This window comes from Typopeltis vanoorti, chromosome 23, assembly GCF_054136105.1.
Source record: "Typopeltis vanoorti isolate ZY-2024b chromosome 23, IOZ_Tvanoo_1.0, whole genome shotgun sequence".
Classification (NCBI taxonomy): Eukaryota; Metazoa; Arthropoda; class Arachnida; order Uropygi; family Thelyphonidae; genus Typopeltis; species Typopeltis vanoorti.
In genome coordinates, this window is record NC_143571.1 from 66191545 (window position 1) to 66476222 (window position 284678).

The following is a 284678-nucleotide window of genomic DNA, read 5'->3' on the forward strand; positions in this document are numbered from 1 at the left end:
ACCAACTTAATACGTGAGTGGAGCGAAACTTTCATTACAGCGTACAATTAACACGAGTGATTACCGCAAAGTATGTTTACGATTCGTAACGTCAAAGAACATCTGCCCGATAGTGAATCTTCACAAACGGAGATTAAACTTCCGTTTGTGTGCCGTAAAATTAATTAGTGAAAATATCCAAAGGCAGAAACAGGTTCGCAGACGTTTGATGAATCAGTTTAGCGACGTTATCGTTCGCTTTGCAACAATCCCTATCGTAAAACCACCATAAAGTGTAGCCTTTTCGACACTTCAAGATGGTTGACTACAGCGCCATCTTTAGGGATTGCGAGTTTCATGAAGCCAAATAAAACGTTAACGGCTTTGGCTCTGCGCACAAACGAATCAACAAATCGAAGATTTAACACTAACTTCGTAATAATTTTCACAAACGATCCATAAATCTTAAGATTGTGTTTTAAATGTTTCCTTGTCTTGGAAGACAATGTGGACTTGCTAGTAAAAGTAGAAAGCATCTTACGCAATAGAATGGTCACGTGTTTATCATGATACCCGTTACTCAAATCCATTAAAGACTTTGTAATAATAACATAAAGTACAGTAGATTACTGCATGTAATTACAGCCTGCTTTATGTAAAGAAAAGATAATGAATCATTTATATTTGCCACTTAAGATAAAATCATACTAAGAGTGTGTTTTGACAAATTGGCCCATGATGGAAAAAGCGAAAGACAGAATCCATTGAGCTAAATGTGATTTTACAATTACGAAGGGGCCTTAAAAGTTGTTAGTTTTAAAAGGCAAAGACTTATCGAATAAGTTAGTAGCTGGGCTGTCAACAAAAGACAATGTTTTATGGCCATTTCGAAACTAGACTGCTGTATAGAGTTGGATTAGTTTAAATTACCGCAGAAGCAATTAATGCTATAAGACCACTTATTTTGTCTAACCTAGTAAATAAAAGAACAATTAGATCATCGTCACCATCTCTTGAATGTATTAAATCCCCAACGCCCGTCGCGAGCGAGTAACTGGAGTTCACACAAGATGGAGCACAAGTTAAAGCACTAAATGGTTTCACACGTACATATTTATAGGTTACACACTTTATAAAGCTGATGTTCAGGTTATCAGAAAATATTTTATGGTGTTCGATACGTCTTCAGCTTTTTTTAGCAACTAGATATACACCATTGTTTGTAATAACCATGTGACCATTTCAATTTCACACTGCCAGTGAACATTCATAACTGTCAATTCCAAGAGATTAACAGCATACATGTCGTTGACATGGACTTCTCTTTCATGAACTTCCATAAAAATTCGCATGAGTTGAAGTCGGGACTAAGAGATTAGAAGAAGTGGGATATGAGCGATATGAGATTACATGAGAGGAGAAGGTGGAATACAGGAGTTCCAGCACTAATGAATTTTCTATGTATGGTGTGGTATGATCTTACATATACCACAGGGAACATTTATCACCACTTATCACACTTATCAAGAGCTGCTTTTCGTATTAAAATCCTTAGACCAGACTGCGTTGTAACTTTAGTTCTTCAGCGTTTTGTTCAGAACAAAAATTAGGCATGCAATTTCGACTTTTCCATTTTCCTTTCGTTCAAAATGACTTGATTCTTGCAGATGGCCAACGAATTCCAAAGAAATTCCAAAATGTTCTCTGTTGCACAGAGAACATTTTGGACTTTCATTGTGGATAAAAGAGACAGACGCATGCCGAAATGAGCTGTGACTGCTGCCATTTAATGAAATCTCCAGGAACTACTACATACTATCACCACATATTAATAACACTCAACAAACTGTTTCGTTTTATTCGGCGATATGTATTATGCACCACCCGAAACCGAACTAATGCTTGTATAGAGGGTAAGTGGTCTTCATATTCTCGGATGTGTTTTCTTTTCTGACTGATTTGTCTGGTTACGTAATACTCTTTACGTAGGCCTGTGTGGAAATGATGCTTGCATCCATAGTGCTAAGCTGCATGAAGAAAGGCCGTTGTGAGTTCGATTCTAGTGGTCAAAGAGGAACTTTTTTTTTCTAAGCTTTTTTCGATTGGTTCCAGAGGAGTTAGTCGAACTTGGGAACTGACAAGTAAAGATTTTATCCCGTAAGCTCAAGAAAATCGACCGTAGAAATCACACTATTCAAACAATAATATACAGTGTTGGGGAACACGAGATAACGGCAGTTGTCTGCTGTGCTCTCTTCCCCGCGTTACCAATTAATATCACGAATAGTAAAAAAAGATTAAGTGTGAGGTACCCTCGCGCAGTTGCATCTCAAAAATCGTAGAAAAAGATCGTTATGTCTTTGGAGGTTGGGAGGAATTAGGCTTGGATCTTTTTAACAAAAAGGTTCATGATCTTACAGATGAGTCAAAGTCTCTACGGAAAGAGTAGATATTAACGGCGCCATCACTGGCAGTCCTGTTTCTATGACGTCACATCTGTCTTAACACTAGTGCGGAGGTTATGACTATTATTTTGAACAACTGTAATTCTATTGTAATAATGAGTCTGTTCAGTAACCGGAATACATACTTGCTGACATCATTGCTATACCATAGAATATATGGTTTGTTATATGCATATTTTCTTCTCAATGATGCAGTGATTATAGTCTCCAATTCTCGTCCATCCTTAGACGGAGTGAGGTTTGTGTATTCAGTGTAACGTTCACTGAGACTTTAGTAAGAATACAAAAATTCAAATCAACACCTCATTATTATTATTTAACTGACGACTGAAAAAGCAGCAACAGGAGTTGATAACAATACGCATGGTATTACAAGTTGCAAATCGAAAGAGAAATTGCAAATATGCCGTTCTGTTACAATAAATGTGTATTGCAAGTACCATGAGAAGATCGCATCGATAATGCCAAAGGTCTGCATCTAAAGTATAGCTATAAAGCGTTCAGCCAATAAATTAGCATAAAATTAATTAGAGATCCGAATTAATGAGTCAAGGAAAATTATGTTTCTACTCGGCTTATTAAAAATAAGGGCTTCAAACCTTTTCATGGCCTTAAAAATCGACATGTTCGTCGTAAGTGAATCCATTTTAACAATTGAGAAAGGCTTCGGTTCCTCGTAAGAGATCTACAAGATTCGTGGAAGGTTCAGTTATTCGTATTCCGACACAGTTGAAAATGAATCGTGAAAAAGAAAAGTGAACTTCCTACAAATTACTGTAAATTTCGTTTTACATTGCAAAGTCGACATTTTTTACCTAAGAAAGGTAAAAAAAAGAAATCCCCTCTGCTTGACTCTCTATTTGAGTGTTTTTAAAACTGTGTTCTCCGGAACTGTGTTCTCACGGTTTTCCGTGGAGAATCCAGACATTAATTACTTGTATTGCATGTAGTTTCTGGAAAAACGTTCAGTGAATGAGAAAAACACTAAGTGGCGAAATTGTGAGGGGGATGGGGAGTCCCTATCATGACTAGAGAAGGCGTAACCTTAGTGGAATAACTAAATGAAATATAACTTAGTCTGTTTGAATGCAGCTGCTGCAGCTAAATTTCCTCAGGAACATACCCCCTCCCTACCTACTCTTAAATTGATTTAAACATGAAAATTCATATTTCTTAATAAGAGATGTCCATTTTAACGACTGAATAATTTTATTAAACTGACATTTCCCTAGAACACTTATGTTCCTTTATCATTTATAAATCGCATATTTAATTGATTAAAATATCTTGCAGGTTTATTGTAATGATTCTTTTCCGATAACGTTTCATGAAATTTTCAGGAGAGTTTCATGAAAAAAGAAATATTTTCTGTAGGGTTCTGCAATCTTGAAACGTTTAAGCAACACATTTCTGTATTGTATAGTGTCAGAACTTCTAAACCATGTCACAAGGATCACATCATCATCATCATCATACATATCAAGAATTTAGGCCTAGCATGGCCTGTTCCGGCCTTAGAAGTCATCGTTGAATCGTTTAAGAGGACGTCCTGGTTTTCTTTTTCCTAATGGCTTGTTTTGGTAATCTGTCTGTTTTCATTCTTTCAACGTGTTCCATCCATTTATGTTTATATTCAAGGATCACATTCTGTTAAAAAATAAAGGTATGCAAATAGAATTGATTTGCATATAAATTCATTTCCAGATTTGTAATTGGAATGGCATGTTTTTCATCCCCCCCCCTCTCCTCCCAAAAAAGGTGCCACATCATTGAAAATCACTCCCAGAATTTCTTAAGTATATTTAGATGATCTTTACTAAGGGTCCGAGTTTAAGGTTCTGGCAACTAACTTACCCCCCCCACACACACACAAAATGGGAGATATGGTATGGTGGATATTTAAATGACCTTCTAAGTATGCATCGTTTTGCCACAAACTAACGATAGAAAATAACCATTATTTGGAACCACTCTTTACATTGCTGTATCTGTATGTTCCTTCTGCAAAAGCCTCCTTAAGTGACAATTTTTCTTTCTTTTCTCTAAATAAAATGCCTTACGGAGCTTCAATACTTCAATACTCATTATGACCCACTTTTCCAATAGTTTCATTTTTCTCCTGTCGACATTGTTACGGCGAAACATTTGACGGAGTAATTCGTCCGCAAATATGCATTCCTGTTAATTATTCCGACATTGTACATGCCCGAAAGCTGCATCCGACATGAGATAGTCTACAACGGGAGAACAGCTTCAGGATAAACGGGGGGAATGTGTCTCGACACCGAGACGGAGTTTCACTTCGCCGGCGATTGTGAATAATTCTGTGTAAGTACCGTGCACCCTGAAACACGCAAAGAGCCGTTTAGTGCTGTCTGGACAGACACTTAACGTGCCAAACTGCCACCATTAAAGAAAGTAATTTTCTGCCAAGGACTCTCGAACCTGTCGTGACTTCTTCCACTTTTCTATACGAGAATTCCGAACGCAGTACGTCACTCGAGCACTTAGTTTACCTGTTTTTTTTTTCTTTTTTTCCCTCTCTTCCCGATCCTTTGGAGTGTGATGGAAATACAAAACATCGAAAAGGATAGAATAAAGAAACAAGAATCAGATAAAACTTCCCATTGAACAATGGAAGCGAACATAACGCGGATCCCTGAAGGAGGAACTCATTTTTCATCGCTAACGACTACTGTCAGTCTTACAAGACAATTTTTATTCGACATTTTTATAACGACACATCCGTAGTTTAAGAAACTTGATGAACGGTTTCGTCTACTTATCATCATCATCAAATGTTTAAAATTGGAATTATTATAATTTCATTATCATATAAAAATCCATTATTATACAGATTATTTTAGGCAATTGATGTTCTTGTTTAACGCTGGTATTCTCACACCATTTTGGGCATTTGTTTCTTAAGGCGACGGGGTTAGAGATTCAGAAATGCGTCGAAAAAACACTTGCGCTTTAGCATTTACATATCAACTCTGTCATTTCGAATTTGCCGAGCTGATGGCGCGTTGAACCAATCGGCAGAATAACTGCGTGGGTGCTATCAAAACTCGAGAATAAGTCATTCACAGATCCTCAATTTCTAATGTACAAACAAGAGGGCTTATAAACTCTCTGCAACATGGTCATTGGGAGCCGATTAGGACTGTAAAGATGCATCCTGGTGGAGAACCACTAGGGATGAAGTGTCTGGCTAAGACTTTCTAAACATGATGCCACCAGGAATTTCGTATCACCACCTACGAAATTCCAGGGTGGAATTTTGTACGAAAACATTTGCCACTATTTGTACGGCCATTGACAACATACATTCCGAAACTCGAAGAATGGGTATATAAACAGTTTATTTAATCAACTCTCCTTATCTACGAAGGCGACTAACATTTCTTTAGTTCTCAGGGTCGTAATCATAAAGACTGTGGCTCTTACCAACTTTACCAACAGTACTTCACGCACACACACTTTGCTCCTTCAATACCTTCATTTGGCAACAAGACCGAGGGTAAAACTGCGCTTGCAATTTGGATCCGTTCACCAGGAATTTCGATATAACTGTCGATCTGTCATCCTTTTCCGGTTCGTAAGGATACTCGGCATTGGTCAGAATTCACAGTCATGAGAAGATTAAGGGGGAGGGAGGGAATAAAGTCCAGGAAACCACGTAATATACTGCATACGTGACCATTATAGTAATTATTATCAAGTACAGTATTACCATATGACAGAAAACCGCTAACAATTTCTACAGAAGATAGCCAATCTGTAATCTATAGTAACTCATAAGAAGAATGATCACTGAGACATATAATGTTATATCTTTCTATTTGCCTTAACTACTCGTTCTATTTACATTGCAATCGTATTTATATTATTTGATTTTAACTTTGAGAACTGTGATTAGTTTTCGAACGTATCGAAGACGGTATGGTGGCGGCATCTTCTGTGAAAAATGTTACTGATTTTCTGTCGTCTGCTAGCACTTTTTCTTCCATCTGACAAAACTAATTATTAAATGATTTATACTTCCATATTTATACGTACGTTGTAAAAATGTAGCATTTCGTTGCAGCAGTCGCTTTACTCGACCCCCTCCCCCCCCACAAAAAAAAATTCAAGATGGTTATTTTTCAAAAAGATAATTGCTGGTCATTTTTTCTCAGTTATTAAACTGTCATAATTATCGACTGACATTTCTATCGAGTGGCTAATTCCATACAAACGATATTTCGTTTGTAAGCACTGTGAACTGAATGTTTTTGGTATCGCTTCTTATAAAAATAAATAAATAATAAACAAAAGACCACTGTCGTTCAAATTCGATCTGTGACAGGATGTTACAATGGCCAAATAATGAAAAGAAAAGAAAATCTTAATGCTAAGGAGGCAGCCAGTTGAATTTTAATTTAATTCTAATGGAAATAGGACCATAATATAATGTGAAATTTGTTCCTATTACAAAACACAAAACAGAAAACTGTCCTGCCAATCTAGAAAATGAAATTAAAATAAATATGTGTCAAGAAATCAAGGCTGTATAAATAAACCATCAATATCAAAAAATGAAGATCGTTGTAGGTGACTTATGTTAAGTAAAGGCTTATGGGGTCAAGCAACAAAACCTATAAGCCACATGTCTTATATCTGTCAGTTGTTATCCTTTGTTTTTCAGGGAAGAAAAAAAACAAACACCAGTTTTCGTGTTTCTATTTTTACTTTAAAACAATCAAGAGAACAGGTGTAAGACTGCCAACCTTAGATGTTTATGCAGAGCTGGGGAAAATTTAATACTGTGATACTGTAGTTACAATTGGCTGAATGATTTTTATATTACAGCATGCCCATGATTGTGTAACCAACTGAAGATAGTTCTAAGCGTCTGCAAGGATGTTTTCGTTCTTAACCATTATTTTGAACTCTGACTTAAGGTTTCCATGCCCCACTCACTAATTCATCCAAAGTATTTACTGCTCTCCAATCTCTGAAAAGTACTCTGACCTCTTCATCTTCCTGTCGATGAAGCTCGACTTTTTGCAATCCAGTTATCCAAGTTGTTCACAATTCCAAATGGCTTTCTTTTTCCAAAACCACTGACAAGCTGGACGAGATGCGGAAGCTCTTGTTATAAGCAATGACCTCAAGTAAATCGCACATCTACCAACCTCAGGTCCCGATAACCCACTCCGCTCTCAAAACACCTTGATTTTTTTTAAAACCAGTTCTCCTTTCAGATATACAGTAGAGATCATCGCTTCTCGGTAACTCAGACCACAATCTTTTGCAAGTTTCCCACTACACACAATCCAACTGCTCCGAACTTCGTATCCTCCACCTACTACAAAGTAGGACAGGGTCGCCTACTTACTTTCCATGGTCAAACTACTGTTTCGACTCTTCTGACCCAAACACCCGCTTTTAACGAGTCACAGAAATCCTCGATGTCATGAAAACTTTCATTCTTCATTCAACCCAAAATTCTTGTCCACTTTCTTTGGTCAACAGAAGGTGTACCAATGCAGCTGAAGAAGAAAAAAAAAGAAAAAAAATCAGTTAACTACACGTGGCTTTCTGCAAGAACCCCATCTTCGTACTCAGCCTATGTTGAAAATGCAATAAATCCAAAACGAACACCAGCAAATTCAAATCTGATTTATTGAGGCTAATAATATAAAACCCTCCTGTTCAAATAAAAGCCGTGCCTTGCCTTGTAGTCTCTTGCAAAGTAGATCGGCGAAACTTCTATTACAACCCATAAAAACAAAGGTAACCTCTTGGCATTACTTTTCTCCTTGGCATTACTTTACTCATCCTCTAACTCATGCGTAGATAACCAAGGCAAATAGCCTCCTATAAATAGCCTCCAGAAATTGAATTATTGTTTTCTTCCAGTGGTTTTTTTCGCAACTAGACATTAGAAGAATAATAAACAACTCAGAAACTAAAAAGACTCCTGATCCTGATGACATCTCTCCAGTTCATCTTGAACGTTGTGTTCCATAGTTAATACCACTCCTCTATCGTTTTAAAATATTCGATACTCATCAGGTATCGAATATTTCCACGCACTGGGATACCCATACGTACATTTCCACGTATGTTTTGATTTCGCGCATTGGGATACCTATCCCCATCCGTGGAATCAAACATATTTCCAGCCTATTCCAAGAAACAAGGTAGATAAACGTATCAGCCGTCGAACCACCCGCCGATTGCCATCGCCTCATTACTCTTCAAATCTAGAAAGTCATCAACAGTCAACTTCTCCCCTACCTGGAGGCACAATAATTAATTAGCGACCACGAATTTGAATTCGGCCAATTAAGATCCACAGCTGATCTTAATTGACCGAATAAGCTTCTTAGCTTACTTCATCCATCCACTGGACAACTGCCATGGAAAAGTTAGGAGAAACATATACTCCCGCTCTTGACGTTTCCAGAGCTTTTATCGCATCTACTATCGAAGTTTCGCTTTAAATCAATTTCCATTCTTTGGTATACGTGTCACCCTCTATGATCAGGGAGCCAGCTTTCTTTCTGATTCCTCACTGCATGTCATGGTGCGTGGCTTCCTCTCGGAGAGCTTCACCACCAATGCAAAAGTCCCCCAAGGCTTTGTTCTATCGCTTACTATGAATCACCACTAATCCTGGCCACAAATATGCTGATAATAATATACTGCATTCATCGTGCTCATTCGACAAACCATGCAGCTCAGACATCCCAAGCTCCGAGTCATCTATAACGTTGCCTTAAACAATGTTATCCATGCCATTCTTCAGTGAGGTGAAGTGGTGCCATTTTCTCTAATAAAAGGGACTAAGACGCTACTTTTCACTCATCATCAAAATATTATTCATATGTTTGGGGAAGATAGTTGAAAATTAAAATGACACCTCATCTGTATGTCAACTTCTCTAAAAATTCTCAATGCTGTCCAGAGGATTAATATTCGGCTGATAAACAATCTCTCCTCCACACTGAATTCAACCTCCGTCTTACAGACGCACTATTTCTGATCTGTCTTTTCTTGAGATGCTTCCACAGACTACTACACTGAAATGGCAGTCATCATGCTTTCACTTTCTGTTGGGTTTCTTAATGCAAGAGCGGTATCTGCTCAACATCCCTTTTCAAAATAAATGCTAACACACGGAACTCGTTTCTCCTCTTCCTGTTTTATTCTTCTACCTCGGTCCTCTGGAACAGTCTTCCTCATCTCATGAAGTATTCCCAAACAACTACAACCTCCAACCCAACTTTTCAAGAAAAATGTAGCTGAACACTACATTCCATATAAATCTATTCCGTTGATTGTCTCGTCATCATATCCGTTATGCTTATTCTGTTGAATATCGTCATGCTAAACTTGGCAACTTCACTAAATATTTTGCCTAACTGTGAAAAATTGATGTTTTCAATGTCCCTGCCTATTTTCATTCTCTTCGTCACTTTATTGCTGATATTCATACCAAATTTATTACAACTATTATTCAAGTTTTTTACGGAATCCTACAGACCTTGCAATGGACTTATTTAGGTGTATGACATCATCCGCATAAACATAGCTGAGATTAGCATCTCTAATTTTGATATCCGTTTTAATACCCCCTTTCCTTCATAATATGATCCATACAGATGATGAATAACAGTGTGCACCCATGTCTAGCACTTGATTTTACATCAAACCATCTTCCTGTACTTCCTTCAATTCTAACTGCTGACTTACAACTCAAACGTAGACTATACATTGTTCGATATAATGTCCTTACAATGCATAGTGTTTTGAATAGCTTTTCTCTTGGAATCTTGTCATTATGATCGTTGTTTCTTGTTTTTTGTTATCTATAAAACTTAAATACAGATCCTTGTTATATTCCTATGATTTCTCAACTATTGTCTTAAAGTAAATATCTGATCTTGACAATCCTTATTTGACCTGAACCCAGCTTATTCGTCGACAACTTTCTCCTCCACATTTTTTTATTATTTTCTTAACTATTCTTTGCTTAAATTTTATCCGGAATACTCAGCGGGGGAAATTCCTTTGCCACATTAAGTTTTATTTCTCTTTTATACCGATAAGTGCTCTGAGAGCTAAACTCCAAGGTATGGCCTTTGAATTATACACTGCAGCCTGTAAATTAGGAGTTTCACTCAAAAATTTCGGGGAGCGAACTCTATATTTGAGTATTTCTGTACATTTGCATCATGAAATTTCGCGTGGATCCACAATTATTCTGATCGTACTCTTGCAAAATCTTGGATTGAAACTCGTAGTACACGGAAGAAAGTATTTCACTACGAATATTTCTCTCGATAAAGCTTTGGAGGACCATTAAGAGGTCATCCATCTCCTTTGTTTCTTTTATTTTACATTACGAATGACGAGGGAAATTCTTTCCTACGTTTATAACATTCGTATACTTTTAAAGTGTATAGTTTCTCAGACTTTTTTTTTAATAAGAGAAACCATACAAATATTTTAGCAGCAGATGAAGAAACTATGTTCGAAAAATATTTATTTTACAAGATATCTACCCAGTCGGAATAGATCTTAGTTTCAAATTCACTATGATTATGCACCAGTCCTGATTCATATAGTAAAATGCAATGATATGACCAATAGGCGAAAAACACGTGGTCATGAAAACAAATCGTCACCTTTTCTGCTATTTAGCGCAAACTCCATGTAGAAGAAAGTGACAGCAATCTTTAGTTATACCACAGCTTTACAAAGGCTAGTAATAAATTTGAACCCTCTTCGCCACAAGTCAAATAATCAAGATTGTTATACTGAGCAGAGATGATCTTTGGAAAATTAGGAATAAAGTGGTTCTCGAACACCAACAAAGCGGAATCTATGACGTACTTGATATTGTTTCTTTCTTCTTTTTTTTATATTAGATTTGAATATCCCAAACTTGAAAGCGAAGCAATTCAACTCAGATAGTGTTAGCTAAATTGAGTCTTACAATCTTTGTAAGATTTAGACTCTACACGAAGGTTCAAACTTTGAACCGAGATGTAATACGTTTAAATATGTTCCTTTTTCATAATAAGAATTAATTTTATTCACTTTTTAAAATTAAATTAAAGACAATTTAGTTAAATAAACTAAGAAAGTGAATATTACGTAAAAATTGAAAAATCGACATCTCCTCTACGAAATCCCATATAAAAATCGTAATCTTAATAATATTTCTTCTTTGTAATATTACATATATATATATATAAAAAGTTTACTCGAACTTTAAATGCTTACTTAAATAAATTTAATATGTAATTTACTTATGTAAAATCCGTATTAACTTCATTTAATTAATTATCGTGACTTACGTTCTATTTCGTCAAGTTATAACCTTAAATGATATATGGGGTGAAGCAGGGGCGAATGCTGGTCTTGAAATTCACGCTTGCTCTTGTTATCATTCAGGGAGTGAGACGTGTGATTGAAGTCTGATTAGCGGAATAATGAATTACTGACCATTTAAAACTATACACAGTGGTATCTCGCTAATCCGAACCTCTTTAGTCCGAACCCTCCAGTAATCCGAACTGCTTTTATATGTAATTTCCCAAAATTATGACTTTACCACATCAATAAAAAAATATAAGTTTGAAGAATGTAGCCTTCTCAGTTGCTACTGCTTGGGAAGCCGTCGAACCTGAAGCAATTCGAGCGTCAAGGAAAAAACTGTGGCCTTCTAGAATTTACCAAGATAACTACGGTGATCCACAAAAAGGGGAAATTCAAAACGTGCATAATTTGGTTAAAAATATTAATCCAGATGTTGAAATTAAACAAACAGATGTCACGGAATGGATTACAGGTAGAACCGGAAGTGAATTCGAAATCAAATCAGATGCTGAAACTATAAATATGACGCTACAGAATGAATTAAATGATGATGATGACGATGAAGAACTCGAAGAAAAAAAAGTAAAACATGGAGATGGTAGTTGACAGTTTCAATATGTGCATAGAATGGGCTAAGCAGAATGATACGCCATTCCACAAAATTTTGTTGCTAATGCAGCTCCGAGAAGAAGCATTCGAAAAAAGTTTAGCTTCCAAGAAGCAAAAGAAAATCAGTGACTTTTTTTTACAAAGAAATAAAAAACCTTCTTTTTTGTGTGTTGTGTACAAGAAAGTGATATTTTTTACGCAAGTTAAGTTATGTACTGAACAATGCAATTTTATTAAATCAGAATCCTCAACAACACAGGTACATACAAACTCAATATTTTACTAAAATAAACTTGTGTATTGTATTATTTTTTACGTTTTATATTACAGTACAATAGCTATTTTTTTCTATCAATTACTTCATTTATTTATAGAATTAAATTGATGTACCATTCGAATCTGATTCTTTTTGCCTAACTAGTTATTGTTGTCTCTTGGGGGAAAATTCGATAATCCGAACTTTTTGCTAATCCTAACGAGCACGGTTTTTATTAGTTCGGATTAACGAGATACCACTGCATTTAGAAATGTATGTACATTTAATCATACAAACACAACATTTATTTTACAAATGATATTCTATCTTTTACAATTTAGCTACTTGAATACAAATTCTACCCTACGGTTCTTCTTTATGAACTGGTCAATAACATCGTCATAAAAAGTTGGTTGAAACTTAATTTTCCCAAGCAACACGCACAAGGCTGGCTGAAGCTCACTGGCTAGAACTACTTTTACTGCGTATGGCCTGTGTTTAATTCGACGTGAAGGAAGCGGAAATAGCTATGCGCGCGCATGAAACTACTGTGCTGCATCGAGGAGGAAGCTCCTACAACCGAGCAAGCCAAGGCAGCTTTGATTAGACGAGCAAGCATCGGCCTTCATTACACAACGCAAAGCTCAATTATTGCCGCGCAAGCTTAAGACGTCTTCTGTCTACAAAAATAAAAGCCTAAATGGAATGCTTATAAATGCATGCATTTATTAACAAATAAATATTACTTCTTTCTCAATTAATGAGCTTGCGCAGCAAGCCTGGAGAATTCGCTCCTGGAGTGAAGTAGATTCATCTACTTCGTATTTTAACCGGAAAAACAATTAAAATAATTTTAACTTTCAACTTGATGAATAATTGACATGATGAAATGAAAATAATAATTCATATAAACATAAACATAACCAGTTTCCAAATATTTCATCATTTCAAATAATACAAAATTAGTTTAAGAACTAATTTTGTATTTCGAAATCAAATGATTATTCGAAATGATGAAATATTTGGAAACTGGTTATGTTTATGTTTATATGAATTATTATTTTCATTTCATCATGTCAATTATATATATATATCACTAGTTTTTACGTTGGTGAATATTGGTACATACGAGATTTGTTGGCAATTCCAATTCGATAACTCGGACAAGACATTTTCCAAGTGGGTAGTGATCATTTCTCTAATATTTTTACATTATGGGATACGTAGGCAATTGACATGAAGCCAACAGCCTCTGTATCCAAGTAGCCTAGTCGTGAAGTTCTTCATGCAAAAACTTTGTTTACGTTTGAGAAACAAGAATATCATATATTGTCAGGATATGCTCGTCTGGATAGTAGAGTGTTGTGCAAATTTTTTAGGAAGGGTTGTATCGTTAATGTGTTCATTATTCCTGTGAGAGGGCAAGCTTGTTTTATCCCTCGCGAAGAAGATAATGTTGTGTGGGTGAGATGTTTATTTATTTTCAAACAGAAGAGTGTTTTATGGAAGTTTTTTCACTTGGCTATGCTACTAATTATATATTGGGTTTTATCCTTTATCCAAGTGAAAGCAAACAGAATTTGCGCCTGAAGTACTTTTAGGACTGGGGCAACTCGTGGTAAAGATGGTATAAGTTTTCATCACTTTCCTTAGTATCTCCCATAATGCATTATTAATGTATCCCATAATGCATTACTTTCCTTGGAATCTCCATAAGTCATAGAGACTTCGATAAAGGTCGAAACCGGTCTGGTTAGTGGCCCTTCTCTTAATGCATAACATTATACATGTCCGCAAGGAGATGTACTTTGCATTATGGGAGATACTAAGGCAAGTGATGAGAACTTATACCACCTTTACCACGAGTTGCACCAGTCCTGAAAGTACTTCTGGCTCAAACTTTGTTTGCTAACACTTGGATAAAGGATAAAACCCAATATATAATTAGAAGAGTGTTTTCGGTAGAGTAAGTTGACTATACATGATGTAGAGGCCATATCCGTATGATCTGAAAGCTTCAAAAAGATATTCAACTCTGTCAAAAGCTAGTTAGTGATAGGTTTTCTTGAGAATCTATAGTAGTATTTGAGAACTCATTTATAGTGGTAATAGTTACCACTGTGGATGAGGTAACATCAAACAAGATTGGCTTCAGTCGGTTTTCTGTAACTTTTGAAATAAATTTGCAGTCAGTTTTGTCTAGAGAATCAGTCACTAGCTTTCAAAGGTCAGTCTGATCTCTCTTCTTGGGAATGAGTTGAGTAAACTGGAAGTACACTGGAGGAGATTTCTTCTAGTGTTTGAAAGAGGAAGGATCCAAGCTGTTCGTCCCCCCCCCCCAAAAAAAGCTGATGTGAATCCATTCGTGTCTGGAAATTTGCTATTTGGTAAAGAATTTTACATTGTTTTTCGCTCTTCTACTGGGTTTTCTAAGCTTTTCTGAGTGGTTGATATACTTTTGGTTCCTTTCAGGAGGTTCTTCAATAGCTTCTTTAAAGACTTGTATAGAGATGTATGTGATTTCATAAGACTAGCATTTTTGATGGGATTTTATTGGATCTTCTTCTGAAACTGTCTTTCATGTGGACAGTGGAGATGATAGTTGAATTATGACGTTTTTGCTTCAAGAGAGAAGTACTGTATTTAATGAGCTGCATTATGGACTGGTATGAAGGGCTTTCTTCTGAGAGATATGTTTCTGTTGACTTATCTGGTGACTGTGGAATTGTGTAAATGACTGTAACTGGAATTTCAGAGTAGGTCACCTCGTTTTCATGTGTTCTGTCGTGTCATTGAGTTATTGAGTGAGCCTTGAGATTAAAGTCTAGAAACCAGCTACATATTCTGGGTCTTGAATGGGTGTATTGTTGAAGATCCAATAGACACCTCTTGACTTGATGATCTAGAGAAGATGTAAAATTGCAATTTATTGATGGAGTGATCTGTGGTGAAGGAACAGGTGTGAGCGATGGCTCTCATCAAAGGCATCGCTCCACTATTTCATTAGGAATTTCGTGGCAGGGAAACATTCCATTACTTTTGTAGGTGCTAGTTTATCGCAGCTGCTTCTAGATAATAGGGGGGACTATATCAGTACTGCCCTTTTCCAGCGTTGTTTGTGTCCATGAAGTGTGGCTAAAATATACTTGTATGCTTCCAGCTATACGAAAAGCATCGGTGATGTTTCTTGGTGGTACGATATTGGAAATGGCTATCAAGTACTTCTCCAAATGGATGTTTTCTTTTATGGCAAAAATAACAATTTCGTTTTCCTGCCATGTGACACTGGTAGAGGTGTTAGTCCCTGAAATATTATTTGATTTGATGTTCTACAAAGTAACATTTATGCGTGAAAATAGTGTCGCTAATCTCATGCAGGCTGTGACCAAGGGTAAACATTCCAGGCATCTTCCAAGAGTTAAGATTAGTGGAAGCGCTATGATGTTAGAACCATTCAGAAAGCTGAAAATAACTATATATTCAATTCTATTCTCTGTTAAGGAAAACCCATTAAAAATAAAAAAATAAATGGAGGAAACCAGGAACATACAATAGCAGGTTTGACTATCTTTCCCACCTAGTGTATTTTTTTAAAAATCCTGTTATTATTAAACTTGGTCAAAATATGCATTTGATTAGCTCGAGGAACAAACTATTTATATTTTAGAAACTACATATTAAAAAGAAAAGAATAAATGATATAAAATAAACAGATTAAAAAAAAGTAAAAGGAAGAAAAAGATAAAGCTTATTTTTCATATAACGGAAAAGAGAGTACCATTTTTGTAACGAATGAGACGCTACGGTTCTTGTATCGCCTTCAACTTCATGGTATATATATATATATATATATATATATATATATATAGTCTACCCACACTGTGCTTTAGGATAGCTTCTCAGCTACATAAGGAAAGTCACGTTAACTTTTCCAGTCCATAGAAGGGTATCATTTGTTGTACCCTTCTATGGACTGATATATTTGGATTATAATCTGCATTAAATAGAGCCAGAGTTCATTGTTCTCTGTGGAGAAGATATTCGAGCAACAGTCTGTTGTTCAGTTTTCTACGTAGACTGCACAGGAGATATTGTTCAGATTCAGATTGAGAGATTCTGTTTTTTTTCCTTTTGTTTCTTAGATTAAAAAAAAAACAAAAAAAAAAAACGAACAACTGCATATGACATCTATGGCGGCAATGAAAATAAAGTTATATATTCTGTGTCTTCTGTGTTCTGCATGTAACAGGTACCAGTAGCCTTCTTTTTATGGTGTTCTTTTTAGGTTTGAAGACATTCGTATCGCAAACCATCATTCTGATGATGGTTTGCGATACGTACACTGAAATCTGTATTGCAACAGTTTAATTTTATTGAAAAGTTTCTCTTTGGTTATGTGTAGTTCTTTGTAAATACATTTTACACGATTGTCCCGCCACCAATGAATAAAGGAAGCGTCTTAAATTCGCAACCGCGGATGGGGGAGGGGGGGGGGGTACTACAAGTATTATCGGAACCGATGCAGGATTTTTTAGGAAGAGAACGGATGAAAGAATTGTTCTTCGGTAAGATCTTAAAACTCTTTTTCGTTAAAGATTTTGCGTTATTTCAAGTCCTAAGTACAAAAAATGAACCATGAAATTGTTACAATAAATTTGACGATCATTTCTATTTTATGAGTTCACTTAAAATTTTCGAATTCTCCGGATCCTTGAGATCAAGCAAGGAAAAAACTGAGCATAAAGTGCTGTGTCCATCTCACACAGTGAAAGAACATAGAGGAAAAACTCTCAATACTAAAATACAGATTCGATTTTGTCAAATATGAAGAGGTTCTCCCCGCCCCCCCTCAACATACGTATACACTGGTCGGATTATCTACATTGTGGGGTGAAAAATCCGAATTTAAAAATCCGGTAGGAAAATACCTTCCAACCCAGTATCAGATAAAGAAATAAAAAATATAAAAAACTTATCAACACGATAATCATCATTAATATCGTTTTCAATTACTGAGCAAAGGAAATCACATTTTAAGCTAAACGATATTAAAAAGAGATTTCACATTATGCATATTATATAAACGTTTACAATATTTCACAGTATGTTCTTGTGCAAAATCTTTTGGAGGTAACTTCTCGCTTCAGAAAAATCACTACATTTAATTTAGCTGTATCACTGGATTTTTCCTGACACTGAATTTTAAAGAAACAACTTCAGTTTAAGTCTACTTGGTTCAATCTAACCTTTATGATAAAAGAAATTCTTTTCTTCATCCATCTATTATGTGTATTCTTGTTGGTTTATCTGTATTGATGGATGAGAAACGGCATTTTCAGAAAGAAAATCCTGCTACCTCCTTATGACTGGCTAACTCCCTTCAACCAAAGAGTCCTTATAAAAGATTCTTTGCGACCTAGTTGGGATTCGAATGCAAGTCTTTCCATGCCAAAAGTCATCATCATTACGGACTGAGCAATGGAGACTCTATATCATGAATAATTACCATTAAGATTTATCAATATGAAGTTATTCAGATTTCATACTGTTCATCTCTCTCCTTCAAGCTGGTTGTTTAGTATACGGTGAAACGAATACATTATATCTATAAATTACGTATTCTCTGAAGGGCATGCATTTTTTTTTCGATGACAATCCAAGATTCTCAGTCATTTTCCTAAGGTCTCCGTAGCTCAGTCGATGATATGGACGAAGCTCTTTGGTAGGAAAGACCTGGGTTCGATTCTTGTCCATGAGTGAGGAATCTTTATCTGGTCTCTTTCTATTAAAGGTGAGTTAGCCGGTCTCATACTGAGTTAGAGGGTTTTTTTCACCCATAAACTCGGTTTTTTCGTCCCTCAGAACAGGCAAACGGGCCAGTGAACACATACGGATCTACAGTCATAAAATACATACTTAATCCCTGATTAGGAGATTCTGAGATTCCCCCCGTTCCTCATCCAATCCTAAGGGACGGATGAGGAACGGGGGGAATCTCATACGAATAAATAAATAAAGTCACTTTTCTATGAGACCAGCTTACTCACTTTTAAATGAAAAGTCCATAGAAATATTTTTATCACATCACAATGTGAATCGAACCTGGGTCTTTTCCAAACGAAAGGGAAACAACTATAGAGGTGCCGCCACGATAAAGTCTCACTGCGAAGCTTTTAACAAATTCCTCAGAACCAGCGATGATGTCAACACGCTGTTCACATGAACTGTGTGTTAACTTTGCATGAACAGTACCAAATCTTCCATCATGCACAAGCACTACTTATAACTTGAGCCAAACACAAAACACTAGATGCTCTTCCCGTACAACCTTCAGCCGCTGTGCAGACATTTTTTTATATTTTTATTTCTTTCCGCACAGTAACTTCAACTTCTTTTCCCTAATAATATTTCATCCATTAGACTACTCAGATTATTCTAAAAAAGTTAAATGAAATACTACAGCAGAATTTTCACTCACCTTTTCATGTGCATTTATTCTTCACTACTTTAGTTCTTATTCATACTATGGAGAAAAAAAAAAAAAAAGAGATAGATGTTCAACAGTAACAGAAATTTGAATTAAAAAACAAATAACGGTAATCTTTATTTGCTCAGGAGGTTAAATCTACAGTAATTTAGCCGACCATGATATTGCAATAATCTACTGAATATCTTGGTAAAATTGAAGGCACACACACACACACACACACACACACACGTGTGTGTATGTGTGTGTGTGTGTGTGTGTGTGGATAGATCAAGGCGACACTAGAATACGGCGAATAGCTTCCGCTTCTCATGTCTTTAATCTTAACTAGTATATATTTGGATGTACTAATTAGTTCAACAGTTCCTTTTTTTTGTGGGATTAAAAATGTGTGAGTTGTGGGATTAAAAATTTTCTTCACCTCCAACAAAAATCGACTAACGTAGGCACTGACCGGGAGAGGGAAATTGAAAAAAAAAAGTTCCAATATTGGTAATTAGAATCGAACTTGTACTCTTCTACACACGAGATTATTATTAATCTCGTTGTTGTTATTATTATTATTATTATACAGACACCTCCATGGAATCTACAAACTCATCGAGGGAAGCCATTAGCATTTCACCTAACGCTAATTTTGGTAATACCTATCATACTTATCCTTGAGCTCATTCATCGACTCCACTCTCCAACCATAAAATCTACTCCTTCACGCCCTTGCTAATCGCATCCTTACTCAATGTGTGATGGTCGATAGATGGCGTTGATGATAGTAGTGTCGTAGTTGGATAATTAACTAGTAGTGGAGAGGATTAGATGTATTTAGAAAAGTGGAGTAGTGTGCCCTCCCACGATGAGTCCTTGGACTCCCTAGAGGTGTCACGTAATAATAATAATAATAATAATAATAATAATAATAATAATAATAATAATAATAATAATAATAATAATAATTTCCAGGATGACTTCTAGTTCTCATACACCAACAAATTGAAACATTTTCTCTGTATCAATCCTATACAACTCTTTAAGTAACGTAAATGTCTGTATATAAAATTTTCATTTGTCACTATTATATCCCAACCTTTTCCTCCTGTCAACCAATTTTTAAAGCCCAAAAAAATGGATCTCCTCCACCTCCTTCACATATCCAAGAAACCCACCTGACCAGATCGATACACACTAGTCCAGATGTGGTCTATTAAAGAGATAATAACTAATAAAAAATAAACAGAAATAATAACTTCCTTGTCTCTACTTGTCAGAGTATTCTTCAATAATCAAGTAATGTTACGAACTATTTTCGGACTTCAATTTACAGTCCACCAGAACCTCCAAATTCCTAATCTCATTGATTGGTTTCATTTGTCTATAGTTATAGCCCAATTCAATCAATGCAGTACACAGACGATAATTTATTCATTCCAAAGTGCATAACCTTACACTTTGCCACATTAAACTGATAGCCATTCTCCCTTGCCCACAGCATCAGTTTATTTAAATCAACCTACAAGAATTCCACACAAGCTTTATTAATTATTGTTCTGCTCACTTCTGAATCATAAGAAACACTATGATATCTCATTGACATAATTTTGACATTTTGGTGTTTTGCTATTTCTATAATTAAAAACATGTTTATGAGTGTAACTGGGAAAACTGTTAAAATAAAATATAATACAATACGAAATGAACAGCAAAGTTTTTAATTAATTCGGGGCATAAACTTTTCATTTGTCTGTAGTTGCAAATCGTTCATACATAAAAATCTATACGGGAACTTCATTCATTAATTTTTTATCTATCTTTTGTTTCCTCCTTTTAAGAAGGAGGAAGACATATTCCTAATTAGTTCTCTTTCATTTCACAAAAAAGAAAAAAAAAAATCTTATGAATAATTGGCGCAAATTTAAATCTGCGGTTTCTCATTGCGTCGACCATTTCCCTTTTGAAAGTGTATCCATAATTTATTTCCTCCAAATGAATTACAAATTTCTAAATTACTATAGTATTTTCGCTAGCTTTCGGCCATTAATTGCAAATTTCACATTAAAACAGTATCGCGTTACTATCCATCATGGTAACCCTTAAAAAATGCAGCAATAATTTCTGCCGTAATAAATATAAGCAACATGAGCTTGGTTATAAAGAAATCCGACAGTGAGTGGAATAAAAAAAAAAAAAAAAAAAAAAGAATTATTTCCTTCAGTTAATGTACCATGTGTCTATCCATAAGTGTCGCTTTAACTTCCACGTTCCAAGCATACCAATAATTTATGACATTTTTTTTTGCCCTTTCTTCTGCCACTAGAGTGCGGTAAATGTCACACCTAACGGTGTAACTACGCGCATATCCGGTACAAGCGAACCTTTAATTAATCAGATATACTTCACATCTGAATGGTATAGCTGCTAATTTATTCCACAGTCTAATTTTGTCACCTGACAGCTATGTTTTTATATGATGTTTCACCAGTTCAGACTGGACAGTGATTAATTAACCAATTACCTGGCTCGCGAACTCAATTACTGATTACAGTAATTAAAGTACTTTGCCACCGATACGACAGAATAACAAACAAATAATTACTTTAATTAACATTCCTTTGATCTTTGGATCTTACCAACACCAAGACGATACCGATGAGAGATACAACTATTCTTAAAATTTGCCTTCCGTTGTAAAATAGTCCGCTAACAGTGTGGAATAATTATTCTTTACTGCAGACAACTGTCACTCCAGAGAATAGTGGCGCTTCCTGTATTATTGGCAAATGAAACATCGGCTGCAAAAAAAAAATCGACGCAAATAGTTGAAATAGTGTAACCATAATAATGAATCAACTGCCTTTTTTTTTAGTCACTTTAGTAAGTATTATCAGTTTCTTTCGTTCTGTTCTTTTAAACTTTGCTTCTTATTTTCTTTTGTCTTTCTCCTTATATTTTACGAGTAGAAGGAACAAAAATTGGATTTTCGTTAACTAAGTTAACGAAAATCCAATTTTTTGAGTAGTTGGCATGCACGTAAACGTGCATGCCAACTACTCAAAAAAGGCAACTATCAATATACTATATATACATTAAAAAACACTACGGCACACTTCATAAATGTCGCATATGGAGAAGAATTTATATATATTATATATATATGTATATATATATATATATATATATATATATATATATATATATGTATATATATATATATATATATATATATATATATATATATATATATATATATATATATATATATATATAATAAAGCAATTTTTTTCTGTTTTAAAATATTTCAAAAATTAAAATTATGTAATTATGTTATCTAATACTATTTTTTCAAACGTGCAGCATTAGACTAATATTGCTTGATTAATTTAAAATGGCATGAAAATATTTGTACGTAACCTTGCCTGATGATAATATGCGAATGGTAATGTTTAAAGATTGTGTATTAGTAGGGTGATTTTCTGAGTGTATAAAATAGTTCACAATCTTCTCGATTTCCTTGCAAAGCCATTTTGCAGAAACTATTCCCATACATATCGTTGGAGTAAGGCTTAAGCAACTGTATGTTATCGCTGACAAGTATGTACCAATCGACCATACTCAAATGCAAAATTTGATGAGCACAGTATTCTCACTCAACAAATGGATGACCTTCAAACAGCTTGGCATCCCATGGGCGGTTTTTATCCAGATGTCCTCCTACAGGTCTAATGACCGCTTGTAGACGTGCGTCACGTGTATGTTTATTATAATTTTTTGCTTATGTGCATCCCATTCAAGAAGAGTTGTAAATCTATCACACATTTGCATATAGTCACGACTGAGCTATTTTAACAAGAGAAGTTCAATTCATAGAGAGATGAATTAATGATTATTTAGCCATAAATGTTGGAGATATGGCAATGAACTAGTTATTTAACTGCTGCATCCAGGATATTATTACTGATATGGAGCACGACTTAGGAGATAAACCGAGTAGGGATTCAGTGGATGAGTAGCAATATAAAGCAGGAGCTGGGAAAAAAAAAAAAAAAAACGAATAAAAATAAAATAAAATAAATAAAAGCATTGTGGAAGGAATGTAGCAATGCAATCAGCATGCTCATGAGCAGTATAAAGCACGAGCAAGAAGGGTAACAAGTATGGTAAAGAAGGCTAAATCAAATTTTGAGAAGAAAAAAATAGCTAAGTGGGCCAAAGTAAATCCAAACGAGTTTTTTCACTTAGTAACTGAACTATTTCTTCTGCTTCTGTCACTTTCCTACCATTAGCACTGAGTAAGAGAAATAATGATTATGGAAACTTTACTCAGTGCTGATGGTAGGAAAGTGACAGAAGCAGAAGAAATACTTCAGTTACTAAGTGATCACTTTACAAGGATATATCATCCAGGTGGTGACTTTGCAGTTACTGAGGTGACAAAAACTGATGTGAGCATTGAGGTAGATGAACTGGAGGCACTCAGTATATTGAAAAATATCAATTTAAATACAGCAGTGGGAGTGAACGGTATGTCAGCTCGTGTGTTACGAGCCTGTGCAAGTGACCTGGCAGTGCCTCTGAGAAGTTGTTTAATCTAAGTCGCAGCTCTGACAATATTCCAAGGGAGTGGAAAGAGAGTAAGTTCCATTACATAAAGATGGCTCAAAGACAGAAGTGGCAAATTACAGACCAATTAATATATCTGGAGTGGTGGTTAAAGTATTGGAAAAGTTTATTAAAAGTAAAATTCAGGAATTGGTGGATAGCAACATGATACTCTATAGAAGGCAGCACTGCTTTATAAAAGGGTTGTCTGCCTCAGTAATTTATTCATATGTTGTAATAAGGTGACAGCAGAATTTGATAAAGGAAATGGCTACACTGTGATACTGCTGAACTTCGCAAAGGCATTTGACGGAGTACCACATGGAAAATTATTACATAATAGCAAATATGAATGTATAGGAGGTTGGTGGCATGAATAGGGATGGCTGATAAATAGACATCAGCGGGTGGTGTATAGTGGAGTAGAATCAAGACGAATGAAGGTGACTAGTAGAGGACTCTGTACTAGGACCACTACTCTTTAATTTGTGCATTAATGATAGAGGAAGATTTGAGGGGAATTCAGTTGTTTGCTGATAATGCAAAGCTGGGGGAGAGCAATAGTTGATAAAGGTGATATTGATATCTTGCAGGATGGCTTAAATAAATTGGCTGTGTGTGCAAAGGACAATGGTTGTCAATTCAATGTTGTAAAATGTAAGATAATGCACTTTGGAATGAAAGGGTTACACACTTCGCATCATACTGATGGTACTCGATTACAGGAAATTGATTAGGCTGTGGATCTGGAGGTGATGGTGGATAGAGATTTGAAATTCAGAGGACAAATGGCAAGAGTTGGCAAAATAGCTCAGAGGATTACTTGAATGTTGAAGAACACATGACAAACTAAAGATAGTGAGGTTATTATCCCTCTTTATACGGCTATGATTCGGCCACATGTTGACTGCTGTGCACAAATTCGGTCACCTGCGTTTCTAGGGGACCGGGAGGTGGTGGAGATGATTCAGAGATAAGTGACCAAGCTTGTTATAGGTCTGTGTGTGTGTGTGTGTGTGTGTGTGTGTGTGTGTGTGTGTGTGTGTGTGTGTGTGTGTGTGTGTGTGTGTGTGTGTGTGTGTGTGTGTGTGTGTGAGGATATATATGAGGATAGACCGAAGCGGTATGGGTTGTAGAGTTTAGCTGATGCGCAGAGGAGAGGGGATATGATAGAAACCATGGAGTGCCCGTATAAATAATAATAATAATAACAATAAAAGTTGGATTTGTTAAGAAGAGGTTGTTTATTACAATTCGAAACGTACGTTACGATTCGAAACCGGAAATCTCACGGAATAGATCGGTCAATCCTTATTCCCGGAGTGTCCTGTCTATAGATGCGTGTGTTCATGTGACCGATTTTCCTATTCTGGGGGAAAAAATCCCCTACCTTCGTATGAGACCGGCTAACTCATCTTTCGTAGAAAGAGACCAGATAAAGGTTCCTCACGTCGCGGAAGGAATCGAATCCAGGTCTTTTCGACCAAAGGGCTTCGTTTATACCGACTGAGCTGCTGCGGTTCACTTGCTTCTTTTTTTTTTTTTTTTTTGACAGAAGTAGATTGTGCAATTTCATGATAATTTCTCTGTACCGCCTCCATGTAAAAGTCTGAAATATAAAATCGAATTAATTAAAGTAAAAGAAAACGTCAAAAAACAACAACAACAACAACAACAACAAAAAAAAAAAAAAAAAAAAAAACGTTAAGACTGTGCATTCGTCGACTAAGGAATGAGTGCATGGCGGAGAGGCAACGATAGCGTTGCCTCTTCCCCCAGAACAAGTTTCAGAACAAGTGTCTAAAATATTGAAAAGGTTCCAGTTCTTTACTTCCTCCAAACATTTCAATAAACAATCTACGAAGAGTAAACAGGCTCCCATATTTCTTCAAGGTCTGTATCAAATGTCACCACGCGAATGCAACGTTTCTTATTTTGATCAGACAAGCTATTCAGTAGAGAAGAGGATTAATGAACACCAAAGCTGCATTTGATGTATCAAACTCACAAGTCCGTACTGATGTAGCATAGTATTAAAACTAGTCATCATATCCCTTGGAATTACACCAAGCTAATTCATATAAGCAATTTTAGACAATCTGTTCCATAACACAACTGCAATCGGAACGATGGATTGAGCGCTTATTCTGAAAGATTTAGAGATTGCAATTTTGACTGGCATTCATTATCTTTCTTATTTCGTTCTTAATTTTCTTTAATATCTCTCCAGAGAAAATGAATCCAGTATTGTGGAGATGTGATATATCTTAGAACTGCTAGACGATCGTCATGCAACTTGCACTAAACAGTTTAGACTTAGTTGTTATTACGAACACGGATGCAATAAATTAAACATTCCTATATTGGTTTTCTTAAATTTCTTATTAATTAATTGAAATTATAAAATTAAATAATACATAATACTTAATTGGCATTTCTTTTTTTATAAACTGAGTAAGAAGATTAATAATTTGCTATTGCAGCTCTTCAGCACTGGCTCTGTAAATCCAAGGTTGAAAACCCTTGATATCTCCCCCCCCCCCCAAAGAAAGCTAATCATTGCAAGGAGAAAGGAGATTTAAGGTAAGTATTTACATGTTTCATGGACAAGTCAATCAAGTTTAATTAAGTAAACATATTAAAAATGAAGAATGATTGCAAATTATTGTAAATCACAGAACGTTAAGATATTAAAATAATATTAATTTTTCTTATGAAACTTATTTGAAATAAGATAACTTATTCGTTATATTATTTTAATGACGCTATCATAAAGTTTAACAAAGGGTGGGAAGTATCGAAAAAAAAATGCGTTATTCAATTCATGAATGATTCTTAATATGCAATGTATAAACATGGATTGGAATCTAAAAACGTCAAATCTTTGATTCAAAATATCCAATGGATGTTATTGAATCCTATTCTCAAACAGAGCTCAATATAGAGAATAATCCTGTAGAAATGAAATTTGAGTTCATCTGAGGGAAACAGAAATATACCTCGTATACCTAACATAAGGCAATTAGCGGCTTCTTGCAATTCTCGTTTATACATTAATTCATTGGCCTGACTGGCCGATTAATTAACCTCCTGATTTCCAGAGTTCTCTTAATGATAATGTGATATTCAACATTAGTTTCATTGTTTTTAGGAGTGTTTCGTTTTCGTAAAATGCATAAGTAACTATAAGAGTTGCTTCTTCGTCTATCCCGATGCCACTTATCCCGGAATTCTGTTTGAACGAATTTTACAAAAATTCTGTATTTGGAACATTCCAAAAATTTATTTAATCCTTCTCATTTCCCTATTAAGCTGCACAAAGAGACCAATGTTAGAGCTCTTTTGACTTAATGACAAAGAGCACAAGGCAGCAATTGCCGATGTTAAGACAGACGTCTGTTTAAGACTACCACTTGATACAAGATTTTTTGTTTGTTTGTTTGTTAGAGAAAGTAATTTGAAATTATACTATTTTTTCTTTCATCGGCATAATTAGACCTTTTATGGTTCGCAAAACAATTCTAAATGAAAAAGTTCAGTGAGCCATATTTGTAATAAATTTTATTGTTAAACTATTATGGCAAACTAGTCGATGAAAACTGATTTATTTTTATATTAATTATAATTCCATTTTTAATAGGAAAACAATTCGAAATAGTAACAACAATTCCTCCTTGAGTTCATGAGAGAATCTCCATAGCTCACTTGGTATCGACGACGTTTGCTTGATAGAAAAAAAAAAAAAAAAAAAAAACGTGGCTTCGATTTCCGTTTGGAAAAGCGAAGAATCTTTATAACTTTTCATCTGGCGGGGATAAACGTCATACACGAAGTTAGGTTTTCCTCTCGGAAATTCAAGTTATCTCACAAACAGACAAACGTGCCAGAAGAATACATACAATAACAAACATAATACATGGCCCTGGTAACCTTTAGTTTCTGTAATTCAAAATACCAACAACTTGATGAAATTTAACGAAATTTGGTATTTAAAATTGCTATTAACATCTACTGAGTTGATTCAGTTGGATCATTAATGGTAAATTAGGATAAAGAAATTTATATCTACAGTGCATAGGCCAAAAACATCCCTCGAATCCAACTACTTCGATAATGAATCATCCTTCCAATTTTCATTCATTCTAAATGGGTTGAATCCCTTTTAGGGAATCTAATGCAACCGGCTAACCATTTCTCTGCTGCATGCCTCTAAAGATAAGTATTTTATATCTGAAGATATGTGTTCATAGGGCCAGTTTGGCTGAGCCGTACCTATAAGTCTTTCTTCTGTGGAGAGCCTTCTGGATATTTTTTCATACAGTTGAGTCCATACACGGTACTAACGTACTATAGGTCGATACCAACCTCTCGTGTATGGACTCAACATAAAAAAACAACAAAACAGACGCATTAAATTATATGTAATTATTATTTTCTTTGTGATAATCCAAACCACGAAAGGCTGGCAACCTGTTGCACTTTTAGGTGCGGATTACTTAATCCATGAACTCTGCTCTAGAAATATTAACTTTTTTTTTCCCAAGTTACTTCAGATCTCCAATCAGGAGGATGGTATAGTTACATCAGGCGATGATGTTTAAAAGCATTCAGAAATACTCATGTCACAGTGGAATTCGAATGCACGGTTTAGAAAGGGAAGGTATTAACAATGCAAATAAACTGGTTATCATCATTAGATCATTATTACGATCATTACCAAGACCTTCATGTAGTCATAGGCTCATCGAAGGAGGCCACATATCACCGCACCTGCTCTCATTCCTTTTCTTGAATTCATTCACACTGCTTGCATTCACTACCTCCTAAGGCAAGCCATTCTGATCATTACCACGTACTGCTCTGTGAGAGAAAAATCTAGCTCTCACTCCTTTCTTCATTGCATTTATTCTTATCTTTCATGGATACCCTCTCGTCCTCTCCCCACCCTCCATAAAATGAAAAATTCCATCTATTGGTATCCTGTATAACTCTTTCAGAAGTTTGTAGATCTGTCATATTATCCTTCTTTCTCCTGTTTGCTAGCATCTGCAGTCCACCAATCTTCAATCTCTCCTCGTAATCTACACACAGTCCGGATATCATTATTAACACTATATAGATATATAATATTATGCACTAAATGTTTTAACGCTATTTTTAAATCAGTTTTTTTTTTAATTTCAATTAGACATAGTGATACAAAGTATCTTATTTTGCACATATGCATTTTTTAAGGTAAATATAAGATAAACTATAAGATGGCTTTAAGAATGTCTGACTCCGTTGGACTGATTTTTCTAGGATCTGCAGTTGAGGAAAAGAAGTAAACAATAGGAAATGTAGTCGTTAGTCGAAATAATAATGTTTTAAATCACATGCCAGCAAAAGTTGGTCGATTAGTAGAGCCTCTGCTATTAATGGCTCCCGCGAAAAGCTATGCAAGTTTGAGCGCGGTTAGTAGTTGGAAGGGGTTCAATCGTTCGATGCTGTTGGCGCACTCTCCCTCGATGAGTCTTTGGACTCCCTGGGGGCATCACATAATAATATACAGATATGCGTGCCTTTTTTCCCCCTTTTTTTTTTTATTTATCCTCCATTAACGAGAGAAATGTTAAAGGATGCATAGCGCGCTCTGAACGCCATCACAATCAACAGCCAAATTAAGAATTTTTTTTTTTTCCTTGCTGAAGGACAGGAATGTTCGAAACAAAACAAATGACTTCTTTACTTTACCACACACACACAGACGTGCGCACGCGCGCGCGCACACACGCACACATGCACGCACGCACGCACGCACGCAAAAATCGACATAAGATTCGATAACCTTTATGGTCTGGAAATTGCTTTCAATTCAATTGTAAGAGAAGTGCTAGAAATTAGGTCAAGCAACGGGAAATAGCTTTGAGAAATATCGCTCGAGACTGAAATCAGAGTAATGTATTGATCGGGTATGATAGAATTTACTAGCAAGTATTTTTTCTTCGATTATTCAGAGTTAGTTATCTCGTTACTTACGTATCTACGATACAAAGTTTTTAAAATGATCTCAAAGAATATAGAACTTTCAGACTATGTTAATTTTTGTTACTTTATGTGAGGTATTTAGATTTTGAACGTAGATTTTATAACCAGTAAAACAATTATAAGGATTGCAAACACGTTATGTGAATTTTTTTTTTTTTTTTTTTACTTCATGCGACATCTAAATTCAATAAATATGTAGTTTTTCCCCTTTAACAGCACCCCTCTCCGCCAAGATAACTTTGAACAGACGACAAAGTTAGAAAATTTGAACGATATACTGTCTTTTAAGGATAGCATTGTAGCTTGTAAGATATGTCAGCTTCACAGTTGACAAATAACATGCGTTCCCTAACGATTTAGAAAGCTAGGATAAACTTTTAAAAACCTCTTTTCCAAATCGCTTGGAAAGCCGCAGAGCCAAAGCCTAGTTGACAGTGAAATGCTGATAGGAGCAATCATTTTTCCCCATGTAAGGAGAAAAGAATTAAATATCTGCTCCCTCTGGTGTGCAGCTTTTAAATCCTTCTGTGATTGATGTCGCGATCCGATAAGCAAACAATAAATAGCGCGAGCTGAACCATTACAACTTTTAATGATCCAAAATAAAATATTAAGCTTCATTTAGGCAGAACCAAGAAGAAAGTTTTAAGCATTTAATTACCATCACAATAAAGAACGCATGTTATTAGTTTCTTTCATTGGACGACCGTGGAGTTAATTTATGTCATAAATATTTCATCGACTTGTTACTTAAAGCTGTCCTGTCTTCTCTTTTATCTGGAATAAATTAATCAAGATTATTAGTTTACGTAAACTTCAAAATCAAGTGTACTTTATTGAACATTATTTGCAATGATAAGAAAACTGTATTTGCATGTCTTATATACTGGAAGAGAGAGAGAGAGAAAAAAAATCTTGTGCAACTTGGGAAGTCTAAAGGTGTTATAATAAATAAACTAGTAATAATCAAAACAACTGTTTTTAAGTAGTCTAACTGATAAAAAGCTGCTAATTAAATTCTATCATTCTCCCCCTTCTTTTTTTAAAATAAAATTATATTCGCCTTTTCAACCTGTCTACAAATAAAAAGCTTAATTTTCTTTCGAATTATTTTATGCATTAGATTCTTCTCTTTACAGTTTACTTTTCTATACAGTACTTGATTTGTTAACTTTTGTACCCATCCAATTTGTAGAATTCTTCTATAACGTCTTTCAAATCATGTCATTATTCATCATGTCATTATTCATGTCATTATTCATCTAACAGTCTTAAGCCATTACCCATCTCTCATTAACATAGAGAGCGCCTGTGAAGATGCATGTTTCCAGCAGTTTCAGTTTTCTGGCATGGCTCACTAATTTCTTTTCCATATCTTTTCCATTGCCTGTACGTTTACATTCGCTTTTGTTATCCGAGATCTTATCTCTTTTTTGTAGTCTAAATTGAGCGTCATGTTGCTCTCCAGGCCTGTGAAGCTCCCAGCCTGTTCCATGTCATGTCTGTTGACCTTTATTTGTTTTTTCATCCTATTTTAACAAACATCATTGTTTTGATTTTTTCGATCTTCCTTATCAACCGTATTTCTTTCCCTCTTCACTTCAGCATTGTTCTTTCTAGTTCTTCATCATCCGCTTCTTCAATAATTATTTTATCATCTGCAAATCGTAAATTAGTGATTTTTGTGTTTTGAACTGAAATTCCCCTTATATTCTGCTTGATGATATCTATTGTACTTTCCACAAGCATGGTAAAAATGCTCGGGAATACTGAGTCTTCTTGTCACATGCCTCTTGTTTTCCAGAACCATCTTCATGTTTCTCCACAATTTCTCACAGCATCTTTAGTATCATCATTGAAATTCCTCAAGAGATATATTACATTCTTGATCAATATTAGAGTACACCCCATGTCACTTTCTTATCTGTACTGTCCAATGCTCTTTGAAAATCAACAAAGCTGGCTCGAATATTTTTACGTAGAGTTTTCTCCGCAATTAATCTTAACATTAATATTTGATGCTCACTACTCCTCTGGAGCATTCTTGCTCATATTTTAAATTTTCTTCCAGCTGCCTTATATTTTCTGTTAATATGATCAGAAGTACTTTTCTGATCTCCTTTTTTTTTGTTGTTGTTGATACAGTATAGCATTATAGCATATCTTAATAGCTGTATTCTGTGTTTTGAAATAATATTTGCTTTATAGGGTCAATAATATTTCCTGTATAGACGAGGATCGCAGCGTGACCCAATAAAACGCATATCCATACAATTCAAGTTGCCTGTAAAGTCTTCTGGCAACATTTCTGGTGCCCTAATACTCGATATGCTTTAAATGGTTTTAAATGTTGATGTCGATGTTGAAGAGCTTCTAGATATGACCTTGGATCTGTAGAACTGCTTTGGCAATCTGTTGAACTTCGGTGGAATAGAGCTTTTCTCTAGGGTTATTGTCAATTTTCTGTAGAGCAGCAGCAATTTCTGGACAATAATAAATATGGACAGGTGTTAGTTCATCTCCTGGACAGTTTTTGATAGCTCCTACTACCGTCTGGCTGAATTTTCATGCCTTTAAAATGTTCCGTCCTTAGTCTGTGATGATTGTGGTTATTTCCATATTTTCATCGATTTCACTGATTTCATTCTTCTTCACTTCATGATAGTTTGTTTTACCAATCTTATTTCGGATGCAGAGTTAGCATCAGTTAGTGATAGTAGGTGTAATTTTTGAGGTAAGTATCTTGCTTCTTTGGCTAGTCTTCTGCTCTTTCATTGCCTTTAATATAAACATGGGCTGGTATCCATTGCAGTGTGCAGTTCTTATTTTTCAAATTTAAGGTTGTTAGTAGTTCATGAATTTCCTGTGTGAGTTTTGTTTTTCCAATTTTTAATGCCTTAAGTGCAGATTTTGAGTCGCTGGAGATGGTTATTCCTTCTGTAATGTTTATTACTGGATTTCAGAGATATAATTTGAAAGCTGTTTGTGGGCCACACCAACCCGGGCGGCAACATTGATAGGGCGACATTTTATGTAGCTAATATCTAATTTGGATTATACAATGCAGTATTAGCGGCGACCAATAAAAGTTTGCGCCGGGACTGCAAAATACCCTTGGCGTGCCCCTAGCTGTTTGTATGGATGTTAATTTACAAGTGAAGTTTGAAGCTATTTTGCCAGTTGCGGTTTTGATTTGCATTTCCTTGCTTCCAGGTAGAGTTAGAAAAACCCCTGAACTTGGTTGAGTGCTTCATTAGATGATCCATCAGTGTAGGCAATGACATGGTTTGAATTATTTAAGTGATGTATAGTGTCAAGTCCTTTTCTTTTATTTTCTTGCTGTGGATCCTTTTTTGAACAAGGTTCGAGGAGATTTAAGTTTATCATTGCGTTTTTTTTTTTTTTTTGGTAGAATAGTGGAAAAGAATGGCTCTTTGCTAATTTCAATGGATAGGTGCTCTGAGTCAATCTATTTTCTAATTTCTTGATCATATTGGAACGTAGATGATCTCTTTAGTCTAGATTTTATATTATAAGATCTCTTTAGTCTAGTGAATTTCACACAGTGAAATTCACTATGTGAAGTTCACACACTTTTTGAGCTTTTAAATTATTTGTGGATGAGACTGCACCAATAATAATTTTTGCTGCTTTTGACTGTACTCTGTCAAGTTTTTCTTTTAAGCTAGTAGAAGCTGGAGCCCAGATTGATTAGGCATATTCCATAGTGGGTCGTATGAGTGCCGTATATGTAGTTTTGAGTTTCTTCGGTTTTGCACCCCACTTTGTTCCACAAAGACTTTTGATGATATTAAGCCTTTTAAGAGCTTTATTAGATAGATTTGTAATATGAGTTGTAAATCTCAGTTCAGTGTTAGAGTTAGGCTTAAGTTTTTTGGAGACTGTTTTTTCTATTTTGGTATTATATATTTTGATTTGAAGGTTGTAATTGTGTCTATTTTTTCTATCAGTGGAGAAGATACTCAGTTTTGTTTTTTCTGGGTTTATCTGTAGTTTAAGTTCCTTTGCCTATCTTTCTAAGCCTTTTATTGAATTATTTAGGAGCTTTTCAGATTGTTGAGGATTACTGCTTGTGTGCCTCATCTGCATAGTATGCTATTTTTGTGTCATTTATTATGTGAGGATGGATATTGTTCATATAGATGAGAAATAGGAGTGGGCTTAAAACAGAACCTTTTGGGACTCCAGCCCAAGTTCCATGCATGTTGGAATAAGTTCCATTAACTTTTACTTTAATTTTTCTTCCTTTCATGAAAGCTGAAATCCAAATTAAAAATAGTTTGAAATCTAAATATTAAAGAGTAACCCAATGACTACGTTATAGAATATCTGTTGGTTGACTATATAATCGTTCTAGAGGCATATAATCGGAGTATACACTGCTTGGAAAGAAGTCAGTAGATACCTTATTGTGTGTGTGAGGAACCAACAGCCATGCGCCCACCTTAATAAGATATAAGTCCTCCTTTCGCTAAGGTTGTTGTTTCGACTGTTGTGGGAGAGGACAACCCTTGACTTCACCCTATGCCCCAGTTCATCCCACACAGGTTCAAATGTAGGAAGCATTGCATTGTCCATAATGTTCAAATACCTTTCGGAGTTCAATGTTCGTGGCACCAGATAGAGAGGTGTGAGGCCAAACCAAGAAAAACAGGACCGTACATCATCTCACTACTCCGAATTTCATAGTTGGAGTTATGCACTCTGGTAAAAATCGTTCATTAGGCATCTGACACACCCACGCCCGTCCATCTGCTTGGTAGAAGGTATAGCGTGATTCGTCGCTCCATAACACAGCCTTCCAAGCTTCCACGTTCCACTGTACACGATCTTTGCACTGCATGTCATATTGGTTCAGGTATTGCGGTCCTACCATGGAAACCTATGTTGTCAGCCTCAGTACTGAATGTTTTTGTACAGATTCGTGTTCCAGTCTATGCCTGGAATTCCACATTTAACGTGTCTGCCGACGAATGGCGAAAAAGACTAGTAATCCATATTATCTTTCGTAGTACCCTACGGTCACGTTCAGTGAGTGTGGTGGGTCGTCCACTACTGGTAGTACTTGCAGTTGACTCCCTGTACTTCCATCTCGGTATGGTATCACTGACTATCGACCTGAGATGGCCCAATTTGTCAACAATTTGCTGAACAGATAAGCCTACAACATGGCATCTTATCTCAACGCCTCTTTCAAACTCTGTTCACTTCTTGCAGCCATTGCACTTGGACACAGTTGCACTGACTTGGGAGCATCATATTCTTCCAATTTTTACCGGCTACAACACACGTGACCCGTTACATGGCATGATGCACTTTTCCCATGGGGATGTCGTTGACTTCTTTCCAAGTTATGTATGTCAATTCCATTCGCAAAAGGTTGGAGAGAAACCTATAGCATTAGTACATATGAGTTAAATAAGTTTCATAATTCAGGAAACATAAATCCTCTAGAGACCATGTAACGTCTTTAATCTACATCTAACGTTGATTGTTATGTCACAATGGTATCTGAACAAACAGTTCATAGGTTAGAGATGACTATCCATTTGGCATCAAGACTAGTAATCCATACACGTATATGTAAATTGTAACTTTTATGAAATAATTTATGTGAATTTCGTTAGGAAAATTGCCGAGTCTGTCCATTTCTTAGTATTTGAACATTTCTGATTTTCATTGTTATTAATAATCATGAGTACTGGACTTATGATTATTTAAACAAGTCCATTGCAATATACTATTTTATTAACATTGTTTTAATATCAGCTCACATAGAAAAGGTGCCAAGACATATGAGAACAGTGTTGTGTGTGGACAAGTGGTCAGAGAAAAGAAAGTAATTTGTTGATGTGCTTCTCGAAGGATTGAGGGCTGTACTCATTGGGAATACATATAATACATGGGGAAGACTACCAAGGAATAGAGGTATATGGATGTTGACACAGATGCTGCTCCAATGACCTAGATACTAATTGTCAACTCCAAGAATAGAGAACTGGTCTTGGTCGACGAGCAGAATACGGACAAAAGTGAGAGAGAGAGAGTGACACATGGCTTTTTTTATGGGAGATGAGACAGGATTTGTATTTGGTGGCATTAAAATTCACAAGGTTATTCTTCTCACCTTACTTGATAATGCAAAGATCATTAAAACATTGGTTCAAGATCTTTAAGGATGTCACCTAAATAATACAATATTTACTAAATAAAGAAGAGGAATGAAGAGAATTGTCATCTGTAAAGCAATGAATAGGACTGGATATCACACAGATCAATGACGTTGGGAGGAAAAGTGTAGTTAAACCAGTGATGGGGTACTCCCACATCGATCATAAAATCTGATGAAAGGAAACCATCATGACCTGTAGTGAACCACCAGAGATGAAACTGATGATCTACTCACAAATGGTTGAAGGAACATTATAAAGTGATAACTTGGAAAGGGGACCATGATGTCACTCGATCAAATCCTTTGGAAAAATCAAAAAGGATCACTGGAGCTTCTCCGAACTTTTCCGTGGCTTGTGACCAAAGGTAAGGTGAACCAGTGGACTAGGTGATCTGCTGTTGAGCAAGATTTGTGAAATCCATGGTAGTGATCACTAAATAAATGTCATCTCCATATAGTGAAGAAGTTGACTGTTGTGACCTTTCCAGTATTTTCGAAAGCAATGAATCAGAGAAACATGGTGATCGTGTGATTGACGTTTATCTCCCTTTTTGGAGACAGACTGGATAAAAGCATGCTTCTAAACTGTTGGATATCAGATGAATATAAGAGTTTGTAGAAGTGATAAAAAACAGATAGTTCTGGAATGCAAGATTTTAGTACATTGGAGGAATACTATCAAGGGCCAGGAGTTGGTACCAAGATTTATTTTTCTGATGTCCTGACAAAAATTCAAAGGAGGCATACTGTGGGTAGTTTCTGGAACAGCAGGAATAGAATTACCTAAACTGGAAGAAAACTGATTCCAAGAGGTCTACTTTATCTTTGGATGCTATCTGTACCATAAGGATGTAATAGAAGTGGAAATAGGGCAGTAGTTTTACCTACTACTATTGGCCAGAAGGCTTGATTAATTTTTTGCAGGAGGCAAGCTCAGGAAACAAAGTTTCTTTTCGATTTCTTGATGATTTTTTGTAGTTGTTAGGGGCTATAGTCTAAACTGAGTGAGAGGCTGCAGTTTTTGCCTTGATCCGTTGGACACGTGCTGAATTTTGGGCTTGAATTCAAAAACAACCGGATGCACATAACAACATGTGCATCCGGTTGTTTTTGACTCTTCGTGATCCTGTGAATAAAGGCTCTTCATCCCACTCGGCCTCTTTTCCTTTATTTCAGTAAGTTGGTAAGTTCTTTTATGTTATCCATACAACTCTTTTGTGGTCTTCTCCTTCTTCTCACCAATGATTCATCAGCTCGCATAATATGACCAATGTACATCAACTGTTTAGCGATCATCGCCTCTAAGGAGCATTATGTCTTTATATTCTCTAAAACCTTCTTATTAGTATTCTGGCAGTCCATGGGATTCTTAAGTCTCCTCCACACCCATAATTCAAATGAATCAATTCACTTTCTGTCTTTCTTCTTCATAATCCAGCTTTCACATCCATACATCACTACTGGAAATGCCATTGCTTCGACAATTCTAACTTTTGTGGCCTTACTCACACCTGTATCTTTCATAATTTTTGTCAGATTTAGCATCGCTTCTTCCCCCAATGACTATTCTTTTAATTTCATCTTCACATTTACTATCATTTCTGATTCTGGACATCAGTAAATTGTAACTTTCACCGATTTCTATTTTATTCTCCCTCTATTATAAATTTATTTAAATTGCCAGAAGCCATCACTTTGTTTTGGTGATGTTTAAATTAAACCTGGCTTTATTATTTCTATCTTAACCAATAGAATCAACAGCTCCAGATCTATAATATTTCTGCTATGAGGGTTGTATCATCTGCATATCTTAAATTATTTATTTTTCTGCCACCAATCTTAATTCCCGCTGAATCTTTGTCTGAATCAGCCATTCTCATAATATATTCATATAAATATTAAAATGGCAGGGCGGTAGTATACAACCCTGCTGTATGCCCTATCCACTCGAAACACTGTCTGTTTCTCCAAATACTATTTTTATTGAAGCTTCTTGGTTGTCATACAGCTCTCTTATCAAGAGAATTAGATGTTCATGTATTCCCTTGATCTCATCCACAGTCTGTTGTGATCCACGCAATTAAATGATTTCTTATAATCAATAAAAGGTGAATACTTCCTTCAGAAATTCTTTGTTCTCTCCATAATCAATCTCATGTTTGCTATTTGGGCTCTAGTTGCTCTACCTCTCCTAAAACCAGCCTGTTTTTGTGGCATTTCTCTATTCATAAATGGCTGCAACTGTTGTTGGACCACATTAAGCATAACTTTATTTGCATGTGAAATTAAAGCGATGCTTCTATAATTCTCACAATCATTTTTTTTTCACAATCATTTTGGGATATCATTTTTTTTTTCGGAATTGGGGTGAATATATTTCCTTGCACCTTTGTTTAGATGTTTTTCCTTATTTTAATAGCCTGCCTTTGGAAATCTGCACTCAGTCAGGACACAACTACTTCTCTCAACCATTTCACTTTTTTTTGTAAATAATCTAGTCTGCACACCCTTACACAACTTCTCCATCTCCAGTTCTCTATTTGACATATATTAAAAACTTTTTTGTGTCAATCTTATAGAATCCCTTAAGTAATTTATAAGTTTCTAACGTGTCCCACTTTTTTCCCCACTTGTCAACTAAACTTTGCACCCCCCCCGCATGCAATCTATTCTTATAGGAACTATTTCATACCAGCTTAGTTACTTGTCTCTGGATCCTGTCCAGTACCTCCTGATCCCAAAGAAACCAAATCAGGACACAGTACTCAATCATATCCTTATAAAGAGGGATAATACTCCCTCTCCTGATCTTTATTTCTTAGTGTTTTGTAATATCAAAGTAATCACATGAGCTATTTTATCAACTTTTGTAATATGTCTTCTAAACTCTGTTTTCTTCACCATTATCCTCAAATCTCTGACCTCATTAATTTCATGAAATCTAGTACTATCAATGTGATATACAGCATGTATCCCCAAGTGCATATAACTCATATTTTGCTACAACCATTATACTTTACTCTTATTTTGCTTAATCCTCCTCTTCTACCTTTTATGGTATTGAGGTTTTTACAGCTGTTCTTGGACTGGCAACCGCAACCAGAACTCGAGGATAAGGTGATCAGTCCTATGCCTCCAGGTGTGTCCTTTCTGTAGATGCATTTGCCTCCACCATATACAACTGTCTTTTCTGTCAGCTACCGCCTATCCATGCTGCCAGTTTCATATCCATTTCCTCCAACTTCTGTAGTTCTCCATGAAGCCTTCTGTCAAATGCAAATGCAAAGTCCAGTGGTAATCGTGATATAACCATTTTTTTTACCAAATTCTGCTGTTACTGTGTTATAAAATGGGAGTAAATTACCAAGGTAGGACCTACCTTTTACAAAGTTGTGCACGTTGAGTATCGTTTTCCTATCCATTCATTACTATATTCTTCTTCTTAGCCTTTCTTTGTCCACTGCAAGACATGGCCTCCCCCAACTTATTTCATTTTTCTCCTCTTTTATCTCGGACCACCATTTCACTCCTCTCCATGTCTGGACATAATCTCTCCATCTACCCCCTTGTCTCTTGGTTGCCATTCCGTTATCAATCTTGTCCACCTTTCATCTCTCATTGTCCCTACATGACCAGCCCATCTCCATTTTGAATTTTTTATCACTTCTATTAATATCTCTTACTCCTGTTTGCTTTCTTATTTGTTCATTCTATCCTTTTTAGTAATTTTCAGCATTCTTCTTTTCAGTTTTCTCTGTGCTATCATCAGATCTTCACATTTCTCTGTTATGCTCCATGTCTCGTTACCATATGTAAACACTGATATCACACAGCTATTGAATATTTTCCTTTTTTAAACATGATAGTTCTCCTGTTGTATGTTCTTTCAGTAAATTAAAGACTCTATTACCTTGAATGATGATTCTGTTGATTTCTTTAAAACTGTTTGTCTAAAACAGATATATTCATCTACTTGATCCATTTCTTTTCTGCCTATAGTTATTTTGTCCTCTTATTTTCTTTTATCATATACTTTGTTTTTCAATATTTATCTTAAGTCCCAATTTTAGGCTTTCTCACCACTGTTTATTTGTCATAGAATGTAGTTCTTTACTATTTGCAATGAGTACTATATTCATTACTATTGTTATTATTATTACATGACACCTCCAGGGAGTCTGAAGACTCATCGAGGGAGGGCTAACTCTACCTCTGTCTCTACCACTCACTCCACCAACGCCATCTACCGACCACCACCACTAGTATTTTCACAGACAATCACAAACATCCATGCCCACGGCAAGATTCGAACCTTTAGCCTTTTGGCTGGAGAGCAGATATGCTAACCACTTGGCCAACCAGGCTGGCAGATATCATCAGCAAATCTTAGATGGTTGAGGGTTTTTCCATTTATATTAATTCCTCTCTTCCAAATTAAGTTTTTTAAATATTTCTTCTAATGTTGCACTGAATAGTTTGAGTGAAAGTGGATCTCCCTGTCTGGATTTTATTATCAACCACTATTAATTCGTCTGCAATCTACTTCTGTCTTGGAGATACCTTTATGTAACAGAACTATCTTACCCTCTTTCCACTCCCTTGGAATCAGGGCCGGCGGAAGCAGGAATGCAGAGCATGCGGTGTATGCGGGCGCCGCTACGAAGGTGGTGCCAGGGCAAGGGTCATAAGTTCCTTTTTAAGAAACAAAATTTTTATCATAAAAACGAAAAATTCTTAGAATGATCAATATTAAAATAAATAAATCCGGATACACCAAATAAAAATTTTTAAAAAATTGTATATTGCTGGCTGTTTACAATTTTGCAGCAAGAGCAGGCTAAATGCTTGCCTCCAGAATCTAAAGTGAAACGGTGAACGGTTTTTATGCACAGAAACGAATTTTCATACAAAACATTTGTTGCTACGTAACCAGTCATATGGTACTGTGAAAACTCGATTGTAGCTTAAATATTCCAAAGCACATTATATTCGATTGTTTACTTAGGTTAAGTCCCATGTGAATATTGTAAAAATAAACTTTGTTTGTCTCTGTATAGTTTGTTTTAGATGTTATTGTAAATAACACTCTGGAAGTTAACTGTATATACTGCTTTAATAAGAATATGTTAGAGTGTTAAAAACAAAGGCAATGTTTATATTGCCGAAGCTGCATGTAATAGATCTACATGGCGGCATTAGAAAGATTGTTATTAAAATTTGTTTGTATGAGAAAGGCTTGCAGGCTCTAAGTGTAAACATCTGCTAAGTCAGTCAGAAAGGTTCAAACAACTTTCCGATGGTCAGCAACTTACAATTAAAAGAAAGCGGAGGAGAACAAAAGGCGTGCCGAACTTGAAACTTAACATGAAAGAATCATACTGATTCTTTGGGGGTTGCCAAACTTCATGCAAGGTCTCAGAGGAAGTATAATAAAAAGGGACTGGAGCAAACAGAAGGAGCTGCACGGATCCAGAGATTGCTGCAGAAGTAGAGGGGCCCGGTTCCAGAGATATCCACAGAGAGAGACAGGAGAGGCAGCTCGGTTCCAGACATTGCAAAAGCTGCCCAGTCCCAGACGTTGCCGAAGAGAGACAGAGCTGCTCGGTTCCAGACATCGTCAGAGAGCATCCCAGATCCAGACGTTGGTTGAGAGAGGATTTTCCGCTTCCAGAAAGGAGCTTCTCGGTTCGAGACGTCGCTAGAGAGAAACGACTTCTTGGCCACAGACAGGGCTTTCAAATTGCCAAAAGGAGAAGTCCCAAACGCCATAGAAGAGAAAAGTTTCCAGTGCAGAGGGATCCTGATTGACAGTTGACAACAGTTTCATTTTTCTTGGAGGCAGCATTTTTAGTTTCTTAGAGGCGGCAATTCAAGCTACTTGAGACGGCAGTCGTCCAGGCATTTTCGGCGAGCCCAAGTAGAGGAGAAAAGGCGAGGCAAATTTCCCGAAGTACCTTCGCTCGTAAGTTTTTCTTTTCGCCGTGCGAGAATAACATTTTTCCGGAACTGTACGAGTCCCGCTACATTCCCAATTGATATAGCCGAAGCCAAAATTCCAGACGAAGATCTGAGATGAAAGAATTGCCATAGAACTTTTAGTGAAAGACCTTTGACTAATTGTGAGATACAGAGCCTTTGTAAGTTCAAAACTTTTATATAATTCCTCTTATAGGTGTATTAGAAAGACTTTTAAGATATATGTTTAATGTTTAATAAGGTTAATAAGTGTCCTTAAGAGAATCAATTGGCATGTTAGAAGTTGATATCAAATTTGTAAAGATAACTTAACAGAGATTTAGGTAACCTCTTTGCGAGTAAGCTTGGAGTTTAATAAGTAAAATTTGTAAACTGAGAGTAGATAACGTTTTGTGTTAAAGAAAGTATTTTAAAGTTGAAGAAAAAAGGTTCTAAATTTTGCTAAAGAGTTTTTATAGAAGGATAGAGAAAGCAATCTCCCTAATGTTTAAATTCTTGTACATTTCATAGTAATGTAAATAAATGTTATTTGACTTTCTTGTAAACATAGCATGTAATAATATAAACAAGAGAGATTCTGAGAGAGAGAAAGCACGCACAGCTGCATTAGAATAACAGAGAATAAAGTATAAAGTAAAGAAAAAAGACATCACAAGTAATTAATAGAAATTACAAGTATACCAAGTTAAAAAATAATAATAAAATTTTACAATGTCGCAGTAATGACAGGATAGTAACAGTAGATTTATAACAGTACGCATCTCAATAGGCTATTGACAGTAGCGCAGTGCAGACTATTGTTTCGTCTCTGTGTCGTGTTGTGTAATAATTTCTTGTGGGTATAAAATAGAAATGGAATCAAAAATTAAAAAGTTATCTGGTGCACGAAATCGTAAGCGTCATGCTGCGAAAGAAGCAGATATTAAGAAACAAACTGGGGCTCTTAATAAATTTGTTAAAATATTAAAATATTCTGATGCAGATTGTAACCAACTCGATACATGAGAAATCAGAGTTGACAAACCGTGCACATCATCAACTGTTGAACAAGATAACAAGATGCATGATTTAAGTGGAAAATAGTTAGAAGATTTAGTTGTAGTTGACCACGAAACTAACACATTGTTAGTCTCTGTAAATTTAGAAGATCCAGGTGAATGGGGAAATATTGATGAAAAATTACGAGTTGTTTTAATTGAAATGGGGCCTGTCCAAAAGAAAAATATAATATATTCCAGAGATACATATGGTCGTAAATTTGGCAACACGTATTATAATAGAAAAATGGAAAACGGGGAGCTTGTGCCAAGAACATGGCTCATTTATTCCGAAACTTTAAAGTCTGTTTTTCGCTTTTGTTGCAAACTTTTCGCACCTACGGAATCAAGTAGTCACGTAGAAAGTTAAACGATTGGAGAAATCGTGACTAGTTTAACTCACATGAAAAATTTCTTAAAATGGAAGGAACTTGATAAAAATTTAAAAAACAAAACTACTATTGATTGCCAGACTCAAAGCATTTATGAAATGGAAAAGAAACATTGGACGAGTGTTTTAGAACGCGCGATTGAAATTATAAAATTCCTTGGTAGCCAAAATTTAGCTTTTCGCGGATCATCTGATAAATTATATGAAAGGAATAATGGCAATTTTTTAAAATTAGTTGAACTGTTTGCGAAGTTTGATCCCGTTATGGAAAATCATGTTGAAAGGGCCCTACAACGAAACAATAGAGTACACTATTTGAGGAAAGACAGTCAAAATGAAATATTGGACACTTTAAGTAATGCAATCAGGGATACAATTTTATTATAAATTCGAAAATCTAAATATTATTTCATAATTTTAGACTGCACACTTTCGAACAAAACGTTCTATTAACGAACAAAGTGTTCGTTAATAGAACGTTTTGAACTAAAAATATATTATGATAATTTCAATTTATTGTGTAGATTACTACAAATTAATAACGAAGATTTACGAAAAAATTGTAACGATTTAGAGATTCTCTTGGTGGACGGCAACAATGACGTAAATGCAATAATGCAATAGAACTATATGACGAGTTATGTGCTTTCCGGGATATTTTACAGAAGGATAATTTAAATATTCAAAACCCTTTCGATATTCTTAATTTTATTGTGTCCAATAATTTATCTTTCCCTAACTTTTCAATTGCTTTAAGAATACTATTAACCTTACCTGTTAGTGTAGCGAGCAGTGAATTCCTTTTCCAAGTTGCAATTGATTAAAACTACTGGAGAACAAGTATGTGACAAAAAAGGCTTGTTAGTTTGACGTTAATAGCTATTGAAAATGATATTGTGCGGAATTAGACTTAAGACCATTATTTCTAATTTTATGAATATGAAATCAAAAACCCTAAAATTTTAATAAAAAACATTTCAAGTATATTTATGTAATATAATTTATTCTAATATGTTCTAATTATTTCTGAATTCTTTTATTTTCTCATCTATCTTGAATTTCTTTTATTTTCCTAGAAGATAGTTCCACTTATAAAAATTATTAAAAACCTTTTAGAAGTTACTAAGAATTTAGTTGTTGTTGTTGTCTTGTCCTTTGAAGAGTCCTAGATGCCTCCGTATGCTCCCCACACTGCCCTGGCCATGTCTATGATTCTGCTTGTATAGAGCCGTTGTTCAGGATTAGCATCCATTTTTTTCAAGGCCGCTGCAATTGCTGGACAGGCAAAAATGTGAGTGGGTGTCAGTTCAGTATTAGGGCAGTTGACTCTTCATTGAAAAATTGGATGCCGTTGCCACGTTAGTCACTTTGAAATCGGATCATAAGAAATTTGGTCAAGAGCTTCAAGGGTTCGGGGGGGGGGCGCGAGGAGGTGTGGTCGGACTCCCCCCCCCAATAAGAATTTAGTAACTTGTAAAATGCAAGAATTTTTTAAACTTTAGTTCAAATAAATTTTAGCTTTAATTAAAATTCATTTTAATTTTGTTAGCGATTCAGGTCGGTTGGAAGGCTATAATCCCTGTATCATTATATTCAACGATTAAAGTGAAGTGGCTTTATCAAAATTTGCTTTAAATTTTGAGAATTTTTTAAATATTCGGATTTTTAACAATTATCCCGCCTAGTCAACACCCTTTGTTCATTACATTTAGCGAACCAACGTGTGGCTGTTCTGTCAAACTTTATTTAAGAAATTTCAAATAATTTAAATTTTTATTATCATAAAAGAACCACACACGCCCGGATTGTTAGAGGGGCGCTTAGATAGAAATTGCATGCGGGCGGCAAAGAACCTAGCGTCGGCTCTGCTTCTAGACGTTGCAATGTGTTCGTTAACAGAACGTTTTGAACAACTAAAAACATATTATGATAATTTCAATTTCTTGTATAGATTACTACAAATTAATAACGAAGATTTACGAAAGAATTGTGACGATTTAGAGATTCTTCTGATAGACAGCGACAATAGACGTAAATGTAATAGAACTACATAACGAGTTATGTGCTTTCCGGGATATTTTTCGGAAGGATAATTTAAATATTCAAAACCCTTTCGATATTCTTAATTTTATTGTGTCCAATAATTTATCTTTCCCTAACTTTTCAATTGCTTTAAGAATACTATTAACCTTACTTGTTAGTGTAGCGAGCGGTGAACGTTCCTTTTCCAAGTTGAATTTATTTATTTTTTGAATACTTATATTAATAAAATGTTCTAATTATTATTTCTGAATTCTTTTCTTATTTTCTCATCTATCTTGAGTTTCTTTTATTTTCCTAAAAGATAGTTCCACTTATAAAAATTATTAAACATTTTTTGCAACTTACTAAGAATTTAGTAAAATGCAAGAATTTTTTAAACTTTAGTTAAAATAAATTTTAACTTTAATTAAAATTCATTTTAATGTTGTTAGCGATTCGGGTCGGTGAGAAGGCTATAATCCCTGTATCATTATATTCAACGATTAAAGTGAAGTGGCTTTATCAAAATTTGCTTTAACTTTTGAGAATTTTTTGAATATTCGGGTGTTTTTAATGATTATCCTGCTTAGTCAACACCCCCGGTTCGTTACATTTAGCGAACCAACGTGTGACTGTTCTGTCAAAATTTATTTAAGAAATTTCAAATAATTTAAATTTTTATTATCGTAAAAGAACCACACATGCCTGGATCGTTACAGGAGCGCTTAGATAGACATTGCATGCGGGCGGCAAAGACCCTAGCGCCGGCTCAGCTTGGAACCTTGCCAAATCTTAAACTTAGATTAAACAACTTCATCAGATGCGCTGCCAATTCTATTGCACATTTGTATACAAGAGCAGACATGACATCCACCACTCCTGTATTCACATTGATATTTTTCAATATACTATGCACATCCACTTCAATTCTCCACCTGGATGATACACCTTTGCAAAGTGATTGCTTAGTGCTTCAACTATTCCTTCTGATTCTGTCACTTTCCTACCTGCAGAAGTGAGTAGAGTTATCCTCCCAAAATTATTCTCTCCCCCCCCAATAAATCTATAGTATATTGATACTGTGGGTGAGCTACAGATTGTAGTTTTATTTCATTTTTAGTCTAGAAACTCAGCTCTAGAGACCAAACGCGGAACTTTTGTTGAAGTGGCTTTAGGCTTCCAGTAAGTAGGGAGGTGATCTCACACCCAGTGATGTTCATCTTCCCCCTAAAGACTGAAGATAATCACAAAACATCGATGCCTATGGTGAGATTCAAACCTGCATCACATTGGTTGAAGAGCAGATATGCTTACCACTCGGCCAACAGACTTATTTGCTACAGAGTGAAAATACTTTTGGATTTACTTGTACCTGCTTAGCTAATGTTCTCTCATAATCTGACTTAGCCTTTCTCACCATACTAATCACCCTTCTTGCCAGCACTCTGTACTACTTCTGAGTATCCTAATCACATTTTTTTCTTCATATTTCCTCTGCAACATTTTTTTCTCCAGTTCCTGCTATAAATTGATTTGCTACCCATCCACTTCATTCTCATATAGTTTATTCTCCTGACACTGGGATGCACTACTGACATTCTTTCCTCCTAGCTTCTTTAGCCATGGCACTGCTCCAAACTGCCTCCTAAGTTTATCATAACTGGTAGTCTACTGGGATTATGAATACATCTTCTGATGCTATTACCAAATCCAGCACTCTCAACCCTGGTCCCCTTCATGATATGCTGTTTCAGGCAATTATCCCTTAGTAACCATACAAATTCCCTTTCTGTCTTGCCATGCATCCTTTCTTCTCATGCACCTCCCCCATAAATGCTTGCTTGGCTTGCACACATTGTATGCATGCATCACATTCATATCTTTCCATGGACCCCCCCCCCCAAAGTTTATAGCAACAGCCAACAATATACTGTATTTTGTACTATTTGCCTCTTACACCAGATAGCCTAAAATGAACCATCTTCCTCTTTAACTAATTTTTTTGTTGTTGTTCTTCAGCTATCATCCTGTCTTATCCTCTCTATCCTCTGTGAAAATACAATACTCCTCACATTCCATCCCTATATCATTTTCTTTCCTAATATCCAGGTCTCACTGATTCCAATAATTTTTGGCCAAGTCGAATTGACCAATATCAAAAACTCCTCTCCTTTATTCCCTTGGACCCATAGTTACCCTTGTGTAATGTCATGCAAATGGTGAAGAACAAGGACTTGAATAAAGTTCAAGGATTCTGAGCAGAGGAGAGAATAAAGGCACTCATCCTAACAAGAATAATTTCAAATTAGATCAGAGTAAGTGCTAGGATTAGAAGGGAAGATTCAATAATCAGTCAGACCACAAAAATAGTACCATACAGAAATCCTAAAGATCATCCCTTGTCGTGGCACAGGATATGAGGCTTCGAATGACTGGGAAAAGGATGATTAGCAGAAAAGGATTAGGTTATGGTCAGACCTGCCAAAAGGTGAGCTGATATCAGTGGTGATGTTAGCTCACCACTGATGTTTGGAGGGAGAGCTGGTTATGAAAAGATCCCAGGATGTTAGAATGACGAGATTCATTTGGAAACCTCGTTAACGTGTGTTAAATCTGCAAGAAATTGTTATTTTTGGTATTACAAATCTATCCGTATATTATTACCCAAGACCCCATGGAGTCAAACTCATCTGGTAGGTCCTTTTATCATGCACACAGCTCATCATACTGTGCTTTAAACACACTCAAATTCTCTGCAGACACCACACTCTCAGGCAATGCATTCCAATCATTCACAACTCTGCATGAAAAAAACCTGCTTCTTACTCCCCTACTTACAATTGTATTTAAAAATACCAATTAGAAAATAAGGGGACCCTCTGGAAACTGCATAGGAGCAGAGGTGTTAGTACTAGATTCCGGTATATATGAGTTCTTGGAGAGGTATGATAGGTGTCGTGCAAATAGTATGTGTGAATATTGGGTCTCCTGCAAAGAGTCTTCTGACTTCATGGAGATGGACATATAATAATTAGGAATAGATAAGAGTTCCCACAATGGTGAGCATGGGTTGGTGAAGTTTCTCACTTCGGCAACTGTCTTGGATTTTAAGATAGTGATGAATGATTTGGATAAGAAAAACTTGTATATATTTTTGGACTTACAAAAGCGTTTGATACTGTCACTTGACAAGCTGGTGTATTAGTTAGGGGAGTGCATATGAATAACATCGTCATCAAATTCCTGCATATACCCTCAAGGGGTGTACAGGATATGATAATACTACATGAAATATTTACATCATTACTAACTTCCTATCTACAATTTTCCTCCAAATCAGTCTGTTACCTGTCAAGTCTCCAACATTATCAGATCATATCTTCCTATCTTCTAAGGCACTTTTTACCATATCAATCCACCTATATGTTTGTCTTCCTCTGGGTCTTTTTCCTGCCAACCTGGCAGAGAACACTTGTTTTGCTAATCTTTCCTCACCCCTTCTGTTTAAGTCACCATACCACCTGAGATGAGCTCTGCTAACGCATTCCCGGATGCTGACAATTTCAAGTTCTTTCCTAATATATCCTTGTTTTTAATATGATATTGCCATTGATGACATCTGTTCATGCCCCTAATCTTTCTCAGGGCTCTCATATCTGCAGTCTCTGGTCTTTCGTCAAGTGTTTTACTTCTGACCCAGCTCTCAGATCCATAAGTTAAAATTGGTTTGAACACTGTCTTGTATACAGCTAATCTAGTGTTGACTAATTTCTCTCTTATTCCATATAAATTTATTCAGTTGACTTCGTTTCACTTGTTCTATAGGTTCTCCATGCTTCAGCCTATTTTCATTGTCTTTGTCTTGTTATTGCTGACCTTCATACTATATCTATTACAAGTTATTCAATTTAGTCAGGGAATCTTGTAGACTTGTAGCAGATTTATTTAGAAGTATAACATTGTTTGCATAAAGCAAAGAGCTAACATTAACAGCTCCAATTTTCATATCAGGTTTAATACCACTTTTCTTCATAAAGTGATCCATATAGATAATGAATAACAGAGGGGATAATGTACATCCTTGTCTGACACCAGATTTAACATTAAAACCATCTTCCTGTACTTCCTTTATTTCTAACTGCTGACTTACAACTCAAATAAAGACTTAAGTATTGCTTGATATAATGCCCCATTGACACCATCGTTTTGAATAGCTTCTCTCTCTTTCTTGGCAGTGTTAAGAACTGTATTAATTTATATTTTCTTCAGAACTTAACATGCATCTTACATTTTGGCACATACTGACACATCAGATGGATAAAATTGCTTGTAAATTACCAGCAACAATAATAATTTAAGAGTCTATTTAATTGTCCATAGTGTTGTAATGTATTTACTGTGAATAGTCCATTGTTTAAACTTTGCTAAAATTTTATAAATATTTGTATGTGGCTGGGAGAAGGCTAATCGGATTAAGTACCGATAGCCAGGAGCAAAACACGTGCGCCAAGTACACACGCACGGTGGAAGGAGAGCACGCGAGAATGCACAATGATGCATTGCGCATTATTTTTTTTTCTGTTATGTAATTTTCTGATTTTCATACTGTCAATGCCAACCATGTACCACTGCCAATACCAGTGATACATAGGTGGAAAGTTTACTAAGAAAGAGTTTATTTTCATGTAAGTTATCCACAGAATGGCTTCCATGTAGAGAATAATGAATGTGCTTTGTAGTTGTAAAGACCAGCTAATAAATAATTGATAACTGGTAATTAGTTTACGGAAATTAACAACGCAAATAAAGTATATTAATTAAAGATAACTTTAATGAATAACTTCTATATTTCGGCAATGTCACATTGCCATCTTCGGGAACATAAATATATGGTATGTGCACTCAGGAACTAACACAAAGCAAATGAGGAAGAAAGCAAGAACTAATATTGTTCCTAAAGTCCTAATGGTGCCCTCTTGCAGGCTAATTTGGTAGTCTTGGTAGTTGGGCTGAAGTTCTCATAATGAAAGTCTCCCAAATTTGGGGCAGTTTCATGCACACAAATTTGTTGAGGTTAGGAACGTTTTTTAGAGCTGCTGAAGATTCTTTGAATAATCTTTCGTATTTAAACTTGCTGCGATGGATTATTTTTGTTTTCTTCCAACGAAAATTCATTGGAAGAAAACAAAAATAATCCATCGCAGCAAGTTTAAATACGAAAGATTATTCAAAGAATCTTCAGCAGCTCTAAAAAACGTTCCTAACCTCAACAAATTTGGGTGCATGAAACTGCCCCAAATTTGGGAGACTTTCATTATGAGAACTTCAGCCCAACTACCAAGACTACCAAATTAGCCCGCAAGAGGGCACCATTAGGACTTTAGGAACAATATTAGTTCTTGCTTTCTTCCTCATTTGCTTTGTGTTAGTTCCTGAGTGCACATACCATATATTTATGTTCCCGAAGATGGCAATGTGACATTGCCGAAATATAGAAGTTATTCATTAAAGTTATCTTTAATTAATATACTTTATTTGCGTTGTTAATTTCCATAAACTAATTACCAGTTATGTCTAACCAACGTATAAGTCTTACTACTAGAATAATAAATAATTGTGAATGAATGTATGAATAATAAGAATAAACACTATGTGAATGAGAATTACTTTATAAAATTTTTCAGTTACTAATACTATAATACATAGTCCTTCATCCAATAAGAATCTCACATTCATGAATTACTTAGGGGGAAAAAAATCTTATTTTTTTCCCAAAAAATTCCACTGATATGCATAGTGCAACAGTTGTTTTTTGCCTTGTACAAGAACCACCACATCATCTTATAATAATCATGTATTTACAAAAGAATTTAAGTCTATAATCATGATACAATATTAGTATTCAATATGCATCAGGATTCAGTCTTTAACTGAATTCCTCTATTTTTACATCTGAAAATTTAACTTATTACATTTTTAACAGAAGAAAGGTTTCTCTTATGTTCAAAAAGATGTACTGGGTGACAGTAATTACATTTCTTAAGATAAACCTTCTATACACTGGTATCTGTACAAATAGATAAACTGTACAATAACTGCCAACTCTCAGTATCAGGCTACAGCAATGTAATAGCAATCAGTATATACAGCAACATGATAAGGTACACAATTTTCATTTTAAATTTATTAAAAAAAAAAGCCTCTACTATCTTCACAGAACATCTGAATTCTATAAATTAACAGTTTAGATTAAGCTGTTCTGTTAATCAATTGTAAATGACTTTATCCTTATTTGATGTCTTAAAAAAATGTTGTTTTTCAATAATACACTTGAAAACATTTTATACAGCTCTATTCATTCAATTTATTCAGCTGAAGAAGACAGAATTGGAATATTAAAAGCTCAGAGTTAACAGAATATCTACATTAAAAATAAAAATTCTTTACATTGAACAAAAGTACACATGAAATTTAGCATCTTGGAGACTTACATTTTTAAGTGTGTAATATAGATATTCTTTTGTTTCTAAGAAACTACATACCTGTCCCATTAAGTGAAAAAAAAAAAAAAAAAAATGCTTGTTGAGCAAACTGTTCCAAGTAGTTCCTTTCATGTTTCTTAAAGGCTAAGCGGAGCTTAATCTTTTAATATGCATACAATCAAAAGCAATGCAGGCAACACACAAATACAATATACTCAGAATTTAGCAAAAACAAATTAATTAGCACATAGTGATGAGCAATATTTGTTATCTTAGTTTAGTGTATAAAATTTAAATTTATACACTAAACCAGGGATGCATTGGACAGTGCGACTCACAATGGGCTCTTACACAACAATGCAGTTAATAATTATCCTTCTGAACATGAATAATTTATCAAGATTCAGAAGGATAAATATCAATAAATGTCTTGAGAGAGAATACATACTTGTGGGAATAAACAGAATCTTAAAAAGGAGCTGGTAGAGCAGCTTAACCAGTTTTTTTTTGTTAAACAATTTTCTTCTGTACAAGCAAATATTATCCAACTTCACTTACTAAACACTAACTTTTATATCCAAATATTATTCTATAGCTAATAGTTAAATTTTCCTTTCCTCAACAAAATACTCTTTTATGATGTTTTGATTCTAATATTTTGGTGTAAATTTTATTTTTTTCAAATTTAAAAATTTGAAAAAAATAAAATTCACACCAAAAATATTAGAATTTTTTAAAAACACAATATTAATTACAATAAATGCTCCATTATTCATGTCAACCTCCTTCTCAACACTAATTTCACATATATGGGGGGGGGAAAGCTTTGAAGTATTCCTGACATGTAATCACCAACTGATCACTTAATGAATGAACGTTGCAGTTTACTAGTGCTCAACCCGTAGTCTGCATACGATTGGTTCGTTAGTTTCAAACTATTGAAAAGTCCTAACCAAAGCTCTACTGGCATAATACATATTAAAGGAAATTTAACACACTGTTGACTGTATTCATTACTTGAATAAAGCATTCAACTAGAGCAGATATAGAGGCACTAATTTTCTAAATCTGATGAAATAATCTTCATTCAGTAGATGTGAAATTCAACAAGATACAAATCTGAATCGCCATTACAAAGAATCAGTATCACTATTCAGTGTTAAATGAATTATTCAACTGTTCAATAGTTATACAGATATTCCTTTTTTCTTTTCTTTTTTTATAAAGGAAGCTGATGAAATAATCAAATTCTATGAATTTTTTGTAAGAACATTAAAAAGCAAAAGAAAATAAGAAATTTACTTCAACCATAAGAATTTTTTTTTCTCAGAAAAATAACATATAATAAAATAAAATATATATAAAAATAAAAACAAAAATAAATAAATAAATCAAAACAACAGGTATTTTATGCCTGGCACACCTATGAAGATTGTGAAAAGGAAAAGGTTTTAAAGCACTAGCTAAAAGCAATGCAATGTTTGTATGAAGAATAAACTGGTAACATGTCATCCATACATACATTCCATTTTTGCCATATACATTAGGCTCAAAGGCCTGTCACAGCTAAGTAATTTGGCTTCTTTGAAACCTAATTCATGCTCCAACAGGGTATTAATCCTATCTACATAGTGTATAATGTATAACTGCCTGCATAGTGCCTATCTTCAGGCAAACTAGAAGGAATGTTTTAAAAAGATGAAGTTCCTGTTTTAAAAAGATGAAGAACCGAGTTTCTGGGGGATAAAACCCTGCACCTCTTTATGAGAACTAACTTATTTTCAGTTGGAAAGTCCTGATCTAGGGTCTTTGCATCCTAAATGAGACTTGAACTCAAGTCTTTCCAATCAAAGGACAGCATCAACTGGGCTGCAAAGGCTCCACTCAAAACATAGAGTACATGCCAGAGAATTACATGTCCATACAGCAACTTCTTATGAGCTTCCAGAACTCAGTTGTTAATGGTATTGGAAAGATCTAGTCTACAGCACGAATACCCTTTAGAAGGGCATGTTTTTAATGGAAGATGAGTTAGCCAGTTCATATGGTGGTGGTGATGGTAGGGTTTTCCTCTTCTAAAAATTCAGGTTTTTCATCTGGCAAGACAGACAAACTAGTCTAAGGAACAAGTGATTAAGAAATATTGATATTGTATTTCTTAATACAAGCGATAAAGTGATTAAGAAATACAATACATAGACTTTGTAGATAGGATCATCTCCCCTATTGTAGTATTAATTTCTATAAAGCAAAGTCACCTGGTTGTGACAGACCATTTGAGCCTAATACATTGAAAGTGATGAGAGCAACTTCTTAATTTAACTTTTAATTTGGTAAGTGATTAAAATTTTGACAAACCTTTTTTTTTACTCTCTTTTTCACTGTTAATAGGTGCAGAAATTAAAAGTCATCATTAAACAATACAATAAATGTAAACAAATTTTAGGTGAAATTCTAAAGCTCGACAATTCCATATTCAGATCACTCTAATAGGCTCCTGAATATGAATGAAGCATTTACTGTATTTTATCTCTTTTATTCATAAACCATCAGTTATCTCTCTCTCTCTGGACTATAAAATTAATCTGAATATTCAGACTTGAATAATACTTATCTTAATAAATTGAAAAAAATTGCAAAACTAATCAGATATCAACTGTGCAGTTCAAGATTCATATCTACATTTAATTACATACTTCCAGGAAAATGATTATATATATTTTTTAATATAAGCATTTTTTTAAAAAATCTGATGATACATTATTGGTTTTTCAATTTTTGTTTAAACTCTACATCACAAAAGAAAAAATTTGCTGAAGAACAGCAGCAAAATAGAGCATAAGCAATAATATGTGTGTATATATAAAGGCAAATCTATGAAAAAGTATAAATAAAAAAAATAAATAAATAAAATAAATAAATGCTCTTATAAGTGCAAGATAATTCGTAAAGTGAGAGAAAGTTCCAATTCATTTAGCAAAAATGTAAAGTACTGAAGTGATTTTTTTTAAGCTTAAACACTTGTAACTGTTCATCATAACAGATAAAAGAAGTCATCACAGATATGATGCTTTTAGCAAAAATACTTAGGACAGTATTTCTCAATGTTTTTAGCAAATGTGGACCAATGTCATATTATTATCTATTACTGTGGATTACCTCAAGCCAAGAAAATTTTATAAAGCAGAAGAGGGGCAGATAGTAGACACACACACAGCTGGATTTTTTCAAGGTGTGTAACACTCCTTCCTAGCAAGGTGAGTTTCATTATTATAAGCTTTGCCAGTGTAACCAGTAAACTGGTCATTGATATTCAGCATATATGTGTATTATGTTTTATCATGATACTGTTTGCTTATTTCAGATATCTATGTGCCACCAACTTCATGCATACAATTAATATTTTAATACTAATAACGTTCTGATAAGAACAGTTTATTTTATATTACAAAATCTGAATAAATTTAAGTGAAACATTTACATGCAGGATATGCAAGAACAATATAGCTGTGCATTTTAAATACATTTAATTCATGATGCATAATTTCTGACAAATAATGAGCCTCACAGAAGAACAACTAGAAAAGACAGTTATGTCACCTGAGGCATTTCAGGCACCACTACTTTCAGTTCCTCTGGTGGCATAATTTACTTTTGTGATATATGTTTTAAATGCCATGTTTTATTTTTGTTCTCAAAACCAGACAGAATATTGTATGTCTGATAATGCATTCCAAAATACCAAAGCAAACTCCAATGCAAAAGGATGTATTCACATAAGTCCTGTAGTCAATTTTGAAACTTGAAAAATATTTGGCTATAAAAGAATAATGGAATATTAATATTGAACAAGGGTATTTTATACTAATTAGTGAAGGATGTTCCCTCCCAATAACAATCACTAGTTCACTGTCTTTTCTTCTTTGTTAGATAAATATTTGTTTATCCAATTTTTATCCATATCACTATTTTGCCAAAAATCAGTCATATAGAGCCATGTGTAGGACAAAATCTCTCTAGGACAACCCCCCCCCATCCTCAATTAAAGTGCAATGCGGAGCAAAATCCTCTCTTCTCTGTTCTCAGAGAAGAGGGGATTTTGCAACAGGAAATATAATATTATATTTTCTGTAAATATGATTATATTATAATGAATTAAATTATATTTAATTTATTATATATTTAAGTAAATTTAATAATAAATTAATCTTGAAAAATAGTATAATCATTTCTCAATGTTGCACTCAGGTTACTATTTAGTGATCATGTGACCTAGACCTATAATTTTAGTAGTCAGTCAGTGATTAAATCAGAATTAACCTCAGGTCATTGCAGATGATTAAAGCTAATTTGAGGCATCAATTCTAACTTCAGCCACTGTGGTATTAGCATCTATGGGAATATACTCTTGTTTTGAGCTTTGTAGTATTTTTAATCATTTATATTCTCTGAGTGGTCAAAAAAAAAAAAAAAAAATGAACAATAAACAATGTTATAAACTGTGCAGAAGATTACTTATACCAAGAAGAGTTCCAACAGTACACAAATACATTGGGAATGTTTCCAGAGAAATGCACTTTCTTAATAAGGTTGTTGTCATACAGAGTTGGAGGTGAAGCAACAGCTTTCTGTGACTAAACACAGACATGACCAAGATCCTTACAAGGTCGAAGGAGCCAAAATAAAGAACACTGTGACCAACAGGAGGCCAGACCAGCACATACTGTTGCAGATGCAATATATCAACAATCATTTGAAGTCCATTGTGCCATTGGCTGACTGGACTCTTTGAAATGTAATGTTTGCCATTTACAGAAAGGAGCATTGCCAAAGGATCCAACATTCTCATAAGAATTGGAGCATATCAGTGATAAATGGAAAACCACAGAGGCTCTGGAGTGCCAGGATATCCTAATCTATGACAATGGACCTGAATCCACAGAGAGAATTAGTATTTGCAACAAACCAAGTGCTTCAGTATTTGGACTGCAAGAACACATGGTTTATGGATGGGATTTTTTCAGCAATTATACATAATCTGAGCTCCCTTGGGCTATCTGCTGTAACATGTACGTATGCATTTCTGTCTGAAAAGTGCCAGCCAACCTATGAAAAACTTGTTTGGGTAAATATGATCATCTATGATTCAATGCAGATCCCACCAATGTGATGGTCGATTTTGAACATTCTATGAGTCTACTTAATCCATGAAGGTTACCTAATAATAATAATAATTTTTACAATCCTTGGACAGCTTGGGTCATCTTGAGGTTGTTTTGCTTAAGTGCATGGAGAAAGGTGCAAAGTTTAGGGCTGACTGCTGCATACAGGAATCATGAGTAGGTAAAACATGTTTGTGTAATGTTGGATGGACTGGCTTTTCTACCAATATACAAAGTGGCCAATGGGATGGATTATCTGATGAGGAATGTACCTGATGTTGAAGGAATGGAAGCCCTTGTGGACTATTTCAGTAGCATCTATATGTTTGGCACTTGTTGCATCAAGCCACCAGGCTCTTCCTCATGGAATACTTTCTTCAGTATGCTTGAGAAAGATTCCACCCTTGTTTCCACCACAGTTATGGAATGTTCATTAGGTAACCATTGATGAGGGGAATCGCACCAACAATCTATGAGAGAGTTGGAATTTTTCTTACCATGGGCTTGTGGGCATGACTACCCAACCATCTGGAAAGCCACTGAAATTATTAGAAAAGATCAGGCTCTTGTATCAACTGCCTTAATTAAGGATTCTCATGGTGAGCCTTTAAGAAGACTTAAACATGTCTCAAAGGAGTATCAACAGTACTTTAAGAACCTATATCTGGACTATGTGAATGGGAGGAAGACCTTGGAGGAATTTCTGAATGGTGTAGGTCACAGTATCAGGTGGAAGTAAAATGAACTTTAATGTTTAATGAGATTTTCAATATTGTGCTATATTTATTTGATTTTTCACATATATATAGTATGATGTTCCTTTTATTATGTTAATTTTTATGATTGTGTAAATAATTAATTCTATAAAACAGTGAAGTATAAATATATAATACAAGTGGTAATGTATGCTACAGTATAATACTTATGCCATTATCATTGCAGTCTCGTGATATAATGAATTAATATTTCACAATTAATTTTATTTGTTATAAACAAATCAAAATCGAAATAAAAACTTAATAAACAAGTGAAAAATTAATTTTTAATACTTTTCTCAAAACAGTTATACTGAAACTGCTAAAATATATAAATATATTTTCCCTTGTCTTAGACTATATAAATAATGACCACAACACATCTGCACAAGAAATGCTTTGAACTGGTTATACAAGTGTGTTGGTATTATTTTTCCTGATAACAATGTAAAATTGGCTCTCACCGAAGCTCTGAAACAATTTTCTAGCTGCATTTCAAGAGGTAAAAGGCAGATTACTAAAATCAGAAACTATATTCAAAAAAATCTTTATACATAAATTCTATATGCACAGTGCTGTTGCTGTTCAAATGAGCTCAGATTGCATGATTAATACATAGGCAATAAACCATAAAAGTAGTAAAAGTTCATAAAAAAATAAAATAGCTAAAAATCAAAAGTAAAAATAAAAAATAAATATATTTACTGAGCAAAATGTTCAAACTTTAAAGTATTTGAGTGGTTAACAGTTTGCCTGTTAAGTAATTCATTATTACATAACACAGACAAGCTATCAACAAGGCTGAAAGCATTTATATGAAATATGCAATGATGACTCATGAGTCATCATTGCATGATGAAAAATTAACATAGAAAATTATACTTAAGGGAAATAATTATATTTTGTAAATTCTGAGTATGTTTATAAAATATACATTTTTAAATTTAACATGCAGGTGTACATAACACTAGGAACAGCTTGTATATACAGACAATTAAATTTTGAAAAAAATTGATGACAAGAACAAATACTAAGTGATGCAATCAGAAGCTTAGAATAGAATAAAATTTGGTAACAAAATGAAATCTACAAACATATATCTAAACTATCTTAATATGAAAAGTACTTAAAATCACATATAGCAAGCTTAATAAAAACTTCATTTGTCAGTTCACCATACATGTACCATAGATAATTCGATGGTGATAAAATAAATTGCTAATGTCATAACTGTCAAGCCGTTCTTCCAGATACCTATATCAACTTTGATATAGATATTTGGAAGAACATTTCAAAATATAATTAAAGTGATATGTAAATCAAATTACATTTGTATTAAGAAGCATAATTTATTAAGAAACTCAAGAAAATTTTTAAAATCTTTTGACTGCCCCAACAAACTTCTGAACGTTATGAAGTAAAATAATATGACTTATTTGTGAGAAAGAATTTTAACACATTAGTTCTGTTTAAAATATATCTACATAAACCTTCAAACTCTTCTGTTTTTTTTACAAAAAAAAAATCCTATTTCAGTATGTATATACTGATATTTATGAAGATTCTGTTATGAATATTTCATAGAAACTGCAGAATATTGTGATTAATATCTCCAACCTAGTACTTGATAAGAATACCAATTAAACAATAATTTACAGACGTAAGTTAATTTATTATTTTGATTTTGTTGAAGATCAATTACTTCTGAACTCATAAACAAAAAGACATGTGACATTATATTAGCAAAATGCTATAAGGTTAACCACCGAAAACCAATCTTTAACAAATATATATATATATATATATATATAATGACTGATGTGTCACATACGTCAAAAAAGCATTCTGTTCACCTCCCATCAGAATATAATACTGTAAAATATACACTAAACTGAGAAATGCCTTGGAGAAAAAGAATCTAAAGAAGGATCATTTTGTCATAATCACACATATGATTATAATTATGCAATGATTGTGATAAACATAATCAAATGATTATGAAAATAATCATTAATTCTTTAGACTACCAACTCCATCGTCCAAGATAACTCTGAAAACAATTTAAACTTTGTTTTAGTTCTATAAGTTTGATAACATCAGAAAAAATATTAGCAATAATAACTTTTTTTTAAAAAAAAGTAGGAAGTGTCTGGATCCTGATGGGTCTAAGAGTTAGATTGGCTGGAAACCTTGCTCTATAGACCAAGTATGGTACTTTTTTAATCTACTTTCAGGATCTATGGTGACAGTCTTGCATAAGAGATGAAAATCATCTTCCATCTAAAGACTTTCACAAACATCCATAATACTGCAGGATTTTAATCCATAGTCTACCAATTGGTAAGCACAGAGGCTATTCACCTGGAGAAGGAGACAGAGGATGCTATTTCCCTACTGTGCATAAAGGTACACATGCTTAAGGTGGTAAACTAAAAAATGTTGTTGAAACATTTTTTAGTTAAAGATGATAATCATTATATATTTCTTTAAACTGGAGTTTAAAGAAATATATAATGATTATCATCTGTTAAATGAAGTATCGAATGATTTTTTTTTACAAAGTAGGAGCAGTGAGAAGTCAACTCTGAAAAATATGTGATGTCGGATGATGATTTTGAAATCCTTACAGACTCAGAGTATATATCAGGATTTGGGTAATAACAGAAGTAAATGGTTGGAAGTGGCTTACTCTGTTTATATGTGGTGTGGCACTAGTGTCGTTAGTGAACATGGCAGTCGTGTTGAGTTGTGCTGGAAAACGTGTTTTTAAATTAAAATATAGTGTGCCTTTTTGTCTCAAATTGTGCTGCAGTTGTGCTTCGGTTGATACAAGTGTCCTTCAGTGGTGTTATTGTTTGGAATTCTGTTGTATATATTGTGTTTCTGCTGTGGTTTGTTTCACTACTTCAGCGACTAAAGATGGCGTCCAACAAGAAGCGTACGTAAGCGGCTCGCAGAACTTCTCTACGAAAGTCTGGCTCTGCATTGGATTTTTTGCCGTGGATGCATTGCTGGAACTGTTATATGTATGCGCCGAGGAATGCGAAGTATCTATGGACTGTTTGGCTAAATGAGAAGAAAGAAAACGTTGACGTATGTGAGAAGTGTCGGGACAGGCTGGAACTTAGGCATGGAAGCAGACGTCGGGACCGTAGCGGATGAACTTTGGCAGGAGTTCGGAAAAATAAAAAGTTACCTTCATCTTTTGCAAGAGGAATTGGAAGTACTCAGTAAGGGGATTCTGGAAATTAAAACTGAGTTAAATGGGTTGAATAGAAAGATTAGGTCTATGGAGATTATGCTAGCAGAAGTAACTAGAACTGGATTAAGTATGGGAGAGTCTTTGGTGATTGATGAAGAAATAAATAGTATGGGAGTGATTGGGAGTCAACAGAATGAAAGCACAAGAGTTCTAGAAGAAACGAGATGTTGCAGGAGTGAGGAAGTAAGTAAAAGAGTGTTGAGTAATGAAACTGGGAGAGTCATGTTGAATAGCGTAGAAAATGAGGCCGTGAGTGACTCTGGTTTGGACTTGAATGAAGTTATGAGTGGTAAAATATATGGTGATTCTATGATTAAGGGTATGGAGAGCGGTATGCCTGAGGAGTGCTTGGTTGGTGGAACAATAGAGAGAGTGGCTTTAGCAATAAAGAGAGGGCATGATACAGAAAAGATGATAGTTATGGTGGGTACAAATGACCTGAGTGGTAGTATAAATCGAGTAGCAAAAGAGTTAAGAACACTGTTAGATATCGTGAAGAAGAAAAGTGTCAATGAGAGGATAGTGTGTGTGCTGCCTCGTTTTGACAATCATGACTTAAGCAGATGAGCGATGATAATGAATGATGTAATTGCAAGAATGTGCAAAAAAAGAGGTCTGGAATTTGTTGATGTCTGGAGTGTGTTTGAAGACAAAAGACAGCTGTATACAAGACATGGGTTGCATCTGAACATGGAAGGTTATAAGCGATTGAAGAAGTTACTGTTCTCTGAACAAGTTAAAGTAAGTGGGCAGGGAAACTAAAATTGAAAAGGTTGAGTGTAAGAGGGAGAAACTTAAGCAGTGGTTGTATAATTGTTGATCCTTATTTGCAAAATAAATTGCAGAATAGAGAGGATAAAAATCAGCATGGGACTACTGAAATTAGTGACATCTTTATCAGTTCTAAAGTGGGTACAAGAACTAAAGGGAATCTGCAATTTTTGCATACAAATGCAAGAAGCATTCGAAATAAGAGGGAAGAATTTTTGGCATTAGTCAGTGCAATCTCACCAAAAGTTGTAGGCATTAGTGAAACTTGGCTGCCAGCAGAAGATGTGGTCACTGGAATTGAATGTGATGGGAACAGTATTTTCAAGGAGGATAGAGAAGATAGAATGGGGGGGAAGGAGTACTGTTGATGATAGCTGATGAGTTGCAGCCAAAGAAAGTAGTATATCAAGATTGAGGCGGTCTGGTGTGAAATAGTGACCAACGCAACCAAATTATAGTTGGCTGCTGCTATAGGCCAGGGGGTATAGAGGGTGATATTGAATTCATGCATCAGCAAATTAGTGCAATGAGTGCAGGGTTAGTGATTATTATGGGAGATTTTAATTATGGTGATATCAATTGGAAGGAGGAAATATCACGTGGCAAAAAGGAAATGGAATTCATATATATCTTCTACGAGATAATTACTTGAAACAGCATATAACTGAGGGGACACGTGGTGTGAGTGTTGGACCTTGTCGTTGGTTCAGAGGATGTATGCATACGTAAGGTGTCCTCATTACCTCCAATTGGTGAGAGCGATCATGTGGTATTGACTTGAGAAGTTGCAAATGTGGATTTCTCACTTAAGAAGGAGTATATATGGAACTACAGGTTAGGCAATTATAACAAGCTTCGGAGTGAGCTTGCAGCAGTCCCATTGGCAAAACATATTGCAGGAGAAAGATGTTGGCAGTGCATGGGATAAAATCAGCAGGTATCCGAGGAAGGCAATATTGGATTGTGTCCTCATGGTCAGGAAGACAAACAAGGTAGGCGTTAAATGGATGAGTAGTAGTATCAAGCTTGATCTGCAAAAAAAAAAAAAAAAAAAAAAAGATTTTATGGAGAATTTACAAGGAGAAAGGCAATCAGTACACCCATGAGCAGTACAAGGCTCAAGCTAGGAAGGTTATGAGAAGACATTAGCCAAGGAGATCAAGGGTAATCCCAAAGAGTTCCGCTATGTGGCAAGTAAAAGGAAGCATGACTTCGGAAGGATAACCTTAGTGGGTGGCGATGGCATTGAGGTGACCAATTCAGATGTAATAGTAGAGTTACTGAGTGAATCAAATGATAGTGGTACTGTCATTTGATTATTACCAATATCTCATGCCACATGACAGTCTGTTTGTGTGTGTGAGTTCATGTGTGTGCGTATGTGTGAGTGGGTTCATGTGTGTGTGTGTGTGTTTACAGCAATGAACTACTTTTTTTTTGAGACACAAAGATGACTTGAATAACTGATTACTTTAACGCAATTTTCTTTGATGCCTAGTTTGCGTGGAATATTTCCCGCAAATTTCTTAGACCATTGCAGAAATAAATTCTGCAATGGTCTAAAGGTGGCACGAAATTATTCCCGCAATTTGCTCTACTGCCATGTCACCAACACTAAGGCAAAAGAAGATATTATTACAGTACTCATTACTCACCATACCCTCTTTTTAAATGCTGTGAACCAAATTCCTTTAATCAGTCTTCTTATGCATCTTTAGCTATTTGAACCCTAGAGGTTCAAAAATATCAAAAAGATGCTATTCAATAACTAATGATTGGTCTTCGCAATGCAGACCATAGACGGTAGTCCATTATAATTTAATAATAACAAAATAATAATTACTGGCACATAGCATATACATCATATAAACTTATAAGGAAACAGATTGTCACTGATGGTCACAGGCACTTGACAGAATTGTGAAAGCAATAAAAGCTTATTATGGTAACACATTAGTCACCTCCACAGGTTTTAAACAGCAACTGGAAAGAAAAGAAAGGAGCTAGCCAAGCAATCTTTAATGCATGCTAAATCATAATCCCTGGAATCGAACCATTACAAATGTTTTTTTTTTTTTTTTTTTTTTTTTTTACTAATAAAAATAATGGTAAGAATATAACTTACCATTAAACAAAATAGTAGTTTTGTTTAAAGTTTTAGTAGTCTGGTGTGTACTCTCAGTGTGAGAGTACACACCAGATGCACATATCACATGGTTTCAATTGATATCTGTAAGCCTGCATAACTTTGAACAGGTACAATTGTATCCCTTAGAAATATAATCTGTGGACAATTCGAATGACTCTGGATCAAAGTATATCCAGGCTAAAAGAAATATCATACTGTCTTGTGGGCTCAGAGCCAAAAGATAAATATAAGAATACTAATGTCAATATATTTGTTTCTTAGGTTAACCAAGTGAATAGTGTCTGCTCTCCAACATATATGCTGTGGGTTCAAATCCTACTACGGCATAGCTGTTGTGAAAAACTTCAGGTGATAGATGATTTTCTTCGCCCAGTGAGACCTGGAAGCCTGAAGTAGTTCAACATCTATGATATGAAAAAAGGTATCATGTCTGGTCTCTAGAATGAAGGTTTCTGAATCATCTGTGCTCATCCATAGTACTATTATGCTATAAGTTTACCACCTTTCACTGGATTATAATAGTAATTCTTGTTTTTCTTTCTTTTTACACTTTTTACTTTTACATGAATCAAAGGTGAATATCTCTGAAAATAACAGGCTGAAGACAAAATAAATATAAGGAAATGAAAGCTGAGACAAAAAATAAAATAAACTTAGCATTAAAAGAAAAGATAATAAACTTATATTTATGTTGAAGAAAATGCTTAATGATATGTTCAAAACATTAAGCAATCTTCAACATCCAGGAATGACAATGATATATCATCAATGTAATTTTACAGCAATTTACATAATGAATTATCATTGTCACAATTAAAATAAATGCAGTCAATTCATTGTTTGTTGTAGTCTTTTTCATTTCTAATAGTAATCTTTTAAATATATTTATAAAGATGCTAAACTTAACAATTCTATTTGTATATCTACTTGTGTGACACATTAGTCACTGAATAAATCTGGTGGGAAAACCTAGTTTTCACTTTTTGAACATTTAGCATATACTACTGGTATTAGAGACTGGCTTGATTAAGGAAGGTTGAAACTAATTCATTAACTGTAAGGTGCATAACAGTGACTCTTCGGGAGACTTTGAATAAACTGAAAATATGAGGATGAGGGAAGATGCCAGTCCAATGTAAAGGACCATTATTGTTTTATAGTCAAGTAGCTAAACAATAACTGTCTTTGAAACTTTAAATATTTTGAACCTATTTGGGAACTTATAAGAATACAACTCTTGGTTTGTGAGAGCTGCCTTGGTACTGCACTACTTAAAAAATGAGGAACTTGACCCAGGTCATGATATATATTCACCTTTTATTATAGCTTTAACTGAGGGTTTCAGTGGCATGGGAGCTGCTTCAAATTGGAGATTCTCATCTGTAACCAGGCAGAAACTCCATGAAGAGAAAAATAATCATTTTTTCAATTTCATGGAGTCTCATGTATGAAAATTGTATTTTTCATCAGTGAACTCTCAGTTAGTGTGCATGTAAAAGTATACAAGAAAAGACTAAAAGGCCTCCTTGGTATCAAATATTAAAAAAAAAGAATAATAAATATCTATTTTGTTTTATAGTACCAAACAATGTTTACTTTGAAACCTTCAGAAAGTGTGATTTTGAGCTTACAAACTTCATCATGAGAGTTACCTTTATAGTGTGCTACTTAAAAGACAAACTTTGTTCAGGAGCCTGAGTGAGATTGTGGAATTTCTGAGAGACAAGCATCTTAAGCAGCACATGATTGAAGCAACTAGAGGCTTTAATGTTTTGGATTTGGTGATAACTTCACAAGATGTAATTGTTAATGAAGTGTTGACACTGCTGCCAGTTGGTGAGAGTGATCATGAGGTATTTGTTTGGGAGGTGATGAAACAAGAAAAGGTCACTGCCAAAAATGGATACATGTGGAAGTATATATATACATGTGGAAGATTATAGGAATCTCTGTAGTCAATTAGCATCAGTACATTGGGTAAAAGTGTATGGAAAAGATGCTGACAATGCATGGAAACTCACAAGGCAGTATCTGATAAAGGCAATGTATGACTGTATACTGAGGGTTATGCGAGTAAATAGGGTAAGAATGAAGTGAATGAACCAGTGAAATAAAGTAAGCTGTGCTAAAGAAGAAAATGTTATGGAGGAAGTACAAAACAGTTGGTGGTGATCAGATCCATGAAGAGTATAAAGTGCAGGCTAGAAAGGTGACAAGCATGGTAAAGATGCAGTATGAGAGGAGATTTGCTGGTCAGGCCAAGGTTAACTTATAGGAATTTTTCTGCTATATGGCAAGCAAGAGGAAGAATAATTATGGCAGACTAACATTAGTGGACAGTCATGGCAGTGGACTAACAGCTGCAAAGGATATAGTGGAATTTTGAAAGTTTATTTTGCACTTGGTTAGACTATAATAAATTTAGTTTAATCCTTTATCCAAATGTAAGCAAACAAAGTTTGCACCTGAAAATATCTTCAGGACTGAAGTAAGGTGGTGCAAAACCAGGCAACTCCGAGCAAAGGTGGACCAAGCTCTCTCCCATAATGCAAAGCACATCGCAAGGAGATATGCCTTGCATTATGGGAGATACTGAGACAAGGAGTGATGAGAGCTTGGTCCACCTTTACTCGGAGTTGCACCACCTTATTACCTCAGTCCTGAAGATATTTTCAGGCGCAAACTTTGTTTGCTTACACTTGGATAAAGGATTAAACTAAATTTATTATAGTCTAACCAAGTGCAAAATAAACTTCCAACATCTTTCTCTAAATCCAGAGTAATTCAATGAGGTGGTACACACCTGTTAGAAACTCGTATAGGTAAATATGACCTCTCCTATTGCTTCTGCCTTAGTATCTCCACGTTTGGGTCTGCCTCCCATGCTGGATATATATGAGAGGCTCTGCTCGGGGTAGGTTTCTGCCTGTCTCTGAGTAGAGCCACCACTGAGATTATGGATATCTGGTGGTGGGGTGAGCCTGTCACTGGGTAGAGTCAATGCTGAGAAGTTCTTCTTGGTGACAGGGTGAGCCTGTCACTGAGTGAAACAAAGCTGAGTTAGGTGATCTTTCGGGATCGTCTAATTTTTGGAGAGGTCTTTACTTAAATACAACTCAATAAAGGTTAAAACCGGTCTGGGTAGTGGCCCTTCCCTTAATGCATAGCAGTATACATGTCCGCAAGGAGATGTGCTTTGCATTATGGGAGATACTGAGACAAGGAGTGATGATGCACTACCTTACCTTAGTCCTGAAGATATTTTCAGGCACAAACTTTGTTTGCTTACACTTGGATAAAGGATTAAACTAAATTTATTATATAGTGGAATTAATGAACGAGCACTTTATTAGTGTATATCATACTGGTATAAATGATCTGGTACAATATATAGAAGAGAGGCAAGTATTAGGAGAATTGGAAGTGAAAGAAGCAGAGGTATATCAGATGTTGGTTGGGTTATATGTGAATAGGGCTATGGGAATAGATGACATATCACCGCGTATTCTTAAGGAATGTGCACCACATTTGATTATGCCCTTGACCTGGTTATTTAATGAAAATCTTGCAGTGGGTAGGGTTCCTAAGGAGTGGAAAGAAGGCAAAATAGTACCACTTCACAAGCATGGTTCCAAGACACAAGTCTCCTATAGGCCAGTCTGTATAATTGCAGTTGTAGTCAAGAGATTGGTAAGGAATAGAACACAGGATTGGGTTGATGAATATAGCATTCTTTATGATGGTCAGCATGGATTTGTAAAGAGTAGGTCATGTTTTAGTAATTTACTTGCATTCTATGATAAGGTGACAAGTGTGCTGGATAAGAGAGGTTCATATACAGTGATATTCTTGGACTTTGCAAAAGCATTTGATAGATTACCACATGATAAGTTGGTGTAAAAACTGCAGAGGATGGGAATAGATAGAATATTGGTTAAATGATTCAGAGATTAGCTCTCTGAACGATACCAACAGGTTGTGTATGATGGAGCAGTGTTTCAAAAAAGAAGGGTAACCAGTGGCATGCCTCAAGCTTCTGTTCTTGGGCCCCTGCTGTTTAACTTATTTGTAAATGATATATCCTGTGGACTGAATGGGGAGCTACAGTTATTTGCTGATGTCGAATCCCTTCAGGAAAATTTGGATAGGCTTTTTACTTGGACAAAAGAGTGGGGTTGTAGTTTTAATATCAATAAGTGCAAGGTGTTGCATTTTGGAATGCAGAATATAAGGCTATGCACCATATCAATGATGCTGTACTGCAGGAAGTGAATGAGATTAGAGATTTGGGAGTGATGGTTCACAGTAGACTGAAATGTAGAGGGCATATTGCAAAGGCTGCAGTAGTGTTACATTGTAGTGTTACTATGATAAGAAGTACTCTAACATGCAAGGATAAGGAAGTGGGTGTACCACTGTATAAGGCACTGGTCAGACCACACTTGGACTATTGTGCTCAGATCTGGTCACCTGGTTTTCAATGTGATGTGGAGACATTGGAGAGGGTCCAGAAGTGAGTGACTAAGACAATATCAGGACTTTGGAATGCTGGCTATGGAGAGAGGTTGAGGAAATGTGGATTGAAGTTTGGAGGATAGGAGGAGGAGAGGTTATATGATAGAGACATTTAAGTTAGTGAGAAGATTTTATCAGATTAATCCAGAGGAGATTATAAAAAGAGTAGAAGGTGAGAAGGGAAGAACCAGAGGTCATTCCTGGAAGTTATGTAAAAGTGTGGTGAAGAAGGGTGTGAGGAGTAGATTTTTTTCATGGAGAATTGTCAGTGAATGGAATGCATTACCAGAATGTGTTGTTAATCCAAGGAGTGTTAAGATTTAAAATTTAATTTTACGATTCTATATGATAAATCTGTTGTCAGTTGAATGAACCTCCCATGATGAGCCTGCTGACTCCATGGAGGGTGTAATAATAATGATAATTTTTAGCTTTGCATATTTAGAATTCAGAAAATGGTAACTGGGTATTCTACTAGCAGTACTATATTTCATAAAATAGTGGAGACAAGATATCTTGGAGTGACAGTGGGCAGAGAGATGAAGTTTAGACACACATTGTAAAGTACTGAGACTAAAGTCAGTTTAGTTTAATCCTTTAGCCAAGTATAGGCAAACAAAGTTTGCACCTGAAAATATCCTCAGGACTGAGGCAAGGTGGTACATCTGTTGGCAACTCGTAGCAAAGGTGGACCAAGCTCTCATTACTCCGTGTCTTAGTATCTCCCATAATGCAAAGCACATCTTCTTGCAGACATGTATAATTCTATGCATTAAGGGAAGGGCCACTACCCAGACTGGTTTTGACCTTTATTGAGGTCTCATCAGTGGGAGGCAGACCCAGAAGTGGTGACACTAAGGCAGAAGCAATAGAGAGGTCATATTTACCTATACGAGTTACCAAAGGGTGTACCACATTATTAAATTACTCTGGATTTAGAGAAAGATGTTGGAAGTGTATTTTGCACTTGGTTAGACTATAATGTTTAGTTTAATCCTTTATCCTGAAAATATCAGGATAAAGTCCTTTGACTGAAAATATCTTCAGTTAAAGGACAAAAGTAAGGGCTTAGTGTGATGAACATGGGAATGAGGAATTTGTGCTATGCATAGATTACAGCAAGTAAGTGAATACACTGGCAGGGGAAGTAGTGGGGAGGCAAATGTGTAAGCAATTCAACAGGCAGGGCCAGTCTTCAAATTGGTCTAATGACCTTGTGGAGATAATGCATTTTTATGATAATTACACACACACAATCAGCAGGATGATTGTAATCCTGAAAACTGTCACAAACATCCATGACATAGCAATATTTGAATCCAAAGCCTGTTGATTGAAGAACAGAAATAATATCCACTTAGTTGACTGAATGGCAAACCAATATAAGATGTTCTCATTAAAATTCACCCATAATTCTGTGTATGATTACCAAAGAAAAAGGATTAATGTTTCAAAGTATTTGATACACTATCACACATGCCTTAGAAAGGTTTGTATTTTCCATTTATGGAATATACTTTCCCTTCTTTTTGTTCAACTGATATTTATTGTAATGATATCTACCATTCACATAGCAAAATAACCCACAAATCTTCATACTGTTATGGTGTGTTCTTTATGGTAATTTTTAAAACATGTATATAGATATTTCATTTTGTGAGAAAAAGGATGTTTTCTAGACAAACAAAAACATTGTTGAAAATAATAATTCAGTTAATTTTAATAAAAAAAAAATCCATTTTTAGATAACTTAGAAAAAAAATCTAATATTTGACATAATAAATAAAAGAAAACTTAACATGAAATAAAGCACTAAATTACTAATAACAACATTGCAATATATATATACAAAAAAATAATTAATAACATTAAAATGAAATATTAATTTAAAAATGATAGCTGCATAAAAAAAACTAAACCTAAATTAAATAGATTTCAATTTTAAAGGGTAAAGCATATTACAGTATCTTCATAATTTAATTAAATCAGTGATCAAACAGAAGACATTTTTGAAGTGTCCCAAAATTCTTCTAGAAATATAGGTTCTGAAAATGTGCAATAATTGATAACTATGTTTTTAACAACTTAGTGCCATTCATATAGGCTACAGGCAAATAATATTTGTTTGTTCATCAGAAAGCCTGTTTATTTTAACTGTAATAAGTGAATTTTGAAATGTAGTCACTTCTTGTGAATAAGCTTTGGAGTACATTCTCTTCCAACCTGAAAAGAATATAATCCTTCTGCACACAAGTTTTTACATATTGCCATTATGTTAATTGATATACAAGAAATAATAAGGAATATCTGTATAACCTTTGAATGAAGCATGTTGGTGAGTGGAATGCACTGATGGAGACAGTACCAACTGCACAATGATATTGAGTAAAATAATTTTAGACAAAGTACAGACACAGAAAGTAAGAACGATCACCTACACTGAGCCTTATGTTCTTTGGAAGTCTTATGATAATGTTACTCTTTAAAAGGAGGATCAAAAAATCCTCATTCATTTAGTAAGGAAACATACTTTAAGAAACTTTTAAAGAAGTTCCAAATGTGACAGCATGGCATGAGGTGACTAGATATTGTCCCACTTCAATCTATTTCAAAGACAATCTTAGATGAGTTCATATACTGTTAATGCTTTTGATTAAGTATTCTCTTGACCTGATTATTATTTGAAAACAAAATGCATTTTCAGGCTTATTTGTTTATTCTATGAGGGAAAAATCCAAGTTATTGGATAAAAAAATAAAATAAAAATCCTTGCTATTGCTGTAATCCTGGGCTTTCATTGTGTCACTATCACAGAATATCTTTCGATTCTACACATAAATTATATCTCTCATAGCTCATCTCTATTTCTTTCAGTGTTAGCATGCCAACTACTCACTCTAACAGCATATTCCACTCACCTACTGTTCTTCATGAAAAGAATTTATTTCTCACTCCTTGCTTGCAGTATCCTTATGAGATTACCTCATGTTCTTCTATCACACTTCCATCATTGGTACCCTATGCAACTGCTCCCCTACATCTATTTGATAGATTCATCTCAAAAACATAAATTTCAGGATTGCTCCTCTCCTCCTATTTGCCATGTTCTGCAAACCACACCCCCTCAATCTATCCTTATACTCAACATTCAATTCTGATACAATGTTAGTTACCTGCATGTGGATCTTCCTCAGAATTTCTTTATCATCTAAATATGCAAGAGACCATATTTATCATTGTTATTAATACATCAAAATAATATATTTTGCAAAAGTAAAATATCAGTGGTATAATGAAATTTTTCAATATTAAAACCCATAAGGAATTTCATAAGAGCTACTCTTCTTGTACATACATTTTCTTTAAAACTTTGCACATCACTTTCTCTCATTTGCAATTTCTCTAATTATAGTACTCCAAAATTCAAAAGCAAGTTTAAAATTTTAATCTGTACCTGGAAAATGAGGACTATTTTGGATTAAATCTGGTTAAAAATTATGAAGTCACGTTTTAAATCACTGTTCTACATCTAGTTTTGTGTTACTTTTATTTATAACATTATATATCAGTGGCACCATGTGCCCATAATGGTTGGATGTGCTGTCGTGTGGTTTATGCAACCTCAAAATTCACGTCAATTTGACCGCATAGGGCATCAGCACTCATCTTAATTGGTCCAATGCAATTAATTGTAGGATAACTTTGAATACTTTAATTTATCAATTAATTGTAACCAAATCTGCATAGAGTGGGGGAACAATGTGTTGTTTTAAGATATATTAGAAAACAATAATGAGCTATATTTGGTTGGTATATTTGAATTACTCAAAGGTGTAAATATGTGAACCATCATTAATAAGTCATGTGAGAGTAGAAAATGTAAAAGAAAGAAATAAGTGTGAGTAGAAATACTTTCATTAATGGTAAATGAATTATTAATAATTGACATTTGTGATGTGTGTGTCCTATAAGTTGCTGGGTAAACCGAATAGCATGTGATCCTATTAAGTCTAGATATGAATAAGTGAATTTATGATGGCATAATTAAAAAACTTATGAGGAGAGGGAAAGAGATTTGTTTGCAAAGAATAAATAACTAACCAATAATAAACAACCACTATAGAGAGAGAGAAAGAACTAATAATGTTGATCAGGTGATTCATTTAGGCATGGCAGGAATACGAGGTTTGATGGAGTAGCAAATAATCCATAAAATTTGTTGTGCATGTTAAATGTATATTTCTCTGGCATATGTATATTTGGCTTCATTTTCTAAGAATTTTCTTTAGTTTACTGAGACTCAGTATACATTTTACACAATAATAGGACACATAATATCCGATCATTATCGGAATTATCCACACTTTCGGGAATTCTGCATTCGTTAGTTTTTTTTTTTTTTTTTTTTTTAGTGTCAGCAACTCTTCTTTCTTATCAATAATAGTCAGCTGTGTATCATACACAGAAGTATTCATTTTTATGCAAGAATAGATAAATGTTTCCTATATCTGTTGTTTCCAAAGACTAGAATAAAAATGTCCCTAAACTGTTAAAAAACTTTCCAACCTCAATAGATGCTATGCTGCACAAGCAAGAAAAATATAGTAAACAGATATTTAATACCTGTGTACTATATTTAGGGCAATTAGTGTAATTAGTGACCACTCGAACAACACACTTGAATGTGGGAGTGGAATGAAAAAACATTCCACTCCCACAGACTAGTCTGCATACATATATACATCATACACAATAATCAATCACAGCCACTAGGTGCTACTGTCTCAGCGCTCACCCTGCCTTACCTTCTGGATGGTTTAAACCACTAGAATGCTAAGAATTTGACCTTCTGCGTCATCTGTATGACTGTCCAAAGGGATCAAAGGTGTACGTATTTTGAATGCACGCACCCGGGCTATTAACATGAATGTGATGCAATATTTATGCGTTGAAAAGTGTCCTCTTCATGAAGCATTAGTATATTGTGTTTAATTTTAGGAATCACATGAAGCCAGGATACAATTAGGGAAGTCTTTAATGGGAATAAATGCAAAAATATATCAGAGATATTGCTATTGAGTGGATGTGCACTGCACACCTGGCACACTCAGAATATTCACCCTGATACAAATCAAAATCCATATATGGATAGTTTTTATACGTACAACATTTTGCAAAAAATGAAAATAATTAACAGTATGGTGTTTCTAATCGTTGAAGGTCCTATGTTTCAGTTTTTCAGTTCAATAAGAAGTGTTGAAATTGATGAAGATGCACAAACAATCAACACGAGGCCTTTCAGATGCCCGAGAAGCCCTTGTCATTATTGTTGAATAGAAAAAAAGTCATTCATTTAATATATATGTATTCAAAAACATGATAAATAGATCATTTTAATTATTTTCAATTCAATATTTATGTCTATAATAGTTTTATAAACACTCTGTTATCATAAAGTTAGCTGGATGCACTGAAGAAAAAAGAAACACATGTGGAAATAGCTCAAAATAATAATAAAAACGTGGGGTTTTCTTAAATAGCATCCCTGCATACAGATTATTCGTTATCACACCAACAGAACCTTGAACCCTTTTTATCTTGGATAACTGAAGTAATTTATCTATTGTCATCTGTAATATCTAAATTCATATTATTGTTTTCAATCATTTTGTAAAATTGCAAATAAAAATGCCCGATTTAAACCAAAATTCAAGGTGGCTGCACAAGGTTTGGTAAATATCTTTTAGGTGGGAGGCGAATATCATGGTGTCAGACCACTACCCCAGTTATTAGTGATCTGAAGTTTCTATTTAATGAAAATTTATTTTATAGGTCTACACTGTTCCGATTGTGGGATGACCCAGGTGCCCATCTTGTATGACTGCATTATCGACCTTAACTCTGTTTACTCGATCAGTGTCTGGATAAAATTAGGGACTAAAATAGGGCACATGCCAATCTGTACCCTGTGGCATACTTCATTTATTATTTAAAATGATCTGTTACCCCTATACTAAATAAAATCGCTATTACTTTAAGAAAACATTTCTTGAAATTAATTTACTTGGAAGTAATAATAATAATAATCAGGGATACTTTACCAGCCTTTAAGAAGGCCCATGATCTGTCCACAGTGGTTTTCATAGCTAGGAATTCAGGATAATATGGTGTGTGATGCCTAAAGATGTATTTTGTGTATGAAAATTGAATTTTTTTTTTTCTTGCTGGTTAGCTTGGCTTGCCTGGTTGCAGGATTTTTTTTTTCGGAAGTCAACCCTCCCCTAGTGATCTTTTGGGTACACTATCAGATCTAGCCACTGGACATGTTTTTGATATATTTTAGCGATGATATTTTCTTGCATTCTGGCAATGGACTGGACTTTCCTTCTAACCTCATAATTTGCAATGTGTTACAAGGGAGAAAAACTCTTCCACCGCTGTATAAAACAGAATAACTCATCTTCAGTTGCAGAGCCCTGATAAAGGTTCTTTGGATCTTTCCATCTAGAGGGCTTTGTTGAAACCGATGGTGCTTTGGAGGCTTTAGTTTTTTTGAAAGTCATCAATATATATCACTACTATTGCTGTGAAGCTTTCTAATAATTAATGTTTAATAGTTTAATTTAACTTTTAATAATATATATATTTCTGTATTATGGTAATGTTATTTTATAGTATTCATTTTTAATTTTGTACTACAGTATTATTATTTATTAAAACACATAATATCTTTAAAGCTCATAAATTAATAGTACAGTAGTATTGTTTGTAAGAATTGCTACGTTGTTCATTTTGTAATATTATTTGTGTTACTATATGGATGTTAGAATTGGACATTGCCAAAGGAAGATAAGAAAAAGGCTATTGGTTTTTGAGATGAATGCAACAGAAAACTTTTGAAGATATCACACACACAGCACAAATAACAAATGACGAGGTTAGAAGGGAAATCCACTCCCATTACTAAAATGGGTTGAAAACAGCTCCAGTGGCCGGACTACGTGGCTAGATCTGATAGTTTATCTAAAATAGCACTAGAGGGCTTGACTTCTGATTAAAAAAACACAGGGAGCCACATAAAAGCACCTGGATAGATAATATTAGAAAATGGACTAATTCTTTGTTCTCTATCTTGTTAAGGATGTCCTAGAACAGAAACGCCTGACGAGACTATGTCAGGACGGTCTACACAGACTGGGTGAAGCAGAAGATGAAGAAACAGCAGCAATAAATGACTTTTTTGTTATCCTTTATAGTGATCACGAATGAGGTGTCATGTATCCACTTGCATCGTTTAAATGTGTGTTAATCTCATCTGAGGATGACAAAATAATAAGGATGCACTGCCCAATTTTTGAAACACTGTTCAAAGTTGCATGCTTTTGGAGTCATAGTATGTAAGTAAATGTTTAAAACAGAATTAATGCATACAACAGCAGACAAAGCTAAATAATTGTGGAGGGATTTTTGTTAATTTAACAGACACCAGAACACTGGTCTTGTAGCTTTAGTTTGCTTCAGCAGTAACTGCAAACTAGCCTAACCATTTAGCAATAAGAAAAGTTTTTCTGTCTGTGTTTTGTTTTACTGTATCATTTTCAATCACGAGAAAGCCACCAAAAACAATCTCCATATGAAAGTTGAAACGTAGAACATATCGGAGGAGATAACCTTACATACGCTAAGAATCTTGCTCTTGAGACAGGCCATAATTTACTGTTACTTCAAACTTTCCATGGTGTTGTTATTCAGTTTCATATGAAAGGGTGACAGCACTCTTCTCAGAAACTGGGTTTTTTTTTTTGCCACAGCAAAACATATAAACCTGCAGCAGAACACATGCAGTTAACAAACTGAATTATAAATTATACTATCTCTATGGTCTTACTTGCTTCAGCACTAAGTCAAACCATTCGAACCAGTCCTGAAGTACCGTATATATATATATATATATATATATATATATATATATATATATTGGCTTATAGGACAACTGACATATAAGATGAGGCCTAAATTTTAGGCTATTTTTTTAGATTTTAAGCTTATGTCGGTTGTATAAGATGACCCCCCCCCCCCCCAATGTCTTCTTTCTTGTATTAATGCAATGTTAGGTATTGTTATATCCATTATTTTTACATCTATGCATATCCGTTATTTTTTTGCATAGCATAGATTTAGTATTTACGCGAATTACCCTAATTAAAAGTGATTAGCCCCAATTTTTAATTAATTATTAATTTTGCATTTTTTTTAAATTTTAGGATTATTAAAATTGTTATTTAAAATCATGGAACCAGCAACAAAACGAAAAAAGTATGACGCTCGATTTAAATTAAAGGTAATTGAAATGGCAAAGCAAACTAATAACTGTGCTGCTGCAAGAAAGTTTGACATAACTGACAAGATGGTAAGAGAATGGAGGAAAAAAGAAGATATTTTAAAAAAATTGCCAAAGAAAAAATGTGCGATGAGAATGGGGATCACCCGATGGCCGCAACTGGAAAATCACGTTGCAGAATGGGTATTCGAACAAAGGCAGAATGGTTATCTTGTTACAATATGATTAGAGTATGTTCACTAAAATGGTCAAGATGAAAAATGATCTGGATGAAAGTATAGAATTTCAAGCTACTTCAGGATGGTGTAATCGTTTTATGATGAGACAAAATCTGGTAATACAACAAAAACGAAAATTGCTCAAAAACTACCAGCAAATTTTGACCGCAAACTTACCAGTTTTCATAAATTTATTATTCAGTTGAGTCAAGAACATAAATTTCTATTGTCAAATATTGGAAATACGGATGAAACTCCTATGAGCTTTGATATGATAAGCAATAAAACAGTGGAGTCTAAAGGTAGTAAGAGTGTGCTAGTTCGAAGTACAGGTCATGAAAACACAAGGTTTACGGTTGTGTTGTCATGTTTGACTGATGGAACCAAGTTAAAACGAATGATCATCTTCAAACGTAAAACTAAACCTAAGATAAAATTTCCTTCAAGTGTTTTTGTACATTTTCACGAAAAAGGATGGATGGACGAAAATGGTGTGAAATTATGGATAAATAATGTATGGAACACGTGACCAGGCAGTATAATGAAGAAATGCACTTTATTAGTATGGGATATGTTTCGTAGTCATTTAACTTAGAATACTAAGAGTCCTCTAGAAAAAAATAACACAAAAATTGCTGTTATCAGGTGGTTTAACTTCTATGCAACCACTAGACGTCTGCTTGAACAAACCATTTAAAGATCACATGTGAGAAGAGTGGAATAATTGGATGTTGACTGGTGAGAAATCATTTACAAATGGTGGATCTATGTGTGTTGCATCACTTGATATGTTGTGCAATTTTGTGATCAAAGCATGGAATAAAGTAAAAGTAGAGACTCAGTCTGACTCAGACTCCAACATTATCAGATCTTATATTTCTATCGTCTAAGGCACTTTGTACCGTATCAATCCACCTATATCTTGGTCTTCCTCTGGGTCGTTTTGCTGCCAACCTGGTAGAGAACACTTGTTTTGCTAATCTTTCTTCGCCCATTCTGTTTAAGTGACCATACCACCTGAGATTAGCTCTGCTAACGCATTCTTGGATGCTGACAGTGTAAAGTTCTTTCCTAATATCCTTATTTTTAATATGATATTGCCATTGATGCTATCTGTTCATGCCTAGAGTCCTGAGAAAGATTATAGGCGTGAACAGATGGCATCAATGGCAATATCATATTAAAAACGAGGATATTAGGAAAGAACTTGACATTGTCAGCATCCAGGAATGCGTTAGCAGAGCTAATCTCAGGTGGTATGGTCACTTAAACAGAATGGGCGAAGAAAGATTAGCAAAACAAGTGTTCTCTGCCAGGTTGGCAGCAAGACAACCCAGAGGAAGACCAAGATATAGGTGGATTGATACAGTACAAAGTGCCTTAGACGATAGAAATATAAGATCTGATAATGTCGGAGTCTTGACAAGTAACCGACTGATTTGGAGGAAAATTGTAGATAGGAAGTTAGTAATGATGTAATTTTTTTCATGTAGTACTATCATATCCTGTACACCCCTTGAGGGTACATGGCAGGAATTTGATGATGATGATGAAAAAGTGTGGTTTCTCTAATCTTATGGATGGTACAGAAGATGATCTGTTTTGGGACACTGATGATGATGAAAATGAAATCAATTCACCGGATTTGAACTGGGATCCATATGACGATCATTTAAACAATGAATCTGAATACATTGAATACATTTCATGTTAATTTTCTTCAACAGATGATGAAGAAAATTAACATGAAAATTGAGGTTAATAATTATTATTTGTTTTTTAAGACTTACATCTATTGTAATATTTTAAATAAATTTATGTAACAAAAAATTAATCTGCTTTGTTTATAAACATTGCCTATTTTCTTATATAATGATGTATTGTAACTACCTAAATGTTCATCCAAGAAATTAAACTTCCCCTTTTATACTCGCCATATAAGACGACCCATGATTTCAAGGAGTTTTCTGTAGTATTTGAGAGTAGTCTTATAAGCCGACATATATGGTATATATATATATATATATATGTGTGTGTGTGTGTTAAAGATACCAAGCTATTTTAATTATAAACCTGGTTTTAATCCATTTCCCAAGTAAGCAAACAGACAAGTAAGTCAAGTTTGCGCCTGCAAGTAGTGCAAGTCTTAGGCAACTCATGGTAAAGGTGGAAGAAGCTCTGATCGCTATTCTTGGTATTTACCCTTAATGCAAAGCAATGTATGGTGCAATTAATGCAATGTATGGTGCAATTAATGCAATGTATGGTGCTATGTGTGTGTATATATATATATATATATATATATATATAGAGAGAGAGAGAGAGAGAGAGAGAGAGAGAGAGAGAGAGAGATTAGTGTATGTGAAATGAAAATTACTAATCATTCTGTCTTATGTGCATTTATGATATACATGATGATAATAAAATAGAGAACTTACTTATAGGATTAACTCAAAATTCCATCAAAATGAACAGAAATAATAAATTATCCTGAACTTAATTTATCTTAGTAACAACCTACATTTATTAACAAACAGACACTCTGAAAACATTAAAAATGTAGTATTCACTTTGGTATGCACTGTATGCCTAAATCATAAGAAGTATGCTTCCAAAGTGGGAAGGGAACTTGTGTGGTGTTGAGAGGACTCAATTGTTCTTTAATAAGATTTTTGTACTATGATTGAACAATATGTAACCATTTTTTAATACTAATATGTAATCAATATAACCAATATGCAACCATATTTTAATATTTGTTACCTCTCTCAAGACACCATACAAGAACAAAGTAAAGTACGTAATTTATTAAGTTACTGATAGTTTGCTGGATATATTCATTCAGACCACAATTGTAATGGTAAAAAAGGAATAAATTAAGTTCTAGGCACGTTATAGGACTTAATTTCTTTCTCTTTTACCACTGCAATTTGAACTGTTTCATGTTACTTGATTGCAAAAGTGCTTTAAAGATGCATGTTAAAATATGTTGTCAACTATCAGCAGTTTAATAAATTATTATTATTATCATCAACATTTGACCTCCATGGAGTCAGAGACTCATCGTGGGAGGTACTCACTATTGCATACAATGCTCATCCAACCGCACCTTAAACTGATTACAAGTTTTTTTTTTTTTTCTATGTATATGCCAAAATGACTGATTAAATGGTGCACTGTTGTTTTGTATGTATAGATTTTTCAGCATAGGAATATAATTCCCTCTTATAGAGAAAATGCAGAGAAACATGGGACATGTTTTCCCTCAATATAATTCTTTACATGCTAAACTCATTCTTTACATGTTATATACTAGATAAAGCATATCTTATGGTAGTTTCAAACTTATATTTATATGTAATCATATAACTAATAAATTCCTTTTATTTTTACATTAATAAATAATATAAAAATTTTGGTTATACTTTTAGGTATGCACATGTAAGAGCTATAAGACCAGCTGTTTTATTTTGATTTTCAATTCATAAAGAAAACTTAGCCAAGTAACTGACAAAATCATTTAAAACTGATTTTCTAAGCCAACTGTCATTGGTATTTCATAAATGCGCTCATTTATGATGCATGTTTTGTTAACATGACAAATATAAATATTTTAAAAACAAAAACACAGAAATATGTCTCTCTATTTATCTATAAAACAAATAAATAATAACATTAGTAATGATAATTTTATATTCAGAATATAAAACACGTTCACTCTCCAGCTCTATACTGAAAAATGAAGTTTTTTTTTCATTCAAAATTTTCTAGTTAGCACATCAACCATTAATGAGAAATTGTTTATATAAAAAGTAGTCTAAGGAACTAATACCAGATTTTTTTCATTTTATGTTGTGTATGGATATATTTTTCAATGATGCAAACTAGGGTCTAAAACTTAAGTGGCATAAAAGGCTTGAACAAATATGATAAATCCTTAATATACAAGAAAAATTCAGGTCTTTTATGACAGTAATGTTTGTTGACAGGAAGTTAGTAATGATGTAAAGTCTTCAAATAGTACTATCGTAATATCCCGTACACCCCTTGGGGGTACATGTCAGGAATTTGATGATGATGATGATGTTTATAAGAGAGCATTATATACCTAAAGCTATAAAAGTAGGGTGGGAGTGGTTAATAGAAATGGGGGATGATATTTTTACATGCCCTATTTTACACAATAACAACATACCATTTCTGTACAAAGAAAGAGATTCTAGGATGGGTTCACCATCAACTAACTGGTGAGGCAACTTACCATTGTAGCTTTTCATAGAAAGCAAATGATATACAAATGAACCAAGTTCAGTAACCATTGAGGAAGTATAAACAACACATTGCAGATGCAACTTGTCCCGATTAATGGACTGGGGTTTATAAATACACACTTTTCTACTTCAAAGGCGATGTATTCAACAGCAGCAGCAATCACTTGCTATTTTTGGCATCATCTGTACTATTACTGCTTAAGCTGAGATCTCCAACACTTCCAACAGAGGGCACTTTATCATCACCTACATCTGAACAATTTTGGCTAAGGCTTCCATTAGGAGAAGACTGTCCTGTCCCTGGAGATGAGCCATAATGATTGCATTGATGATTACCACTTACACCTGTAACACAAAGTTTTTAAAAATTAAGCATATGATTCACCAAACTTAAGTTTAAATGTTTTTTGTGTTTGCTATGAGTTGATTTATGTAAATGTTTTTAAAGATATTATAAAAATCACATGTAATAATTATACCATGCCCAACATGTCAACAATTAACTTCTTATAATTTCTCTTAATTCCTTCAGCCTATTGACATTATATTTTTAATTCTTTTTAAATTTAATTTTTTTAATTCATTATTTTGGTATGTACTGTATGCCTAAATTAGAGGCATGCTTCCTAAGTGAGAAGGGAGCTCGTATGTTGAGGGGGGGGGGGGTAATTGTTCTTTAAATAGTTTTTAAGTTAAGTTATAATAGGTTATGTTTTGTATGTTATTAAGTACTTAAGTAACAGAATAACACCGTGCAAATTATTGTATTAATTATCTTAATACTTACCAGCAGATTTTATCTACTTAGAAGCTGTGCATGCTCCTCTTACAAGTATCTTCTTTGCATATGGTATACCCAGCATTCCTAGCATTAGACATTTACTGCAGAACATGTTTAACATGCACCAGACAGTTATACTTCAGGGATGAATGAAGCAGTTGGGATATGAAATCAGAAAGTCTTGAAGTCATTTTTTTTTGATTAAACAGTCATGAAATCTTAATTGTGAAAGATTGTCGTAATAATATCTACCACTCTTTTTGAGGGAGAAAGTGATGATTAGTTTATTTATTTTGGATTTTTTTTTACAGTATTGCTGTGGATAAATAAATATATATATATATAAATATCCACAGCAATACTGTAATTCCATTTTCCCACTGCATATTAGGCTGAATGGCACTTACCACAAGCAATTAACTCAGCTTCTTAGAAACCTAATTAATGCTCTGATAGGAGTGGTTGATCCTATCACCATAATACACTATGCAGATAGGATCAACCACCCCTATCAGAGCATTAATTAGGTTTCTAAGAAGCTGAGCTAAATGCCTGTGATAAGTGCCATTCAGCCTAATATGCACTGGGAAAATGGAATTACAGTTTTGCTGTCTTAGGTGGGATTTGAATCTTGGTATTTTTAATCAAAGAGCCTCATCAAAACAAACTGAGCTAAGGATACTCTATAGCAATACTACAGTCTTCTGTCATGGTTGGTGATGAAGACAAGTTGTGAAGTGTGTAGTATGAAGGTGAAAGTCTTGCAAAAATGTTTCTCATACAGATAGTATCCAGACTACACTTATATATTCAACCTTATGACAACCCGATCCAATTTGCCAATGCACTTGACTTCTTCCTAACAAGCTCACCTTCTAGGTATACTATAGTTGTTGATTCTCCTCTTGGTAACTCGAACCACAATCTCATACAAGTCTCTTTTGCCACAGAACAACCTTCACCCACCAGCTCACAGTCTTGTGTCCTTTGGCACTAGAAGGGTGCCAACTGGAAGGACCTCCACGATTCTATTCCTCCTTCCCATGGTCCGACTACTGCTTCATAACATGATAACTAAATACTTAAGGAATTGACAGCATACACTAGAAATATAAATTGAATCAACTTTAATATATACTTTCCGATATTTTGGCAACGTCACGTTGCCATCTTCATGGGAACTTAAGATAAAGACGCGTGCATGCAAGTACTACATAACAGCAAATGAGAAATGAAGCGAGGAGGCTACTGTTTTCCTAAAGTCCTGATGGTGCCTCCCTGGCAGGCTATATTAGGTGTTCTTGGCCTGAAGTTCTTTTGATATATTACTAATTATATGAAGAGCCAAAGGCTTCAACTTTTGATATATGTTTTATACACTTTTGATATATGTTTCCCAAATTTGGGACAGTCTCATGCATCCAAATTTGTTGAGGTTTGGCATGTTCCTAAGGGCTGAGGCTGATTCCATGAATAGTCTTTCATATTTGAACTTGCTGCGGTGCATTACTGTGGCTTTCTTCCACCTTATTCTGTGGCGAGTATCCAGAGCATGGTCTGCAAGCCCAGAGTGGTTGTACTGCTGAAATCGGATGTAGTCCTTGTGTTCTGAGATTCTGATATTTGCTGTCCTGCCTGTCTGGCCAAAGTAGGACAATTTACAGCTTCAAGGGACCTGGTATACACCAGGTAGGTCTAGGGGAAGTGGTTGGTCTTTAGTGGAGTGGATAAGGGATGCCAATTTTCTATATGGTCTGTAACAAGAGGTCATGTTTTTTTTAGGATTTTGTTGATTTTTTCTGGGGTGCCTCAGATGTAGGGAATAGTGATGGATTTAGAGTAATCTTTTTTGTGAAGGGGGGGAGAGGTGGGTTGTGGATAACTGGTTTTAGTATTTTTTGGATTTTTTTTGCGGGGGGGTAACCGTTGGCTGAGAAAGTGTTAAGGATGTGATTAAACCACAGTAATACACCGCAGCAAGTTCAAATATGAAAGACCATTCATGGAATCAGCCTCAGCCCTTAGGAACATGCTAAACCTTAACAAATTTGGATGCACGAGACTGCCCAAATTTGGGAAACATATATCAGAAGAACTTCAGCCCAAAGGCCAAAATCACCTAATATAGCCCGCAAAGGGGCACCATTAGGACTTTAGGAAACTGGTAGCTTCCTCGCTTCGTTTCTCATTTGCTGTTATGTAGTACTTGCATGCACGTCTTTATCTTAAGTTCCCATGAAGATGACAATGTGACATTGCCGAAATATCAGAAAGTATATATTAAAGTTGATTTAATTTATATTTCTAGTGTATGCTATCAATTCCTTAAGTATTTATCATGTTTAACCAGCGTATAAGCCTTTCTACAAGAATTACTATCATCCACGGAGATTCCATCGCACGCAAGGCCCACAATTACGGCATGAAGTGGTTGGTCTTTAGGGGAAGTGGTTGGTCTGAAGCTGAAGCTATCTAGACAACTGAATCGTCTGACCTTCCTAAAACGCTGCCGGGATAATCAGGTAATCCCAAATTGTGTAAAATTTAAGCACTGTTTCATTTCACAGAAAGCTCTCTGTATCTACAACCGAATGAGCCAGGCTTTACTTTGGGAGCAAATTAACGCTACACGCGGTTCCCTAGCCGATGTAAACAGAGCTATTTTAGCGCTAGAGATTGAGCTTTCAAATACGCTAAATCGTGAACTTTGGTCAATTCTACATGACATCTCGTGCACTGCGGCAAACAAAGAATTCAAACGAATATGGAGTCGACATATCAACAAGTTTGATAAATTAAAGAACTCGACGTCCAAACCAAAACTACAAACCAACACTGTAGTTAACCTTTCTTCAATCATCTTGAAGCCTGAAGCACTCAATGCTCTGTCATGTGGTCACAACTTCGCCATTGTTCCTAGGAAATTACCAGCCGAGGAATTAATGATCTAGATTGAACGCGGGATTCGCCACATTCCAAACCACATCGTCAACGATATTAGATTGGACGTAGCCCATGTTCTCAGAAAAGCAAAACCACCAAAAACCAAAAATCACAAAAGCAAGACCACCAATTCACTAATGGATATTCACCATATCCATTAGTGAATACAAAGTCTCTACAGGAATAGAAGAAAAACAAAGAAAGTTAGTTATCACCAAAGCGGATAAGGGGAACTGTGTAGTCATTATGATTGAGTACCATTGTGGTACTCAATCATAATAACTACACAGGTAAGCTTAAGCTTTACTATTAGATCGAGCTACTTACCTCCCCAATGAATACAATCCCACCAACTCACAAATTAGAAAACTCTATAGGCTCCTTAAGAAGGTCACTTCTTGGCATGTGGAGATTACTAACAGACTAAAACCATATAACTCTAGACCCCCCCCCCCCCGTATATATGGGCTCCCAAAAATACATAAAGAAAATGTGCCATTATGTCCCATAGTGGATGGTATTGATTCCCCACATAAAAACTAGCTAAATATTTAGCCAAAGCGCTCTCACACTATACTGGCAACACACCATCACACATAAAAAACTCAGCCCACTTCAAAGCCAGTATAGAAAACTCTACACTCCAACATACTGGCATAATGGTCAGCTCTGACGTCTCCTCCTTATTCACAAATGTCCCCCCTCAAAGAAACCTTAGAGCTAATCCAAGCTAAATTTCCTCCCAATATATCAGCCCTATTTCAGTTCACAATGAACTCAGGCTATTTCGTTTGGCAGGAAAAATTCCACAAACAGATAGAGGGGACAGCCATGGGTTCACCACTTTCCTCACCCTTGGCCAACTTCTTTATGAAGACTTTTGAAGAGAAAGCCTTAAACTCTGCCCCACAAAAACCTACCATATGGCTTCGCTATGTTGATGATGTGTTCGCTATTTGGCCACATGGCCCGGATACACTCCTCTCCTTCTTAACACACTTAAACAACCAACACCCTAGAATCAAGTTCACCCTGGAAAAAGAGAAAAACAATAGCCTCCCCTTCCTAGAGACACACTAGTCACCTGCCAACCTGATGGAACCTTGGTTTTCTCAGTTTATAGAAAACCCACCCATACAGGCAGATACATTCACCAAAAATCCCCCCCCCCCACTCACAACAATATGGAGTTATCAAGACAGTATTCAACAGGAATCTGTTCAAATGACCAAGCACTAACTACTGAACTAAATCACATCCTTAACACTTTCTCAGCCAATGGCAACCCCCCCCCCTCCCTCACAAAAAGATTACTCTAAATCCATCATCCTTCCTTACATCTGAGGCACCCCGGAAAAAATCAACAAAATCCTAAAAACACATGATGACCTCTTGTTACAGACCATATAGAAAATTGGCATCCCTTATCTGCTCCACTAAAGACCATCCACCAGGTCCCTTGCAGCTGTAAATTATCCTACTTTGGCCAAACAGGCAGGACAGCAAATATCAGAATCTCAGAACACAAGGACTACATCCGATTTCACCAGTATAGCCACTATGGGCTTGCAGACCATGCTCTGGATACTCGCCACAGAATAAGGCGGAAGAAAGCCACAGTAATATACCGCAGCAAGTTCAAATATGAAAGACTATTCATGGAATCAGCCTCAGCCCTTAGGAACATGCCAAACCTTAACAAATTTGGATGCATGAGACTGCCCCAAATTTGGGAAACATATCAGAAGAACTTCAGCCCAAAGGCCAAAATCACCTAATATAGCCCGCCAGGGGGGGCACCATCAGGACTTTAGGAAAATGGTAGCTTCCTCACTTCGTTTCTCATTTGCTGTTATTATTATTATTATTATTATTAAGAGAGACCTCAAGGGAGTCAGAGACTCATCGAGGCCACATACTACACACACCAACTATCATACTTATTTTTGAATTCATTCACACTGCTTGCACTCACAACATTCAATGGCAATCCATTCCAATCATGCACTGCCCTCAGAGAGAAAAATCCTGCCTCACCCTCATCTTAGTGGCCTTCATTCTCAGCTTTCAGGATGCCCTCTTGTCCTTATCCCACCCTCCATAAACTGAAATCCTGTATGACCCTTTCAGAAGTTTGTTAGTCTCAATCATATCACCCCCCCCCTTTCTCCTGTTTACCAGTGTCTGCAGTCTACAAATTCTCACTCTGTCTTCATAATCAGTATTCCACAATCCTGATATCATTTTTATCACTCTCCTTTTTACTCTCTCAATATATCAAAATCACAATGGAAACCAGGAGCACACAATAGTCCAAGTGAGTTCTCATCAAGGCCTTGTAAAGAGGCAAACTAACACATATGAATGTTCCTTTCAGCATGCAATTATCTTTTGAGTTGTTTGCATGGAGCCCTACATGGCCCCTGAACTTCAACTTCCTATCTATTAACACTCCAAGATCCCTAGCCTCATCAGTTTCTTCTAGTCTAATCCCACCAATATAATACAACATTGGATATTTAATCATGCTGAAGTAATGACTTTACATTTACCGATATCAGCAGCATTCCTGATTACCCTACCTATCTTTGCATCATCAGCAAATAGCTGTATGTCGCTTGTCAAATTCCTCCCAATATCATTAATGTACAGATTAAATAACAGTGGACCAAGCACTGATCCTTGTGGTACACCACTTGTCACCTTAAATCTTACAGAGCAGACTCACATCCACCCCTCCCCCTCCCATACCACTTTTTGATATCTGTCAGTCAGCCATCCTCTTATCCATGCTAATATTCTATAACCCAAACCCATTTTCTCCAATTTATACAACAGTCTACCATGCTGTATTCTGTCAAAAGCCTTAGCAAAATCCAAAAGTATCATGGTGTATTCATTCCCCTTGTCTAGTTCAATGGTAACATTGTTATAGAATGTGAGCAAGTTGCTAAAACATGACCTTCCTGTAGTAAACCCATGTTGTTCATTACAAAGTAGAGATTCACTGTCAATCCATTTCTGAATGTGAGCCCTAATGTATTCAGATCAAAATATCAAATTAAAAAGTTGATATAAATTTTGGGTACCTATGCGCAAATAAGTAACTATTTCAGAATTATTAAATACTTCAGAGAAGTGTAAATGGACACAAATGGGATTTTACAAGATCTAAGTATCTTTAAAAATTAAAATTTGCTCAAGACACTGTTATTAATTATCTATTATTTATTAAAAATCTGTTATTAATGTTATATGAAGATGGTAAAAACAGTGTTAATGATGAAATTAATTATTATTATTAGGGTGACTCCAGGGAGGCCCTAAACATCATGTTCACACAACTATTCGACATTCTCACAGTATCTATCATACCTTGCCTTAAACTCATTCACTGTCATAGCACCCACAACAGACTGGCAGCTTATTCCACACATTTACCACTCTAAAAGTAAAGAACCCAGCTCTAACACCCCTGCTAACCACGCTCTTGCCCAGCTTCCATAGATGTCCCCTAGTTCTCCCACCACCAGTCCTGATCTCAAAAATATCCTCTGAATTAATCCTATAGAAACCCTTTAGCAATTTGAATGTCTCAATCATATTTTCCCTTTTCCACCTATCAACCAATTTCTGCAACCCACAAATCCTCAACCTGTTCTCATAAGGTTCATTCCATAGATCTGCTATCATCTTGGTCACTCGCCTCTGGATCCTCTCCACCTCCTTCCCATCAAGAAGAAACCTAGGTGACCAAATCTGGGCACAGTAGTCGAGATGAGGTCTTATCAAGGCTTGGTACAGAGACTTGCTTGTCTCTGCTCGTCAAAGTATTTTTCAACAACCAAGTAAGTTGATGAGCTGATTTAGCCACTTTTGCAATGTGTCCCCTAAACTTATGTAGCACTTGTCTTTATCTTAAGTTCCCATGAAGATGGCAACGTAATGGTGCCGAAATATCAGAAAGTATATATTAAAGTTGATTTAATTTATATTTCTAGTGTATGCTATCAATTCCTTAAGTATTTAGTTATCATGTTTAACCAGCGTATAAGCTTTTCTACAAGGACTACTGCTTCAGTTCTTCTGATCCAAACCTGCTCTGACTGAATAACAGAAATCATCCTCAGAGAATGAAGGTTTTTATCCCTCATTCCACTCCAAATGCTAAGCCACCATTCAAGCCTATGTTCAAAAAAGTGTGCTAATGCTCTAAAAGAAAAAACTCTTTATTTACCACGAATGCTTCAAGACCAAAACGCCAGACTCCGTCTGCCTACTATGTAGCTCGCAACCGTTATAAAAGAATCATCACCAAGTCAGACTTTGTAAGGACCAAATACTACAAGCTCACCTCCTGCCCAAATGGCAGTCGCTCCTTCTGGTCCCTTACCAAAGCCATTGGACACAACTTCTGCTCACCCAAGTTTCCACCACTCTCATATCTGGATAGTACTGTAGTTACCTCACCCAAAGACAAGGTTTAACTTACTGGCATCATTCTTCTCTTCCATTTCCTATTGAGGACCCTGGGCAAAGTACCCTCCACATTACCAAGAATGGCTCCCTTCAGTTGCCCATAGTCTTCCAACAAAAAGAAATCCGAAGAATCCCCAATAACTGAACACAAACAAGGCAGCTGGTCCTGATGTATCCCACCTGTTGTATTAAAAAATTGTGCCCCAGAACTAACCCCTATCCTGTATCACCTCTTCAATCTATTCTATTCAACTTTCATCTATCCTACAACATGGAAGCACATCCAGCCCATCCCAAAGAAAGGTGATAAAAGTCAACCAACAAATTACCATCCAATTGTCTCATTTCTGTTCTCTCAAAAAGTATGGAGAAGGTCATCGACAACCAACTCTTGAACCATTTAGAGACATATCAACTAATCAGTGATCAGCAGTATGGATCTGCCAATCATATCTACAGCTGATCTTCTTGCTTTCATTACCCACCTCTGGGCTCAAGCCATGGAGAAATTTGGAGAAACTCACGTGGTTGCCCTCGACATTTCAAAGGCATTTGATTGGGTTTGGCATAGGGGCCTACTTAACAAACTGTCATCCTATGGTCTGCTTTTCTCACTCTGCAACTCAATCTCCATCTTTCTCACTGGTCACTGCTATGTGTCATGATGGACGGTTTACTCTCCTCAAATTTCCCCACCAATGCAGGAGTACCCCAGGGTTGTTCTTTCACCACTCTCTTCCTCATGTATATAAATGACCTGCTCTCTCAGACTTCCAATCCTATCCATAGCTTTGCCAATGATGGTACACACCATTCCTCCTTTTCTGTTGACAAACCTTGCAGTGTTCAAGTATTAGAATCCTCAAGAACCAACATGACCAGTAACCTGAACTCAGATCTCTTAGATATATCCCAGTGGGGCAAGGACAACCTTGTAAACTTCAATGCGCCAAAACTCAGTCCTGTCTGATCTCTCGCAAGAAAGAACTTACATCCCTCCCCCTTACCTTCAGTAATACTGAGATATCCAAACATGATTAGATTTCTCTACTCGGACTGACCTGCACCTCCAGTCTTTCCTGACACAACCATATTTCAACTATAGCTTTTGCAGATGCCAAAAGACTTGGTGTACTTTTTCACCCAAGACACTACTTCATGCCTCACAGCTGCTAATTCTATACAAAGCCCAAATCTGCCCAGCCATGGAATATTGCTCCCATGTTTGGGGTGGAGCACCAAAATTCTTTCTAAGATTGCTCAATTCTATCCAGAAGAGGACAATCTGGCTAATTAATGATCCCTGTCTCACATGCTCACTTCAATCCTTCTCTCAGATGTTTAATTTCTGCCGTGTGTCTCTTCTACAGATACTTTCATGGACAGTGCTCTGTGGAATTGGCCACTATCATTCCTCCACTCTCCTCCAAATCATTAAAACAAGAGCCACTGCTAACCAACACCACTTTACAGTCCATCTTAAACACACCGAACCAACTTCACTGCCTCCCAAGACACTACTTCATACTTTCACAGCTGTTAACTCTATACAAAGTCCAAATCTGCTCAGCCATGGAATATTGCTCCCATGTTTGGGGTGGAGCACCAAAATCCTCTCTAAGATTACTCAATTCTATCCAGAGGGCAATCTGGCTAAATCTGCCTTCCCCAAAGATTACAACCCTCAGCTATTCAAGCAAAATGTGAACAGATTCCTCCTTTCTTCTATTCCTCACACAGCACTAATGTGCTATAGGTCTTGTGGCCTTCCGTGTATGGATCAGATCAAAAAATAAAATAAAAAAGACTGGGTCACTGTGTGGCATGTCAATATTCCTACTTATCACTATATTCATACTCGCTGCCAAACATAACTGGATAAAGTGTAGTAACAGGATTGTTTGTTAACTGAACAGGAAGCTTCTTGTTGAATTACCATCAGGTTCAGTTTTATGTTATACTTAGAAGACAGCCTGAAGAACCACTTTATTATTGTATCTTTAAACTGTATGTGTGTGTGGGGGGGGATTTATGGATCCTTATAGGTATTTGGCATGCCTTAAGGGTTGTCTCACTGTTGACAATGCACATAAGAATGGGGAGAGGGAAAGAAATCAGATGTGCTCTACAGACAAAACATGACAACAACCATTTCACTCTCCAACAGAAAGGTAGTAGCATTTCACAAGGTGATAGTCATCTACTACCTTGGTGTAGAGGTCTTGGTGGTAGACATCTAGCTGTTTTTTATATTGTCTATCTTCAGTTCTGTTTAAAGTTTATTTTTCCTTTAATGATGATAAAAGTGTTTCACTCTGCTCCTGAGTGATTACATTTTACCTTCCACATAGATCCTTAAAAAAATTATTTTAAACTTCTCACCAAATTTTCTGATAAGTAATTTGTGTTTAGTGTTAAAATATTATGCTGATTTCTAAAGTAAAATAATTAATATATTGGTGTATTATTTTTTATAAGACATATACAAGGATATCAATTTTTTAAAACAAGTGTTTTGCAAATTTCATAACACAGTTTGCTTCTATGAACATAATGAACCCACTCACAGCCTTTCTTGGATGTGAGTGGGTTCATCATTGTGAGGGATGAGACAAACTGTTTGGCTCATGAAAAAAAAAAAAGTGCAAATCAGTAATGGCTAGTTTGGTATCAATCAGAAGAGTGGGTCAGCATAACAGGATCCCAAAGAAAAATGAAGTCACGCAGCGCATTGTAAATAGTGTATCACAAGATTAAACTATTTTTAATAAAAAGTGATTTTTTTCAATTAAAAAAAATTAACTTTTTATGAATACCGATGAAGCTCTAAAAAAAACAGCTTGTAGATAATGTAAAATAAAATTTTGTGGATTAATTTTATGTAAAACAATTAGCTTGTAACAGATGAAAATAACTCTTACCTGAAGTTCCTGCCTGAGAATCCATTTGGCTGCCTCCTTGTAAATGATCTTGACTGGCACTGGGACTGAGATTAGGCTGATTCTGATGCTGGTTTGGAATCTGTGGTTGAATGGAGGCAATGTTTTCAGGCCAAAACCTTTGTACTGGACGTGTGGACTGTGTTTTTGTCTTTTTAGCTTTGTGATTTGTGTCAGGATTACTGGCATCTAACATTGGCTGTAGTATTCGTCGACGTGCATTAATAAACCTGTAATCAGAAATGGATAGAACAAAGCAAAGCTAAGCAAAACCTTGACTTAATCTCTAAATTTCTACAATTATCTGTAAAACAGTTGCAATATGAATTCTGATAATTCATCTTGAAATTCTGAGTTACAGAGAATTGATATTGTATATTATCATATAACGTTATTTCAATTCATCAAGATTCCTTGGCTTTATCAAGCATTTTCAGAAAAACAAAAATCCTGAAAGTAACTGAAATTAAGGCAGCACTTACAATAATAAAGAGTATTGCCAACAGAATATGCACAAAAGAGATCAAAAAAAAAAAAAAAGGTTAATGTAAGTATGTTTGAAAAATTGTAACACTGAAAGAAACAAATGTATCATGAATCTTACCAGTTATTAACCTGAAGGAGTGTTAAGCTGGTCTGAGCAGCAATCTGTCTTTTTTCGTCCTCTGTTGGGTATGGATGCTGAAATTATATTTTTCCCAATATAACTGAGAACAACTTTAATTATAATCAAATTTTATTTTAATATTATTACTTTTTTTACTTATTTATTATTAATTACTATTACTAACTAAAAAAAAACTTTTTTAAATTAAAGCATTCTGCAATTTGCATTTAGTAAAAGATTAGAACCTATACCAAAATATGGAGTTTCTATGAATTAAGTAAATTATTATTAATAACATATGTCCAAAGAATTAATAGACTAATAGCAGGACACTACTCAAAGGGCAACATAACTATTATAAATAACCTTAAACTCATTGATTCAAGAAGAGAAAAGATATTATTGCATTTTGTCATATTTGTGTAATTTTTGCATTATTGTTAAATGTTACACACTGTATTGTGAATTTTGATTTGCAATCTCTATCCCCCCCCCTCAATACTTTATACTGATTTATCTGTAAAAATATATTTACAATTTGAATTTCAGTATAAATTGACAGGCTGGTTTGAAAATGTCTACAGGCAAGATGCAGCTCTGTTTGTTCATCCAAGAGGATGAAGAGAATTAATGACTTAAGAATTATCAACATGTTAGCACAAGAATATTTTAATATTTGCAAAATATTTGAGTCTGAAATTAACAGACTATCATTAGTGGCTTGATAGAAACAGTTTTTATAAGGTGGAATAAAACAATTGATCATTCAAAAGTAGAATGAGCTGCGTGATGTTACATTGCTAAGCACTAAAGAGAGATAAATTTCATCAGACTGATGAATAAATTATAGGTATAAATTCACAATTTCATACAACAATCTTAATTTATAAATTCAATTAAACATAACAGACTTTGTAAATTAAGATTGTTGTATGAAATTGTGAACTGATACCTATAATTTCTTCATCAGTCTGATGAAATTTACCTCTCTTTAGTGCTTAGCAATGTAACATCACGCGGCTCGTTCTACTTTTAAATGATCAGTTGTTTGTATTCTACCTTGTAAAAATTGTTCCTATCAAGCCACTGATGATAGTCTGTTAATTTCAGACTGAAGTATTTGGCAAATATTAAAATATTCTTGTGCTAATGTATTGATAATTCTTACTTTCATGTCACAAGTGTCTCTCAAGAACAGAATTCTGTTCCTACACGGGGAAAGATTTACCAAAAAAAAAAAAAAAACGGTAAACTAGGCAAACTATCTGTAATACAAGGTAAGCTACAAGCGAAGATCATTTTCTAAAAAAATGCCGTGACGATCAGATTATTCCTAACTTCGCTAAGATAAAAGAAACCATTAAATCTCCTGGTGTTCCAGGAGATTTAATGGTTTCTCTACAGGAACACCAGCTTAACTTTAATCCATAATCAACTCAGAGCAGCTAAACATTGCTATTAACATTCATCAAGTTGCTGATCTCCAAACTTTGATCCGCAACTTTCCGACATAGTTCTTAATGTGGATAAATACTCTACACAACATTCATTTAAAAAACAGAATTGACATCTAAATGGCAAATTCGATGTCCTTGTTTCCAGACAAATCAAGCCTTTCCATGTTCCAGATAACTGGGTCGCCCTTTAACGAGTAGTGAAATACTCATCTCTCAAAAGGACATGATTTTGCTATAGTCCCTAAAAAGATTCCTTATTTATATTTTCTGATTAACACTGAACAGAACCTGTCATCTCTGCAGTAAGGCTAATTCTCTCTGCCTAGAAGTTGCTCCCCCACTACTTAAAGCCAAGCTTCTTCTTTCCAACGTATCCCCTTCTGAAAAGAAAGCACTACATTCTTTAAGAAGCAACAGTCACCCTGTTATCACTAAAGCAGACAAGGGAAAAGCGACAGTAATTATGGATTCTTCAAATTACAGAAGAAAAAATTTCTCTTTTACTTCGAGATCGCTCAACATACCAAGAACTTGATCACAACCCCACTAACAGGCAACAGAATAAATTAAATTCCCTTCTATATGAGGTAAAAGTTTAGATGCAGACACTATAGAAAGGTTAAAAACTCATTTTGCAAGACCTATTGGTTTTATGGTCTACCCAAAATTCACAAGACAGACATTCGTCTCTGTCCTATAGTTGACTGAACTGATTCACCTACTTACCACATAGCCAAATATTTAGCAAAATGATTGAAATCACATATGGGCAAATCACACTCCTTTTTGAAAAACTCTTCTGATTTCTTAAACAATTTAAAAAATATCTCTTTACAACCTACTGATCTTATGGTGAGTTTGATGTAGAATCTCTATTCATGAATGTACCTATCAAAGAGACTTTACATTTACTTGCTGACATCTTCCAACAATCGTAAAATTATTCGATTTCATGATGCACTCTGGATATTTCTTGTGTCAAAACAAATTCTACAACCAAGTAGAAGGAATGGCCATGGGAAGTCCACTTTCACCAGCTCTAGCCAACTTTTATTTGGAACATCTAGAAGACATCCTTTTTTTCATCTATATACCCTCAACCTTACTTTTGGGTTAGATATATAGACGACATTTTTTCAGTGTGGCCTCACAACAGAGATTCCTTATCTTCCTTTTTAGCCAAAATCAATTCGTTACACCCTCGTAAGACGTTTACCATGGAGATTGAAAAAGACAAGTTATCCTTTTTTAAACATCCTTCTCATCCACTCACCTTCAGTTATTCTGACAACAACAGTTTACAGAAAATCCACTTTTACTGGACGTTACATACTCAAACAATCTGCTCATCATCCTTATCATCAAACAATCTGCTCATCATCCTTATCAAAAAACAGGAATCATAAAATGTTTAATTCGATGAGATAAAACTAATTGCTCAACTCTCCACGAATTACAGAAGGAACTTTCCACTATCAAACATTACATGAAATTAAATGGCTTCTCTGAGAAGCACACAACATCTGTTCAATTCTTACAATCCAATCCAGAACAACAAAGAATCAATACGTCAAGTTCCAATTCCATATATTTCCGGAATTTCAGAACCACTTTCAAGAATTCTGACTGAAAAAATATGATTTAACAGCCACTTATATCCCTATTAATAAAATATCCAGCCACTTCCCCTCTTCTAAAGATAAATGCTTAACTATGTCGCTGCCTGGTGTATATCAAGTTCCTGCAAACTGTCGTACTTTGGACAAACCGGACGCTCTATAGAATACAAGAACATCAATTGTACATTCTTCACAACAAATCCGATAAGTCTGGATTGGTGCAATATGGGATAGAGATAAGCCAGAACATTCTCTGGTCCAGGACTCGCTTTCTACACAGATGTCACTATAAATTTGAACACCTATTCAAAGAGAGTGCTCAGGCCTTACTTCAACACCCTAACTTAAATCGAAATGATTGCCTATCCTTGTCAAAAATATTATTATTATTATTATTCAGCCTCCATGGAGTCAAAAGACTCATCGTGGGAGGTCCTTCCTAAGAACATAAAGTCTGTCAAGACTCATCGAGGAGAAGTCCCCCCTAAGAAACACAAAGTCTATCATACCACTCCTTAAACTAATTGACCGTTCTCGCTCTCACCACTCCATCAGGCAATGCATTCCACGGTTCAACCACCCTCCATGCAAAGAAACCACTCCTCACCCTCTTGCTCACAGTTTCCTGGGAAAGTTTAATCTGGATAACACATTAAGTTCTCAATTGAGACTTTCTAATTCTTACATTAGTCTAATGTTATTTTTAATTGAATTTATAAATTAATATTGTTGTATGAAATTGTGAATTGATACCTAAAATTTATTCATCACTGTGATGAAATTTACCTCTCTTTAGTGCTTAGCAATGTAACATCACGCGACTCGTTCTACTTTTGAATGTTCAATTGTTTGTATTCCACCTTGTAAAAACTTTTCCTATCAAGCCACTGATGATAGTCTGTAAATTACAGACTGAAATATTTGCCAAATATTAAAATATTCTTGTGCTAACATGTTGATAATTCTTAATTTCATGTCACAAGTGTCTCTCAAGAAGGGAATTAATGACATTATAATCATCAAAATTTCCTGACAAGTAAGTTGGCAAATGCCCTGTGAAAATAAGACAAAAAGTAAGACTGGCTATGCGGGCTAAAGGCAATCCAAAAGAATTTTATTGTTATGCCACAAGCAAAAGAAAGAATAAATGTGGAAGAGTAACTTTACTGAATGCAGATGTACTCTAGTTCAGAAGCTAATGAGATTGTTCAATTAATTATTTTTATCGTAATCTAAACATCTACTGCCCACCATCACCACTAGAATTTTTTGTCTGCAAACTGCATGTGTTCTGAAGGCCAATTTGTCTGTATGTGGGATGAAAAATCCAAGTTTCTGGGAGAAAAAACCTTGCTACCTCCGCATGAGCTCAGCTAACTTACCTTCAGTTGAAAAAAACACAAAGATTCCTCCCATCACGATGAGAATTGAACTTAGGCTTTGTCACTCAAATGGTGCAATGTACTTCCAATTGCACTATGGAGGCACTTATTAATAAGTGCTCACTTTGCTAAGATATATCAACCAGGTGCATGTAACATGGCGCACAGTGATACTGCTACATTGGATGAAAAGTTAGAGGGTGCATGAAAATGAGGTTGAAGAGCTGTTGCATAACATGATAAGAATTTGTCATTAGCAACAGATGCAAGATCAGCATGTTTGCTAAAGGAATGTTCAACTGAATTGGCTAGTCCTTTCACATGTTTGTATAACTTGAATCTCAGCTCAGGAATGATACCACAGGAATGGAAGGAATGTATGAAAGTTCCATTGTACAAGGGTGGAGCAAAAACTGATAGGTCTAACTACCGACCTATCAGTATCTCTGGTGTAGTAGTGAAGATTTTAGAGAAGTTGGTAAGAACCCACATACAGAAATGGGGAGACAAACAAGCTATACTCTGCAAGGGGCAGCATGGGTTTACTAAAGAAAGGTCATGTTTTAGAAATTTGCTCATATTTTATAACAGTGTTATGGCTGAGTTGGATAAAGGGAATGGATACACTTTGATAATGTTGCATTTTGCTAAGGTATTTGATAGGATACCACATGAAAGTTGTGGCATAAACTGGAGAATATGGGATTGGAAATTTTCATTATATGGAAAGTGGGGAGAGAACACAGAGGCATCTATGGAAATTAAGTTTGTTTGCAGTCAAGAAAGGGATAAGAGCTAGGTTTTTCTTCCACAGAGCAGTGAGTGGAAAGTTTGCCTTTAAGGGTAATGAGTGCGTAATCTAGTGTGAATAAGTTTAAGGGAAAGTATGACAGCTGGTTTGGATGTATAGCCTCCCTCAAGTCATTGACTCCATGGAGGTCTCAGATGATGATATAATAATAATAACAACAATAAATGATAACAGTTGGAAAATCCACACAAAATACATTCTGTTGCAATTTCAACTTACCACAATATGCTGAAAGAGCCATGATCTCATAATACTTGTGGCATGTTTAGGAAGAACACCTCTCTTCTGTTTTTTCTTACTTAATAGATCATCATCTTCATCCCCACTATTATTTAAAGGAGTCCTTGGAGCTGAAAGAGAAGCTTTTTTTTTTAAATGCTGCAGCATGTGGGTTCAAATTACCATCTGCAAAGAATTTTACTTGCATAAAAGTGAAATTTAATAAGCACATTCTTCCATCTTCTCTGTTAATTAAGATATAAAAACTGAACAAAGTCACTGATAAAAGTATAGTTATGAATTTTTTCTTAAAAAAAAATCCTTGGTATTATGCAAGCAATCTTTAGACAAAATACAAACAACATTTTATTGGCCTAGGAAGACAATTTCATTAAAAGTACAGACAGTCAATGAATGTGTGGAGATGGTTCACATAATGCTATCACTTTTTAGATTCCAATTATCAAACAAATCTAATTACTGGAAAATATTATAAAATTAAAATTAATAAAAAATGAAATTGAATTTAAAATCAAGGATTTGCTCATACCTGTACTTATACAAAACTTGAAAGATTTTTTTTTGCAGTATAACAGAATGAAATGGAAATACACAGCTATTGCAGCTTAAAAATGCTCCAAGTCCTTACTTGTATTATGATGTAAAATATGCAAACATGAGATGCTGTTGCAGTCTATAACAGATAGCATATAGTTTTAGTATTCACATATAAACTGGCAAAATACTTGGCCTAGATGTGACAGCATACTTAGGACAGAACATGCCATAATTTAAAAAACTTTAAAAAAAAAACTTAACTAAAGGTGACATACTATAAGTTTCAATAAGCCAAGCTTTATGAATATATTGGTTGATAATTACTTTGAGATTTATTAATCAGCACATTTATGAAAACTTTTCATCTCAAATGACATCCTTATATAAATGTTTCTTCCCTCACTTGGCTGGTTGTCATTACTACTGCAAGGTAAATTTTGGAGCTAATGATTTTGTTTTAACATATGTTATGACAACTTTGTACAAAGGATGGCTGGTTAGAATAATACCAGTTTTTGAATAAAACTTGAGACACTCCAGTGAATTAAATTCTATATACAGGTACATTAAAACAGGCGGCAGTAAAGAAGCATACACCATCAATGCAGAAGGTCTCAACTCGGAGATCGAGTTTTTCTGGACTTCTCACAGTGGATATGATAGGAACAATTATTTTATGTATGTATCCAAAAATGCTAAAGATTTATGGAGTGTTAGATTAATGATAAAAAGGAACACATTCCAAAAATGAGAATGGTGTTACCAGGAAGAATGGAAGTGCCTGAGATGGTAAAAATAGAAGTAACATGGAAGAGCTTAGGCAAGAGTTAATGAAAATGAAGAGTCAGGTTAAATGTATGGAGGAAGATATTGAATGTTTAAAGAAAAGAATAACTGATGTAAATGACAAGGAGACTAATAAGAAGAAGCAGGTATTTAAAGATAATAAGGTTGCTTTATATGGTGACTATTATTAAAGGTGTGGTAAAAAATAAGGTGCATAAGACAAGTTTTACATGTGGGATAATAAAACAAATATTATTATTATTCAGGCCTCCATGGAGTCAAAAGAATCATTGCGGGAGGTCCTTCCTAACAAACACAAAGTCTATCAAGACTCATCGTTGGAGGTCCCTCCTAGGAAACACAAAGTCTATCATACCACTCCTTAAACTCATTGACCGTTCTCACCACTCTAACAGGCAATGCATTCCATGGTTCAACCACCACGCCATTCCTTTTGTAACTTCCAGGGATGGCCCCTTGTCACCACTCCTTCAAGCTGTTCCACCAAGTGAAACAACTCCTCAGTGTCAACCCTGTAACCACCTCTCAACAGTTTAAGTCTCAATCATATCACCTCTCCTTCTTCTATCCCAACAAACTCTGCAGTCCACATTCCCTCAGCCAATCCTCATAACTAACATTGTACAGTCCTGAAACAATCTTTGTTACCTGCCTTTGTACTCTTTCCACAGTTAATTTATCCCCTTCAAATCCTGGGGACCAAATTTGAGAACAATAGTCTAAGTGTGGTCTGATCAGAGTCTTATACAACGGAATGATAACTCTTTTATCTCTGAAGGTTAGTGTCCTTCTCATTATTGCAGCAATCCTCTCTGTGTTACCTTCACCACCTTTGCAATATGTTCCCTGAATTTCAGTTTTCTGTCAATCATCAACCCGAGATCTCGTCACCCCCTACTTCCTCCAGTATAGCTCCTCCAATAGAGTATGCAGCATCCCATTGATGTTTCCCAAACCTCAAGAACTTACATTTTGCTGCATTAAACTGATATCCCCATTCATTTGCCCATCTATCTAGCTTATTCAAATCCTCTTGCAGGACTACCACATCTGCACTATTACTAATAACCCTTCCCAGCTTCGCATCATCTGCAAACAACTGAATATCCCCCTGCAATCCACTGACAGTGTCATTGATATAAAGGTTAAACAATACAGGTCCCAGTACTGAGCCCTGTGGGACCCCATTTGTAACCCTTTGCCTCCTTGAAACTGCCCCACCATACACAACTCTCTGATACCTATCGGACAGCCAATCCTGAATCCAGTTGACCAACCTGACATCCAGACCCATGTGCTGCAACTTAAATATCAGCTTATCATGTGCCACCCTGTCAAATGCCTTCGCTAAGTCCAAGAAAATGGCAGTATATGCCTTTCCCTCATCTACTGCTCTTGTAAATTTATTATAAAAGGCTAGCAATAAAGAGAGAATATTACTAAAACAAGAGTGCGCTTTCACAAATCCATGTTCACTCTCACAGATAACATTACCTTCATTTGCCCAATGCTGTATACGGTCCCTCACTAATTTCTCCAAGATCTTAACTACTGATGACACACAAACTGGCCTATAATTAGACAGTTCCAGTCTGCTACTGCCCTTATGCAATGGTACTATCTTACCTTCCTTCCATTCCCTGGCACCTTTCCCAGAGCCAGACTTTCATTGAAAAGTCAGGTCAAAGGAGCTGTCAGTTCTTTAGCACATTCTCTCAAAACGCATGGTGAAATACCATCCAGATGCTTTGGATAGAAGGAACGAATGAAGGAATAGGCATCAGAATTAGCATAGTGGTACACACAAACAACTTGGATGGTAAGACAAGGAATGTGGAAAAGGATTTGAAGAAGTTGTTGCAGGAGGTGAAGGATAATAGTGTCATTGGGAAAGTGGTTAGTTTTTGTTGTCCAGATATAACAGTAATGAACTGAGAAGAAGAGCAATGATACTGAATGACAAGATGGCTGAACTGCGTCAGACAGAAAGTGTTCAATTTGTGAATGTATGGAATGATTTCGAAGGAAAGTTAGAATGGTTCAAAGCTGAGGATGCATTTGAAAGGGTCATTCTGAGTTGGTTATAAGAGTACTCAGGGTTCATAAGAAATTAGTGCCATTAAGAGTTAGAGAGAGAGAGAGAAGGTGAGAAGCAAGTTGAGAAAAGGACAGGAAGAGGATGGATACAAAGGTGAAGAAATAATTACAGCAGGACAGGGTGATAGTGAAAAAGGTGGGGATGATAAGAATATGAATGAAAATCAGAGTCAGGATTAGGGATACAAGGATGGTCAGAATGAAGAGGGAAGTGCACTATAGCAGAGAGAGAGAGAAAAAGAGTAAAGCATGATTGTGTTGATGGGGTGGCCTCAAAGAGTGAAGAACTTATGTTTGTATACTAATGTATGGAGTATCAGAAATAAAAGGACTGAGTTTGTAGCATTGATCGAATCAGTGTGCCCAAAGATAACTGGCATAAGTGAAACTTGGTTGACAGAGGATGATATACTGCCAGGACTTGAAATGGTAGCATATAGAATTTGATAGGAATATGAAGAAATGAGGGGAAGTGGGAAGTATTGTTAATGGTAGCAGAGGAATTGTATCCTTCAAGAGTGGAACTGGGAAATAATAGTATATGTAGAGATTTTGAAGATGTCTGGTGTGAAGTTGAGATCAACAGAATAGTATATCTAATAGGATGCTGTGATAGGCAAGGGAATGTGAAGAATACTGATTGTGAAATAACAAAGTAGTTGGGCAAGTAAAAGGAAGATGAACCTATTGGGAAATTTTAATTATAGGAATGTGGATTGGAAAGAAGAGAGAAGAGATAGTGTATAGTAACAAGGAGAGTGAATTTGGTGAGTTTCTGCGGGTTAACTATCTAAAGCAGCATGTGATGGAAGCAACATGAGGTTTATCAGTGTTAGATTTGGCGATTTCCTCACAGGATGTGGTTGTGAATGACGTATCAACACTGCCACCTGTCGGTGAAAGTGATCATGAGGTAATCAAACAGGAAAAAATTGTTATCAAAAAGGTTTATATATAGAAGTATAAGCTGGGTGATTATGAGAAGTTGTTCCGTAGTCAACTAGCATCAATACCTTGGGTCGATGAATTGTGTATAAAAGATGTTGACAAAGCATGGAAAATGATAAGAGTGTATCTAGCACAAGCAATACATAACTGCATACCAAGAGTTAAGCAAATAAATGGAGTAGGAGCATGAACAGTGAAATCAAGCAAGCAGTATTACAAAAGAAGTTATTATGGAGGAATATAAGGCAGTTTGCAGTGAACAGATGCATGAAGAATACAAAGTGCAGGTCAGAAAAGTCACAAGCATAGTGTAAAAAAAAGTAGAATATGAGAAGAGATTGGCCAGTCAGGTCAAAGCTGTCCAAGGAATTTTTCTGCTATATGGCAAGCAGGAGGGAAAAATAATTATGGCAGATTGACACTGGTGTATAGTTATGATAGCAGAATAACCATAGAAAAAGATATAGCGAATTATTTAACAAATACTTCATCAGAAAATATCATAGTGGTGTGAATGATGCTATGCAACATGTAGAAGGATTATATCAAGTGCTGCTTGGGTTAGATGGTAATAAGGCTGTGGGATTAAATGACATATCACAATGTATTTTTAAAGAATGTGCAAGAGTTAGCAATGTCCTTGACATGGTTATTTAATGAAAGTCTTGCAGTGGGGAAGATTCCTAAGGAATGGAAAGAAAGCAAAATAATACCTCTCCTTAAGCATGGTTTGAGAACAGAAGTTTCCAATTATAGACTGGTCTGTATATCTGCAGTTGCAATCAAAATGTTGGAAAACTGGTTAGAAAGAGAATACAGGATTGGGTTGATGGACATAAGATTTTCTATGATGGTCAGGATGAGTTTGTGAAGGGCATGTCTTGTTTTAGTAATCTGCTTATGTTTTATGGTAAGGTGATGAATGTGTTGGATAAGGAAAAATCATATACAGTGATATTCTGGGACTTTGCAAAAAAGTGTTTGATAGATCATTACATGATAAGTTGGTGTACAAGCTGCAGAGCATAGGAATAGATAGTACATTGGTTAGATGGATTGGAGATTGGCTCTGAACAATATCAGCCTCAGAAAAGGAAGGAACCAGTGGCATCCCTCAAGAACAGAACATTTGTTTGCATCATCAGCAAACATTTGTTTGCTGATGATGCAAAGTTAGGTAGAATAGACTATTTGCTTGGACAAATGAGTGGGGCTGCAGTTTTAATATTAATCAATGCAAAGTGTTAAACTTTGGGACCTTATGTAATTCCACCAATTACAGTATTGGTGGAACTGTGCTTCAAGATGTGAATAAGATTTGAGGTCTTGAAGTGAAGGTAGACTGTGGACTGAAGTTGTGAAGGCACATCACAAGTGTTGCAAAGACCACATCATAAAGCTGCTACGATAAGAAGTCATTGACATGCACTTCTTATCATAGTATAAGGAGGTGGTGATGCCTCTATAAAAGGCATTGGGCAGACCTCATATGGACTACTGTGCTCAGATTTGGTCACCTGGTTTTCATTGTGATACAGAAACACTAGAGATGGTCCAAAGACAAATGAACTAAAGTGATATCAGAACTTTATGGATTACAGAGGTTGGTAGATAGGAGGAAAAGAAGAAATGTGATAGAAAACCTTCAAGTTAGTTAAGGGATTCTATCAGATTAATACAGAAGGAATTATAAAAACAGTGGATGTTAAGATGGAAAGAACGAGAGGCTATCCCTGGAAGTTGTATAAAGATGTGGCGAAGAAGGGTATGAGAAGTTGATTTTTTACATTTAGAGTGTTGGTGAGTGGAATGCACCTGCTGGAGTCATTGTGAATGCAGGTAATGTAAATAACTTCCAAGCTCATTATTTCAGACATATTGTTGGTTCAGTGGGCCTCCCATGATGGATCAACTCCATGGTGGTTACCAAAATAATAATAATATTAGAGTACTAGTTACCTATACTGGTTACATTTTTTCCAACACTGAATCCAGACACTGTAAACATTTTCGTGAAATGCATGGCCATGACTTTTGAACTATTCTTTTATACACAGCTTAATTTCATATCAGTATTAAGCAATGTCTCTTCATGTAGTAAATCTTTAGAGATTTACTGAATAAAAGTCACTTGGAATTAAGTCCAGTCTGCAGCTAGATAATAGTTCAGTTAAATATAGTATGGAAAGACAATCATCTAGCCTTAGCTGTCCAACCTTACCAATTATTCAGTCTTGGAAATTTGTAGTCTATCAAGTATGCAGTCCAAAATTATTGTAATACGTGGGAGATGTCTGTTGATAACAATCACATATCTAATTATATGAAGAGCCAAGGGCTTTAATTCAGCGACATGAACTTATTTAAGTTAAGGGATATTACATCCCATATTGTTTCATAGCCGAATAAGAAACTCAAAGAGTTTCATGGTGAAAATATAAAAACTATATAAAGTTCGTGATTCCAAGTGTAAGCAAATACCTGGATAGTACAACACCTGATCCATTTGGTAGTGCAACACTGAGGCAACTCATAGTAAGGATGGAGCAAGCTCCGATCACTATTCTTGGTATTTACCCATAATGTGAAACCTAGCTCCTGGGAGCTGTATTACTGTTCTACATTATGAGAGAAGGTCACTACCCAGACCGGTTTCAACCTTTATTGAGGTCTCATCAGTGAGTAGGTAGACCTAGATAATACCAAGTTTGTAGCAAACAGAACTTACATACCCTACTATGAGGATTGCCAAGAAGGTGTCTTAATAAATTACTAATTATATGAAGAGCCAAAGGCTTCACAATTTGGAGACATGAACTTATTTAAGTTAAGGGATATTACATCCCATATTGTTTCAAAGGCGAATAAGAAACTCAAAGAGTTTCATGCCGAATATAGAAACATATAAAGTTCGGCGATTCCAAGCGTAAGCAAACCTGGATAGTGCAACACCTGACCCATTTGGTAGTGCAACACTGAGGCAAATACCAAGAATAGTGATTGGAGCTTGCTCAATCCTTACTATGAGTTGCCTCAATGTTGCACTACCAAATGGGTCAGGTGTTGCACTATCCAGGTATTTGCTTACACTTGGAATCGCCGAACTTTATATAGTTTCTGTATTCGTCATGAAACTCTTTGAGTTTCTTATTCGGCTATGAAACAACATGAGATGTAATATCCCTTAACTTAAATAAATCACATATCTTTTTATATGCAGCTTTTTTTCTTTTTTTTTTCCAAAATCTATCACACAATATTTATTTTTGTTGATAGTGTCATCTGAATTTCAAAAAATCTGTCAAAATAATGCTTTCATTATTCTAAAAGATGGTTGATAAGAGTTTCAAACCTGACTTTGGAATTTTCGTGTGGAATACAATTTATGCTTCCATTCTCAGACTGTGCAGACAGCCTTATATTGGTAGTACAAATGAATTCCATTTTTAGAGATGGCACTTAGATACAAGGAGGATCTTCTAAAGTATGTGCTTTTTATTTTATTAATTCATCTTTCTGGAAATACTTTTATTGGGATTATATTGATCAAGTGCATATGACAACAACTAAGTTATACCAACTAGTTTCACCAACTAAGTCTGTTGGCATCTTCAGGGTACATAATACGGCACTAAAAAGTAAAAAACTGTTACAAACTATAATCAACCGATTCCAATTATATTAAACAAAGAACAGAGCGCGTACAATAAATTCATAGAGCGTGGATGATATCACTTGTTATTTAGGAACGTTCTATAGTTGGCACTGTAATTCAGTTCTGGCGAGTTCAAGGATCTGATAAGGGTCTTCCAGATCACGGGCAAGATTAGTCCTTGGTTCCTGTTAAGGTTTTGTATACAGCGGGCAACTGTTGTGGCCTCCTTAAAAATTCGGGAGCGGAAGTCCTCCTCCATGTAAGGAATTGTGCTTCTATCCCACGCTATGGTATGGTTCGTTCTTGAGAAATGAAAAGCTAATCCCGATTTTTCTTCTCTGTTATTATTGACATCACCTATGTATTCTTTCTGCCTAATTTCAAGGCTCCTTGAAGTTTGGCCGATGTAATTCAAGCCGCACGAGCATGGTATGTTATAAACTCCATCATATTTGGAGAAAGGATGGATATCTTTTGGAGATCTTAAGAATTGTCTAATCGTTTCTGTGGGTTTAAAGGCCACTCTTATTTTATGTGGTCTAAGGAGTCTAGCAATCTTATTGGAAACTGTCCCCAAGTATGAAATGACGATGGTAGAAATATAATGTACATCATCTTGTTGGCTTTGTCGGGGTTCAGAGAAAAGTATCATGTGGACGAGTGTTCGAGGAAATCCATTCATGGTAAGGTTGGTGGATATCAGGGATAGTTCATCCTGGAGGTCTTGTTGATCTGTTGTAAGGAGAGAGAGGCACGGTTCTTCAACATATGTACAATACTAAGTTTCTGAGAAATGTGGTGTGAGGAAGTGAAATGTAAATAACGTCCTGTATTGGTAGGTTTGCGGTAAACTGAGAGGTTGATACCACCATTCGGAAGCTTCTTAATTAAAGTGTCCGGAAATGATAATTTGTTATCTTCTTCAAGTTCTAGAGTGAATTTGATTGTGTGGTGTAGAGAGTTGATTTTGTTAAGAAAGTCGAACAAATCTTTTTTTGTGTGGTTCCAAACGATAAAGATATCGTCCACATATCTCCACCATACTGTGGGTTTAGGGTCTGTTTGAGTTAAGATTTTACTTTCAAAATCCTCCATAAAGAGATCAGCACAAGATGGAGAGAGGGGGCTACCCATTGCAAGGCCAGTCAATTGTTGATATATGGTTTTATTCCATAAGAAAAAGTTTGATGTTAAACAATGATGGAACAGAGAAGTGATGTCTTGTGGGAGCAAACTTCCTAAAACGTTGATGACTTCCTCCACAGGGATGTTAGTGAATAGAGATGTAACATCCAGGCTGGCGAGTAAATCCGTATTGGAGATAGAGATGTTGTTCAGTTTCTCAACGAAATGTTGCGAATTTTGTATATAAGTGTCCGAATTATGGATGTGAGGTTTGAGGAGGCCTGCCAGGTGTTTGGATAACAGATAAGTTGGAGAATTGATTCCATCCACAATCGGGCGTAGTGGTGTTCCATTTTTGTGTACCTTAGGAGCACCATATAGTCTTGGTGTTAGTGGATGCATGGATTTCAATCTTTGTTTTAAGTCTATAGACCAGTTCTCCATATGACGTATTAGATCGTTGGTATCATTGTGGTTCTTTAGTGTTGGGTCTGTGACTAGGACACGGTAGGTTGATGTATCCGACAATAATCTGTTAATCTTATCTTCGTAATCACTGGTGTTTAAAATCACTGTCGAATTTCCCTTATCTGCCTTCAATATGATAATGTCTTTCTTTTTCTTCAAACTATACAATGTTCTTTTTTCCAGAGTAGTGATGTTTTTGTTAGGAGTTCTGGAAGATGAGAGGATGATACCACTTTTTAATCTAATATCATTAGCTATGGGTTCCGGTAACGACGAGACTGCCTTTTCTATATTACAAATGATATCCACTTTAGGGACATGATCAGGTGTTATCGCAAAATTGAACCCTTTTTTAAGTATATTGATCTCTGGTTTTGTTAATACATGATCCAATAAATTAAAAATAACTGTGCTGTCTGGTAGAGAAGGTTTTGACTTAAAACGTTTTGTATAAAGATCGTTAAATTTTTTGATTTGGTTTCGTTTGCTTGTTGTAAAGGCTTTATCATAGCTAGTAGTAACCATTCTGTCCAAATGCGACCATATGTCTTGATCTAAAGTACTAGAAATATCGCCATAAATCTGATAACAGTCTAAATCTATTTGGTTTAAAAGAAATCTGGTATGCTCTATCCGTTCACGTAGAAGTGCCAAAGATGTTTTAAAATAAATATGTTTCGCTCGTCTTGAATGGAATTGTTCTTTTAAAAATAGAAACTTTGGAATAATCTTGTTATCTCTACATCTTTTCAAAAAAGTGAGGTGATTTAATAGTTTGGCTTTTTTACATTTAAGGAATTCAAAACGGCATACCTTTCTTTTGGTTTCCCCATGGATTCTATTCATGTTAAAAAAACGTTTAATTTTCTTGACCAAAAAGCTCTGGAAATACTTTTATTGGGATTATATTGATCAATTGCATATAACAACAACTAAGTTATACCAACTAGTTTCACCAACTAAGTCTGTTGGCATCTTCAGGGTACATAACAATTTATGACGATATATGCTGGAGTTTATAACATACCATGCTCGTGCGGCTTGAATTACATCGGCCAAACTTCATCAAGTTTGTTAAACAAGTCAGTCAAAATAAACTATGTCACTTTTGAAATTAATCAAGTTGGCTAGTAAAGAATCATCTCTGTTTTCTAAAAACTGTAGCACTGAGTCAAAGAGTTTATAAAATCGATTCAAACAGGCACCCTTTGATAACCAACAAGCTTCTGTATGGAGCAGCAAGTGATTGAATTCTTCACTGTTTTCAATAAAAAGTTGTCCAAGCAATCTGTCATTCAATGAATGACTTTTGATTTTATTGACTGCTGCAATTACATAATGTAATGATGACCTGTGTAGGCGATCACTCAGGTATTTTGCATCTAAATGTTGACGATGAATCACACAGCGTACAGTGAATACATTTGGCACCACCTCTTTGAAATATGTAATAAAACAAGATATTATTCAGAGGGATTTCTTTTTTCTTTAAAAAACTCTTCCAATGCATGAAATATTGATTCTCCTTTAGTGTCAGGTAGCAAATTTTTAGCAAATAATAATTCTTGGCAAATTTTTTCTTCTTTTATGTATCGCACATATGCTAAAAGTAAGGCTTCATTTCCTGGTAAAGTAGACTCATCAATTTATATAAAGAGCTAGGTTGTTTTTAAACACTCACATAATGAGTCTTCAACATCCTGGGTCATTTCATCAATTCTTCGTTGCACTGTATTATTGCTCAAAGGAATTTTCTTCATAATATCACAAGCCAGCTTGTGCAGTAGTGCATATGACCCCACTAACAGCTGGTAGGATTAGTTCTTCACCAACATTATGCGGTTTTTCTGATTTAGCAATCAGTAAGGAAATGTTGTAAGAGGCATGCAACCCATCATCATCTAGTTTGGATGCTGCTGAAAACATACCTGCCAATGTTGGTTGTTTCAAAAATTTTTCTTTAAGTGCTTGAAAATACGATAAATCCTTATCTTTTTTTATTAGCATGAACTTTTGTCAAATGTTCTTCTAGTCTTGAAGGCTTCATAGATTCATTTTAAAAAACGTTTTTGGAAAATCAGGCACATTGGTAATGTTTTGTTTGTAGGCAACTGAATAAAGCCGTATTTCAAATATTCAATATTATATTGTCTACATTTCTTCTCCATATTTCAAATATTCGATATTATATTGTCTACATTTCTTCTTGGGTTCAGCCATTATAAATAAAACAAAGTTAAATTTACAAAATTGCTAGAATGAAATTTCTCACATACCTAAACCAAATTATTTTTACAAGAAAAGGTATAAAAATACTCACATGAAACCTGCTGTTTTATTGGAACAACAATAATTTGCTTTGTGTGTAATTTGTGTAAGTAAGGTACCGACTAGGTACCTTATATACACAAATATATGCATATCAAATATGCACTAAACTTTTTAAGCACTACATCAAATTGCTAACTGCTTGTCATACAATTCAGAAACAAGCTAAAACTGATTTCATACGTCTCAAGTATTTATAGTATTATACAGTGAACAAGTCATAACATGCGCATGTTCCTGCTGATGCGTACTGAACTTGTAAAATCCTAATCATTAGAAAGTGCACGCTTGTCAACACTTTGCTTGTTAAGACCTGTTATAGGACTTCAACACCGATCAGCTGTAACTTAAATTAAAGTTTCCCCACCAAGTGTATACTTTGCATACCATCGTTGCTTACCAAATCTCGAAATGTTGCCTATAACTTGGCAACATTGAACTGACAGTTCCACTTACCTGCCCATTCATGCAATCTATTCAAGTCCTCTTGTAAGGCATTAACACCAGCCTGACTGTGCATTGCTCTCCCCAGTTTTGCATCATCCACAAATAGCTGGATATCACTAGTTAAACCCAACCTAATATCATTAACATACAAAATGAACAACAGTGGCCCCAAAACTGACCTCTGCAGCACACTGCTGGTAACCTTTCCCTTTCGGGATACTGCACCCCCATATACAACTCTCTGATACCTATCCGACAGCCAGTCGCTGATCCAACACAGAAGTCTGTTATCCAATCCCATCTGTTTTAATTTATTTAAGAGCTTGTCATGTGGCAGTCTATCAAAAGCTGATGCAAAATCCATAGTATAACCAAGTGAAAAAACTTTCAACATCTAATTGGATAATAGTACTGGACCAGATGATAAAAATAGCATCAACATATCTTCATCAAAGGTGGCTTGAAGTTGGAGGGCTATTATTTTTTTCACATAAGAAGTCCATTTTTTCTGTTCAAAAAAATCTTCAGATTTGACAAAAAAAACAACTAATATTGATACAGGGTTTAAAGAGGTCCACTGTGTCTGGTGAGAAGATGTCTTGAAGTAGTTGTATGTTTTCTATTCTTGAAACATTGGTGAAAAGATCTACTATGTCCAGGCATGCAATTATATCAATAGGAGCCACTGCAATGTCACTGATATTTTCTATGAAGTCTATGGGGTTCTTTACATAAGAGGATGTTTGACTGATCTAAGGTTTCAGTAAATTTATTAGATGTTTAGATAGTCAAGAAGTTGGAGAGTATCTTGAATCAACAATTGGGCTTAGTGGTAAGTCTTTTTTATGCAGTTTAGGGACTCCATCTATTCTAGGAACAAGAGGGTGTCTAGATTCAAGGCATTTTTTTAGTTTCTTCAGAATAGTCCAGCACATATTTTTATTAAGTTAGTGGTTTTATTATGGAAATATCCCATGGGATATCGATCCAACTTGCAAAGGCATTTGACAGGGTGCCACATGATAAGCTGATATTCAAGTTGCAGCACATAGGTTTAGATGTCAGGTTAGTCAACTGGATTCAGGATTGACTGTCTGATAGGTATCAGGAGTTGTGTATGGTGGAGCAATATCAAAGAGGCAGAAGGTTACAAGTGGAGTCCCACAGTGCTCAGTACTGGGATCTGTATTGTTTAACCTTTATATCAATGACATTGTCAATGGATTGCAAGGAGATATTCAGTTGTTTGCAGATGATGTGAAGCTGGGAAGGGTTATTAGTAATAGTGCAGATGTGGCAGCCCTGCAAGAGGATTTGAATAAACTAGGCAGATGGGAAAATGAATGGGGGTATTGGTTTAATGCAGCAAAATGTAAAGTCTTGAAGTTTGGGATACATCGATGGGAGGCTGCATACTCGATTGGGGAGCAGTACTAGAGGAAGTAAGGAGACAAGAGATCTGGGGGGGGGGGGGAATGATTGATAGAAAACTGAAATTCAGGAACATATTGAAAAGGTGGTGAAGGTAATCCAGAGCATTGCAGCAGTACTGAGAAGGATGCTGACCTGCAGAGATAAAAGAGTTATTGTTCCATTGTATAAGACCCTGATCAGACCACACTTAGACTATTGTTCTCAAATTTGGTCCTTAAGATTTGAAGGGGATAAATTAACTGTGGAAAGGGTACAGAGGTGGATAACAAAGATGGTTTCAGGACTGTACAATGTTAGTTATGAGGATCGGCTGAGGGAATGTGGACTGCAGAGTTTGGTAGATAGAAGGAGAGGTGATATGATGGATACTTTTAAACTGTTGAGAGGTAGTTTACAGGGTTGACACTGGGGAGTTGTTTCACTTGGTGGAACAGCGGGAAGGAGCGATGACAAGGGGCCATCCCTGGAAGTTACAAAAGGAGGCTGTGTGCAAGAGGGTGAAGAGTGGTTTCTTTGCATGGAGGGTGGTTGAATATTGGAATGCATTGCCTGAGAGAGTGGTTGGAGCGGGAACAGTCAATGGGTTCAAGGAGTGGTATGATAAACTTTGTGTGGTGAGAGCAATAATGGTCAATGAGTTGTATGATAGACTTTGTGTTTCCTAGGAAGGACCTCCCACAATGAGTCTTTTGACTCCATGGAGGCCTGAATAATAATAATAATAATAACTTTTCATATATGTTTGTGTCTTCTAGAAGTGATTTCATTTTATTTATATATTCTGTAGAGTTCAAAACTACTATAGTTGCCTTTGTCAACTTTCAGTATTAGGATGTTTTTGTCCTTTTTAATGTTTTTTTAAAGACTTTAATTCTATTTTTGTGATATTATTTGTAGAAGGTATTGCTTGTAAAAGTACAGAGACTGTTTGAATGTGAAGAAAGTCTGCAGCATCTCTTGGAATGCATTAGAGGCTTTTTTTCCACATTTGTCAATAACTATTAATTAAATTATCGAAATTATTAAATTATTAAAATTAAATTAAATTAAAATATCTATTAATAATTTCCCCCCAGCGGCAGACTAGGCGACAGGTCGGTTGGGAGTGGTACTAACAAGAAGTTGCATCTAAGTAACACGCGGACCCTGCATAGGAAGTGAGAATAATGCGTAGTGAAAGAAGAAGACTGGCAGAGATCACAAAACTGAAACCAAGGGAAAGGATGTTCATTTCAGGATCAGATAATGCTTGTAAAAGTACCGAGGCTGTTTGAATGCAAAGAAAGTCTGCAGTGTGGTTGAACCTTGGAATACATTGCCTGAGAGAGTGGTTGGAACAGGAACGGTCAATGGGGTCAAGGAGTGTTATGATAAAGTTTGTGTTTCCTAGAAACGACCTCCCATGATGAGTCTTTTGACTCCATGGAGGCCTGGATAATAATAATAATATTTTGATGTTGAAGGTCCTGGATTTGGATCACCTGCATTTTTTTTTTGAAAAAAGTATCCAGTGTTAACAGCCTAGATTTTCTTTTTATTTCTTTAAGGAGTTCAGTGTAAGTCGAAACTTTAAGTTCAGTGTAAGTCGAAAGATGTTCACATTCTGTTCCCAATCGTGGGTCATTTCACAGAGTTCACCAGTTAATGTTTCTATGCTTGCAAGGATACGCTATAAATCAGCCATTTTTATATCTCTCAGAGGACCTTCTTCATTTTCTTTCTCCTTCTTTGGATGTTGACTTAATTGTTCGGCTAATTCTTTTAAGTCTTCATTGGAAAGCAGATTATCATGGCTCTCTAAGACTTCTGTCACATCTTCAGCTGTAATATCGTCGAATCCCACCTCTTGCGCAAGCTTGGTAATGTCTTCAATAGCATTCTCCTCTTGCTCTAATTGCTCGAAGTCATGCATAAATGCTGGAAGAAGTTTTCACCATGCTCCTTTTAAACACTTTGCTGACACTTCATTCCAAGCTGCCTTGATGTTGTTAATGCCCTTCAAAATATTGAATGACTGCCAATAATCTTTAATAGTTTTTCCTGAAGTGTCCAAGATGCTTACCATTCCATAAATGTTATACGGAGGTAATAATAGGCTTTGAAGATTTTTATAATCCCCTGATCCATCAGTTGCAAAAGTGATGTGTTTGGAGGCATGTAAACAACCTTGACATCCAATGGTGTTCTTACTTCAGCATGGTTTTGAGGATGTCCAGGGGCATTATCTAAGAGAAGCAATGCAGTGGCTGGCAAATCATTTTCTTTACAGAAGCGAAGCACGGTAAGACAAAAATAATTTGTGTATCAATCTATAAAAACGTCTTGTGTAACCCAAGCTTTCTTGTTCCATTTCCAATAGAAGGGCAGCATGGCTTTTAGACCCTTGAAGGCGAGTGGTGTCTGTGAATGGTACACCGACATCGGTTTAAGCTTCAAAGTTCCAGAGACATTTGTACACAACAAAAGAGTAGGTCTATCTTTTGCAGCTTTAAAACCTGGATAGGAATGTTCTTCACAGGAAATGAAGGTGCGTGATGGCAATTTTTTCCAGTAGAGCCTAGTCTCATCAACATTAAAAATGAGATCAGGAGGATAACTTCCTTGTTCTACACAGTCTTGAAATTCTTTAGGAAAAGCACCCGATGCCGCAACATCTGCACTTGCCGCCTCACCACATAATTTGACATATGGCACTTACTTCGAGACTTAAATCTCATGAACCAACCTTTGTTTCCTAAAAATGTTTCTTCGCCTCCATCTGTCTTTTTAAGATCCTCAAAAACTGTTTTTGCTTTCTCAGTTATAACAGCCTGTGTCAGAGGAATGTTTTCTGATTCAAGTCATCTACTCATAATGATAATAATTTTTACATTTTTTTCATGAAGTTTACCCCTGCTATAACTTACATGTTTTGCATTTAGTAATGCTGTAGATTGTTGTGCAGACTGTTTTATTCTATCTGCATTTTTCATCATTGTAGTAACAGTCGATGGAGGTAAGTTCATACTTCTACAGACATTAGCACGTGTCTGCCCATCTTCCAATCTTCGAATCACCTCCATCTTCTTTTCAAGTGTGATTGATTTCTGCACCTTCTTAACACCAAGTTCTGCTAACTTTTCTGCACTTCTTTTATCAGACATGGTATGTAATTACGTACTTTATCAATTTAAATATGTATGTATGTATGTAAAAATATTAAACAGAACAATTAGGTAGATTCAACAGTAAAAGTAGGTTTGATACATATAGGTCGTAGTAGTTCGGCAAACACTCAAACACTAGAGAGTGCCTGCTAGTGTCGTTTCTCAGTCAGACCACACTACAGTAAGAAAGCACGCGCAGGCATCTAGCGTTATTGTGAATCGGCGTAAATTGACCCATCATAAACCGAGGGCTGCCTGTATATGCATGATTTTTTAATCATTATTATGATTCATGTTTTGAATGTAGCTAATGGTTTGTGTCCCTGCTAATGTCCATATAACACTGGATCAAGTACATAAAAGAGGTGGTGGCACCTCTATAAAAATGCATTGGTCTGACCACACATAGACTAGTGTGCTCAAATTTGGTTGCCTAGTTTTCATTGTGATGTGGAAATACTAGACAATGTCCAAAGATGAATGACCAACGTAATATCAGGACTCTGGAGTGTTGGTTATGAAGAGCGTTTGAGGAATGTGGTGGATAGGAGGAAAAGAGGAGATATGATAGAAGGATTCTATCCGATTAATACTGAAGGAATTATAAAAAAGAATGGATGCTAAGATGGGAAGAACAACAGGCCATCTCTGGAAGTTGTATAAAGATGTAGTGAAGAAGGGTGTGAGGAGTTGATTTTTTTATGTGGAGAGTTGTTGGTGGGTGGAATACAATGCCAGATTGCATTGTGAATACAGGGCGTGTAAATAACTTCAAAGCTTAATGTGATACACATGTTACTGGTTGAGTTTGCCTCCCATGATGAATCTACTGACTACATGGAGGAGACAAAAATTCCAAAATAATAATATTGGAATTTTTGAATAAAATTCTATACATTTTTTGTTACATGTGTAAATCGTGCAAGTTATTTAAATATGTCTAGTATAAGTTCCATTAAAACTATTTGATTACCAGACATAAAGAAATGTTTTGAGAAAAGGGACAAAACAGAAAAGCTAATAATAACAGTAAGTGGCTGCTAGATTTCTGTTCTGGACAAAGACTAGTTATTACTAACACCATGCTTCAATGTAAATATGTGCACAAATTTCCATGGAAAGAAGATGCAAGAAATAAGAAATGTTCGAATGACTATGCTATTCTTGATAACAATGTCATCATGAGAGTTCAGGACACAAGAGTATACAGAGGATTTGAAATTGGAAGTGATCATCATTTAGTTTTGAATATGATAAAACTAAATATCATATTGAAAAGAAGCGTATAAGTAAGTTTTAAAACTAATCAAAGTTGAGCAGCTTTCAGAAGTGAACTGTAGACTCAAATACACAAACAACATTATTTAGGAAAAAGTGAAAGAGTTTGAAAACAAGAACCAAATCTTGGAGATTCAGTGGCAAACCCAGAAGAAAACATTGACTGATTCAGCCAGAGAAGCATGTAGTGAGGGTTGTCTATAAGGATATTTTAAAAAAAATATATCAGAACTCCATGGTGAACTCATGAAGTTAAAAAGAGACAGTGAAGAAAAAGAAGAAACGCATCAAGAGTTCATGGCAAGTGAGTCAGTTTGTACTTTGAGAGAATACAGAGAAAAATGTATATATGGCAGTGAAGCACTGTAAATCTAGCTAAACAAAAGTCATGGGAAAATGTTGGTAAGAACATAAAAAATAAATGAGAAAGGTGGTAAAATACTCTGCAGGCTATTGATGTTTGGAGTGATTACTGGATTTATTTAGAAGTATAAAAGTGTAGGATTTCTCTGAAATGAGTAACTGCTGTAACAAATCTGGCAAGAAAATCAGCAACTAAAAGACAAAGATTATAAAAAATATAATAGCAATATAATAGAGTTTGGTGGATAGAAGAAGGAGAGGTGATATGATTGAGACTTTTAAGCTGTTGAGAGGCAGGAAGTGTTACAGGGTAGACAATGGGGAGTTCTTTCACTTGGTGAAAAGACGGGAAGGAGTGATGACAAGGGGGCCATTCCTGGAAGTTACAAAAGGAAGCTGTGAGCAAGAGTTTGAGGAGTGGTTTCTTGCGTGGAGGGTGGTTGAACCGTGGAATGCATTGCCTGAGAGAGTGGTTAGAGCAAGAACAGTCAATGAGTTCAAGGAGTGGTATGATAAACTTTGTTTCCTAAAAATGACCTCCCACAATGAGTCTTTTGACTCCATGGAGGCCTGGATAATAATAATAATATGTACAAACACTGAAAATATCAGTTGTATCAACCTATAGTATAAGTAAAATATTTCAATTATTTAGATAATTTTTAGTGAAGATCACAAATTCAATACTGAAACAGATAAGATTTTGTTAAACTAGTTTTAATTTATGGATGTGAGAGCTAAGGTTGAAATAAAAAACAGCTAATAAGACTAAAAACCATAGATATGAGAATTCTGTAAAAAAATTAGGAGAATGAATAAATGGCATCGGTGGCAGAATCATTAAAAATGAAGATGTTAGGAAGGAACTTCACATTGTTAGCATTCAGGAATGTGAGGAGGGCAAAACTTAGGTGAGACGGCCACTTAATCAGAATGGGAGATGAATGATTAGCAGAGCATGTGTTTGATGCCAGAATGACAAGAGAATACCAAGATCTATATGGAATAGTGCAGCAGTCAGAAGTACCATAGAACAGTGCTTCCCAAACTTATGGATGTAAAGGCCTCCTTAGAAAAATTAAAATATTTCACAGTCCCCATCGGAAAAAACAATCGTAATACAGATATATATTATTATAAATATTTATTGTATTTATATTCAATACAAAACATACACAGCGAATATTGCAAAAATTAAATGCAAATATTACATTCTTAGCATCTTACAAACACATTTGACATGGCACACACTTAGGCTTAAAACATTTTAAATTTGTTTTCATTATTTCACGGCCCCCTCTGAACAAAACTAACGACCCCCAAAGGAGCCACGGCCCACAGTTTGGGAAGCACTTCCATAGAAGACCAAAATATAAATTTTGACAATCTTGGAAACTTGATTGATAACAGACTAATTTTGAGGGATCATCATGGATAGGAAGTTAGTAATAATATAAACTTTTCATGTGGTAATGCCACTATATCCTGGAAGGTACACAGCAGGAATTTGATGATGACAAAACATGGAACATAAATAATATCTCTCATTTATCTCTCAATTATTCCACCATATTGGGAAATCAATCTGATGACTGGTTAAATGAATGTATGATTACACATTGATGTTCCGGGAGTTGACTAATATGCTAACCCGGTGGTTCTTAACCTTTTAGTAGTCGTGGCCCCCTAAGTATCCTAAAACTTTTTTTAAAAAAAATAGTGGTTTTACTTACTGATTATAATGACAAAAAAAATCAGAAAACAGAAATCAACTTTACTTAAATATTACTGTAAAAACTTTACTATATTTATATTTAGGAAATCAAATAATATTCTTTGCTCATTTTATAAGGGGGTAAATTTTAAGAAATAACAAATCAGTATTACAACACTGAAAGTTTCGAAAAGTAATTGCAAGTAATTGAACTCAAGTAGCACTTAACAAAGTTAAGTTTTATGCATTCGTAACTTCAGAGAATCACTTCTATCACATGTCCAGTAGGCAGATGTCACGACTTGCAGTGTTGCCAGCAGCGAAAAGATGACTTGCGGCACCACCACAAAATAAACTACTGCATGATTCAGATTACTATTACAAAACGATACAAGTTTGAAACAATGTAAAATAAAGACCAAAAAAATTATAATTTTAAGAGATTTCAAAATTTTAAAAACTAGAAACGTTCTGTAAATCCCCCCCCCAAGGGGCCATAGCCCACCAGTTAAGAATCACTGTGGAAACCCATTCAATGAGTATTTAAAAGGGATTTAATTATTTGAAAGTGAGGGATAATTGAGAGATCGCTGTAGTAATAACAGCATTCTTTACAATAATTCTGTTAATTATTATTCTTATTATTAACATCCAACCTCAATGGACTCAGAGACTCATCATAGGAGGTACACACTATTGCACACAATGCTCATCCAACTGTGCCTTAAAATGATTCAATGTCTACATTCACAACACACTCGGGCAATGCATTCCACTCACCAACTACTCTACATGCAAATAACCTACTGCTCACTCTTCTGTTCACACCCTCTTTATACAGTTTCCAACGATGGTCTAATGTTCAAACCCCTCTCTCATTCTATGAAAAAGCTCTTCCATGTCAACCTGATAACAACCCCTGACTAGCTTATATGCCTCAATCATATCCCCCCTCTTCCTCCTATTCATGAGGCTTTGCAATTTACATTCTCTTCATCTGTCCTCACTCCAAATTCCAAAGACCACTGACAACCTTTGTGAATCTTCTCTGGACACTTTTCAACATATCCTGATCACCATGTGACCAGATCTGCACACAATAATCCATATGAGGCCTGATCAAGGCCTTATACGATGGCATGATAACCTCCTTATTCCACGTGTCAGAGTCCTCTGCAACATTGCCATTATGTGATGTTTTTGCAACTTGTGCAATGTGGCCCCTGAATTTCAGGTCCTTGTCCACTGCCACTACTAGATCTCTCATTTCCTCTACCTCCTTCAAAGTTTCCCCACCAAGTGCATACCCTGCATTCCATCACTGCTTAGAAAATTTCAAAACATTACACTTTGATAATTTGAACTGACACTTCCACTTACCTGCCCATTCATGCAATCTATTCAACCTCCTGCAAGGCCATAACATCTGCTTGACTCTGCATTGCTCCTTCCCAATTTTGCATTGTTTGCAAACAGTTGCATATCACTAGTTAAACCCATCCCAATATCATTACTATACAAACTGAACAACAATGGTCCCAAAACTGATCCTTGCGGTACACCCAGGGCCGCGCCAACCCAAGAGTCCAAAGGATGCACTGCATTCGGGCAGCAAGAAACAAATATCAAATATTTATTTTATGTAGCTAATATCAAATTTGGATTATACAATGCAGTATAATCATTAATAGTAATGATATTCATTTCTTGGTATATCCTACATCGTAAAATTAAACTAATGAAATTAATAACCCTTACTTTTAGATGTCAGGCGGGACAGCCGATAAAAGTTCGCACCCGGGCGGTAAATACCCTTGGCGCGTTCCTGGGTACACCACTAGTAACCTTCCTGTTACGGGATACCACACCCCCATATACAACTTTCTGATATCTATTTGACAGCCAGTCACTGATCCAACTTAAAAAAAACACCCTTAAAAATTTATCACTGAATACCTCAACAATGTCAATATCTTCCACTGCACTTACCAATCTACCATTTTCATCCATTAACATCATCTTACCATGATTATTGTTCCTTCTACTAGCCACAAGTCTTCTACAAGTCTGTTATCCAATCCCATCTGTTTCAATTTATTTCTTAGTTTGTTGTGTAGTAGCTTATCAAAAGCTTTTGCAAAATCCAAGTACACAATTGTATATGCATTTTCCCTGTCCAAGATATTCATCACCTTGTGTACGACTTAGTAAAACATGATCTCCCACTTAACAAACCCATTCTGATAACCACTAAAGAATACTGCTGTTTTCAACCCAATTCTGTATCCTACTTCTCACCAATCTCTCTAGTACCTTTACCACAACTCCAGATATACAGACTGGCCTACAATTTGAAGCCACAACCTTATCGTCACCTTTATGCAGTGGGACAATTTTACCTTCTTTCCACTCCCTTGGAACCTGTGCTGTTGTAAGACTTTTATTAAACAAGCATGCCAATGCTTCTGCCAATTCCCTGGAACTTTCCCTTAAGACCTGTGGCAGTATGTTATCAAATCCTATTGCCTTATTGACATCATAGTCATTTATTTCCTCAAATGCCTCCTGCTCACTCACAATTAAGCCATCCTCTCTTATGTCTGTACACTTAAATTCCTCATGATTCCACCCTGATCAGGATGAAACACCCTTAAAAATTTATCACTGAATACCTCAACAATGTCAATATCTTCCACTGCACTTACCAATCTACCATTTTCATCCATTAACATCATCTTACCATGATTATTGTTCCTTCTACTAGCCACATATCTAAAAAATTCTCTATGCTTTTTCTTCACCTGTTTTGCTGATTTCTGCTCATACTGCACTTTTGTTTTTCTTACTGAGTCACTCTCCTGGCTTGTTCTTTATACTCTTCATGTAACTGATTATTACCATTATTTATCTTGTACTGCCTTCAAAGTACTTTCTTCCAGATTTCATTCTTAAGCTCCTCATTCATCCATTTTACACATACCTCATTCAGCCTTTTGGCCTTCAGAATACATTCACACACTGATGCTATTATGTATTTCTTTGTCAGTTCTCAAGTAGCATTTATTTCCTTACTACTCAACTCCTCATTCTATGCTATAGCTCCAGGCTGTCTCCTAAGCTTGCCATAATTGCCAGAATTATAATTCCACATATATCCTTTTCTCACAGAAGACTGCATACGGTTAGCCACAACCCAGGTGAACACTTCATGATCACTCTCACCAACTGGATGAAAGTGGGAAACCCCATTCACAATTACATTCTCTGATGATATGATCAGGTTTAAAACTCTCAATCCTCGCATATCCTTCTTTACATACTGCCTGAGATAGTTAACGCTCATGAAATTCATTTTCCTTATTCCCAAATGCTATTTCTTCATTCCAATCTATACTGCCATAATTAAAATCAGCCATAATAATTTCCCTTCCTTTGTTCACTAATCCAAGTTATTTATACATTTCTTCATCACCATCCTCCACATTGTCTGGCCTATAGCAACATCCAATTAAACATGTCTTCCTGTCAATTTCCACATTATACCACACTGCCTCATAACTAGTGCTACTATTTCCCTTTTTCATACTGCTACTACTATGTGGACTTAATTCCTCTGCTATCATCAGCACTTCCTTCTTGCACTTGCCTTGGCACAAGAAGGAAGGGGAAGTGCTGATTTTGGGGCGAACAAACTCATTCTGGGGCGAACATGGCATAGGGAGAGTGGATGTTGAAAGTAGCAGTGAAATGCCAAAAGTATCAGAAATAAGGTAGATGAAATGGTATTTCACTGCTACTTTCAACATCCACTCTCCCTATGCCATGTCTCCCTGTCTACTCCCCTCCCTCATTTCCCTGTTCCTCTTGCATTCCCATTCTCTCTCTCTTGTTCTATCACACTACCATTGTTTCCACTGCCAAGCCATCCCGTCTCTTCAATACCACTCTCCTGCACTTTCACTTCATATCTTACTTTTGATCTCTTCCATGCAGCATACACACTGTACTTCCATTTAGCAACACTTTCTCCAGTACACTCACTCCAAAGCCATTTAAATTCAACCCATCAAGCCTGTATAATTCCATTCTTCTCTCAAACATATGCCATAACATCCACAAACTGTACTCCCTTCTCTTCACACAGATGCACCAGCATACCAGTCATGAATTATATGAGATGAAGGCTAGCAAATTTTCATTGTTAAAATTATTTTAGTATTTGCACAGAAAAGCAAACAATAAGCTTTTGTTATAGGATGAGAGTACAAAAAAGGCAGTATAAAAGTTACATAGAAGCACTTTATTATGTTATTTTTACTGTATTAAAGAAGAGATATAGTCACAAATACTACAAACATGAAATCTCAAGCAAAAAATTTCAATAATAACATGCATAGCTTACTAACCAATAGGCTGGACTCTTGGTTCCTGAGCAACTGGGGTGGGACTGGCTCCAATCTGAGATAAAGGAGTGCTACCATGAATGACATGTGCTGTAGTTACTGATGGCTGGACATGGGTACTCTGAATCTAAAATATTTATTACTATATATTAAAACATGAGGTAAGGTCTATACACTCATCAAATGAGCATAATATGAGTGCAGTAGTAGGTGTGATGCAAATTATAGAAACATAATGTGGTTTATTTCTTCTTTAGAGATTCATGTTGAACTATCGACAAGATTGACAGAACTTCCTCAAGCAATTGCAAAAAATTACTCAAATAAGTGAAACTTCCTTTTCTCTAATATGGCTAATAAAAAGTCTGGACAATGAAATGGAAGAAATTCACAAAATGACTAGGGAAGGGAAAAAAGTATATATTGAATGACCTATCAATATATATATATATGTATGTAAATAAGTTTTTTTTTACCTTGGGAATAATGTATTAGGGTTACCAAGTAATTTTATAAATTTATAAAATTACTTGGTAACCCTAATACATTATTTCCAAGATAAAAAAACTTATTTACATCTATTTCACCTCCAGAGATTCTTATTCAAAATAAAAACACCTTGTAGCAACTTGTATAGGTAAAGTTGATAAGGCTCTGTATTACTAAAACCTTGGTATTTAGGGTCTAGCTAGATCTCAAAAAAGGTTGAAACCGGTCTGGGTAGTGACCCCACCCATAATGTATTGCAGTATACATCTCTTAGTGAGATGTGCTTTACATTATGGAAAATACTAAGAATAGTAATCAGAGCTTTATCCACCTTTACAATGAGTTGCCCTGGTGTTGCACCACCTTTAGACTTGAACTACGTGCAGGCGCAAACTTAACTGTTTGCTTACTTGGGATTACGAGTAAAATAACCAAGTTTATAAAATTACTTGGTAACCCTAATATATATATATATACTAGGGGAGCTTCACCCCACTAGCACCTACGGCGCCCCCCCCCCCCCCCCCCCCGAGTTCCAGGCTGGTAAGCCGGTAAGCTGGTAAGACAAAAAACGTGACATAAAAACATTTCAAATTTCAGCTTATCTTTTTATATATATAGAGTAGATGAGTAGATATATATATTGATGGGTCATTCAGTAATTTACGAAAAGTTTGTTAAACATATTTGAAATTGTATCAAAAGATCGTACTAGTTTATACATCCTTGCAGCTACTAGTTTCAGGCTAACAGACTGAAGAATAGTGGTGTATATATATATACTGTATATATGAACAGACAGACAGACAAATGTAAAGAAAGGCTGATGATATGCATTCCTCTTTCCCTTTCCTCAATTCAACCAGATAATGATGATGCATTTCCCAGTCTAGTTCATGTAAAAATAATTTTACATCACACTATGATGGAAAAATGGTGTTTTAATTTAACTGTATGATTTATCCTATACTGCTGACCTTCAGTTTGACTAGTAGCTGCAGAAACAAGAGATGAACACAGGTGCAACCTTTTGCAATTTAACACTGCATCAAAAAGTGCATAATTTTTGCATTCCTATATTTGATCACTATTTTGTTTTCATCATGAATAAATAATTTGAAAAAAAAAAAAACCAGAAGATATTATTGGAAAGAAAATATCAGCCTGGAGTCACCGCAAGAGGTTGAAAGAACGTGTAAGTAGTGAATGCTAGTGATGAAGGATAACTTTTTTTTTTTTGGAATTTTTAGCAACAGTTAAGTAATTTTTTTTATCATTATATTTATGAGTGTTTGTTTGATTAACTGTAAGGATAGTGTGATTTTCTGATGTTTAAAGATTTGTTATTTCTTTTCTTGTACACCATATTGTGCATAATGGTGCTCATGTGCAAAACAATGGCAGGAGATTTTAACATGCATAATTGCATTCACTGCAGCATGTGCTAAATATATGGCCTTCACAGAATGAGAAATTTTTAGAAGGAAAATGAAACTGGGGAATGTGTTTGTTGAAAGTATTTCATGACAAATGTCATAAGTGTGAAGAGAGTAAGAAGAGTGATAGCAGTTAATAGAAGAAACAGAGTGATAGACGAAATGTGTGATAATGCAATTGGCATAGTGTTGCAAGTGGTATGAATGACTGTACAAATGATAAAAAATGAAAAGAATGACAGATGGTAATGGAAAGGATAGTGCACTTACGTGGATTTCTTCACAGAACAAAACATGAGATTAATTGGAGAAACACCTGGTGGATGGTATGACACAGAAGAGAAAGAAAGAAGAGTGAAAGCAGATCATAAAAGAGCAAAAACGTGAAAATAAAGATCAGATTTTGTATGGTAATTCACTGATACGAGGAGTTCCTGAGAAGAGTGTGATGAAATCATGTTTTCCTGGAGCTAAGATAAAGGATGTCAGTGATGTTAAGGATACATAGAGTTAAGGTGAAAGAGATGTTTATTTTGGCTGGTACAAATGATTTAGCAGGTGGCAAGTGTGGTATGCAAGAAGACATGAAAGAGTTGCTAGTGCATATGAAAAAGAAGAGTGAGAAAGTAAAAGTTGTGAATCTGTTGCCACAGTATGATAGAGGTGAACTCAGATAGAGAGCTGATTGTGAATGAGTGTGCAAGAGGAATGGTTTGAGATTTATAGATTGTGGAGTGAGTTTGATGGTGGGAAGGATTTATATAAGGTTTGCATTTAAATAGATTTGGTGTCAGGAGTCTTGAGAAAGTATTTCCAAACTCTCACTTCTTCAGTGAGAGTTTGGAAATACAAAGTCAGGGAAACTAGAATGTTTTGGGGAGATGCAGGTGAGCATGGGTCCAGGCAACCTAGAAGTTAGTAAGTAGGAGAGTAGCAATCACATGATGCATCCCAGGTTAACTTTAGTTGGATAAGTAACACACGTGTAAGGGAGGTTGTGGGATGAAGTGGGGTGGGGGGGAATATTGCAGTTTATGAATGCCAGAAGTATTCAAAATAAGGTTGAAGAGTTTTTGGTATTGGTTAGCACAACTTGGCCAAAAATTATAGGCATTAGTGAGACGTGGTTGACTCAGGATGATATGGTCACAGGAATAGAATGCAAAGGGGTTCACGGACAATTCATCACGGGAAAATTGCTCGCAGGGAAAACTCATCGTGGGGAAAAATTCATTGAGAGGAAAATTTATCGCAGGAAAAATCATCACAGAAAAAATTCACTGAAAGTGTTATTCGCTAAAAAATTTAAGTCAGTTTGGTTTAACACATGTTATGTAGAGGTGTGTAATATTTGATAGTAAATTGTATCTGAGAGATACTGCGAACTCCAATGTCAGTACAGTATTGGTTTAGTTTTTTTTTTTTTTTTATTTACCATTGAAAATGGCTGGAAAAATATATCGACAGATAATCCATCAGATGTTCAAGAGATTCGGCGAATGTTACTTGAGTCCAATGATGAGAATAACAGAGTCGAATGTGAAAGTGATATCTGATAGTAAATTGTATCTGAGAGATACCACAAACTCTGATGTCAGTATAGTATTGGTTTAGTTATTTTTTTTTTATTTGTTTCCTTTTTTCAATAATTTATAGATTGTAACTGAAAATAAATAAACCATCATGTATTATATTTGTAGTGGTTTTTTTTTTTAAGTTTTATCACATTTTAACACATACTAGTAATGAATGTATCTCTCCGATACACGCGTCCTAAGCTGCAATTTTTTCAACCGCAACCTCCGCAGGGTTAACCTCCCAACCGGCCAGGACATATATATACGTCCAGCAAATCCTGGATACAAGTCAGACCCCTTGTTGAAAAAACATGGATATCAAGTGCATTTGACTATCATATCCATTAGAAGGTGCGATAATCCTTCATGCTGATGAGAACACTTAACCAGATTACCTCACGTACGTAGCTACGTTCAGTTACCTATTGCCAGAAACGCAGTTGCTTGCGGTTTTATCGGTAACTGGAATCTAAATTATATTACCTACAAGTAACATTTATTTTTGCTGCTTGTTTTATCGTATAATTATAGTTTTTAATGCCAGTGCAAATAAGAGATCCTTTCATATTTCTTCACTTAAGATTCACTCTGGAGAACAATGCCACTATCATTTTTTTTTTTTTTTGCTAATTATCTTAGTCGCCAATACATTTTATTCTCCCAGAACTTGATTCAAGATGATTATTTTTGTCAAACAATTATTTTATAAATTCATAAAAATCCGAATCTTAAAATAAATATAGCCTCCATTTGTTACAAATTGTTTTCTTTATTAACAATTAATATTCCATTTACAGAGCCCATAGAAGAAAGAATATGAATAACTTTATATGTAAATTTTAAAAAAAGATTTTTTTTTCCATATATATTCAAGGTGAATTTTCGTGCGATTAATTTTCCCCACCATTAAATTTCCACGATGAATTTTCCTCACAGTGAATAGTCTCTGTGATAAATAGTCCTCGCAATGAATTTTCTCCGTGATGAATTGTCGGCAATCAATTTTCCCACGATGAATTGTCGCCGAAGAACTGTCCAGACACAATGCTAGGGATATAGTGTCTTCAGAGAGGACAGAAGGAGGGGGAAGTTTGGCTAGTGATAGAAGAGCAATTAAAGCCAAAGAGTATAAATACATCACGGGTGAACAAGGATTCAGAGAGCAGCTCATTTGAGACTATCTGGTATGAGATAGAGGCCAACAGGACTAAATATGTAATTAGTTACTGCTATAATCCAGGGGTATAAGGAAGAATGTAGATGGCATGCATTGGCAAATTAGCACGATGAGTACAGGTCAAGTAATTAGTATGGGGAATTTCAACTATGTGGACATAGATTGGGAGGCAGAATGATCACAGGCAGGGAAAGAAATGGAATTTATACAGCTGCTGAAAGATAATTACTTGAGGCAACATGTAATACAGGGGACATGAGGTTCAAGAGTGCTGGATCTGATTACTGCATCTGCTTGGAGAAAGTGATTATATTGTCTTGACCTGGGATATCTTGACCTATAGTCTTGGCCAGACGTACAGAATTTTCTATTAAGAAGGGATATATGTGGAACTACAAAGCAGGTGATTATGACAAGCTGAGGACTCGGCTTTCAAAACTGCTATTGTATAAGAATTTGAAGAAAGAGAAATATTGGTGGTGCATGGGAGGTGGTAAAGGAGTATTTGAAGAAAGCAGTATCTAAATGTATACGTAGAGTGTTGGAAGGATAAATCAGGCAGGTGTCATATAGATGAATAGATTCATTAAGCAGGAGTTGCACAAAGAAAAGGTTGAGGAGGTATTACAAAGAAAAGGTGATCGGCATGTCTGTGAGCAGTATAAGTTGTACGCAAGAAGGGCGACTGGTATATTATTATTATTACCATCTCAAGGCTTCATAGAGTCAAAGACTCATCTGGGAGGTCCTTTTATCACACACACAGCTCATCATACCATGTTTTAAACACACTCAAACTCTTTGCAGACACCACACTCTCAGGCAAGGCATTCCAATCATTCACAACACTGCATGAAAAAAAACACACCCTCTTTATACAGTTTCCAGGGATGACCTCTGGTTCTCCCCTGATCTCCCACTATGCTCTGTAAAACTTCTCCAGCATTGATCCTATAACAACCCCTTACCAACTTGTAGGTCTCTATCATATCTCCCCTCTTCCTCCTGTCCACCGGACTCTGCAAATTACATCTTCTCAATCTTTCCTCATACTCGACATTCCAGAGGTCAGAAACTACCTTAGTCAGTCTCCTTTGGACCCTTTCCAACATCTCTTCATCCTTCTGAAAACCCGGTGGCCAAATCTGGGCACAATAGTCAATGTGTGGCCTAATCAAAGCCTTATACAATGGAACAAGAATCTCCCTACTTCTACACGTCAGTGTCCACCGCATCATTCCCAGAAGCCTTTGTGTTGTCTTCACAATTTTGGCTACGTGTCCCCTAAATTTTAGATCTTTATCCACTATCACCCCCAGATCTCTTATTTCCTCTACCTCCAACAATATATTCTCAAACAAGCAAAAATTCTGCATCCCATCTTTGTTTTCCAAATTTTAAAACCTTACATTTTGCAACATTGAACTCACATCCCCATTTCCGTGTCCAATCACTCAATCTATTCAAATCTTCCTATAAGGTCACAATATCTTCACTACACTTCATGGTTCGTCCCAACTGTGCATCATCTGCAAACAACTGAATATCTCCATCCAAATCTTCACCTATATCATTAATATACAAGTTAAACAGTAATGGACCTAAAACAGAACCCTGAGGCACTCCACTAGTGACTTTCCTTTTCCTGGATATCTCTCCCCCATACATAACTTGTTGATACCTATCAGTTAGCCAGTCTCCAATCCAATACACCAATCTAATATCCAACCCCATCTGCTCTAGTTTGACTGTCATCTTTCATTTTGTAATGTAAGGAAAGCCAAAGCTAATCAGAGAAAGCTAACTGATGAGGTCAAAAGAAACCCTAAGTAGTTGTTTTGCTATGTGGCAAGTAAGAGAGGAATGACTTTAAAAAAAATGCTGATGGTGAGGAGGAAAGTAACAGAACCAAACTAAATACAGGGTGGCCATAAAATAACTTTCCCTCTTTGGAGGCATCTGTAGCTAAAACCAATAAACGGAATGAGACTTTTGAAGGCATGGGGAGATGATTTCTGCAAAAAAAAGATTTAGTACCAAAAGTCGCCGGTAGGGAAAATTTTGGCGCTAGCAGAGATGAAAGCATTCAAATATTTGCAGTAAATGCAGGTAAAAAGGATTAAAGGATTATGCAAATTTTACTGTGCGTACGTGACAGCAGCACCACCTATTCCATTTAAAAAGGGATTGGGAACGTTCAGACAGTTATTCGAATGACTGATGAATTGTGCTCAATATGCATCCTACCTTGCCTCAGCGTGCTTTACTTGTTAAGTTGTTTCACCTTAAACAGTGCAATGCCATAGCGGCCCTTTGGGAATTTAGAAGGCTTCATAACCTGTGTACAGGTCCTGTGTCAGCTGTAGCACTGAGAGCTATGATTAAGAAGTTTGAAGAAACTGGATCACTAGGAGTTAGACCGGGCAGAGGACGGAAAGCAGCAGTGGCAGCACGTACATAAGCACTGCGACACTGCAACATCCCCAAGGGAAAAATGAAAAAAATAAATTTTGTTTGTGTTTATAAATAATAACAATGCTTACAACATTATATAAATGTAATACAACATGTTAAAAGTTACAGCTTATGTTTTGACATTGATTGAATAGTTAATAATTGGAATTGTTCGATTAACGCTTTAGATTATGAAACAAATGCACAATGATCTAATGCCAATATTTGTTTGAGCTTGTCACTTCACATTACGTCATTAGATAAACTGCCATCTGGGCAGTGTATCTTATTATTGTGCGTGTTATTTCTGTGAGATATGAAACGTTTATTATTGGTGCGTGTGCGTGGTGAACTATTTTTTGTAATTCTTATTTTATTTTGTGAAAATAACATATAATTATTTATTTATTATAGATACAAGGCTGAATTATGATGAGTGTCATTGTTGAAAATATGAAAAGAATTATATTTTTTCAATTATCGTTACACGAAACAAATGCACTGCGATCTAACGCCGATATTCGTTTGTGCTTGTCATTGCTATTGATATGAAACTTTTATTATTGTGTTTGTTCGTGGTGAGGATGAAATATTTTTAATAAAGTAATTTTTAATATGTAAATTTATTTATTAATAAATTCGTTACTGATTAGGAATTTTTTTTTTTTTTTTTTTATATACAGCACCCCCACTTAAAATTTTCGCCGACCGCCACTGGAAAGCAGTGCAAGAAGAGACAGTAAGACATGCTCAGCTGTAGAGCATGTTGCATACCGGATGCAATTTGTTGTACACAAGAAAGGTTAGCACATTGAAAATCATGTAGTGAAAATTTGTGCTACATAAACTGCAGCACAAATTATAGGGGACCCTGATTCTGATGAATAAAACATTATTTCCTATGAGTTCAATCACTACATTAATTTCTGTGTCTCTTGCAAGTTGTTGTTTTAGTTTAATTATTATTATTATCATTGCAACGCGCCCCATATCCAGCTGGAATGAGTGATGCAGCTGTCGCTTACACAGTTGAAATGTTATTATTCCATTTATCTGCCTTTAATGTAATTATCCGCTTGTTCTGGGCTTTGCCAGCACCAAAATTTCCCCTATCGGTGACTTTTGCTAGTAAATCTTTTTTTTTCACGGAAATCATCTCCCTGCCTTCAAAAGTCTCGATATAAAATTTGGTCTCATTCCGTTTATTGGTTTTAGCTACAGATGCCTCCAAAGAGGGAAAATTATTTTATGGCCACCCTGTAGTTGAATTACTGAGTGAACATTTTGCAGGGGTGTACCATCTTAGGTGACACTGCAGTGCCAGATGTGACTTTTGACTAATAGGAAAATAGAGGTTGAAAAAATGGAGGTGCTTAAAATATTGTAGAACCTCAATACAAACACATACCTCCAAAGAGGGAAAATTATTTTATGGCCACCCTGTAGTTGAATTACTGAGTGAACATTTTGCAGGGGTGTACCATCTTAGGTGGTGACACTGCAGTGCCAGATGTGACTTTTGACTAATAGGAAAATAGAGGTTGAAAAAATGGAGGTGCTTAAAATATTGTAGAACCGCAATACAAACACAGCCATTGGATTAGATGGCATATCAGTCCATGTATTATGAGAATGTGCAAGGAAATTATCATTTCCTTTGACCAAGCTGTTTAATTTAAGCCTTAGTAGTAGGAAGGTGCCAATGGAGTGGAAAGAGGGCAAAATAGTCCCATTGCATAAAGGAAGCTCTAAGACAGAAGTAGCAAATTAAAGGTCAATCAGCATGTCAGAAGGGATGGTTAAGGAATTGGAAAAATTGGTGAAAGACAGAATTCAGGACTGGATGGATAGGAATATAATACTCTATAATGGACAAGGGTAGGTCTTGTCTTAGAAATTTGCTTACATTTTATAATCAAGTGACAATGAAGTTGGATAAGGAAAATGGCTACTCAGTGATACTGCTAGACTTTGCAAAAGCATTTGACAAGATTCCACATAGAACTTTATTGCATAAATTAGAGCAAATAGGGATGAATATGAATCTGATGATGTGGGTCCTCTGTTTAAATTGTACATAAATGATATAGGAAATGATTTGACAGGAAATATTCAGTTGTTTGCTGATGATGCTAGACTGGGAAGAGCATCAGTAAATGAAGGTGATGCAGAGATCCTGTAGGAAGACTTAAACAGACTAACAATATGGACAAAGGTAAATGGCCGTCAGTTTAATGTGGCTAAGTGTAAGTGATCACTTTGGGAAGAGATCAGAAGCTGTTTAATATATTATGGATCTGAACTGCAGGAAACTAATGAGGCCAGGGACTTGGGTGTGATTGTGGATAGGGAGTTGAAGTTTAGAGGCCATATTGCGAAGGTAACCAAAACAGCACACATCAGATTATGTAGTTGTTGAAGAACACCTAACAAGCAATGATAGAAAGGTTATTGTTTCTCTATATAAAGCTTTAACAAAGCCACATCTGGATTACTGCACACAGATCTGGACTTCCAGATTCCATGGTTATGAAGAAGTGGTAGAGAGAGGGTCAAGAGGTGATGACAAAGATTGTGGCAGGTCTGTGGAATGCTCCCTATGAGAACAGATTAGTGGTCTGTAGGCTTCAAAAATTAGCTGAAAACGACATGATAGAAGCATTTAAGTTATTAAAGCGGTTTTATAGGATTGACACTGAAGACATTTTCAGTATATTTCAGTGGCAAGAAGGAGAGAACAAGGGGAGTCACCAGTTGAAGTTGTGTAAGAGTGTGGTTACAAAGGGTATCAGGACTAGGTTTTTTTTGCTTAGAGGGTAGTGAAAGGGTTGCCAGAGGTGGTTGTGGGTGCTTCATTAGTGAATAAGTTTAAGGAGAAGTATGATAGGTATTGTATGAATGATAACCTAGTGCATGAATAAATGAATCTCCTACAATGAGTCTTCTGATTCCATGGAGATACCTGTATAACAATAATAAGAAGACATGCTGCTAAGAAACATAAATAAACAATCATTAAGGGGGAAAAAAAGTTAAAAAACCCTGAAATTAACAAGAAAAAAATTTCTGACCTCACAAATTAGAGATAATTATAAATCAAGAAATTCTGGACTTGAAGTTGTTCATATATATTATAAACTTTGTTGAACAGCTAAGGTTATATTTTAATGAGCAGCTTTCTCTAAATCATTAATTTAATATGAGGTAATTTTAAGGTTTAATGCATCTATGAGACTCAACAAGCATTGATGGAAATAAAAAAAAAAGTAAAAACAAACTAATTGGACCATAAATTATTTCAGCCATAGACAATATCTGATGTTACTAAAGCACTATTTGTCTTATATGTGAATTAGCATGAACTTTTAATGTGATATTCCCAGTATACATTTGAACAGAAACATTCCTCGAGCAAGTATCAAAGCTAAGTGAATGCTAAAATGAATACACATAATCCAGAAAAAATGTTAGCTGAAGATTTAGCCTCTTGAATATTTAAAGGACTAGTTAAACAGTAAATATTAAACCTGAGTTTGATTTTTTACAGAAGAAATGCAATAAGAAAAAAAAAAAAATCATGTAGAATTTAAAAAAAAAAAAAAAGAATGGAAACCTTAAATTAATAAAAATGAGGATAAAAATGATACATTGCCCAAACATGAAATTTATTTGATATAAGTCCTTCTGCCTTTTGTGTTTAGGAGTAATACAAAAAAATTCAAATGACTTAAGCCAGCATGGTTGGCCAAGTGGTTAGCATATTTAATCTCCAACCGGCCGTGGGTTTGAATCCCACTGTGGGCATGGATGCAAGAGATGGATTTCATTACCTGGTGTGAGACCATCACCCTGCTTACTGGAGGTCTGAAATGGCTTGAAAAAGTTCCATGTTTGGTCTCTGGAACAGGATTTCCAGACCTGGTTAAAAATATATCTCATCTCATTATCATCAAATTCCTGACATGTACCCTCAAGGGATGTACAGGATATGATAGAACTACATGAAAAAAATTACATCATTACTAACTTCCTATCTACAATTTTCCTCCAAATCAGTCGGTTACTTGTCAAGACTCCATCATTATCAGATCTTATATTTCTATCATCTAAAGCACTTTGTACCGTATCAATCCACCTATATCTTGGTCTTCCTCTGGGTCATTTTCCTGCCCACCAGGCAGAGAACACTTGCTTTGCTAATCTTTCCTCGCCCATTCTGTTTAAGTAACCATACCACCTGAGATCAGCTCTGCTAACGTATTCCTGGATGCTGACAATGTCAAGTTCTTTCCTAATATAATCATTTTTAATATGATATTGCCATTGATGCCATCTGTTCACGCCTCTAATCTTTCTCAGGACTCTCATATCAATGATCTCTAGTCTTTGGTCAAGTGTTTTACTTCTGACTCAGCTCTCAGATCCATAAGTTAAAACTGGTTTGAACACTGTCTTGTATACAGCTAATTTAGTGTTCCAACTAATTTCTCTCTTATTCCATATGAATTTATTCAATTGACTTCCTACCATACTACCAGCTTTCTTGATTATGTGGTCTATTTCCATATTTAATTTACCATCTTCACTAAAATCGCAACTAAGTAGCTGAAATGTTTTACTTGTTCCACAGGTTCTCCATTCACAACACAGTTGACATTTTCAACGATTCTACCTATTTTCATTGTCTTTGTCTTTTTATTGCTGACCTTCATACCATATCTATTACAACAGTTATTCAATTTAGTCAGAATCTTGAATCTTGCAAACTTGTAGCAGATTTATTTAGAAGTATAACATCGTCTGCATAAAGCAAAGAGCATATATTAACATCTCCAATTCTGATATCATGTTTAGTACCACTTTCCTTCATAATGTGATCCATATAGATAATGAATAACAGAGGAATAATGTACATCCTTGTCTCACACCAGATTTAACATTAAACCATCTTCCTGTACTTCCTTCAATTCTAACTGCTGACTTGCAACTCAAATAAAGACTAAGTATTACTTGATATAATGCCCCATTGACACCATATAATTGTAGCATATTGAATAGCTCCTCTCTTGGCACCTTGTCATATCCTTTTTCCAGATCAACAAAACTTAAACACAGATCTTTGTTATATTCCCATGCTTTCTCAACTATATGTCATAAAGCGAAGATCTGATCCTGACAGTCTCTATTTGGCCTGCATCCAGCTTGTTCTTCACTAAGCTTTTCTTCCACAATTCTTCTCAATTGTTTCTTAAGTATACTTGCATAGATCTTGCCAGGAACACTCAGTAGGGAAATACCTCTGTAATTCTCACATTCAGTTTTATTTCCCTTTTAATATATGGGTACTATTAGAGTTCTACTCCAATCATCCCTCAGATTCGTCCAGGAATTCGCCCTTCTGTCCAGGCCTTCTGAACTATGCAGTGCAGCCACTGTAAGACTTTTATACCACCATACTTCAGCATTTCTGGTCGAGTATCATCTACTCTGGCTGCCTTTCCACATTTCAAGCCTTTGATGGCTTTTTCTACTTCAAGTATGGATATGTATACCTGACTGCATGCCTGGTCAGTGTTTTTTATCACTGTGCTGTCATCACTACTTGTTTCATTTAACAATTTTTCGAAGTAATTACTCCATACTTCAAGGATATCTTTTTCTCCCGTTTTCATGTCACCTTTATCATCTCCAATTCCTTTTACAGCACTCTTTCCTCCATTCCTAAGCTTCTTCAACAACCTGCAGAATATCTTACCACCTTCTTGATATTTATTTTCTATATTCTTGCCAAAGTCCTCCCATGACTTTTGTTTAGCTAGTTTTACACAGTGTTTAGCTTTCTTACATTTGTCTCTGTATGCTCTAAGAGCACAAGCTGACTTATTTGCCAGGAACTTTTGATATGCTTTCTTATTTTCCTTCACTGCCTCTTTAACTTCCTGTGTCCACCATGGAGTTCTGATTTTTCTATCCTTGCAGACAACCTCACCACATGCCTCTCTGGCTGAATCAATCAGGGATTTCCTTCAAGGCTTGCCACTGAATCTCCAAGGTTTGGTTCCTGTTCTCAAACTCTTTCATTTTTTCTTCAATAATCTTTGTGTATTTTAGTCTACCGTTCACATCTGAGAGTAACTTTTATTCGCTTTAAACCTTTCTTACACGTTATTCTTTTCAATATGAAATTCAATTTTATTCTGCTCAAGACTAAATAGTGATCACTTCCAATTTCAAATCCTCTGTACACTCTGGTGTCCTGCACCACGGAGAAAACATCACTATCAACAATAACATAGTCAATGAGACTTTTCTTATTCCTTGCCTCTTCTCTCCATATGAATTTGTGCACATTTTTATGTTGGAACATGGTGTTAGTAATAACCAGTCCATGTCCTGAGCAGAAATCAACAGGTATTTGCCATTATTATTAGCTTTGCTCTTTTCTCCAAATTTTCCCAAAATATTTTTTTTATGTCTGACAATCATTTCCTACTCTGCTATTTAGATTCCCAACAAGGACCAACTTTTCCTTTTTCATTGTGTCAGCTGCTTTCTCTAAAGCATCAAAAAATTCCTCTACTTCTACCCTTAGTAGAACCTTCTGTTGGACCATAGGTACAAATAAGTCTCATTGTCCAGTTCCCCATTCTGATATTTGCCCACATCACTCTACTTGAGACTGCCTGCCATTCAAGAAGATTAGCCTTGTATTTTGTGTTGAATACTATGGCTACTCCTTCTTTTCCTTGATTGTCATTGCCTGAATATAACATTTTGTATTTATTGCTCAGAAAGATCTCACCAGTTTTTGTCTTTTTTGTTTCAGTCACCCCTATTATGTCGATCTGGTACTTATCTAATTCCTCAGCTAGCTCCATTTCTTTGCCATTCAGGCTTCTTATGTTGATAGTACTGATCTTTAACTCTGGTGATATTGAGTTGGGTTGTGCTTTCAGATTTGTCCCAGTAGCTGACTTTTCGCTGTTCGCCCTGGTTCCCTGGCAAAAACAGCGGGGGCCTTGTTTAACCCGGCGACGCCCCAGCTGGCATGAAATTTTGTCATGTTGTACCATCATTTTGTATATTGGTTTAAGCCAATAAGAATACAACTTGGTCGGCTAAATCCCAAATTTAAAAATATATATAAATCAATAAAAGAAGAAAAAAAAAATCCTTAATCCACCCATGGTACAAATGTATGGTTCACAAATTGAAAACTTTCGTGAGTGGGAGCCACATTAAAAAAAATTGAAGTATTCCATTTCAGTTCTCTCACTTATCAGTCAGCAAACAAATAGTCTATTGTAACACTGTTTAATGTTATATATATATATTGTTCCCATACACAAGCGGTTGAAGGACCTATAAATATATCAGTGCCATGTGTGGGGTGATGTGCTCAACGGTGTTCATTCCATGATTACTGTGGATGAGTTATTAGTGAAGATACGACTTGTTAAAATATAAATTTAGCTTATCAAATGATTTTCAGTATAAACACACATGAAGACTAGTAACTGCTACACATCCTCTTCCCACCCACCCAAAGTACCATAAACCAAAGAATTATCTTAATGAATTAACCAAAGAATTGTCTAGTCCTCATTTATCAAAAATCCCAAACATGCTTACCTTGTAGATGATATACTGTACAGACATGACAACATGACAATACTACTTCAGTATGATTTTTTACCATGCATTTAGTTGCTGATCTGTTTAACCACTGATGCTCTTACTACTGACTGACTGACTTGTATGCTGTAAATGCATCTGTCATCGTAATCAATATTTTTGTATCTTTTCTGAAAAAGTACACCACAGAGCATTTGAAACTGGTCACGTTTTAAGCTAATAAAGCAATTTTTTACAGTTATGTATGATAGCTCCCTTAGTTTCTGTCATGTTGAGTGCAAGTATGTAATATCTTGATACTGCTTTGAATTTCTTAGCAAATTATTGTAGTCAGTATAGGGCATTTCTGTTCATTGTGAAAGTACTTCGTGATCTTTATTTGCTGTATGGAAGGCTACAGTAGCTTTTTAATTTTTTTTTTTTTTCAATATCTTTGATGTGTTCTGACACTGAGTATGATTTTACATTCAGTTAATTCTTGAATTATTTAACCAATTCCTTTATCATTGACCTGTATATAAAATGTAAATGCCTCTTCTGAAGAAGTATACTACTATATACATGCAATTAGTGAAATTTTAAGATAATAAACGTGTTTGTTATAGTTACTAGTTTCCATGTGGACTTTATACCAGAAATAATCTGATATGAATTCTAACTGCAGAAGCCTTACAGATACATATAAGTGTAGCTGTTCAATGGTGATTAATAATAACTACCAAGGCCTAGCAGAAGGAAGGGGAACATGCTAATGTCATGTACTGCACTCAATTATGCAAATAATTTTTGATGAATGTATTTTACTCAATGGGAAACTTTCAGTGTCCTGAAGAGGATTCTGAAATTTAGATATGAAATAATGGGCATTAACAGGTAAAGCAGATAATTTTGTATTCATCATTTTAATTCATTAAAATAATTCACTGTTCATTTCCTTGTTAAAACAAAGTTAATGAAAAGGAGAGTAATATTAATGTTTGGATAAAAATCCCAACTAAAACTTACTACTATGTATCTTTTTTTTTTCCCATTATATATATCAAAATGATCATTCCATTAGCATCTTTTTTAATGATCTATAAATGATCTGCATATCTTAGAATATTGTATTTTTACTTTACAGAGCCCTGAGTCAGCCATATATTACATAAGTGAAAGATAATAAATTACTTGTACAATAATCCATCTTTTATGTCTAAACTTTTATCATTAAAATAAGTCTAAGAAATGAGCCAAGAGAATCAAAATCAAGGTTATAATGGTAAATCATAATAATAAACAGCAAAAGGAATGGTATTACTATTATTATTATTAATTATATCACAAGTACAAGATATTAATTGCAGTCTATCCACACAGATGCCTGATGAATGGAAACTTCATTTATTCCTTCAAGTATTGGTTTATCAATTCTTATGTTATTATACTTTAGACCTGTATTTAAACTTTTGTAAATTGTATTCACATAATAAATAATCCAATCATGCAATACCATAAAATATAATTTCACATTATTCTGCATATTTGAGTAATAAACACTGCATGACTAAAACCAAACCTGAAAGAGTTTAACAATTTTTAATTAAAACACTAAATATCAAATTTTACTGAAATCTATTCAGCCAGAGAAAGCAACTCTTTCTGCTTAAGCATTAGTGCATATTCCATCTAAAAATCTAAATCTGTAGTCCATATACCACCAATACAGAGGTACTGTTAATTTTTTACTATATCCCCCTTAGTTAAAGTGCATAGTTACATTTATCAGGCTATGCTGGTTTTCCTTGTATGTATGTATATATATACATATATATATATATATTGAATATATACTGAATTTAGATACTAAAATACATCATCATCATCATCAGATTTCAAAGAAGTCAAAAATCTTATTGCAAAACCCACATATTAATGTATGCTTTAAACTGCTGTAAGTTTCTATAATCACTAGACTTTAAGCCAGGGGTCTCAAACTCAAACGCAGCAAAGGGCCAGTCAGTTAGATGTATATCAGATGTGGGCGTTGTATTCAATATTATTCTGTGAACCAAAACATAAACTAAAAAAAGAAAGGCTCTAACAAAGGCCCTTTTGTTGCTGCCTTTATGACTTACATAAAGAGTTACACCAACATTTAAATTTATAATCTTTTTTATTTTTAAATTTTAAAAATATAACAAGTTGAGAAAATATAAGTTCAATTACATTTTATTCATACTTTAAGAAAATTATTTTTGACTTACAAAAATAAAGATTTTTATCCACGAGTCCTTTTTTAATTTGATTTTGATCCTGAAACCTGACATCTTTTCTTCTGTACTAACATGTCAATATCTGCTTTTTCGTTTCGCAATATGAAGTATTGCATTTAATCTAGAATCTTTTATCCATGAGCGGAACTTTGACTTATTAAGTTTCATAATTGAAAATAATTGCTCACATACATGGGTGCTTCCAAAGATTGACAACATTTTTGCACAATAAATTTTATATTTGGGATATTTACTGCCGAGGTATTTATAAAAATTTGGTATGCCAACTTCATTATATTTATTTTTTAGTTCAGTATTGCACTGGAGTTCAATTACCTCCATTTGTAATTCTTCGTCAACATTTTCAATATTAATTAAAAAAGGTGAACTGAATAATAATAATTCATTTTCAAACTGGATGAAATCAGAAAATCTTTTTTCAAATTCAATTTTCAATTCCTCAATTTGAGGAATGTACTTTTCAGCATCATTATTATTTTGAGAAATCGATTTAAGTGTAGGAAAGTGGACTAAATTATTCTTTGCCAAAGAGTTTTGCCAGAAATTTTTCACACAATATATCTTGGAAGTTCTCTGCAATATATTCAACACACTCTACAACTGTAATAATTTTTAATAAATTTTTATAATTTATTAACAAATTCTCCATCAGTAAAAGATTTTGAAGCCCGAGCAATTTTTTCACTTATGACGCAACTACATTTAACAGCAGCATCACTTGTTGTGATAACATTCGAAAATATCCTGTGTTGAAACTTCAATTCATTTTTTAAATCTTTAAGTTTGTCATCACGCATCTTTTCTGTATATTTATCACAGTTCTTATGGTTTGTTTCATAATGGCGTTTTAGGTTATATTCTTTCACCACTGTGACACTTCGTCTACATATCAAACATGTTGGAATATTTTTTATTTCCACAAAGAAATATGCCTTCTCCCATTTTTCTTGATTTTAATTTAAGAAATTAATTTAAGAAAGAATTTAATAACTTCAAATTCTGACATTGTTATGGGCAAAAAAATATAAGTTATTGAGGTAACTTTTTATTAACATACTATCATATTACAATGGTAACCTGTAACTTAATGACATTGCATAACGTGGCTTAAAATGGCTGAGTGACAAGTAACTTCCATTCGGTGTTGCCAACATTTGATGATAGAAATATAGTACAAAGCATTGTAGTAATAAGTTTTACTTTTGTTTAAAGCTGTCATAAAACATTTAAAAGTTTGAATTTTTTCTGTTTTAATACCTGCAGGATTTTAGAAAAGAAATCATTAGGGTTGTGGGTCAGATACGAAGCTTTTGTGGCCCGTATCCGCCCAGCCAGTTTACGACCCCTGCTTTAAGCCATTACATTTTCCATTCTGCAAGCAAAAAACCTGCTCTGCACTTTTTTGCTCCCACCTTACCTATACATCTTTTAAAGATGGTCTCTTGTTCTATCCTGGTCTCCAAGCACTCCATAAAAAATCTCTCCTGTGTAAATTTTGCATTAATAACTTCTCCTATTTCAACCTAAATGTCTCTAATCATACTACTTTGCCATCTGAAGGTAGCATTTTTCTGAAAACCTCTTAGAAAACTAGATGATCAAGTTTATACATAATCTAGATGTTGCTAGATCAAGCTCTTGTACAAGGAAATTTTATTGTCATTATTTTTATATTATGTCAATGTCCTTTTCTTCGTGGCCATAATTTGTTATCATCATGATTCTTGAAATGCAACTCCTAAATTTGAGGACCTTGTCTAACATTACTTTCAGTTCCCTTAATTTTTCCATCTCCTTCAATATATTATCCCAACCAACTGAATATACTATATCCAATCCTAACCTTTCAAATTTTAAAATCTTACATTTTGCAACTGAACTTACCCCTAGTCATCTGCTTAAACAGAGCCACAAACTCAGTATTCTGCTCAGATTCCCTCGATTTTGTATCATTTGCTGTATACTTTTTTTTAAATGTGTTATTTAAAAAAAAAAAAAAAAAAAAAAAAAAAAAAAAAAAAAAAACGCTAACGCCTTTTTATTCCCTTATAGGGAGTAGGCAAGGCTGTTTTTAGCCCTATCTAACTTTTGGAGACTGAGTGGGCAGTTCAATCTCCACTGGTAGCCAATCAGAGATAGCTGGCCCAAGGCTATCACTAATTAATCAGCACGTAGTGAAGAAGGTAGCTAGTAAGTGCCACCATCTGGTGGTCCCTAACCCTAACACAATATTTTGAATGTCTGAAAATAGTGTGGGTTCGACGGCAGATTTTCTTGAGTTTACAGACGAAAAACCCGCTAGCCCATGCCAGAGATCGACTAACTCTGGAACCGGTCAAGAAAAGGCTTAGAAAAAGTTCCTCTAGTCGGCGACTAGATTCGAATGCCTTTCGTCGTGCAGTCAAGAGCTGTAGAGTGCAAATGCCATTTCTACTGAGCAACACAGGCTCTTGAACCACATAGTATGTGGTTTTAAAAATGTTTTCCAATATCAACATACAGAGTAAACAATAACAGCTTAAAACAGATCAATAGGGTAGTGACTATCTTAGGGATGCTGTTCCTGCAAAACTTGATACCTATCAGACAGCCACTCTCCTATCCAACCCATTAATCTATTATCCAAATCAATAAGCACCAATTCAAAAACCAACTTGTCATGTGACAATCTGTCAAAAGCCTTTGACAAATAATATATTGTAACAATTACATAATACTTATTTGCATAAAAAAGTAATAATCATAAACTGTTTCTTATATTTCTATTACAAATTTGTCTGGTTAAAGGCATGCCCAAGGATATGCTTTTTTTAGCATAATCAAGCTGGGTTGAATTTTGCATTTGCAAATAATTAATTTTTTTTTTTCGATTTTTTCTCAGAAATTTGAACAATAAAGAAATTTCCATAGATTTTTCAGTTTGCTGTAGATGTTTACCCCATACAAAGAGTACTGTGTGCAGGAAACATCTGTATATGCTACATGATGTGGTATAATGTGTACCAATTTATATTATCAGCGTATTACTATTATTTGTGTTCATGTAAATGCACATTGTAATAAGATTATTTTATGTGTTGTAAAGCAGATGTGTGTAGCCTACGATTAGTTGCACTTTCTTGAAACATAAGTTAAAATATATTTTAAAGATTTTTACTATTTGATGTTAAAAAATGAAAGGACTATTTGATAACAAGCTGCTATTGTCAAATAGTCAATAGTAGTTGGCTAGTAACTGTTGTAAAAAATAGGGGAAAAAAAACATGAAAAACAATCACAAGCACCACAAATGGGTTTACTTATGCAGTAGTTACCATCAAATATTTTTATTTTTTTTAAGAAATCAAAATATGAAAAATGTCTTTATTTACGCTATAAACGTATTAATATAATGTACATACATGTGGAAGATATTCATATTGCCAATAGATGCATCTCTGGTGCCATATCATTCCGTTGTATAAGTCTCTGATCAGACCACACTTAGACTATTGTTCTCAGATTTGGTCCCCAGGATTTGAAGGGGATAAATTAACTGTGGAAAGGATACAAAGACAGATGACAAAGATGGTTTCAGGACTGTACAAGGATAGTTATGAGGATTGGCTGAGGGAATGTGGACTGCAGAGTTTGGTGGATAGAAGAAAGAGAGGTGATATGATTGAGACTTTTAAACTGTTGAGAGGTGGTTACAGGGTTGACACTGGGGAGTTCTTTCGCTTGGTTGAACAGCGGGAAGGAGTGATGATAAGAGACCATTCCTGGAAGTTATGAAAGGAAACTGTGAGCAAGAGGGTGAGGAGTGGTTTCTTTGCACGGAGGGTGGTTAAACCATGGAATGCATTGCCTGATGGAGTGGTGAGAGCGAGAACTGTCAATGAATTTAAGGAGTGGTAAGATAGACTTTGTGTTTCTTAAGGGGGACCTCCCCTCGATGAATCTTGACAGACGTTATGTTCTTAGGAAGGACCTCCCACGATGAGTCTTTTGACTCCATGGAGGCCTGGATAATAATAATAATAATAGCTGCATATTTTACATTGAAAAAATTGCTACGTAATGAACCATTACAGTCAATATGCATCTTTTATGTTCTGTATATCTATCACAGTGAGTGTTATTTGGTAAAACATGACTTACCTTTAGCAAACCTGTTTTTAGTATGACATCGCTTTCGCCAGCATGAAATACCTTAATGAACTATTCAATAAAGATTTCTCCATATCTCTGTAGTAGTTACTTGTCTACCATTTCCATCAACTACTACCATCCTTCAATAATCATTGTTTCTTTCTTCTACTCAGTTACTCTTCTACTATATATGAAAAGAACTATGGGATATTTCTTGGACTGACTGGCTAAATGCTACTCATATTGTACCTTTTTCTTTCTTCAAGAAACATTTCACTTTGTTAGCCTGCTCTACTCATTATTCCTATAGCTGGTTATTACTCACTGACTTCTTTCAGATTATGTGCTGTTATCAAACAACTCATTCATTTGCATGTATCCTATTTAACCTCCTAATGAGTGTGGAATATATTTATACACTGCTACTGATATTAAATATTCAATGGTTAAAGCATTTTTAAAAATATTATTTATATGCAAGTCCTCCCCTTCTCGAACACAGCCTTGATGCAGCAGAGGGGGCTACGTGCTTCAATGAAGTTGAGAGCTATGCCGGTGGTGGTGTTGCTAGAAGGGCCTCCCAAGCCAGACAGGTCCCAAATGAGGCCAGACAAACTGTATTCCCCCAATGTCAGGCTCCAAGAAGCTGGTTGAGGTCTTCCTTAGCCACATCATCCTGCATCAAACCTAACAAGGCATTTATGATGCAGCTAGGACATACCCTGTAAGTGATGCACCCCAACCTCATCCGATAGAGGCAACAAGAGGATAAGGGCTACCTGCTCAAGGCTGACACAGGCCAAAGAAGCTAGGCCATATCTCTTGATTTGCAACAATTAATATTGGAACACTGACTGGATGAAGCCGTGAATTGGCTGATATACTTAGCACAGCCATGTTGACATCACTTGCATCTAAGAAACAAAATGGAAAGGGACAAAGGCCCGTGATATTGGTGAAGGATATACTATACTATGTACTATAGTATAGTACGTTGTTGTTCTATGTACTTTGGAATGGAGTAGCAATAGCAGTTTGTGTGTGCCTATGGGACTGCATTATTGAAGTTGACTGTATCTCTGACTGTCTGATGAGCATCCAGATTGCTACAGAGACCACACCTGTGCACACAATCTCCTGCCAAGCACCTCAGCTATTTGAGTTGCATAGCAGGTCGGCTATGGAGCATGACAAATTCTGGATGGACTTGGAAACATACATCCACACCATCAATGCCTAAATCTAATGAACCACTAATTATTGGTGGAGGCTTAAATTGCCATGTTGACCATTTCTTGAGATGGTTTTGACCATATACATACATAGTGGTTGTGGATATGGCACACGCAATGATGGAAGCAAACACATGGTGGAATGTGCTGAAGTATGTGATCTGGCACTGCCAAATACATTTTTAGGAAATGCCCATCCCACCTCATCACAGTGGTGGCCATGAAAACAAATTGATAACTGGATGATACGGAAAAGAGACCTGAAACTAGTAATAGACCCCAAGGTCATTCCATCTAACAATATCGCTCCCTCAACATTGACTACTGGTCCTTGATTTCCTTCTCCAACTTCGACCACCTAAGCACCTACTGAATGAATTAAGTGGAAACTTGTTAACCATTCGCAACAATTTATAGATGCTGTCAGTCCCCTCTAAACAGAAACTGGCCACACAGCCAGAGAAACATGGAATGAGACTATCGTGAAAATCCAGGCAAGCAGCAAGAAAATTCTAGGTGAAATTAAACCAGGCCACCAGTTCCTAGAAAAGGAAATCTGATGGTTAAAGGACAAGCAAGATGCATACAAGAACTGGCTACAATCTAGAACTGATGATAACCTCACTCACTACCACCAACTCAAAACAATTTCTAAACGAGAAGTAGTGGCAGCAAAAGTTGAGTGCTACTGCAACCTGTATACTTGCCTGGACAAACCTGAATGAGCTAATGACATATACAGACTAACAAAATCCAGACACCATGCCACAACAGGCATCAGCCATATCATACATGCCAAAGATGCAGGACAGCTACTGCAAAAACCAGCAGACATCCTCCAATGATGGCATGATTATTTCAATGCAATATGTAACAAAGAGTACCCACATCCACTAATTGCCATGGCCCAAAGAACAGGGCCATACTACTTATCACATCCATACAGGTAGCAAATACCAACCATACTATGAAAAACTGCAAAATGACCAAGCCTGATGATATCCCTATAGAAGCCTGGGAACATTCAGACAGTGAGGAGCAGAGTTTTTCACAGGAATGTTCAATAAATGCATCAAGGAAAATGAATTCCATCTGATTAGCAGACTAGCACTAGTATCCATTTGGAAGACAAAGGTGACATCACTGTTTGTACTAACTACTGCCCCATTCGCCTCCTCTGCCATGCCATGAAAATTTTTGAACATATAATCGATACCCATTTAAGAGACATTGTTATTATATCACCAAATCAATGTGGCTTTGTAAAAGGTTTGTGGGACTACAGATACAATCCATGCTGTCTACTAATGGAAAGACACAGGGAGAAAAGAAAAATGGTCCACACTGTCTTCTTGGACTTGGAGAAAGCATTCAATCAGGTCCCATGTGAATTGATTTGGTATACGCACCCATGGCATTCCTCTACACCAAGCCATTTAACATTCAGGTAGACATCCACCAAGGATCTGCCCTATCACCACTTCTGTTTATCCTGTGTTTGACACAGTGACTGCAAACTTGCAACTACCTCACCCATTGACCCTACTGTATGCCAATGATGTCCTGTTGGCCCACAAGACCAGAGCTGAACTTGAATTACTGATCAACCAGTGGAAAACACGACTTGACAACTTCAGTTTGCGACTCAACCTGACAAAAACTGAATGTTTAGAATGTGGCACCACAGATTTCACAATTCTAGTCAATGGTATTGAACTTATTAAGACCTCTAATTTTCAGTACCTTGAATACAATTCAAGTACTTGAATACTGGCATCTGATGGTAGTACCCTTCCAGATGCTAGAACATGAATTGATGTTGTATGGCTGAAATGGTGCCAGTTCACTGGAGTCCTGTGTAACAAGAACATATGCTAGCATCTCACATCCAAGATCTATAGCACAGTTATCTGACCAGCTGCACTTCAGAGCAGAGTGCTCTGATGGACACTAGGATACGCACGACTAGACCATATTACAAATGATGACATCTGGAAAATCCTTGGTGTTTCCCCAATTCCAGAGAAGATGAGGGAAGCATGCCTATGATGGTATGGGCATGTAGTCAGGGCTGACAAGGAATCTGTTGCAGGACAGACTCTTCACTTAGCCCAGATGGCTAAAGACCTAAAGGACACCTGAAAAAGCAATGGACAAACAGCTTAAAAGAAGACGCATGGGCCATTGGTGTCTACCCTACTGATGCTGCAAACCGAATGAAATGGAGGGCCAAATGCAAAACAGCAGACCCTGCACCAAGTGGGACATAATTATTATTATATTATTATTATTGCGTAACACCTCCAGGGAGTCCAAAGATTCATCGAGGGAGGGCACCTACTCTACAACTCTCCGTCTCCACCAACTGCAACTACCTTCATCATCTACCACCGATCAATGCTAGGAAGAAAGAAGGACACCTCCACATTTCTGACATGTGGAGGTCTTCTGAACTAGCTTGAACTCTCAAGTAGTCCCTTCATTCTATTATGGGAAACTGAATTACAACTCAATTAAGTTTATCTTTCACTAGAAAAATTGAGGTTTTGCTATTATGTGCAGTTATTAAAACAATGAACACATGAAGAATAACTGAGAAATCTATGTCATAGCTTTCTGCTTTCATTGCAGAATGGTGCTGCTATTATGCCACATTTTGGGAAAGAGACAGTTTTAAAAAATTTGTGAGAGGAATTTTATGTACATATGGATTAGAAAGTGTTATGTTAGCCAGTCTTAGATAGAGCAGGTTTCTCCGCTTACAAAACAAACAAGTTCATTCATAAACATGCAAAAGATCTGTAAGTTAGGTGGTAGCAAGTAATGTGTGTGTGTGTGTGGGTGGAGGATAACGAAAGTGGGAGGCATTTGGAATGCATTATGCTCAACCTACCATGTGACTTCAATTATTCATTGTCTTGAAGAAGTTCGATAGTCAGTAAATTACTGCATATGAAATATTTATAGCAACACATTTAAAATCAGGTGCGCATGAAGTCATGACAATTTTCTGGTTCCATAATGCTAGACTGAAGGAAGAAAGATTATTACAGGTTTGATTCCAGTTTCTAGGCTTTTTACTTTTCTGAGTTAGACCATGCAAATAGGATTTTTACTTCTAGAAACTCAGATTTTTATCTCCAAAAATCTGAAAAATCAACCACACAACTTACTGTATTTACTCGAATATAACTTGCATATTTTTCCTCAAAATGAAAGTTAAAAAATCATGATGTCAGATATATGAATGCTGTGAGATATATGCTTTCCTAAAGTTTTTCATGAAAAAACTAAATTGATGTTTATAATTAAATCCTCCATATTCATTATAATTTTAATTGCTCACACAGAGCCTCCGCAGCTCAGTCGGTATAGATGAAACTGTTTGGTCTGAAAGACCTGGGTTTGATTCCTCATCCAAGAAGTGAGGAACCTTTATCCGGTCTCACACAGAGGTAGGAACTTTTTTTCACCTGGAAACTCTGGTGTTTCGTCCCTCAGAACAGGCAAACCAGCCTGTGAACACACGAATTTACAGTCATAAAATACATATACTTAATCCCTCATTAAGTGGGCTTAACCCATCCTAACTGACAGGGGAGAAAGGGAGGAAAACCCCACATGAATGAATAAATGCTGTTCACATTATTTGTAAAATGAATGAATTTAAATTTTAATTATCAACGTTATTTATGCAACTGACTGCTCACCTTCATCACATGACATATTTGAATCTTTAGCAACAATGATTCTGTAATTAAATTAAAACAAATAGTTTCATTACTGCTTGTCCTTTTATCATTTTGGAATCAGAAGATCACCATGATTTAAAAAAAAATTGAAAATGGGTATGACTTAGTAAGAATCTCCTATTCGCTATCGCTACTCTGGTCTTGAGAGCAGTTTCCTCGTATGCATTGTCAATCTATCCAAATAGCGTCTTCTTCGTTACCATCCAGAGCATTAGAGATGTTGGTTTTTAAAAAATAATGTCCCAAGCTCTCAAAATCCAGATGTTCAACAGTTCTAATGATGGTCTCTTAATCTTCCCTGCCGGAGTCAAGTTTTAGCTGCTGGTTGCCATCCACTTCTTGTAGAATTTTCATACGGAGTCCTTGAATGGTTTGATCAATACATCCAAGGACTGCAGACACAGTTTAAGACCACCAGGAATAATGGCCACATTGGTCTTCACATCTGAAAGATTTTTTTACTATTTCTTCCAAAACAACATTCACTATCTTATTTCTTAAAGTTTTAATCTTTTTTTGTGTGCGAGAGGTATATGCAAAACTTTTTAATTTATTTTTTCGTAAAGTAAAATCAGGGGTGCGAGATATATGAGAGGGCGAGTTATATTCAAATAAATACGATAACTATTTCAGACCAGTTAGGATTTAGGAACTTAAAATGGTGATGGTACTCTCCAAAATTATCAATAATCATGAACTCAATTATTAGTGTTGGCGAAGAGTGGAGAATGACTATCTACTGAGTTCCAAAAAAGTATTCCCTTCCACCTACTCCTTCTATTATAAATTCATTCAAATTGCATATATTTAGAATAAATAATAAATAGAATTTTAAAAAAAAAATTTTTTTTTTTTAATTTACTGATGCCTCAGAATTCAGAGATGTCAAATCAGCAATAACATGTTAATTGATATTAAAGCCATGACAACAGCTAACAAAAGTTCTGTACAAAGCCCTATTAATATTACTGCAAAATAACATTTTGTGCTACAGAGTGATTCCTTTGGTATCTACAAATTACTATAGCATCACTATAGTGAGAAGTGACTCTACATCTATTAGCAAGAAAGAACAGACTACATTCAAATTTTACTTGAATTCAAATTTTACTTGAATTCAAATTTTAATAGGGAAAAAAATGAAACACCCCACATATAGTAGCTTCCATCTACATTTAAGACTACTTTTATTAATTGGTTACAAGCAAAATGGTTGGATGGTTTAACTCCATCCAACCAAAGAAGTAATATGCAGTTAAATTAGAAACTTAATGTATTGCTGAATTTCAATAATCTTACCTGAATAGGTTGAGCAACTATACCCTGTGGCGTTTGTACCATTTGATAAACTGTTCCTCCTGAAACAATTTGCCCTTGATTTAAGGTAGTCATAGACACAGCATTTTGTGTTACACCGGACTGAAGGACAAGATTATTCATCGTGCCATTACTTGTAACAGACTACAGGATTAGAAAATGATGCAATAATAATAATAATAATAATAATAATAAATAACACCTGCATTAATAAAACACTTAGTAAAGAAAAGAAAAAAAAATCCAAAAAAAAAAAAGTATGCCTCATTAGAATATAAAGACTTTTTTTTTAAGACTGGTTGGAATTAAAACCGGACAAGAAATTATATGCTAATTTTCACCCTTATTCCACAAGGATGAAAAGAAGAATTTAATTTTTGGTCAACTATCAAGTAAGCTGAATAAAGGAAATTCTCCTTAATAGTCTGACAGTTAAGCAAAAAATGAATAAAATAATAATAATAAGTAAGTAAATAATAAATAAAATAAAATATTTACACTTTGTTGTTGTTATGTGCCATTCAGTCGTTTTTTCACTCTTGGTGATCTTGTGAACAAAGGCTCTTCATCTCCCACTCGGCATCTTGTCCTTGCTTTCAGTAATTGTAAGTTCAAGTTGGTGAGTTCTTTTATGTTGTCCATCCAACTCTTTTCTGGTCTTCCTCTTCTTCTCATTCCCTCAATCTTCCCCAACATAACTGCCTTTTCCAATGATTTATCAGCTCGCATAATATGTCCAAAGCACATCAACTTCTGTTTAGCGATTGCCTCCAAGGAGCATTCTGTCTTTATATTCTCTAAAACCTTATTTGTCATTCTTGCAGTCCATGATATTCTTAATAGTCTCCTCCACACCCATAATTCAAATGAATCAATTCACTTTCTGTCTTTCTTCTTAATAATCCAGCTTTCACATCCATACATCACTACTGGATATACCATTGCTTTGACAATTCTAACATTCATGACCTTACTCACACCTCTATCCTTTATAATTTTTGATAGGTTTAACATTGCTTTTTTTCCCCATGACTATTCTTATTTTAATTTCATCTTCACATTTGCCATCATTTCTGATTCTGGACTTCAGTAAATCATAACCTTCACAGATTTCAATTTTATCTTCCTCTATTATAAATTCATTTAAATTGTCAAAAGCCATTACTTTTGTTTTGCTGATGTTTAAATTAAGACTGGCTTTGTTACTTTCCATCTTAACCAATAGAATCAACTGCTCCAGATCTTACTTAGATTCTGCTATGAGGGTTGTATCATCTGCATGTCTTAAATTATTTATTTTTCTGCCACTAATCTTAATTCCAGCTGGATCTTTCTCTAAATCAGCCATTCTCATAATATATTCACTATAAATATTAAAAAGGTAGGGCAACAGTATACAACCCTGTCACATCCCCTTTTTCCCCTCGAAACACTGTTTCTCCAAAGACTGATTTTACTGAAGCTTCTTGATTGTCATACAGATCTCTTATCAAGAGAATGAGATGTTCAGGAATTCCCATTCCACAGTCTATTGTGATCATGTAATGGCATGTGTTACATGCCATTACATGATCACAATAGACACATGCCATGGAAAAGGATTGGAGAAATTAATGATTTTTTTTTTTTTTTTTTTTTTTTTACATTTTCAGGGCATCTGACCAGACATGGTCAGATACCCTGAATTTGCATTTGGTCTATTTAGCAAAGTGTCTTCACACTTTCTAATTAGGTTGCTGATTTCCTCTCTACCAGTTCCCCCTACAGTTGTTATAGTACCCTAGGGCTCTGTACTTTTGTCCATGTTCTTCCTCCTAATATACAAAGTTATTCTCTCCCTGATCTCAAATGCTATCCACTGTTCTGCAGATGACAGTATACTTCATTCCTCCTCTTAATTTGACAAACCTTGAAGTGCTCAACATTTCAAGCTTTGATTTCCATAATCAAAGTCTTAAACACTCATTCATTTTTTGGAGAACATGGAGAACAGCAATGATTGAGATCAATGCTGTTCTCCAGTGAAGTAAGGACAAACTCATCAACTTCAGTGCTACCCAAAACACCCATCCCCATCTTTCTCGTAACAAAGATCTCACCTCATCTTTGATAATACTCAGATGTCCAGAAGTTCAGATTTCTTTTCTCTAATTTATATCTCTGGCTTGTCTGGATATTATCAAAGATTAGATAAGATAAGGTGAAGCGAGATAATTCTAGCAAGAAAGTGGTTGTCCTCAACCTAATGGAGAATGACAAGAAATCAGTGTCCAAGACACTGATTATGGAAGATCAAAGATTGGAATGTTTGAGCACTACAAGATCTGATCTTCCATAATTTCAAATTAAGAGGAAGAACAAAGAGCACTGTCAGTATACAAACCTGCATGTCCTTTTCTGCTCGAGATACTATTTTTCACCTGTACAGATGCAACCCTATACAAAATCCCAAATTTGCTCACCTCTGGAATTCTGTTCTCACATTTTTGGATGGTGTACAAAAACCCTCCCAAAAATTTTTGACTGCCTACTTCTGATTAGCATCTAAAATAATGTTCTGGCAGAAATTTTCTGTCCAATAACACCTCTCTCTCATTTCAGTCACTTCTCATTGATGTTCTGTTTCCACCTTATACCTTTTTTCTGTAGTTATTTCTTAGGTGCTATTCTGCTGAACTGTTTTCGATCATTTCTACAGGAAGGTGACACATTAGGTTAGAAGCTTTACTATGAATGGTTGTATGAGCAGTTCTAGTCAGCAACACTGCTCATGTTTTTTGCGTAAAAAAGAGACTTCCATCATTTCTCCAGTTTCATAGGTACTATTCTGCTGAAACTTTTTCCATAATTTCTGCAGGAATGATGGGAAACAGTTTCCCTATAGCCATCATTATCATGTATTGAGTGCAGTTAAGGATTGAGAAGAAAGAAATCTATTGACATTTTTCTTGAAGCACCGGAGGCTGAAGATATTGACAGGCACATTAAGAGGAAGGTTGTTCCAAAGGACAGAGGTAGGCAGAATAAATGAGGTAGAGAAGAAGCATGTTCAATTTATTTGCAGTTGTACTGAAAAGGAAATGGTGTCTGCCAGATCTGGAAGCGTGACCACAAAAGTATCAGAAGAGAAGGTAGAAGAGAGAGACAGAACTGAAACAGTGAGTCTGTGAGGTCATTTATGAGCTAAATTATTCTCCTCTGGACAGCATCAATAATTTTCTTCTGAAAGGTTTTCAGTGGACCTTAAATGTGAAAACAGTATTCTAAACAGTATTTATTTTTCTGCTACCAATCTTAATTCCAGCTGGATCTTAGTCTAAATCAGCCATTCTCATAATATATTCATTATAAATATTAAAAATGTAGGGCAACAGTATATAACCCTGTCGCACTCCTTTTTCCACTCTACAGTATGGGTTGATTTGGGATTTGCATAGGGTTAGTAGCCCAGTGGGTGTAAAATAGCATCTTGACCAGAAAAGAATGCTTAGTTTTTAGAGTTGAGGAAGCTACTGGTGTGATGTGATACCACAGGAAATGTTGTGGTATATGTCAATACAAGGAAAGAGAGATCTGATCCTGTCTGGTGATTTGTGCATTATTCAAGTTAAGGAAAAGTAGGCTAAGGTCTGTTTTATGAGAGAAAAGGCAAGGCATTAAAGGTAACCAGGTTATCATTGTGCCACTGGAGGAATGGTATGGAGATCAGTGTGTAACAAGTTTGTGCCGGGAAGTGTCTGCCATGTGTAAACTGCTGGCAGGAATTAGCTTTAGCATATGCATACCACTTCAATGTCATGCAGTCGCATTTTCACAAAGCTTATACAGCATGATGCAAAGTTGGGATGAACTATGAAGAGTAGAGAAGATGTTGTGGTCTTACAAGAAGACGTGAATAAATTGAGTGAATGGCATGGAAATGGGGATGCAAGTTCAATGTTGCAAAATGTAAGGTTTTAAAATTTGGGAAACAAAGATGGGATGTAGAATTTATGCTTGGTGGTGATATATTGTTGGAGGTGGAAGAAATAAGAGATCTTGGGGTGATAGTGGATAAGGATCTGAAATTTAGGGGACACATTGCCAAAACTGTGAGAACAACACAAAGAATTCTGCGAATGATGCAAATCTCCTTACTTCTACAGACTTGTAGAAGTAAGGAGATTCTTGTTCCGTTGTATAAGGCTCTGATTAGGCCACACATGGACTACAGTCGAATATGAGGAAAGGTTGAAAAAATGCAATTTACAGAGTCTAGTGGATAGGAGGAAGAGGGGGTGATATGATAGGACCTACAAGTTAGTAAACGGTTGTTATAGGATCATTGTTGGAGAGGTTTTACAGAAAATAATGAGAGATCCGGGGAGAACCAGAGGTCATCTCTGGAAGCTGTATAAGGAGGGTGTGAGCAGAGGAGTGAGAAGCAAATTTTTTGCAAGCAGAGTTGTGAATGATTGGAATGCCTTGCCTGAGAGTGTGGTATCTGCAGAAAATTTGGGTGTTTAAGGTACAGTACGATGAGCTGTGTGTATGACAAAAGGATCTTCTAGATGAGTCTTTGACTCCATGGGGTCTTGAGATAATAATAATTGACTACAACAAAATATCAGCATATGTGAGATATCTATCATTCATTTAAGTGCCATCTCCTATCTAGGAAGCTGACTACCATGATGTGACTCATGGTTAACTACGGGCATAACAAAATGTGGTGAGGATCCCATCTTTTCCACATATTGTCATAAGTACTCATGGCTGTAAACTCGTGTTTGTACAGGCCCAATTTGACTGTTCTGGGGAATGAAAAACCCCGAGTTTCTGGGTGAACCCCCCCCCCACCTCCATATGAGACCAGCTAACTCACCTTTATCGAAAGAGACCAGATAAAGGTTCCTCCCATTATGGATGGGAATCGAACCCATGTCTTTCCAAACAAAGGGCTTCATCTATATGGACTGAGCTATGGAGACTCAGAGATATTTATCATAGATAAGACAAAAAAGCGCCACTGACAAAAAAAGTAATGAGTGTAGGGATTCCTGAAAGTGTGGATAATTCTGATAATGATCAGATATTATGTCCCTATTATTGCATAAAATGTATACTGATCCTCAGTAAACAAAAGAAAACTCTTAGAAAATGAAGAGAAATATAAATAAAACAGAGAAACAAATACACACAACAAGCACAACAAATTTTAAAAGATGATTTGCTGCTCCATCAACCACGTATTATTACCATGCCTAAATTAATCACCTGATCAACATTATTAGTTCACTGGATTATCCACCCCTATAGTTATTTACTGAGCTACTAAAGGTACAGAGTGGCTGTTTATTATTGGTTAGTTATTTATACTTTGTAAACAAATTTCTTTCCCTCTTCTTGTAATTTTTTTTTTAAATCATGCCATCATAAATTCACTTATGCCTATCTGGAATTTATAGGATCACATGCTATTTGCTCCATACAACAACTTACAGGATACACAAATTACAAATGTTTATAATTAATAAGTCTTATGCCAGTAATGAAAGTATCTTTACTCACACTTGTTCTTTCCTTTACATTTCCAATTCTCACATTGTTTATTAATGATGGTTCACATATTTACACTTTTGAGTAACTTAAATGTACCAACCAAATATAGCATTCTCCTTCATTATTGTTTTCTAATATATCCTAAAACAAACACCAAACATATTGTTCTCCTCCTCTACATAGATCTGGTTACAATACATAGCACATCCACCAAAGTGCAAGCGCAAAATTTCTGCAGGAAGTATTTTCTTTCATTCCATCAGATAGTTAGGATGATGGTGAGAGAGCTATGACCATCCTGATGTGTACATGTTAAGACATTTGCTGTAGATGACCTTGAAATTCTGAGCACTATATGGTTTGTCAAAAGGGTAGAATGAATGGAGTGTACTATCGTCAGCAAAGCTGTGGTTAGGATTGATGGTGGTTGAGAGTGGGTTTATACATAGAAGAAAGAGGATGGATGACATAATGAAACCCTGAGGCACACAAACTCCTGCACTAGTGGCAAAGTTCAAAGAGAGGGCAATCCACCATGATATGCAGTGAACAACCAAAGAAAAAGGTGGCTATCCAAATATAGGGTGGCAGGTAGAACAAAGGAAGGTAGTTTTTTGCTAAGCAGGCCTCAATGCCAAACATGATCAAAGGCCCTGGAAATGTCAAGGATGATGGCACATGTTTTTCTGAACCTTTCCATGGCAGATGTCCAGTGGTGGGTGATGTAGGATAAGAGACAGCCATGGATCTAGATTGTTGGAATCTATACTGGTGGTCGCTAATTAACTGTAGGTAGTGGAGAAGTTGAGCTTGTAGGTAGTGGAGAAGTTGGCTGCTGATAACTTTCTCCATTATTTTGGAAAGGACTGAGATAATGGTGATTGGTTGCCAGTTAGATGTCAGGCTTTTATGTTCCTTTTTTGGAATAGTTGGATATATGTGACTATAAGTGCACTAATATAGGAGACTGAAGAGACCAGATGTTAACTATGGACAACATTTGACAGTTGGAGAGAGATGCCACTGGAATCAGAAGACTTCTTAGTGTCCATATTATTTATATTCTTCTTGGGCTTTTTGCTGAAAAACCACAAGAGGAATATGGTGCTCAGTTACTGGCATGGTGAGTGGTTATTTGCCTTCATCACCTGTGCAGGAATTTGAGGAAAAGAGTGATGTCAGCTTTATCTTTGGGTACCGTAACAGTGGTGCCATCTAGATATGAAAGAGATGGAAGTGCAGATAAGCAGATGTTGCATCTAATGCCCATTCAAGGGACCAAAAGACATGGACAGGAGGTGAGTTTCTGCTATTGGATTAACCTTTCTCATACTGTGTTCCCAAAAATATTATTATTATAAACACCTGACCTCCATGGAGTCAGAGACTCATCGTGGGAGGTACTCACTATTGCTTACAATGTTCATTCAACTGCGTCTTAAACTGATTCAATGTGTCCACATCCACAACACACTCAGGCAATGCATTCCACTCACCAACCACCCTACATGCAAAGAACCTGCTTTTCATTCCTTTCCTCACACCCTCCTTATACAGTTTCCAGCAATGGTCTCTTGTTCTACTTTCCTCTCCAATTCTACGAAAAATCTCTTCCATGTCTACCTGATAACAACCCCTGACCAGTTTATATGTCTCAATCATATTCCCCTTCTTTCTTCTATTCACGAGGCTCTGCAACTTACATTCCCTCAATCTGTCCTCGTACTCCACATTCCAAAGACCACTGACTACCTTTGTGAATCTTCTCTGTACCCTTTCCAACATATCCTCATCACCATGAAAACCTGGTGACCAAATCTGTGCACAATAATCCATATGAGGCCTGATCAAGGTCTTATACAATGGAATCATAACCTCTCTATTTCTGCATGTCAGTGTTCTCTGCATCATTGCCATTATTCAGTGTGATGTCTTCACAACTTCTGCAATGTGGCCCCTGAATTTCAGGTCCTTGTCCACCATCACTCCTAGATCTCTCATCTCCTCTACTTCAGTTAAAGTTTCCCCACCAAGTGTATACTTTGCATCCCATCATTGCTTACCAAATCTCAAAACTTGGTAACATTGAAATGACAGTTCCACTTACCTGCCCATTCATGCAATCAATTCAAGTCCTCTTGTAAGGCATTAACATCAGCCTGACTGTACATTGCTCTCCCCAGTTTTGCATCATCTGCAAACAGCTTGCTATCACTAGTTAAACCCAACCCAATATCATTAACATACAAATTGAACAACAATGGCCCCAAAACTAACCCCTTTGGCACAGCACTGGCGACCTTTCTCTTTTGAGATACTGCATCCCCATATACAACTTTCTGATACCTATCTGACAGCCAGTCACTGATCCAACACAGAAGTCTGTTATCCGATCCTGTCTCTTTCAATTTAATTAAGAGCTTGTCATGCAGCAGTCTATCAAAAGCCTTTGCAAAATCTAAGTACACCACTGTATATACATCTCCTCTGTCCAAGGTATTTGTCACCTTGTTATAATACATAAGTAAGTTAGTGAAACATTATCTCCCCTTAACAAACCCATGCTCATAACCACAGAGAATACTGCTGTTATCAACACATTTCTGTATCCTACTTCTCACCAATCTCTCCAGGACCTTCACCACAATTCCAGATATACAGACTGGTCTATAATTTGAACTACAGTCTTATCACCACCTTTATGCAGTTCAACAATTTTACCCTCCTTCAATATGTAGCTGTTTACAAAAAGATTTGTAACTATTTGTAACTACACACGGTATCATATTATGGTTTTGCAGCCACTCATGTGATCACAAAACCATGGTAATCTGTTAATACACACACACACCTATATATACAGATGTCAATCCTATCCCCCGAACTCTGGAACCTTACCATAAGTAAGTTAAAGATTTTTCTTATTTTTTAAATTTTATTTTATTCTATATTTTTTATTTATCTTTTACATAGAAATCCAGCTCTAAAGACCACATATGGAACTTTTCAAGCTACTTCAGGTCCCAAATAATTTTATTATAATAAACAATAGCAAGAAAACATCAAAAGAAAGAGAGAGAGAGAGAGAAAGAAGAGAAAGTTAAATACAACCTGAATATTATTATTAAAGCAACCTCTGCAGAGTCAGCATCATGAGAGGTCCATTTTAGTAGCAACATATCTATCATACTGAACACTAAACTCATTAATGCTCCGAGCATTCACAACACATTCCAGTAACGTGTCCCATTCAACCAATACTCTCTATTTAAAAAACTACACTTTATATCCCTCCTGACCACACTTTACACAACTTCTAAGGATTGCCTCTCATTTTTCTCTTCTCACTTTCCACTTTTTTTATAATTCCATCTATATTAAAATGATAAAATCTTCTCACTAACTTAAACATCTCTATCATATCACTTTTTACCTATCCATCAAGCTTTGCAATTTACATTCCCTTCCCTTGAACTTTCCCCATAACAAAACATTCCAGAGTTCATCAAATTCTGCTTTGGTCATTTATCTATGGAATACCAGAATGAGGACGTTGATCAAATTTGAGCACAACACTCCACATGTGGTCTGCTTAATGCTTTACAAAATGGCACAACTACCTACTTATCCCTTCTTGTCAATGTACTTATTTATCATAGAAACAGCAATGCAATGTGCTGTCTTTGCAACACACCCTCTAAACTTCAGTTCACTTCAGATCTCTAATTTCATCCGATTCCTGCAGCACAGTACCACAAATAAAGTAAACAGCCTTATATATCTGCATTATAAGGCTCTGTTTAAACATATCAATTTTAAAACTACAACTCCACTCATTTGTCAAAGTCTATTGAAATCTCCCTGAAGGAAATTAACATTAGCAGCACTCCTTATGATTTTCCACCATTTTTATCATCAGCAAATAACTAAAGATTCACAATCAATCCACATGGAATATCATTAACAAATATGTTAAACAGCAAGGTGGAAAAAAGAAAAAAAAAAAAAGAAGAAGTCCACACCAGTACTTACTTTTTTTTTTGAGATGATGTTCTGGAATAATCGCTAATCTATCTAACCAATCTGTTATCCATTATAAACTGTACATACACCAAATCTGCCATGTAGCAATCTATCAAATACTTTTGCAAAGGCCAAGAATATCACCGTACATGAATTTTCCTTATCCAACACAATTGTCAAGATGCTGGCCACAAAGTGGTTATCATATCCCCTTTCCAACCTATGGGTTCCAATCCCACTGCAAGTATGGTTTACAATTGTTTTTAGGTGGGAGATCACTGTTCCACTTATTGGAGATCTGAAGTGGCTTGAAAAAGTTTTATATTTGGTTTCTAGATATGTAAAAAATAAAAAATGGTTTTTATATATGTAAAAAATAAACTAAAAAATACAACATTATATATATATATATATATATATATATATATATATAATCAATGAAAAGAAAAAATAAATAAATTAGCCAACCCATAGTACAATCGTACTCTAGATGCAAACACTGCGGTAGGCTTAGATGGAATATCAGCTCGGGTGTTGCGTGAATGTGCAAATGAATTGTCAACCCCTCTCACCTGGATATTTAACATAAGTTTGAACTCTGGTATGGTCCCTAGGGAGTGGAAGTTAGGCAAAGTGGTTCCTTTGCATAAGGGTGGCTCTAAAACTGCAATATTGAATTACAGACCAATCACCATCTCAGGAGTAGTGGTAAAAGTATTGGAAAAGTTGGTTAAAGACAAAATTCAAGAATGGGTGGATCAGGATATGATACTCTATAGAGGCCAACATAGTTTTGTTAAAGGTAGATCCTGCCTTAGCAATCTATTAACTATTCATAATAGAATAACATCTGAGTTGGACAAAGGAACTGGCTACACAGTGGTACTTCTGGATTTTGCTAAGGCTTTTGACAGGATACCCCATAGAACACTGTTACGCAAATTGGAGCAGATGGGAATGGATATTAAATTGGTGATATGGATAGGAGAATGGCTCAGGGAGAGATACCATAAGGTGGTGTATGGAGAAGCAGAGTCCAGAATGAGGCAGGTGACCAGTGGTGTGCCTCAGGGCTCTGTGCTTGGGCCAATGTTGTTTAATTTGTATATAAATGATATAGGAAACGGCTTAAAGGGAGATATTCAGTTGTTTGCTGATGATGCAAAGTTGTGTAGTGCAATAAAAAATCAAGCTGATGTTGAAAGTTTGCAGGAGGATTTAAATAAGCTGGTAAAATGGGCAAAAGAAAATGGATGTCAGTTCAATGTGGAAAAGTGTAAAGTCGTGCATTTTGGGATTAAAAGATTACCAGCTGTGTACTACATCGATGGAAAGGTACTCCAAGAGATTGATGAGGCTAGGGACTTAGGGGTATTGGTATATAGGGAGATGAAGTTCAGAGGACACATTGCTAAGGTGTCCAAGATTGCACATAGGATTACTTGGTTGTTGAGGAACACACTGACATCCAGAGATAAAGAGGTTATTATTCCCCTTTATAAAGCATTGATACTTCCACATTTGGATTACTGTGCTCAGGTCTGGTCACCTGGATTCCTTGGAGATGAGGAGGCTGTGGAGAGGGTTCAGAGAAGAGTGACCAAGTTGGTGAGTGATATAAAAAATGCTCCCTACATTGATAGATTGAGAGCTTGTGGATTGCAGAGATTGGTTGATAGGCGAAGAAGAGGGGATATGATAGAAACATTCAAATTACTAAAAGGTTTTTATAGGATTGATGCAGGGGAAATGTTTCAGCTGTGTGATAGTGATGGAAGAACAAGAGGTCATCTCTGGAAATTAAAGAAGAGTGTGGTTAACAAAGGTGTCAGAACAAGGTTTTTTGCCTGGAGGGTGGTGAATGAGTGGAATTCATTACCTGACTTAGTTGTGAGCTCTTCGTCTGTAAATGAATTCAAGAAGAGATATGACAGATATTGTTTTGCTAGTTTGGGTCTCCCGCGATGAGTCTACTGACTCCATGGAGATACCCGTAATAATAATAATAATAATAATAATACAAATAAACCTTTCGTGGGTGGGAATCACGTAAAAAATAATAATAATAAATAAATAAATAAATAAGTAAAATGCTAAAAAAAGACACGTCCTTTGCAAACCCATGGTGACCATCATAATAATCCTATATCTACCAACCCAATTCTGCATTCTATTCTTAACCAACTTCTCTAATATCTTGACTACAAGTGTAGATATACATACATACAGATCTATAATTTTAAACCTCAGACCAAGAATCATGCTTGTGGACTTGTACTATTTTTGCCTTCTTCCCACTCAGAAACCTTTCCCACTACAAGACTCATTACAATAACCTGTTCAAGGGCACAGCTAACTCTTGCTCATTCCTTAAAAATGCATGGCAATATACCATCCATTCCCACACCTAAACAAATCACTCTGATACGCCTTTGATTTTTTTACCTCTAATTCCCCCTATTATTTGCCTCCCTTCCAGTCTCCCAGCATTATTTATACCAGTATGATATATACTGAAAAAGCTTATTACATAATTCCACTAGGTCCTTTTTCACGGTCATTTACAGGTTGCATTTTGAAGTAGATTATTATAAGCATGCAGCACACAAAAAACATGCCAAAGTGTAAAGAAAAAGTCAACTTTTTTTAAAATATATGATAAAAATATGTCATTGTATTTAAAGATATTAATAACATTAACATAACTGCACTTCAAATATTGATGCAAAAAAAAAAGTAATAATACTGGTAATCTAATTTTCCCATAGAATCTGATTATATTACATCACAGCTTCAAGGCTCAGTTGTGAGAGTTCACAAGCTATTACTGTCCATCATTCCATAGCTATCTTAAATTCATTCACAACACTCTACATTCCTTGGTTATGCATTTTGTCCTCTTTCAGGTAAAAAACATTCTTGACTTCCTTCTTCACTATGTTATTACTCAACTTTCAGGAATGGACTTAACTACACCCTCTTCCACCTAGTCCACAACCAAGCAGCATCAGTATCAAGCTTGGCAAATTCTTTTCACCATTTTCTTTTTTTTTACATGATTCTCGCCCATTAAATGTAGACTTATCATACATCTGCACCTTGGTAGGCTAAGGATTTTTTCCCCTATTTTTATGTATTGCTTTTTTATTTTATTTTTAAGATCTGGAAATCCTGGTCTAGAAATCAAACATGGGACTAAAAAATTTTATTTATGCCTCAATACCATTTTACATGTTTACCTTCTAGCCATCAATCTCTAACATAAATATCTATCTTAAAAGATAAATTACAAGGAAGCAAAAGAAAATAAAAGTTAAACATATCATATTAAAACTACAGTTTAAAAAAAAAGAAAGTAATATTTACTTGAACTGGATGTTGAGAATTACTCCCATTAGAAGGTGTACTAGAACCAGAATTGGAAACATTATTACTTAAACCGGGATAATCTGGTCGTAACAAGTTCTCACTCTGCATTTTGTTTTTCAGGCAAGAAATATATCTGCTACAGAAGTCTTTGCATAGTTCCTGAACTTTTTCTAGTTCTAACAGATGTATCCTTAACACTTGAATAGCTTTAACCATCTATAAAAGAAAAATTTTACTTATTTAATCAAATCTAAAATGAGATTTATATCATTTGATAATAAAAAAATAACGTTATGATGTTGAATCACATTAGTAAATAAAACTTTGCTTTGGAACTATCTAAACTAAAGTAAAATTCATTCTGCAGTCTATACATGAGTGTGTGTGCATGCACGCACACACACAATAAACTGAGTAATATCTAAAAATATATATAATAAACTGAAAAAACTTAGCTAAAATCACGTTTATCATCACAATTTTCATTGACAAAATCATTTAATAATTTGTCTCCAAATTCTACAAGAAGAGATAACTTCCATAAGATTCCAATCATCCCAAATATTAAGGGCACTTTGGAACATGTGTCTCACATTTAAAAACCTATGAACTAAATCAAATTACTTTTCTCCCTGCAACTTATTCTGTTTTGGAAAAATAGGCCAATGAGTTGTAAAATGCATCTCAGAACATCAAACATCTGTTCAAATGATTAGCCATCACAAGGTCTTGCAAAACATAGGATTAATTACATTAGAAAGATTCTTTGGAATTATGCAAAGTTGTTACAGAAGTAATTTACAAACAGATGTTTCTATATCCTCTCAAGTTAAACTTCAACAACTGACTGTCTGTGCCAAAAATATGGGAAGCTCTTATTCAGCAACCATATGTTATAAATTTATTATTATAATTATTATCCAGGCCTCCATGGAGTCAAAAGACTCATCGTGGGAGGTCGTTTTTAGGAAATACAAAGTTTATCATACCACTCCTTGAACTCATTGACCGTTCCCACTCCAACCACTCTCAGGCAATGCATTCCAAGGTTCAACCACCCTCCATATAAAGAAACCACTCCTCACCCTCTTGTGCATAGCCTCCTTTCGTAATTTCCAGGGATGGCTCCTTATCATTGCTCCTTCTCACCGTCCCACCAAGTGAAAGAACTCTCCAATGTCTACCCTGTAACTGCCTCTCAACAGTTTAAAAGTCTCAATCATATATATCACATCTTCTTCTTCTATCCACCAAACTGTGCAGTCCACACTCCCTCAGCCGAATCTCATAACTGATATTGTACAGTCCTGAAACCATCTTTGTTATCAGTCTCTGAACCCTTTCCACAGTCAATTTATCCCCTTCAAATCCTGAGGACCAAATCTGAGAAGAATAGACTAAGTGTGGTCTGATCAGGGCGTTATCATACAAAGGAATGATAACTCTTTTATCTCTGCAGGTCAGCGTCCTTCTCAGTATTGCAGCATTTTGTAGCAATCCTCTGAGTTATCCCCACCACCTTTGCAATATGCTCCCTGAATTTCAGTTTTCTATCAATCATCACTCCCAGATCTCTTGTCTCCCCTACTTCCTCCAGTACAGCTCCTCCAATCGAGTACGCATCCTCCCATCAATGGATCCCAAACCTCAAGACTTTACATTTTGTTGCTGTGAACTGACAACCTCATTTATTTGCCCATATGTCTAGTTTATTCAAATCCTCTTGCAGGGCTGCCACATCTGCACTATTACTGATAACCCTTCCCAACTTCACATCATCTGCAAACAACTGAATGTCCCTTTGCAATCCATTGATATAAAGATTAAACAATATAAGTCCCAGCACTGAGCCCTGTGGAACCCCACTTGTAACCGTCTGCTTCCTTGATATTGCCCCATCATACACAACTCTCTGATACCTATCAGTCAGCCAATCCTGAATCCATTTGACTAACCCGACATTTAAACCCATGTGCTGCAACTTAAATATCAGCTTATCATGTGGCACCCTATCAAACAGCTTTGCAAAATCCAAAAAAATGGCAGTATATGCCTTTCCCTCATCAACTGCTCTTGTCACTTTATTATAAAAGACAATCATATTACTAAAGCAAGAGCATCCCTTAACAAATCCATGTTGATTCTCACATATAACATTACCCTCATCTACCCAACGCTGTATATAGTCCCTCACTAATTTCTCCAAGACTTTAACAACTACAGATGACACACAAACAGGCCTATAATTAGACACTTCCAGTCTGCTACCGCCCTTATGCAGCAGCACTATCTTACCTTCCTTCAATTCCCTGGGTACCTTTCCTTCAGCCAGACTTTTATTGAAAAACCAGGTCAATGGAGCTGTCAGTTTTTTAGCACATTCTCTCAAAACCCGTGGTGAAATACCATCCAGTCCAACAGCTTTATTGTTATCCAGAGTACTTAGTATTTGGAACACACTCTCCTGTTGCACCTCTATACCCTGATCCTGCCCTATCCCTCTAGTATTAAAACCTCCTCCAGGATGAAATACTCCAATAAAGTGCTCATTGAACAACTCCACTATGTCCTCTGCATCAGTCACACTATTCCCATTTTTATCCCCACAATGTCATTCTTCCACAATCGTTTCTCTGCCTACTGGCCACATAGCTAAAAAAATTCCCTAGGATTTCCTTTGGATCTTAGTGATCTCTTCTTACATTCCAGTTTTCCCTTCCTCACCATTCTGGTCACTCTCCTGGCCTGCATCTTATATTCTTTGTGTATCTGTCCTCCACCCCCCTCTCCTTGTATATCTTCCATAATCTCTTTTTCAACTGCAGTTCCTGCTTTATATCGTTTGTCATCCATTTTACACCAAATTGTGTCTGCTTCTTCACTGTGGAATACAGCTTACTATTGCTGCTAACAAACATTCTTTCACAATTTCCCAACACTAATGATATCCTGGCCTTCCAGTTCTGCCCTCCATGGAACTGCTACTAGTTGATACCTAAGACTACTAGAATCACCTGCCTTATAATTCCACATATGTTCCCTTTTCTTTGATACACCTGCAATGTCTATTCATCTTCCAAGTCAAAACCACATGGTCACTCTCTCCAACTGGTGGGAGAGATGTCATTTCACTTATTATCAGCTCTGCTGATGCTATGACCAAATCCAAAACTCTTGAACCGCTTGTTTCCTCCATCACATGCTGCCGAAGACATTTGTCCCTCAAGAATTCCAGAAATTCTATCCCCTTCTTACTACTTGCATTTTCCTCTTCCCAGCTTATACTGATGTAGTTAAAATCTCCCATAACAATCATTCTTCTTGCACTTGCCAAGCTCAACTGCCTAAACATCTCCTGGTCCCCACCCTCTGTGCTTTCTGGTTTATACCAACACCCCAATAAATATCTTGTCTTGGCCACTTCTACCTCACACTGTTGCTTTCAAAACCATTTGTGTCACTGCCTTCCAAAGCCTCTACTCTAAGAGGACATAAGTCATCACTTATCATAAGCAGTACTCCACCACCATGTTTTCCTTTCCTATCCTTTAGGATCTTAATATAATGTAAGAGTTTACAACCATCACAACTGCTTGTAACAATATAACCATTATTTATAACATGTAGTTTCGATGTTTACAAACCAAAATATCTCAATGTCAGCAGTATAATTTTATTAAAAAATTCTTATTGTGGTTACGTGTATTTTCATTTTAAAATGTATTCTCCACAATTATCCCTCTATTAAAAGATAACAAAACCATCTGATCTGTAGGACCATAAGCATAAATAAGCCTCAATTGTCCAGTTTGCTATTTTGAAATATTCCCACCCCACTATACTTGAAATTGCCTGTCATTCAACTTCGTGTTTAGTGCTGAACGTTATAGCAATTCTTCCTTCCTTTCCTTGATCACTACTGCCTGAATATAACATTTTATAGCTATTAAAGTCACCTATTTTAGTCTTTTTTGTCTCAGTAACACCAATCATTATGACATGTATAATATATTGAATTATGGTACAGTCAGTCCTCGACTTAAGATGTGTGTAACTTATGACCATTCATATTTATGACCAGAGCACCTTCAAGTTTTATTAATTAAGATATGATTTTGATCAGGCTACTGCTGCTATTAAGAGTGAGAAACATTCTGAGACTTTTGGAAGGAATATAAGAGATTGCTGTTCTGAATGAGTCAGTGTGTCCCAGGGAGGATGATAGCAGGGGTGTCCTCTTGTGGGAATGGATACTTGGGAGAAGGGAGACGATGTCAGGTAGCACTGAGCCCAGTGGAGTCTAGAAGGGATAATGCTGGGTATAGAAACAATGGCATTTATATGCTTTATACTAATGCCAGGAGTATCCAGAATAAGGGAGAGGAATTGGTGGCACAGATAGCATCAGCCTGGCCAAAAATTATTGGGATCACTGAGACGTGGTTGACAGAAGGGGATATAATAACAGGACTAGAAGTCGCTGGGTATAGCATTTTTCGTCAGGATAGGAGGGGAAAGCGTGATGGTGGGGTACTATTTATGATAAGTGATTACCTATGTCCTCTAAGAGTGGAGGCTTTGGAAGGAAGTGAGACAAATGATTTTGAGAGCATATGGTGTGAGGTAGAGGTACGCAAGACAGGATATTTAGTGGGGTGTTGCTACAGGCCCAGGAGCATGGAGGATGGGGACCAGGAGATGTTTAGACAGCTAAGTTTGGCAAGTGCAAGAAGAATGATTGTTATGGGAGATTTTAACTACAATAGTATAAATTGGAGAGAGGAAGATGCATGTAGCAATAGGGGAATGGAATTTCTAGAAATCTTGAGGGACAAATGTCTTAGGCAACATGTAACAGAAGGAACAAGAGGTTCAAGAGTTTTGGAATTGGTTACAGCATCAGAAGAGTTGATAATAACTGAGATGACATTTCTCCCACCAGTTGGAGAGAGTGACCATATGGTTTTGACTTGGAAAATGAATAGACATTCAGGAGTATCAAAGAGACGGGAACTTATGTGGAATTATAATGCAGGTGATTATAATAGTCTTAGACGTCAACTTCTAAAGTTTCACGGAGGGAGGAATTGGAAGGCCGGGATATCGTTAGTGCGTGGGAAATTGCAAAAGAATATTTGTTAGCAGCAATGGTAAGTTGTATACCACGAGTGAAGAAGAGGACACAATTTGGAGTAAAGTGGATGACAAACAATATTAAACAGGAATTGCATGTGAAAAAGAGGCTATGGAAGAGATATAAGGAGACAGGTGAAGAGAAGACGGATGAAGAATATAAGACACAGGCCAGAAGAATTACTAATGTGGTAAGGAAAGCGAAACTGGAATATGAGAGGAGATTGGCCCTAATATCCAAAGAAAATCCTAGGGAATTTTTTAGCTATGTGGTCAGTAGGAGGAGAAATGACTGTGGAAGAATGATATTGTGGGATAAAAATGGGAATAGAGTGACTGATGCAGAGGACATAGTGGAAATGTTCAATGACCACTTTATTAGAGTATTTCATCCTAGAGGAGTCAGTTTTAATGCTAGAGGGATAGGGCAGGTTCAAGGTTTAGAGGTACAGGAGGAGAGTGTGTTTCAGATACTGAGAACTCTGGATGTCAATAAAGCTTTCGGACTGGATGGTATTTCACCACGAGATTTGAGAGAATGTGCTAGGGAACTGACAGTGCCTTTAACCTGGCTTTTCAATGAAAGTCTGGCTTCGGCAAAGGTGCCCAGGGAATGGAAGGAAGATAAGATAATGCCATTGCATAAGGTTGGTAACAGACTGGAAGTGTCTAATTATAGACCAGTTTGTGTGTCATCAGTAGTTGTTAAGATCTTGGAGAAAGTAGTGAGGGACCGTATACAGCACTGGGCAGATGAGGGTAATGTTATCTGTGAGAGTCAACATGGATTTGTGAAAGGCCGCTCTTGTTTTAGCAATATGCTAGCCTTTTATAATAAAGTTACAAGAACATTAGATGAGGGAAAGGCATATACTGCAATTTTCTTAGACTTAGCGAAGGCATTTGACAGGGTGCCACGTGATAAGCTGATATTTAAGTTGCAGCACATGGGTCTGGATGTCAGATTGGTCAACTGGATTCAGGATTGGCTGTCTGATAGGTATCAGAGAGTTGTGTATGGTGGAGCAGTTTCAAGGAGACAGAAGGTTACAATTGGGGTCCCACAGGGCTCAGTACTAGGATCTATATTGTATAACCTTTATATCAATGACATTGCCAGTGGATTGCAAAGGGATATTCGGTTGTTTGCGGATGAAGCGAAGCTGGGAAGGATTATTAGTAATAGTGCAGATGTGGTAGCCCTGCAAGAGGATTTGAATAAGCTAGGTAGATGGGCAAATGAATGGGGCTATCAGTTTAATGCAGCAAAATGTAAGGTCTTGAGGTTTGGGAAACATCAATGGGATGCTGCATACTCTATGGGAGGAGTTATACTGGAGGAAGTTGGGGAGACAAGAAATCTGGGGTTGATGATTGATAGAAACCTGAAGTTTAGGGGACATATTGCAAAGGTGGTGAAGGTAACACAGAGGATTGCTACAATTATGAGAAGGACACTGACCTGCAGAGATAAGAGGGTTATCATTCCGTTGTATAAGTCTCTGATCAGACCACACTTGGATTGTTCTTCTCAGATTTGGTCCCCAGGATTTGAAGGGGATAAATTAACTGTGGAAAAGATACAAAGATGGATGACAAAGATGGTCTCAGGACTGTACAAGGATAGTTATGAGAATGGGCTGAGGGAATGTGGACTGCAGAGTTTGGTGGATAGAAGAAGGAGAGGTGATATGATTGAGACTTTTAAACTGTTGAGAGGTGGTTACAGGGTTGACACTGGGGAGTTCTTTCACTTGATTTATCAGTGGGAAGGAGTGATGACAAGAGGCCATCCCTGGAAGTTACGAAAGGAAACTGTGAGCAAGAGGGTGAGGAGTGGTTTCTTTGCATGGAGGGTGGTTGAGCCGTGGAATGCATTGCCTGATAGAGTGATGAGGGTGAGAACGGTCAATGAGTTTAAGGAGTGATATGATAGACTTTGTGTTTCTTATTGGGAACCTCCCCTCGATGACTCTTGAAAGACTTTAGGTTCTTAGGAAGGACCTCCGACGAGAGTCTTTTGACTCCATGCAGGCCTGAATAATAATAATAATAATAATAATAATATCTTGCGTTTATAGAAAGAATGTAGATGCAGCATAGTGAGGTGACAGCAGAGCATATGAATGGTGTTTGGAAGAAGTTACTGAAAATATGCAATTATAAATCACAGTCATACTCTATATATTTGCTTAACTCTTGATACTGCATATCAAGAGTTAAGCGAATATACAAAGTAAGAATGTGTGATGGATGAACAGTGAAATCAAGCAAGCAGCATTAAAAAGAAGTTGTTATAGAAGTATACAAGACAGTTTGCAGTGAACATGAAGAATATAAAGCACAGACCAGAAAAGTGACAAGCATGGTTAAATAAAAAAATAAAAAAAAAGTAGTATGTCAGAGGAAATATTTATATCCATAACTGTAACAGTAGGCAAAGGGAAAAATAACTACAATAGAGCACTGTATAGTGGCAGTATATAGAGTACACCATGCAGTATACTTGTACATTGTCACAAAATGAAAACAAAAAAAAAAAGCAAGCTCTATAAAGAAGTTCACAAACAAACAGAATTACAAAATCACTTGTCCAGACTGTAGAGATAGTATGAGGTAATTTTGACTATTTTAATAACAATAATTCTTTGATAATATTACTATAGAACTACATCTAAAATTGTTTTTATTTTAAACAATATACAAACATTTACTAAAATAAAGAGCCAAAAGGCTTCATTTCGTCGATGCAAAATTATATAAATTAAGTGGATAATATATCCAACATCATTTCAAAGCCGAATACAGAAACTATGAAAGTTTTGTGCGAAAATTGACCAGAGCGTTTGCAGGACTACACTTGCTGCCATGATACAAGTTGCCCTACCCAAACCTTATAGGAAGTACGAACACTCAAGGCGTCTGTGTATTCGCCTCCTATTGGTTCATTTTTATAAGGTTTCACTGATCTTGTGAAACCTTATCAAAAGACCAGTGAAGTCCAGTGAAACCTTATCAAAATGAACCAACAGGAGGCGAATATATGGGCGCTTTGAAAATATGCATTTATAACTGCATATCAGAAGTTAAGCAAATATATAAAATATAAGTGTGATGGATGAACTGTGAAATCAAGCAAGCAGTGTTAAAAAAGAAGTTGTTATAGAGGAAGTATACAAGACAGTTTGCAGTGAGCAGATGCATGAGGAATATGAAGCACAGACCAGAAAAGTGAAAAGCATGGTAAAAAAAAAAAAAGTAGAATATCAGAAGAGATTGGCAAGTCAGGTTTTTGGCAAGATGCTAGATGGCAAGAATAATTATGCCAGGCTGATACTGGTGAATAGTTATGGTAGCATAGTAACCACAACAAATGACATAGTGGAATTATTTAATGAACACTTCAATAGTGTATATCACAGTGGTGTGAATGATGCTGTGCAACATGTAGAAGGGAGACAAGAATTAGGAGAATTAAAGATGAAAGAATCAGAAGCATATCAAGTGTTGCTTGGGTTAGATTTTAACAAGGCTGTAAGAATGGATTACTTATCACCACATATTTTTAAAGAATGTACAAAAGAGTTAGCCATGCCCTTGTCCTACTTATTTAATGAAAGTCTTGCACTGTAGAAGATTCCTAAGGAGTGGAAAGAAGACAAAATAACACCTCTCCACAAGCATGGTTTGAGAACAGGTTTCCAATTATAGACTGGTCTGTATATCTGCAGTTGTGATTAAAGTGTTGGAAAAATTGGCTCAAAATAAAATACAGGGATTGATGGACAAGTGTGGGTTTGTGAATCCTGTGAATTATATTATTATTACCATTATTTTGGTAATCTCCATGGAGGCAACATACTCATTGTGGGAGGGCCACTCAACCAGCAACATGTCATTATAATGAGCACTGAATTTACTTATGCTACCAGCATTCACAAAGCACTCTAGTAATACATTCCACTCACCAACAACTTTCCATATAAAAAATTTACTCATACTCTTCTTCACCACATTTTTATATAATTTCCAGTGATGGTCTCTTATTCTTCCCATCTTAACATCCACTCTTTTTATAATTCCTTCTGTATTAATCTGATAGAATCCTTTAACTAACTTGAAGGTCTCTATCATATCTCCTCTTTTCCTCTTATCCACATTCCCTCAAACGCTCTTCATAGCCAATACTCCAGAGTCCTAATATCACATATTGACCATTTGTCTTTGGACCCTTTTCTAGTGTTTCCACATCACAATGGAAACTAGCTGACCAGATTGCAGCACAATTGTCCATTTATATATATATATATATATATATATATATATATATAGTCTGACCAATGCCTTATATAGAAGCACCATCACCTCCTTATCACTACATGGCAATGTACTATTTATCATAGCAGCAATACAATATGCAGTGTTTTGCAACACTTGCGATGTGCCCTTGGAACTTCAGTCTACTGTCTACCATCACTCCAAGACCACAAAGCTCATCCACTTCCTGAAGTACAGCTCCACCAATGCAGTACGTAGCCTTATATCACTGTATCCAAAAGTGGTGCTCAAGATAGGATGGGTGAGGAGTGTTTGCCAGGAGGAACAATAGAAAGGGTGGCTATGCAATTAAGAGAAGTGGATGAGATGATTGTGATGGTAGGAACAAATGACTTGAGTGGTAATGTAAGTCGGGCAGCAAGAGATATGAGATTTTTGCTTGAGGCTATACGGAAGAAGACAGAGAGAGGAAAAATAGTGTGCGTGTTGCCTAGGTATGATAATGATGACCTGAGCAGAAGAGCTCTAATGAAAGGAAAACATTCACCATGATCTGCAATAGATGACTAGATAGGAAGCTAGCAATTGATTCACAAAAGGAAGGAGGAATACCATAAAAACCTTGGTAAGAAAGCCATGAAGCCTGACTCAATCAAATGCCTTGGAGGTATCAAGGGTGACCACTTGAGTTTCTTTGAACTTTTCCATAGCTTGTATCTGGAGTGGGTAAGCTTGGCTAGGAGATCTATAATTCCATTGTAGATCTCTTGATCTGGAATGAGTATGGCAAAATCTATATTGTTGATCACTAAGTAATTGGTGGGTCTCTAAGTGTGAAACAGTTTGCTGTTGATGACCTTTACCATTATTTTTGAGAATATTCAGGTCAGAGCAATGGTGAGATAGTTTGATGGCTGACTTTTACAACAATTTTTGGGAAAATGCTGGATAAAAGCTGCTTTTAAGCAGTTGGGTAAATGCCAGATGATCATGAGAGCTTGAAGAGAATACAAGATGGATGCGAGTTTTAAAGCACAAGCTTTTAGTACAACTGGAGGGTTACTATCAAGGCTACTGAATATTTTTCCAATGTCTTTCTGGCAAAATTTCAGAGGAGGTATACTGTGTATAGTGTATAGTTTGTGGAATGGTGAGAAATCTGCCTTGGTTATCTATATCTAGCTAGTGTTGCGAGAAGTAGCAGTGTGTAAAAAAGGCTGCTGTTTGAGATAAGTTTTTTGAAATAATTAATAGTATATAAATGCGTGTTTATGAGTAAGAGTTGTTATAAAAGTTGTGCGCTTGCAGTGCTATTAGTGTGTGGGATTTTTTTTTTTTATAGTTTTATTTGAATTTGGATTTGGTTATAGCATCAGAAGAGTTGATAATAACTGAGATGACATCTCTCCCACCAGTTGGAGAGAGTGACCATATGGTTTTGACTTGGAAAATGAATAGACATGCAGGAGTATCAAAGAGACGGGAACTTATGTGGAATTATAAAGCAGGTGATTATAATAGTCTTAGACGTCAACTTCAGGAAGTTTCATGGAGGGAGGAATTGGAAGGCTGGGATATCATTAGTGCGTGGGAAATTGTGAAAGAATATTTGTTAGCAGCAATGGTAAGTTGTATACCACGAGTGAAGAAGAGGACACAATTTGGAGTAAAATGGATGACAAACAATATTAAACAGGAATTGCATGCGAAAAAGAGGCTATGGAAGAGAAATAAGGAGACAGGTGAAGAGAAGATGGATGAAGAATATAAGACACAGGCCAGAAGAGTGACTAGTGTGGTAAGGAAAGAGAAACTGGAATATGAGAGGAGACTGGCCCTAAGATCCAAAGAAAATCCTAGGGAATTTTTTAGCTATGTGGCCAGTAGGAGGAGAAATGACTGTGGAAGAATGATATTGTGGGATAAAAATGGGAATAGCGTGACTGATGCAGAGGATATAGTGGAATTGTTCAATGAACACTTTATTGGAGTATTTCATCCTAGAGGAGTCAGTTTTAACGCTAGAGGGATAGGGCTTGTTCGAGGTTTAGAGGTACAGGAGGAGAGTGTGTTTCAGATACTGAGTACTCTGGATATCAGTAAAGCTTTGGGACTGGACGGTATTTCACCACGAGTTTTGAGAGAATGTGCTAGGTAACTGACAGTGCCTTTAACCTGGCTTTCCAATGAAAGTCTGGCTGTGGGAAAGGTGCCCAGGGAATGGAAGGAAGGTAAGATAGTGCCATTGCATATAAGGGTGGTAACAGACTGGAAGTGTCTAATTATCGGCCAGTCTGTGTGTCATCAGTAGTTGTTAAGATCTTGGAGAAAGTAGTGAAGGACCGTAAACAGCATTGGGCAGATGAGGATAATGTTATCTGTGAGAGTCAACATGGATTTGTGAAAGGGTGCTCTTGTTTTAGCAATATGCTAGCCTTTTATAATAAAGTTACAAGAACATTAGATGAGGGAAAGGCATATACTGCAATTTTCTTAGACTTAGTGAAGGCATTTGACAAGGTGCCACATGATAAGCTGATATTTAAGTTGCAGCACATGGGTCTGGATGTCAGATTAGTCAACTGGATTCAGGATTGGCTGTCTGATAGGTATCAGAGAGTTGTGTATGGTGGAGCAGTTTCAAGGAGGTATAGAGTTATAAGTGGGGTCCCACAGGGCTCAGTACTAGGACCTATATTGTTTAACCTTTATATCAATGACATTGCCAGTGGATTGCAAGGGGATATTCAGTTGTTTGCGGATGATGTGAAGCTGGGAAGGATTATTAGTAATAGTGCAGATGTGGTAGCCCTGCAAGAGGATTTGAATAAGCTAGATAGATGGGCAAATGAATGGGGGTGTCAGTTTAATGCAGCAAAATGTAAGGTCTTGAGGTTTGGGAAACATCGATGGGATGCTGCATTCTTTATGGGAGGAGTTATAATGGAGGAAGTAAGGGAGACAAGAGATCTGGGGCTGATGATTGATAGAAATCCGAAATTTAGGGGGCATATTGCAAAGGTGGTGAAGGTAACGCAGAGGATTGCTGCAATTATGAGAAGGACACTGACCTGCAGAAATAAAAGGTTATCATTCCGTTGTATAAGTCTCGATCAGACCACACTTAGACTAATGTTCTCAGATTTGGTCCCCAGGATTTGAAGGGGATAAATTAACTGTGGAAAGGATACAAAGACGGATGACAAAGATGGTTTCAGGACTGTACAAGAGGATCGACTGAGGGAATGTGGACTGCAGAGTTTGGTGGATAGAAGAAGGAGATGTGATATGATTGAGACTTTTAAACTGTTGAGAGGTGGTTACAGGGTTGACACTGGGGGAGTTCTTTCACCTGGTTAAACAGCAGGAAGGAGTGATGACAAGAGGCCATCCCTGGAAGTTACGAAAGGAAACTCTGAACAAGAGGGTGAGGAGTGGTTTCTTTGCATGGAGGGTGTTGAACCGTGGAATACATTGCCTGATGGAGTGGCGAGAGCGAGAACGGTCAATGAGTTTATGGAGTGGTATGATAGACTTTTTGTGTTTCTTAAGTGGGACCTCCCCTTGATGAATCTCGAAGACTTTATGTTCTTAGGAAGGACCTCCCACGATGAGTCTTTTGACTCCATGGAGGCCTGAATAATAATAATAACACCTTGCATTAATATTAAAATTGCAATCCCATTCATTTGCCGAAACTAAAAGTCTATTCAAGCCTTCCTGTAGGGAATTAACATCAGTATTAATCCTAATAATTCTTTCTAAGTTTGTATCATTCGGCAAATATTTGAAGATCTCCAGTCAATCTTCATGAAATATCATTAACAAATAAGTTAAACAGTAGGTGTCCAAGAACAAAATTCTGAGGCATGTCACATATCACCCTCCATTTCTGACAGTGCTCTATCATACACAATTTGCTGGCATCTTTCAGAATGCCAATCATTAATTCATCTAACCAATTTGCTATCTAATCCCATCTTCTGCAGCTTATCACCAATCTGTCATGTGCTAATCTATCAAATGCCTTTTCAAAAGTACAAGAAAATCACTATGTGAATCTATCTCCCTTATCCAAAACATTCATCGCCTTATCATAAAACGTAAGCAGATTGCTAAAACAAGACCTGCTCATCACAAATCCATATTTCATATTATATTTCATAATTTCTTCACAAAATTTGCCATTTTAATCACAATGTTAAAAGAATAACCAAATCAAGAGGTTACAAACTTTCAGAGCATATGTGTAACTAACATACACAGGGCAACTATTGTGGTTTAATTGAGTTACATGTTGAGATTAATTAAGTTAATCTAATTAAGTTAAGTGAACATAATTTCATAATATTTTGGAATTACTTACTAAACCATCTACTTCAGGATCATCACTAAAGAAAGGCTTCCGATCTCTCTCCTGATGCTGAACAAATGCTTGAATATCCATATTAAAACTTTCTGATGAAGGAACTTCTGCACTCTGAGTAGCCAGTTCACACTTTTCAAACAGTAAAGCAAGAAGAGGAAATAAAGGATGTCTGAAAATATAAAAAGTTTCAATTGTCAACATAAGTGTTAAAAGTAATTACAAATGAAAGTTGCAGTCAAGACATAATAGCATGTAGTAATGTATAACAATAAAACCATTCTTCTACTTAATACTAAATATGCTAATGCAAGATGATAGAAGAAGAATTGAGGCATTTGAGCTCTGGTGCTGGAGAAGAATATTAAGAGTGTCTTGTACAGAAAAAAACAAACAAGCAAAAGTAGCCTAGAAGAAATGAATATCCACACAAGACTGATAAACATAATTGACAAGAGCATTGTGAAATATTTTGGACAAATATGCAGAAGGGAAGGCGAATGCCTGGAAAATATAATCATCCAGCGTAAACCGTGTGAAAAAAGAAAAGAGGAAATCCCTCAACAGATAGATTGACCAAATATCAAGAATCACTGGACTTAAGAACAAGCAATAAGAGAAGCACAGGGAAGAAGGAAATGGCGAAACATCATCAGGAAAGTCACGAGTCTGCAAACATGAGGAGATCCGAGAGAGAGAGAGAGAGAGAGAGAGGGGTATTCAAGCAGTTTTATTTCAACAAATGTACCATAGCAGTCAAAACCAAAAATTCAGTATATGTCCAATGACTCCAACCACTCACTTAGCTTACACTACAGCTTGAAACAACTGCAAAAATTATCAACAAACACAGAGCAAACTTTCTATGAATCAAATGCACTACGCCTGTCTCCTGTCTAAATGGCAGCTGAGTCTTCTTTTCCCTTTCCAGGACTGTTGGATGCAATTTCTGTCCTACATTTATACTTCTCTCTCTCTCTTACATCTGGCACAATGATAACATCTCCTAAAAGATAAGGTGGATGGACCTCTTGCCATCAGTTTTTTTTTTCTCAGACTCTCATATTATTATCCCAAGACCCCATGGAGTCAAACACTCATCTAGGAGGTCCTTATGTCATACAGACAGCTCATTATATTGTGCCTTAAACACCCAAATTTTCTGCAGATACCACACTCTCAGGCAAGGCATTCCAATCATTCACAACTCTGCTTGCAAAAAACCTGCTTCTCACTCCCCTGCTCACACCCTCCTTATTTAGCTTTCAGGGATGACCTCTGGTTCTCCCCTAATCTCCCAGCATTTTCTGTAAAACCTCTCCAACAATGATCCTATAACCACCCCTTACTAACTTGTAGGTCTCTATCATATCACCCCCTCTTCCTCCTATCCACTAGACTCTGTAAATTGCATCTTCTCAACCTTTCCTCATATTCGACATTCCAGAGATCAAAAACCACCTGACAATACAGATAAGCCTCTGGACCCTTTCCAACGTCTCTTCATCCTTTTGAAAACCAGGTGACCAAATTTGGGCACATGGTAGTCCATGTGTGGCCTAATCAAAGCCTTATACAATGGAACAAGAATCTCCTTACTTCGACAAGTCTGTGTCCTATGCATCATTCGCAGAATTCTTTGTGTTGTTCTCACAATTTTGGCAATGTGTCCCCTAAATTTCCGATCCCTATTTACTTTCGCCCCAAGAACTCTTATATCCTCCACCTCCAACAATAGATCACCACCAAGCATAAATTCTACATCCCATCTTTGTTTCCCAAATTTTAAAACCTTACATTTTGCAACATTGTACTCGCATCTCCATTTCTGTGCCATTCACTCAATTTATTCAAGTCTTCTTGCAAGGCCACAACATCTCTAATCTTCATGGTTCATCCCAACTTTGCATCATCTGCAAACAACTGAATATCTCCATCCAAATCTTTGCAAATATCATTAACATACATATTAAACAGCGATGGCCCTAAAACAGACCCCGGAGGAACACCACTAGTGACTTTCCTCTTCCTGGATATTGCTCCCCCATACACAACTTGCTGATACATATCAGATAACCAATCTCTGATCCAATGCACTAAATATCCAACCCCCATCTGCTCTAGTTTGACTATCAACTTATCATGTGGTAATCTATCAATGCCTTTGCGAAATCTAAGTATATTACTATGTATCCCTCTCCTCTGTTCAAGGAAGCAAGGAAGCAATAAGTAAGTAGATTACTAAAACATGACCTCCCTTTAGCAAATTCATGCTGTCTATCAATGATAATATCATTGTTGTCAACCCAATTCTGGATTCTAGTTCTCACCAACTTCTCCAACAACTTAACCACAACACCTGACAACACAGATAAGCCTGTAATTTGATGCCTGAGTTCTATCACCTCCCCTATGAAACAGCACAATCTTGCCCTCCTTTCATTCCTTTGGAACTTGACCCAGCAAGACTCATATAAAAAAAATATGTCAAGGCAGATGTGAACTCCCTGGCACATTCCTTCAGGATACGTGGTATCAAGTCCAAAAATCTTGGACTTGACAATATCTAATAATATCTATAAAGTTCTTGAATATCTTTCAAGCTGCACTGATTTTTCTTCCAGCTAACTCCTCATTCCATGCTATACCTGCAAGCTGTCTCCTGAGCTCTTCATAATCACCAGCCTTGTAGTTCCACATATACTCTTTTCTCACAGAGGTCCTCACACTGCTGGCAACCACCCAGGTAATCACTGCATGGTCACATGGTCACCAACTGGAGGGTGATTTGACACCTCATTTATAATTACATCCTCTGATGAGATGATCAATTCCAAGACCTTCAATCCTCGTGTGCCCTCTGGTACATACTGTCTGAGGTAGTTGTCCCTCAAAAAATCATTTTCTTTACTTCCAGTTGCTATCTCATCATCCCAGTCTATATTGCCATAGTTAAAATCACCCTTTTCTTATTTGCTTGGCTAATATGATTATACATTTCAGAGTCACTACCATCCACATCACCAGGTCTTTAAAAACATCCAACTAAGTATTTCATTCTATTCACCTCTATCTCACACAGGCCCGGCTGGTAGCATGTGCAAAGTGTGAATATACACAGGTGTCGCAGAAGAAAAGGCACCTAAAAGATGTCAAAAAATATGAGATAAGAGTTTAAACGAATGGTACAGAACGGCACATATAATTATGAATGTACATCGGCTTCCATTCGGGCCCCTTCAGATCTTCCCAGAAACGAACAAATAAATTCTGAAATTGTATCCTGGACCCGATTATATCACTGTAATTTTCGATTAAAATTTACGAAAATATACCTAAAATAGTTCTTTATTTTTTGATGTATCATAAATCAACTTATGATTAATTGTTGAGGGCCATATCCTAATTTTAATCAGATCAGATGCATGTGGTCCGGCCCTAAAAGTAGGCTTACTACTGATAACTCATTCTTCTCAACATTTGAGCCTGTTATATTAGCGGGCTGTTAGGGCAGCATCAGCGACACAAAATAATCGCAACATTGAAGAACTGTTTGCAAATTCATTGATTGCATTGAGAATACTATTGACTTTGCTCGTTTCAGTTGCTAAGGGAGAGAGAACATTTTCTAAATTACAATTAATAAAGAACTACCTGTTATCAAGCATGAGCAAGAAAAACTAAATGGTTTGGCACTAATTTCAATAGAAAATAATATTGCTTAGTCTATCAACATTGATGTACTGTGACAGGATTTCACTAAAATGAAAGCCAGATGAGTCCCTTTTAGCAAAATTAATGTAAAGAATATTTGAATAAATCTCTTAACTTTATATTACTATTATATATTATTTTGAAAATTTATATAACTTGAAAAAATTTGTATAAGCAGCACTAATCTGTAGGTAACATTATACCGTCGAGCGGATTTCATTTGTTTTTCATTTCCTGTTCGTTTTATTCACACTTTATCAAAAAAAAACTTTTTTGGAAAGGCACTGAACATTAATCGCACACACAAGAAAAATACTATGCGCCGGTCCTGATCTCACACCATATTGCCTCAAAACCACTAGCACTATTTCCCTCTTGCATCTCTACTTTGTATGGACTTAATTCTTTCACTATCATCAATAGCACTCTCCCTCTCTTTTTACCCTTTCTATCCTCATGAAACACATCACACCCTTCCATCTCTATTCCTGTCAGGATGTCGTCCTCATCCAACCATGTCTCAGTTATTCCAACAATTTTTGGGTGAAGAGACTCAATTAATGCACCCATTTTATTTGCCTTGTTTCTTACACTTCTAGCATTTGTATACAAACACAGCAGCTTAATCCTGGATCTATAGCTAGTTCCACTGACACCACTTATTTGATGCGATATTCTCCATGCTTAACTTGAGCCATTTCTTTTTCTCCTTATTCGTCTTCTAACCTTCTTCAGATCCAACTGTTTTCCCTTAATCCCAGGTCAACCCCTTTCCTTTTTGTCTACACATGCATTCACATCATATCTATCTTTCTCACGTTGTGTTCCTCTGTCCACCCTGAGCCTCCCCATTTCCCTGTCTGTCTTGTGCACCTGTTCTCTCATTCTCTATACTCATGTCACTCACTTCTTCAATGACAACCACCTCTTCAATCTCTCCTGTTCTTCCACATTGCTTACCACTTGATCAGATTCATTCTCTGCACTCACTTCTCTACCTTCCATCAGCAGTCTCTGCAAGCGCTTCACACCAAAACCACTCAAATGCAGTCCATTGCTCCTATACAGTTCACTTCGTCCTTCAAACTCATTCCACACATTAACAAAATGCACTCCTTTCTCATCACACATTTCTACTAACATATCATTCATAATCCTTGCTCTCTGCCTCATCTCACCACTGTCATACCTGGGCAACATGCTTACTACCTTTCCTATCACACTATTCTCTTTTATCTGTCTCAACAACCTCCTGATATCCAATCTCACGTGTTCTTTGTTTGCAATCAAATCATTTGTACCTATTATAACTACCAACTCTTTTTACTCGCTTACTTCTCATATCTAATGCCTCAATCACATTACTCGTTCTACCTCCAGTAAAACATACTTTATGCATCCTCTCATACAGTCCATCTTTAATAATTGAATCACCATACAACGACACTCGTGAGTCTTTCGTTACCTCTTTTATACCAACATTATTTGTTTTCATTTTCACTCTTCCATACATATCTCGAATTCTCTTAACTTCATTCTGCATCCATTTCATCTCTTGCTTCATCTTACCCAACTTAACTTTTGAATCTTGCATCACATTTGAGCTGTTATTCATTCTTTTGAATTTTCAAACCTTGCATCATACATGCTTGTTCACAGTCAATGCCGCTCGCTACCGTATCTTTAACTGCACTTTTCTTTTTAACTTCTGCCACATTCACATCACCTTAGTCTTTCTTACCATCCCTCATTCTCTTTTCTAACATTTTTTGCTGCTCCTTTACACCGTCCATCTCTATCAGATGAACACTCATTCTCCTCACTGCATTCTCACTACTACCATTTTCAGTTATCAACATATTAGCACTCATCAGTTGTCATTCAGCTCACACTTTGCACACACCCTCCTTCCATCTACCTTAAATATCCACAATTTATCTATATAATGAAATGAGTACATATAACACACCTCACATTTCATGAAACGACCGAAATCAAAAATGAAATCCTGCATGGACAAAGCTGCTGCCATATTGCCTTTGCTGGATAGTATACTAAGCTCTAATTTCAAAGAATTCATAAATTATTATTATTATTATTATTATTCAGGCCTCCATGGAGTCAAAAGACTCATCGTGGGAGGTCCTTCCTAAGAACATAAAGTCTGTCAAGATTCATCGAGGGGAGGTCCCCCCTAAGAAACACAAAAAGTCTATCATACCGCTCCTTAAACTCATTGACCGTTCTCGCTCTCACCACTCCATCAGGCAATGCATTCCACGGTTCAACCACCCTCCACGTAAAGAAACCACTCCCCACCCTCTTGCTCAGAGTTTCCTTTCGTAACTTCCAGGGATGGCCTCTTGTCATCACTCCTTCCGGATGTTCAACCAAGCGAAAGAACTCCTCAGTGTCAACCCTGTAACCACCTCTCAACAGTTTAAAAGTCTCAATCATATCACCTCTCCTTCTTCTATCCATCAAACTCTGCAGTCCACATTCCCTCAGCTGATCCTCATAACTATCCTTGTACAATCCTGAAACCATCTTTGTCATCCGTCTTTGTATCCTTTCCACAGTTAATTTATCCCCTTCAAATCCTGAGGACCAAATCTGAGAACAATGGTCTAAATGTGGTCTGATCAGAGACTTATACAACAGAATGATAACCTTTTTATCTCTGCAGGTCAGTGTCCTTCTCATAATTGCAGCAATCCTCTGCGTTACCTTCACCACCTTTGCAATATGCCCCCTAAATTTCAGGTTTCTATCAATCATCAATCCTAGATCTCTTGTCTCCCCTATTTCCTCCAGTATAACTCCTCCCATAGAGAATGCAGCATCCCATCGATGTTTCCCAAACCTCAAGACCTTACATTTTGCTGCATTAAACTGATAGCCCCATTCATTTGCCCATCTATCTAGCTTATTCAAATCCTCTTGCAGGGCTACCACATCTGCACTATTACTAATAATCCTTCCCAGTTTCGCTTCATCCGCAAACAACTGAATATCTCCTTGCAATCCACTGGCAATGTCATTGATATAAAGGTTAAACAATATAGGTCCTAGTACTGAGCCTTGTGGGACCCCACTTATAACTCTATACCTCCTTGAAACTGCTCCACCATACACAACTCTCTGATACCTATCAGACAGCCAATCCTGAATCCAGTTGACCAATCTGACATCCAGACCCATGTGCTGCAACTTAAATATCAGCTTATCATGTGGCACCTTGTCAAATGCCTTCGCTAAGTCTAAGAAAATTGCAGTATATGCCTTTCCCTCATCTAATGATCTTGCAACTTTATTATAAAAGGCTAGCATATTGCTAAAACAAGAGCACCCTTTCACAAATCCATGTTGACTCTCACAGATAACATTACCCTCATCTGCCCAATGCTGTATACGGTCCCTCACTACTTTCTCCAAGATCTTAACAACTATTGATGACACACAGACTGGCCTATAATTAGACACTTCCAGTCTGTTACCACCCTTATGCAATGGCATTATCTTACCTTCCTTCCATTCCCTGGGCACCTTTCCCGCAGCCAGACTTTCATTGAAAAGTCAGGTTAAAGGCACTGTCAGTTCCCTAGCACATTCTCTCAAAACTCGTGGTGAAATACCATCCAGTCCCAAAGCTTTACTGACATCCAGAGTACTCAGTATCTGAAACACACTCTCCTCCTGTACCTCTAAACCTCGAACCAGCCCTATCCCTCTAACATTAAAACTGACATCTCTAGGATGAAATACTCCAATAAAGTGTTCATTGAACAATTCCACTATGTCCTCTGCATCAGTGACTCTATTCCCATTTTTATCCCACAATATCATTCTTCCACAGTCATTTCTCCTCCTACTGGCCACATAACTAAAAAATTCCCTAGGATTTTATTTGGATCTTAGGGCCAATCTCCTCTCACATTCCAGTTTTGTTTTCCTTACCACACTAGTCACTGTTCTGGCTTGCATCTTATATTCTTCATGAATCTTCTCTTCACCTGTCTCCTTATAGCTCTTCCATAGCCGCTTTTTTGCATGCAATTCCTGTTTAATATTGTTTGTCATCCACTTTACTCCGAATTGTGTCCTCTTCTTCACTCATGGTATACAACTTACCATTGTTGCTAAAAAATATTCTTTCACAATTTCCCACGCACTAATGATATCCCGGAATTCTAATTCCTCCCTCCATGAAACTTCCTGAAGTTGACGTCTAAGACTATTATAATCACCTGCTTTATAATTCCACATAAGTTCCCGTCTCTTTGATACTCCTGCATGTCTATTCATTTTCCAAGTCAAAACCATATGGTCACTCTCTCCAACTGGTGGGAGGAATGTCATCTCAGTTATTATCAACTCTTCTGATGCTATAACCAAATCCAAATTCAAATAAAACTATAAAAAAAAATCCCACACACTAATAGCACTGCAAGCGCACAACTTTTATAACAACTCTTACTCATAAACACACATTTATATACTATTAATTATTTCAAAAAACTTATCTCAAACAGCAGCCCTTTTTACACACTGCTACTTCTCGCAACACTAGCTAGATATAGATAACCAAGGCAGATTTCTCACCATTCCACAGACTATACACTATACACACAGTATACCTCCTCTGAAATTTTGCCAGAAAGACATTGGAAAAATATTCAGTAGCCTTGATAGTAACCCTCCAGTTGTACTAAAAGCTTGTGCTTTAAAACTCGCATCCATCTTGTATTCTCTTCAAGCTCTCATGATCATCTGGCATTTACCCAACTGCTTAAAAGCAGCTTTTATCCAGCATTTTCCCAAAAAGGGAGGTAAACGTCAACCATCGAACTATCTCACCATTGCTCTGACCTGAATATTCTCAAAAATAATGGTAAAGGTCATCAACAGCAAACTGTTTCACTACTTAGAGACCCACCAATTACTTAGTGATCAGCAGTATAGATTTTGCCATACTCGTTCCAGATCAAGAGATCTACAATGGAATTATAGATCTCCTAGCCAAGCTTACCCACTCCAGATACAAGCTATGGAAAAGTTCAAAGAAACTCAAGTGGTCATTCTTGATACTTCCAAGGCATTTGATTGAGTCAGGCTTCATGGCTTTCTTACCAAGGTTTTTATGGTATTCCTCCTTCCTTTTGTGAATCAATTGCTGGCTTCCTATTCAGTCATCTATTGCAGATAATGGTGAATGTTTTCCTTTCATTAGATTTTTCAATTAATGCTGGTGTACCCCAGGGTTGGTTTGGTGCTGTTACCCTACATTCTTCTTTCTATACATCAATAACTTTCTCTCATTGACATCCAATTCTATTTATAGCTTTGCTGATAATAGTATACTCTCCACTTCACTTTTTCATTTTCCAAACTTTGTAGTGCTCAGATAAATTCACACTTCACAAGATCTTCTTTAACCATTGCCTTAAACATTGATCTCCTTGCCATTCTCAAATGGAGTGAGGAACAGCTGGTTGGCAATATTCCTCTTGACAACCAGGATTAGTTTTTTCCCTTCTTGGATTAACTCTCACATATACTCTATCATTGCATAAGACCAACAGTTTCATAGCCTATTCAGCATCCTTTAAAAAAAAAAAAAAAAAAAAAAAAAAAATGGTTAACATTCTTTTTTCATTGTTAACTTTAACATGTTAAGATGGAAAGAATGAGAGGCTAACCCTGGAAGTTCAATGCCTTATATAGAAGAACAACCACTCCTTATTCCTACATGTCAAGGTACTTTTTATCATAGCAGCAATACGATATGATGCAGTTTTTGTAACACTTATGATGTACAATCATAACTTCAATTCACTGTCTACCATCACTTCAAAACCCCAAATCTCATCTACTTCCTGAAGTACTTTTAACTTGGACAAATGAGTGGGGTTGCAGTTTAATATTAATAAATGAAAGCCCACTCATTTGTCCAAGCTAAAAGGCTATTCAAATCTTCCTGTAGCACTCCTGATAATTCTACCTAACTTTGCATCATGGGTAAACATTCGAAGATCCCCAGTCAATCCACAAATATCACTAACAAATTAAATTAAACTGTAGGGGTTCTGAGGCATGCCCTTGATCACCTTCCTTTTCTGAGACACTACTCAATCATACACAACTTGCTGGTATTGTTCAGAGAGTCAATCTCCAATCCATAACCAATATACCTTAGCCAAAGAGATCAAGGGTAATCCCAAAGAGTTCTTCCGCTATGTAGCAAGTAAGAGGAAGAATGACTTCGGAAGGATAACTTTAGTGGGTGCTGATGGTATTGAGGTGACAAAATCAGATGCAATAGTCGAGTTACTGAGTGATCACTTTTCAAAAGTCTATCACCCAAGTGAGGATATCTCTATACCTGTAGCAATAACTAATGAGAGAATTGAAGCTAAAGAATCAGAGGTATTTAATATATTGCAAAATTTAAATGCAAACACTGCTGTAGGCTTAGATGGAATATCAGCTCGGGTGTTGCGTGAATGTGCAAATGAATTGTCAACCCCTCTTACTTGGATAATTAATTTAAGTTTGAACTTTGGTATGGTCCCTAGGGAGTGGAAGTTAGGCAAAGTGGTTCCTTTGCATAAGGGTGGCTATAAAACTGTGGTAGTTAATTACAGACCAATCACCATCTCAGGAGTAGTGGTAAAAGTATTGGAAAAGTTGGTTAAAGACAAAATTCAAGAATGGGTGGATCAGGATATGATACTCTATAGAGGCCAACATGGTTTTGTTAAAGGTAGATCCTGCCTTAGCAATCTATTAACTTTTTATAATAGAATGACATCTGAGTTGAACAAAGGAACTGGCTACACTGGTACTTCTGGATTTTGCTAAGGCTTTTGACAGGATACCCCATGGAACACTGTTATGCAAATTGGAGCTGATGGGAATGGATACTAAATTGGTGATATGGATAGGAGAATGGCTCAGGGAGAGATACCATAAGGTGGTGTATGGAGGAGCCGAGTCCAGAATGAGGCAGGTGACCAATGGTGTGCCTCAGGGTTCTGTGCTTGGGCCATTGTTGTTTAATTTGTATCTAAATGATATAGGAAATGGCTTACAGGGAGATATTCAGTTGTTTGCTGATGATGCAAAGTTGGGTAGCGCAATAAAAAAATCAAGCTGATGTTGAAAGTTTGCAGGATGATTTAAATAAGCTGGTAGAATGGGCAAAAGATAATGGATGTCAGTTCAATGTGGAAAAGTGTAAAGTCATGCATTTTGGGATTAAAAGATTACCAGCTGTGTACTACATTGATGGAACAGTACTCCAAGAGATTGATGAGGCTAGGGACTTAGGGGTGTTGGTAGATAGGGAGATGAAGTTCAGAGGACACATTGCTAAGGTGTCCAAGATTGCACATAGAATTACTTGGTTGTTGAGGAACACACTGATATCCAGTATTATTCCCCTTTATAAAGCATTGATACTTCCACATTTGGATTACTGTGCTCAGGTCTGGTCACCTGGATTCCTTGGAGATGAGGAGGCTGTGGAGAGGGTTCAGAGAAGAGTGACCAAGTTGGTGAGTGATGTAAAAAATGCTCCCTACATTGATAGATTGAGAGCTTGTGGGTTGCAGAGATTGATTGATAGGCAGAGAAGAGGGGATATGATAGAAACATTTAAATTACTGAAAGGTTTTTATAGGATTGATGCAAGGGAAATGTTTCAGCTGTGTGATAGTGATGGAAGAACAAGAGGTCATCCCTGGAAATTAAAGAAGAGTGTGGTTAACAAGGGTGTCAGAAGGAGGTTTTTTGCCTGGAGGGTGGTGAATGAGTGGAATTCATTGCCTGACTTAGTTGTGAGCTCTTCGTCTGTAAATGAATTCAAGAAGAGATATGACAGATATTGTTTTGCTAGTTTGGGTCTCAAACGCAATGAGTCTGCTGACTCCATGGAGATACCCGTAATAATAATAATAATAATAATATAATATCTATTCCGGTCCTCTGCAGCTTGTACACCAACTTATCATGTGATACTCTATTGAATGCTTTTGCAATGTTCAAGAATATCACTGTATATGATTCTCCATTATCCAACACGTTTGTCACCTTATCATAAAACATATGTAGATTGCTAAAACTCGTGCTGACCATTATAGAGAATCTTAAGTCCATCAACCCAATCCTTTATTCTATTGCTAGCCAATTTTTCGACTACAGTCATACAGACCAGTCTATAATTGGAAATTTCTGTTCTCAAACCACACTTGTGGAGTGATATTATTTTGTCTTCTTTCCACTCCTTAGGAAACTTCCTTACTGTAAGACTTTCATTAAATAACCAGGACAAGAGCACGACTAACTCTTTTGTACATTCTTTTATTTCATTCTTTAAAAATACATGGTGATAAGTAATCCACTCCAACAGCCTTGTTAAAATCTAACCCAAGCAACACTTGATTTTTATTTTTTTTAATAAACTAAACACTAATTTTTGAACACTAATGAAGTATTTTATAATTAAACATTATTAAACACTTCATTATTAATAATTATTAAATAATTCCATTATATCATTTGCTATGATTACTCTGCTACCATAACTATCCACAAGCATCAACCTAGCATAATTATTTTTCCTTTTGATTGCCACCTAACAGAAAAATTTTCTTGGATTAGCTTTCACCTGACTGGCCAATCTCCTCTCATATTCTACATTTTCTTTTTAAGCATGCTTGTCACTTTTCTGGTCTGTGCTTTTAATGTATTCACTGCAAACTATCTTGTATGCTTCCTCTATAACAACTTCTTTTTTAACACTGCTTGCTTGATTTCACCATTCATCCATCTCAATCCTACTCTATTTATTCACTTAAATTTTAGTTTGCAGTTATAAGGGGGATTTTAATTATTATTTTTAAGAAAAGATAGCGTACACATGGCACCGATAAAAAAAAAATGGCGGCCAGGTCGCCATGCTTGCTTAAGAGTTTTGATGTAAAAGAATTTATGCAATGTGCTGTCTGTGAGATGTATGCCTTGCGAAGAGCGGTAGGAGTCTGGTTAGAAAGTGATAGTGGAGTTAATATGTGTAGAAAGTGTAAAGAGAATGAGGACTTCAAGCGTGTTTCGTGTATCGAGACTGATATCGTTAACGGTAGTCAGAATGTAGAAAATGGCGGTGTACTAGAGAATTGCGTGGTAGTGCCAGATATGTGTGAGAGCGTCGCTGAAAGTGTAAATGAAGGTAGAAACACCGAAGGAATGGATGATTTGATCGATAATGAAAATGGTGAGATAAATGCGAGTAGCGAAATTGCCCGTAGAAGAAATGAATGGAAGGAGGGTAATTATTATGGGTGATTTCAATTATGGTAACATTGACTGGAAAGAGGAGAGGGCACATGGGAGGAAGGAATTGGATTTTATGCAGTTATTAAGGGACAACTATCTACGGCAACATGTATTGGAAAATACCAGGGGGCAGAGAGTGCTGGACCTAGTAATTGCAACTGAGAATGTAGCTGTAACAAACATGACCATGTTGCCACCAATTGGTGAGAGTGACCATAAGGTCATGACTTGGGAGGTGGCTAAAGGAGTCGAATTTACAATTAAGACAGGGTATATGTGGAATTACCGGGCTGGTAAGTATGACAAGCTTAGGTGTGTGCTTGGCTCAATGCCATGGCATGTAAAACTGCAAGGGCTGGATGTTGATGGTGCATGGGAGGCGGTTAAGAACTGTTTGCAGGAGGCAATGGTTGACTGTATACCAAGAGTCCGAATAATAAATCAGGTAGGGGTTAAATGGATGAATAACACTATTAAGCTTGAGCTGCAAAAAAAGAAACAATTGTGGAGGGAATTTAAGGAGAAGGGTGACCATCAGGTGCATGAACAGTATAAAGCTCAGGCCAGGATGGTAACAAGGGTGGTAAGAAATGCAAAAGCAGATTACGAAAGGAAATTGGCCATGCAGGCTAAAGAGAATCCCAAACAGTTTTTTCAATATGTTGCAAGTAAAAGGAAAAATGCTCATGGTAGAATGATCTTAAAAAATGCTGAGGGTAGGGAGGTAACTGAATCAGTCGATGTTGTGGAATTACTGAGCGAGCACTTTGCAAGAGTATATCATCCAGGTGGTGGCTTTGCGGAAATGGAGGAACCAACAGCTTATACTGGAATTGTGATGAATGAGGTAGAGGTAACTAGTCTATTACAGAACCTCAATGTCAATACATCTGTGGGATTGGATGGTATACCAGCTCGTGTCGTACGTGAAGCGGCCAAAGAATTGTCAGTGCCCTTGACCATTATGTTTAATTTGAGCCTCAGGACTGGGTCAGTCCCAAGGGGGTGGAAAGAGGGGAAAATAGTTCCACTGCACAAAGGTGGTTCCAAGGCTGCTGTTGAAAATTACCGGCCAATCAGCATAACAGGAATCATTATCAAGGTCTTAGAGAAAATAGTCAAGAGGAAAATACAAGATTGGATAGAAGAAAATGGGATACTGTATCGGGGACAGCATGGTTTTGTGAAGGGTAGGTCATGCCTCAGTAACTTGCTCACGTATTATAACACAGTGACGGCTGAACTGGATAAGGGTAATGGGTTTACAGTGATTCTGCTGGACCTTGCTAAGGCCTTTGACAGGATACCACATGGAATTCTAATCAGTAAATTGCAGCATATGGGAATGGACATAGGGTTGGTGAGATGGATAGGAGGGTGGTTGACGGAGAGATATCAGAGAGTGGTTTACTCAGGAGTAGAGTCCACAAGACGGCCTGTGACTAGTGGTGTACCACAAGGATCTGTTCTTGGACCACTGCTGTTTAATTTGTTCATAAATGATATAGGAAAGGATCTGAGAGGAACAGTTCATTTGTTTGCGGATGATGCGAAGTTGGGTAGGGCAATAGTGAATGCAGATGACATCAAAATTTTGCAGGATGATTTGGATAGATTGGAGGTCTGGGCTAGGGAGAATGGATGTCAATTTAATGTGGCAAAATGTAAGGTTATGCATTTTGGGGTGAAAAGATGGGAGGCAGTTTACTGCATTGGTGGAACCGTGCTCCAGGAAATTGATGAGGCACGAGATTTAGGAGTGTTGGTGGATAAGGAATTGAAATTTAGGGGACACATTGCAAAAGTGGCCAAATCAGCTCATCAAATCACTTGGTTGCTGAAGAATACGTTGACAAGCAGAGACAAGCAGGTTATTGTTCCTCTGTATCGAGCCTTGATAAGACCTCATCTCGACTACTGTGCTCAGATTTGGTCACCTAGGTTTCTTCTTGATGGGGAGGAGGTGGAGAGGATCCAGAGGCGAGTGACCAAGATGATAGCAGGTCTGTGGAATGAACTGTATGAGAACAGGTTGAGGATTTGTGGGTTGCAAGAATTGGTTGATAGGCGGAGGAGGGGAGATATGATTGAGACATTCAAATTACTGAAGGGTTTCTTTAAAATTAATTCAGAAGATATTTTTGAGAACAGGGCTGGTTGTGGGAGGACTAGGGGACATCCATGTAAACTGGGCAAAAGTGTGGTTAGTAAAGGTGTTAGAGCTGGGTTCTTTACTTTTAGAGTAGTGAATGAGTGGAATGCGCTCCCTGAGTCTGTGGTGGATGCTGTGACAGTGAATGAGTTTAAGGCGAGGTATGATAGATACTGTATGAATGTCGAATAGTTGTGATGAAAATGATTTGGGGCCTCCCTCGATGAGTCAAATGACTCCCTGGAGTTGCCCGTAATAATAATAATAATAATAATAATAATAATAATAATAATAAATGCCTAGAACAAAGATGACATTAAAGCAACTGATATAACCACAAGAAATAACATATGGGGATATAAGAATATAAGAACATAAGTTACCTTCATAACTCTGCTACTCGTATGTTCTTTTGAACATGCAACATGCAAATATAGCAGATTAATATCGTTTTTGTTCTAGGTGTTTATCAGAAGTTCTCAGCACCCCCCCCCCCACGTATGCATTGACTGTGTTAGATACTGCCTTATCGTTTTCCATGCACTGTCAAAATCCTTTTTACACAATTCATCAACTCAATGTATTGATGTTAGTTGACTATGAAGCTTCTCATAATCACCCATCTTATAGTTCCACATATAGACCTTCTCGATAACAACTTTTTCCTGTTTGACTACCTTCAACCAGTACCTCGTGATCACTTTCACCAACACGAGGCAGTGCTAATACCTCATTCACAACTGCATCTTGTGAGGATGCAGTTGTGAATGAGGTATTAGCACTGCACCAAATCTAACACCGATAAACTTTGTGGTGTGCTTCCATCGCATGCTGCTTTAGATGTAAGTAATAAAGTAACACGTAAAAACCACAGTGATATCTTTAATCTTATCAAAATTTAATCTTATCAAAATGAACCAATAGGAGACGAATATACGGGCACTTTGAGTGTTCGTGCTTCCTATAAGATTCATTCTCTGTACTCACTTCGGCTAGGGCAACTCTTAGTATGGCAGCGAGTGTATTCCCGCAAACTCTCTGGTCAATTTTCACATGAAACTTTCATAGTTTCTGTATTCAGCTTTGAAATAATTTTGGATTTAATATACACTTAATCTATATAATATACAAACAACTTAAAAACTTCATTAAACTTACTTGTACACAGCTCTTTTGTCTGCTTCAAACTGTGCTTGAGCTTGTGGGTCAAGCATGGATGGGGCACTAGGTCCTGCAGGCACAATGCCCTGTCCTGCTCCAATGGCAACTTCTGGTACATCACTGCACTGTCCAATCATAGGATGTGTGGGCTCTTGATATGCTGGTATACTGGGAGGAATGCCTGCTATGTTCTGGGTTGTGCCTGGAGAAGGCTCCTGCATATCTGAATGGCACACACATAAACTGTTTAAAAATATAAAAAAATAATAATAAATAAATAAAAATAATATATAGACACATATTATTATTATTACTCTCCATGGAGTCGGCAGACTCATCACAGGAGGTTCATTCAACTGACAACATATCTATCATACTGAATCTTTAAATCCTTAACACTCCCTGCATTAACAACATATTCTAGCAATAGATTCTATTCACTGATAATTCTGCGTGTAAAAAATCTACTCCTCATACCCCTCATCACCACACTCTTACACAACTTCCAGGGATGGCATCTGGTTCTTCCCTCTCACCTTCTAATCTTTTTATAATCCCATCTGGATTAATCTGATAAAATTCCCTCACTAAAATAAACAGTTCTATCCTATCGTATCACCTCTTTTCCTACTACCTACTAAAAACTCTGCAGTCCACATTTCTTCAACCTCTCTCCATAGCCAGCATTCTGATATCAGAATGTCAGTGCTAATAGTGGCTAAGACAATATCAGGATTCCAGAGTCCTGATATTGTCTTAGCCACTCCTCTCTGGATCCTTTCCAATGTTTCCACATCACATTGAAAACCAGGTAACCAAATCTGAGCACAAGTGCAGCCTGACCAGTGCTTTGTACAGTGACACAACCATCTCCTTATCTTAGAGTACTTCTTATCATAGCAGAACGACAATGTGCAGTCTTTGCAACACCTGAAATATGTCCTCTAAACTTCAGTCTGCTATCAACCATCATTCTCAAATCTCATCCACTTCCTGCAGTACAGCACCATCAACATAGTACACAGCTGTATATTTCTGCACTTCAAAATGCAACACCTTGCACTTATACAAGTAACACACACACACACACACACACACACAGACTGACATAGCAGCACGACAATGTGCAGTCTTTGCAATATGTCCTCTAAACTTCAGTCTGCTGTCAACCATCATTCTCAAATCTCATCCACTTCCTGCAGCACAGCACCATCAACATAGTACACAGCTGTATATTTCTGCACTTCAAAATGCACTTATACAAGTAAAACACACACACACACACACACACACACACACACACACACACACACACACACACACACACACACACACACACACACACAGTTGTTGGTATGGCTAATCTTCATCCTTCCATAATTATTCTTCCTCCTGCTTGCTACATAACAAAATAATTACCTTGAATTTCCTTTGTCATGATTTGCCAATGGTGCACTCATACTGCATTCCCCACCCATTTACCATGCCAGTCATTTTTCTAGCCTGCATTTTATACTTCTCATAACATCTGATCATTCCTTGTTATCTTTAACATGGGTTCTGCCCACAAAAGATTTACTCGTAAACCTACAGTACATACACCCTTCGACTGGAAAAGACCTGGGTTCGATTCTTGTCACGACAAGGGAAGTCCTTATATGGGCTTCTTCAATTGAAGATGAGTTAGCCAATCTCATATGGAGATAGCAGGGTTTTTTCTCCTGGAAATGCAGGTTTTCATTCCCGTGTACAGACAAATCGGCTGTCAGAACACACACAATTTACAGATAAAAAATACTATTGTCGGTGATGATGATGATGGGCAGTAGATGCCATTGATGGTAGTAGTAGTAGTGTCGTAGTTGGAGAATTAAGTAGTAGTGGAGAGCCTTCCCACGATGTGTCCTTGGACTCCCTGGAGGTGTCATGTAATAATAATAATACACTTGTACCATGGGTGGGCTTAGATTTTTTTTTTTTTTTTTGCAACCTTGCTCAAGAGACATAGAACTTTTCCAAGCCGCTTCAGACCTCTTATAAGCAGGGTGATCTAATACCTGGCAATGAAATTCATCTCCACCTAAACACAATGCCAAACATCCATGCCCACAGCAGGATTTGAACCCACAACCTGTTGGTTGGAGATCAGATATAGTAACTACTCAACCAAATAGACCTTATTTTTCTACTTTTTTTTACCTAACTTTGATACTCATTTATTTCATACCAACCTTTATTTGCCTAAATCTTGTTATATAGCTGTACAATAATTTATCAAATGTGTTCTAATTAATTCTCAGAATCTATCAGGTTCTCTTTTTCTCATGGTTTACCAACTTGTAGTATTGATATCAATTGACTACAGAGCTTTCTATAATCACCTGCTTTATTAGAATTCAATATATCTTTCTTGACTGAAACTTTCCTCTGCTCAGACACCTACCAAGTCGGTAGCTGATAACTGTCACCAACTGGTGGCAGTATTCAAATCTCATTCAAGTACAGCTTGTGAAGTTATAAAATTCAGTGCACTAAAACGTTATGCTACTTCTCTCATATGCTGCAAAAGACTTCGCTTTAAAAAATTCATTTTTTTTTTTTTTTTGTTCAGTTCTCTCTTTGTCTTCCTCAGTTCCAATGCATATTCACATAATTAGCATCTCCAATAAAGATCACGCTTAGTTCCTAAAAAATATGTTAAAGAAATTAGAGTTCTATCGATCTGGCTGTTTTAATGAAAGTCTTACAAGTGGAAGAGTTCCAAAGGAGTAGCAAGATGGTACGATAGTGCCCAATGCACAAGGTACAGGTGGAAAAATTAAAAATCTTAGGCAGAATTTCACCCGAAGACCAAGTGGCTGAAGTACCTTCATATTCAGAAATGCCTTTAACATGAAGAATGGTTACACAGTTGAGTTCCTTTAGAGGGTAGAAAAGGAAATACACACTGATCATTATATTCATATCAATTCAAAAACCTGGCAGCGGAAGAATTCTCATCCATTAAGTCCATACCTTCTGCTCCAGTAATGCTTACTATATATCACGAAACATCAAATCTACTTCCATGCTTAACTGTTTCAATAAGTCTTTTATCAACAAAAGCATAAACTATGATCTGCTATTCTTCAGCCTTTCAAGAAGCAATTATATAGCCATGTGGGCATCTGCAGAGGGGGCAAATGGGGCGCTTCCTCCCAGTATTGAGTAAAACATTCCAAAATTATCATCGTAAAAGTGATTCACAAGTAACCTTACACCCTCGACCATGGGACGCTTTGTCTTAAAATTTTATTACAGGTTGGTTGGTTTCAGCCCTCGACAAGGTAACCACAGAATACATGTTTCATCTAGTACAGCAATAAAACACGTGCTCCTGTTTTTGGTTCATCTTTTTCTAATTTGTGAAAAAAAAATTTATTACTGTTGTGAACAGCAACTAATTCATTTGCCCTCTGTGTCTAGTGAGGCATTGAGTAAAGTGTGAAATTTATAGTGAAACAAATTTGAAAAGAAAAATGCATTTTTAAAAGGTAAGTGTATGTAATTTAATATTATTTTACTTGTTAATTTTATGTTTTTTTGCTTTTAAACTGAAATAATTTAATTTAGGATTTTGGGATTAATTAATTAATCCCAAAGGTCCACTATCTCGGAAATGCACTTTATTATTATTATTATTCAGGCCTCCAAGGAATCAAGCCTCATCGCGGGAGGTCCTTCCTAGGAAACACAAAAAACACAAAGTCTATCAAGACTCATTGTGGGAGGTCCCCCCCCTCCAGGAAACAAAGCCTATCATACCACTCCTTAAACTCATTGACCGTTCCCACTCTCACACTCTATCAAGCAATGCATTCCACGGTTCAACCACCCTCCATGCAAAGAAACCACTCCTCACCCTCTTGCTCACAGTTTCTTTTGTAACTTCCAGGGATGGCCCCTTTTCATAGCTCCTTCCAGCTGTTCAACCAAGAGAAAGAGCCCCCCAGGTCAACCCTGTAACAACCTCTCAACAGTTTAAAAGTCTCAATCATATCACCTCTCTTATCAGGTTTATGTATGATTAGTGTGCATAGGAAGAAACTGGAAGAGGAAGCGATAATAAAGAAGAAATTTATTGAAAATGTCATCAATTTTTATTTGATTCAATTTAAGTTGATTTTTAATAAAATATGCTGGTCAATTTTTTTATATACGAAATTGTGCTAAAAATACAATTTACGGTATTTAGAAATAGAGGCAACAATGTGGTATGAAAAATGGACAAATTTTCCTTTGACTGATATTCCCCAAAGTTGCAAAGTTTTGGAACATTGCGACTATTTCCTTTCTATTAATTCAGCAATAACTATTGGTATGACATTACCTGTTATGACCTGTACCATTGAAAGAAGTTTCAGCACCTTGAGACGTGTGAAAACATGGTTAAGGTCGACTATCTGAGAAACGCGCTTATCGGGTTTATGTATGATTAGTGCGCACAGGACAAAACTAGAAGAGGAAGCGGTAATAAAGAAGAAATTTATTGAAAGTGTCATCAATAGGTTTGCAAGTGATAGATGGAGAATTCAATTCTTATACGATACGAGATTATTGAAATTATTATATATATATATATAATTAATTCTTGTTTCCTTTATATTGTAAATTTATATGTGTTTTTGTATCGATGTAATACTATATTCTATAATCTACTTGTGAAGAAAAAAAAATTAAATAATTAAATAAAAATTTATTGATGTAATTATCTCCAAGCTTTGCCCGCCCCACCTGGAAAATTTTCTGCAGACGCCCATGTAGCCATTCCTTATATTAAAGGCATTTCTGAATATACTGAGAAGATACTTCAGCCTCTTGGTCTTCAAGATGAGATTCTGCCTAGACCATAAACGGTCATGGGAGAATACCAAACTTATAGAAAAATTATATAAGGAGAGATGCGAAACGTGACTACATCACCATAATCTCAATGGCTCTGATGGATTATCTTGTGAGAGTTAGGAGTACTACAATATCCACAATATTTTTTTATATATATCTGGTCTGCACACACACCGAGTGCCCTCTTCTGGATAGAATTGAGTAATCTTAGAGAGGATTTTGGTGCACCAGATATGGACTTTGCATAGAGTTAGCAGCTGTGAAGTAGTGTCTTGTGCAAAAAAGTACACCAAGTTTTTTGGTGGCTGCAGAAGCTATAGTTGAAATGTGGTTGTGCCAGGAAAGACAGGAAGTGCAGATCATGTTTCAATATCCCAGTATTATTGAAGGTAAGAGGGAGGGATATAAGTTCTTTCTTGCAAGAGATCAGACAGAACTGAGTTTTGGTGGCATTGAAGTTTACAAGGTTGCCTTGCCCCACTGAGATATAGCTAGTAGATCTGAGTTCAGGTCCCTGGTCATGGTAGATCTTGAAGATTCTAATATTTGAGCACTAACAAGTTTGTCAAATGAAGAGGAGGAATAAAGATTCTTCAGTCCTGTGAGGATGATTTCTGTTATTCACCCTGAGCAGCTGTTTGGATCAGAAAAACTGAAGCAGTAGTCGGACCATGGGAAAGAGGAATAGAAGTCAAGGTCCTTCCAGTTGGCACCCCTTTTAGTGATAAAGGATATGAGACTGTGAACTGGTGGGCGTAGGTTGTTCTGCAGCAAAAGAGACTTGGATGAGGTTGAGGTCCGAGTTTCGAAGAAGAGTATGGTGAGGACAACCTAGCAGACTACTGCAATGATAAGAACCAAGCAGTAATAATGATATGATATGATAGCACATCATAGTCTGCATGTGCAGATATGGTCATATGGATCATGTGCAGATGTGGTCATCTGGATTTTGAGGATATGAAGAAACTTTAAAGGAATGCAAATCAGATAGTAAAGATAATATTAGTCCTCAGAATGTCTATTATGTGAAGAGTTGGAGAGAATGTAATTTGCAGTTTCATGGATAGAAATATATTAGTTGTTGAGAGGTATTTCCTCTCAACAACTAATACTGGAAAAAAAATTTAAAGGGCAGAACATGAGGAAAGGGCCATATCCTGAATAAACTAGATTTTTTGCATGAGATTATGTATGGATGTCAACACAGATTTCTTAATGGAGAATCTTGTTTTGGTAATCTGGTCAGATTTTAGGATAAATTAACAATATTGGTTGATGAGGAGAATGCATGTACTGGGAAATTCCTCATCATCATATTCCTGCCATGTACCCACAAGGGGTGTACAGGATATAATAGTACTACACATGAAAAAATTATATCATTACTAACTTCCTATCTACAATTTTCCTCCAAATCAGTCTGTTACTTGTCAAGACTCCAACATTATCAGATCTTATATTTCTATCGTCTAAGGCACTTTGTACCGTATCAATCCACCTATATCTTGGTCTTCCTCTGGGTTGTCTTGCTGCCAACCTGGCAGAGAACACTTGTTTTGCTAATCTTTCCTCGCGAATTCTGTTTAGGTGACCATACCACCTGAGATTAGCTCTGCTAATGCATTCCTGGATGCAGACAATGTCAAGTTCTTTCCTAATATCCTCATTTTTAATATGATATTGCCATTGATGTCATCTGTTCACGTCTTTCTCAGGACTCTCATATCTGCGGTCTCTAGTCTTTGGTCAAGTGTTTTACTTCTGACCCAGCTCTCAGATCCATAAGTTAACACTGGTTTGAACACTGTCTTGTATACAGCTAATTTAGTGTTCCGACTAATTTCTCTCTTATTCCATATGAATTTATTCAATTGACTTCCCGCCATACCAGCTTTGCTGATTCTGTTGTCTATTTCTATATTTAATTTACCATCTTCAGTAAAAATTGTGCCTAAGTAGCTGAAATGTTTTACTTGTTCCACAGGTTCTCCATTCACAACACAGTTGACATTTTCAATGATTCTGCCTATTTTCATTGTCTTTGTCTTTTTATTGCTGACCTTCATACCATATCTATTACAACAGCTATTCAATTTAGTCAGAGAATCTTGCAGACTTGTAGTGGATTTATTTAGAAGTATAACATCATCCACATAAAGCAAAGCACTGACATTAACATCTCCAATTTTGATATCATGTTTAATACCACTTTCCTTCATAATGTGATCCATATAGATAATGAATAACAGAGGGGATAATGTACATCCTTGTCTCACACCAGATTTAACATTAAACCATCTTCCTGTACTTCCTTCAATTCTAACTGCTGACTTACAACTCAAATAAAGACTAAGTATTGCTTGATATAATGCCCCATTGACACCATATAACTGCAGCGTATTGAATAGCTTCTCTCTCTTGGAACCTTATCATATGCCTTTTCCAAATCAACAAAACTTAAATACAGATCTTTGTTATATTCCCATGCTTTCTTCAACTAATTGTCGTAAAGTGAAGATCTGATCCTGACAGCCTCTGTTTGGCCTGAATCCAGCTTGTTCTTCACCAAGCTTTTCTTCCACAATTCTTCTCAACCGTTTCTCAAGTATACTTGCATAGATTTTGCCAGGAACACTCAGTAGGGAAATACCTCTGTAATTCTCAAATTCAGCTTTATTTCCCTTTTTATATATGGGTACTATGAGAGCTCTACTCCAATCATCGGGAATTCGTCCCTCTGTCCAGGCTTTCTGAACTATGCAGTGCAGCCACTGTAAGACTCTTATACCACCATACTTCAGCATTTCTGGTCGAATATCATCTACTCCAGCTGCCTTTCCACATTTCAATCCTTTGATGGCTTTTTCTACTTCAAGTATGGATATGTATTCCTGCCTGCATGCCTGGTAAGTGTTTTTTACCACTGTGCTATCATCGCTGCTTGTTTCATTTAGCAGTTTTTCAAAGTAATTACTCCATACTTCAAGGATATCTTTTTCTCCAGTTTTCATGTCACCTTTATCATCTCTAACTCCTTTTACAGCACTCTTTCTTCCATTCCTAAGCTTCTTCAACAACCTCCAGAATATTTTGCCACCTTCTTGATATTTATTTTCTATATTCTTGCCAAAGTCCTCCCATGATTTTTGTTTAGCTAGTTTTACACAGTGTTTAGCATTCTTGCATTTGTCTCTATATTCTCTAAGAGCACAAGCTGACTTATTTGACAGGAACTTTTGATATGCTTTCTTCTTCTTTTCCTTCACTGCCTCTTTAACTTCCTGTGTTCACCAGGGAGTTCTGATTTTTTTTATCCTTGCAGACAACCTCACCACATGCCTCTCTGGCAGAATCAATCAATGTTTTCTTCAGAGTTTGCCACTGAATCTCCAAGGTTTGATTCCTGTTCTCAAACTCTTTCATTTTTTCTTCAATAATCTTTGTGTATTTTAGTCTACAGTTCACATCTGAGAGCTGCTCAACTTTTATTCACTTTAAAACTTTCTTACATGTTATTCTTTTCAATATGAAATTCAATTTTATCCTGCTCAAGACTAAATAGTGATCACTTTCAATTTGAAATCCTCTGTACACTCTGGTGTCCTGCATCAGGGAGAAAATATCACTATCAACAATAACATAGTCAATGAGACTTTTCTTATTCCTAGCCTCTTCTCTCCATGTGAATTTGTGCACATTTTTATGTTGGAATATGGTGTTAGTAATAACCAGTCCATGTCCTGAGCAGAAATCCAACAGATATTTGCCATTATTATTAGCTTTGCTCTTTTCTCCAAATTTTCACAAAATATTTTTGTATGTCTCACAATCATTTTCTACTCTGCTATTTAGATCCCCAACAAGGACCAACTTTTCCTTTTTCATTGTGTCAGTTGCTTTTTCTAAAGCCTCAAAAAATTCCTCCACTTCTACCTTAGTAGAACCTTCTGTGGGACCATAGGCACAAATAAGTCTCATTGTCCAGTTCCCCATTCTCATGTTTGCCCACATCACTCTACTTGAGACTGTCTGCCATTCAAGAAGATTAGCCTCGTATTTTGTGTTGAATACTATGGCTACTCCTTCTTTTCCTTGATTGTCATTGCCTGAATATAACATTTGTATTTATTGCTCAGAGAGATCTCACCAGTTTTGGTCTTTTTTGTTTCAGTCACCCCTATTATGTCGATCTGGTACTTATCTAATTCCTCAGCTAGCTCCATTTCTTTGCCATTCAGGCTTCTTACGTTGATAGTACCGACCTTTAACTCTGGTGATGTTGAGTTGGGGTTTGTTTTCAGATTTGTTCCAGTAGCTGACTTTTTGCTGTTTGCCCTGGCGAAAAGAACGTGGGCCTTGTTTAACCGGGCGACGCCCCAGCCGGCATGAAATTTTGTCATGTTGTACCATCATTTTTAATTTGGTTTAACCAATAAGAATACAATTTGGTCGGCTAAATCCCAAATTGCCAGCCCATCCTCGTTCGTTCAGTATCCAAGTACATACCCAACAGGGTGCACCACAAGAAGTTGAGGATTGGATGTTAGGTCAGAAGCCCTAGTCGGTTCTCCGCATTCCTTTAAAGGCTATGTGGAGGTCTCCTCTCAGTTATACAGCTTTGACCCTTAAGCACCACCTGGGAAATTCCTAGATTTTTTTAAAAGCATTTGAAAGTTACAACAAACAGGTTTAGATTTTATTTTTTTTTTTTTTTAAGATTGATCCCATACCCAAGTAGAGGGACCTATAAGAACATCAGTGCTGTGTGTGGATTGCAGATGATGACTGAGATAGAAGTTTACTGATGTTTTTTATCTTTGAAGAGTTGCAGGTTGTAGTTGTTTGATAATACTTCATGAGGAAGGCTGCTCCAGAGCATAGAGATGGAATAAAAAGGGAAGAAGAGAAGTGGGTTCGGTGTGCTTGCAATTTCACAGTATACGGATGCTGTGCAACTCTTGTATTAACAAGTGCAACAGAAAGCGGAGGATGATAGTTCAAAATTCACTGGAGCAGTGACCATGGAAGTACCTGTAGAATAGACAGTGCTGAAACACTGCACCTGTGAGATAGAGGTTCAAGTGAATCTGTAAGAGAGGGATCATCTATGAGCCTAATTTCTTGCGTCTGGACAGCATCAAGGAATTTAAGGGAAGTTTTAGGTGCACCACCCCAAACACGTGAGCAGCATTCTAAACATTGGTGGATTTGGGATTTCCAAATAGTTAGAGTTGGTTGGGTATAAAATACTCTTGTTAATGAAAGAGAATGCCAAGTTTCTTGGATGCTGAAAAGGCTACTGATGTGATGTGCTTATGCCAGGAAAGACTGAAGGTAAACATTAGTCCAAGCAAAGAGATCAGATTTTGTTGGTGATTTGTGTATTACTGAGGGTATTCTTTCTGCATATTCTTTCTGTAATAGTTCATCTTCACCATCCTAGTCAAAAGGCTGGAACTATTAAAACATTAGTACACTGGCCATTCGTTATGTTGTTTAGACGAACTGTTACAGAAAGAATTACAACATATTAATTCCACATTTTTATCTAATGATTTTAAGGATTCTTTCATCAAAATAGCTTTTAACAGTTATGGTATTTCTACCTCTTCAAATACAGAAGAAATAACCCTAATTCCTATCCCTTATGTGCATGGCATTAGTGAATGCATAGCAATAATTTTAAAACCACTGAATATTTTTGTTGCCTTCTGCCCCATCAGAAAAATTTCCACCTTTCTCACTCTCCTAAGGATAAGCTTCCACCTCTCAATTATCCAGGCATCTACCAGATTCCTTGCGCTTGTGGGTTATTTTGGACAACAGAAAGATCTGCTTTTATTGGGCTAGAAGAATAAGAGTGTTATAGAAAATACAAGCCTGAATAATCTGGACTTGCAGAGCATGCTATCGACACTAAACATATATACAGTTCACTGGAACAAGACAAGAGTTCATAAAAGTCATTTCCTCACAGAATGGCTTTATAAAGAAACATGTGAAACTTAAACAGATCTGATCTATGTTTATCCCTTTGTGGGAGATAGGAAAGATTAGCTGATTTAAAAAAAGTACTAACTTTATTTTGTCTAAATATATATTAATTTTTTTTTTTTCAAATAAGTTAGGAAGTTATTGACCTTTTATAGTTATCTCACATTAGCTACTTACAGTAGGTGGCACTTTTAGAATTGTCTGTTATTGTTTAATTGTCATTCTGTGATCTTGTACTGATGATGCCTATGATACTTAGGCAAAAATTTTACATTAATAAAGGGTAGACACGGAGAGTTGTAGAGTAGGTGCCCTCCCTCGATGAGTCTTTGGAGGTGTCATAATATTAATAATTTTATTGTAAATTTCATGTAAAAACTTTATTTAATAGTTTTTACATGAAAAACTATTCCTCCAGTTTTATAATTCTTGAGATTTTTCATATGGTAGAATGAGGGAAAGGAACATGGATAAGTGGCCATCTCTAGAAGTTACAAAAGGAAACAGTGAGTTAAAGTGTAAGAAGTAAGTTTTTTCTTGTATGGAGAATGGTAGAAGCATGGAATGCATTGCCTGAGAGATGTGCAAATGGTGAATTTGTTTAAGGAGTGGAACAACAGACTGTATTGACTAGTGTTGACCTCCCACGATGAGTCTTGTGACTCCATGAAGGTGAAAAAGACAATAATAATAAAATCAGCTTGAACAATAATGGTTTAAACATTGATCCTGGGGTACACCACTGGTTACCTTAAATCTAGCAGATTCACACCCACCATATACAACTTTCTGATACCTGTTCATTAGCCATCCAATTTATCCAAGTTAACAGTTTATATTTCAATCCCATATTCCCCAGTTATCAGCCTATTTCTGTATGCAAGTTCTCACCAACTTCTCTAAAATCTTCACCACCCCTCAAGAGATATTGATATGTCAATAGTTAGATACACTGGTTTTAACACTGCCCTGTACAACTGAAATATGATACATTCTTTCCATTCCTGTGGTATGGTATCTTTCCTGAGCTGATACTCAAATTATACAAACATGTATAATTTCAGGGGTCTAGCCAGTTTGGTTCAACATTACTTTAGCACATGTACTGATATCCCATCTGATGATATTTCTGAATTCTAATCCAGATTATATAACAGCTCTTCACCTTCATTCTCATGCAATTCTATCTCTTCTAATGTAGTAGTAGTAGTTGATATTATTATTATTATTATTATTATTATTCAGGCCTCCATGGAGTCAAAAGACTCATCGTGGGAGGTCCTTCCTAAGAACATAAAGTCTGTCAAGACTCATCGAGGGGAGGGCCCCCCTAAGAAACACAAAGTCTATCATACCACTTCTTAAACTCATTGACCGTTCTCACTCTCACCACTCCATCAGGCAATACATTCCATGGTTCAACCACCCTCCATGCAAAGAAAGCACTCCTCACACTCTTGCTCACAGTTTCCTTTCATAACTTCCAGGGATGGCCTCTTGTCATCACTCCCTCCCGCTGTTCAACCAAGCGAAAGAACTCCCCAGTGTCAACCCTGTAACCACCTCTCAACAGTTTAAAATTCTCAATCATATCACCTCTCCTTCTTCCATCCACCAAACTCTGCAGTCCACATTCCCTCAGCCGATCCTCATAACTATCCTTGTACAGTCCTAAAACCATCTTTGTCATCCGTCTTTGTATCCTTTCCACAGTTAATTTATCCCCTTCAAATCCTGGGGACCAAATCTGAGAACAATAGTCCAAGTGTCGTCTGATCAGAGACTTATACAACGGAATGATAACCCTCTTATCTCTGCAGGTCAGTGTCCTTCTCATAATTGCAGCAATCCTCAGGTTTCTATCAATCATCAACCCCAGATCTCGTCTCCCCTACTTCCTCCAGTATAACTCCTCCCATAGAGTATGCAGCATCCCATCGATGTTTCCCAAACCTCAAGACCTTACATTTTGCTGCATTAAACTGACACCTCCATTCATTTGTCCATCTATCTAGCTTATTCAAATCCTCTTGCAGGGCTACCCCATCTGCACTAATACTAATAATCCTTCCCAGCTTCGCATCATCCACAAACAACTGAATATCTCCTTGCAATCCACTGGCAATGTCATTGATATAAAGGTTAAACAATATAGGTCCTAGTACTGAGCCTTGTGGGACCCCACTTGTAACCCTCTGCCTCCTGGAAACTGCTCCACCATACACAACTCTCTGATACCTATCAGACAGCCAATCCTGAATCCAGTTGACCAATCTGACATCCAGACCCATGTGCTGCAACTTAAATATCAGCTTATCATGTGGCACCCTGTCAAATGCTTTCGCTAAGTCTAGGAAAATTGCAGTATATGCAATCATCTGATGTTCTTATAACTTTATTATAAAAGGCTAGCATATTGCTAAAACAAGAGCGCCCTTTCACAAATCCATGTTGACTCTCACAGATAACATTACCCTCATCTGCCCAGTGCTGTATACGGTCCCTCACTACTTTCTCCAAGATCTTAACAACTACTGATGACACACAAACTGGTCTATAATTAGACACTTCCAGTCTGCTACCACCCTTATGCAATGGCACTATCTTACCTTCCTTCCATTCTCTGGGCACCTTTGCCAAAGCTAGACTTTCACTGAAAAGCCAGACTTCCACTGAAAAGGTTAAAGGCACTGTCAGTTCCCTAGCACATTCTCTCAAAACTCGTGGTGAAATACCATCCAGTCCCAAAGCTTTATTGACATCCAGAGTACTCAGTATCTGAAACACACTCTCCTCCTGTACCTCTAAACCTTGAACCAGCCCTATCCCTCTAGCATTAAAACTGACATCTCTAGGATGAAATACTCCAATAAAGTGGTCATTGAACAATTCCACTATGTCCTGTGCATCAGTCACTCTATTCCCATTTTTATCCCACAATATCATTCTTCCACAGTCATTTCTCCTCCTACTGGCCACATAGCTAAAAAATTCTCTAGGAATTTCTTTGGATCTTAGAGCCACTCTCCTCTCATATTCCAGTTTCGCTTTCCTTACCACACAAGTCACTCTTCTGGCCTGTGTCTTATATTCTTCATCCATCTTCTCTTCACCTGTCTCCTTATATCTCTTCCATAGCCTCTTTTTCGCATGCATTTCCTGTTTAATATTGTTTGTCATCCACTTTACTCCAAATTGTGTCCTCTTCTTCACTCGTGGTATACAACTTACCATTGCTGCTAACAAATATTCTTTCACAATTTCCCACGCACTAATGATATCCTGGCCTTCCAATTCCTCCCTCCATGAAACTTCCCGAAGTTGTCGTCTAAGACTAGTATAATCACCTGCATTATAATTCCACATAAGTTCCCGTCTCTTTGATACTCTTGCATGTCTAATCATTTTCCAAGTCAAAACCATATGGTCACTCTCTCCAACTGGTGGGAGAGATGTCATCTCAGTTATTATCAACTCTTCTGATGCTATAACCAAATCCAAAATTTTTGAACCTCTTGTTCCCTCTTACATGTTGCCTAAGACATTTGTTCCTCAAGAATTCTAGAAATTCCATTCCCCTATTGCTACATGCATCTTCCTCTCTCCAATTTATACTGCTGTAGTTAAAATCTCCCATAACAATCATTCTTCTTGCACTTGCCAAACTTAGCTGTCTAAACATCTCCTGGTCCCCATACTCTGTGCTCCTGGGTCTGTAGCAACACCCCACTAAATATCCTGTCTTGCCTACCTCTACCTTCTTGATATATCTTAGCATAGTGAGCACCCATTAAATGCTAAGATATATCCTGGTTTATATATCTTAGCAAAGTGAGCACTCATTAAATGAACAATCTCATCAGCTTCTGGCACAAGAATACTGTCTGCATTCAGTAAAGTTCTTCTTCATTCTTTTACTTGCAGAAATAACAAAATTCTTTTGGATTGCCTTTAGTCTGCACAGCCAATTTCTTTTCGTACCCTGATTTAGCTTTCTGCACAATTTGTAACTTTTTCTAACATGTGCTTTATATATTTCATAACCTCCCCCCCCCCAACACACACACACTCTTATTCTCATGGCATTCCTTCCACATCTTCTTCTTATGGATCTCTCATTAATAAGTCCAGGGCCAGCTCTACCGATGGTACAGAATGTGCATTTGCACGGGGCAGCAAAATTAGCATAAACTATACAAAAAATAAGGGGCGGCAAAATATGCTACTGCACAGGATGGTCCTGAATAAGTCTGATCTCACAAGTCTGATATGGTCTAAACATCCTGTCTAAACATCCATTTCCCTCCCATCCTATTTGTTCTTCAAGCTCTACAGATATATTGAGATACTGCTTCACTTTTTCAAGGAACACCAAAGAAACAAACTCATCCCTTTGTTCTTGGTGTTCCTTGCATTTGTGTATAGACAACAAATGACCGCCTGGCTTTGTCTTATACTTAGATCTAAAATCCCATCATCCCAGTTGGTCACCTTTCTCTTTTCATGCAGCAGATTAAGTCCAAACCAAAAGTGTACATTTCTATACCTTTGCAAAATACATAGTCATGTTCAATGACATTCATATCATTATTCACATTAACATAGGATAGCTGAACTTACACACATTCTCACCATTCCCCACTTGACTTTCCCCTCAATATATCATTTTTTCCTGGTTATTGGAATTAGAAATGCTAAGTGAAAAAAATTAGGAAGATAACAGTGAAAGACTTCAAATCAGGAAAGAAAACTGATGGCATAGAAATGTAACAAGAGGAGGAAACAATGAAGGGGATAGAGGAAGGGGGAGCAGAGAATGAGGAAGGAAAAAAATATTTAAAAAATAAACACTTAGTGAGGAGGTGGTTCAGCCATCTCCTAGACTTCAAGCCAAGTTAAAAAGACTATAGATTTATTATTTATTATCCCCAGATCTCCATGGAGTCAAAATACTCATCACACGAGGTCACACTCATACCCAGCTCCATCATACTATTCTTTAAATGCATTCACTGTCTCTGCACTCACCACATCCTCTGGCAATGCATTCCAATCACACACATACACGCACACTCCTAGTGATATGTATAGTAGTAGGTTGCAGCCAATATATTATTATTATTATTTTAGTAACCTCCATGGAGTCAACAAACTCATGTGAGGCCGACTCAAGCAGCAACATGTCTATTGTAATCAACTTGGAAGTTAATGAAGTTCACATTACCTGCATTCACAATGCACTCTGGCAATGCATTCCACTCACCAACAACTCTCTATGCAAAAAATCTACTCCTTACATCCTTCTTCACCACATCTTTATACAACTTCTAGGAATGGTCTCTCATTCTTCCCATCTTAACACCTACTCTTTTTTTATATATAATTCCTTCTGTATTAATCTGATAAAATCCCTTAAATGACTTGAAGGTCTCTATCACATCTCTTTTCCTTCTTTCCACCAACCTCTGTAATTCACATTCCTTCAAATGCTCTTCATAACAGACATTTCAGAGTCCTGATATCACTTTGATCATTTGTCTATGGACTTTCTATTTTTTCCACATCACAATGAAAACTAGGTGACCAAATCTGAGCACAATAGTCCATATGTGGTCTGACTAATGCCTTATATAGAAGCACCACCACCTCCTTATCCCTACATGCAATACTCGCGATGTGCCCTTGGAACTTCAGTTCATTTTCTACCATCACTTCAAGATCCCGAATCTCATTTACTTCTTGAAGTCGGCTCCACCAATACAGTATGTAGCCTTATATCTCTGTATCCCAAAGTGCACCTTGCATTTATTAATATTAAAACTGAAGCCCCACTCATTTGTCAAAGCTAAAAGTTATTCAAATCTTCACTATTCCTCATATTTCTACCTAACTTTGCATCATTGGCACACATTTGAAGATCTCCAGTCAATCCACATGAAATATCATTAACAAATAAGTTAAACAGCAGGGGTCCAAGAACAGAACCCTGAGGCATGCCACTGGTCACCTTCCTTTTTTGAGACACTGATTCATCATACACAACTTGCCGGTATCGCTTAGAGAGCCAATCTCTGATCCATCTAACCAATATAATCTACCCTATGCTCTGTGGCTTGTACACCAATTTATCATGTGGTAATTTATCAAACGCTTCTGCAAAGTTCAAGAATATCACTCTATATGATTCTCCCTTATCTAGCACATTAGTCACCTTATCATAAAACATAAGCAGATTGCTAAACAAGACCTGCCCTTCACAAACCCATTAGATCGCAAGGTAGTGAAGTGCAGCAATATAGTTTGAGCAATATAGTGATGAGGTAAAATGTAATATAATTTTATTGGCTGTGTGGAGCATTTGGTTTGAAATGTCTGAAATGTTAGAGTTGTATATGACAGACTTTTTAGTAGTTTTATTGGGACAGATTATTGTCTTACTAGAAACTTCCTTATTTTGTTGTCGGTTGATTATAATGCTGTTTTGTCAAAATTTGAATGGGTATTAGACAAAGTGGTTGGTTAATTCAGGATGTTGGATTGTGGTAAATGGACTTGCACTGTCAGCCAACTTTAATATCATATGCACATTATTATTATTCAGGCCTCCATGGAGTCAAAAGACTCATCGTGGGATGTCCATCCTAGGAAACACAAAGTCTATCATAACACACCTTGAACTCATTGACTGTTTTTGCTCTCACCATGCTATCAGGCAATGCATTCTACGGTTCAACCACCCACCATGCAAAAGAAACCACTCCTCTTGCTCATAACTTCCAGGGATGTCATCGCTCCTTCCTGCTATTCCACCAAGCGAAAGAACTCCCCAGTGTCAACCCTGTAACTACCTCTCAACAGTTCAAAAGTCTCAATCGTATCACCTCTCCTTCTTCTGTCTACCAAACTCTGCAGTCCACATTCTATCAGCCGATCCTCATAACAACATTGTGCAGTCCTGAAACCATCTTTGTTATCTGCCTGATAACAAAGAACCAAATTTGAGAACAATAGTCTAAGTTTGGTCTGATCAGGGTCTTATACAATGGAATGATAACTCTTAACTCTGCAGGTCAGCATCCTTTTCAGTATTGCAGCAATCCTCTGGGTTACCTTCACCACCTTTGCAATATGGTCCCTGAATTTCAGGTTTCTATCAATCATCACCCCCAGATCTCTTGTCTCCAGTACTGCTCCTCAGGACTGCCTGTTGGATTGTGATAAATGTACTTGCACTGTCAGCCAACTTTAATATCATAAATAAGCACATTATTATTATTATTATTATTCAGGCCTCTATGGAGTCAAAAGATTCATCGAGTATGCAGCCTCCCATCAATGCATCCCAAACTTCCAAGACTTGATATTAAACTGTCATCCCCATTCATTTTCCCATATGTCTAGTTTATTCAAGTCCTCTTGCAGGACTGCCACATCTGCAGTATTACTAATAACCCTTCCCAGCTTCACCTCATCTGCAAACAACTGAATATCCCCCTGTAATCCACTGACAATGTTAGTGGATTGCAGGAGGATATCATGTGGCAGCCTGTCAAATGCCTTTGCAAAATCCAAAAAACATGGCACATATGCCTTTCTCTTATCAACTGCTCGTCAGTTTATTATAAAAGGCAATGACATTACTAAAGCAAGAGCACCCCTTAACAAATCCATGTTGACTCTCACATATAACATTACCCTCACCTACCTAACGCTGCATATGGTCCCTCAGTAATTTCTCCAATATATGATATGATACTGAATAATAAACTGATATATGATAATGAACTGTGGTGAGCAGCAAGAGATTATGAACATGTGAATCTGCTGTTATGCTGCTGAAAGATAGTATTGATAATCTAGTATGATTTGTAAAATGAGAGAAGATATGAATGAGTTGCCAATAGAAGCAAAAAAGAAGAGTCAGAAAGTAAAGAATGTGAGACTGCTGCATCAGTATGATAGGAGTGATTTGAGAAGGGAGGGACATGATTGCTAATGAATCAATGAGAAGATTGTGCAAGAGGAATGGTGTGCACAGTTTATGGATACATGGAGTGAATTTAATGGAAAAAAAAAGGACTTGTATAGGCTTAATGAACTGCATTTGAATGGTTTTGGAGTTACATATTTGAAGGGAGTATTGTTAAGTGAGAGGCTGGAAGTGTAAAATCAGGTAGGAGGAACGAGAGAAAGTTAAGTTGCCAGTCAAGTGTGGATTCAGACAACCCTAAGACAAATGAGTATGTACAGACACAATTATGCAATACTGAATACAGTTTCACATCTGCATAGTTAGCCAAGTGGTTACGTGCTCCGCAAACATGTGCCTGGGAAAGGAGTGTCCTGCATTCGATTCTTGTCATCGACGTGAGGAGCTTAAGGATCTTTCTGAGACATAGCCAAGTTAGCTGGTCTTGGGCATGGCCTGCAGGGTTTTCCTCCCACAAAGCAGACAAAGCGGTCTTAAGAACACAATGCTTCACAGACAATTACACATGGCTGAGCATGGGGGTAACGATCCCACCTCATAGTGAGTTATGAAACCCAAAAATAGGAGGCCAAGGCTACATGGGACTGTAATGCCAAATAAGAAGGAGAAGAAGAATACAGTTTCACAGGTTTTGCAAGGGCAACTGTGGCTCTAATAGGATGGTGAAATGCATATATATGAATAAAAGAAGTATCAGAAAAAAAAAAAACAAGAGGTTTTGGTGTTGGTCAGCTTGATGTGGCTAAAAATTATAAGCATCAGAAGATCTGGCTGACAGAAACTGATATGGTTACAGGGATAGAATGTAAAGCATAGTGTACTTTCAGGAAGAAAGGATGGAATAGAACAGGATGTGGATTATTGCTGATGACAGCCAACAAAATAAATGTTAAGGAGTATTTTAGGTGTGGGGGAGATGGTTCATTTGAGGCTATCGCAAGATAAAGGCCAACAGGACAAAATATACTGTTGGTTGCTGAGGCAGATAAGCACAATGAATGCATGCAGCAGAGCAATTATTATGGTGGACTTTTGAAACTATAGAGACAGACTAGAGGGAGGGAGGGGGAGAGAGAGAGAGGGCAAGATGGAAGCAAAATGTGTACATTTATTATGGAATAATTACCTGAAACACCATGTCATGGACGAGACCAGGGGTTTGAAAGTGCTAGATCTGATAATAGCAGCAGAAGATGTATCCATAACCAAGGTAGACAACTCTGCCTCCAGTCAGGAGGGCGACCATAGTCTTATTCTCGAAGATTGCCAAACATGTGGAATTCTCTGTCAAGAAAGAGTTTATGTTGAAATATAAAGCTGGTAATTATGACAAACTTAGAAAGCATCTGGGAGATACCATGGCTTGAGAAGTGACATGAGAGAAGCATAGTCAGACTGCATACTCATAGAAGGATAAACCAAGTGGAGTAAAGTGGATGAGTACAGATATAAAGATGAAAAAAAAAAAAAAAAAAAGTGGAGGAAACAAAAAAAAACAGGTGACCAGTATGTTCATGAATAGTGCAAAGTGCAGGCAAGAAGGATGACTAGTATGGTAAGAAAGGACAAACTAATCAAAAGTTTTTTGGGTTTTTTTCACTATGTAGCAAGTAAGAGGAAAATTATTATGGAAAGTTTAATCAATGCTGGTGGTAGGAAGGCTGGTGACAGAAGTAGAAGAAATAGTTGGGTTGCTGAGTGGAGATGGAGATTCAAGTGGAGATTTTGCAGTTTCTGATGTGATGGAGACTGACATGAGAATTGAGGTAGACAAACAGGAGGTGCTCAAACAGGAGCATATTGAAAAATATCAATGTGAATATAGCAGTGGGACTGGATTGTATAGGTCCATGTGTTATGAAAATGTACAAGAGAACTGGCAGCACCACTGATGAAGTTGTTTAATCGAAATGTTTGCTCTGGCAAGGTTCCAAGGGAATGGAAAGACAGTAAGGTACGGTGATACCTCAACTTACGAGCTTAACTCGTTCCTGACTGTGGTTCATATCTCGAAACCCAATTTTCCATTATATCTTATGGGAAATCAATTAATCCGTTCCCAGATTCAAAAATTTAAAAAAAAAAAAAAAAAAAAAAAAAAATCCAAAAAAATAAATAACTATTCTCAACTAAATGAAGAAAATGCAAAGAAATGGAGGAGTGAGAAGGAGCATTTTTACACTATAAATATGCATTTTGTATACCATTACATATTAATTTTTATTTATGAAATCTTTTAGTTTTACATGATTAGTATGAAAATTATCTTCCATTAAATTGTAAAAAAAAATCAATTTTCTTGTGGCTGGTTTTGTGGTTCAGGAGTTTGATTTGCTGTCATCGGTTGCTTCTTTTTTGTCTCTTAGGTGAGAGAGGTTTAAAAAACCTATCCAACGTTGACTGAATCTGTCGTTTCCTTAATACCCTTCTAAAGTGATTAATGACATTGTCATTGAAGATATTGGTGACTCTATAAACAACACCTTGATTTGGATGTCATTTTAACTAATTCTTGCAATTCGCCCCAGTGCTGCAAGTTTTTTTTTTTACATCACTTGTTGGAATTGTTCCCTTTTTTTGCTATCTTCTTCATCCTCTGAAGACATTTGCTTTTCCTCCTCATCCCTTTCTCTTTCCTGCTCTCTTCTTAACTCCTGTAATGCTTCAGTGGTCAGCTCAATGCTGTGCTCCTCTACGTCTGCTTCATCAACTTCCAAATGCATGGTCTTGCCCAGGGAGACAACTATATCTACAATGTCAATTTCACTTTCAGGTCCTTCCAATGCAGTTCCTCGGACACAGTCAGGCCATAACTTTTTCCAGACTGATTTTAGAGTTCTCACAGAAACATCTTCCCATGCCTGACTAATAAGATGCAAACAATGAAGAATATTGAAGTGATTCTTCCAGAATTCCCTGAGGGTTAATTCTGTGTCGGTGATAACTTCAAAACATCTTTGGAAAAGAGCTTTGGTATAAAACTTTTTGAAGTTGGAAATAACATATTGATCCATTGATTGTAGGAGTGGTGTGGTATTAGGAGGCAAGAACTTAATTTTGATGAAATTAAACTCTTCATCCAAATCTTCTTCCAACTGTGGTGGATGTGCTGGAGCATTGTCCATTATAAGAACTTTCTCAGGTAGACCCTTTTCTTGTGGATACTGTTTCACTGTGAGAGCAAAGACCTCTGTCATCCACTCACAGAAGAATTGCCTGGTTACACAGGCTCTGCTGTTAACTCTCCACATAAAGCTAAGTTTGTGCCTGTTAACTTTCTGCTTTTTAAAGACTCTAGGATTTTCAGGGTGGTAAACCAACAGAGGTTTTATCTTGAGGTCACCACTGACATTGCCACAAAAAAGCAAAGTTAGTCTGTCTTTCATTGGCTTGTCGTAGTTTCATTGGTACCAATGCAATTTCCTCCTTAGTGATGAACGTTGTCTTAGGCATTTTCTTCCAAAACAGCCCAGTTTCATCGCAGTTGAAAACTTGTTCTGGTCTGTAACCTTCTGACTCCATCAGTTTCTGAAATTTCTTCACGAATCTTTCAGCGGCTTCTTTGTCAACACCAGCACCTTCTCCATATCTAACAACACTATGGATAATGGTTCTATTCTCAAATTTCTCAAACCATCTTTTGCTAGCTTTAAACACTTCGCTGATGTCTTTGCTACTGCTAGTGGATGGCAAGTTCTGCGAAAGATCTTTGTAAATAGTTTGAGCTTGTAAACAGATCATGTTTTGAAATACACTATCTCCTTTCAGTTGCATGTCATTAATCCAGACGAGCAGTAAAGTTTCCATTTCTTCCATAACTTTATTTCTTCGAGATGACATGATAGATACTCCTTTGGCCACATCCAGTTCCTTATAAAAATCTTATTTCTTGACAATTGTAGCTATAGTGGATTTGGACAAGTCATACTGCTTGCACAGATCACTTTGCCTGACTCCTTTCTCATATTTTTCCACAATCTCTTTCTTAATTTCTATTATGATTTTCTTCTTCTCTTCTTTATTAGTTTTTCTTTGGCCCCATGTTGAAAATAATACGTTGATCAAAGAAACGATGCTTATCTGGTAGATTTTTCAGAAAATAAACGTGAAGCTACAACAAAACACATCACTTATAAAAAGAAATACATACAGTACACATAATAAATACAAACCCTAAAAAATCTTCACAAAGTGTATTGTTACACAAATACTGAAATAGATACACAAAAAAGCAAATACGTGCAGCATTCGTCGTATTTCAGATAAATACGACATAGTAACAACAATCATTACACTAGAGACAGTTCAGCATGTGCACTCAGCTAAATGTGCATACATATATGCTGGTGCTGTACTCTGTATTAAGCCTGTTTCAAGTACCAGGGGAAAAAGTTAAAAAAAAGTATAATGTAAAACAGGCTTTAGTTCATTTGAAAAGAAAAGCATCACAGTTTGTATCTCGACTCTAGGTTCGTATCTGGAGATCAAAATGGGATAGGAAAAAAGTGCGTATCTCGAAAAGTTCGTATGCTGAGCGGTTTGTAAGTCGAGGTACCAATGTAGTTCCATTATATAAAGGTGACTCCAAGACAGACAGAAGTGGCAAATTATAAGCCAATTAATATTTCAGGAGTAGTGGTTAAAGTACTGGAAAAGTTGGCAAGCAATGGGTGGATAAGAATACAGTACTCTATCGGCAGCATGGTTTTAGGTCCTACCATAGTAATTTATTCACATTTTATAACAGAGAGACAGCAGAATTAGATAAAGGAAATGGATACAGGAAAAGTACAGCATGATACTGCTGTACTTTTTACATATTACTACATGGAAAACTATTACAAAAGTCGGAACAAATGGTATTGAACAAGAAGCTGTGGTAATGAATGGGAAGGTGGCTGAGAGACATTAACCAAAAAGTGGTATATGGTGAAGTAGAGTGGAATCTGGAGAAAGAAGGCAACTAGTGGAGTGCCTCAAGCCTCTGTACTCTATAATTTGTATATTTATGATATAGGGAATAATTTAAAGGGGAGGTTATTCTGGTGTTTGCTGATGATGCAAAATTGGGAAGGACAACAGTTGATAAAGGTGATGCAGATATTCTACAGTATGATTTATATATATATATTGACACTGTGCACAAAGGATAATAGTTGTCAATTTAAAGTTGCAAAACATAAATAAGGTAGGTGTGAAATGGATGAATAGAGAGATTAAGCATCCAATACAGAGAAAAAGGGCATTATGGAGGCAGCATAAGAGAAGTGGTGATAACCAATTACATGAGGATTACAAAGACCAGGCAAAGCGGGTGACTTGGTTGGTAAGGGTAGCAAAAGAGGTATGAACAGCAGTTAGCTAATGAAGCCAAAAATAATCCTTATGAGTTCTTTCGATATGTAGCCAACAAAAAAAAAAAAAAAAAGAATGATTATGGAAGGATGACATTGATTGGAGAAAATGGTATAAAGGCAGCTGTTGCAGAAGATGTGCTGGAGATACTTAATGAGCAGTTCATAAGCGTCTTTCAATCTTGTGAATGCGACATCATGGAGAGATTAAGAGCAGTTGATGATGGGAAAGAGAGACTGACTGTAAGTGAGCAAGAGGTGTATGGGGAGTTGAGCAAACTAGATGTTAATAAAGCTGTGGGACTTGATAATATATCACCATGTATTCTGAAGGAATGTGCCAGGGAGTTGACACCTGCCTTGACATATTTTTTTTAATATGAGTCTTGCATTGGGTCAAGTTCCTAAGGAGTGGAATGAGGACAAGATTGTGCTGCTTCATAAGGGATATGATAGAACTCAAGCATCAAATTATAGGCCCATCTGTGTGTTAGGTGTTGTGGTTAAATTGTTGGAGAAGCTTGTGAGAACTAGGATCCAGAATTGTGTTGACAACAACGGTATTATCTTTGATGGACAGCATGGATTTGCTAAAGGGAGGTCATGTTTTAGAATCTACTTATTTATTACAATAAGGTGACTGCTTCTTTGGACAGAGGAGAGGGATACACAGTAATATACTTAGATTTTGCAAAGGCTTTTTGATAGATTACTGCATGATAAGTTGCTAGTCAAACTACAGGGAATGGAGTTGGATATTAGATTAGTGCATTGGATTGGAGACTGGAGATAGATATCAGCAAGTTGTGTATGGGGGAGCAATATCCAGGAAAAGGAAACTCACTAGCGGTGTGACCCCGGCAGAACCAATGGAAGCGGGCGTCACTACAAGGTGGATGCTGTTTCAAAATGTTAGTATAAAGTTTCATTCTTTCTTTAAATTTTTGTAAACAAATTAAGTAATAATAATTAGGTAAGTCAATATAATTGCTGCAAATTTACATATTCTGCATAAAAATAGATCAGATTTTCTCCCACTAAGATTGTCATGAACATGCCTTCTTAGGCAGCAAGCGCATTGCTTCACTCAGCTCAGAGCAGCTCTGTGCAACTACCATATCCCATAATGTATTTTCTACGGGACCTTAGAGTCTCGTTCCGCTGAAGCGCTAGTAGTCGTTTGGCCTGGTCAACCAGTGCAGAGCGTGCAGAACTCTGTGAAATCGTCATGTCGCCAATGTAAGTAATTCTAACCAGGTGTAATGGGATATAGGATTTTAAGATTGACAACTATAATGGCCCGTTTCACGGGGATGGTTTCTATTTTGAAATGAAAACAATAAAATTCAGTTACATTTGCTCTGGTTACTGTTGATAAGTAGTAGATATTATTTACTACCGCGCTGATTTCGCCGCTGGAAGTCCTATTTGGCCCTTGTCAGAAGAATAGGATTTTAAGATTGACAACTATAAAACGGTCCATTTCATCCCCATGGCTCAGAGTATGATTCATTTACTCTTGTTAATCAAACAATATTCATAAGACAGTGGTGAAATAAAGACGAATTATTCAGAGTGTTCTTACATTTGGCGTTTAAAATCTGCATATATGCACTTGTAAACAGTTCCTCTTGGTAAGTATTATTATTAATTATATCATCGATTACCTGTTTAATTATGAAGTTTTTATAAAGGTTTTATTTTTATTTTTCTTCTAATAACTTCAAATATAGAGCCGACCGTTATTATTTTTTTTCAAAAGTTATTTTGTAACCCAAAAAATTATATTATTTATTACTATAAAAATTTTAATTAGATACTTAGGTTCAACAGTGGAAGAAGATGAAGGAGCTGAGAAGGAAGTGGGATGCAGGATACAAGTGGGTTGGAGGAACTGGAGGGAGATGGCTGGAGTGTTATGCGATAAGAGGGTGCCGATCAATATGAAAGGCAAAATCTATAGGACAATAGTGAGGCCAGCTATGACATATGCTATAGAAACTGTGGCCCTGAGGAAAAATAACATCAGCAGGATGGAAGTAGCACAGATGAGAATGCTTAGGTGGATGTGCGGTGTGACCAGAAAGGATCGTCTGAGAAATGACTATGTCAGGGGAACAGTAAAAGTTACAAACTTAGGAGCAAAAATACAGGAGGCAAGGTTGAGATGGTTTGGTCAAGTGATGAGGAGGGAGAACGAATATGTGGGAAGAAGGGTCATGCAGATGGATGTGCAAGGAAGGCGGAAGCGTGGGCGGCCAAAGAAGAGATGGAAGGAGCTGGTAGAAGAAGATTTGAGGATGAAGAACTTGGATGTGGTGACAGCCCAAGACAGGAAGGTGTGGAGGAGACTCATTATAAACAGTGACCCCACTTAAGTGGGAGAAGCTGCAGAAGAAGAAGAAGAAGATTACTATAAAAATATTAAATCTCAGTTTATTTTCAAAAATAAATTAAACAAATGGTTATGAAGAAAAAGTTATCCGGTGCAAAAAATCGAAAACGAAAAGCTGCAAAAGAAGCACTGGCTCAAAAACAAGCCGGAGCTCATAATACTTTTCTTAAAAAAAAAAAAAATTCTTCTGATGATACAGACCAGCAAAACAAACCAGAAATCGATGTTCACGAACCCAGGTCATCAACAAGCTCTTATTGTTATTATTCAGGCCTCCATGGAGTCAAAAGACTCATCGTGGGAGGTCCTTCCTAAGAACATAAAGTCTTCAAGATTCATCAAGGGGAGGTCCCCCCTAAGAAACACAAAGTCTATCATACCACTCCTTAAACTCATTGACCGTTCTCGCTCTCACCACTCCATCAGGCAATGCATTCCATGGTTCAACCACCCTCCACGCAAAGAAACCACTCCTCGCCCTCTTGCTCACAGTTTCCTTTCGTAACTTCCAGGGATGGCCTCTTGTCATCACTCCTTCCCACTGTTCAACCAAGCGAAAGAACTCCCCAGTGTGAACTCTGTAACCACTTCTCAACAGTTTAAAAATCTCAATCATATCACCTCTCCTTCTTCTATCCACCAAACTCTGCAGTCCACATTCCCTCAGCCGATCCTCATAACTATCCTTGTACAGTCCTGAAACCATCTTTCTATCCTTTCCACAGTCAATTTATCCCCTTCAAATCCTGGGGACCAAATCTGAGAACAATAGTCTAAGTGTGGTCTGATCAGAGACTTATACAACGGAATGATAACCCTTTTATCTCTGCAGGTCAGTGTCCTTCTCATAATTGCAGCAATCCTCTGTGTTACCTTCACCACCTTTGCAATATGTCTCCTAAATTTCAGGTTTCTATCAATCATCAACCCCAGATCTCTTGTCTCCCCTACTTCCTCCAGTATAACTCCTCCCATAGAGAATGCAGCATCCCATCGATGTTTCCCAAACCTCAAGACCTTACATTTTGCTGCATTAAACTGACACCCCCATTCATTTGCCCATCTATCTAGCTTATTCAAATCCTCTTCCAGGGCTACCACATCTGCACTATTACTAATAATCCTTCCCAGCTTCGCGTCATCCGCAAACAACTGAATATGCCCTTGCAATCCACTAATGATGTAATTGGTGAAGAAGAAAGTCAAATGAAGTAATTAAATGAGAAACACTTGGAACAACTGACTGACAAGAGAGACAAGTCGTTAATTTCTGAAAATTTAGAAGATATAGGCAAATGGCCAAAAATTAATGATAAAGTACTTTTAACTCAAATGGGACCTACTCAAAAGAAAAATATACAATATCCAAGAGATATCAATGGATGTAAATTTAGTGATGTTTATTATAAGAGAAGAAAGGAAAACAGAGAGACCGTTTCGAGAACATGGCTAATTTATTCCGAATCTTTAAATTCTGTTTTCTGCTTTTGTTGTAAGCATTTTTCATCTATTGAATCTAGCAGTCTCGTAGAAGGGTACAATGATGGGGAAATTTATCTAAAACTTTACATAGACATGAAACAAGTTCAATTCAAATGAAAAACTTCTTAAAATGGAAAGAATTAAATAAAAAATTAAAAAACAAAAGTACTATCTACTGTCAGGAGCAAGTTATGTACAATATGGAGAAGAAACATGGGATTAATGTTTTAATAAGGTTAATAGAAATAATAAAATTCCTTGGTGGTCAAAATTTAACATTTTGAGGATCATCAGATAAATTATATAATAAAAATAATGGAAACTTTTTAAAATTAGTGGAATTATTTGCGAAATTTGATCCTGTTATGGAAAATCATATTTAAAAAGAGTCCTTTGAAAAAACAACAGCGTACACTATGTGAATAAGGATAGTCAAAATGAAATAATAGAAATGTTGGTAATGCAATAAGGAACAAAATCTTATTGTTGGATTCTGAATGAAGAGAAATTTAAATTATTAATATTACTTTCAGAATCCAACATAATCCACCATGGCAAAGGCTATATTTGTAAATATTATTTTATGTAAATCTCTTGTTATAAATTATTATTCATGCAATTGCCTTGAGTTTGTTTATTAGGTTTTGTTAATTAATTTGAAATATGTGTTAGCAGTGATAGGACCTTGTATTGAGATATTATTCTATTTATTCTGATTATTCCTAATTTAATATTATAAGAAACTGTATATATAATCTTAATATGCCTTATGTGAAATATAATATTTTAGTTTTTTATTTATTATTACCAGTGTGTAAAGGTATAATGTTTTGCAATACTTCTGTTTTTATTTTATTTTATTTGTTACTATGGAGACAGGCGAGAAGCGTGCGTGAATGGCAAGATATTGTATTGAACTGAGAGAACGAATTTGACATAAACAAGAGCACGAGAAACATTTTGGCGGGAAAATAGAAGGGAGGTATATAAGCTAAGAGCGGAGAAAACCGGGGCTCTTTTCTTTATCAGGACGGACCACTCAGGGATAGGAGAGCATTTTAGTATAGCACAGGCAGACGAGGAAAATACGGAGTAGCAGAAAAGGAATGCAAAGGATTGCTGTAACTAGAACCTTAGTGCTGTAATTAAGCTATTAAATTACCGGGAAAGTATTAGGCAACTGAGAATAATTCTAGAAGTTAAAGAATTACTGCGTGTTCCATTGATTTCATGGAACTTTAACAGAGTGCTGAATTAATCAAATAGTGTTAAGGAAGGAATGAGCATTTTCCTTTATCCAAATACGTCCATACATGTAAAGTGCGACCATTAAAAGTTCAGTTATCATTGAGAAGATTTATTCTAATTAGTGCTGCCATAGTAAATAAATACAGTTATTAAGTGAGCCCATAGTGAAGTTAATGAGCAAAGAATTTACCCAGTAAGAACTATCCATTTATGTGTTACTTCAGTGCAGAAATATATGTGTGATTCCTCCTGTTATTCCCCAGATTAACTATAACATTTTTTTGCTGAAATCGGCCGGAGTAAGAAGTATGAAAGTGAATACTTGTGAAGCAGTTGTTGCCACCATTAATGTATTGAGACTTTGCTGACTGTGTGATAATAGTAAAAATTGTTATTAAGAGATTTTGTGATATTGAACTCTATTAGAGGTTAATTCAATGTTGTGAAAGCTGTAAGTTTGACAGCAGAGTGATCATAGATTGAATCTATAAGATGCTGTGACCTGCATGCTAAGATATTTATATTATTTTCTTGTCAGAGTTGAGCTTAAGTGTATATTATATGACCCTGAATTAAATGTTTTGTTTTATTGATTTTAAATTTGTGTTTGCCTGAATCTTGTTTATTGCACCGTTCATAAAATTATCGGACCTAGCGGGAGCCTTAAAATTAAGAGATAAACTCTGCCTGTATAAGAAATAAAGTTACTATAAAAAAATTAGTTATTGGTTGGTTCCACTATATTCCAATAGACTAATCTAGATATAGAGTGGTGCAGTAAAAATATAAATTTCTCTATATTAAAATTAGTAATCAACCAGCAACTAATTACTTGTTTAAAAACTAAGTTAAAACAAGATGGCGGATCGAATACAAGGAAGTAGGACGATCCAACATTATTATCAATTTGAGAATCCAAATATTATTCGATAATTTTGGACTGCACACCTGATGCTAGTAAAACAGAACAGGTGACTATTATTATACGCTTTGTTTCCTGTACTAGTGAAATAGTCGAAATCAATGAAAACTTTTTTGGTTTTGTAAGTGCTGATGATTCTACAGGCCGCGGTTTATATTCGAGACAATAACTGCACAACTGACCAAATGGAACATTCCTATTGAGGAAATGTAAGGCCACAGTTATGATAATGGAGCAAATATGAAGGGAAAGAAAAATGGGCTTCAAAATTTACTTTTAACTAAAAATCCTCAGGCTTTCTATGTTCCATGTGCTGCACACACACTCTCAATTTAATGATCAACGATACAGCAAAAGTAAATGCAGATACAATTAGTTTTTTGCAACTGTACAAGAAATATAATTTTTTTTCATCATCTCCAAAACATTGGACAATTCTTTTGAAATTTATATCAAATATTACATTAAAACAGCCATCGGAAACTCGTTGGGAAAGCAAAATTAAAGCAATTCGCCCTCTACATTATCAATTAGGAGAAATTTATGATGCGCTTTTTGAATTTTTAAATAATGACAACTTCAATAAAGAAATTCACAATGAAGCACAAGCTTTATGTCTTAAAATCAAAGACTATAAATTCATCTGCTCTTTAATAATTTGGCACGATTTGTTTAACAGAATAAATCTAGTTAGTAAAGCTCTTCAGGATAAAAATATGAATATATCACTAGTCTTAAGATATCCATTGGAAATTTTAAAAAATTCATATCAGAATATCGATGAGATACAAACTATAAAAACATTCTTGAAATAGGAGAACACTATATTTCAAGAATTCTTTTGAAAGATGTTACCATCTTTCAAAAGAATTTCTAAGTCATCACAGTTTTTACTTAACTCTTCATAATTAATTTGTGAAGACGTGGATGGAGAAACAGAGTTTGAACCTGTATTAGAAGTTCGACAACAGAAGAAAAAATGGCAGTTTCAATACGAACATCCTGATGAACAGTCACAAACAGTAGAAGATAAATTTAAAGTCCACGCATTTTATACACTTTTGGATACTGCAAGGACTTCATTAAACGAATGTTTTGAACAACTTAAAACTCATGTTAATTTTAGTTTTTTGTATAGACTTTTACAAATTAATAATGAAGAGTTAAGAAAAAACTGTGATGACTTAGAAATTCTTTTGAAAGATGGTAACAATAAAGATATAAATGCCATGGAACTTTTTGACAAGATACAATCTTATACAGATATTTTTCGAAACGATACTTCAAAAATTGAAAATCCTCTCGATATTCTTAAATATATTGTGTTGAATAATTTATCTTTTCCAAATTTTGCAATTGTTATAAGAATATTATTAACTCTACCTGTTAGTATAACAAGTGGTTAGCATTCGTTTTCAAAACTTAAATTAATTAAGATTTATTAAGAACAAGTATGTTACAAACAAGGTTTGAAAGTCTAGCATTAATAGCTATTGAAAATGTGAAAACTTAGACATTAAGAACATTATAGATAATTTTGTTAATATCAAAACTAGGAAATTTAAATTTTAATTAATAAAATGTTTTCAAGAACAAATGTGTAATTTAATTTCTTTCTTGTAAATTCCACATGATTATGACAAAAATAAAAATAAATAAATAAATTGCAATTTGTTTGGGGGCACCCATTTCAGCTTTGCAGGTAGGCTACGTCCAGCCTAGCACCGGCCCTGGCCTCAGGGATATGTTTTGGGGCCACAACTGTTTAACTTGTATGTTAACGATATTGGCGAAGATTTGGATGGAGATATTCAGTTGTTTGCAGATGATGCAAAGTTGGGATGAACCGTGAAGAGCAGAGAAGATGTTGTGGCCTTACAAGACTTAAATAAATTGAGTGATTGGGGATGAGAGTTCAATGTTGCAAAATGTAAGGTTTTAAAATTTGGAAAACAAAGATGGGATGCAAAATTTATGCTTTGTGAGGATATACTGTCGGAGATGGAAGAAATAACATCTTGGGGTGATAGTGGATAAGGATCTGAAATTTAGGGGACACATTGCCAAAATTGTGAACACAACACAAAGACTTCTGGGAATGATGCGGAGGACACTAACTTGTAGAAGTAGGGAGATTCTTGTTCCATTGTATATGGCTTTGATTAGGCCACACATGGACTACTGTGCCCAGATTTATCACCTGGTTTTCAGAGGGATGAAGAGATGTTGGAAAGGGTCCATAGGCAACTGACTAAGGTAGTTTCTGACCTCTGGAATGTTGAATATGAGGAAAGATTGAGAAGATGCAATTTACAGAGTTTGGTAGATAGGAGGAAGAGGGGAGATATGATAGACACCTACAAGTTAGTAAGGGGTTGTTATAGGATCAATGTTGGAGAGGTTCTACAGAAAACAGTGGGAGATCAGGGGAGAACCAGAGGTCATCCCAGGAAACTGTATAAAGAGGGTGTGAGCAGGGGAGTGAGATGCATGCAAGTTTTTTGCATGCAGAGTTGTGAATGATTGGAATGCCTTGCCTGAGAGTATGGTGTTTGCTGAGAATTTTAGTGTGTTTAAAGCACAGTATGATGAGCTGTGTATATGGTAAAAGGATCTCATGTTGGAGGCTTAATGGATTTTTTACAACACTCAAAAAGGATTAAAATAGAATTTAATACTTCCTATATTTCGTCCTAGTCACTAGGACATCTACGGGGATTACAAAAACAACTAATGTAACATGAACACAAATATCATACAATACTAAGCCCAACCATGGGGGTGATACTAAAGTTCTATCTAGGTGAGTGCCCTCTAAGGGCGGTTGTAGGTGGCCTGGAATGTAAGGTGGGACCTCTGGTGATGAGTGTTTCCCAAATCTTTGAAAGCTTAATGCAACCGTATTTATTAAGATTTGGTTGGTTTCTGAGAGCTGCTGCTGCTTCTAAGAAAAGTCTCTCTTTCTTGAATTTGCTATGGTGGAGCATGGTGGTTTTCTTTCATGATACCCTGTGAGTGGTGTCCAAAACATGGTCAGCCAAGCCTGAATGACCATAGTTGTGTTTACAGATGTAAGACTTGTGTTCCTCCAGGCGGATGGATGCTGATCTGCCTGTCTGTCCAAAGTACGCTGGCTTACAGGAACAGAGTACTTTGTAAACTCCAGGCAGAGAGAGAGAGAGAGAGGAGGGAGCTGATCTTTCGTAGAACGGATAAGGGTAGCAAGTTTGCGGTGCGGCTTATATGCTGTGTGTAGGTTGTACTTTTTTAGATCTTGGCTATTTTTTCAGATGTGCCACGGATGTAGGGTATGGTGATGGCATTTTTAAATTCTTGTTGACGAGAAGGACGGGGAATGGGGGAGGAACTGTTTTTTTTTGATACTGTGATCGCTGTAGCCATTGGAGAGGATAGTGCTGTGTATGTGGTTAAGCTCAGTAGTGAGGGCGGTTCCACTGGAACAAAGATTGTGGGCTCTCCTAGATGAGTCTTTGATTCCATGGGGTCTTAGGTAATAATAATAATAATAAAGTTGTGCACTGAGTCAAAAAAATTACATACTCTTTATCACACTGATCATACTGGATTGCAGGAAATTGATGAGGCTAGGGACTTTGGGATAATGATGAACAGAGAGGTGAAGTTAGGAGGGCATATTGCAAAAGTTGGGAAAATAGCTCAAAGAATTTCTTAAATTTGGAAAAAAATAAAAGATAGAAAAGTTATTATCCCTTTTTATAAGGCTATGATTTGGCTGTATCTTAACTACTGTGCAGAGATTAGGTTAATTGAGTTTCTTGGGCAAGAAGTGGAGAGGATTCTGAGATGAGTGACCAAGCTGGTGACAAGTCTGTGGAATGATTCGTATAAGTATAAGCTGAAGGTGTCTGGGTTACAAAATTTAATTTTTAGGCAGAAAATAGGGGACATAATAGAAACTTATATGTTACTAAAGGGGCTCTTTAAGAATGACACAAAAGAAATTTTCCAACAGAAGATAATGGAAAGACAACAGATGATTATGGATGATTATTATAAAAAAACAAACCTCTGTATCGAGCCTTGATAAGACCCCCATCTAGACTACTGTGCCCAGATATGGGTGCCAGGGTTTCTTCTTGAGGAGGAGGTGGAGAGGATCCAGAGACGAGTGACCAAGATGATAGCAGGTCTGTGGAATGAACCTTACGAAAACAGGTTGAAGATTTGTGGGGTGCAGAAATTGGTTGATAGGTGGAAAAGGGATGATATGATTGAGACATTGAAATTACTGAAGGATTTCTATAAGATTAATTCAGAAGATATTTTTGAGAATAGGACTAGTGGTGGGAGGACTAGGGGCCATACATGGAAGCTGGACAAGAATGTGGTTAGTAAGGGTGTTAGAGCTAGGTTTTTGACTTGGAGAGTGGTGAATGAGTGGAATAAGCTGCCAGAGTCTGTTGTTGATGCCATGACTGTGAATGAGTTCAAGGCGAGGTATGATAGATACTGTGTGAATGTCGAATAGTTGTTCTTGACATGATGTTAGGGCCTCCCTCGATGAGTCTGTCGACTCCCTGGAGTTGCCCATAATAATAATAATAATTATTATTATTATTAGAGAGAGAACTGGCAGTCACCTCTCAAAGTTGTGTAAGAGTGTGGTTAGCAAGGACATGCAGAATTAATTTTTGCTTGGAAACTAGTGAACGAATGGAACAGATTGCCAGAATTAATTGTGAGTGCTGTGACAGTGAATAAGTTTAAGGAGAGGTATGATAGATATTGTGCATATTAAGGTTAAAGTAGGGCTCTTGTGAGGAATCTTTTGACTCCAAGGTGATACCCATATAATAATGAAAATAATATTTAATAAAAATCAGAGAGCAAGAGGATCTAGTGATTTTTTTTCCCTTGCTACATTTGAGTGGAGCTGGATTGAAGATATTTTGAGTACCTTGATTCAACATCTATCAATTTTCATCTATTTAGGAATCTTTCAGTGAGCAAACAAACCTAATTCCTGATTAAGATATTATGTGTTGGGTCAACTATTAAGTTTAATGAAATGTTAATCAAAGATCGTAAAACAATCCTTTCATTGTTGAATAAGGGATAGAAAAATAAATGACTGTTTTCTTTCTTCACCAATTTTTTAAAAATATTTTCATTAAGTTTTTCGCAACCCAATAAGCAAAAGAACAACAATTTTATGTTGCTAAGTGGAAGATTTTAAAATATGGAAAGCAAGCTAGACTGCTGTGCATTTATTAGTGGGATAATATTATTCTCCAAGGAGTTCAAGGACTCATCGAGGTAGAGCTCTTTCTTTTCACACAATGCCTATTTTATGTGTCTTCCACCTATGAAAGTTTTTTTTTTTTTTTTTTTTTTATAAATCAATATTATGAGTGGGGTTGCTGAGAAGTTCTAATAAACACCTAGAGCAAAAATGATATTAAAGCAACTGATATAACTATAAGAAAGAACATACTAGTAGCAGAGTTATGAAGGCATTATGTTCTTATATCCTTGTAAGTTCTTTCTTTCTTTCTAGTGGTTATATCAGTTGCTTTAATATAATTTTTGTTCTAGGCGTTTATCAGAACTTATTAGTACCCCCCCCCACAGTATATTCATACTGTGGTTGGGCTAAGGATTGTTTTTTTTTGTGCATATTTTTATTAACTGTATATACTTTTTGTATTTTTATTTATTTATTTCTACCTCGTCCTGAAACCTTGCTCTAGAGACCAAACTTGGAACTTTTTCAAAACACTCAGGCTTCTCCAATAAGTGGGATGGTGGTCTCACATTGGGCAATAAAATTAATATTCCACCTAAACAGAATCACAAACATCCATTTCAATGATGGGATTCGAACCCACAGCTCTTGGTTGGAGTGTGGATATGCTAACCACCCTGCTAACCAGACTGGCAAATACTTATTGTATCTTTCCATGAACACATTCACTGAAATCACATTCACAAAATCCATCAGTAATCCATTCCACATAGGCTGAAGGACTTTAGCAAAGCAGCCAAAACAGCAACTCTTTTCAATTACCTGCACAATAAATTTATAACTTTGCTGAATGCTTGCAGCACATTTCCATTAAGATAATACTCTGATGCAAAGTCTTCAGTCCAAATGCAAACATTACATTTGGCAATACTAAACTGATATTTATTTGCCCATAGAACCAGCCTGTTCAAATCAGCTTGCAAAGATACTGTGTGAGTTACTTCCTTCATCACACACTCCAACTCTGAATCATCAGAAAATAAATGGATATTACTCTGTATGCCAGATCTGTCCAACTGGTAGCTTGAAGGATGCATCTGGCCAGTGGAACCAACTTATGGTGTGCTATTAAATAAATATTTTAATGCCAATCCATACAAATTTTATTCATAAAATTTATTCATATACTAATGCCAGGAATATCTGGAATAAGGGAGAGGAATAGGTGGCGCAGATAGCATCAGCTCGCCAAAAATTATTGGGATCACTGAGACGTGGTTGACAGAAGGGGATATAATAACAAGAATAGAAGTCACTGGGTACAGCATTTTTCGGCAGGATAGGAAGGGAAAGTGTTGTGGTGGAGTACTGCTTCTGATAAGGGACAACCTATTTCCTCTAAGAGTGGAGACTTTGGCAGGCAGTGAAACTAATGATTTTGAAAGCATATGGTGTGAGGTAGAGGTGGGCAAGACAGGATATTTAGTGGGGTGTTGTTACAGACCCGGGAGTACAGAGGGTGGGGACCAGGAAATGTTTAGCCAGTTGAGTTTCGCAAGTGCAAGAAGAATGATTGTTATGGGAGATTTTAACTACAGTACTATAAACTGGGGAGAGGAAGATGCATGTAGCAATAAGGGAATATAATTTCAAGAATTCTTGAGGGATCTTTCAGTGAGGGACAAATGTCTTAGGCAACATGTAATAGAGGGAACAAGAGGTTTAAGAGTTTTCGATTTGGTTATAGCATCAGAAGAGTTGATAATAACTGAGATGACATCTCTCCCACCAGTTGGAGAGAGTGACCATATGGTTTTGACTTGGAAAATGAATAGACATGCAGGAGTATCAAAGAGACGGGAACATATGTGAAATTATAAGGCAGGTGATTATAACAGTCTAAGATGTCAACTTCGGGAAGTTTCATGGAGGGAGGAATTTGAAAGCCGGGATATCATTAGTACGTGGGAAATTATGAAAGAATATTTGTTAGCAGCAATGGTAAGTTGTATACCACGAGTGAAGAACAGGACACAATTTGGAGTAAAGTGGATGACAAACAATATTAAACAGGAATTGCATGCGAAAAAGAGGCTGTGGAAGAGATATAAGGAGACAGGAGAAGAGAAGATGCATGAAGAGTATAAGACACAGGCCAGAAGAGTGACTAGTATGGTAAGGAAGACGAAACTGGAATATGAGAGGAGATTAGCCCTAAGATCCAAAGAAAATCCTAGAGAATTTTTTTAGATATGTGGCCAGTAGGAGTAGAAATGACTGTGGAAGAATGATATTGTGGGATAAAAATGGGAATAGAGTGACTGATGCAGAGGACATAGTGGAATTGTTCAATGAACACTTTATTGGAGTATTTCATCCTGGAGGAGTCAGTTTTAATGCTAGAGGGATAGGGCAGGTTCAAGGTTTAGAGGTACAGGAGGAGAGTGTGTTTCAGATACTGAGTACTCTGGATGTCAGTAAAGCTTTGGGACTGGATGGTACTTCACCGTGAGTTTTGAGAGAATGTGCTAGGGAACTGACAGTGCCTTTGACCTGGCTTTTCAAAGTCTAGCTACTGGAAAGGTGCCCATGGAATGGAAGGAAGGTAAGATAGTGCCATTGCATAAGGGCGGTAGCAGACTGGAAGTGTCTAATTATAGATCAGTTTGTGTGTCATCAGTAGTTAGTAAGATCTTGGAGAAAGTAGTGAAGGATCGTATACAGCATTGGGCAGATGAGGGAAATGTTATCTGTGAGAGTCAACATGGATTTGTGAAGGAGCACTCTTGTTTTAGCAATATGCTAGCCTTTTATGATAAAGTTACAAGAGCATAAGATGAGGGAAAGGCATATACTGCCATTTTCTTAGACTTTGACAGGGTGCCACATGATAAGCTGATAATTAAGTTGCAGCACATGTGTCGGGATGTCAGATTGGTCAACTGGATTCAGGATTGGCTGTCCGATAGGTATCAGAGAGTTGTGTTTGTGTATGGTGGGGAAGTTTCAAGGAAGCAGAGGGTTATAAGTGGGGTCCCACAGGGCTCAGTGCAAGGACCTATATTGTTTAACCTTTATATCGATGACACTGTCAGTGGATTGCAGGGGGATGTTCAGATGTTTGCAGATGATGCAAAGCTGGGAAGGATTATTAGTAACAGTGCAGATGCTGCAGCCCTGAAAGAGGATTTGAATAAGCTAGATAAGTGGGCAAATGAATGGGGGTGTCAGTTTAATGCAGCAAAATGTAAGATCTTGAGGTTTGGGAAACATCGATGGGACCCTGCATGCACTATGGGAGGAGTTATACTGGAGGAAGTAGGGGAGACAAGAGATCTGGGATTGATGATTGATAGAAACCTGAAATTTAGGGGACATATTGCAGAGGTGGTGAAGGTAACACAGAGGATTGCTGCAATAATGAGAAGGACACTGACCTGCAGAGATAAAACAGTTATCATTCCGTTGTATAAGACACTGATCAGACCACACTTAAACTACTGTTCTCAGATTTGGTCCCCAGGATTTGAAGGAGAATAAATTAACTGTGGAAAGGGTACAAAAGCGGATAACAAAGATGGTTTCAGGACTGTACAATGATAGTTATGAGGATCGGCTGAGGGAATGTGGACTGCAGAGTTTGGTGGATAGAAGAAGAAGGAGAAGTGGTTACAGGGTTGACACTGGGGAGTTCCTTCGCTTGGTTGAACAGCGGGAAGGAGTGATGACAAGAGGCCATCCCTGGAAGTTATGAAAGGAAACTGTGAGCAAGAGGGTGAGGAGTGGTTTCTTTGCATGGAGGGTGGTTGAACCATGGAATGCATTGCCTGATGAAGTGGTGAGAGCGAGAACGGTCAATGAGTTCAAGGAGTGGTATGATAGAACTTTGTGTTTCTTAGTGGGGGAGACCTCCAATCAATGAGTCTTGATAGACTTTGTGTTTCTTAGGAAGGACCTCCCACGATGAGTCTTTTGACCCCATGGAGGCCTGAATAATAATAATAATAATTTTAAATAATAAACGATATGCTATGCTTGTATCTTAGATAGGTTCATATTTCAAAAATAATGAAAAGTCAGTGGCAAGCAATATTTATACCTGTTATCAGGTGGAGTCTGTGTGTGTCATTCCCATTCGTGCATCTATGGAAAGAAAATTAGTCATCTTAAGCTTAAAAAGTAGGTTTATGAAGACAATAGAATGTATATTTTCTTTTTTGTGAATCCATGTGTATACAATAAAATATTGTACAAAGAGTGATTATCTATTTGTAAAATAATTTATTAAGGATAGTATATTATAGGTTGAACTTGTGTGCGTTACAAAGTTTGGTTGATAGGTTGAAAAGAGAGGACGTGATAGAAACTTATAAGATATTAAAAGGATTTTATATAATTTATGCAAAGGAAAATTTGCGGCCTGGCTGGCCGAGTGGTTAACGTATCAGCTCTCCAACCAAAAGGCTGCAGGTTCGAATCCCACTGCAGGCATGGATGTTTGTGATTGTCTGTGGAAAAAACTAGTGGTGGTCGGCGGTAGATAGCATAGGTGGAGGAGCTGTAGAGAAGGTGCCCTCCCTCGATGAGTCCTTAGACTCCAGGGAGTCCAATCAAATAATAATAATAATAAATTTTCATTATATGACAAATAGTCAGGGGTCATCAGGGGGAACTAACAAGGGGTCACCATCATAAGAGTGTAGTTAGTAAGGGTGTGTAGCCTAACAAATTTTCTTTTCTCATGACTAGTTACAAACTGGTCTCATTCATGCATAATGTAATAGTTTTTTTGTTATTATTTTGTTTTGTGGCCCTTCATCTAACTAAAACAAAAATTGGTCCTCTGATGTATTGTTGAACGTGCCAATGCAGATCCCTGTCTTAAACCACTCTTAAAAGCGGCAGCTCCATATCACTTTATACTTTTCAGTGATCCACTCTCCTATTCATATTATTATAATTCTTCAATCTTCCATGGAGACAAGAGACACATTGTGGGAGGTCCTTCTTAGGAAACACAAAGTCTATCGTACCACTCCTTGAACTTACTGACCGTTCTTGCTCTCACCACTCTCTCTCAGGCAATACATTAGAAGAGGAGAGAAAGAAAACTGAAGAGAGGGAATGAGTGAGAGGTATTTGGGTGCTAAAAGAGGAGAGAATGGAAACTGTAGAAGAGAGGGAATGAGAGAGAGGTATGGAAATGCTAGCAGATGAGAGGATGGAAACAGTAGGAGAGATGGAATGAGAGAGACATATGGGAATGCTAGAAGACGAGAGGATGGAAACAATAGGAGAGACGGAATGAGAGAGGGATATGGAAGTGCTAGAAGTGGAGAAAATGGAAACAGTAGGAGAGAGGGAATGAGAGAGATATACGTGAGTACTAGAAGAGGGGAGAATGGAAACAGCAGGAGAGAGAGGTATGGGAATACTAGAAGAGAGAATAGCAGTAGAGGAGAGGGAATGACAGAGACCTATGGGAATGAAAGAAGAGGAGAGAATGGAAACAATAGGAGAGAGAGAATGGTAAGAGGTATAATGTAAGGCGACTCAATGATCCGTGGTGTTCAAGATAGGATGCGTGAGGAGTGTTTGCCAGGAGGAACAATAGAAAGGGTGGCTATGGCAATTAAGAGAGGTGAAAGAGTGGATGAGATGAATGTGATGGTAGGAGCAAACGATTTCAGTGGTAATGTAAGTCGGGCAGCGAGAAATATGAGATTTTTGCTTGAGGCTGTACGAAAGAAGACAGAGTGAGGAAAAATAGTGTGTGTGTTGCCTAGGTATGATAATGATGAGCTCAGCAGAAGAGCAGTAATATTGAATGGCATAATAGCGAGAATGTGTGACAAGAGAGGACTGGTATATGTGGATGCTTGGAGTGCGTTTGAGGAAAGAGAGGAATTCTATGCGAGAGACCGCTTACATTTGAATGAGGAAGGACGTAGGCATCTGGAGAGATTGCTGTTCTGAACGAGTCAGAGTGTCCCAGGGAGGATGATAGCAGAGATGATAGCAGAGAACACAATTTGGAGTAAAGTGGATGACAAACAATATTAAACAGGAATTGCATGCGAAAACGAGGCTATGGAAGAGATATAAGGAGACAGGTGAAGAGAAGATGGATGAAGAATATAAGACACAGGCCAGAAGAGTGACTTGTGTGGTAAGGAAAGCGAAACTGGAATATGAGAGGAGATTGGCCCTAAGATCCAAAGAAATTCCTAGAGAATTTTTTAGCTATGTGGCAGTAGGAGGAGAAATGACTGTGGAAGAATGATATTGTGGGATAAAAATGGAAATAGAGTCACTGATGCAGAGGACACAGTGGAATTGTTCAATGAACACTTTATTGGAGTATTTCATCCTAGAGGAATCAGTTTTAATGCTAGAGGGATAGGGCTGGTTCAAGGTTTAGAGGTACAGGAGGAGAGTGTGTTTCAGATACTGAGCACTCTGGATGTCAGTAAAGCTTTGGGACTGGATGGTATTTCACCACGATTTTTGAGAGAATGTGCTAGGGAACTGACAGTGCCTTTAACCTGGCTTTTCAATGAAAGTCTGGCTTCGGCAAAGGTGCGCAGGGAACGGAAGGAAGGTAAGATAGTGCCATTGCATAAGGGTGGTAACAGACTGGAAGTGTCTAATTATAGGCCAGTCTGTGTGTCATCAGTAGCTGTTAGGATCTTGGAGAAAGTAGTGAGGGACCGTATACAACATTGGGCAGATGAGGGTAATGTTATCTGTGAGAGTCAACATGGATTTGTGAAGGGGTGCTCTTGTTTTAGCAATATGCTAGCCTTTTATGATAAAGTTACAAGAGCATTACATGAGGGAAAGGCATGTACTGCAATTTTCTTAGACTTAGCAAAGGCATTTGATAGGGTGCCACATGATAAGCTGATATTTAAGTTGCAGCTCATGGATCTGGATGTCATATTAGTCAACTGGATTCAGGATTGGCTGTCTGATAGGTATCAGAGAGTTGTGTATGGTGAAGCAGTTTCAAGGAGGCAGAGAGTTACAAGTGGGGTCACACATGGCTCAGTACTAGGACCTATATTGTTTAACCTTTATATCAATGACATTGCCAGTGGATTGCAAGGGGATATTCAGTTGTTTGTGTATGATGCGAAGCTAGGAAGGATTATTAGTAATAGTGCAGATGTGGTAGCCCTGTAAGAGGATTTGAATAAGCTAGATAGATGGGCAAATGAATGGGGATGCCAGTTTAATGCAGCAAAATGTTGGGTCTTGAGGTTTGGGAAACATCGATGGGATGCAGCATACTCTATGGGAGGAGTTATGTTGGAGGAAGTAGAGGAGACAAGAGATCTGGGGTTAATGGTTGATAGAAACCTGAAGTTTAGGGGACATATTGCAAAGGTGGTGAAGGTAACGCAGAGGATTGCTGCAGTTATGAGAACGACACTGACCTGCAGAGATAAGAGGGTTATCATTCCGTTGTATAAGTCTCTGATCAGACCACACTTGGACTATTGTTCTCCGATTTGGTCTCCAGGATTTGAAGGGGATAAATTAACTGTGGAAAGGATACAAAGAGGGATGACAAAGATGGTTTCAGGACTGTACAAGGATAGTTACGAGGATTGGCTGAGGGAACGTGGACTGCAGAGTTTGGTGGATAGAAGAAGGAGAGGTGATATGATTGAGACTTTTAAACTGTTGAGAGGTGGTTACAGGGTTGACACTGGGGAGTTCTTTCGCTTGGTTGAACAGCGGGAAGGAGTGATGACAAGAGGCTATCCCTAGATGTTACGAAAGGAAACTGTGAGCAAGAGGGTGAGGAGTGGTTTCTGTGCGTGCGGGTGGTTGAACCATGGAATGCATTGCGTGATGGAGTGGTGAGAGCGAGAACGGTCAATGAGTTGAAGGAGTGGTATGATAGACTTTAATGTTTCTTAGGGGGTGGGGGATCTCCCCTCGATGAGTCTTGACAGACTTTATGTTCTTAGGAAGGACCTCCCACGATGAGTCTTTCGACTCCATGGAGGCCTGAATAATAATAATAATACATTTCACGGTTCAACCACCCTCCATGCAAAGAAACCACTCCTCACCCTCTTCCTCACAGCTTCCTTTCATAACTTCCAGTGATGGCCTCTTGTCATCGCTCCATCCTGATGTTCCACCAAGCAAAAGAACTCCTCAATGTCCATCCTGTAACTGCTTCTCAACAGTTGAAGTCTCAATCATATATATCACATCTCCTTCTTCTATCCACCAAACTGCGCAGTCCACACTCCCTCAGCCGAATCTCATAACTGATATTGTACAGTCCTAAAACTTTATTACCCGACTCTGTGCCCTTTCCACAGTTAACTTATCCCCTTCAAATCCTGGGGATCAAATTTGAGAACAGTAATCCAAGTGTGGTCTGATACAATGGAATGATAGCTCTTATCTCTACAGGTCAGCATCCTTCTCAGTATTGCAGCAATCCTCTGGTTTTCCTTCACCACCTTTGCAATATGCTCCCTGAATTTCAGTTTTCTATAAAATCATCATCCCCAGATCTCTTCTCTCCCCTACTTCCTCCAGTACAGCTGTTCCGATCGAGTATGCAACCTCCCATCGATGGGTCCCAAACTTCAAGACTTTACATTTTGCTGCATTAAACCAATACCCCCATTCATTTGCCCATCTGTCTAGCTTATTCACATCCTCTTGCAGGGTTGCCGCATCTGCACTAGATATTCAGTTGTTTGCAGATGATGCAAAGTTGGGACGAACCATAGAGAGTAGTGAAGATGTTGTGGCCTTACAAGAAGACTTGAATATATTGAGTGATTGGGCATGGAAATGGAGATGAGAGTTCAATGCTGCAAAATGTAAGGTTTTAAAATTTGAAAAACAAAGATCAGATGCAGAATTTATGCTTGGAGATGATATATTGTTGGCTGTGGAAGAAATAAGAGATCTGGGAATGATAGTGGATAAGAATCTGAAATTTAGGGAACACATAGCCAAAATTGTGAAGACAACACAAAGGCTTCTGGGAATGATGCAGAGGACATTGACGTGTAGAATTAGGGAGATACTTGTTCCGTTGTATAAGGCTTTGATTAGGCCACACATGGACCCAGATTTGGTCACCGGGTTTTCAGAAGGATGAAGAGATGTTGGAAATGGGCCAAAGGAGACTGACTAAGGTAGTTTCTGGAATGTTGAATATGAGGAAAGATTGAGAAGATGCAACTTGCAGAGTCTGGTGGACAGGAGGAAGAGGGGAGATATGATAGAGACCTACAAGTTATTAAGGGGGTTGTTATAGGATCAATGCTGGAGAGGTTCTACAGAAAATAGTGGGAGATCGAGGGAGAACCAGAGGACATCCCTGGAAACTGTATAAAGAGGGTGTAGGGGAGTGAGAGGCAGGTTTTTTTCGTGCAGAGTTGTGAATGATTGGAATGCCTTGCCGGAGAGTGTGGTGTCTGCAAGGAGTTTGAATGTGTTCAAGGCACGGTATGATGAGCTGTGTGTGTGATAAAAGGACCTCCCAGATGAGTCTTAACTCCATGAGGTCTTGGGGTAATAATCTTCTTCTTCCTAACATAGAATTTAGGCCAAGTGGCCTGTTCCGGTCTCATGCCATCTCTTTCTTGGAAAAATGAATTGAAACAGCAGAAATGAAGTTCCTCAGAAAAACAGCTGGATATACCAAGTGGGACCACAAAACAAATGAAGAAATCTTACAATCCCTGAAAATAAAACCAATTAATTACTACATAAGACAGTATAAACAAAAATGGCTTGACCATTTAATTCGAATGGACAACAGCAGCCTGTATAATATTTTTGGTAGTCTGCTGTTGTCCATTCGAATTAAATGGTCAAGCCATTTTTGTTTATACTGTCTTATGTAGTAATTAATTGGTTTTATTTTCAGAGATTGTAAGATTTCTTCATTTGTTTTGTGGTCCCACTTGGTATATCCAGCTGTTTTTCTGAGGAACTTCATTTCTCCTGTTTGAATTCGTTTTTCATCTTTCCTTTTCATGGTTTCATGGGGTAATAATAATAATTACTGATAACCCTTCCCAGCTTCACATCATCTGCAAACAACTGAATATCCCCTTGCAATCCATTGACAATGTCATTAATATAAAGGTTGAATAATACAGGTCCCAGTACTGAGCCCTGTGGAACCCCACTTGTAACCTTCCGATTCCTTGATATTGCCCCACTGCACACAACTCTCTGATACCGATCAGACAGCAAATCCTGAATCCAGTTGACTAACTGACATTTAAACTCATGTACTGCAAATTAAATATCAGCTTATCATGTGGCACCCTATCAAATGCCTTTGCAATATCCAAAAAAATGGCACTACATGCCTTTCCCTCATCAACTGCTCTTGTCACTTAATTATAAAAGGCAATCATATTACTAAAGCAAGACCATCCCTTAACAAATCCATGTTGATTCTCACAGATAACATTACCCTCGACTGCCCAACGCTGTATATAGTCCCTCACTAATTTTTCCAAGACCTTAACTACTGATGACACACAAACTGGCCTATACTTAGACACTTCCAGTCTGTTACCACCCTTATGCAATGCCACTATCTTACCTTCCTTTCATTTCTTGGGTACCTTTCCCGCAACCAGACTTTTACTGAAGAGCCAGGTCAACAGAGCTGTCAGTTCTTTAGCATTCTCTCAAAACCTGTGATGAAATACCATCCAGTCCCACAGCTTTACTGACATCCAGAGTACTCAGTATTTGAAACACTCTCTTCTCTTGCATCTCTAAACCCTGCCCTATACCTCTAGTATTAAAACCTTCTTCTCCAGGATGAAATACTTCAATAAAGTGCTCATTGTGATATAATAAAGTGGCTGATGCAGAGGACATAGTGGAATCCTCTGCATCAGTCACTCTATTCCCATTTTTATCCCACAATGTCATTCTTCCATAATTATATGGAAGAATGATATGGTGGTGGTATCCTCATATATGAGGATACCACCACCACCAGCCTGAACTGTACCCTGCTGGCATGAGGGATACCATTGCTTCATGTGCTTGGCAACGCACTCGTACCCTGCCATCGGCGTGTACCATCGTGAACCTCGACTCATCAGTCCAGGTGACCTTTTTCCATGCATCAAGGGTGCAATGGTGGTGTTCCTGCGCCCATGCTAATTGTTGTGCCTTGTGACGTGCGGTGAGCAGAGGTACCCTAGTCGGGCAGTGGCTTCTCTACCCCCATAACGAGGAGATAGTTCTGAATGGTGTGGCTGCTCACACGTCGTCGTTGTCCAGCATCGAATTGGTGAGTGATTTGTGGCACTGTGGCCCGTCTATCCGCTGTTACCATCCAAGCTAGCCGACACCATCCCTTGTCATCGACACGTTGTACACCACAGCAGTTTTCCCTGGTGACTGTGGTTTTACCCATTCCATGTACTCACGGTACACTCTTGACACAGTGGCCCGTGAAAAGTCCCGTGCCTGCACGACTTCGGAAATGGAGTGCTCCATATGTCTGGCTGCGATTGAATTTGCTGAGATCTCGAGTCTTCCCCATTCTGTTCTCGACTATTAATCAGGCGGTCAGTACAAGGTCTGATGACATCCCCGTCACATGCCACTATTCCATTTGCCGGGGCGACCACAGCACCATTTCGCTAACACTGCAGGTATCTCTAATTCAACTGCTCATGAGTGTATAAACACTAAATAGATATAAATATAAACGCTATATTTAACCATACTAAATAGTGCAAACTTATCTTCTCTTCCACTGCAGATGCATCCAACTCATCCTGCACTTCGACCTCGCCTTCTCAGTAACCCAAAATAACACAATATATAACAACGAAACTCCAAAAGTAGAACAATTAACGAACACCTGTGTTACTGAAAAAAAAAATGTAGCGCAATTCAAGAAAAAATTCACAATATATTACAAGCCTAATTTGCACACCTTTAACCAGAAGCATGCATCCTCTAAAGATTAAAGTGCTTTCTGCCTAACTCTTGATGCAGGTTGATGAAAGTTTATTTTTCACTTGGTTAGAGTATAATAACATTAGTTTAATCCTTTTCCAAGTGTGAGCAAACAAAGTTTGCGCCTGAAAGTATCTTCAGGAGTGGAGTAAGGTGGTACAACACCAGAGCAACTCGTTGCAAAGGTGGAGCAAGATACCAACACTCCTGTCTCAGTATCTCCTATAATGCAAAACACATCTCCTTGCGGATATGTCTAATGTTATGCATTAAGGGAAGGGCCACTACCCAAACTAGTTTCGACCTTTATTGAGGTCTCTTCAGTGGGAGCCAGGCCCAAGTGGAGATACCAGGTAGAAGCATTAGCAGGTCATCTCTATTTATAGGAGTTGCCAAATGGTGTGCCACCCTTTTTTTAATAAATTACTCTGGATTTCGAGAAAGATGTTGAAAGTTTATTTTTCACTTGGTTAGAGTATAATAAAATTAGTTTAATCCTTTATCCAAGTGTGAGCAAACAAAGTTTGCGCCTGAAAGTATCTTCAGGACTGGGGTAAGGTTGCTCCAATGGTAGCTTGCAACTCCACCTTTGCAACGAGTTGCCCTTGTGTTGTACCACCTTACCCCAGTCCTGAAGATACTTTCAGGCGCAAACTTTGTTTGCTCACACTTGGATAAAGGATTAAACTAATTTTATTATAATCTTGATGCAGGTCTTCACTAGCCTCTAAAATATCTTAATGACCATTTCAGAGATACTGATTGGTCTATAACTGGACGCATCAGTCCTGACTCCATTGTTGTATACTGGAAGTATCATGCCTTCCAGCAACTCTTTAGGAATCATACTCATGCTAAGCATTGCAATGATGACCATTTGAATCCTGTCAGGATATGAAGAATTTTTATAAGGGCTTTTCAGCAAGGTGAGTTGGCTGGTCTCGTGAAAGGGTTTCTACGCACGTGGAAACTTATAATCTTATGTCGATCTTTCATCCTGCAAAAGAATTAAAGTGACCAGATGAACACATGCAGCTACCAGATACAAGGGTGGTCTGAAAAGTTCTTGGCCTTGACCATAGATGGCAACACTATCAGCAAGAGATTTTTTTTCTAAGTTGGTACATCTGTCGTAAGCATCCAGGTAAAATTGCAAGTCATTCTATTTAGTAGTTTGCTTTATACAACTGTCTGAAGCAAAAGTGTTGTCTGCATCCCTTGAAATGGATAAAATTGAGTATCGTGTGGTTATAAAATTCTTTGTAAAAGAAGATTTAAAGCCAAAAGAAATTCATTCAAAGTTCATAAAAGTTTATGGGCACTCTTCCCCTTCATTTTCGACAATTAAGAAATGGGATGCCGAGTTTAAACATAGCTGTACCAGAAGGATGTCCAAAAAGTGTAACAACACCAGAAATCATTGATCAAGTGCACGATATGGTATTGGATGACCAGCGAGTCAAAGTGTGTGAAATTGCTGAGACCACAGGCATTTCAAAAGAATGTGTAGTATATATTTTGCATGAAGAATTGCATATGAAAAAGCTTTCACAAGATGGGTGCCACACTTGATCACAGCAGATCAAAAATGCAGCCGGTTGTTCAGGGCCAAAGAAGACAAAGTCAGTTCGATCAGCAGGAAAGATCATAGTATCAGTGTTTTTGGATGCTAAAGGCATTTTGTTTATTAATTATCTTGAAAAAGATAAAACAATAACCGGGGAAGATTATTCCGATCTTTTAACCAGACTAGACAAAAAAATTCGTGAGAAAAAAACCCAGTTTGCAGAAGAAAAAAAATCAGCTTTTTTTTGGCAAAAAATCAAGTGTTTTGGCAATGAGAAAATTAAGGGATCTGCACTATGAATTGTTGAAACATCCAACCAGTTCTCCAGTTTTGGCTCTCTCTGACTACTATCTCTTCCCAAAACTAAAACTCTTCCTTGCTGGTCAGCATTTTGATTTGAATCAAGAGATGATTGCAGCTATAGAGGGGTATTTTGCAGATCTTACTGAGAACCACCACAGGGACGGGATAATAGTGCTAGAGCATTGCTGGAATAAATGTATGTCTTAAGGGAGATTATGTTGAAAAATAAACGTAATTTTAAAATTATAAATTTGTTTTTTCATTGTTAGGCCAAGAACTTTTCAGACCACCCTTGTATAATACACACTTGCTTCATAGCCTTAATTTTTTCAGCAGAATTATTATTATTATTACAGGCGACTCCAGGGAGTCATTAGACTCATCGAGGGAGGCCCTAAACATCATGTCCACACAACTATGCGACATTCTCACATTATCTATCATACCTTGCCTTCAACTCACTTACTGTCATAGCACCCACAACAGACTTTGGCAGCTTATTCCACTCATTTACCATTTACTGGGTTCTTTACTCTAAAAGTAAAGAACCCAGCTCTAACACCCTTGCTAACCACACTCTTGCCCAGCTTCCATAGATGTCCCCTAGTTCTCCCACGACCAGTCCTGATCTCAAAAATATCCTCTGAATTCTATAGAATCCCTTTAGCAATTTGAATGTCCCAATCAAATCTCCCCTTTTCCACCTATCAACTAGTTTCTGCAACCCACAAATCTTCAACCTGTTCTCATATGGTTCATTCCATAGACCTGCTATCATCTTAGTCACTCACCTCTGGATCCTCTCCACCTCCTCCCCATCAAGAAGGAACTGAGGTGACCAAATCTGGGCACAGTAGTCGAGATGAGGTCTTATCACGGGTCGGTACAGAGGTACAATAACTTGCTTGTCTCTGCTCGTCAAGGTATTTTTCAACAACCAAGTGAGTTGATGAGCTGATTTAGCTACTTTTGCAATGTGCCCCCTAAACTTCATCTCCCTATCCACCAACACTCCCAAGTCCCTGGCCTCATCAATCTCCTGGAGTACAGTTCCACCAATGTGGTAAACTGCTGCTAATCTTTTCACCCCAAAATGCATAACCTTACATTTTGTCACATTAAATTGACATCCATTCTCCTTAGCCCAGAACTCCAATCTATCCAAGTCATCCTGCAAGATTTTGACATCTTCTGCATTCGCTATCACCCTACCCAACTTTGCATCATCAGCGAACAAATGAACTGTTCCACTTAGATCCTTCCCTATATCGTTAATGGACAGATTAAATAGCAGTGGTCCAAGAACAGAACCCTGCGGCACACCACTAGTCACAGGCCATCTTTTGGACTCTACTCCTGAATAAACTACTCTTTGATATCTATCCATCAACCACCCACCTATCCATCTCACCAACCCTATATCTATTCCTATATGTTGTAGTTTACGGATTAGAATTCCATGTGGTATCTTGTCAAACGCCTTTACCAAGTCCAGCAGTATCACTGTAAACCCATTTCCATTATCCAGTTCAGCCATCACCTTGTTATAAAACTTGAGCAAGTTACTGAGGCATGATCTACCCTTCACAAAGCCATGCTGTCCCCTGTGCAGTATCTCATTTTCATCAATCCATTCCTGTATTTTTCCCTTGACTACTTTTTCCAAGACCTTGACAACGACTCCTGATATGCTGATCGGTCGGTAATTTGCAACCGTAGTCTTGGATCCTCCTTTATGCAGTGAAACTATTTTCCCCTCTTTCCACACCTTCGGGACTAAACCAGACCCGAGACTCAGATTAAACATGATCAAGGGCACTGATAATTCCTTAGCCGCTTCACGCAAGACCCGTGCTGGTATACCATCCAATCCCACAGATGTATTCACATTAAGGTTCTGTAATAGACTATTCACCACCACTTCATTCATCACAATTCCCGTATAAACTAATGGTTCCTTCATTTTTTCAATGTCACCACCTGGATGATATACTTTTGCAAAGTGCGCGCTCAGTAACTCCACTATATCGACTGATTCAGTGACCTCCATACCATCGTCATTCCTTAAAATCATTTTGCCATCTACAGTTTTTTTGTTGTTTTTTTTATTTTTTATTTTTATTTAGTGGTAGTTTTTTTTGTGTTAGTGGATAAGGATCTAAAATTTAGCAGACACATCGCCAAAATTGTGAAGACAACACAAAGGCTTCTGGGAATGATGCGGAGGACACTGACGTGTAGAAGTAGGGAGATTCTTGTTCCGTTGTATAAGGCTTTGATTAGGCCACACATGGACTATTGTGCCCAGATTTGGTCACCGGGTTTTCAGAAGGATGAAGAGATGTTGGAAAGGGTCCAAAGGAGACTGACTAAGGTAGTTTCTGGAATGTCGAGTATGAGGAAAAATTGAGAAGATGTAATTTGCAGAGTCTGGTGGACAGGAGGAAGAGGGGAGATATGATAGAGACCTACAAGTTGGTAAGGGGTTGTTATAGGATCAATGCTGGAGAGGTTCTACAGAAAATAGTGGGAGATCGAGGGAGAACCAGAGGACATCCCTGGAAACTGTATAAAGAGGGTGTAGGGGAGTGAGAGGCAGGTTTTTTTCGTGCAGAGTTGTGAATGATTGGAATGCCTTGCCTGAGAATGTGGTGTCTGCAAAGAGTTTGAATGTGTTTAAAACACGGTATGATGAGCTGTGTGTGTGTGATAAAAGGACCTCCCAGATGAGTCTTTGACTCCATGAGGTCTTGGGGTTGCAATAATAATAATAATAATAAGCTTTATCCTATCTTCATAAGGTGCAATCCATAGACCTGCCACCATCTTGGTCAGTTGTTTCTGGATCCTCTCCACCTCATCAAGAAATCCAGGTAATCAGATCTGTGCACAGAAGTCAAGATGGCATCTTATCATGGTCTTATAAAGAGATACGATAACCTGCTTATCTCTGCCACTCAGGGTGTTCTTCAGTATCCAAGTAATCCAATGAGCCATTTTAGCCACTTTTGCAATATGCTCTCTGAATTCTACCCAGTATACGCTGAAGTAGATAAAAAATTTTTGCCAACATCTGAAAAAGAGTGAATATGATAATGATCGAAAGCATAATTGGAAAAAAAAAAGAGGAACATTGTGCCCTTCGATTGGAAAGGACCTGCGTTTAATTCATGTCATGATGAGAGGAATCTTTATATGGGCTTTTTTCAATTGAAGCCAAGTTAGCCAATCTCATATGTAGCAGGCTTTTTTTCTCCTGGAAACTTGGATTTTTCATTCTGCATACTGGAAAATCGGCCATGAGAACACACGCAATTTAGAGACAAAAATACTGTTGTTGGTGATGATGGGTGGTAGATGACATTTGTCGTTGTGTGTATTTGGAGAATTAAACAAAAGGAGAGATGGTGAGATGCATGTAATGGAATAGAGTAGACAGCCTTCCTGCGATGAGTTCTTGGAGATGTCACGTAATAATAAAGAAGATTTATAGGATAAATGCAGAAATGTTTTTAATATGTGAAAGAAGGAAAAACAAGAGTTGTATCCCAGTATATCAGTAAGAGTGGTAAGCAATGATTTGCGACTGGAGGACTAGGTTTTTTAGTTGCAAAGCAGTGAACAAGTGGAATGAGTTGGGAGATTATTGGATAATCTAAAGTTATACCTGACTTAGAAAAAGAACAGATACTGTGTGTAGAGGCTTAAATGCTGTGAGGACATCATGTTGGAGGCTTAATGGATTGTACAGCATTAGAAAGGATTAAAAACAGAATTTAATTCTTCCTATATTTCGTCTCAGTCAATGAGACATTTTCAGGGATTACAAAAAAACTAATGTAACATAAAAACAAATAACAAACAATTCTTAGCCCAACCACGTGGGTGACACTAAAGTCCTATCTAGGTGGAGCACCTTCTAAGGGTGGTTGTAGGTGGCCTGAAATGTAAAGTGGGACCTCTAGTGATAAGCGTTTCCCAAATCTTAGGAAGCTTAATGCAACCATATTTGTTAAGATTTGGTTGATTCCTGAGAGCTGCTGCTGATTCTAAGAATAGTCTTTCTCTTTTGAATTTGCTGTGGTGGAGCATGGTAGTTTTTTCCCATGAGATCCTGTGGGTTGCATCCAAGACATGGTCAGCCAGGCCTGACTGACCATAGTCGTGGTTGCAGATGTATGACTTATGTTCCTCCAGGCAGATAGTAGCTGATCTGCCTGTCTGTCCAAAGTACGCCACTTTACAGGAACAGGATACTTTATAAACTCCAGGCACTAAGAGAGGAGGGAGCTGATCTTTTGTAGAGCGGATATGGGTAGCAAGTTGGCAGTGGGGCTTAAATGCTGTGTGTAGGTTGTACTTTTTTAAAATCTTGGCTATTTTTTCAGATGTGCCACGGATGTAAGGTATGGTGAGGGCATTTCTAACTCTTTTTGAAGAGAAGACCGGGGAATGGGAGAAGGACCTGATTATTTTTTTTAATGCTGTGATCACTGTGGCCATTGGAGAGGAAAGTGTTGTGTATGTGGTCAAGCTCAGTTGTAAGGGCGGTTCCACTAGAACAAAAATTGTGGGCTCTTTTGGTAAGAGTTTTAATAATGCCATATTGTTGAACAGGGTGGTGGTGGGAGCGTTTGTTGATGCATCTGCCTGTGTGCGTGGGTTTTCTATATACCGTGAAGGAAAGTGTACCGTTGGGAAGGTGTGTAACAAAGGTGTCTAGGAAGGGTAAGCAATTGTTCTTTTCCTTTTCCATCGTGAACTGGATTCTTGGATGTAGGATGTGACTGAGGAAGGCGTCTAATGTGTCTGGGCCATGAGGCCAAATAGAGAGCACATCATCTACATATCTTAGCCAGATGAAAGGTTTGAGAGGGGCTGAATCTATGGCTGGTTTTTCAAAATCTTCCATATAAAAATTGGCAAGAGGGTGAGGGGGGGGGACCCATGGCAGTTCCTTCTATCTGCTTATAGATTTTGTTCTTCCAAGAAAAATAACCAGAATAGATGGCAAAGGAAAAGAGATCTAAGATGTCAGAAGGAAAAACGTTTTTTAAGAGTGTTAAGGTATCAATTAAGGGAATGTTGGTAAACAATGAGGAGATGTCAAAGCTTACCAATATGTCTGTGTTATTTAACGTTAAATTTTCTATGAGGGTTTTGAAATGGATAGAGTTTTTTACATAGGATGTGGAAAGTCCAGTGAGGGGAAGTCAGAGTGTTGGCCAGCTGTTTTGAAAGTTTGTAGCAAGGTGAGTTAGTGGCATCTACTATCAGTCTTAGTGGGGAATTGGGTTTGTAGATTTTTGGTAAATATACCGTATATTCAGGGGGAATGGGAACAGAAAGGTTTGAGTTTTTTCGTGATTTCCGGGGGCCAGGAAGACACTTTTTTAAGTAAGCTTTTTAACGTGTTTTTGGGGGGTTGTGTTCTAGGGGGGTGTAGGCAGAGCGATCTCTGAGGATAATCTCCATTTTTCGATTGTATTCTGTGGCATTACCCTTACCAGCTCTGGTGATAACGATACTTTTTTCTTTTCGTAATTTCATAAGAGCAGTGCGTTTGGAGGAGGATAAATTATTTTTGGAGGCGAAGACTGGGCAAGGATGTTGGCGACGTCAAGTTGTTACATTTGTTTTTTTGTAATCCATGAAGATGTCTCATTGACTGAGACGAAATATAGGAAGAATTAAATTCTGTTTTTAATCCTTTCTGAGTGCTGTATACAATCCATTAAGCCTCCAACATGAAGAACAGATACTCTATGATACTATAGGACTATGTTAAAGGCATTAGATAAAGATAACACAGGAAAGGCTATTGCATAAACTGGAAAATATGCGAGTGGAATATAAACTCTGCCTTGGATAAGTGGATGATTGACAGACAGGTATCAAAAAGTGGTATACATACAATGAATGTGTGAATCTGCTAGTTTTCAAGTGACCAATGCTGAACCCAGAAATCTGTCCTAGGATCACTGTTGTTCAATCTACACATTAATGATATTGGAAAGAACCTGAAATATGTTCAACTGTTTGCTGATGGTGCAAAGATGGGCAGGGCAATCAGGGATGCTAATGATATACAGTACTTACAGAATGATTTGAATAAGCTGGAACAGTGAACAAATGATAAGGGCTGTCAATTCAATGTTAGTAAGTGTAAAGTTATGCACTTTGGCATAATGAAATTTTCAATGGCATATTATTATAATATGGTATCTCCATGGAGTCCAGAGATTCATTGTAGGAGACCCACACTAAGGTATATACACACAAAACCTATCACACCTCTTCTTAAACTCATTTATTGTCATAAGTCATGACTAAGTTTCCACCTGTCATCAGGTTGGTCACTCATCCCTGAATCCTCTCTGCCACCACTTGCTCCCTTACAAACCCAGGTGACCAAATCTGTGCATAGCAGTCAAGACATGGCCAAATCAGCCTTATAAAGAGGAATAATAACTTTCCTATCTTTATTTGTTAGCATGTTTTTCAACAATCAAGTAATCCTTTGAGCTATATTACCAAATTTTGCAATATGCCCTCTGACTCTGTCCACCATTATCCCCAAAACTCTGGCCTAATCAATTTCTGGCAATCCAGTACCATCAATGTGATACACAGTATGTAACCTTTTCAACCCAAAGTGCATACCCTTATGTTTGCAACATTAAACTGACAATCATTATCATCCTTTGCCCACAATGCCAATTTATTTAAATCATCCTGCAAGATATCTACATCACCTTTATCAACTATTGCACTCCCCAGTTTATAACTGAATACCTCCCCTTAAATCTTTATCTATATCATTAATATACAAATTATAGAGTAGTGGCCCTAGTAGAGAATATTGAGAGCACTCCACTAGTCACCCTCATTCTCATAGATTCCACTCCGCCATATCTACACTCTGGTGTTTGTTTGTCAGCCATCCCCCCATCCATGCTACTAGCTTCATATCCATTCTCATTTGCCCCAACTTTTGTAATAGCTTTCCATGTTGTATTGTCAAATGCCTTTGCAAAGTCCAGCAGTATCATGGTGTAGCTATTGCATTTATCCAGCTCCACTATCACTTTATTATAAAATGTGAATGAATTACTAAGACAGGACCTACCCTTTACAAAGTACCTTATCTATAACTGTAACAATTCTGTAGTTTGCTACTTCTGTCATGGAGCCACCTTTATGTAAATTAACTATCTTACCTTCTTTTCACTCCCTTGGAACCTTGCCCGAACTTCATTAGAGGCAATGTCAATTCTTTTGTACATTTACATAGTACACAGGCTAACATGCTATCCAGTCCCGCTGCTGTATTCATACTGATATTTTTCAATATGCTGAACACCTGTTCACTACCCCAATTCTGACATGTGTTTCTGTTAGATCAGACTGCAGTTACAGCAACTACAAAAATTCCACCTTCAGGTGGAGGTTTATGCAGTTATTATTATTATTATTCAGGCCTCCATGGAGTCAAAAGTCTCATCGTGGGAGGTCCTTCCTAAGAACATAAAGTCTATCATACCACTCCTTAAACTCATTGACCGTTCTTGCCCTCACCACTCCATCAGGCAATGCATTCCACGGCTCAACCACCCTCCACACAAAGAAACCACTATTCACCCTCTTGCTCACAGTTTCCTTTCATAACTTCCAGGGATGGCCTCTTGTCATCACTCCTTCCCACTGTTCAACCAAGCGAAAGAAATCAACAGTGTGAAGCCTATAACCACTTCTCAACAGTTTAAAAATCTCAATCATATCATCTCTCCTTCTTCTATCCACCAAACTCTGCAGTCCACATTCCCTCAGCCGATCCTCATAACTATCATTGTACAGTCCTGAAACCATCTTTGTCATCAGTTTTGTATCCTTTCCACAGTTAATTTATCCCCTTCAAATCCTGGGGACCAAATCTGAGAACAATAGTCCAAGTGTGGTCTGATCAGAGACTTATACAACGGAATGATCACCCTCTTATCTCTGCAGGTCAGTGTCCTTCTCATCATTGCAACAATCCACTGTGTTACCTTCACCACCTTTGCAATATGTCCCCTAAACTTCAGGTTTCTATCAATCATCAACCCCAGATCTCGTCTCCCCTACTTCATCCAGTATAACTCCACCCATAGAGTATGCAGCATCCCATCGATGTTTCCCAAACCTCAAGACCTTACATTTTGCTGCATTAAACTGACACCCCCATTCATTTGCCCATCTATCTAGCTTATTCAAATCCTCTTGCAGGGCTACCACATCTGCACTATTACTAATAATCCTACCCAGCTTCGCATCATCTGCAAACAACTGAATATCCCCTTGCAATGCCATTGATATAAAGGTTAAACAATATAGGTCCTAGTACTGAGCCCTGTGGGACCCCACTTGTAACCCTCTGTCTCCTTGAAACTGCTCCACCATACACAACTCTCTGATACCTATCAGACAGCCAATCCTGAATCCAGGTGACCAATCTGACATCCAGACCCATGTGCTGCAACTTAAATATCAGCTTATCATGTGGTACCCTGTCAAATGCCTTTGCTAAGTCTAAGAAAATTGCAGTATATGCCTTTCCCTCATCTAATGTTCTTGTAATGCATTTTTGGAAATTATGGAGACAACTACCGTGTTTGAATAAAAACTTTAGTTTAATATCACTAAAATTTACAATTCGACGTTTCGACCTTTATGTCAAGGTCATCTTCTGGAGCATACAAATATACACAAGAAACAAGCTATACTACAATCAGACTGGTTCGTTAAAGACACTGACCAACTGCTACCACAATTGTTGGCCTGACCTCTGGTGAAAAAAAAAAAAATAATAATAATAATAATAATATTAAAAAAAAAAAAAAAATTATACATCAACACTAGAGTCCTTTATTTGTGTTTATCTACTATATACATATATTAACATCATTCCAGCCAGTTGGAGTGGAATGGTTTCTAATACTAGCAGATTGGCTAGAGTCCTGACTTATGTTGAATCTTTCATATTAGGTTGGCTGAATGTGTGCCATTCAGATCCTTGGAATTTTCATACCATCTTTATTGTTGATATTTGGGTGGTTTATCAGGATTTTGCAGGATTCTTTAAATTTTCTTTCGTACCATGTTTTTGTGCAGTGTAAGGAGCAGGTGCTTTTCCAGTTGATTTGGTGTAAGGTGTTAAGTGCGTGGTCTGAGAGGCCTGCTTCACCATAATGGTTATATTTAATGTGTTCTTTCTTGCGTATAGGGATTGTCCGTCCTGTTTCACCAATGTACGGTAAGTTACAGGTGCAGCGGATGCAATAGACTCCAGGATGTGCTAATGGGAGGAGAGGATCCTTAGAGGAGCTGAATATGGTTTTAAGTTTAGTGGGTAGTTTAAAGGTGACATTGAGGTTATAATGTTGTAGGATTCTGTTGATTTTTTCTGATAACCCTTTAATGTATGGGATGGCTATGGTTTTACTGTAATCTAGATTCGTTTTTGTTGTGGTTTTATAGAGTATTTTATTGACTGTATTTTTGTTATAGCCATTATTTATGAATGTGTCACTAATGATTTTTAGTTCTTGTTCCAGGGCTTGCTTAGAGCAAATAGTTGTGGCTCTATTTTTAAGGGTGTTAATGACTCCATATTTTTGTGCTGGGTGGTGGTATGAATTCGCATGTATGTATTGGCCTGTGTGTGTCGGTTTTCGGTAGACCGTGAAGGATAGACTGCCTGAAGGAAGACGTGTAACTAGTGTGTCTAGGAATGGGAGCAAATTTTGGTTTTCGATTTCGATGGTAAATTGTATGCGTTCGTGTTGTTTGTTTAGGTGGCTGAAGAATGTGTTTAACGTTTGTCACCCATGCAGCCAGATCGCGAACACGTTGTCAACGTATCTGAGCCAGATTGTCGGTCGAAGCGTGGCGGAATCAAGAGCCCTTTGCTCAAAGGTTTCCATGTAGAAGTTTGCAATAGGGGGGATAATGGTGAACCCATGGCTGTACCTTCCTTTTGTAGGTAGAATTTGTTTTGCCACACGAAGTAACCGGACTTTAGTACGTGGGAAAAGAGGGCCGTAATGTCGGGCGGAAATTTGTTCTGTAGTAGGAGAATTGTGTCATTGATTGGGACATTACACTACTACAGAACAAATTTCCACCCGACATTACGGCCCTCTTTGCCCACGTACTAAAGTCCGGTTACTTTGTGTGGCAAAACAAATTCTACCTACAAAAGGAAGGTACAGCCATGGGCTCACCATTATCCCCCCCCCCCCCCTATCGCAAACTTCTACATGGAAACCTTTGAGCAAAGGGCTCTTGATTTCGCCACGCTTCGACCGACAATCTGGCTCAGATACGTTGATGACATGTTTGCGATCTGGCCGCACGGGCAATAAACGCTAAACACATTCCTCAGCCACCTAAACAAACAACACGAACGCATACAATTTACCATCGAAATCGAAAACCAAAATTCGCTCCCATTCCTAGACACACTAGTTACACGTCTTCCTTCAGGCAGTCTATCCTTCACGGTCTACCGAAAACCGACACACACGGGCCAATACATACATGCGAATTCATACCACCACCCAGCACAAAAATATGAAGTCATTAACACCCTTAAAAACAGAGCCACAACTATTTGCTCTAACCAGCAAGCCCTGAAACAAGAACTAAAAATCATTAGTGACACATTCATAAATAATGGCTATAACAAAAATACAGTCAATAAAATACTCTATAAAACCACAACAAAAATGAATCTAGATTACAGTAAAACCATAGCCGTCCCATACATTAAAGGGTTACCAGAAAAAATCAACAGAATCCTACAACATTATAACCTCAATACCACCTTTAAACCACCCACTAAACTTAAAACCATATTCAGCTCCTCTAAGGATCCTCTCCTCCCATTAGCACATCCTGGAGTCTATTGCATCCGCTGCACCTGTAACTTACCGTACATTGGTGAAACAGGACGGACAATCCCTATACGCAAGAAAGAACACATTAAATATAACCATTATGGTGAAGCAGGCCTCTCAGGCCACGCACTTAACACCTTACACCAAATCAACTGGAAAAGCACCTGCTCCTTACACCGCACAAAAACATGGTAAGAAAGAAAATTTAAAGAATCCTGCGAAATCCTGATAAACCACTCAAATATCAACAATAAAGATGGTATAAAAATTCCAAGGATCTGGATGGCACACATTCAGCCAACCTAATATGAAAGATTCAACATAAATCAGGACTCTAGCCAATCCGCTAGTATTAGAAACCATTCCACTCCAACTGGCTGGAATGATGTTAATATATGTATATAGTAGACAACACAAATAATAGGAGTCTAGCATTGATGTATAATTTTTTTTTTAATATTATTATTATTATTTTTTTATTATTATTATTATTTTTTTTTTTTCACCAGAGGTCAGGCCAACAATTGTGGTAGCGGTTGGTCAGTGTCTTTAACGAACCAGTCTGATTGTAGTATAGCTTGTTTCTTGTGTATATTTGTACGCTCCAGAAGATGACCTTGACATAAAGGTCGAAACATCGAATTGTAAATTTTAGTAATATTAAACTAAAGTTTTTATTCAAACACGGTAGTTGTCTCCATAATTTCCAAAAATGCATTCAGATCACCATGCAAGCCTAAAAGAAAGAAAATGTTCTTGTAACTTTATTATAAAAGGCTAGCATATTGCTAAAACAAAAAACAAGAGAGCCCTTTCACAAATCCATGTTGACTCTCACAGATAACATTACCCTCATCTGCCCAATGCTGTATACGGTCCCTCACTACTTTCTCCAAGATCTTAACAACTACTGATGACACACAGACAGGCCTATAATTAGACACTTCCAGTCTGTTACCACCCTTATGCAATGGCACTATCATACCTTCCTTCCATTCCCTGGGCACCTTTGCCGAAGCCAGACTTTCATTGAAAAGCCAGGTTAAAGGCACTGTCAGTTAACTAGCACATTATCTCAAAACTCGTGGTGAAATACCATCCAGTCCCAAAGCTTTACTGACATCCAGAGTACTCAGTATCTGAAACACACTCTCCTCCTGTACCTCGAACCAGCCCTACCGCTCTAGCATTAAAAATGACTCCTCGGATGAAATACTCCAATAAAGTGTTCATTGAACAATTCCACTATGTGCTCTGCATCAGTCACTCTGTTCCCATTTTTATCACACAATATCATTCTTCCACAGTCATTTCTACTCCTACTGGCCACATAGCTAAAAAATTCTCTAGGATTTTCTTTGGATCTTAGGGCCAATCTCCTCTCATATTCAAGTTTCGCTTTCCTAACCACACAAGTCACTCTTCTGGCCTGTGTCTTATATTCTTCATGCATCCTCTCTTCACCTATCTCCTTATATCTCTTCCATAGACTCTTTTCCACATGCAATTCCTGTTTAATATTGTTTGTCATCCACTTTACTCCAAATTGTGTCCTCTTCTTCACTCGTGGCATACAACTTACCATTGCTGCTAACAAATATTCTTTCACAATTTCCCATGCACTAATGATATCCCGGCCTTCCAATTCCTCCCTCCATGAAACTTCCCGAAGTTGTCGTCTAAGACTATTATAATCACCTGCATTATAATTACACATAAGTTCCCGTCTCTTTGATACTCCTGCGTGTCTATTTATTTTCCAAGTCAAAACCATATGGTCACTCTCTCCAACTGGAGGGAGAGATGTCATCTCAGTTATTATCAACTCTTCTGATGCTATATTCAAATCCAAAACTCTTGAACCTCTTGTTCCCTCTGTTACATGTTGCCTAAGACATTTGTCCCTCAAGAATTCTAGAAATTCCATTCCCCTATTGCTACATGCATCTTCCTCTCTCCAATTTATACTGCTGTAGTTAAAATCTCCCATAACAATCATTCTTCTTGCACTTGCCAAACTTAGCTGTCTAAACATCTCCTGGTCCCCATCCTCTGTGCTCCTGGGTCTGTAGCAACACCCCACTAAATATCCTATCATGCCTACCTCTACCTCACACCATATGCTCTCAAAATTATTTGTCTCACTTCCTTCCAAAGCCTCCACTCTTAGAGGACATAGGTCATCACTTATCATAAGCAGTACCCCACCACCACGCTTTCCCCTCCTATCCTGACGAAAAAAGCTATACCCAGAGACTTCTATTCTTGTTATTATATCCCCTTCTGTCAACCACGTCTCAGTGATCCCAATAATTTTTGGCCAGGCTGATGCTATCTGCGCCACCAACTCCTCTCCCTTATTCGGATACTCCTGGCATTACTATAAAGCACATAAATGCCATTGTTTCTATACCCAGTATTATCCCTTCTAGACTCCACTGGTCTCAGTGTTACCTGACATTGTCTCCCTTCTCCCAAGTATCCGTTCCCACAAGAGGCCACCCCTGCTATTAACCTCCCTGGGACACACTGACTCATTCAGAACAGCAATTTCTCCAGATGCCTACGTCCTCCCTCATTTAAATGTAAGCGGTCTCTCGCAGAGAATTCCTCTCTTTCCTCAAACGCACTCCAAACATCCACATATACCAGTCCTCTCTTGTCACACATTCTCGCTATTATACCATTCAATATCACCGCTCTTCTGCTCAGCTCATCATTATCATACCTAGGCAACACGCACACTATTTTTCCTCTCTCTCTCTCTCTGTCTTCTTCCGTACAGCCTCAAGCAAAAATCTCATATCTCTCGCTGCCCGACTTACATTACCACTCAAGTCATTTGTTCCTACCATCACAATCATCTCATCCACCCTTTCACCTCTCTTAATTGCCATAGCCACCCTTTCTATTGTTCCTCCTGGCAAACACTCCTCATGCATCCTATTTTGAACACCACAGATTATTGAGTCACCATACATTATACCTCTTACCATTCTCTCTCCCCCATTGTTTCCATTCTCTCCTCTTCTTTCATTCCCATAGGTCTCTCTCATTCCCTCTCCTCTACTGCTATTCTCTCTTCTAGCATTCCCATACCTCTCTCTCTCCTACTGTTTCCATTCTCCCCTCTTCTAGCACTCCCATACATCTCTCTCATTCCCTCTCTCCTACTGTTTCCATTTTCTCCACTTCTAGCACTTCCGTATCCCTCTCTCATTCCACCTCTCCTACTGCTTCCATCCTCTCATCTTCTAGCATTCCCATACCTCTCTCTCATTCCATCTCTCCTACTGTTTCCATTCTCTCCTCTTCTAGCACTTCCATATCTCTCTCTCATTTCATCTCTCCTACTGTTTCCATCCTCTTGTCTGCTAGCATTCCCTCTCTTCTACAGTTTCCATTCTCTCCTCTTCTAGCACCCACATACTTCTCACTCATTCCTTCTCTTCTGTTTCCTTTCTCTCTTCTTCTAACACTCCCAAAATTCTCTCTCTCCCCTACTCTGATTCGGCTTGCATTTATCTCTTTCATTCTCCAAATCTTATCTTTCATACTTCTGCTCTCATTCACAAGACACTCCACCTCCCCTTTCAGCTCATCTATCTCCCTCTGCAGGTCAGTTACTCTAAATCTAAATTCACTCTTCCAAACAAAACCATCTCCTAAACTTTCACAGTCACTCACGCCTTCCACACTATCAACTATTATTTTCTCATTCATATATATATTTTTTTCATTCTCTCCTATCACACTACTTGTCTTCCTACATTCATTCCCCGTTCCTGGAGCAACAAGGTCAGATATTGATAATTCGAATGCACTTATTTCCTCCCACTGCCTGCATTTTGCGCACATACGTTCTCTTTCAGAAGCCACATATCTAATTCCCGAGACGCATACATGCCGCAAGTACTGTATGCCACAAAGTCCCTTATGATATTGCTTATAATTGAGTTATTCTTAAATGGCAGAGGACTTGGCGATACGCCACTTGCAACTGCAGCTGAATCCGCCATCGTTCCTTACTGCCGAGTAGTAATCGTTAATTATTCAATTAATAAATACCGTTAAATAAATAAGAAGAAAAAAAGTACAAACAATTACAAGCAAAACAAAACATTTAAGTACGATAAATAAAATGAAATATAACTAAATACAGTAATGAAAACTTAACTTCAATTTGTCTTCTACCATTATGCATTCGATTCCGACGGTAACCAAAATATATTATATCACGACAGCAACTAACTTCTAAAAAATGACCACTGAAGTACACTCGTATTCAGAGAAACAATTTAGCACTCAAAAACGTAGAAAAAAATGGACTATTCACCGATTAAAAATCACTTTCTTCTGCACAGCTCAAATTCACTGCCACTTGCTACGGCGACGCTAGTTGATACACCTTTGCAAAATGATCACTAGGCAACTCAACTATTTCTTGTGCTTCTATCAGCTTCTTATCATTGAGTAAAATCTTCTCAGCATTGAGTAAAATCATCCCACCGCTCCCCGAGTCCGAAGGGATACAAACTATCAATTGATATCTGAAACTCATGGACAGATGAAATTTTAAATTGGATTAAATTAATTGTAATTGTGACGCATTCTACTCATTACCTTACTTCCAAAGTAAGGGTCATTCCATAGATCACTGATCCTTGCGGGTGTTACTCATAATTTTTCCTCTTGTTACATAACGAAACTCTTGGATTTACTTTGACCTGCTTAGATAATTTTGTCTCATAATCTGATTTGGCCTTTCTTACCATACTAGTCACTCTTCTTGCTTGCACTTTGTACTGCCATAAGTATGCTGATCACCTTCATTTTTATATTTCTCTCTATAGTTTTTCTTTTTGCAGCTCTTGCTTTATATCACTAATCATCGACTTAATTCCCAACCTAATTTATTATTATTATTATATCCTCCATGGAGTCGACAGACTAATTGTGGGAGGTTCATTCAACACAATGCATTTATCATATGGAATCTTAAAGTCCTTAACACTCCTTGCATTAACAACACATTCTGGTAATGCATTCCATTCACTGACAATTCTCCATGTAAAAAATCTACTCCTCACACCCTTCTTCACCACACTTTTATATAACTTACAGGAATGACCTCTGGTTCTTCCCCTCTCACCTTCTGCTCTTTTTATAATCCCCTATGGATTAATCTGATAAAATCCTTTCACTAACTTAAACATCTCTATCATATCACCTCTCTTCCTCCTATCCACAAAACTGCAATCCACATTTCCTCAACTTCTCTCCATAGCCAGCATTCCATAGTCCTGATACTGTCTCTGGACCCTCTCCAATATCTCCACATCACATTGAAAACCAGGTGACCAGATCTGAGCACAACAGTCCAAGTGTAGTCTGACCAGTGCCTTATACAGTGGCACAACCACTTCCTTATCCTTGTATGTTAGAGTACTTCTTATCATAGCAGCACTACGATATGCAACCTTTGCAACACTAGCAATATGCCCTCTAAACTTCAGTCTACTGTCAATGATCACTCCCAAATCTCTAATCTTATCCACTTCCTGCAGTACGGCACCATCGACATAGTACACAGCCTTATATTTCTGCACTCCAAAATGCAGCACTTTGCACTTATTGATATTAAAACTACAACCCCACACTTTTTTCCAAGTAAAAAGTCTATTCAAATCTTCCTGAAGGGATTCACAGCATCAGCAGTACTACTTATAATTCTTCCCAACTTTGCATCATCAGCAAATAACTGAAGATCCCCAGTCAGTCCACATGATATATCATTTACAAACATACAAACAAGTTAAACAGCAGGGGCCCAGGAGCCAAATCCCTTCCTTGGGACACGCAACAACAGGACACTGGGGCATGCGACTAGTTACCCTTCTTTTTTGAGACACTGCTCCATCATACACAACCTGTTGGTATTGTTCAGAAAGCCAATCTCTGATCCATCTAATTTACTAATATACTGTCTATTCCCATCCTCTGCAGCTTGTACACCAACTGTGGTAATCTTGTTTGCAAAAGTCTAAGAATATCACTGTATATGATTCTTTCTTATCTAACACACTCGTCACCTTATCATAAAATGCAAGTAAATTACTGAAACAGGAACTACCCTTTACAAATCCATGATGACGTTCATAAAGAATGCCATGTCTATCAACCCAATTCTGTATTCTATTCCTTACCAATCTTTCTAACACCTTGATCACAACTGCAGTTATACAAACTGGCCTATAGTTGGAGACTTCTGTCTTAGAACCATGCTTGTGGAGTGGTACTATTTTGCCTCTTTCCACTGCAAGACTTTCATTAAATAACCAGGTCAAGGGCATAACTAAATGTTGTGCACATTCCTTAAGCATACATGGTGATATGTCATCCATTTCCACAGCCTTATTCACATCTAACCCAACCAACATCTGATACACCTCTGTTTCTTTCAATTCCCCTAATACTTGCCACTCTTCTATATATTGTATGAGATCATTTATACCAGTATGATATATGCTGATAGTGCTCATTCAATAATTTAACCGTATCCTTTGCAGCTGTTAGTCTGCTGCCATGACTATCCGTCAATGTTAGTCTGCCATAATTATTCTTCCTCTTGCTTGCCATGTAACAGAAAATTCTCTTGAGTTAACCTTCGCCTGACCAGTCAGTCTCCTTTCATACTGCACCTTTTCTTTGATTACCATGCTCATCACCTTTCTAGCCTGCACCTCATACTCTTCATGAATCTGATCACCACCAACTGCATTGTACCTCCTCTATAACATTTTCTTTTCCACTTGATTTTGCTGTTCATCGATTTCACCCCCACTCTATTTACTTGCTTAACCCTCAGTATGCAGTCATACATTACTTTTGTCAGATACCGCCTTATGAGTTTTCATGCATTGTCAACATCCTTTCCGCTCAGCTCATCTACCCAATATACTGATGCTAACTGGCTACAGAGTTTCCTATAATCACTGCTTTATACTTCCACATGTATCCATTTTTGGCAGTGATTTTTTCTTGTTTCATCACCTCCCAAACAAGTACCTTACCACTCATTATAAGCATTCCCCCTTCTCTTTTCACTTTTCTATCCTTCCGGAAAATTATTCTATTCCCAACATCACATCCTCCTCAGACAACCAAGTTTCGCTTATTCCTATTACTTTTGGGCATACCATCTCAACCAATGCCACAAACCCAGCTCTTTTGTTTTGAATACTCTTTACATTTGTGTATAAACATAACAATTGCTGTGTGTTTGAGACCATCCTACCAGCACCAACATTCCCTATTCTAGCTGCTATACTACACCTCTCGCTTCAGTTTGACCACTCCTGTTTCTCTGATCCTGACTATGTGTTTCCCTTATTCATCCTGACATTGGGTGTGCAGTCTGATACTGCTTCTCTGAAGCAGTCTCTGACTGATGAGCATTTAGGCTTAGGTTCTGGTTTATACTCATAATACAATTTAACGGAAAAACTACAGCACAAAGAGAAATAATTAAACAGCAGGTTTAATCATTTAAGTATTTCCTCTCCATCATCTTCAGGAATATGATGTTAAAATTGTAATAACACACAAAACCAATAAGTGTAAAAAAAGATATACTATAAGGTATAAGCCCCATGAGGGGCACCCTCTAGTTGTTTGCCTTACATGTTGGATGAGAGGCCTAAGAATTAAAATTTCCCAAATCTTGGGAAGTTTAATACAACCTATTTATTAAGATTAGGCTGGTTTTTTTAAATCTGCTGCTGATTCTAAGAAGAGTTTAAAGCTTGTGTTTTACTGTGATGGAGCATGATAGTTTTCTTCCATCTGATTCTGTGCAAGGTATCCAATGCGTGGTCTGTTACACCCAACTGACTATAGTTGTGGTGATGGATGTAATTTTTTTGTGTGTTCATCTAGCATATATGATATGTTAGCAGATCTCCTAGTCTGACCATAATATGATAAGTTGCAAGAACAAGAACCTCTGACCATTTCCCCATGTATTACCAACATTCTTTCCTTATATTTAATACAGTTGTTTGCGGATGATGCGAAGCTGGGAAGGATTATTAGTAATAGTGCAGATGTGGTAGCCCTGCAAGAGGATTTAAATAAGCTAGATAGATGGGCAAATGAATGGGGGTGTCAGTTTAATGCAGCAAAATGTAAGGTCTTGAGGTTTGGGAAACATCGATGGGATGCTGCATACTCTATGGAAGGAGTTATACTGGATGAAGTAGGGGAGACGAGATCTGGGATTGATGATTGATAGAAACCTGAAATTTAGGGGACATATTGCAGAAGTGGTGAAGGTAACACAGAGGATTGCTGCAATAATGAGAAGGACACTGATCTGCAGAGATAAAACAGTTATCATTCCGTTGTATAAGACCCTGATCAGACCACACTTGCACTATTGTTCTCAGATTTGGTCCCCAGGATTTGAAGGGAATAAATTAACTGTGGAAAGGATACAAAGACGGATGACAAAGATGGTTTCAGGACTGTACAAGGATAGTTATGAGGATCGGCTGAGGGAATGTGGACTGCAGAGTTTGGTGGATAGAAGAAGGAGAGGTGATATGATTGAGACTTTTAAACTGTTGAGAGGTGGTTACAGGGTTGACACTGGGGAGTTCTTTCGCTTGGTTGAACAGCGGGAAGGAGTGATGACAAGAGGCCATCCCTGGAAGTTACGAAAGGAAACTGTGAGCAAGAGGGTAAGGAGTGGTTTCTTTGTGTGGAGGGTGGTTGAGCCGTGGAATGCATTGCCTGATGGAGTGGTGGGAGCGAGAACGGTCAGTGAGTTTAAAGAGTGGTATGATAGACTTTGTGTTTCTCAGGGGGGGACCTCCCCTCGATGAGTCTTGACAGACTTTATGTCTTAGGAAGGACCTCCCTCGATGAGTCTTTTGACTCCTTGGAGGCCTGAATAATAATAATAATAATAATATCTTCTTAAGTCATGGCACTGCTCCAAGATGCCTTCTAAATCTGCCATTAATTACCAACTTTATAGGTCAACATAAATCCTTTCTTGAGAGAGAATTCTGTCACATGTTTAGCAACTTTCCAGAACAAGACTGGAAGATCTGCTAACATCAAGGGTAATGTCATTACCAACCCATTCAAATTTGAAATCTGTGTAATTGCATTCAACTGTGCATAATCATTGCTTTTTATATAATGAAAACTGTGGTGAATTCATCACTAAAAACACACGTATAACCACAGTGATTAGTTTTAATACGTAAATATTTCATCCCAAGTATCTTGGGACATCATCATCTTGGGTATCTCCTTTCTGGATTTACACATTCAAAAAAAGAAGATGGTTCCATCGCCACGTATGTCTATCGTAAGCCTACATTTTCAGGTCGCTACATTCACAATTCTTCCACTCATCATCCATCTCAGAAATTTGGCATCATTAAATCACTAGTTACCAGAGCACACAAATTCAGCTCCTCTGAAGAATCTCTAAACCAAGAACTAGAAATAATCAAAAATACAGCCATACTAAATGGATATAATCTTAAAACAACTCAAAAAATCATCAGTCACTTTCCCACACACCAACCTAGACAAGAAGAAGCCCATAGGATTCCCATACCTTTTAAATCTGCTACTGACATCTCCGAACGTCTTTCAAAAATTATGAAGAAATACAATTTTGTCACTACTTACAAACCCATCAACAAGAGCTATAACTTGTTACCTTAAAACCCAAACCATAGGATCCATTGGGAAAAGTCAAAACTTTTATATAGATCTTTATTTAAACATGAACATCTATATAAAGAAAGTGCTGAAGCCCTACTACACAGACCAAATTTAAACCGCGACGTTCTTACTATTCCTAACGTATGGGAAATTGTCATACAAAATTATGTAAAATAGTCTCTTTATATATGTTTTTTTTTTTTCCCCAGTTATATTTTAATTTACTTCTATAACATGTTACTGCATGCATATTGAGATTCCATTGTAATCCTGCACCCTAACTGTATGTTATTCCTAGCATTGTTTGAATTACTGTGCTGATGTTGTCCCAAGATACTTGGGATGAAATATTTACGTATTAATCACTGTGGTTACACGTGTGTTTTTAGTGATAATCATTGCTGTACTATCATTTATCTCAGGGGTGGCCAGGCACATGCTTAATTGTATCCACCTAATATCTCTAGTTTCCTTGGATTTGCACTTCAAACTCTCACTAAACAACAATTTCTCCAAACATCCAAACACATTCAAATGTAGCCATAAATAAGTCCTTTCATCCATCAAATTCACTATGTACATCTAAAAACTGCATACTATTCCTACTACACAATATTCTCATCAATTCATCAGCAATCATGGCTCTTCTTCTCAACTCTGTCCTATTACTTCCTTACTCTTCATTTTTGCTTCTTTCAAGAACTCTTCCATATCCTCTCGCATTGTATATTTCTCCACTTTCAAATCATTTGTTCCTGCCCAAAACAATCAACTCTTTCACTTCTCCCATCTGCAAATTAACAGCTTAATTAACATCCTTGATCTTCACACTTGGGAAACTTGCTTTCATCATTTTCTCATTAAGCATACCTATTTTCATTGAATCTCCATACAATACCTAACGAAAGTTAGGTATTGTATCATAATGGAAGTTACGAAAGGAAACTGTGAGAAAGAGGATGAGGAGCGTTTCTTTGCATGGAGGGTGGTTGAACCACGGAATGCATTGCTTGATGGAGTAGTGAGAGCGAGAACAGTCAATGCATTTATGGAGTGGTATAATAGACTTTGTTTCCTAGGAGGAACCTCCCTCAATGAGTCTTGATAGAGTTGTGTTTCTCAGAAAGGACCTCCCCCGATGAGTCTTTTGACTCCATGGAGGCCTGAATAATAATAATAATACCTGCTTCTTATTTCCAGTTTCTCTCACTTTCATACTTTCCCCATTCACTTTTTTCTTTCATTCTCCTGCTCTAATACCTCACAATAGTCACTCTAACGGTTTTGTTCTGTGAAGGACGCCATTTCACTCCTTACTGTCACTTCATCATCCGCATTACTTTCTGCCACTTCATTCATGCTCTCATTGATATTTCACACACTAGTATTCACTACTTTCACATTATTTAGAACACTTTTACTATCTTTTCTTAATATTTGTCACTTCATTTTCCTGCTTTCCACATGATTTCTTGCACTCCCAAAACATTTACGACACACACACACACACACACACACACACACACACACACACACACACACACACACACACACACACACACTCCGTTCTTGCACAATAACCCATTCACTGTTGGTAATGAATACATTAAACATCCACTACATCATAAAAAATCCCTCAGGCTAAACTCAGTGAACAAAGAATTGGCTGCCATTTTTCTTCAATGCATAGACGCCATGAAAAAATGCTTTCTAAATGATATCCCATATTTTGAAACACACAATTTTACAGTCTAGAGTAAGTAGAATATAACCAAAAATAAGTACTAAATGACTAATATTCACTAAAATAAAAGATTTATCTGAAGGACACATGCAACACTATTACTCTGCACTACACCAGTTATTATACTGGTGAGATTATGCTACAAGAAACTAATGAGATTAGAGATCTTGGTGTTATAACAGATAAGAATTTGAAGTTCAAAGGCCACATTGTAAAAATTGCAATTACAACTCACAGCATAATTGCTATGTTGAAATGAACATGTATATGTAAGGCAGTCATTTTGCTTCTTTACGAGGCTTTGATATTGGCTGCACCTAGACCACAGCGCACTGATTTGGAGGGGATAAAGATGCTGTGGAAAGGGTTCAAAGAAGAGTAACAAAGATGATATCTGGATAATGGAATGTATATTGTTATTATTATGTGATGCCTCCAGGAAGTCCAAGGACTCATCGCAGGAGAGAACTCTATTCTACGATAAGTAAAGATTGAGAATATGTGAACTGCAGAACTGATATCGTAGAGATCTATAAACTTCTGAAAGAATATTATATTATTATTATTATTATTTCTGACACCTCCAAGGAGTCTGAAGACTCATTGCGGGAGGACACTTACAACTGTCACAACCACTACACCAAACCTCTACTACGAATCATCTCCATCAATGCCATCTACTGCCTACCTCCACCGGTATTTTTTGTCTGTAAATTGCGCGTGTTCTGAAGGGCCGATTTGTCTGTATACGGGATGAAAAACCCGAGTTTCCCAGATGAAAAACCCGAGTTTCCCGGAGAAAAAACCCTGCTACCTCCGTATGAGATCGGCTAACTCACCTTCGATTGAAAATCATCCAGATAAAGATTCCTCTTATAGGTTACTGACTTATGAAATGTTTCATTATATGGAAGGTGATGGAAGAACAAGAGGACATCAGTAGAAGTTAAGTTTGTGTGCAGTTAAGAAAGGGATGACAGCCAGATTTTTCTCTTACAAATCACTGAGCGAGTGAAATAGTTTGCCTCTTGAAGTAGTGAGTTCATTATAATAATAATTGTGAAACAGCATGTGATGGAGGAGGGACTGTGGGTTTGAGAGTGCAGGATCTAGTCATAGGATCAAAAGACTTACTAGAGTGCCTCAGACTGAGGAGAGTGATCTGTAGTTTTGACTTAAAAGATTGCCAAAACATGTGGAATTTTCAGTTGAGAAAGTGTCCTTAAACACTGATCTACATACTATGCTTCAATGGGACGAGGACAACCTTGTTATGTTCAATGCCACCAAAAACACAGTCCTGCCTTTTCTCGTGCAAAAGAGATCCCAGCTCATCTACCCTTACCCTCAGTAATACACAAATCACCAGACAAGATCAGCTCTTTGTTTGGACTAATGTTTAGATCCAGTCTTTTCAGGTATAAACCAATCACATCAACAGCCTCCTCAGCATCAAAGAAACTGGCATTCTTTTTTGTTCAAGAGCATAGTTTACATCTAATCAGTTTTCTGCTATATAGAAATCCCATATCTGTCCAGGTTTAGAATACTGCTCACATGTTTGGGGTGATGTACCTAAAACTTCCCTTAAAACCCTTGATGCCATCCAGAAGCAAGCAATTTGGCTCATAGAGATCTGTCTCTCATAGACTCACTTCAACCTCTTTCTCTCTCACAGGCACCATGTTTCAGCACTGCCTATTCTACAGATATTTCCATGTGAATTTGCAGTCGGCATTCCTCCACTTTCTGTTGCACCTGTTAATAAAAAAGCTGGAATAGGGCTGCCCAGCATCCTTTTACTGTGCAAGTAAAAATGCAAACACACCAAAACTGTCTCTATTCATTCTCTTTTTTTCTATCGACCTCTGTTCTCTGGAATGGCCTTCCTCAAAATGTTCCCAAACAACTACAACCTGCAACTCTTAAAAAAAAACAAAAAAAAAAAAAAAAAACCTCAATAAACTTCTATCTCAGTCTTAATCTGCACTCCTTGCATGGTACTGATGTGCCTATAGGTCCCTGGATTTCTTGTGTATGGGATCAATATACATTTATATATATATACTGGGGGGGGCCTCCATATACACATATAATCCTTCCATATAATCCTATATAGAACATAAATTTGTAATGTCAAATTTAGGTGGTGAGTTGCATTAACTTTTAAGCTTTATGACAAAAATGGCAGGTATCTGGAATATTTAGTAAATTAAGTATTTTATTGAAAGTTTTTTCACTTGGTTATAAATTAAATTAAAATTGCCAAGAAATTATATTTTTGTTTGATCCTTTATTCAAGTGTAAGCAAACAAAGTTTGCACTTAAAATATCTTCACAACTAAGCTGCTTTTATAAGGGGGCTAATGACTTCACATTAATTGCCTTGGTATCCCATAATGCAAAACACATCCTTTTGGAAGTGTATAATACTAGGCATTATGGGAAGGGCTACTAAAGCAATTAATGTGAAGTCATTAGCTTCCTAATTGTGAAGATACATCATGCACACACTTTGTTTGATTACATATGGATAAAAGATTAAACGAGAATATAATTTCTTGTCAAGGTTAATTTAAATTAGGTGCTTTACTAAAACTGCAGTATTCTGCTGCAGTTACACAGCATCATCAGGTACAAATATACACTGATGTTGCACATAACTTACCATATACAGCACATCAATATATATATATATATATATATATATATATATATATATATTTTTTTTTTTCCCCCATAACCTACAAAAGACCAAATAGATAAAGAAATATTCCTCACAGAAATCTTTCACTCAGTCCTTGACTGACACTTTGCTTCTTTCAGATATATGAGCAAAGAACTTGCCCAATTTTTTATATTGCCTATCCCGTTTATTCTAGGTCTGCCTCTTTTTCGAGTTTCTGGAATAAGTCCTTCAAGAACTTGCACTGGTAGACCATTTGATCTGCTGATATGACAAAGCCACATAAGTTCTTTCCTTCAAATCTTAGTTATCTCTTCTCTACAATTCTAGCTGCAGAATTAGCAATACTTTACAATTAGTCTTTCTTATTTATATTTTCTTCCATGGAGCATACTTCTTCCATCTTATTCTGGAATATCCACGACATAGCATTACAGGAAGTCATTTGTTATATTTATTATAAAAAGCCTAAATTAGCAGGCAACCACACCCAGAATAATGGATTATGGCCAAAGTTATAGTACAACTAGAAGAAGATTATGCTATTTTCTATTTCCCACCTATATTCCCTGTAATGATCACTTAAATTTATACTCACTGATGCAATACATCTAAGTATTTTACTGAATATAATGTAATATTTACTTCCATATTAGTGTGAAGTAAACATTACATGACCACTACTTTCTTCCTTTTCTGCCTGGGATTGGTATAACTTGTTATCCTTATCCCTACCATTGTCATTTGCACTTTCTTGCAAATAAACAAAAATCAGTCATACATTTGCAAAAATCATCGAAGTTAATCAATCTTAACACACAAAATGCAATTCAGAAATTTGAATATAATAATCAAATTTCGACCAGTAGCAAGGGATTGGTATTATTAGTAATAATTGTTGTCAGCATTACAAATGAGGAATAATTTTTTTTTTGCCAATTTTTAAAGAAAGCAATGTCAAAGTAAGATGTAACACAACCAAATAACATGCCTATAAAAAAAAAAAAAAGTATGCCTCTTCAATTTTGTCAAATGTAGGAATGAATTTAAAATTTTATTCATTCATGAAGTAACCAGAAAATTACTAGCGCTAAACCTCAAAAGTTTAATGTCAAACAGGGTGTTCCTCCCAAACATATGCCATACAGGAACATGTTTACAATTAAAGATAACTTATAACCCAATAAAGTAGTTCAACTTATATTACTATGGGCAATTTGGCTATCATTAACATGAATGATTTTCATTATTTTGTGGTTATTACTGCTCATTATAGTAATTTTTTATTCAAGGAACATTTTTATGTTAAGTTTCTTTTTATTATTCTCATTCATAGCAAAATTATAACGTTAAGTTGTCAATAAATATAAACAATCTGATAATCGAAATTTCAAAAATAAGTGTTAAAAGAATTTTCATTTTCATGTTAAAAATTTACGAGTTAACCAATTTTCTGTGAACTTCATTAACTGAAAATATAATTGCCCTGTTTCTGACGTAAAAGTATTTGTAAAGACTTGTAAAAATTATCTAACTTATATCCAAACTTAATTGTCTAACATTTCCCCGATTACATTTTCTGTAACTACATTTCGTATTTATATGCATAAATACAAATAACAGCTCGCTAGAATTTTAGTGTAGTAATTCGTCACGTGCAGAGTTATATTTTTCAGATAAATTTATGTAGCTATAATTATCCGTTTTCCCTGCCAAACGTTGAATTAGTGTAAAATAAACGTTCCCACTCTCGTTCCAAATGAAATACGAAACCCTCTGTGAAGCAGTTGACTCACTTCTTCGCTGTTCATACTTATCTCATCCCCTCCTCTTTTTTTTTTTTTTTTTTAATTCTGAATAAGACTGCATTTCATGAATCCTTTCACTCTTCTTCATGAAAAATACATCATGAAAATTTCACTTATTTTATTATTATACATTATACTATTTGTTTATACTAAAAGAAATAATCCTTCTATTGGTGTAACAAAAAACAACCACTTAAACAGAGATGCTTCTTTTGTGAAATTCAACTAAGAATTTTCGAAAATAGCAATACTAGCTTTTATTCAATTCTGCATTGCTCTTCTTAAAGGGTTGTAGTCTCTTCATCGTCAAAACTCAATTACAATAAATGAAAAGGCGAAACATCTTTCCCTATAAAATATAATACATAACATAACAATGAATTCCTGTTCATTTAATTGTTGAATTAACTGATCACGTTTATAAACATTTCGCAAACCATAGTTAACAATGTTCGGTTTGTCAACAAAGCTATAGCTTATAAATATAACTTATAACTATTACATAAATAATACACAATAAGCACATAGTTAAACATTCCAATACAGGGAGAAGGGGAAAAAAAATCTGCAGAGTTAATAATATACGCGTTCATCTCGTGGGGGTAATTAACATCTAGACACAGTGCCAAAACAAAGTACACATTAAGTAACAAAGTCCGTAAGGGTCCAAGTCTAGAGAAAGCGCTTAACGGAATGGGATTTCCTACAAAATCCACCAGCCTATTGTATTCGCCCTAAGGCGAACTGAACAAATATTCAATCACAGTTACTGTAAACTTAAAAATTAGGATAAGCTAAGTAAATCTATGAAACTAACTAAGAGCATGCATGTGGAAAGGAAACAAGATTGTCGGTGTGCCAATAGATTTGGGCAGTTGACTGGCAGCTTACCTATGTGTCAGTCTTCGTCAAAAATGGCGGCGTCAATTATCGCTGACTATGGCCCACCCCAGAATTGACGCGAGTGACGTCAGAGGAGACATTGTAGGGATACTAGTAATCGGAACTAACATTTTTCTTTGAAGAAATAACCATTGAAAATGCTCATATTTCGATTAAATTATTAGAAAAAGTAAATGTTAATGCTATAATCTTCCTATATGTGCATTTATATTATATTTTGTCTTTTATAAAACGTAATTACCTGCTGTAATTTTGTAGCTCCTTTATCCCTTACACCGCCCGTCAACATCCTTGGGTCGTCCTACGGAACCCGTGCGCGATACTGACACGCGACAGCGGATATCGAGTGGTGGCTCAGCCGCGACAGATGCTCCTCCCAGTAACACACTTCACTAATTGCGTGGGAAAGAAATGCGTATCGATGAGATCAAAGTGTTAATGTTGAACAAAGGTTCCTGAAATTTCTATTGAACTCATGCAAAATCAGTGGGCGTCTCTGATTTTCATTCAGTGCCAAGAGTGGGATGGGATAAAAAGCCATGTTTGACAAGAATAAATCTACTGCCATATCCAACGGCTGCACAAAGGGAGGGAACAGAAGACGAGGCTTTCATGATCCGGTTCCTCTCCATGCACTACAGTTTATTCCAGCGAAGAGGCAACACGGATTTGTAATGTTAGTGTTAGCGCACTTCCACAGTAATCGTATAGGCTTATCTACTATCTTCAATCTGGCTGTTAGGCTTTTTGATTACTCCGTTTCCATTTTTAGTGTTTAACATTATTTGAAGCTGTTCTGGGCTTAGGGATGATTTTAGGAATTAACTTGCTTACTTAAGGTCTTGATAGAGACCATAATAAAGCTGAAGTATGCACAAATATTAACATTTAGAAAACTTCAGATTCGAGTTGAGGCATATATTCAAGTTCGTAAATGTTTACTGTTCCCTGTTATAATTTTTCCATGTTTTATTTGCTTCATGCAGTAAAAATGAGGAATTTTCCTCTTGTTTTCATAAGAAATTACAATAATTTGCGAGTTCTATAGCATAGAAAACTGTTTAGGTCCGCCTCATTTAAATAAAAATATACTTGATTCTATCGCATCGAGACTAATATATTTGAGTTTACTGAGAAAAGTGTAATTATTCCGGCAGTCACTTAAAACGGTAAAAAGAAAGAGAAAATAATAATAATAATCAATAGCAGCTGCCAAAAGGTTTTTTTTATTATTATTATTTTATTATACGCAATAATTTGACAAGGCGTAAGTAGCAAAACACCGATTTTGTCTCTTCTCAGAAAAAGCCCCCGATTTGCTGTTTGAAATATATATATATATATATATATATATATATATATATATATATAATTCTTCCTCCTCACAGCTTACTTTTGGCTCACCTAAGACCACTTTTAATATTACAAACTAACACGCTTTTGCGGTAACCCCGATGATTGGTTTAGATGGAATTACAGACGAAACAGCAAACGCAATGTGGCTATTCCTGCCACTTTCCATCCTAGACGGAAAGAAAAAAAAGCAGCTTTCGCACAAAACTGGTTAGCGGGAAAGAAGTTGTAAAATATTAACGCTTCCTAGATGGAATTCAAACCCCGATCTTTCCAACCAAAGACAAATCGTCCGCGCAGTGCTGCGATCAAATCCAAGATTAGATCATGAACATGATGCCTTCTCAGATTTCCGAATCGATTATTTAATAGTATGAATCGAATTGACAGCTAACTTTGAATTAACTTTTCGGTTACATTATATATATATACAGGGTGTTCGGGATAAATTTGACATATTTATAATTAATTATATTTTTCCGTAAGTTACATGTATTAACACACACTTCTCTTCCTTTAAAAGTTTGGACCCTTCTTCATTCATATACAAGATGTCAGAAAGGATGGATAGCTGGAACCCACCTGAATCATGGAAGAGAATAACTTGTATCATGATGATTCGTGCCCGCCATCAAAATAAGGATATTACGACTGCTGCCCAATGCTCCCTGAATACAGTAAAAACAATCAGGCATGAACTAGAGACTTGCAATGGTGACTACGAGGATGTAGCAAGAAGAAAGATCCCTAGCAGACGACCTGATTGCGTTCGTACAGCAGAATTCCTCGCAAATCTGCAGGAACAGGTGTTGAAGAACCCTGGCATTGGAATTCGGGCTTTGTTCGTGGAGTTGCTAACTGTAGTCAAGCCCTGGATAACAAGGGTAGCCAATGGTAGGCCGTATGTATGGCAGCAGGATTCGGCCCCTTGCCACACCTCTGGGAAAAGTCAAAAATGGTTGTCTGAAAATTTCTACGACTTCACCAGTCCAAATGTTTGGCCTCCAAACTCCCCAGACCTTAACCCCATGGATTATTTTGTATGGGGCGCAGTTGAAAAAGACACCAATCGCACTTCCAGTAATACAAAAGCCCAGTTAATGGATAAAATTAAAACAGTTTTTGCGGCCCTTCCCAGGGAGACTGTAGCATCAGCTTGTTCGAGGTTCCGAAGCAGAATTGAAGCTGTGATCGATGCTAATGGTGGTTATTTTGAGTAAATCTTGTTGATAGTATTGTAATTAACTCTGCCTGTAATGTTTTTTTGTCAATTCATTAAATTTAATAGATACAAAGAAGATTTTCTTTTTCCTCACGAAACTGTCAAATTTATCCCGAACACCCTGTATATATAAACAGAATTTTCATAAGCAAAATATATTAAGTGGGGGAAAACTTTTACAAGCATAGGACATTTTTGTTGAATCAACAATTCGGAATTGCTAATTTAAAACATTTTCTGCATAAACCTCACCCCCACCCCGCGGTACGAATGTACACCGAGGTCTTCGGTTCCCATCTTGATTTTCGAAAAAAAAACCCGAGTTCGAATCCTGTCTAGGATGCGAAGAAGGGTTTTCCCTTCCGGAAAACACACAGTTAACAGGCATAAGACACTGGCTTCATAGCCTTAGTTGTTTCAGACACAATTTATAACAACCCCAACCCGCCTCCTTGAAAGAATGCAAATACCGATTTATACTCTTTTCTAGTCAAACAAGAGTGTTGTAGCATACTGCACAGTATGACAAATTTAGAGTTAGATGATCGAATAAATGTGGCTTAGTTTACGTGAACAGAATTCTAAACGGTTAATTCCCCGCTAGTCAAATACTGATCAAACGATGCGTGAAGTAGAGAGGTAAGAACGAAAACCCTACCCAGACAGGATATAACGTCCTGCATGTTATAAACTTACTCTCGTTCCGACTTGGAGCTGTTGAAATAATGGATTTATTATTATTATTATTATTATTATTATTATTATTATTATTATGAGATTTTTATTGTGTTATATTATATTAAAAATTAAATTATAGCTATGGAACACGAATGCAAGTCATATTGAAATGATAAGTAATTAAATATCTTAAATAAAAATTTTTGAAAAGTTGGCACTTATTTTAAATGGCAGTTTAACCAGCAAAACGTTAACCTTATAACACACAAACAAACAAACAACGATGTTAAGTTGAGAAAGACGTTTAAACTTAATAAAAAATACTAAATAGATGTATTTATTTATCTGAAAAAAAAAAAAGTTACCGATAAATAAATATGGAGAGACAGGTTAAATATGAGATATTTAAATAGCTTCTATGTAATTATTATAATTTTTATAACTATCCTAAAAGAGGTACTTTTTTAATTAAATACCGTATCTGCATTTTCTTAATTATTATTATTATTATTATTATTCCTGATACCTCCAAGGAGTCCGAAGACTCATCGCAGGAGAACACCTACTGTCTCAACCACTACACTGAACCTCTACTATGAATCAACGCTATCTACCGCCCATCTCCACCACAACTAGTATTTTTGTCTGTAAATTGCTTGTGTTCTGAAGGGCCGATTTGTCTGTATGCGGGATGAAAAACCCGAGTTTAAGGGAGAAAAAGCCCTGCTACCTCCGTATGAGATCGGCTAACTCACCTTCGATTGAAATCGTCCAGATAAAGATTCCTCCTGTCGCGACGAGAATCGAACGTAGGATACTTTCTAATAATTTCTTATACTCAGTGGCAAATTAAGGATAGTTGGGGCCCCTAAGCAAATTATATTTGGGGGCCAAAAAAATAATAATAATAAATAAATAATAAATAAAAGTTAGGTGAAAAATTAAATGAAATTTTGTACTTTTGAATTTTTTGAACTTCTGGATTTTTCTGCCTGTTAAAGGATTAAAGGATCGTAAATAATAAAACTTTTTATTTATTTTTTTATCAGTTTTTTTACAATTTTTTTTTTTACTTGCACTACACTCAAATAATGAAAACACGAAAAGTCACACTAAAAAGTTATTTTTGGAACAAACACCTCACTCTTACACGATTCAATAACAAATGAAGTTAAGGAGCAACCAGGCGAAACTTCGTATCTCGGCAATGCAATCGGTTTTCGTGACCTCGAAGCTGTCAACAGCGCCGTGCGCCGACATTGGAAATGCGGTTTAATTTAAAGCGTAGATAGCGCGCGCTGTTCAAAATAAAAAATACGAAGCCTGTCAACTGGTGCCGACATTGGTATTGCGGCATTATTTAAAGCATAGATAGTGCGCGATGTTCAAAATACGTATTAAAACGTAATAATTGTTTTGAAAAAAATTTCGCTTACAATAATCAAGATTTTTATGATGTTTACTGAAAACATTAACCTATTTTAAAACACTATAGGAAAATGTCTTGGCTTGAGGCCCCTAGGCACGTGCCTCATTGCCTTAATGGGTAATCCGCCACTGCTTATACTTTTTGTATAAGACTCTGATCAGACCACACTTAGACTATTGTTCTCAGATCTGGTCCCCAGGATTTGAAAGGGATAAATTAACTATGGAAAGGGTACAAAGGCAGATAAAGATGGTGTCAGGACTGTACAATTTTAGTTATAAGGATCGGCTGAGGGAGTGTGGACTGAAGAGTTTGGTGGATAGAAGGAAGGGTGATATGATCGAGACTTTTAAACTGTTGAGAGGTGGTTACAGGGTTGACACTGGGGGGTTCTTTCGCTTGGTTGAACAGAAGGAGGGAAAGAGTCATGACAAGAGGCCATCCCTGGAAGTTACAAAAGGAAACTGTATGAAAGAGGGTGAGGAGTGGTTTCTTTGCATGGAGGGTGATTGAACCATGGAATGCATTGCCTGATGGAGTGGCGAGAGCGGTCATTGCATTTAAGGAGTGGTATTATAGACTTTGTGTTTCCTAGGAGGGACCTCCCTCGATGAGTCTTGATAGAGTTGTGTTTCTTAGAAAGGACCTCCCACGATGAGCCTTTTGACTCCATGGAAGCCTGAATAATAATAATAATAATAATGTTTATATAAAAAGTGAACAGTGAGATTTAAGTTAAAAAAATTCAAAAGAGCTTATTTGAAAATATGCTCTCTTGCAAAATTATTTCGATTTCTCTGTGCGGCTGTATTCTGTTTTTACAACCTCACATGTTACCATTTGATCGTTAATTCGATAGATTTTTTAATGGTACTTTTATTTCTTTATATGTATAAAATGCCAATAAACTCGTGCGTTGTCAAACGGTGCGAAAGCGAAACTTTGTATCAATGAATCGGTAAAGGGTGGGGGGGGGACTTTAGTTGACATAGCAATTCATTACAACGTCGAACTAATATGTGATATGAGAAAGTGAGGGGGAGGGCATCGATTATAATACTATATTATTTTTAAAAATGTATATATATATATTGCAAATCCGATTTGTCTCAAAATTATATAATGCGAATGAATGATGCATTAATCTTACTCTCAAATGTATTGAATCAGTGAAAATGATTCTTCTATAACAGGAGAAGGAATGGGAGTTCAAGGATGGCCACTAACATATGTTTTGAAACCACTGCAATCAACGTTATTATGATAGTGCAATTAAAACTATATTTTGATCTTGTAAGTTCGTAGTTATTATTGTCAGATTTCAAAATAGCAATTGAGAATTGCTTCACAGTTATTCCTTAAAATTTTAAATATTAAGTTTCGTATAAATCTGTTCTTTTGTTATCTAGTTGTGTCGTGTTGGCACGATATAATGAAGAAAGCCATTCTCTTGCGAACGCATCTAAAAATTGATTTCAAAATGCCTTTTGCATTTTTTTCCCCCCAAAACTCAGTGCAATACAGAAATGACTAAATAATGATTTTCTATTCTTAGACAAACATGCAAAGAAACCTGGATAATATCTAGACTTTTTTTTTTTTTTTTTTGGATGCTGCTGTAGAAAAGGGCGTTTCTGAATCAATAGTATATACTAGATTTTTTTTTTTACGATGCCTCCGAATATATTATATCCTATTTTTCTGCAATCTGAATATAAAATTAACGGATCAGCTGAAGGGGATGCAATGGGAATATGAAAGTGAAAGATGGTTCCAAAATTTAGATAGCATATTGCACAAATCATCCGTATTCATACATTTGTTTCCATTGCTGTATCTATATGCTTTACATTTGACATACCATGAAAGAAAGCTGGAAGTTTTTAAGTTTCCCTGCATCCTTATATTAAGTTTCTTTATGTTTAATTTTTTAATTGCATACTAACTTATTAGAATGCATTTCACAAAATGCGAAAGCGCTATTGCTTTTGACCATCCATCTGTCCGTTTGAGCAAATCATTCTTGTACTCTGCCTGGATGGATTTTATTGTAATATAAAACTGAAAATATCAATAAAATTCTCATTAAATCCTTAGAACCATTTGTTGAGCCATCTCCGTAACGCAGTTCGGTAGACGAGGAGTGATGCGTCCTTTAATTAGAAAAGACCTACACCTGTTACGTCCCCCCCCCCTATTTTTTGCATATTTGGTTTTATTTCTCTGATAACCAGGAACAGTTAATCACACGACTTCTTACTTTTCTTCCAATCATCATTGATAATATCAATAAATGTTCTGCTGCCATTCCAAACTTAAAACATTCTACTCCTCCTTTGATTTATCGTCAGGAAGAAATCAGGTAAATCTTGTGTAATCTGAAATAAAGAAAAAAGAACAAGGTATGCTGGTCGGGATGATATTTCTCGTATTGCTCTGCAGGTTTGTGCAGTAGAATTCACTTTAGTTTTTACGTTATCTTTTTTTTTTTATATATATATATACTCTCATATTCCACTGAGAATTATCCTGCATCTTTGGAAACTAGCTCATATTCAACCTCTTTAAGAAAGATAACAAATCATTACCATGGCATTACTGCTCAATTTATATCGCTTCAGTTTATTTCTTTCTAAAATAATGACAAAATCCATTAAACGTCACTTCTACATGACCTGGAAACCTCTTTACTAATAAACCTCTAGTCTAACACAATCAATCAATAGGATTTTCTGGTTTACGTCTCTGGACAGATGTTATGGAAACCCTTGATTTTCCATTGCATTGCTTATCGAAATCATTAATGTAATGTAATGGTTTCTGCGAAACTTAAAGGTTTCCAAAAAAGTGATTTCTCTTAATATCACTAAGTCATTTGATCGTGTTTAGCACAAATGTATCTTAATCAACTCTGCAAGTTATGATCGAATTTATGATTATTAAAGTTGAATTGCCACCCTTTACTCTGTAGTGCAGTACGTTAATGTAATGCTACCAGAGTAATAATGGATGGACCTTTACCTCAATTTTTTCAATTAATGCAACTGGACTCTCTTGTTTTGCCCACTCTAGTTATTGTTTTGGAGTCATAGCTCAAGCAACTAAAGCTATGGGGATAGTGTATTATGTCTATGAATTTAGTATATTCGTCTGTCTGATTTGCCTGCTTTTGGAGGATAAAAAATTAGTTTCTATGAACATAAATCTTATATGAGATCAGCTAACTTACCTTTAGTTCTAAAGCCCATATAAAAGTTCATAGTATTCTACACTGGATAAAGATTACGCATCGTTCAAACTACGGACTCGCTACTCTACATCAATATTTGCTTTGACTATGAATCAAAATTATATTTGCTTTGCTGATGACAATACCATCCACTTCTCGTTTTCATTTGACAAACCTTGTATTACACAAATCAACAATACAGTAGAACAGAGTTGCTTGTATACACACCTAGCTGCTGAATTCCAAATCATTCTTCAAAATGAATGGGAAAATCTCATTAATTTCTCTTCTACAAAAATTCGAATGATGTCTAATTTCTTGCAAAAAGAAATTAGGTTTTCTCTATTATTCCAACAAGAATTTTGGAGAAGAGATATCACACATTGTAATGATGTGATAACAACAGATTTTAACTCCATACCTAAAAAATTTATGTTGAAGCTTAGACTATTACTGACAATAATATCAGTATTAGGGTTTAGGACCAGGACAACAGTTTGACTACTGTATACGCTTTCCTAAAAAAAAGTCTTGATTCATTGAGAGATTAGGCTCACTCTCGTTGAAGGTTTGACTGATGGAGGCTAGCTGCTCATCTGTCTTCAAGAAGTTACTTAAGGCTCAAGGAGCTCTGCCTATTCCCTTTGGAGAATAAATGGCATCACAGGATTTTTTTCGGATGTCCGATGACTTTTGAATGGAAGTTTTTTGCCAGTAGTATAAAAGTAAGACATTTTTATTACTTTTTTCTCTATAAATTTAAAATACACTATACAGTTTTAAATTGACTGAAGAAATTAAAAAAAAAATGAACATGTAGTTTTTGGAAATAATACAAATTATACTGATTGGAAAAGTTATATTTTCTTTCTTTCTCTCTCTCCCCCCCCCCCTCTCTCTCTCTTTCTCCAGAATCCTCAAAATAATCAATGGGTACGAGTTAAACTATCAATGAGAAACTATTTTAGAATGTTTTGTTAGGGCTAAAATAGTTCAGCTGACCCAGTAACTAGGGTTTTTGGGAGCATCAATCCGACTCTTGTATGAGATCAACTAACTCATCTTTAGCTGTAAAGCCTTTATAAAGGTTCTTCTTATCTTAGTAACTACTTTCGTAACCTCTCTCTCTCTCTTGGAAATAACAGGAATTTTTTAAACACATTTTTTACATATGTCTGGGATAAATTTTATGCATGTTCTCATGGCGATTTGGCTGTATGCAGAATGAAAAACCCTAGTTTAAAAATATCCCTGCTATTTCCATATGAGATCAGCAAACTTACTTTCAATTGAAAAAGCCCATACAAAGATTCCGCTCGTCATGACGTAATCGAATTCAGTTGTTTTCAATCGAAAGGCGCTAGGCCATTGTTCCTGAGGAGCTTATACAGTTTTTTTATGCTCATTATCAACCCATATCCCTTTCCTTATTCAGTTAATTTCAGCATATAATTACTAGTTCCTCTTCATCTTCTTCAGCAATGACTATGCCATCTTCAAATCCTAAATTATGTGCTTTTGTACTTCGAATTGAAATTCTCCTTATATTATTCTGTGCCATCCATTATTCTTTACAGAAGCGTGATGAATATGCTTGGTAATATTGGGTCTCTTTGTTTCGTGCCTCTTGTTGTATGGAACGATCTTCCTATTTCTCCACAATTTCTCACCTTAGCCTCTGCATTTGCATTGATGTTCTGCAATAGACATATGAGGTTCCTGTCCATACCATAAGATTCGAGTACAGGCCATGTCATCAAATTCCTGCAATGTACCCTCAAGGGGTGTACAGGATATGATAGTACTACATGAAAAATTCATATTATTATTAACTTCCTATCTACAATTTTCTTCTAAATCAGGCTGTTATCTGCCAACATTATCTGATCTTATATTTCTATATTCTGATGGCACTTTTTACCGTATCAATCCAACTATATCTTGGTCATCCTCTGGGTCTTTTTTTCTGCCAACCTGGCAGGGAACAATTGCTTTGCTAAATCTTTCCTCGCCCATTCTGTTTAAGTGACATACCACTGGAGATTATTTCTGCTAATGCATTCCTGGATGCTGACAATGTCAAGTTCTTTCCCAATATCCTCGTTTTAAATATGATATTCCCATTGATGCCATCCGTACATACCCCTAATCTTTCTCAGGACTCTCATATCTGCGGTCTCTAGTCTTTGGTCAAGTGTTTTACTTCTGACCCAGCTCTCAGATGTTATAATGAATAAGTTAAAATTGGTTTGATTGCTGTCTCGTCTACAGCTAATTTAGTGTTCCGACTAATTTCTCTCTTAGTCTATATACTGTACATGTATTCAATTGATTTCCTACCATACAAGCTTTGTTGATTCTGTATCTATTTTCACATTTAATTTACCATCTTCACTAAAAATCGTCTCTAAGTAGCTGAAATGTTTTACTTGTTGTATAGGTTCTCCATTCACAATATAGTTGATATTTTCAACGTTTCGGCCTATTTTCATTGTTTTTGACTTGTTATTGCTGACCGTCATACCATATCTATTACAACAGTTATTCAATTTAATCAGGGAATCTTGCAGACTTGTATAGGATTTACTTAGAAGTATAACATGATCTGCATAAAGTAAATGGCTGAGATTAACATTTCCAATTTTGATATCCGGTTTAATGCCACTTTTCTGCATAATGTGATCCATATAAATAATGAATAACAGAGGGGATAATGTAGATCCTTGTCTGACCCCAGTTTGAACATTAAACCATCATCCGGTACTTTTTTCAATTCTGACTGCTGACTTACAACTCAAATAAAGACTAGTATTGTTTGATATAATGCTCAATTGACGCCATTCAACTGTAGCACTTTGAACAGCTTCTCTTTTGGCGCTCTCTCATACGCCTTTTACAGATCTACAAAACGTAAATACAGATACAGGTACAGATTTGCCGGCCTGGTTAGCCGAGTGGTTAGCGTATCTGCTCTCCAGCCAAAAGGCTGCGGGTTTGAATCCTGCTGTGGGTATGGATGTTTGTGATTGTCTGTGAAAATACTAGTGGTGGTGGTAGTCGGCAGTAGATGGCATTTGTGTTAGATGATGAAGGTTGGTGGAGTAGTGAGACAAAGAGTTGTAGAGTAGATGCCCTCCCTGGATGCGTCTGATCTCTCCCTGAGGTGTGATGTAATAATAATAAGATCTTTGTTATATTCCTATGATTTCTCAACTATTTGTTGTATCGTAAAAGTTTGATCCTGACAGCCTCTATTTGGGCTGAATTCGGCTTGTTCTTCACCAAGCTTCCCTTCCACAATCCTCCTCAACCGTTTCTCAAGTATACTTGAATAAATCTTCCATCAACACTCAGTAGGGAAACACCTCTGTAATTTTCAAATTTAGTTTTATTTCCCTTTTTATACATGGGTACTATGAGGAGCTTTACTCCAATCATCTGGAATTCGTCCCTCTGTCCAGGCCTTCTGAACTATGCGGTGCCGCCACTGTAAAACTTTTATACCTCCATATTTTAGCATTTCTGGTCGAATATCATCTACCCAGCTGCCTTTCCACATTTCAAGCCTTTGATGGCTTTTTCTACTTCAAGTATGTATTCCTGACTGCATGCCTGGTCAGTGTTTTTTTACTACTGCTTATTTCATTTAGCAATTTTTGGAAGTAATTACTTCATACTTCAAGGATATATTTTTCTCTAGTGTTCATGTCACCTTTATGATCTCTAGTTTCTTTTAGAGCACTCCTTCCTCCATTTCTGAGCTTCTTCAACAACCTCTAGCATATCTTACCGCCTTCTTGATAATTATTTTCTACGTTCTTACCCAAGTCTTCCCATGACTTTTGTTTAGCTAGTTTTACAGTGTTTAGCTATCTTACATTTGTCTCTGTATTCTCTAAGAGCACAAGCTGACTTATTTGACAGGAACTTTTGATATGCTTTCTTCTTTTTTTTTCACAGCCTCTTTAACTCCCTGTGTTCACCATTGACTTCTGATTTTTCTATCCTTGCAGGTAACCTCACTACATGATGTTGGAAAGGAATAGTGACATGCTGGTATCCTCTTTATAAGGTAGTGTTAAGACCTTATCTGGACAATTATGCACCTATTTGGTCTCTTTGGTAAGAAGAGGTAGAGAAGCTGTGCAGGGTATAAAGAAGAGTAACAAAGTTGAGAGGATTATGGAATGTATATTATGAGAAGAGATTGGGTGTATGTGGTCTGCAGATAGTGGTAAACAGAAGAAAGAGGAATGACTTGATATCGGTCGATAAATGTCTGAAATGATGTCATAGGTTGTCAACTCTTAAGATATTTCATTAAATTGAAGATGAGAAGAATACAAGGTCGCATTGATATACAGGTTATAATAAACGCTGCGATAAGGAAGTGTCATAACTTCTTCGCTGTTCATTATGGTGATCGACAGTGTCCTAGATGGGGTTAATAACCTTAAAATGGAAATAGCTCCTCCATTTTTATTTGTTCAGCTTCCGAAGCTGAACAAATTATAGGTGGCATATCAGTATCACGAAGAGTGAGAATATTGTTTAAATTGTAGAAAATGTACAAGTTAATGGACAAATCAGACTAGTCTTGACTACCACTGAAAACTTTAAATAAATCGTGACTATCTAGTGACGAACCGTAAGATTCGTAGTTTTAGAGAATGTTTTCAATTGACCAAAGGCTTAAAAAACCCAAGTGAGTAGTCCACTTTTGACCGAGAAGTCCTACTGGAATGTAAGTTTTTTTAATGAGCAGGAGTTACTTTTTGCTCATTTTGTTTTATGTGTAAAAGAAGGAGATTACTACAATTTGAACAATAGAACTGAAAGTTGTGAAGAGAATGTTGGCAAATAGGAAAGATAAAACAAGAAACAGGACATCATGAACGTTTTGGGAATTGAATATGTTGAAGACATGCCTGTAAACTACTGCTTAAAACGGTTTCTTCTTCTTAACCTGGGTTATTCCACTGCTGGACGAAGTCCCAAGTTTCTTTCATTCCATTTTATTTTCAGCTTTTTTCATTCATTGCATTCCAACAATCCTAACAATTTCATCTTTCCACTGCGTTCTTTGTCTTCGCGTTTGTTTACTGCTGTCCATAGCTCTCCATTCTGTCAAGAATTTAGGCCGACTTGGGTGTTTATATCAATGCAATGTGCTCATCCCTGTTTAAATCATCCATTAAAATTTTGACATAATCTTTGTTGATTATCGCTTTACCAAACTGTCCATTAGCAGCAAATAAATGAATAGTTCCTCTCAGATCCCTTCCTGTTATCGTTCATATACAAATTGGACAGCAGTGGACCAAGGACAGTTCCCTGTGTCCTTCCGCTATTCATAGATCTTCTACTGGACTGTACTGAATAACTACTGTCTGATATCTCTCTGTCAATCACCCTGTAATCAACTTCACCAACTTTATATCCATCCCCCATGTGGTGCAATTTAATGTTCGACTAGATTTCGTTGAAAAATGTGAGATGTCCTTAAAAGTGCCGTTTTCTGAATTTGAGATGGTGATATATTTGGAAGGCTCAATTTTTCTATATGTTTCACAAATGCTCTTGGTATTGTACCTAGCCCTCCTGCGACAGCAGGAACTGTTATTGCTGTCTTATTCCACAGTATACTTAGTTAGTTTTTCAAGCAGCTTTTTTTTATCAGTTCTACTAATCCTCT

At 36.6% G+C, this 284678-nt stretch overlaps 1 protein-coding gene across 1 annotated transcript; it reads right to left on the bottom strand.

Moving 5' to 3' along the window:
• Positions 1-81251: 81251 nt before the first annotated feature.
• On the bottom strand, positions 81252-215490 carry LOC150093923 (homeobox protein PKNOX2-like). Its single transcript, XM_090412922.1, is given in 10 exon segments — positions 81252-81684; positions 92464-92711; positions 93086-93162; positions 98577-98700; positions 123347-123474; positions 150806-150967; positions 163754-163972; positions 177534-177705; positions 193894-194139; positions 215318-215490. Coding segments are annotated over 10 exon segments (1734 nt in total). The 3' UTR covers positions 81252-81499.
• Between the last annotated feature and the right edge of the window lie 69188 nt (positions 215491-284678).